General features: G+C 41.7%; 5 protein-coding genes across 11 annotated transcripts; 2 read left to right on the top strand and 3 right to left on the bottom strand.

Annotated features, from left to right (window-relative positions):
* Positions 1–5495: 5495 nt before the first annotated feature.
* On the bottom strand, positions 5496–6236 carry LOC124147627 (extensin-like). Its single transcript, XM_046518304.2, has one exon. It carries the CDS (start codon positions 6234–6236, stop codon positions 5496–5498), a length of 741 nt encoding a protein of 246 aa, XP_046374260.2.
* Positions 6237–54232: 47996 nt separating this feature from the next.
* LOC124147657 (frizzled-4-like) lies at positions 54233–56935 on the bottom strand. Its single transcript, XM_046518344.2, has one exon. The coding sequence runs from the start codon at positions 56599–56601 to the stop codon at positions 54883–54885; it is 1719 nt and encodes a 572-aa protein (XP_046374300.1). The 5' UTR covers positions 56602–56935; the 3' UTR covers positions 54233–54882.
* Positions 56936–60011: 3076 nt separating this feature from the next.
* On the top strand, positions 60012–86594 carry LOC124147656 (E3 ubiquitin-protein ligase BRE1A-like). Of its 2 annotated transcripts, XM_046518342.2 has the most exons (15): positions 60012–60155; positions 63745–63888; positions 68297–68398; positions 69502–69660; positions 73230–73328; positions 75039–75153; positions 75736–75908; positions 77103–77186; positions 78671–78736; positions 79570–79679; positions 81244–81261; positions 83682–83742; positions 84244–84446; positions 85399–85492; positions 85892–86594. In XM_046518342.2, the coding sequence occupies exons 1-15, from the start codon at positions 60042–60044 to the stop codon at positions 85967–85969; spliced, it is 1620 nt and encodes a 539-aa protein (XP_046374298.2). In that variant the 5' UTR covers positions 60012–60041; the 3' UTR covers positions 85970–86594. The 2 variants fall into 2 exon arrangements, with proteins under 2 accessions (XP_046374298.2, XP_046374299.2); XM_046518343.2 differs by lacking the exon at positions 81244–81261.
* Positions 86595–87986: 1392 nt separating this feature from the next.
* Positions 87987–139892, bottom strand: LOC124147653 (testis-expressed protein 11-like). 3 transcript variants are annotated; one of them, XM_046518335.2, is made up of 30 exons: positions 139811–139892; positions 139159–139195; positions 138597–138733; positions 137583–137679; positions 137001–137080; positions 136536–136566; positions 135937–135986; positions 133998–134129; positions 133572–133652; positions 132652–132789; positions 131642–131737; positions 130961–131042; positions 123363–123444; positions 122644–122795; positions 120528–120613; positions 119073–119213; positions 116676–116778; positions 113095–113201; positions 112521–112657; positions 95933–95970; positions 95189–95269; positions 94901–94971; positions 94287–94403; positions 93399–93486; positions 92624–92776; positions 91519–91627; positions 90063–90177; positions 89516–89586; positions 89016–89109; positions 87987–88157 (listed from the first exon to the last, which is right to left on the bottom strand). In XM_046518335.2, the coding sequence occupies exons 2-30, from the start codon at positions 139184–139186 to the stop codon at positions 88086–88088; spliced, it is 2769 nt and encodes a 922-aa protein (XP_046374291.2). In that variant the 5' UTR covers positions 139187–139195; positions 139811–139892; the 3' UTR covers positions 87987–88085. The 3 variants fall into 3 exon arrangements, with proteins under 3 accessions (XP_046374291.2, XP_046374290.2, XP_046374292.2); XM_046518334.2 differs by having other exon boundaries at positions 139159–139207; positions 139811–139885; XM_046518336.2 differs by having other exon boundaries at positions 137583–137667; positions 139159–139207; positions 139811–139885.
* Positions 139893–142463: 2571 nt separating this feature from the next.
* LOC124147655 (forkhead box protein O-like) lies at positions 142464–165245 on the top strand. Of its 4 annotated transcripts, XM_046518338.2 has the most exons (5): positions 142504–142560; positions 142876–142909; positions 143228–143267; positions 143719–143861; positions 156562–165245. In XM_046518338.2, exons 4-5 carry the CDS (start codon positions 143751–143753, stop codon positions 158137–158139), a joined length of 1689 nt encoding a protein of 562 aa, XP_046374294.1. In that variant the 5' UTR covers positions 142504–142560; positions 142876–142909; positions 143228–143267; positions 143719–143750; the 3' UTR covers positions 158140–165245. The 4 variants fall into 4 exon arrangements, with proteins under 4 accessions (XP_046374296.1, XP_046374294.1, XP_046374295.1 ...); XM_046518340.2 differs by lacking the exon at positions 142876–142909 and having other exon boundaries at positions 142464–142560; XM_046518339.2 differs by lacking the exon at positions 142504–142560 and having other exon boundaries at positions 142596–143267.
* Positions 165246–271167: the final 105922 nt, after the last annotated feature.

Genomic DNA, 271167 nt, shown 5'->3' with positions numbered 1-271167 from the left:
TGCCAAACATTATAGACTTGCATGGGCTGTATTTGATATATATTTGTATCAGGGTCTGTAAGACAGACTAACCCTCCGTCCTCATCCTTCAGTCTGGCTGACTTGGTTGATGCATGTCATCGTATCCCAACTGCGTAGGTCGCTGCTCATGATGTCAATCACTTGATTGTCTGGTCCCGACTGGATTATTTACAGACCGCCGTCATATACCTGGAATATTTGTGAGTGCGGCGTCAAACAACAAACAACTTCACATTATCCAAGTACCGCTATTTTGGCGATTGTTTTTTTTCATATTAAGAATAATATAGAGAACAATAAGTCCGTTTTCAGGCGTGCACGGCATCAGATAATTTGGAAATGTATCTCACAGAAATCACACAACCAGTTAAATGTGTTTCCTTGCAATTTCTTTGTATGCGAGGTACATAGGAGCAACATTGGCACATTAATACACCCAAACATTTAACCACACAGACGCATCAGTGCTACCCAACATTCAACCAGAGAGACTCGTCAGCGCAACCCAACATTAAACCACAGAGTGTCATCAGTGCTACCCAACATTCAACCACAGAGACTCATCAGTGCTACCCACATTCAACCACAGGCGCAAACACACCTCATTATTTAATTACACGGGCGTACCAGTATACTCTTTAAGGCACAGAAAAATACCCGAGCAACAACGTACAAGAACGCAGGAACATACCCGAGCAACAACGTACAAGGACGCAGGAACATACCCGTCTAACAACGTACACAATGCAAGAATCATACACAAGCAACATCGTACAAGAACGCAGGAACATACCCGAACAACAACGTACAAGAACGCAGAAACATACCCGAGCAACAACGTACAAGAACGCAGGAACGTACCCGAACAACAACGTACAAGAACGCAGGAACATACCCGAGCAGCAACGTACAACAACATTAGAACATACCCGAGCAACAACGTACAAGGACGCAGGAACATACCCGAGCAACAACGTACAACAACATTAGAACATACCCGAGCAACAACGTACAACAATATTAGAACATACCCGAGCAGCAACGTACAAGGACGCAGGAACATACCCGAGCAGCAACGTACAACAACATTAGAACATACCCGAGCAACAACGTACAAGGACGCAGGAACATACCCGAGCAGCAACGTACAACAACATTAGAACATACCCGAGCAACAAGGTACAAGAACACAGGAACATACCCGAGCAGCAACGTACAACAACATTAGAACATACCCGAGCAACAACGTACAAGGACGCAGGAACATACCCGAGCAACAACGTACAAGGACGCAGGAACATACCCGAGCAACAACGTACAAGGACGCAGGAACATACCCGAGCAACAACGTACAAGGACGCAGGAACATACCCGAGCAACAACGTACAAGGACGCAGGAACATACCCGAGCAGCAACGTACAACAACATTAGAACATACCCGAGCAACAACGTACAAGGACGCAGGAACATACCCGAGCAACAACGTACAAGGACACTCAAACGCCCGAACAGACACGCTCACATTGAAACACTGAGAGTAAATTACAGTATCGTTACAGCACTCCTCAGACCTGCCCATCCCCTCCACGTCAGTTCACCGTCGTTCATTGTCTCACGAGCCACCCCACCCCCTTCCCTACCCCTCGACTCAGCATCAAGGTCTGACCTCACCCTCTTGCATGTCCCGAGACCCCCCGGGGGAACTATAGCATGGCTGCGTCTTACCTGATTACCTGGCACAAGCGACCTAGTGTTTTACAATGTATTCCCATTCACGGCCTGCCAATCAGCGCCGCTGGGTTTCCTGTTGATTGAAATGGCTCGGCTATTTCAATGGGCGGTAGGCATTAAACGGTAAAGGCTCGGTGACAGTGCAAATTTATAATAGAGCAATTACTACCCGTGAACATTTATTTGCCTTTCTGGGTTAACAAAGAATGTGAGTTCTACCTGGGTGGCCAAAACAAAGGCGAATTATCATCGCAGATGAAATGACATCTGTACATAATCTTAAGAGTATGGCTGTATATGCATTTCAAAACGGATTCCATTTTTCGGAATTGTTCTCGAGCATGGTTGTCTGCTAGTATATCCACTATTCTGTTAGCATCTGGGGAGTAGGTCACAACGCGGTCTTCTGTGAGCGATCCAAAAAAATCCTCTCCGCTTTATATTCGCGGCATGAACCTTCCAAGAGATAAGATTACCCAATACGTACATGGTCTCGCTAATCATGTTGTTAATGATTTAATTTCACTTTAACATTTTCCAGATACCACTCGAGGGCTGGCAGCTCTGCAACACTGATGCAAGCAGCGATGACAGTTCAAAGGTTAACAGGGAGAATCGTCTCGTCTCTCCTCATTTGCCAATGTAGCGACCTCTGCCCCTGCCCCTCCAGTAGCGTCCAGAGTCGAAGCGCGCCATTGCAGCTGGTAATTACCAAGTCAAAGGGCACAGACGAAATCACCGTAATCATTATTAGCCGGACAGATTCCGATATCGTAGATGGATGGCTTGCACGTAGATAGGCGGCGGGTGGCGATGGGAGGTCAGTCGAGAAACCCAACGCAAATGACGGGCAAAATTCCTATTAGGTAAATGCGAAAATCAGTGAATACTTCCGGACCTTGACTGAGGCTAGTGAGAAGGTTGTGGTGGAAGTGTGTATTAGATGAGATAATACAACCGGCCAGGAGGACCCTTTCCCTCCTGTATACTCCTATGAAAATCGCAGAAAGTATATGAAAGTCAAGTAATCTAATACCCAATGCCTTAGCTATTCAACTGCATAACTGTGTACTATTTACAGCTAGTGCCTGTCACTGTCCATTAGAAAGCGGGTCGATTTTAACCAGATTATAGATTTTTCAAGGGAATACAAAATGTTTTGGCTGGAGAAGGCCACACGAGGTGATGACACACCATGGTTAAACTCCATGGGGGGGGGGGGGGGGGGGGGGGGGGTACACAATCTGACAAGAGGGCCAATAAATACAAAAAAGAATTCTTAAGAATGAAATTAGTGAATGATCAAATTTGCTCATTTGGAACAACATGTCAGAAAACTTGATTCGTGTTTAGTGTGAATGTGATTGATTTAAAACATTACGGATGAAACTTTGTTTGTTTCTTTGTTGTTTAACGCCGCACTCACCAATATTTCAGCTATATAACGGCGGTTTGTCAATAATCGAGTCTGGACCAGACAATCCAGTGATTGGCATCAGGAGCATCTATCCACACAATTGGGATACGATGACATGTATCAATGAAGTCAGTGAAACATAAACATTACATTGAAGATAAATGTTCAGAGGATATTGAATTGACGAAATACATGTATACAGTTTTAATTGGCGGAAATAATACCGACCTAATGAACCACATTATACTTGCTGGAAGAAAAATATATTCATGTATCAAGTGTTAAAAGAAAGAGTTATCACTAGAAACATTCATTAAGATATTATGTGATATAAGAGACTGAAAGATTTATTGCCAATGGAAATTAAAAAATGTTACAATTTGAAAGAAAATGATCAAGCCTATTAAATGTATTTTCTTAATGCAGGTATTGATGAATTTTGCCACGTACTCCAGAAAGCAGCCATAACGAACATGCCCTCGTAACTCATATGATCACCCGCTCTTTTATCAGACTATGTCATATCTTATATGTGATCCACTTGTCCCCACTGATTTGAATGAAAAAAAAATTGGAGAAGACAAAAAGACAAAAAAAGAGGGTCAATAATAGGCCTACCATTTAAACCTTGTGATTTTTAATTGGCAGTGACCCCAGAACGTGTAGCCCCACCACAGAATGGTGTTAGTCTCTGAATCTCCCATCTCAGTGGGGCGCCTTTTCAATTTAGATGGAGTTATGTGTTTCCTTCAAAATTATATATTTGCAAGCGTCAGAAAACGTTCTTAGTCAAAAGTGGTTAAAGCGTTCGCTCGTCACGCTGAAGCCCCGGGTTCGATTCCCCACATGGGTACAATGTGTGAAGCCCATTTCTGGTGTCCCCCGTCGTGATATTGCTGGAATATTGTGGAAGCGGGGTAAAACCATCCTCACTTATGCTTAGTAATTTGAAGAGGACTGGACACCACTCTCCAATTCAAAATATTAAATCGGACTAGCACGTTTTAATGAGATTTAATGACTGAATGATAAGTCCATGGGTGCATAATAATTCTATCTTCATAAAATAGGCAAGTCAAGATAAGCGGATAGTATATCTAAAGACGCCAGTCTCTTATATGGGTAACTTGTTCTTATTATTTATATAATCTAGAAATTATTATTTAAACTAATAAGTTTTGCCTTAGAGACTTCTGCAAGTCTAGTATTTCACGGAAAATTGTGGCGAATGGTGCCTCCGCGGAGTGGCCCGGATGTAACGCCGCTTTGATTTAAACTAATCATTTTTGCTTTAGAGACTTGTGCAAGTCTATGTCCCGCACGCCAGAAACCTATGATTGTGGGTTCGAATCCCGGTTCGCCCCAATTATGTTTCTAGGTTTGTCAGCACCATACCCGTGCTGTAAACGTCTTAGACCTGCATCACTTCGGGCTTTCCTCCCACATTAAGCTGACATGCCGTGATATAACTGGAATGATGTTAAAAGCGGCGTTAAACACAACTCACTCACTCACTACGACGATACAGCCCGTCTGTGTGTGGGAAGGTGAATGTTTCACCACCACCGACCCCACAGCTTGTACTCATGAGGGAATCGAAACCGTATAATGCGTGACAGATTGGCGGACACACTATCCGCGTGGCTAACACTCCCACAATTTGATATAGAACGAGAACAAGGAACAAGCACAGCTATGACAGGATTTTTACCTGATTATATCCCGCAATAATTGTCCACACAGAATGCCTGACTTACTATGCTTATTTGTTTATTTACCAAACCGATTTTATTACTATTGACAAACTAGATATCCTTGACACATCCCAAACGTTACCGTATTCATTGCAGACAACGTGAATCTTTAGGAGGCCATGGTCTGCTGATTATCTATGGGTCTGGGACTTTTTCTACACTATTAGATAATCTGTTTCACCGACAGTGGCGGCGATTCCATCTTCTTCAGCTACTTTGACTCCCCGCAGGTTATTTCAAACACACACAGCCAGTAAAACCTGCCAAATAACTTGCCGACATTTTTAATGTCATTTTATATAGATTCGTTCCATTTGTTATTTCAGTGACGCGAAACGTTTAGTCAGTGTATATGCGGGTAGTAGTGGCGAAGTTAACTGTCATTAATGGCCAGGGCTATTCAGTAGGTGAGATTTGATTATATTCCCGGTATTGGTGAGCGTTGTAGTGTGTACAGAACTGTCACATTTGCTGGCAATTTGGGCGATCTTTACGAGGGTTTAACATTAATGCTAGACTGGTGTTGTCATAGGTCCTTGGCCTGGTCTCCTCTGTGTCTGGGTGTTCAGGTTCAGGTTCGGGGTGGTTGTGGGGTAGGGCTGGTGCCGGGGTGGTTGTGGGGTAGGGCTGGTGCCGGGGTGGTTGTGGAGTCGGGGTTGGTGTGGGGTGGGGCTGGGTGTCGGGGTGGTGGTGGAGTCGGGGTTGGTGTGGGGTGGGGCTGGGTGTCGGGGTGGTGGTGGGGTAGGGCTGGTGCCGGGGTGGTTGTGGAGTCGGGGTTGGTGTGGGGTGGGGCTGGGTGTCGGGGTGGTGGTGGAGTCGGGGTTGGTGTGGGGTGGGGCTGGGTGTCGGGGTGGTGGTGGGGTAGGGCTGGTGTCGGGGTGGTTGTGGAGTCGGGGTTGGTGTGGGGTGGGGTGGGGCTGGGTGTCGGGGTGGTGGTGGGGTAGGGCTGGTGTCGGGGTGGTTGTGGGGTGGGGCTAAGTGTCGGGGTGGGGCTGGGTATCGGGTTTGGTGTGGGATCCGGGTGGTTGTGGAGTCGGGGTTGGTGTGGGGTGGGGCTGGTGTCGGGTGGTCGTGGAGTCGGGGTTGGTGTGGGGTGGGTCTGGGTGTCGGGTTTGGTGTGGGATCCGGGTGGTTGTTTGGTGGGACTGGGTGTCGGGGTGGTTGTGGGGTCGGGGTGTTTATGGGGTGGGGCTAGGTGTCTGGGTTTGTGTGGGGTGGGGCTGGGGCTGGGTGTCGGGGTGGTTGTGGGGTCGGGGTTGGTGTGGGGTGGGGCTGGGTGTCGAGGTGGTTGTGTGTCGGAGTATGATCGCATGACCTCACTTCCGACACTTCCGACACCGCTAAACCAGATTTCTGAACCTGGACTGAGAGCGCACTATCGACTGAATTTATTTCCAGAGGATCTGGTGCAACATGGCTGCCAACAGCACGGTATCGTACAGTCAATTTGTGGATTGATCCACCTCCTCCAGTGTTTATACAGAGGCCAGATCGCCTTCACCAAGAACTCCCTCCCTCCTCTCATCCTCAGCCCTCCTCACGACCCCCTCAACCCAAACTCCTCCTTCTCCCCTCCCTTTCTAACTCAACCTATCTACCCAATTCTTTCTTTTGTCTATCTGGGTGACGCACCCTGGGACACAACACCCCCCCCCCCCCCCCCCCCCCCCCCCCCCCCTATCCCCCGCCCCCACACCCACACCCCACCTTTGTCAACATGGGTGATACACCCAGGCACATAACACCCATAACACCCACGGAAGGTCGGCCTGCCTTCAGGGGTGATCATTAATACGTTGAAAAATATCTTATCCAAATGGAATTGCTTTTCCGGCTTACCGTGGTATAAAAACGAGAAGAATACAACCTTTGCGAGAATATTACAGAGCGAGAATAAAAGTTTTTGTATGAAGCAGGACTTATTGGGGGAGATTTACCTCACAAACCAGCCTGTGATCAGAGGCAGGTTGGGGCAATCAATAGGCGAGTCACGAGCAGGCCAACGCAGCACGAACGCACTTTGTACAACAACTTGATTATTGTGTTTTAATACAGTCGGCAAAGTTTGATGCAATTGTTGTGGAAAATCCCAATCAGCGGAGTTAACGCTGTAACGTCAGAGGAAGCGGTGTAACATCCGGGCAACTTCTCCGCGGAGGCACCATTCGCCACACTCGCATCTCGCCGTGATATACTAGACTTGCACAAGTCTCTAAGTAAAAAAATATTAGTATAAATGATAACTTCTAGATTGTGGAAACAATAAGAACAAGTTGTCTATATAAGAGACTGGCGTCCTTTGATGTACTGTCCGAAAAGGTGAGTTTTAGCTATCCCAACTTTCTAGAGTTGTGCAATACGGATAAACTTATTGTACTTTTTAAATATTATGTATATTTTACAGCCAAAACCTGCTTTTTAATTCTCCAACGAAGAAAAAATATTTTATATGGCTAGTTACGGGTAGTATATTTTCATACCCCTTTTACACCAATATATTTATGCTGTACATACTGTGATACATTTTAAGTCTCTCGTTACCCTTAACGGGTGGCTCACTTTTATGTCCTTTTATATGTATTTATGTCATTATTTCTGTGAGGTGAGACTCAAATAAACAATCTGTCTATGACCATGCATGATACCTCTCCTGTTGAGGGGCGTCTCTCTGGTACCCTGGCCTGGTTAGATCTAGCAGTTGTTGCTGACTACTAGACTAACATTTAGTCTCTGAAATCTTATATTACACAATATCCTTCTTGACTCTAAAAATTTAAAAAAATCCCTATGCTGATTTTGTGGAATAGAGCTAGCTTGGTGCAGGACTAGGTGACTACGGGGGCAGGGACTTGTTTCGAATTAAATAATCTGTCTGGGTAAAACCTAGTCAGTCTCTTAGTCCCTGTACCATAATATTTCCCCTTCAGCCCCGCACTTACAGTAATGCAAAAGCACTAAATGAAGCAAGTCTAGATTTTCCTCATGTTCGGGGTCTGTATTCATCTGCAAGGAAACTATAAACTCATTTTTACTCACGGGTGCTGTCTATAATCTTCGGTCGGCAAGTCTAGCTATCTGAGTTTAAGCCACTGCTTGCAGAAAGTCCCTTTATGAATTTTATTCAATAAATAATTCCATTGCCTAAATCATGGTCTGACTGGGAGTCCTAACTTATTCAAACACACATGGTTGGTTGGTTGGTTGTTTTACGCCGTTTTCAGCAATATTCCAGCTATATGACGGCGGTCTGTAAATAATCGAGTCTGGACCAGACAATGCAGTGATTGATATCATGAGCATCGATCCACGCAATTGGGATCGATGACACGCATCAACCAAGTCAGCGAGCCTGACCACCCGATCCCGTTAGTCGCCTTTTACAAGCATAGTCGCCTTTTACGACAGGGGGCACTGGTGGCCCAGTCGTCTAATGCGCCGCAATTCGCTGTGCAGAGTTGCGTCCCTTAGGCACGCCAGAAACCTATGATTGTGGGTTCGAATCCCGGTTCGCCCCAATTAAGTTTCTAGGTTTGTCAGCATCATACCCGTGCTCGTGGGTTTCACCGAAGTGGTAAACGTCTTAGCCCTGCATTACTTCGGGCTTTCCTCCCACATTAAACTGACACGCCGCGATATGACAGGAATACTGTTAAAAGCGGCGTTAAACCCAACTCACTCACTCACCCTTTTACGACAAGCATAGTCGCCTTTTACGGCAAACAAACGCACATGGCAGCCAATGACAAGCGTGCTTATGATTAAGGCTTATTTGAAAAACATATTACTCACCTATTGGGCACCTATTAGTCACATATTGTTTACATATTGTTCACCTATTGTCCACATATTACTCACCTATTGTCCACATATTACTCACCTATTGTCCACATATTACTCACCTATTGTCCACATATTACTCACCTTTTGTCCACATATTACTCACCTATTGTCAATATATTGCTCACCTATTTCCACATATTACTCACCTATTGTCCACATATTACTCACCTACTGTCCACATATTACTCCTCTATTGGGCACCTATTGCCTACATATTGTTCACCTATTGGGCACATATTACTCACCTATTGCCCACATATTACTCACCTATTGGGCACCTATTGCTCACATATTGTTAACATATTGTTCACCTATTGGGCACATATTACTCCCCTATTGTCCACATATTTCTCACCTATTGGGCACATATTACTCCCCTATTATTCACATATTACTCACCTATTGGGCACATATTACTCTCCTATTGTCCACATATGACTCACCTATTGTCCACATATTACTCACCTATTGTCCACATATTACTCCCCTATTGTCCACAAATTACTCACCTATTGTCCACATATTACTCACCTATTGTCAATATATTGCTCACCTATTTCCACATATTACTCACCTATTGTCCACATATTGTTCACCTATTGGACACATATTACTCACCTATTGTCCACATATTACTCACCTATTGGGCACCTATTTCTCACATATTGTTTACATATTGTTCACCTATTGGGCACATATTACTCACCTATTGGGCACATATTGACCATATATTGTTCATATTATGCTCACATATGGCTGTGGTCACAAAACAATTCACGTCTGAAGCTCCTCGTCATTTAAAGTTGGATATTTCAGTAAGTTCAACAAGACATCCCAAACTGTTCGAGCTGCGCTGATATATAAGATAGTGGCACGTGTGTTTGCTTGTCACGTCAACTATCTGGTTCGAATCCCAGTGTAAACATACCTGTACCATTTATACGTGAAGCATTCCGTTTTGCTTCAATAGTACTAGAAGCGGCATACACACGGGATCACTCACTCATCCCTAGGCAGTGAACGTGTTCAATCAGTGGATGCTAACAAAGGCTTTGTTAATACCGGCTGCCATAAGGGCACTCGGCTTGAGTAGGTCGGCGAAACACATAGGTTAAATAGTTGATATCAATTCACGTTGTATCGGAGACGGTTGTTTAGACAGATTTGGTGAATGCAATATGGTTCAAAGTCTCACCATTCCACGACTCGCTGCAACAATGTGTATTTGTTATTTCAATGTATTTCATGTGCGGCAGACTATCCCATGTTAATCAATACCACGATACTACATCACGTGGCTTAATTGAAATTCAATTTCAAGAGATATCTGCATCAACGAACAAAATATTTTGGATGGCGATGTTTTTGAACGGTCGTTGTCCCCAATGGTGGATTCAGAGGCGCCGGTGTGTGGTGTGTTGGGGTGGAGGGATTACGTTGAGAGTGCTGGGGGTGAGTACCCACTCCCAAGGCACCCCCTTTTCAAAATCAAGGGTTCGCCTCTGGTTCCATACGAACAACACGACCCGTTATTTTACAAATCAAATAAGTTAATAAATTGATGAAAGTTTTATTTGTGGATGACGTCACACATGCACGTGCTGTCGTGTGTGGAATCCCGAGAGACGAGCTAACAGAGTTCGAGCGATCCGCATGCACGATTTGCTGTTTCGCCAGTGTCACGTGATTTACGACAAGGCGCCATGGTAATGTGAGAGGTGAGGTTCGGATCTGACATCGCGTGTGTTGCCTCGTCCCGAGTGTCAAAAACCTGCCTAAATAGTATCAGGTTTCCCGACCTTCGACCTCGTTCTTTACGCGAGAGACTTCAACGGTTGTCGTGTGTGAGCAGCACCCCTCGGGATCAGGGGAGTGGAAACAATACGCTTTGTCACAATCATCCCACATAGCACAACTATTTATTTGTTAGTTCCCCTGTATCGGTTCGAGGCTCCCGAAGTGTGCTATTACCTTTCCGATCTGTTTGAGTGTAACCCGAGGAGTGCATTCGGCTACCCCGAGATACACGAACACGTCAACCTGTGTTCCGAGTGACAATCAACGCTGAGTTGTCGTCCTGAGCCGGATCTCCGAGGGATGGGGAGCCAGACCACATCGATCAGGGGTTACTGATCTCTGCATGACAGAGCATCTTCGTTTCTGTGCTCGTGCTATCAACCACTGCTGTGGCCGGTCCAGACATGATTATTTTCTTCGGTGTATTGTAATATTACTAAAAGCGTCGTCAAATGAATTACGAGTTATTCACCAATGTTACATAATTACGAATTAATTATGACTTGAGTGAGTGAGTGAGTTGGGTTTATCGCCGCTTTGAACAGTATTCCAGTTATATCACGGCCTGTCAGCTTAATATGGGAGGAAAGCCCGAAGTGATGCAGGTCTCAGACGTTTCCAAATTCTGTGAAACCTACGAGCACGGATATGGTGCTTACAAACCTAGAAACATATACTGACCGCAAAAGAAACGTTACCCTAAGTTACATTGCATGAAGAATTGTTATTTAAATATCTGGTGTTTTTTTGTCAAAGTTTCTATAATTTAACACTACCTTGTCCGGAAAAATGAAATTTGATGATGGCTTGTCGTGCAAGTACAATCTCATTACACTGATACAGATCGGGACCATCATCATGTAGAAACGTGATGCTGACAAAAGCTCGGATTACGACAATCACCACCATTATTAGATGATGAGTTTATTAAGATCATAACCAGCATTAGTTATGTTTGTTGTTTAACGCCACACTCAGCAATATTCCAGCTATATGACGCAGTTTGTAAATAATCGAGTCTCGACCATACAGTCCAGTGATTGACAACGTGAGCATCGATCCACGCAATTGGGAAGTCAGCGAGCCTGACCACCCGATCCCGTTGGTCGCCTCTTACGACGAGCATAATCGCATTTTACGGTAAGCATGGGATGGTTGCTGAAGACCTATTTTACCGCGGATCTTCACGGCCTAACCAGCATTAACATATATATGTCCCCCGTGAAGATCCGCGGTAGAACAAGTCTTCATGCAGCAACCAATGCTTGTCGTAAGAGGCGACTATAACGGGAACGGTGGTCAAGCTCGCTGACTTGGTTAATGCATGTCATCGTAACCCAATTGCCTAGATCGATGCTCATGATGTCAATCACTTGATTGTCTGTCCTAGACTCGGTATATTCAGACCGCCGTCATAAAGCTGGAATATTGGTGAGTGCGGCATTAAACAGCAAACAATAACATATGTTAACAAATTCCGTTATGCCTGTTGTATTGGCGACCATCGACGCAAGTCCATAACTTTAATAACCCATAAGCTTAAATAACGCAGTTTCTCCCTCACGTATGGACAATGATGTAGGGGCGGTGGGGTAGCCTAGTGGTTAAAGCGTTCGCTCGTCACGCCAAAGACACGGGTTCGATTCTCCATATGGGTACAATGTGTGAAGCCCATTTCTGGTGTCCCCCGCCGTGATATTGCCAGAATATTGCTAAAAACGGCGTAAAACCATACTCACTCTCTCCCTTATTGTTGTGGCACGGTATCGCATACAGCATGACCATGAACGTCTCACAGACGTGGGTTCCCTTGGCCTTTCGTGATGAGGAAGAAGACATTTTGGGAAGCACATCACCTGTGGTACAACCCTTGGAAGGCCCGGTTCCAACTTATTCTTCCACATGGATTGTCGTCTGCTAGCGTGTATGTCGAGATCTCACGAGACAGGGAGATTTGTTAGTCACTGTTAGTCACACAATGGGCGATCACAGATCCGAGGTCCACTTTGCGTGATTTCAAGCAATCCTTTATTTGTGACACGACAGGCGCGAGTAGATATGCATCTCTCCTCGGCTTAAGTTCTTGTGTTTTTGCGCACTTCTCGTACACTTTGTCCGTGACCACTGAAGCGGAGCCACTGGAAATGAAATTGGAAGACGGGATTTTGACACAATCGCCCCCGATTTGCCATTTCCCCCGAGTCCCATCAGTGCAAAGCATTAAAGAGGGCAAAGGGCCATGGATAAAAGTTACAATTTTACCTAGCAATGAAGTAGTATGTAGCCAGGGTGGTCGGGATAGTGGTTTGTCGAACAGGTGAGAGCAGCAGGTGTCTATCCAGGGCGGATGACTTCATCCAGACCCTCCTAGAGCGGGGGACTTCATCCACACACTCCTTGAAAGGAGGACTTCACCCAGACGCTCCTACAGAGGAGGGCTTCATCTAGACGCCCCTACAGAGGTGGGCTTCATCTAGACGCCCCTACAGAGGTGGGCTTCACCTAGACTCTCCTACAGAGGAGGGCTTCATCCAGACGCTGCTACAGAGGAGGGCTTCACCTAGACGCTCCCGGAGACGAGAACTCCATCCAGACTCTCCTAGAGCGGGGGACTTCATCCACACACTGCTACAGTGGAGGACTTTATCCACACACTCCTTGAAAGGGGGACTTCACCCTGACACTCCTACAGTGGAGGACTTCATCCAGACGCTCCTACAGAGGAGGGCTTCATCCAGACACTCCTACAGAGGAGGGCTTCATCCAGACATCCCTACAGAGGAGGGCTTCATCCAGACGCTCCTACAGAGAAGGGCTTCATCCAGACGCTCCTACAGAGGAGGGCTTCATCCAGACACTCCTACAGAGGAGGGCTTCATCCAGACGCTCCTACAGTGGAGGACTTCATCCAGACGCTCCTACAGTGGAGGACTTCATCCAGACGCTCCTACAGTGGAGGACTTCATCCAGACGCTCCTACAGTGGAGGACTTCATCCAGACGCTCCTACAGTGGAGGACTTCATCCAGACGCTCCTACAGTGGAGGGCTTCATCCAGACACTCCTACAGAGGAGGGCTTCATCCAGACACTCCTACAGAGAAGGGCTTCATCCAGACACTCCTACAGAGAAGGGCTTCATCCAGACACTCCTACAGAGGAGGACTTCATCTAGACACTCCTACAGTTGAGGGCTTCATCCAGACACCTCTACAGAGAAGGGCTTCATCCAGACACTCCTACAGAGGAGGACTTCATCCAGACACTCCTACAGAGGAGGGCTTCATCCAGACACTCCTACAGAGGAGGGCTTCATCCAGACACTCCTACAGTGGAGGACTTCATCCAGACGCTCCTACAGTAGAGGACTTCATCCAGACGCTCCTACAGTGGAGGGCTTCATCCAGACACTCCTACAGTGGAGGACTTCATCCAGACACTCCTACAGTGGAGGGCTTCATCCAGACACTCCTACAGAGAAGGGCTTCATCCAGACACTCCTACAGAGGAGGGCTTCATCCAGACACTCCTACAGAGGAGGGCTTCATCCAGACACTCCTACAGTGTAGGACTTCATCCAGACACCTCTACAGAGAAGGGCTTCATCCAGACACTCCTACAGAGAAGGGCTTCATCCAGACACTCCTACAGAGGAGGGCTTCATCCAGACACTCCTACAGAGGAGGGCTTCATCCAGACACTCCTACAGTGGAGGGCTTCATCCAGACACCTCTACAGAGAAGGGCTTCATCCAGACACTCCTACAGTGGAGGACTTCATCTAGACACTCCTACAGTTGAGGGCTTCATCCAGACACCTCTACAGAGAAGGGCTTCATCCAGACACTCCTACAGAGGAGGACTTCATCCAGACACTCCTACAGTGGAGGGCTTCATCCAGACACTCCTACAGTGGAGGACTTCATCTAGACACTCCTACAGTGGAGGACTTCATCTAGACACTACTACAGTGTAGGGCTTCATCCAGACGCTCCTACAGTGGAGGGCTTCATCCAGACGCTCCTACAGTGGAGGACTTCATCCAGACACTCCTACAGTGGAGGACTTCATCCAGACACTCCTACAGAGGAGGACTTCATCCAGACACTCCTACAGTGGAGGACTTCATCCAGACACTCCTACAGTGGAGGACTTCATCCAGACAATCCTACAGTGGAGGACTTCATCCAGACACTCCTACGGTGGAGGATTTCATGCGGGCATTCCTTGAGCGGGGGACTTTATCCAGACAATCTAGAATGGAGGACTTGGTCCAGGCGCTCCCAGAATGGAGGACTTCTTCCCGACGCTCCCAGAACGGAGGACTTGACCCATGCTTTTCTCTCGTGTACAAACTCAAATCCAAGTCTGTAATTTCTTCTTTTTTTCTTGAAGCAATTTTAGCTAAGCGCGATCCATTAGAGGAGATCGAAGCCTGCTGTCGACTAGGAGTCGCTCATGCCAGTGAAGGGCGAAACTATTGACAGTAAGGAATAATTAGGGGTGTCGGCCATCTTACAATTGGCTGCGAATTTCTGCAATAAAAATTGATTTACAGTGAGGAAGTGCAGCGTATCCCCTATATTCAAGATTACCATTAGGCAGGGTTGCCCACCTTCATAACTTGCCAGACCCTGAGGCCGTGACTCAGTATTTATGGGATGGAGGAGAGAGAGGGGCATTTCGTGTTGGTCTTAATTCACCGTAATGGCCTATCCAGAAAGTCGCTATAGCGATTAGAGGGAATTGCATCATCTAGTCGGAGACAGAATCGGCTAGAGAAAATAACATAAACTTTAATTCTTTGCCCCAAGTGCCATTAATGGTTTGAGCGTGTTCTCCCGCCACCAAGCCGGCAGACCAAGAGCTCAGTGTTGGCCGATCGAAGGCTGGGCTACTGCCAGTAAATACCATATACAGCGTCCTCGTCCAGCGCTCCTCGGAGACACGACTCGGGCTTCAGGCTTTCAGACATTTTTCTCTTGTCTGCATTTAGAGCGAAACATGCAAAAAAGAACAATTTCAATTCCAATTTCTGTTCAAACGGAAAGCTTTAGATCTGAATTAAAATGAGAAAAAAAAGTTTGATCGCCTAAGATGAGACCATCCCCCCGTTGGCGTCTTGTCGGATTGTGGCTGAGAGTGAGATTGCGGAGATCAGATGGTTGGGCCCAGACCGCCAGATCCGACACAGTATCGATAGCTGTAGTCGCGTTACGTCGCCCTCGTGCGTGTGCACACCAACAAATCATTTCTGGGATGTGGTTTAGTCACGAGGCGAACCTAACTCATCAGCTGGGCTTTCAGGTCGTTAAGGAAATGTCTCTCGCTCTGAATTGTCCCCTAGGTTTTCACACAAGTCTAAACTTGATGGAAACGCTTCCCCAACAATCCCCCGTCTCAGATTTAAACTAAGCTCCCGTCTACACCAATCATTATTAGCTATTAGCGCAAAGCTCGTTGCGCTCGCGGACAGAGAAACCAGTTGATGTTAACCACGGCGGATACTGGAATGCCTGGTTTTTTTCTAGTCTCATTTAGGAAGAGGTTAACAACATAATTGTAAGGTTTCTTATTGTCCATTCTCACGTCAGAAGAGCCGACGTTACTGTAAAACTGTTTCCAGACATTTCAGGAAAAGGGTAATATTTTGCATAATGTGTTTATCTTTTATCATATGGAACAACCTTAATGTGTTATTTATGGATGAGCAATTTATTTATTCAACGGTATTTCGTGGTTTGTTTGTACAGTTTATTTATACGCTGAATCCCGTCCTGATACCCAACACCCGAGTTTCGTATTACGCGGGCTGGCAACTTAAAAAAAAAGATATCGTTTACTTGTTCCGGAAGTAGGTAACTACGCGCCGAGCCATTCCTCGTAGTGTGTGTAGCGAGAGCGGCTTGTGTACGCGGGCAATCTTGACAGGTATTATGTAAACTATAACTGATGTGGCAGATGCGGGGAGAATGTTTCTGGTTTGAGGAATTTCTTTTCTTGCAGAAAGAGAAACGAGGAATTTGGCAGACTGGCATCGATAAGTCGTCAGGCCCATGCACAGTTGGTCGAGACGGCATTGGGGAGAGAAGAGACTGGGGCCTCTCAGACCTGCCAAGTTAACTGTGCCCGTGAGGTGATATGTGGATATTAACCAGACCCCGGGGGCCAGGCATGTTGCTGTCTTCTTGTTCTCCCGAGTCTGTCAGGCTCAAAGATATCTGATCTCGCTGTCTCAGGCCAGCTCCCGGCCCTCACAATCTTTGTAAGCCTGACGGAATGTAGTGACCGTGGCCATTGCTTCCTCCACTGACTCATCTCACCCTCGTTACCCCCACCCCTCGGCTTCGACCCCCACCCCACATCGCCTCAATCTCTTGATGATAAAGAAAATATCCAAACATCCTAGAGGGAGGCAAAACTTTACTTACTTCACGGGAAATCTTTTCAGGGCTAGCGTTACACACTTCCTGACGTCTCAAGTGAAACCATTCTCCCTGTCCATCAAAACTTTAACATTGAATAATCGCATCCCCAGCTCCCTAGGGCGACCCCCAGGATGCCAGGCAGAGGATCCATCGGACCCTTTTCCATTGAAAACGGGACACATGTCGGTGAGGAGCAAGCTTCGCCCTGTCGCATGACACGGACGATTTAAGTTTACGAGAGAACTAGAATGTTCCGTAAATCGGCTAATACATTGATTTTGTGTGAGGGTCTAGAGCCGCTAGCGCGCGTTAGTGTGAGGAAGGTGGGAGCCTATGAATAGCGTACTTCACAGGTCGCTGGCCAGCAAGGGAACAGTATAGCGTATATACCCTTCCTCTCCTGCCAGCCGCTAGATCGCTTACGTGAGTAAATGTAATTGCGCGTGATTTATAGATCGTCATTTTATGTAAGCGTAATTCTCCGCGTATCGGCGCTTAATACTCACAGCAAAACGTGTGTAGGTACGAGGCGCTTGTTGGGAAACCACTAAGAGTCGCTCATAAAATTTCTTCGACTTATTTCTCGACAGCAGACGGGACGACAGTCTCGCACGCAGCGTGCTCCAAAATGACGTCTATACACGCACGTGCTGCCAACGCTTAAAGCAAGATGGCCGCCAAATGGGGACGCGTAATCCAATACCCGTCTATAGAGCTTGACAGATGAAAACGAGGATGCCTCTAAAGTACGGTAATTGTCAGGCAAACTTGATGTTTCAATCTCTGCAGCATTCTTAGTGTACAAAATTTAATTCCCGAACCTGGCTCTAAAGTGGTTTAAGAAATCGATTTCAGTCCCCCGTCGGTCGTTACGTTTAAACGAGCGTGTGGGTTATTCGCTGGACAGCCTCGTTTTCGCCTCTACACTCTCGCAGCGCTCTCGGTCTCAACACTCTCATAAAAAGTACTTTACTCCCTAACCAATTCGATTTTTTAACTCACATCGCTTATAGGGAAAAGTTTAATTCGAAATTTCGGGAACGTATAATGATATTGCTAGTGTTGAATTATACTGGGCGGTTGAACCGATCTCCGTTGCCGGGTAGTACTAATCACGGAGACCATTCAGAGGGAGTATATTCAATGCAAATAAACCTTACATTCTGAAGAGAAGCTAGACGGACAGAATTAAGGTAGCCAAGGTATATGGATAAACATGTTTAATATATTCTTCTGAGTGTCGCCTGTGTCGCCAAGCAAGCATCTTCTACCATGACGTTATCGTACGTAAAAAATGTAGTCGTACGTACGATACGTTTACTGAACATAGTACGGAGTTCGCAGTTCACAACGATGTGTAGCAGCCCCGAGCAGGTGTGAAAATGGATCAACATTTAAAAAAATAATTCAGTTCTATAACAGGGCATTTTTTAAAACTGACACAGAAATAACAAACCAACATTTTCACCATGCACATAGAAATATGTAAAAAGTTGATCAAACTTATCAGACGTTTTCAGCACTACAGTGAATGCATGTAAATATCCCATATGATAAAATGATATTCATCACATGAGGTCACGTTTATCTTAATAATTTTAAGAAAATATATTATCTTAAAATACACATAAATTGATTTGAAGTTGTGCCTGGTTATGTAATGTGCAGCGCGAGTGGTGGATGTGCCCCGCATGGAAAGAGTCGGTGAGAGTACAGGGTGCCTAATCTTATTGTTCCTTTCCTTCAATCTCTTTCTATGAATAATTCAAGTCCTCCAAGAGCTGGGTTCCACTTGTAATGCGATCCATCGCCAACAACAGCTGAATCATTTACATTCCGTTTTTTTCCCCGTATTGATTTTGTGTCTCCCGGCGACTCTTGGAGGTGACCCCTCTCTACCTCGGCCCGAGTTGGGCGGTCACGTGACTGGTCATGCCCCCTCAAATCGTACAGTGATTTCGAATCTACAACTGAGAGAAATGTTCTAACTAACACGATAAAGTCTTCAAAGCTGGGCAGCGCACTCTAATAAATTATCTAATAAATAGAGATATTAGGAAAATTCTGCTCAAATGGATTCACTGGTATTTTGGGATGCTTGTGGCTGAGGTGAAGCTAGCCAAACGTACTTGGTAGGAAGGCAGTAATTGTCAAATTGCCTTCATTTCCCGACCAGCTCGGGAAGGTTATCTGTACCTGGAACATGAATAAATGAAGCTGTTTGTTATCACATCTGTGTCGCAACATTCCAGTATTTCAGTTTAAACAATTAATATTTAATGCCTCGCATATTCGTCCTGGGTCTGACATTTTTGGGGTATTTGTCATAAAGTTACATCGTACTAGTTGACCTCGGAGATGCTCACATGACAATGGGACAAACCTACAGAAACAAGCGTTAGTATCTGTCGGCCTGTGATTGAATCTCGTGTTGTAGGGATTGCATTTGTTGAAAGACGACTGAGCGCATAACAGTACTTATACAGTTAGGTAACGGTGATCATGGAGTCTTATAAAGCGCGTGAGTTAAAGTTGGCTTCGCGTCGGCTTTGTTTCAGTCTTATTGTGTTTGTTTGTTTGTTTGTTTGTTTGTTTGTCTCCCAGACCCTACAGAAAAACATTAAAAATGGCGTCCAACTCAAGTCTAGAATGATTTGGCAAGTCTAGACTGCCTCAACTCTAGCTCTGAAATTATGGATTGTCCTGTGCTCCATATGGATTATTTTTTGTCTTCTAGATACATATTTTTTAATAAGATTTATTTCTGGGGCTAAATATCAGTCTAAGCCACCCTGTGACTACCTATAGCATGTAGCAGCTCTGAAGTTACCGAATTCACGTTGTCTTAAACACACTTCTTTGTAACTATACTTTAACTTTGTCATTAATGTATATTTTCATTGCTAGATATATATGCTGTATACTTTTATGATTGTTTGTTGTTAAACGTCGCTCTCAGGCATACTCGAGCAATATGACGGCGGTCTAGACCAGATAATCCCGTGATTGTTATTATGATTAACGTCCCTCCCTGTGGGGTAAACGACCAAGTCACCGAGCCTGACCACCCGATCTGTTTTGTCACCTCCTATCGGACATGCATAGGTAGCTAGGGACCAATTCTAACGGGACTGTGCTGTATTCATGAGTAAGGGGACTATAGAGACTAAAACCTCGCTCACTTGGTTGATGCATGTCATTGTATCCCAATTGTGTAGATCGATGCTCATGATGTCAATCACTGGATTGTCTGGTCTAGACTTGATTATTTACAGACCGCCGTCATAGAGCTGGACTATTGCTGACTGCAGCGTTAAACAACAAACAAACAAACACAGGTCACAATTTCACATTTCACAATGAAACATGTAGTCTGTCTCCCAAACCCAAGAGAATAAATTATAAAAGGAGTCCAACTCACGTCTAAACTGATTTGGCAAGTCTAGATTACCACAGCTCTAGGCAATTAAGAACTGTTCTGGGCTCCTTTTGGATTTTATTATTTCTGTTTTGTAGATAAATATTTTTGAGTAAAATAACTTTTATTCTGTGACTAAATGTCAGCCTATGATACATGTTGTAATGGCTGAGTCATGGGTCAACGTGACATTTATAATATGGCTGCCATGCACCATAGCATAAGCACACATGGAGCTTCAGGTGAGCTGACAAAATTAAACCTCTCTATGTCACATTCTCATTTTCAGAATTTTAGACTCCTGGAGAGACATATTAGGCCTAAGCTATGAATGCAAAATATATCAAAACCCTCTCAACTATTTTTTTATACTGTGTTCAATAATCACCCGAAATCGTGTGTACTTTCTATAAGAAACGGATAAATGGTTATTTTATTTCCCATATTGTACATGTTACAGTCATTCTGTGAAATCAGTCATTTCGTGAAATGGCGAAAGCTTTCAGTTTTAGTGTAGCAGTCAGTGAGTCTTCCTTGGCCAAACTGAAGTGCGATAGTCTCTGACGCTGTGTAGTTTTGAATTGCCACAAGAAACAATCCGTCTCGTGAGTGACAATCAGCCCGTGACATGTTGTGACTAACTGTGAGATATGTGTGTATTTATTAGGCATTCAATGTTAATGAAGCACCAACAAAAAATCTCTGTAATGGCCCTTATAAAAGAAAATATGTCGACGAGATTTTCTTCTTTTCTTACTTAATTATTCCTTATGAAAAATATTTTGCCGTTTCATGAAATGTCTTGTCATGAATTTCTGTCATTTCATGATATGAGTAGAAAGAAATGGTCATTTAATGAAATGAACACGACGGAACGTTTTAGTCTGATTTCACAGTCTGACTTAACATAGACATGTGTGGTAGAGACAGAGAGACTTACACACGGGCTTTAACAAACTTGAGTTTGTCAACCACATCAAAGGTCAGTGTGAATTCTAAAGAGTACCAACGTTACTCTTTTAAACAGGTGAACCATTGTCTTTATGAAATAATCTACCATCTAGGTACCCGTATCGAACCGTCAGTAATTGTGCGTACCTTAGCGTTGTTATCACTGCACCGGCGGAAACCCCGCATCCACGTCATGCTGTTTGACGTCACAGATGTAGAAATCGGTGTTGAAACAACCTTTTTAAATATCCCAAGAAACAATATTATATTCTTTCCATGCTAACATCGCTAAGTTATCAATTCCTAATTGTAAGACGCCCGCTAGTCGGGTACTGTGGGGCCGGCACTGTTATGGCATTGCGACACGGCGGCATGTTATCTGATGCCTGCAACACGGCCTCGCCTTTGTACTAACGAACGCAATTATCGAATTTGATCATTGATTCTATGTTATTAATGTCATAAAACATTTACAGATGTCAAACTGCTGACGACACGCTGCATGTTATCTTTTATTTCCGAAGACAATTTGGAGCGAGCCCATGACAGAGGGCCTCGCAGCCAGAGGAACATTTCTGAGGAGTGACTGTGAAGGTCCCAATGAGAAGACGGCGCTACCGACTCCCTGTACAGTGCCGTACGGATCGATATCAATGTAGGGACACACACAGAGGCTCCATGACTCGGAAACTACGCGAGGGAGGAGGTCGTACCGGCTCCGTATTCTTCTTGTCTAAACATTTCAACCCGTATCATCGTCTTGCCATGTCCATTCTCACTATATGAACACTGAGTTAATCAGGGTCTTTCGAAAATACATCAAAGTATATTGAAATTACGAAAATTGATCTCATAATAATTTAAGTCACTATAACTTTCCTATCAAAGAAGTCACCTGTTTGGAAATGAGGATACATTAATATATTGATAGTTTTGTATGTCAGATATAAATATATCTGTATATGTTTATGCAGCGAGTGCATGGATAGAGTTCATTAACAAAGACTTGAACGCAGCAGATCGTGACTGATCAGATTTGGCGTTATCTCCCCTTTGTTTGGGTAAGTTATCGATCCGCGGTCCCCTTTTTATAATTCTTTGTCTTCGGTGACGCCTTACTCTATACAAAGTTATTTTCTTTCTCGGATTTCTATCAAAATCTTTCAGAGTAACAAGCGTGTAGTAATTATGTGTATACACAATACCCTTTCGTTCAGATGAGCGAGCGCGAGCCGGGAGAGGTCCGAAACAGAATGACTTTTTAAAAGCAATATTAAGTTTGTTTCAGAACCCAGCACAAGCTCCGAGTCCAAGGACAAAGACAGATCCGGCGGACAAACACTTATTTTAGTAACACTACTCTTCACAAACGTCATAACTGTCAACGAACTGAAAATAGGCGTCAGACAGCTCCATTCACACCGTGTCAACGGCTTAATTTATGAATTGTAAATGAATATTATTGATTCTTGTTGCTTTCTTGAGTTAATGGCTCGCGTCCACTCAGCCAGTTCCAAGTCAATAGCCAAGCTGACCACTCGAAACCCTACAATAACGTGCTATATGCACCTCAACACGTGCACGCGAACCGACCTAGCGCCACCTGTCGGGTTAACAGGTTCCATAACTGAGGTTAATTAGAGCATTGACGAAGGAACTCGTTGTTAAATGTAAATTCATTACACTCACACAAATACAGTAAGTCACGACAAAAGTCCGTATTACTGACAGCAGCGTATTCATAATGGCAGGGGAAGTAACTATGCTCATTAACTTGTAATGGAACTCTAACAGTAATTTGAAAATTATCGACCCGTGGCTTTACAGTCAACCGCCATCAAGAATATTCTACCACACCACTTGTCAAAGTAGCCCGCGTCCTCTTCATGCATATTTGATTATGCCAAGTGACATCTTACACTTTCTGTCCCCACCGAACAGCTAGGGCGCTGGCCAGTGGACAAACGCCAGTAAATATCAACGTAGTCGGATTCAACAACCATTCAATTAAATTGCGTTAAAGTAAAAATTATTGTTTTTATTTTACAGTTTTATTTTACAGTTTCGAATTGCCAGACATATTGTCAATTCATAATGTAAAGTTATTTTTAAAATTAAAATGTGTGAAACGTGACGGTCTGAAAAAATGATGTTTTAGCTATAGTTTGTTTTGTTTCCGGTGTTTGCGAGGTCTTTCCGCTAGTCTTCATATGTGAAGGAAGCTTCATGTGATACAGGTGAAACCAACGAAACATGAGCTTCACGCATTGTACCCATGAGGGGAATCCAACCCGGGCCTTCGGCGTGACGAGCGAACGCTTTAACCGCTTGGCTACCACACCGCCCCGCCCTGGTCGGTATGACGTGCACCACAAGCAAACATTGGGTTAGTTTCCACAAACCAAAACAATAGTTTCACACTTCTCTACAAATAGAGACGACAAGAGGTCCTATCAGGCCATAATCGCAATGTAGATATAGTCTTTAAACGGACCATCTCAGACATTTTGGATCATTTTAACAGTATTCATCGCTTGTAGATGTAAACAAAATGTAGAGAAGTGGAAGGTGTCTTGTCAACTAATAGACAGCATCCTTCACGCACGTGCACAAGAGACCGGAAGTACGTGTTTCCTGGACTGACGCCCCCCTGCTGCTGCCCGACAGGAGGTCGCACCGGGCTCTGGAAGGTCATACTGGCACATGTCGAAACGACCATGAGCCTTCATGGTCACATCTGACGTCGCATACCACAGTACTTGAAGAGTAAACGCACTTACCGCTGTGTCGGCGAACCTCATTCTCGTCCCAACACTTGAATAATCGGGTTGTTTTAAGGGGCTTTTATGCATATTTTGTGAAGAATCAAATAGATTAGACACAAGTTACACACTTACGAGGCCTTCTCCTGTATATGATAACACGATCCAGCTTTGACCTTTGACTTTTACCTACCCCTGTTTTTCTAGACCCGTGAATATCCGGGGTAGAAAAGGTCTTCAGCAACCAATGCTTGCCGGAAAAGGCGACTATGTTTGTCGCAAGAGGCGACTAACGGGGTCGGGTGGTCAAGCTCGCTGACTTGGTTGTGCATGTCATCGTATCCCAATTACGTGGATCGTTGCTCATGATGTCAATCAGTGGATTGTCTGGTCCAGACTTGATTATTTACAGACCGTCGTCATATAGCTGGAATTAAGTGAGTGCAGGGTTAAACAAAAAACAACCAACAAACACCCCCCTCCCCCCCCCCCCCCCCCCCCCACACACACACACACCTCTCTCTCTCTCTCTCTCCCTGGGAGCGTGTGCGTGCGTGCGTGCGCGCGTGTGCGCGTGTGTGTGTAATATTGTCCGTTCATATTTGGGGTAGCTGCTCCCTCCGTATCTCCCGTCTGTTAATCGTTTACTATAGGCTGTTGTCTGTGTCACTACTATGGGCTACTGGTTGACCCGTTAGAAAACATATGTCGGTGTGCGCTGAGTTTCCACGGCTCTTTGACTCTCATGCTACAATTCAAGAGACTATTTACCGATATCGGTTTTAGTACCAACATACCTTTCTATCTATGTCCCCCAAGGACGTATATTTTATTCCATCGACAGTGTTTTCCAGATCCAAAAGGAAAACAGGTAACGTTTCGTTGGGGGTGTACTCCTGTTTACCAACACCCCTACCATTCTTTTCGTTTTCGATCTAGAATCCTTATTTATCTTTCTATTAAATAAAGGCCAAAAAACAATGTTAGTTTGCCAGAGCAATGATACACGCGCTGTCGTGGTACCTTGACATACAATCGGTCAGGTCACACATTGCGGCCATAAGATAAGCACGCTGATCGGCTCTTGTGACAATCGGAGTGAGCGGTGGACGTGTTCAACCCTGGAATCCCCACATATTTGCCATTCCATTTCCTATGGTGGCCGAGAAGGCCAGTAGTTTATTGCCATACTAAGCGATATTACGATGCGACAGAGCGATATCACGTATTATCTTACCTCTCATGTATAATACCCTGGAAATGTATACGCCGTCGTCTTCAAGCTCCTTACAGCGAATCTGCGTCGCGTGATGTATATTAACATTGACTTTAGATGTACGTGATGCACAGAGTCTAAATATGAACACATTGTCGTCTGGAGCTCAGCTGGCAATGTGGCTACCGTTTGTTTTCAAATTGTGGTAAAAGATAAACATGGCAGCAAGATAAAGTCGCTGTAGTAGGGCTACACCCTAGGGAAGACGTTTGGTGTATCCCCTTTACATAAAAAGTATTCCCCTCGTGATAAGAGCGCAGCTTATAGTAGTGAGTGAATATGATTTTACGCCACTTTTAGCAATATCCTAGCAATATCACGGCGGGGGACACCAGAAATGGGCTTCACACATTATACCCATGTCGGGAATCGAACCCTGTGCTTCGGCGTGACGTATGAACGCTTTTACCATAGGGCTACTCCATCGCCTCCAAGATATCGCAAACTAGACTAACATTTAGTCTCTGAAATCTTATATTACACAATATCCTTCTTGACTCTAAAAATAAAAAAAATTCCCTATGCTGATTTCAGAGCTAGCTTGAGCTGGCTAGACTTGCTTTTGTATGCATTTCTAGATTATTATTTTTTCATAAAATAAATATATTCCACGGTCATGGTGCAGGACTAATCGCAAACCAAAGACCCCATTCGGCCTTCCTAATTTCCACTATAACTTTATGCAGGTTATGTTACAAGATAGACTCCACGCGGACTTCGGGTCTTTCTCCCCACCACGACCAAAACCAGAACTGACGGACGCATTCATTCAATTGAGATTCATCCAACTGTTGCTAGCGATACAAAACGTAATCAAAATAAACTGTGAACATTAGAGAAAGCCCAACAGCAATATGGTCTTTCAGCGTGAACGAATGTCATGATGAAGAGCTGAGAAATAAACACACTAGGTGTCGCCATAAAGCATACATCTCACACGGCGAGTCTCCCCCAGCGGCGAGTATGAAGCCCTCCCTCGTACCATGCCGCGCGACACAAGCTTGGAGCGGCCACGCTGACCCGACTAACACCGCATGTACGATGCCTCGACCTTATGGCGATAAAATGATCTCGTCTCGTCGTAAACTCCCAATCTGACCCGCATGTGCCTTGCATAATACGTGGTCTTGAAAAACGCCGACGAAATTAAACGAAACGTTCTGATGAAACTGGGTGTTGGATCGTTTCCCTGCCTTGACTTATCAGTAAGGTTGCAATAAACCTAGTTATGCTTTGTTTAAATTCTCTCATTTCCCTCTGACGTTCTTTTTTCTCTTAAATTAAACCCTGACACACTTAGTCAGGACACCAGAAATAAACGTCCACATAAAACTGACAGTGTCGGCTCCTAATAAACAGACTTTATGTTCAATCGATGAAGAATGTTGCGATTATGACCGTGCAGGTTGTTCTCCTGCGCAAGTCCGGAAGTAACAGATCAACGCAGAGGCACGTGCAAAAGAAGTCTTACAGCAATCGTTGAATGAACCGGATTGATGTTTAGATTATTTAGATGACTGTTTAGATATTTAACTGAAACCTTTCGAAACCAAACGTTTCCTTTTTTACTTTTTTCCTGCCCTCAGGCCGCTCCTTGCCAAGTCTGTCCCCACAATAAGCTACATGTCAACTGATGAGCGAAGCGAAGGTCCCTCTATCAAGATATATTGAACTCAGTATTGTGCCTTGCATGTAGACTAACATCTACTCTCTGAAATGAACATATTTTTTACAGAAAAAAACAGTTGTTAAATAATAGTTAGAAAATATAATAAAAAAGAGCCCAGAGACTTTCTTCATTTTCAGATACTAGACTTGCCAAACATTATAGACTTGCATGGGCTGTATTGGATATATTTTGTTTCAGGGTCTGTATGACAGACTTTCTTGCATGTTGAGAATTAGTAGCCTTGCTGTGGCTTTAAACATTTTTTTAACAATGTCGCAAACTCTGAGATGTTTGTGTGTTTGTTTGTTGTTAAACGCAGCACTCTGCAATATTCCAGCTATATGACGGCGGTCTGTAAATAATCCAGAAAATCCAGTGATTGACATCATGAGCATCGATCCACGCAATTGGGATACGATGACATGCATCAACCAAGTCAAGCTTGACCACCCGATCCCGTTAGTCGCCTCTTACGACAAGCATGTAAACAGCAAATGCAATTCACCTTTATGTCATCTTAATGTATCAGTTTAATCAAACTTATTTCGGGGATACCATAAAAATAGATCAACGTTTCTTTTGAGCCCACATAAATAACATGTCATACTTAGCAAGTCTATGCTCATAATTCCCTCTACTCTCGCTGAAGGCCCTTGTTTTGGCGAGGGTACATTGAATTACCTGGGGTACATATCTGTAGTACCCGTGACGGTAACGACGTCAGCTCTATCCCCCCATGCGGCTGATCGTACATTTAATATTCCTCACGAATACTGCAAATCATGAAATTTTCCACCAAAATGTATGCGAGGGTATGCCGCTGGCCTTAACCGTGTCATGAAATTAATGCGATTAGCCCTGCCTTTGAACTGTAAAAACTAATCAGCAAACGAAATCACCAGGAGTGTAGACTTTGCATTCCCTGCTGTAGTATTGGCTCATGAAGTTCGATTGGAAACTATCATTTGCGATCTTCAAAAACGTAACTTTAACGGTTGATCTGACTTCTATGAAATCAAAAGCAGGAAAGTTGTGTAATGATCATTTAGAATATAAAACATGAAAGAGCAACATGTACATGCATTGATTGGAAATGTGTTGCCTATGTGACAATTTTACTTGTCATTTAGGCGAATCTTCTCTCTCCTGGAGGTAGTAACAAATGTTCTTTTTATTCCCCCGGTTTGAAAAGCGGGTGGATATGGGGCTCAGCATGTCCGTCCATCCGTCAACCGTCCGTTTTCCGTTTTGGGGGCAGAACTCCAAAATCATTGACTATTTCAGGATGAAACGTGGTATCCCTATCAGTCTAGTGGTGAACTGGTGCTTTTTGATGATTTCGGATTTTTATTTCCTAATTTCTTTTCCATGTTTTCATGACGGTAATTTTAATTTTACTGAAAATGAGACTAGTTCTTCTTTTCGGGACAGAACTTAAAAACCGTTGAATATTTCTAGATGAAACTTGCTATATAGATCATTCTTGTAGTGAAACGGTGCCTATTTGTAATTTGGGATATATATTTTTTTATCTTTTTAGTTTTGTTTTCATGACTAGATGGACTTATACCAAAAATGAGGGTAGTGCTCGTTTCTGGGGCAGAACTCCAAAATCAATGGGATATTGAAAAATACTGAAGAGCATTATGTTTTTAGTTCGTTTAACTGAACGTATCCAATAGCAATGACCCAATAGTGGGGTATAAGTTGCCGAACTCCATTATTTATAGTGCCCCAAGAAGACATTACTGTCATGTACTCCACTGTTTCCTGAACTAGTTGCATATTAAACATAGAATGAGGTATGGAATTTATAGAGATCATTTCGAACATTGGCATTGTGAATACAATTATTAATTCTGTAGGAAATTACAACATGTACAGATGTAAATTTAGTTTGTATTATTAAATTTGTATCAATTTGAAATGGTTACAGGCTTAATAACGTGAAAATATAATGTATGGTCCCTATGCTTTTTGGACAATGCATCATCTTATAATAGTGTGTCGTCAGCTAGCCCAGCTTGAGCCATCTGGTGACAAGTAATTACCAGCTGTCAATCAACCACTGGCCTTTCGCTGGACAGTGGAATGCCCTCCTCCTGAGATCAAAGAAAACCAGTCTGCTCACTTTTGAGAAAAAAGATTTTCCTGTTCCCGAAAGTATTTCCAGGTGTGTTGTGTATATACCAGTCAATTATAAGTTAATAATTGTACACGGTTAAAACAGCAATATGATGTGATACACTGTTAAAAGAACATGTGTTTGAATGTTGTTTAGCGCCGCACTCAGTCTGAAAATGTGTCAAGCAAAATCTCTATAAATGATCCTAAAGACTGTTTCATACTGGTATCAACAGTGTTTGTTTGTTGAGAATTAGTAGCCTTGCTGTGGCTTTAAACATTTTTTAACAATGTCGCAAACTCTGAGATGTTTGTGTGTTTGTTTGTTGTTTAACGCCACACTCAGCAATATTCCAGCTATATGACGGCGGTCTGTAAACAATCGAGTCTGGACCAGACAATCCGGTGATTGACATCATGAGCATCGATCAACGCAACTGGGATTCGATGACATGCATCATCCAAGTCAACAAGCCTGACCACCCGATCCCGTTAGTCGACTCTTACGACAAGCATAGTCTCCTTTTCCGGCCAGCATGGGTTGCTGAATACTTATTCTGACCCAGATCTTCAGCCTTGCCAACCCCGTCTTGGACGTCTGGTGCCGAGCCCTTTCAAGTGGGGTACTTGGGATGCCGTAATGCTGTACACAGGATGCTATAAACTGTCCAGGTACGCAGATGCCAATATTCCAACTTTTGAAATTTATTTTTCGTCTTTGTTTTCCCTTGTAAAGAGTGACTGAACAATAAAATATTTATCCCTATGCTTATCAGCACGACTGGTCATGCATTCTATGTGAAAACCCCAGTCTAATTTCATTGGAAATGTGCACACTGCTATGACTCAAGAGATCTTAAATAATTGGATGTCAAGACAAATTAAGTGGTATGCCGGAGGTATGTGGTGAGACCGAGAAGAGGGGGTTGGGGGATTGCTAAACCTGATTACCCACTTACAAAATTTCAAATTTGAATAAGGTTTGAGGCCTTATTCCACGAGGCCAACCATTTCATATAATGGCGTCAGGTTTTACAAAAACAAATTGTTCGCTGAACGCCCTTGAAATATGTAGAAGGGAAAACACTTTCTTCGGCTCACCCCTTCAGAGATACAAATCTCCGAAATGTCCGAAAAAATATTTTGGTTCACACGGATTGGAGTAGATTAACATACAGTGCCTGAAATCAAGTTGAATAAACATCATCCTACAGGGAAACCCACGAGTATTAAAGGAACCCTACAGTCTCTTATTGCAGATCTAAAAGGGGGAAAGCTGTTGGAGCTGCGAAGGGGATTAGAGCAGAATAGGGGAGATTATTAAAATGTGCTCTGGTGTTTGTCAGAGAAAGAGTCGCTTGGCGATATCGTTACAGTTTACACAAGCCGAAGTACCTGTATGGTGGGTATGTGCATCCTTCCGTGGCAAGGGAGTTAACTGACAGTGAAGGCCCAGTTTTCATCCTTGCCGAACCAGGCTGGAATTTCTGGGCTCGATCTTAGCGCTACCAGTGGCTATAACGAGTTATGGCCCTTCTATCTCCCTCCTATTGACCAATCATATTCCACCTCTCATATCACTTGCTTTTGCTTCAAACAAAATGACGGCGTTTCCTTGCGCATTGCATCAAATCACTTCAGCACCTTGATTATAAACATGAACAGATTTGGAAAATATCTGTCGACGCCCAGTTGACGGTACACACGCTCTGCAAATCTTGCAAACGCCCGGAACCTGCACGGCAGTTTTACAAACCGGATGTCGATTTTGTTACGCGATTTTGATTGGACTATGCTTAGACCCGTTCTCTCCTTTCATGTTTCGAGACAGGGCGATGACAAAGTCCACTCCACGTTGATGTTGGATTTGGTGCATACTCGTCATTACTCGGTACATCAGATTCAAGAATCGTGCTTCGTAAGTGGTGGTGGTGGCAGCCGTGGTAGCAGGAAGAAGACGTAGCTTGTGTAGCAGTGGTGGTAAGAGGGTCATCCTCATCACTGGAAGCAGTCGAAGCACGTGTAGAAGTGGTGGTAGCCATGGAAGCGGTGGAAGCCATGACAGTAGTAGAAACACAAGCAACAACGGTAGTAGTTGTAGAGTGAGTGAGTAAGGTTTTACGCCGCTTATAGCAATATTCCAGCAATATCACGGCGGGGGACCCCAAAAATGGGCTTCACACATTGTACCCATGTCGGGAATCAAACCCGGGTCTTCGGCGTGACTAGCGAACGCTTTAACCACTAGGCTACCCCCTATTTGTTATAGAGAGAGAAGTTCTAGAAATAGTGATAGTAGTAGAGACTGCCACAAGAATAGTAGATTTAGAGTTTTATCACCGTATTTGTCGAACAACACAATGTTAAAAAGAAAGGCAGACCAGCACTCGGTAGATTCGCACAGCAGTTTCAAAGTTCAAAATTGTACCTAGCTATTTCATATCTAGAACTGTAAAAAATAAAAGCAGTGACGTCCCTTTATCAAAGAACAAGTAAGCACGCAACATGATCCACCAAGGACGGAAAAAAATCTTCTTTACAGCGAGCGACAGCAATCCTGGACGCTGTCTAAGAGCTGGAACCCAGAAGCCGTCATTCAAGGTGATGACGTGCCAAGCTCACATGGACCTATTAACATGGCGGCATCGCGTGACAGACGTTTTCTGTAATAAAACGTTTTCAAAGATCAATTTGTCAATACGATACCGTTTCTGTGCCTTGTTTGTCGGTAGTCATAGCGCTGTCCGTCTGTACGTCGAACAGTAAATAAAGAGCATAGAACAACAACTGATACATGCGCAAGTCACAAAAAAATGTGTATTTACTTCCTTACAAGGCTCACATTTGAAATACGTAAAAGTCAACATTCCTTTCGTAGTTGTCGTCGCTGACGTGTTCTGGCTGAACATGAATGTCAGGTCTTATGTGGGTTAACGTCAGGGGTTCTTGTGAGACGTCAGTAGATGTTAGAGGTGGTCGCGTAGAGATGGTGTAACGCCGTCAAGCTTTATTGGAGCTAAAACTGTGTCAATCATCTTTGGAGCAATGCACAGGCAAGCTTCACATCTGATTGGCATTCAGCAAAGTCCAACATTAGCGGTTTCGCGTCCCTAGTTCTATCTTTTACTACAGGCATGACAAGCGTATTGTGTAAGGCAGTCTCATCCTTAGTAAGGAACGACGGTATCAAACAAGATACAAGATACGAGATTTTATTGCGCAAACATTCCAGGTAGAAATAGAGACAATATACAGCCAGTGTCGGGTGTTTGACACTGAAAAGCATCCAATCAGGTACATTATCAAACATCTATAGCCAGTGTCGTGTGTCTTAAATACTGTATGACATTGTAAAACATGCAGTCAGGTACATTATCAAACATCTATAGCCAGTGTTAAATCCGGTATGACATTGTAAAACATGCAGTCAGGTACATTATCAGACATCTATAGCCAGTGTCGTGTGTCTTAAATGCTGTATGACATTGTCAAACATGCAGTCAGGTACATTATCAAACAACTTTAGCCAGTGTCGCGTGTCTTAAATGCTGTATGACATTGTCAAACATGCAGTCAGGTACATTATCAAACATCTATAGCCAGTGTTAAATCCGGTATGACATTGTCAAACATGCAGTCAGGTACATTATCAGACATCTATAGCCAGTGTCGTGTGTCTTAAATTCGGTATGGCATTGTAAAACATGCAGTCAGGTACATTATCAAACAACTTTAGCCAGTGTCGTGTGTCTTAAATGCGGAATGACAATGTCAAACATGCAGTCTGGTACATTATCAAACATCTTTAGCCAGTGTCGTGTGTCTTAAATGCTGTATGACATTGTCAAACATGCAGTCTGGTACATTATCAAACATCTATAGCCAGTGTCGTGTGTCTTAAATCAGGTATGACATTGTCAAACATGCAGTCAGGTACATTATCAAACATCTATAGCCAGTGTCGTGTGTCTTAAATCCGGTATGACATTGTCAAACATGCAGTCTGGTACATTATCAAACATCTATAGCCAGTGTCGTGTGTCTTAAATCAGGTATGACATTGTCAAACATGCAGTCAGGTACATTATCAAACATCTATAGCCAGTGTCGTGTGTCTTAAATCAGGTATGACATTGTCAAACATGCAGTCAGGTACATTATCAAACATCTATAGCCAGTGTCGTGTGTCTTAAATCAGGTATGACATTGTCAAACATGCAGTCAGGTACATTATCAAACATCTATAGCCAGTGTCGTGTGTCTTAAATCCGGTATGACATTGTCAAACATGCAGTCTGGTACATTATCAAACATCTATAGCCAGTGTCGTGTGTCTTAAATCAGGTATGACATTGTCAAACATGCAGTCAGGTACATTATCAAACATCTATAGCCAGTGTCGTGTGTCTTAAATCAGGTATGACATTGTCAAACATGCAGTCTGGTACATTATCAAACATCTATAGCCAGTGTCGTGTGTCTTAAATCAGGTATGACATTGTCAAACATGCAGTCAGGTACATTATCAAACATCTATAGCCAGTGTCGTGTGTCTTAAATCAGGTATGACATTGTCAAACATGCAGTCAGGTACATTATCAAACATCTATAGCCAGTGTCGTGTGTCTTAAATCAGGTATGACATTGTCAAACATGCAGTCAGGTACATTATCAAACATCTATAGCCAGTGTCGTGTGTCTTAAATCAGGTATGACATTGTCAAACATGCAGTCAGGTACATTATCAAACATCTATAGCCAGTGTCGTGTGTCTTAAATCCGGTATGACATTGTCAAACATGCAGTCTGGTACATTATCAGACATCTATAGCCAGTGTGTGGGGCCTTAAATCAGGTATGACATTGTCAAACATGCAGTCAGGTACATTATCAAACATCTATAGCCAGTGTCGTGTGTCTTAAATCCGGTATGACATTGTCAAACATGCAGTCTGGTACATTATCAGACATCTATAGCCAGTGTCGTGTGTCTTAAATCAGGTATGACATTGTCAAACATGCAGTCAGGTACATTATCAAACATCTATAGCCAGTGTCGTGTGTCTTAAATCCGGTATGACATTGTCAAACATGCAGTCTGGTACATTATCAGACATCTATAGCCAGTGTGTGGGGCCTTAAATCAGGTATGACATTGTCAAACATGCAGTCAGGTACATTATCAAACATCTATAGCCAGTGTCGTGTGTCTTAAATCCGGTATGACATTGTCAAACATGCAGTCTGGTACATTATCAGACATCTATAGCCAGTGTCGTGTGTCTTAAATCCGGTATGACATTGTCAAACATGCAGTCAGGTACATTATCAAACATCTATAGCCAGTGTCGTGTGTCTTAAATCCGGTATGACATTGTCAAACATGCAGTCTGGTACATTATCAGACATCTATAGCCAGTGTGTGGGGCCTTAAATCAGGAATTGACTTTGTCAAGCATCCACGGTCAGGTACGACATTATCTACAGCAAGGGCCATGCGTAAGACTTTGTACGATTAAGTTTATACGTAAAACGTGTAACAGCGGTTGTATTGACTATGAATGTAAAGTATGTTTCTAAAATTATTTGTGATATATACTCTAGAAGATCTGCCTCCATTAAGTCGTAACCCGATGCTACATAATTCCTATAAATGCTGTAATCAATCCCATATTATCCACTTGTGCAATTATGTAAGTCCAACAAACATGAGTTATGTGAAATATGCTATATCTGTAGTATAGACTTTGTACCCTGCTCCCCTTTGTGCGGTAAAATATATTGAATCATGAATCTTGAATCTTATAGTTCAGTTGGTGAGGTGAGGTGAAAGATTATTGCACTTATATAGCGACATGCATGCCATTCATGTGTGTGGCTGCTTGTACTAGTCCGGACTGATGCCGATGTATAGTGCTAGCCCACTGAGATACCATGCCGCAGTTTAACATGAATACCCCTACTCACACACAGTATACTGACTCCGAGCCGGCCAGTCCTTGTTTTAGCCCCTTAATGCCGAGCGCCAGACAGGGTAACAACAAGTACCATCTTTTAACGTCTTTTGGTATGACGCGGCCGGGGATCGAACACCGGACCTTCCGCTCTTCGGGCGGACGCTCTACCACTAGACCACGGTGGCGGTCAGTTCAGTTAGTAGTACTTGTTTGCCTATTTTGTAATACTGTTCAAATGTTGTTAACTTTTCGAAGTTGTTCCACTGACATTGTGAATCATTACCACAAGTACATTGATTGATAGTATGAGAAGGAAGCCTTACAATATAAGCAATATCATTAGTGTAGCCACTGGTAGGAATTAATGCATTGTATACGAGCCGATGGTATAAACACCGATAAACATGATTTTATTTTATTTTTCAAGCGTCCAACTACTGTAGAACAAGCAAACGCCTGTAGTTCTGAATGACAAAACCGAGTGTTCATAAACAATTAGTCTTGTCTCACTGACCCTAGAGAACAAATAAAACAGGAATCCATCTCAAGTCTCGAATGATTTGGCAAGTCTAGATTACCTCAGCTCTGAAATTAAGCACTTTTCAAGGCTCCATTTTAATTTTTTAATTTTTTTGTAAATATTTATTTTGAAATAAGATAACGTTATTTCTGGGACTAGGTGTTAGTCTGATAGGCGGTGTAAAATCATCCATAATGAGATATGGCTATGGACGTGTCTATTGTTACGACAATGTCAAATATTCATAGTCAGTTATGACAATGCTAAATATTCATTTTCTGGTACAGCTTATGCATGTGTTAACAATAAGGTTCAGGTATGGTGATCGCAAGCGCCCATCAGGTGTAAAACTGGAACTCGTCTACTGACAGGTAAAGCAGTGCCAATGATTCATATAGTGAGTGAGTGAGTTGGGTTTAACGCCGCTTTTAACAGTTTTCCAGTTATATCGCGGCGTGTCAGCTTAATGTGGGAGGAAAGCCCGAAGTGATGCAGGTCTCAGACGTTTACCACTTCGGTGAAACCTACGAGCACGGGTATGGTGCTGACAAACCTAGAAACATAATCGGGGCGAACCGGGATTCGAACCCGCAATCATAGGTTCCTGGCGAGCCAAGGGGACGCAACTCTGCACAGCAAATCGCGGCGCCTTAGACAACTGGGCCACCCTTGCCCCCCATTGATTCATATAGGTATGACAGTGACCTGTGTCTTTACATCAGGTATGACAAGGTTCAGTACCCGGGTATGAGTGTCCAGCGTCTTAAGGTAGGTGTAACTCTGTCGAGTGAGTGAGTATGGTTTTACGCCGCTTTTAGCAATATTCCAGCAACATCACGGCGGGGGACACCAGAAATGAGCTTCACACATTGTACCCATGTCAGGAATCGAACCCGGATCTTCAGCGTGACGAGCGAACGCTTTAACCACTAGGCTACCCGACCGCCCCGTAACTCTGTCGAACATCTAGTGGCAGGTAGGACAGTGTCAGGCGTCCATCGCCAGGTGCAAAGGTGTCAAGCTTCTGTTCACAGGTGTGAAGATTAGAACTGGTCTTCAGCAACCCGTACTGGTCGTAATTTAGAGGTGACTCACGGGATCGGGTGTTCAGACTCGCCGACTTGGCTGATGCATGATGCAATTGCGTAGATCGATGTTCTTGATGTCATTCACTGAGTTGTCTGACCCAGATACTATTATTTACAGACCAACGTCATATCGCAGGAAATATTTGTTTTAAGTGCGGTGTTAATCAGCAAAGAAAGAAACAAATATTAAGCGTCTATGGTCATGACAAAAGCAGGTGTCTGTTAAACAGGTATGACAAGATCAAGCGTCTGTCAGCAGGTATAACAAGACCAAGCATCAGTCAGCAGGGATAACAAAATGATGCGTCTTCCAACAGGTATGACAATACCAGGTGTCTGTCAACAGGTATGACAAGATCGAGCGTCTGTCAACAGGTATGACAAAAGTATGCGTCTGTCAACAGGTATGACAAGATCAAGCGTCTGTCAACGGGTATGACAAAAGTATGCGTCTGTCAAAAGGTATGACAAGATCATGCGTCTGTCAACAGATATGACAATATCAAGCGTCTGTCAACAGATATGTTAATATCGAGCGTCTGTCAACAGGTATGACAGGATCAAACGTCTGTCAACAGGTATGACAAGATCAAGCGTCTGTCAACGGGTATGACAAAAGTATGCGTCTGTCAAAAGGTATGACAAGATCATGCGTCTGTCAACAGATATGACAATATCAAGCGTCTGTCAACAGATATGTTAATATCGAGCGTCTGTCAACAGGTATGACAGGATCAAACGTCTGTCAACAGGTATGACAAGATCGACCGTCTGTCAACAGGTATGACAAAAGTATGCGTCTGTCAACAGGTATGACAATATCAAGCGTCAGTCAACAGGTGTGACAAGATCAAGCGTCTGTCAACAGGTATGACAAGATCGACCGTCTGTCAACAGGTATGACAAAAGTATGCGTCTGTCAACAGGTATGACAATATCGAGCGTCTGTCCACAGATATGACAAGATCAAACGACTGTCAACAGGTATGACAAGAGCATGCGTCTGTCAACAGATATGACAATATCAAGCGTCTGTCAACAGATATGTTAATATCGAGCGTCTGTCAACAGGTATGACAGGATCAAACGTCTGTCAACAGGTATAACAAGATCATGCGTCTGTCAACATATATGACAATATCAAGCGTCAGTCAACAGGTGTGACAAGATCAAGCGTCTGTCAACAGGTATGACCAGATCGACCGTCTGTCAACAGGTATGACAAAAGTATGCGTCTGTCAACAGGTATGACAAGATCAAGCGTCTGTCAACGGGTATGACAAAAGTATGCGTCTGTCAACAGGTGTGACAAGATCAAGCGTCTGTCAACAGATATGACAATATCAAGTCTGTCAACGGGTATGAGAATGTGAAGCACCCATGGTCAGTTACGATAATCTCAAGCGTCCATCAACAGCTGTATGGCAATGTCAAGCGTTCATCAACAGCTGTATGACAATGTCAAGCGTTCATCAACAGCTATATGACAATGTCAAGCGTTCATCAACAGCCATATGACAGTGTCAAGCGTTCATCAACAGCCATATGACAATGTCAGGCGTCCATCAACAGCTGTATGACAATGTCAAGCGATCATCAACAGCTGTATGACAATGTCAAGCGTTCATCAACAGCTGTATGACAATGTCAAGCGTTCATCAACAGCTATATGACAATGTCAAGCGTTCATCAACAGCTGTATGACAATGTCAAGCGTTCATCAACAGTTATATGACAATGTCAAGCGTTCATCAACAGCCATATGACAATGTCAAGCGTTCATCAACAGCCATATGACAGTGTCAAGCGTTCATCAACAGCTATATGACAATGTCAAGCGTTCGTCAACAGTCATATGACAGTGTCAAGCGTTCATCAACAGCCATATGACAATGTCAAGCGTTCATCAACAGCCATATGACAATGTCAAGCGTTCACCAACAGCTATATGACAATGTCAAGCGTTCATCAACAGCTATATGACAATGTCAAGCGTTCATCAACAGCCATATGACAGTGTCAAGCGTCTATCATCCAGTATGACTCTGCCCACTGGACCAACACGTATGACATTAGGCAACTGCTCTTTAGCCAGGAATGTTTAGAGCCGCCAAGCATCTTCAATCAGGAAGACAGTGGGGGTCAGGTGCAGGACCACGCCCCCCGCCTGTGACACTGCGTACCTTCTCTGAGGGTGCTTATCTTGAAGGAGGGAGAAGCCACGCCAAGTTTGGTTTAGAATTTCACCAACATTAGAAGTTGAAGCGCCTGCTACTTAGCAGTGAGCCTGTAGATAGCAGTGGCGAGGAGCGTGCGGCTGGTGTGTTTACCTGCCTCTACGCTAACCTGGGGTCGATGACGTTTGTTTTAGGGGCTTTGATCTCCCCGACAGGTAAGCTTTGGTGTCGGGCGGCGAGGGAGATAACATTCCTGTAGAGGTGAGAGTGGGGCGGGAGAACCGCGAAGAGGGCAGGGACGGGAAGCACGCCTGGATCCCCCAACACATAATTAATTTCTCAATTAAAATGTTTTCAGCCTGTCATAGGTAGGAGATTGATTTGCGAGACGCCGTTGTAATCTGGCGAGAGTGCAGATGGAGTTAGCTGTAAGTTGTTGGAGCTGACAAACAGTCATACAATAGCCTCCCCCGGCTCGGGCTCTGACAGAGAAGCCGAACCCGTCTCCAACTGTCAAGCCTCAGTCGGACTATGACGGACGAGGTTAGGCCACCCGTTGCCAATCTCCAAACCTCGGTTGGCGGATAAAATTTTATCAGACGCCTGTATAGGAGCGGATAAAATAATATCCTCCTTTCGACATTTCTTTCAATTCTTCGAAAAGGAACAAACTGATTTCCCATTTATCACAGGCTAACGAACGCACGGTGTGGATGCGGCCCACACTAGCCAGATTACAACCCTTTCTTCACGGCCCCAATTAACAATACATCCATTCAGTGGTAAAAGATAAATGAAGCAGTTTTCTATATTATCAGCGCGGTTGCTGGGAACCCCTCCTGTCCTGTGCGTCTCGGCGTTAGGCAAGTGGCACCCTGTCAAGACTGGTCTCACGTCTACTCGGCCTCCAGCCTTTCACTGCGATGACGGCTTCACACATGGAGTTAGAGTCGTGGGTGATTGATCAAAATTTCATTGCATGAAAATCTCTTTCTTCAATTTTGAAAATCTGCGAGCAACAAGTTTGACTAGAGATCGTTAATGTTTTAGTCGGCTTTACATCATCGCAACATGTCCAGCATTTCCTTACAGGAAAGACAGAGGTTGAGCGGTTTCGAGGTGGACTTCCTCCACAAGAACGAGTCATCAGTTGGGCCAGCGTGGGTTCTTTACTTAAGAAACGTTTATTTTTATAAAATTATTTCTTTAAGAATATCCAATTTAAATACTGAAATGTGTTCTCATTTTCTTGCTGACCAAATACTCTCCTTGCATACAAGACAATTCATCTGGTGACCCAGTATTGTAGACTGGGCCCATAAAGATCCGGGGTAGAATAGGTCTTCAGCAACCCATTCTTGCCTAAAAGGCGACTATGCTTGTCGTTAGAGGCGACCAACGGGATCAGGTGGTCAGGCTCGCTGACTTGGTTGATGCATCTCATCGTATCCCAAGTGCGTAGATCGTTGCTCATGATACCAATCACTGGATCGTCTGGTCCAAATTCGATTATTTACAGACCGCCGTCATGTAGCTTGAATATTAGTGAGTGCGGCGTTAAACAACAAACACACATGGTAGATTGAAACAAACTACTTGTGGTTTTGAAAAAAAGACATTGGCGCATGCACGTTGTGCAGAGATGCGTCCCTTAATCGTGCCAGGATCTCATATTCGTTCCGAAAAATATCATTGCTTTGTCAGCACCATACATTCACTGAAGTGGTAAAACATGTGATGTACATTACTTCTCGCTCTCCTCTCGCATCAAACTGGCATTTAACGTCAGGTGTGACTGTGTGCTGTACTAATATCCGGGGCGGCGTCAGGTGTGTCTGTGTGCTGTACTAATGTCCAGAGCGGCGATAAACGTTAGGTGTGACTGTGTGCTGTACTAATGTCCAGAGCGGCGTTCAGGGTCAGGTGTGACTGTGTGCTGTACTAATGTCCAGAGCGGCGTTCAACGTCAGGTGTGACTGTGTGCTGTACTAATGTCCAGAGCGGCGTTAAACGTCAGGTGTGTCTGTGTGCTGTACTAATGTCCAGAGCAGCGTTCAATGTCAGGTGTGACTGTGTGCTGTACTAATGTCCGGAGCGGCGTTAAACGTCAGGTGTGACTATGTGCTGTACTAATGTTCAGGGCTGCGTTAAACGTCAGGTGTGACTGTGTGCTGTTCTTATGTCCAGGGCTGCGTTAAATGTCAGGTGTGACTACGTTATAAACAGCAACACTGCACTGATCAAAGGTCACCCTCAAAGTGTTACATACGTGTAAACAAAGTATGCATAGAAACAGCCATCACTTTATCTCAGTCAAAACATGACGCTTAATCAAAGAACTACACATATGTTTGTTTACACGTGACGGAGGCGGTGGGGTAGTCTAGTGGTGAAAGCGTTCGCTCGTCACACCGAAGTCCCGGGTTCGATCCCCAACAAGGGTACAATGTGTGTCCCTCGACGTGATATTGCTGGAATATCGCTAAAAGCGGCGTAAAACCATACTCACTCACTAACATTACACGTGACGATAAACATTAATCATCATGTCGTGTCCTTCCATCAGTGACCGTATGAAGCGAGGCAGTCTGTCTCACAGTCCCTAAACCATTTTACTTTCGCTTGCGCCCAGCCTTCGTTGTAATGCTGTTGCCTTAAATGAAGCAAGTCTAGATTTTCCAGAGGTTCTCCCATCTCACTGTTTCAGAGACTTAGCGTAAGTCTAGAAGCGATGGAACTACAACATTGATATGGAAGAGTCCTCTGAGTGAAATGTAGTTGAAAATCGGTTAGTTTTATTTTATAATTCCCTAATGGCAATGCCCAGAATTGTAATCACGTGGGTCGGCTGTATACAAATACCGTATGTCCTCTCTTAGACGCCCGAGTGTCCAGGCACAGTGGCAACTCACTGCCTTACTGAGCCAAACATTTTAGTCATACAAAGGGTATATTAGCAGGAAATGATCGTTATTAAGTGAAGGGAGTAATCATTACATGCCATAAGTTAATGAGATAGGGATAAATAATTTCATCATACCTGTGAACATCCGGGGTAGAACAGGTCTTCAGAAACCCATGCTTGCCGTAAAAGGCGACTATGCTTGTCGTAAGAGGCGACTAACTGGATCGGGTGGTCAGGCTCGCTGACTTGGTTGATGCATGTCATCGTATCCCAATTGCTTAGATCAATGCTCATGATGTCAATCAGTGGATTGTCTGGTCAAGACTCAATTATTTACCTACCACTCTCATATAGCTGGAATACTGGTGAGTGTGGTTTTAAACAACAAACAATTAAAACAAACAAAACATTAATTTTATCAAATGATGCACCCGGCCTATTAGAGACACGGCACCTAATAGAGCCCCGGTGTCAATAAGAGGCCTGTGTATTAGAGACCGGCGTCTGATGAAGGAAATACGGTACAATTGCTACTATTATTGCGCATCTTCTGCGAATCAAGGGAGAATTTTGACCACTATGGTCTTCCGTCCCGTACAAAAAGAAATGCGTTCTTAACATTATATGATACTCTTTTGACCACTTAAACCCAAGTATCTAAGGTTCATCATTAGAACATACATTAGCTGTCCGTATTCGTACACAACTTTATTTATAAATATATACAACTGGTATAAGGTCGAAGCTTAATTACGCCTCTCGTATAGTAGTGTTCTTGTCAACAATTTGTTCCCGCACCCATTCATACTTTGTAAACACAACGTCCTTGACAAATGGTCCTTATTGTCGAGAAATTGTGTTGTCGTTGTGTGTACTTGTAGCTGTTGTGTGTACATTAGCTTCTTGATACTTTAACCAGCGTGTATGACTATTCCCGCCGCAGTAACAGTCGCCATTAGCAAAAGGTTGCGTGCTGGTCTCCCATATCTAACCCTATAAGCAGCGCAACCCCGATATACATCGTTGTCAACGACTCCACGACAATGGCGGAAAATGGAAACCAAAAAATTCCACCGATTTGTGGCAGTGAAAAGAAAAGCGGGCATGCTGCGAAGGTTTGACGCGCCGCTACAAGGCTGGACATTGTTTCCTGATGAAACTGGGCCAGTCGGAACCGCCAAGAACAATACCCGCCGAAACAAAGCTGACTGTTATTATAGAAAAATCAAACAAATGGCCATTGCTGCATCTAGAAGTAATAAATCTCTCGTTTTTCAACGAATATATCATTGCTGAATCACCAACCTTGTTTTGTCAAAGTTTGTTTTGAAAATATATTATTGCTTGCCTTCCTTGACATAGATATACCACCCTACATCATTAATCACAGTGCCAAGAATATGGCGGGTTTTGACGATATGGAGGGTTACTCGTATTTTTCACTCGTAATTTTCTCCGAACACACCGTGGGAAGCTCATATATCTCGGCTACAGAACATAACAGATTAACAGAATTATACTTAACATTAAATTGCAGAGACTCTCATTAATTATTTCCTAAATCTCTGGTCAACATATATTCTTTTGTTGTTAAACGGGTAGTTATGAGAGCTTGTGAGATCCTTATCCCTACTGACTAAAATAGGTTTGAAACCACAGGATAGCAGTTGTTGTTGAATCGATATTCCCAAAGCAGACTGCGCCGAAACACAGGCTATGATACATCTATTAAACAGATTGTAAAATAGGATTGTTCGGTTTCCATTTTAGAATAAATGTAAGTTTAAGTGGACAAGAGATATGAGAAAGTTCAGACTTTATTTCAGAAACTATTGATTTAGAATTTTAATCAATAAGGGGTCGCAAGAGAATGACATTTTATGTGAACTGTTTCTAGGTATTTATTTCACGATAACACTGGCATCGTGAAAGCAGAACAAAAAATGCCCCGAAGGCCCGTTAATATATAATTCACACGTAATCAGTCTAATGATGCTACAGAATTCGGTCACGCTCCGCGGACGTGTACACGCCACAATCACACATCCCTACATTTACACATACGCACTGAAAATAGTGCTGTTTTGTTCAAATACCACAATATGAGAGCATTAGACGGTCCTCAACACAAACACACGAAACACATACAACGTTGATTAATTCAAGGTTAGAAAATAGTATGGACGTTGATTTCAACAATATGTGAGTTCATTAAGGGTCGTCTCACACATGTGCTGTTGACATCCACATGGCCATCAATGGTTTTAATTTGATGACGAAGGATGTGTTAACCAAACGCTGCAATCTTGCACTTATTGATAGAATGACGTGGCGTCGTGTATGGGGGTCAGTCGAGAACACGATAGACAACACACACAAACTCCGACCAAACACATCCGATACCGCCTTCTCGAGCAACCGTATTTTGTTTATTCAAAGTCCAGCAAATCCGCTCAAATATTTAGGTGCAAAATATTTGCATTTGGTTCTCGTGGTTTGCCCACGATGCTGAAGGCTGTCGATTCCTGTAAACAGTTGCTTCAGGGGATGTTTGCCCAGAGTCGGGGAACGGAACATGTGGTCTGGCAGGGGGGCAGGGCAATCATCACAACTTCCACGTACGCACAGCATGTGGGAACAAATGAAGCTCTTCCAGCAGGTAGAAATAAAGCAACTGTAGAACAAATACCCAATCACGTTGGAATAGAATAGTATCTTGTTGTCCCCTTCCCTCTTCAGCATTCCGAGTTGAGGGCACAAAAGTTGTCAAGATGGCCGCCGCCATGAGACTATAGATCGCTGTAAATCAAGATGGCGGCTGTGACGGGAGGTAAACACTTGAGGACATTTTACAACTAACAACTAGAAGTGTAGGTTGACAGGTGGCTGTTGCGTGTCTGCAGAGGATGACCAACAGGGTGGAAACGACCGCCATAAATTGATTTTGATAACGACAGCTATGAATAGAGCAGTGGTCAGTCAACAAACCTGCTGGACCTTCCAACTATCACAATCGCACTCTTCGGAGCTACGAATGATATACGCACTGTCCCTAAATACGTGAAACTGCGTTTTTCATGAAATTTAAAGAAAATAACCGTTCATTTCCAGACAAAAGGTACCTTCCCATACCGAATCCCTTGGAATTAAAAACCATTCTGACATGTAACTAATGTTATATTTGGTATAACACTTTCTTTGTTAAGTACATATTTTCGTACTTTTTGGGTCGAGTTCGTCCGGGATTCGAACACACACGGACAGAGTGAGGCACCTTATCGCCAGCACACAAAGTCGGCGATCTAACCCGCTCAGCCACCGAGGCTTCCACAAAAATGAAAGTCCGACAACTGGTAGTCTAGATCACATACTTTGTGTACCCCTCTGACAAGTGTATTTGGCTTCCACACGTCCAAGTAACTTGATAAGAACAATGCTGCATATATACAAAATATAAAAACATACATAAGTATGACGTTTTGAAATTGAAAAATTAAGTATGATATTAATGCTAATACACAATTTTTTCAAAAGCGTGTACAGGAAGGGCCTAAAATATTATAAATATATACTACTCAAGGGAAGTTAAAGACAACTCAATGCCATGACAGCTTAACTCTAGAAATATGAAGGAATCGGGTGTTCTTTAACTTCTTTTGAGTAGTATACTTTCTATAATACGATGTATGGTGTGTAGTGGACTGATGACTAACAATGACTATCCTATAGTTTGCCGGCGGTGAAGGGTACAGCGCGTCGTCTCAGAACCTGCACGTTAGTACCATCGTAGGTATGTTTGTGGGCAGATGTGTAATTGATAGTCTAGACGTGCTTGTATTGCTTTCTCAAACACTTACAGATCTAACAGGTTTGACGTTTTGAATCCTTTTCGGAAAGAAACATGATGTAATGCAATGCGAATATGTACCATGTCTTTTAGGATATTAAATTGTTTTGATATACGCTTATGTCTAATGGCTTACATGAGTTTTGATAATTCAAATGTTGCGTAATTTACTATGGAATTTCATCAATATTATTTAATCCATCCCGTGAGAGTCATCCACGGACAACGTATATACAACAAACATGAGTAATTTTAATAACTTGATATGTAATATTACTAGAGTACCGGGAGAGCCGATCCCTGAACATGATGCATGTTTGTTTGTTTGTTGTTTAACGCCACACTCAGCAATATCCCAGCTATATGACGGCGGTCTGTAAATAATCGAGTCTGGACCAGACAATCCGGTGAAGATCCGTGGTAGAATAGGTTTTCAGCAACCCATGTTAACCGTAAAAGGCGACTATGCTTGTCGTAAGAGGCGACTAACGGGATTGAGTGGTCAGGCTCGCTGACTTGGTTGATGCATGTCATCAATCCCAATTGCATGGATCGATGCTCATGATATTAATCACTGGATTGTCTGGTCCAGACTCGATTATTTACAGATCGCCATCATATAGCTGGAATATTGCTGAGTGCCAACCAACCAATTCTGTGACTGATATCATGAACATCGATCCACGCAATTGGGATACAATGACATGCATCAGCCAAGTCAGAGAGCCTGATCACCTGATCCCGTTGGTTGCCTCTTACGACAAGCATAGTCGCCTCTTCTCTTATGACAATCATAGGTTGCTGAAGACCAATTCTATCCCGGTTCTTCACGGTCCATGATGTATGTATGTGTATTCTGTATCATGCCGTGATCCAGGGCCCTGTGGGTATTCCGGGTTAGAATAGGTCCCCAGCAACCTATGCTATGCCTTAATGGAAAGTGGTCAGGCTGGGTGACTTGGTGGATTGATTGATACCCAGACGGCGATGATCGTTGCTCATAATATCGATCACTGGATTGTCTGGTCCCGGCTAAATTATTTACAGGCTGCCGTCATATAGCTGGGGTATTGCCGAGTGTTTAACAACAAACTCACACACACACGCGCACACACACGCGCACACACACACACACACACACACACACACACACACACACACACGCACACACACGCACGCGCACACACACACTAATATAGTGTGTAATATACTATGTACATAAATATATATATGCCCCCAGGGAATATATCTGAGATAAATCTGAGATCGGCTACTATGTACAGCGGATCGCTCTCGTGCAGTGGCCTGAACGTGTTTCCGTAATAACCTTGGCATCGTTTCGGCAATTTCCTCCGGTGATGATTTTAATCTTTCACTCGTAAAAGCGAAATAGAAAACGACATTTTCATAACTGTTAATGGCATTGACCCTGTTAATACTCTCTTCTGGCGTTGCCCATCGTCATCTCGCCGCCTCTGCGTAAGTGTGTGATTGTGTGAAACCTTCCTAATTCATATACACTGCAGTCACAATGCCCCTCAGGAGGGCAAGGGGACCCCCCTCCGCTGCAATTTCAGGTAACAATAATAAGGCCAAACGTTAGTCACTAATAGTCGCCACCTCCATCTTGTATATCGAATTGTGCTACGTTCAAATATACCCTGTGAAGATCTGGTTTGGGATTGGTCTTCAGCAACCCATGCTTGTCTTAAGAGGCGACTAACGGGATAGGGTGGTCAGGCTCGCTGACTTGGTTGATGCAGGTCATCGTATCCCAGTTGTGTAGACAGATGTTCATGATTTCAATCACGGGATTGTCTGGTCCAGACTCGATTATTTACAGACCGCCGTCAATGGTCTTTGTAAGCTTTTGACCAATACATACGAAAAGCTGGTCATTAATTTGTTGTGTCAGGCTAAAGCATGAAACACACAGTGATATGCTTCCTTCCCCTGAGATACTGGTTTTTCACAAGTGTGCATCACAATACGTGTCTGTGGATCAGCACCTTGTGTTGTGTTTGCATCTTGTGGTGTGGAACTGTACCAGTGTATGTGAATATGTGTTGAACAGCTGTTGTCACCTGTAAAGTGGCACCACGTTTATCCAAATCCCCGATATTGAGTTAAGACCCAGAAGTGGTACCGTTCTGGGGGGCGATCCACAAAGCGATCGTAGCGCTAATGTGATCAGAACCCCCATACCAAATGTTATATTTGGGATAACAATTCCTCAGTAAAGTTGAGTCCCACCCGGGATTCGAACCCACACTACCAGTGGCGATTAGGTGCCTTACACTCTGGTAGTGTGGGTTCGAATCCCGTATGGGACATCCCCCCCAAACCCCCCAAAAAACCCAAACAAACAAACAAACAACCCCCCCGAAAAAAAAAAAATAAAAATAAAAAAATAAATAAATAAATAAAACAAACAAAAAGCGAAACACAAACAAACAAACAACAAATGAGAAACTGTACTTTACTGAGGAAGTGTTATCCCAAATATAACATTCGTTACATTTGACCACTTTCTAAATGGCAATGTGTTCATAACTCCCATACTTTAACATAGACGCTAACACGGACGCAATAGTCTCTCTCTCTCTTTCTCTGTATGTGTGTGTTTCACTTAAATGTACAAAAAAAATCATACATGCAAAATACAAACGACGATAATTCCAAATGCCTTTGTATCTTGTGTAATCAATTTAACAGATGTACTCGTAATATCCAGCTGATGATTCCAAGAATTATCTGAGTCTGGCGTTCATGTAAACTCGGTTACTTCCGTACAATCGAGATTCCCAACATTGTACGGGGATGAAGGAATACAAGGAGCTCCAGGCAGTGAAAACCATTAGCTCCAAACGCCTGTCAGGCAGAGAGATCCTCGATAAGAAATTAGTACCATGAATGGCGTTAGTCATAGTCGTATTGCATTACAGAGCACAGTGGACCATGTAGAAATCAATAGCGACACCATCAATAAACTTTCTCCAGTGTCGTTTTTGTCGGACAGTTGGTCGCAGGGCCGGTCCGCCATTGAAGGGTGTTTTATAGCCGAGGGTACGCCCAATGTTATGTCCGTGCTTCGTGAAGCCATGATTAGGTTTCTGTAATAATGTGCGTATACGGGTAGTTTTCCATCCTCTGTTTGTTTGAGATAAGAAGTCGACGCCGTTCGTATAACTAAATATCATATATGTTCCACTCCCGCACTCATAACATTAAATCTGATCGCGTGCCTTTAACACAAGCACGTGCGATACAATGGGGGACAAACGACGGATACAAAAGATGAAACTCTGGAATTTCTTGATGAAGAATTACGGATTTTATGATGGCCAATACTAACAAACCCTCGCCTTTGTTATTTCGACTTAACGAACCACATGACGTGTCGGGGCTGAGGTTGAAAGGGTAGAGTTGAACTTAAACAGTAAATGTGCGGGAGCAGGTGGCAGTGTAGGGCGACTGGGTGATACCGGTCGAGCGGACGTGATGTGGGGGAAATGCATGATGGGAAGGGTCAGAGAGGTCAGAGACTGACCAGTTCACACAGCGTGAGATGACAAGCCATGGGTGGAGTTGATTGAACCGAACCAGATGGTTAACTGACCAACAGCAGATAAACCGGGACATTAGCAGTTGGGAATTAGCGTGGGAATGTCGGAACACTTACATTCGGACATGTCTCTATCTTTCATGTCTATTATTATATATATTCCCATATGTAGATAGTTTGTACCCTGCCTGACGAGGGTGTTCTGTACAATAACATTCTTGATTCTTATGAAGACCCTGTTTGTTTGTTTTAAACATATTTTATTGACATATGGTCAACGGGATTGGGCAAAAGTTATTCAACTTAGGTGGCCCTTTCCCTACTCTATATGTACAGACATTGATTATAAGACCCTGTCGTGGCTAAGTAAATTATTTCAAACTTCGAAGAACGCTCAATACTTAGTTATCGGTTAGATTAAGTGTACAACACAATGACCAAATCCCTTAATGCTATATTCTCAACAAAATTACACAATTACTGAACGCGAAATGACGAAACACAATCTGTACCTCCATTTCCCAGGATGCAGTACGCGTGTTGTAACGGTAACAGCTGAGACATAAAGCAGTGATCAGACTTACAGTAGAACAGTATTGATCGCTGGCCATACACAGATATAATATCTTCTGACATTTTCTTTTATTGCAAACAATTTATCTTTAACCTTATTACTTAACTTGTCAAAATGTGTTATTTGTATGGAATCATAAGGTTTCGTATATTTGGTTGTACTGTCTTTAAACATGTTAAATGTTCTGTTATAAATAACGGCACTTGTTCCGTTCACCATGTATACGACAGGCAAATGTATTGCAATGAACGTTAAATTCATGCGACGAAAGGATATGTTTTGGAATCTAGGCTAAAACGTAAACATAGTGGGTACCATAATACTGTTTGTTTATCGCGTAAGAAGATTAGTGCCATATTCCAATTCTGTCTTTTCGGACAAATGGTAAGATGAACGTATGTTTAATGGATATACATGATACTACCTTTTGTTGCACACGCCGGTATAGGGCGGTGTAGCTATGTTGTGAAATTGTCATACAACACGTACAGTCGTCAAAGCATATAGTTATCATAAAAACGTAAAAATCTACACACAGTTTACAGCTTGTGTCATAAAAGTAACAAGCTGTGTAATACACTCCTTACAGCAAGAGCATGATGACCATTGTTATAGACAATGGACCATGGTATAAATTTAAATGTACATTTTTGTACAATTTGTACCTCAGAGAAGACTAAGTTTTGAACACTGGTGTAGAACTTGTCTTTCAGTGCAGTCTAAAATTTCTAAATATGTGTTGTATTACGCTGGGAAATAATTTGTATTCAATGACACATTATTATAAACTGATGCATAACTTCTATGTTAAAGCTAAATTATCATTATTCATCGACGTGTTTGGCGTTGACGTTTTATGTAACATTGTATTGTTATATTACATTGCAATAAATTATTAACATTATTATACCCTGATGTACGGCTTGTTCTCAAGGAAAACTAAATTATTATACACTGGCGTACAACGTGCTGGGTATCAAATGATGCATTGTTATACACCAATGTACAACTTTTACTCTATAATGACTAACTAATATAGACAGGTGTACATCCTTCTATAATGACTTATTGATATATACAGATGTACATATCTCTATGATGACTTACTAATATAGACGGGGGTATATCTTGCAGAAAAGTTATGGCTAACGTTTAACGTTCTGTATCTAACGTTAATTACAATCCACTGGTGTACATTGTGTACTGTATATCATAACTTACAGTTATACACGGATGTACAATAGTCAAGGTTATACACCGATGCACAACCTGTACTACACAGGCACTGCAAGTTTTGCTGCACTCATGATGTCTTATCATGCACTAATATACACTTTGCACTATGAAACAGTTACATAAATACAACCCGCATGACTTGAGCACAGTCCGTGATTTATGTAATATTGAAGAGGTTACAGCTCCGGGAAACAATCACAGACAACAACTGTCAAGTGTATTGGAGTATGGATATTCTGAAACCAAAGGTGTACTCAGCAACGGGACGTTGTTGGCAGATTATATTTCTGTGTAATAAAAAACGGAAAATAAAGCAGAGGAGAGTTCACTTAAATTTCAACTAATTCCAAATACCTTGACACCGGTGTAAAATAGATGTTGTATCAGAATATATAAGGTGGGTGTACATGCAGTTAGTCCTGGGTACCGGATCAAGCATTTAACTGTGTCTACTAATTGGATAACAACAAATATTGCAACTTGTCGGACATTGTGAACGATGGTATTCGCTATTAGTAATACTGCAAATGAATTTGTAGGAAGAGTTTCAACTTCGAGTACGCGTGGCCATGGTGGAACTGACTACAAGACAAGTTGCAGTGTGATTACATTGTACAAGATAAAAATTACATCGACGGACAAGAAGAGACTCTGTCCCTGATGTCGAGGCTTTTTCACCCTGTGTTGTGGGTCAGATCCGTCTCATGATGAGTTTGAACAGATGATTAAAACTCTGGCCTTCTACGGGGGGATTACTGACGTGCCTGTCGCCGTCACGAGTAGATAACGGGGCAGGAGGACTCAGCCTTCATCGGCAGATGGGTCCCCCGACTCTCCCCCGGCCCGATCCCCCCGGGCCTGCCTCGGAGTGCACTACCCTACTTCGCTCATCCCTCCCGACTAATCACCGCACCGCCCTGACGGAGCGAGAGGAGACTCGCCTACAACTAGCTATGTATTTAGAAGTTCCTCGGGAAGGTTCAGAGTTTTTTGTCTCTCTGGAACAGCGCTTCCACTATGTAGGGCAAATGCCATTTGAACAGAAGAGTTTGCCAGACTGGTATTTTTTCTTTATTAAAAATGTCTACCATATGCTTTGCTGCCATAAACTACTTTCGTAGATGACGAGGTTTTAACAAGCTGGAAAAAGGCATGACCCAAGCCGTTCGATTAGAACAATTTGAAATGTGGTTGTGCTCATTTCTTCGTCCACATAACTGACTGTAGGGAGGTATTTTGGAAGCGATGTCCGGTATGTCTTCAAGGCCGCTAGCTGTGCTGTGTATGTGCGACCTTCTGGGACATTGAGACCGCGTGGAGCGCAACCCAAACCAGCGTCAGAATGCACGTGCATTGCACGAGAGTCACGGACAGTGTCGCTGCTCCAAACGTCATGAGGCCGTGCGTATCTGGCGCGCAGACATACCTGTATCCGGTCCTCTTTACAACTCCGTTATGGCGCGGTTTCTCCGCCTTGGTTCCATAAAAAAGAATTAATAATGCAGTGAGAAATAAACCCTCTCCATTCTACACGTTTGCATGCAGGTTGTATTCCAAGGTTACAACACGATGTTTTAGAGAACACCAACCAGATTATGTAAATCTCAGCCCAAATCACAAGACCATCCTGACGAAAGTTTGATGGTTTAAAAGGTGTCGCATGCAGATCATTAATACAAAACGTGTAGCCACCGCGTGCTGAAGGGGGGAGGGGGGAGAGGAAAGAAATAATGGGTAATAGATGTTTATGGCGACCCCGGGCTGGCCTGCCTGCTGGCGCTGCGTACTGCTTACACTTAGTACAATCTCCCTTCAAGCACAGGTCTCAAACCATAGCCGGTGTAGCAGACGACAAGCATGTTTAGAGAGTTCTGCACGATGCTGTAGATTCCTCGTCTGACTGACTGTATAGAAGTGGAGTTAATTACACCATTCAGATTCGTCGGGTTATGATATCGCTCATTATCACACACGCCAAGTGGAGAGTCACACTCAGGAGCGTTAGATCGCTCTTTATGTTGAAGTAATTTGTCAATATTTAGAGATATGAATCGATGCCATGGTCGAGTAGGTCCCGAATCCTCACGGCCTGTCCCAACCCTATTGTAACAGTACCATGTGGAATAACTGACGGTTTGTTCACAGTAGCAATCAAGCATACCCTCCAGCCTGCCTTAGTGTGGAAACCCACAAAGCGACCCAGGACCTAAAGAAGGGGATTGAAAAACGATAGCCTTTCAAGAGCAGACGATATTTTGGTCGAAGCTCCCGCCATAAGAAAATCGGGCTAGCTGCTCGCCTTGCTGTCAAGCATGGCTGATAAATCTTCCCCTTTAACCTTTCCAGGGAAGATTTATCTCCGACTACTCTTAGCGTCATGAGTACAAGTGATTGCGCTCGCTCCCTCCCTCCTTCCAACATGCGCGGGGCTATCGCTACACAAACCAGGCCCAAACCTTTCTCAACGTCTTCTTTTCGTTCCATTATACGTGTAAATGGAGGTCCGGCATTCACAGATCGGGCTGCTTCGCCACACATACACGCGCCAGATCATATGTTTATACAACCTCATCTGGAAATTAATCTTTTATCACACATCTGAGTGGCAGACAGATAGGTAAATTGTTTAGCTGGGCCGGACGGAATGTCCAGATCTCTCTCTATACAGCCATAATGTAATTGACAGAAGCTAGGACGAAGGAAATACGCTAAGTGCTTGCATCAGTGAATAACCGGGTATTTGTCTACCTCTCTTGAGTATGCACGCCTCGGGAAAGGGAGCCCTTGTAGAATTTCAGGTGGACTGGCTTGTAATGATATCAGGTGTCGGATGGCGGACATCTGCGCCTAGGTCCTCTCCTTCAGAACAGGCGTGGCCCTATGAGGCCAGGATTAACGCTCAACACCGAGGCCAATGCATGTAATTCAACACAAATGTCCATGTGTTTTGCTAACGCTAGGCTTGCTAATAGCGTTTTCTAAAAGCCCAAATCCCTAACCCGAAAACGCTTACTTGAAATTTGAGGAAAGAGAATTCCAAAGAAATTGCTCACTTCGCAGATTGTAAGCAGTTTCTTCCTAATTCCGCCATCCCAACCTCTCTTATCTCCCTCTACAATAAACGAGATTCCTTAGGATGTATAGCTGCACTTGGTGACAAAAGACAAATATCTGACATAGTTTTCAATTTTTCATTCAGTTTAAAATTATGTACACATGTTTTGCTGATGTAGGCCATTTAATATGGGACTCTCCGTAGTACACAACAAAAGTACATATAATTTCATAGCCTTATAACAGTCAAATCTATTTTCATGACGGAAAAAACAATGAAAGTAAAGGATTCTTTTTGGTATCGCTTGAGTATCAACAACAGTGAACGTTCGGGCATATGTACTTCGGATTTCAGTTTCTCGTGTACAGGTACAACATACAGACAGGGTCGGGACGGAGCCACACAGCAACACCCGACCCGACACATAACAATCACTACAAAATACTTGCTAGTTAGGACTTAGATATCTTGAACCTTGCACGCCTTTCCCTGTCATACACATCCCCCTGGGGACAACAGCAACAACAATAATAAAGAATTACCCGTAATCCACAGCTATACAAATGTAAGTTGGTCCTTTTGGCCTGCTGTAGAAGGTTTTTCTAACGCCGAGTATTCGCCAACTATGAAAAGCACATTCACCACACGCACATGGGACTATCGGCGCTGGGAGCTTGGTCCGTCACCGTCATGACGTGCACGACTGTGACAACAATAACAACAACAGCAGCGACGATGACGACGACGACGATAGTGACGCGGCTAGTTCCAACTACACCACAGTTTCATTGTCAGACTTATTCATACTTCTCTTGGCTTTTTCTTGCATTCGTATTGTCCTGTTATTCGAAGGTTTCAGGGGAATTTGGTGATAGTGGTGAATGGGGACAGCGTACTCCCAGTTTTTGCGGTCCTTTCTCCTTGAAAACAATTTTTTGCCAAAATTTCTCCACGAACTGACTGTCTTGGCTGACCACATCCACATGCCGCTGGTAATCCCAACAACAAGGGACATGAATAGTTTCAACATGAACACCTCAATATTGGGGGTATTCGTGCTGTCAGCAAAGTACCACGATGTCCTATTGGTGTACTCATAAAGTAAACACCCGATCACACACGTGGCCGGGGCCGTGTAGAGTACTGAAAAAATGCCAATCCTGACCATTAGAACCTCCAGCTTGTCAGTCTTCACTCCATCGCCACGCACCTGTTTCCGGATATTGAATAATGCCACAAACCCAGCCACAAGGAAGGACGTTCCTACTAAGAGGTAGACGATCAGGGGTGCAATGGCAAACCCCATCAGTGTGTTGGTGTTCTGGTTCCCTACGTAACAGATACCTGTGATCTCATCGGCGTCGACGTCCCTCATGACCAGGATGACGATGGTTTTGATGGCAGGGATGGCCCAGGCTGCCAGATGGAAATAACTGGAGTGGAGCTGGATTGCCTCGTGACCCCACTTCAGCCCTGCGGACAGGAACCATGTAAAAGTTAACACAACCCACCACAACGAACTGGCTGTGCCAAAGAAATATAATAACAAAAACACTATAGCACAATCCGTATTCTCCAGCCCTTCTTGTATGAGAATTCCTTGATCACTCTGACTCTCTGTATCAGTACTATCACAGGATATGGACTGACGTCCTGCAATAAGTCTTACAATGTAGGCAATACTGTAGATATTATAACACATGGACAGGAAGATGATTGGCCTCTCAGGGTACCGGAATCTCTGAGAGTCTATAAGAAAGGTTAGCACTGTAAACAGGGTGGCCACAAAACATAGTCCTGCCCATATGGCCATCCAGACGTCAGCAAAAAACTTATCCTCTGTTGTGAAGGCATCATGTTCTGAACACTTTAAAGCACACCGTTCTGTCCTGTTTATATAAATATACTTTTTGGGATGCCTGTAGTGCTGGCAGTTTCCTGACCCGTGTGTTAGTGTGTGCTGAAGGGGGTAATTCGAACTTGTCTCGGGTCTCATTCTCGTTGGTTCACCAGGGTAGTCATCCTCTTCCCCGGCCGGCCCGTCCATACACATGTGGTTCTGGTCATTGCGAACTGGAAACTTGGAACAGTTGAGGGCCGAGGGCCAGGGATAGCCGAACTCATTCAAAACCGGCTGGCAGCGTTTCCGAACACTCTCACACAGAGGCCGACAGGGACCGATCGGAGTTAGAACTTTCTCTGTACACATAGGCATGTACACTGAACACAGGAAGAACTTGAGTTTCTTCGAGCACCCGTATTGGATGAGAGGGGTGAATGTTTGTAGTTGAAGGCTGGCATCTTTCTGGTCCTTGTGGTCGACTAAGTTGGGCATGCCAGTGACGTTGTACCCCTGGCCCTTGCACATGTCAAACTTGATCGGCTCACACGTTCTCACAGCTTCCGAGGTAGCAACTCCAGGCACTTTGGTCAGTAGTACTGGGCCTAGGAAGACTACTAACAGCACGTAGACTGCCAAGTAAGTGCTCATTTCTGCTGATCGTGTACTCCGTAAACGCAATAATAAACTGCTAGTCAAGCGGTTGTAAAGAGAGGGGGCCTCGTACACTGTCTCTCTCTCTAACAGGCCGCGGGGCTCCCGACCTCCTCTTCTAACACTGTCATGGCGAGTTCCATGATGGTATCTGGGTACTCACGGCGCTTAAGGTACATCCATGCATCGGGTCCTCAACTTAGGACTCCCTCTCAATGAAGACGGGACACAAAACACGCACCGCATCGACCGAGGCTACATGAAATCTGTGAGAGAATCATTCGTGGATGCATTGAAAACAGGCTACACTGTCGGATTCATCAGTGCTGGGTTTCACACGGCTGTGAGCCAATAAGCGTTAGTGTTATTCTTGGTAGCTCCGCCCTCTTCCCGCTCGGCGAACACAGCCAGGCCCATCACTCACCTTGTTATGTGTCAATCACTGCCTCTGTCCACTTTTCTCGACTACCGCCTTTCAATCGCTGATCAACCGGGGGCTCATTCTTCCATCGTAATAATGGCCGCATTCATTCAAACTTGTTCACATTTAGGCGGACCATTCCGGTTCTTTCTTTGCAGCCTATTTGCTCGTCCTACGGCGGGCGATTGGTATAAAAGGGGGACTTAGAGTCAAGGAAGGACAAACAAGTGTCCACAGCCTCTATTCTAGAGGAGGCGCAACTTCTATACAGGCATCAGCTGAGCATAAACAGTTCACAAAACGACAACTGCAATCTTCCACGCTCTACATGCTAAACGACAAATTACAGCCATACCCTCCATGAGAAGTATATAATCCACCCACCAGCTCGACTCACCAAAACTTTTGAAACTTCACCCTTCTTAACAAACACGGCTTACTCGCTGACTTGATATTTGATGCAACATGAAGCATATGTTTGTTTGGGATAAAAATGTAATTGAAATGTATCGTTGGTAATGATTTGTTTTCCGACAACCCCTCTGTCGTTATTCCTCAGTTTCAAAATCAATAACTGGATTGTCAGGCACGTGCTGCTTGACGGCTTCATCAGGTAATATGCCATCTGCAACTTTGATCGAAATCATGATACAGCAGCGTTTATATCTATATAAAGGGGTAAATTAAAAAATCACTTTTAAACTAAAACTTGATTTAAGTAATGCCATAACTTGTCTTAATAACTTATTACGCCTTGGGCTACCAGATCCACGCGCGGGAAAGAGCAGACGACACAATCATATTATGCCCTCTGGCGGTGTGTACGCAAATAAGCCAAAGAAAGATAACTCTTACGGATTATGTTTCTTACCGTAAGAAAGATGAAAATCTCAATATATATGCATGAGTAATTCTTTTGAATCTAAGTAATAACATTGTGGCCGGGAACCGCTGTTCGCTGACCCAGATGCGCTGTATGCTCTCGCTAAGTCGAACACTGACAACACCAGTGATGATAGCCAAGCATTCCAAAAAGCATTTCTCGCGCATAAAACCATTCGGATAGGTGAGAGTCATTATCGTCCTGACAGATAGCAATTCAACGGCGCGTGGCTCTTTTAAAACGTCCCAATCATGTGACGTAAAAAAAACGTTGACGAACGTGACAAGCAAAACGCTTGATGAATGACAAATGTTGGGTAGATGCAGTTGTCATGCTTCTTAGGTGAAATTTGTCAAGCTGATCGAATATATTATGTGAGATATTAAACACTCATAAACTGACACATGAAAGGTTGTAAGCGCCAGAGGTGTCAGTGCGTGGCTTTTCTCCAGATCTCGCGTATACACAGCATAATGTCTCAGTGTCGTGGTCACGCTTGAATGAACACATATGAAGAGGTAGTGTTTTACTGGGTTTGACACTACTGAAATTTTGGAAAGAATTTGATGGGCGTGGCCAAACACATCACCTAGATCTTTGTCCATTCAGTCAGTTTGAAAGCATAGAATATCATAAAAGTATAATAACGCAGTTATAAATCCAACCAGTGAGCAGACTTCTTCCAGGCCGATGACAAATCATTATGTGTTTATAACCATGAACTTCGCCGTGTTATGCATCTCAGCATGTTTGGGCAGGATATATTTTTCACGATGTTACAAAATGCTAATTAAATCAATCAATTCAAACTGTGTATGGGTTTACGCCGCTTTTAGCAATATTCCAGCAATATCACGGCGGGGGACACCAGAAATGGGCTTCACACATTGTACCCATGTGGGGAATCGAACCCAGGTCTTCGGCATGACTAGCGAACGCTTGAACCACTAGGCTACCACACCGCCCCTCAAAATGATATAGAATGAATGGTGCATGTATATTTAAATATCTCTTAACTTATTTATGATCAACATCCTCGCAGAGAGGAAATTATAAATTAGATACAAGAATAAAACATTAAACATCATTTATTGCATTACTGACGCTGAATGTTAACTTTCGCTGTGGAACAAAACTGAGGATGAAAGTAGGACAGAAGCCTTTGCTTGAGAACGTCATAGTTGTACGACATTATCAATATAAGTCACTATCAAAGAGGGGCGGTCGGGTAGCCTAGTGGTTAAAGCGTCCGCTCGTCACGCCGAAGACCCGTGTTCGATTCCGACATGGGTACAATATGTGAAGCCCATTTCTGGTGTCCCCCGCCGTGATATTGCTGGAATATTGCTAAACGAGGCGTAAAACCAAACTCACTCACTCAAACTATCAAAGAGTATGAATGTCATAATCATGCGTGATTCCATGGTTCTGACAGTGAACTAAGAAACGCTCTGAGGAAGCTATGAAACATGAAACATGAAACAAGAGACATGAAATGTGAAGGAAGCAAAGCGTGTATTACTATGTCGTTGAGGATAACCCAACGAAAACATTTACCTTTCCATGGTAGCAATGTTTCAAATGTTCGCATCGATATGTGTTGATGAAATATATTAAAACTTTCAACTATATGTTCGTTTCATTGAATTTGGGGTTGTTTGGTTGCTTGGTTAAAAAGATGGCAGAAATTAGGTATTTTACGAACGTTTCAAATAGGAGACGCAACATGATTCAAAGGTCGATACGAAAACAAGTATAGACAATGTATTAAATTTTCAAATCACCGCACGTCACTTAGAAATTTTGTAAGATAATTTTAGAAAATTTGAAAATGGAAGATAGCATTTACAGGGACAAAACGTCCATTAATATTAGGCGATAAAATAATTACTATCTTGTCGACATGTTGAATAAGATAATCTCTGTTTTTATATGGATTTCTTTTGATGATATATGTCCATCTACTATCAAATATAAAATAACAAGAACATTATATTCTGGAGTCATTAAGAATGAGACTCGAACAATAAATAATGTCCCTGTATCTTTATATCCTTAGGATTTCAGTGACATACTAGTTATGTCCCTTGTTTTCAGAACGAGGCTGTAGTCCGGGAAACTGTATCAACTAAAATGGCGGACTCAGAGGACGAGTTAGCCAAAACAGACGATGAAAATCCATCACCAGATGCAGAAAATTACAAGAATACAGAAAATACTGCCCAGACACCACAGTCGCCTAAAAAGGTATTCGTAGCTACTTTTTGTCATGGGTATTCTACAGGACACAAGGCGACCACAGAGACCGAATTGATTCTTTTGCCCTTTACTCGCAAAACTTAACGCGTAAAAATGTAAACAAACAAACCAGAAACAATCACGTTATTTATGGTTTTTCTTTTCTTTTGAACACAAGGACTGTAAAATTTTAATATGATCCTCTGTCTAAAGGAAATCAATAGACAATGTGTTTTCTGATAATGGATCTGGAAATAGAGAGATGTACAATACAAAGTTGATCAATTATTCAACAAAAGTAAATAACAATATTTTTTCCCATTATGTATGTAAATATTTGATGGATCTCACAATAGGTTTCTGTTGAAAAGAGGTAAATGGTAAATTGATGTAATCGCAGTCCATCAGTTCATGAACATAATTATGTTTTATGGAATGATCGAACTACATAGAATTCAGTATTTTACTGATAATGATTTATCATCCTGTATAAAGAAAGAATACCCCACTGGGAGTCCTTATTAGACCAATAGCTCCCTAGCACTCTGTCAACTGCAACTTCCATCAATCACATACAGGTTTGGTAGCCATTGGGAATACACTTGACAACAGCAACACATTTTCTACCAAAAACAGTAAACAACTATTTCTATACTTCTTTAAATAACAAATACAGCAACACTCTTTTGAAAACCAAGTTTCAATCTGTCAGATTAAAAATGTTGACAAAGGATACAAAGTGGTATCATATTTATGACAAATGCTATTTTGCTAATCATGTGTTTATTGTGATTTTATGGATAAGACATCTCAATCTCATTACCCGTCTGCTTGTGGCAGAGACAGTAAACAGATACATATTTGGGCCTACCTTTAGAATACAGTACCACAAACTTTTCAAACACGTGATCATACCCTATGACATAATTTGTAGTATTTTGTTGCCAGTCACACCGGCGAAACAATGCCCTGTGACGTCAGGGGTCATCGAGTGTGCATTAGCTCCTCCCAGTGATCTATCATCTCTACACGAAATGTCATTGAATACGCCAAGCGCTGTGGAGAGTTTTGAATATTTGTTTACTGAACATAGCCTGCGGCGGCGCATTTTATAGCAAGCGCTAGTTTACGAAAGCACTTTTATTTTTTATATATTTTTTATTTCGTTTTTCTCGTAATTCAAGTCGCTAAAAGGGTTATAAATGGGAACTAATATACATATATTATTTTTTCGGTGCATTATTTTTCATTATTATGCACAAGAATGTAGTTTGTTAGGGATATTTAATTGGTGCTGAACTCATCCAAATGTCGCCAGTGTTAGGGTTGGTTACCCCGAACTCTATCCTTAGCCCTTGGATCCCCTTTACGATAAATCACCCCTTTACGATCATTAGGGTTAGGAACCTGTTTAGTGGCTATTAGATTACCCTAAGTCTATCCTTAACCCTTGGATCCCCTTTACGATCAATCACCCCTTTACGATCATTAGGGTTTAGTGGCTATTATAGATTATATAGCGGCTCCTTATATTCTTCCCACAAAAACGTCGAGTAAAAAGGATGAAATGGTTTTGTGTCGAATATTTTGGCTACTGGAAACTGTCCTGGAACATTCACACAAGCCACTTTCACCGGCTACATTTTTCAGTACTGATTCAAAAGCGAACTCACCCAGGGTTGGTAGAACTCAGGGGGCACTGAATACATTTGTGTCAAGGTCAGCTTTTGATGCCAACGAAGTTGATTCTGGGGCATTAGACTGTTTGGACAAAATGAACAGAACCTTGTTCAATTTGAAATGAAGGTACGCTGGCCATGAACTGATAATACATGTTAAAGGCTGTCAAAACAGAATTTTGTGTTTTGTTTCTTTGCCTTATTGACTCTTGCCATTGACTTATTACATTTTTTGGGACCAAGTCACAGCTTTTTGTGTCAGAATCACTGTGTACATTGTTTTTATGAAATCATTGCTTATTTTTAGGATAATTATGAAATAAGTGTAAATCCATGCACGGTGACATGGAAACACCCAGAATCTTCATTTCTGTTATTTTCTACTTCTGCCCAATACATATACCATACAAGATGTAAAATATATGAACAATAAAAAGTGTAAATGAAAATGTATTTTCGTTTCTAATCTTTATTAAAAGTTAACAAATGTTATATTTGGGAAAACACTTTCTTAGTAAAGTACAGATTCTAGTCCTTTGGCTGAATGGGTTAGATCGCTGACTTTGTGTGCTGGCGATTAGGTGCCTCACTCTGGCAAGTGTGAGTTCGAATCCCGGACGGGACTCAACCCCCAAAAGTACGAGAATCTGTACTTTTACTAAGAATGTGTTATCCCAAATATAACATTTGTTACATTTGACCACTTCCTAAATGGCAGTGTGTATTCATTTATTAAAAGTTGTCGTTTTTTTGGTAAAAATGTGGGCCATTTTTGGTGTTAACGTTTTTGGTAGATCCCACCTTTGGAAGCTTTCCCTCTATGTGAGCCAGCAAACACAATAGTGCCCCAATCCGTTGGGATGCTATTTAGAGGCAAAGAACATTAGAACAAAAGAAATTTTAACAAACTTGAAAAGTAATGTGTCAAACTCAGCCCCTATGATTTGAACTGAACCTGTGTTTGGCTATGTTCTTGTTTCCAGTATACACTGGATGATAATGTAAAAATAAAATGTTATGCAATAATTGTCACAACTTTCTACTATGGGTAACGTCCATGGTCCTGTTAATTAATATAGTATATATATATACCATAATGTCCATTGAGTGATTTTTATTGAATTTGGATTTTTAGATTTTTTATTTTCGTTTTGGGAATTTGTCCATTGAGTGATTTTTATTGAATTTGGATTTTTAGATTTTTTATTTTCGTTTTGGGAATTTGTTCATTGAGTGATTTTTATTGAATTTGGATTTTTAGATTTTTTATTTTCATTTTGGGAATTTGTCCATTGAGTGATTTTTATTGAATTTGGATTTTTAGATTTTTTATTTTCGTTTTGGGAATTTGTCCATTGAGTGATTTTTATTGAATTTGGATTTTTAGATTTTTTATTTTCGTTTTGGGAATTTGTTCATTGAGTGATTTTTATTGAATTTGGGTTTTTAGATTTTTTATTTTCGTTTTGGGAATTTTTCGTGACATTTGCTGCAGACTTGGTGCTGAATATCGGTCTCAGATCAGGTCCAGATAAATCCCTGCCAAGCAGTATCATCCTAATTGAGGCTATTGTTTGACCGCCAAGAATCAGATTCCCTCTTCTGTGGACCTTGTCAGTCAGTGTGACATCATATCAACATGAGTCATAATAACTACTGCTGAAGTCTTTTGTTGCTCTAAGAACAAAATATATTTGGCAATGTCCTTTTTCTAAAACTGTGTGTAATATATGGAATATCCTACAAAACATTACTGATTTTCTTTCAGAGTAGGAAATCGTGAATCTCCATGGGTGAGGACTTATATAATTATTTCTCACTTACAGGTAATTTCTTGTAATTTAGTTGGCTATTCTTTATGATTTCATCTAAACTCAGAAGCTACCATCTTAATCATGTATTTCCTCATTTGCTTCAAGGTGCCCCCTCGAGGGAAGTCCAATAGACCAGCAGTTCAGGTAAATTTGTCAAAAGTAAAGAGAAGGCCGTCTCCCCCCAAGCCAAGCCTCCCCACACCCCTCACAGAATACGGGTTGGATGAAAGAAAACAGGCGCGAGCTAAGGTAATAACCACATAACTTGTGATAGTTGAGTATCATAATAAGTTTTCTAAAAATAGACAAGTTGGTTGCTATGGTTACATTGTTATTTCTTTGTGCAGAGAGTTAGTTAAAATGTTATGACATGTACAAAAACAAAAACATTTCCAGGGTTGCAAAACAAGACGGGGTAGGATATTGGGAACTTTTTAAGCATTCCAAATTACCATGTTGTAACCAGGCCAACTGTGGAATAGTGGCATGTCACTGTCACGGGTCACATCCCATGGCCAAGCCAGGATCTCTTGTGGGTACTCCAGCATTCCGTTCCACAATGTGATCCTGGGGGCACGGGTGGCCCAGTCGTCTAAGGCGCCGCGATTCGCTATGCAGAGTTGCGTCCCTTGGTCACGCCGGAAACCTATGATTGTGGGTTCGAATCCCGGTTCGCCCCGATTATGTTTCTAGGTTTGTCAGCACCATACCCGTGCTCATGGGTTTCACCGAAGTGGTAAACGTCTTAGACTTGCATCACTTCGGGCTTTCCTCCCACATTAAGCTGACACGCCGTGATATAACTGGAATACTGTTAAAAGCGGCGTTAAACCCAACTCACTCACTCACTCACAATGTGATCCTAGTGCTACGACTATCATAAGCTATTTTAAAGTATGGGAGTTGAGGTCATCTCAGTGCCTAGATCGCTTTGCCCAAGGAAGGATAGGTCCCCACTACCTCATCCTTGTCTCTGTGTGGAGATTCCAGGGCAGGATAGGTCCCCAGTACCTCATGCTTGTCTCTCTGTGGAGATTCCAGGGCAGGATAGGTCCCCAGTACCTCATGCTTGTCTCTGTGTGGAGATTCCAAGGAAGGATAGGTCCCCAGTACCTCATGCTTGTCTCTGTGTGGAGATTCCAAGGAAGGATAGGTCTCCAGTACCTCATGCTTGTCTCTCTGTGGAGATTGCAGGGCAGGATAGGTCCCCAGTACCTCATGCTTATCTCTCTGTGGGGATTCCAGGGCAGGATAGGTCCCCAGTACCTCATGCTTGTCTCTGTGTGGAGATTCGAAGGAAGGATAGGTCTCCAGTACCTCATGCTTGTCTCTGTGGAGATTCCAGGGCAGGATAGGTCCCCAGTACCTCATCCTTGTGTGGAGATTCCAGGGCAGGATAGGTCTCCAGTACCTCATCCTTGTCTCTGTGTGGATATTCCAGGGCAGGATAGGTCCCCAGTACCTCATCCTTGTCTCTGTGGAGATTCCAGGGCAGGATAGGTCCCCAGTACCTCATCCTTGTCTCTGTGTGGAGATTCCAGGGCAGAATAGGTCTCCAGTACCTCATCCTTGTCTCTGTGTGGAGATTCCAAGGAAGGATAGGTCTCCAGTACCTCATCCTTGTCTCTGTGTGGAGATTCCAGGGCAGGATAGGTCTCCCGTACCCCATGCTTGTCTCTGTTGAGATTCCAGGGCAGGATAGGTCCCCAGTACCTCATGCTTGTCTCTCTGTGGAGATTCCAGGGCAGGATAGGTCCCCAGTACCTCATGCTTTTCTCTCTGTGGAGATTCCAGAGAAGGATAGGTCCCCAGTACCTCATGCTTGTCTCTCTGTGGAGATTCCAGGGCAGGATAGGTCCCCAGTACCTCATGCTTGTCTCTCTGTGGAGATTCCAAGGCAGGATAGGTCCCCAGTACCTCATGCTTGTCTCTATGTGGAGATTCCAGGGCAGGATAGGTCCCCAGTACCTCATCCTTGTCTCTGTGTGGAGATTCCAGGGCAGGATAGGTCCCCAGTACCTCATGCTTGTCTCTCTGTGGAGATTCCAGGGCAGGATAGGTCCCCAGTACCTCATCCTTGTCTCTGTGTGGAGATTTCAAGGAAGGATAGGTCTCCAGTACCTCATGCTTGTCTCTCTGTGGAGATTCCAGGGCAGGATAGGTCCCCAGTACCTCATCCTTGTCTCTGTGTGGAGATTCCAGGGCAGGATAGGTCTCCAGTACCCCATGCTTGTCTCTGTGGAGATTCCAGGGCAGGATAGGTCCCCAGTACCTCATGCTTGTCTCTGTGTGGAGATTCCAGGGCAGGATAGGTCCCCAGTACCTCATGCTTTTCTCTCTGTGGAGATTCCAGAGAAGGATAGGTCCCCAGTACCTCATGCTTGTCTCTATGTGGAGATTCCAGGGCAGGATAGGTCCCCAGTACCTCATCCTTGTCTCTGTGGAGATTCCAGGGCAGGATAGGTCCCCAGTACCTCATGCTTGTCTCTATGTGGAGATTCCAGGGCAGGATAGGTCTGCAGTACCTCATGCTTGTCTCTGTGTGGGGATTCCAGGGCAGGATAGGTCCCCAGTACCTCATCCTTGTCTCTGTGGAGATTCCAGGGCAGGATAGGTCCCCAGTACCTCATCCTTGTCTCTGTGTGGAGATTCCAGGGCAGAATAGGTCTCCAGTACCTCATCCTTGTCTCTGTGTGGAGATTTCAAGGAAGGATAGGTCTCCAGTACCTCATGCTTGTCTCTCTGTGGAGATTCCAGGGCAGGATAGGTCCCCAGTACCTCATCCTTGTCTCTGTGTGGAGATTCCAGGGCAGGATAGGTCTCCAGTACCCCATGCTTGTCTCTGTGGAGATTCCAGGGCAGGATAGGTCCCCAGTACCTCATGCTTGTCTCTGTCTGGAGATTCCAGGGCAGGATAGGTCCCCAGTACCTCATCCTTGTCTCTCTGTGGAGATTCCAGGGCAGGATAGGTCCCCAGTACCTCATGCTTGTCTCTGTGTGGAGATTCCAGAGAAGGATAGGTCCCCAGTACCTCATGCTTGTCTCTGTGTGGAGATTCCAGGGCAGAATAGGTCTCCAGTACCTCATCCTTGTCTCTGTGTGGAGATTTCAAGGAAGGATAGGTCTCCAGTACCTCATGCTTGTCTCTGTGTGGAGATTCCAGGGCAGGATAGGTCCCCAGTACCTCATGCTTGTCTCTGTGTGGAGATTCCAGAGAAGGATAGGTCCCCAGTACCTCATGCTTGTCTCTGTGTGGAGATTCCAGAGAAGGATAGGTCCCCAGTACCTCATCCTTGTCTCTGTGTGGAGATTCCAGAGAAGGATAGGTCCCCAGTACCTCATCCTTGTCTCTGTGTGGAGATTCCAGAGAAGGATAGGTCCCCAGTACCTCATGCTTGTCTCTGTGTGGAGATTCCAGAGAAGGATAGGTCCCCAGTACCTCCTGCCTGGCATTCAGCATCATGGGGACAGAAGAATGACTAGTCAGCTCAGAGTCAGCACATGTTGCATACATTGACTTTCATGGGAAGTCGTGTCAGATGAACTCTCCAATCAACCAATAAGTGGCTGGGCTTTTACAATCTCAGTTCGAGTGAACAAAGCTTTTAGACAAGCATATCTGATTTCTGTATCGCAAAAACAAATGAAATGGAGAGTTCCAAATACAAATAAATATAGCTGTGCTACTATATTGTTGTGAATATTTTATACATGCTATTACTGTATATGACCGCAGATAAGCCGACCCCGTATATAAGCCGAGGTATTAACTTGACCATTGAAATACGAAAGAAAATGATATGACCCAAAGATAAGCCGAACCAGGAAGTGAAACACTGCGTAGTCGGACTGCAAGATATGTGCCGGTACTCGCAGATATTCAATAATATAAGATGAAAAACTTTGTAATTATATTGAAAAAGTCATTATTATTTCTAATATAGATTTAACAACCAGTCATCCACTTTCATAATTTGGGAAGCTGTTTCTCTTGTCTTTTTTTAATCTCATATTGATCGTATGTCTGGGTACATCTACACCAAATGGATGTATTATAGAGGGTATATTTATGTTCTGTGGCAGCTTTCTTTTGGCAAGAACAAAAACATTGTATAATGGTGGTGAAAAAATCAAGCCAGAATGTCAGATCTTCACACAGAGAAGTATTGTACTGAAGAAAAGATCTGATATTCATGAGCCTACCACAGAGCACTCCAAGTTTAGTTTATACAAACCGTATTAGACGTAATAAGCGCCCAGGGCACTCTCAAAATTAAACATAGGGGGCTCTTATTAGAATATTATTTTGGTGAAAAAAACAGAGTTAAAAGATAAATTCCGTGGTTTATGTTGACTGCCTGAAATGTTTATATACGACAGATATATTTTTCCAGAATTTAACTGCCCATAATTAAGGGTGCATATTACACACGAGTGCATATTATACACGAATAAATTGGTCTTATGTACATTGATCAATCGGAACGGGTGCTAATTGGGATTGTTCACTAGCCAATATATTAGCAAATATCGCCGTGGCGCTTATTAGAGCGGGGCGCTTATTAAGTCGAATACGGTACCTGTGATGTAGTGATGATCCAACACATGGTCTGCCTGGTCTAGACTTGCTTAATTGACCACTATATATTATTTGTAGGCTCGAGCTGAGAGAGAACAAAAAGAAAAGAAAAGGAAGAGATCAACCACATTTTACAGTGATGAGGAGAAGGATAGAGAGAAGGAGAAACTGAAGGATGAGGTACACTTGAAAAGTTCAATGTTGGATTGATTGTAGTATATCTGTCCATCAATACACCACAACCAGTCTTTGTGATTTTTAGTGTGAGTGATGCTGTTTGTCAACGGGCATGTTGTCATAGCAACATGGCAAATGTTTTGCAGTTGTTTTACACCATCTTTTGTTGTCCTTTAGAAAAAGGAAAAAAGAGTGGAAAATGCTGTGGTCAGTTCTGAGGCAATGAATATCGAAGTTAACACTGAAACCGATTTTCGGGGGCTGATATTCATCCCTAGTTCTGCAGCAAATGTCATTAAAAATTCCCAAATTGAAATAAAAAATTCCCAATTCGTGTAATAACTAATTCTTTTGCTTTGTAGAGGTAACATGTATTTCACTGCTAACAGGACAAATAATGAGGAAGAGATTTTAATGCATAGTTGAATATTATTGCATTGAATGCAGTCTCAAAATACATGAAAATACCTCTGAATTTAAGAAAATAAGAACTTTAAAAAAATATCAGTTTTGAACAAAATACAATTTTTCCCCCCAAAAGGCCAGCCAGTGGCACATACCGTAGTTAGGAATCTTCGACAAATCACTGTTCCATATTTGCTATAAAGGCAGGACCAGTTTTACTCCTTAACAAAGTTTCTTGGACAATATTGCAGAAAGTAGAATAAAAGAAATACAAACTTTCTCACTGTTTATTTGAGGTTGACTTCCTGATATATTTTAGCAAACAAAAAGACATAAAATGAGGGCATTTTTACTTTTTAACTTTTGACAAATCTATGGCAGGTACATCCCTAAAACAAGAAATGGATTTTGTGCCGCTAAAATCAACTCAATGACTGTAAGCCATCTAGCGCCTCATATGGAGTTTATGTTGTCTTTTCCAGAGAGAATTGAGCATGATATTCAAGAGCACATTGATCCCTTACTGGGGGAATAGCGGTACACTTTTAACAACACTAGTATGTGGATATAGCACATTATTAATTTAGTCAATATTAAGTCTTCATTTTGAGAGATAAGGCTGCAATTTCTGAGAACACAGTGAACCAAGAAACCTTGTTGGCCTAAATCGTTTGTTAGAGAGATGTGTGTGTGTGTTGCAGAAGTACATGCAGGTGTTGGAGGACCTGAAGAAGCTGAGAAACTACTACTACCATGAATACCGGGACAAGCTGGACACCAAGGTCACCCAGCAGCGGAAAGACATCCGGCTGAAGAACGAGGCTCAGCAGAGGAAACAACAGTTGCAGGAGGACAAGGAGGTGGGGGCCGATGTCTGTCAGGGGGGACCATAGTCTGCAGGAGCTGTAGCAGTGTCATGGGGACCATAGTCTGTAGGAACTGTAGCTGTGACATGGGGGACCATAGTCTGTAGGAGCTGTAGCTGTGACATGGGGGGCCATAGTCTGTAGGAGCTGTAGCTGTGACATGGGGGGCCATAGTCTGCAGGAGCTGTAGTTGTGACATGGGGGGCCATAGTCTGTAGGAGCTGTAGCTGTGACATGGGGGGCCATAGTCTGCAGGAGCTGTAGCAGTGTCATGGGGACCATAGTCTGTAGGAGCTGTAGCTGTGACATGGGGGACTATAGTCTGTAGGAGCTGTAGCTGTGACATGGGGGACCATAGTCTGTAGGAGCTGTAGCTGTGACATGGGAGACTATAGTCTGTAGGAGCTGTAGCTGTGACATGGGGGACTATAGTCTGTAGGAGCTGTAGCTGTGACATGGGGGACTATAGTCTGTAGGAGCTGTAGCAGCGTCATGGGGGACCATAGTCTGTAGGAGCTGTAGCTGTGACATGGGAGACTATAGTCTGTAGGAGCTGTAGCTGTGACATGGGGGACTATAGTCTGTAGGAGCTGTAGCTGTGACATGGGGGACTATAGTCTGTAGGAGCTGTAGCTGTGACATGGGGGACCATAGTCTGTAGGAGCTGTAGCTGTGACATGGGAGACCATAGTCTGTAGGAGCTGTAGCTGTGACATGGGAGACCATAGTCTGTAGGAGCTGTAGCTGTGACATGGGGGACTATAGTCTGTAGGAGCTGTAGCTGTGACATGGGGGACCATAGTCTGTAGGAGCTGTAGCTGTGACATGGGGGACTATAGTCTGTAGGAGCTGTAGCTGTGACATGGGGGACCATAGTCTGTAGGAGCTGTAGCTGTGACATGGGGGACTATAGTCTGTAGGAGCTGTAGCTGTGACATGGGGGACTATAGTCTGTAGGAGCTGTAGCTGTGACATGGGGGACCATAGTCTGTAGGAGCTGTAGTAGCGTCATGGGGGACCATAGTCTGTAGGAGCTGTAGCTGTGACATGGGGGACCATCGTCTGTAGGAGCTGTAGCTGTGACATGGGGGACCATAGTCTGTAGGAGCTGTAGCTGTGACATGGGAGACCATAGTCTGTAGGAGCTGTAGCTGTGACATGGGGGACCATAGTCTGTAGGAGCTGTAGCTGTGACATGGGAGACCATAGTCTGTAGGAGCTGTAGCTGTGACATGGGGGACAATAGTCTGTAGGAGCTGTAGCTGTGACATGGGAGACCATAGTCTGTAGGAGCTGTAGAAGCGACATGGGGGACCATAGTCTGTAGGAGCTGTAGCTGTGACATGGGAGACCATAGTCTGTAGGAGCTGTAGTAGCGACATGGGGGACCATAGTCTGTAGGAGCTGTAGCTGTGACATGGGGGACCATAGTCTGTAGGAGCTGTAGCTGTGACATGGGGGACCATAGTCTGTAGGAGCTGTAGCTGTGACATGGGGGACCATAGTCTGTAGGAGCTGTAGCTGTGACATGGGGGACCATAGTCTGTAGGAGCTGTAGCTGTGACATGGGGGACCATAGTCTGTAGGAGCTGTAGCTGTGACATGGGGGACTATAGTCTGTAGGAGCTGTAGCTGTGACATGGGGGACCATAGTCTGTAGGAGCTGTAGCTGTGACATGGGGGACCATAGTCTGTAGGAGCTGTAGCTGTGACATGGGGGACTATAGTCTGTAGGAGCTGTAGCTGTGACATGGGGGACCATAGTCTGTAGGAGCTGTAGCTGTGACATGGGGGACCATAGTCTGTAGGAGCTGTAGCTGTGACATGGGGGACCATAGTCTGTAGGAACTGTAGTAGCGACATGGGGGACCATAGTCTGTAGGAGCTGTAGTAGCAACATGGGGGACCATAGTCTGTAGGAGCTGTAGCTGTGACATGGGGGACTATAGTCTGTAGGAGCTGTAGCTGTGACATGGGGGACCATAGTCTGTAGGAGCTGTAGCTGTGACATGGGGGACCATAGTCTGTAGGAGCTGTAGCAGCAACATGGGGGACCATAGTCTGTAGGAGCTGTAGCTGTGACATGGGGGGCCATAGTCTGTAGGAGCTGTAGCTGTGACATGGGGGACCATAGTCTGTAGGAGCTGTAGCTGTGACATGGGGGGCCATAGTCTGTAGGAGCTGTAGCTGTGACATGGGGGACCATAGTCTGTAGGAGCTGTAGCTGTGACATGGGGGACTATAGTCTGTAGGAGCTGTAGCTGTGACATGGGGGACTGTAGTCTGTAGGAGCTGTAGCTGTGACATGGGGGGCCATAGTCTGTAGGAGCTGTAGCTGTGACATGGGGGGCCATAGTCTGTAGGAGCTGTAGCTGTGACATGGGGGACCATAGTCTGTAGGAGCTGTAGCTGTGACATGGGGGGCCATAGTCTGTAGGAGCTGTAGCTGTGACATGGGGGACCATAGTCTGTAGGAGCTGTAGCTGTGACATGGGGGACTATAGTCTGTAGGAGCTGTAGCTGTGACATGGGGGACCATAGTCTGTAGGAGCTGTAGCTGTGACATGGGGGACTGTAGTCTGTAGGAGCTGTAGCTGTGACATGGGGGACCATAGTCTGTAGGAGCTGTAGTAGCGTCATGGGGGACCATAGTCTGTAGGAGCTGTAGTTGTGACATGGGGGACCATAGTCTGTAGGAGCTGTAGTAGCAACATGGGGGACCATAGTCTGTAGGAGCTGTAGCTGTGACATGGGGGACCATAGTCTGTAGGAGCTGTAGCTGTGACATGGGGGACCATAGTCTGTAGGAGCTGTAGCTGTGACATGGGGGACCATAGTCTGTAGGAGCTGTAGTTGTGACATGGGGGACCATAGTCTGTAGGAGCTGTAGCTGTGACATGGGGGGCCATAGTCTGTAGGAGCTGTAGCTGTGACATGGGAGACCATAGTCTGTAGGAGCTGTAGCTGTGACATGGGGGACCATAGTCTGTAGGAGCTGTAGCTGTGACATGGGGGACCATAGTCTGTAGGAGCTGTAGTTGTGACATGGGGGACCATAGTCTGTAGGAGCTGTAGCAGCATCATGGGGGACCATAGTCTGTTGGAGCTGTAGCTGTGACATTTTGGGGGGGAGGGGGGAGCATAGTCTGTAGGAATTGTAGCTGTGACATTTGGGGGGGAGAGGGGAGCATAGTCTGTAGGAACTGTAGCTGTGACATTTGGGGGGGAGGGGGGAGCGCTAGTCTGTAGGAACTGTAGCTGTGACATTTGGGGGGAGGGGGAGTGCTAGTCTGTAGGACCTGTAGCTGTTACATTTGGGGGGGGGGGGGGGGGGGGGAGTGCTAGTCTGTAGGACCTGTAGCTGTTACATTTGGGGGGGGGGGGAGGGGGAAGCATAGTCTGTAGGAACTGTAGCTGTGACATTTTGGGGGGAGGGGGAGCATAGTCTGTAGGAACTGTAGCTGTGAAATTTTGGGGGGAGCGGGGAGAGCTTACACCCCTTAAGGGATTGCTCCATAGGATAGGAAGAGAATAAATATGAAGAGAATATTTTGTTATTGCAGCGAGAAGCAACTCATCGAGTGAGGAAACGCCACGACCATCACAAACTCCAACATGACGACAGTTACATGAAGAATGTTCCCAAGTCAGACGTCTATCTGGTAGGTTCACGCTTGCTGTTGTGATAACTTCACATTGTTCGTCATTTTTGCCAAACAGCAGGCCCTTTACCCAAAATGTAAATTGGGATGACTTTGTGTCACTCTGATGACACCGCACCTGCTCTGAACACAACATGCTATATAATCACAAAGTCCCCCATGACCACTTTGAAAAGGCGGGGGCATGGGTGGCCCAGTCATCTAAGGCGCCGCGATTCGCTGTGCAGAGTTGCGTCCCTTGGGCACGCCGGAAACCTATGATTGTGGGTTCGAATCTCGGTTTCGCCCCGATTATTTTTCTAGGTTTGTCAGCACCATACCCGTGCTCGTGGGTTTCACCGAAGTGGTAAACGTCTGAGACCTGCATCACTTCGGGCTTTCCTCCCACATCAAGCTGACACGCCGCGATATAACTGGAAAACTGTTAAAAGCGGCGTTAAACAAAACTCACTCACTCACTTTGAAAAGGCAACTATGCTTGTCGTAAGAGGCAACTAACAGGATTGGGTGGTCAGGGTCACTGACTTGAGTGGTGCATGTCATCGTGTCCCAATTGCGTGGATAGATGCTCATGATGTCAATCTCTGAATTGTCTGGTCCAGACTCGATTATTTACAGACCACCTTCATATAGCTGGAATATTGCTGAGTGCGTCGTCAAACAACAAACAAACAAACAAAACAGTGTCAATATCATCTTGGATGTTAAGTTCAAGCCAACAAGATTTCACTGTATTAATTTCAAGCGTGACGTGTATGACTATTAAGCCTTTACACCACTTGGTGCTCTATGTCCATTGTTACGCCAAGCCGTTATCCATCCAACGTCCAGCACTCGCAATGCGCTGATGTCGGACCAGTGTTGAAACTCCATATCACCTTTGAAGGCGCTTACAAATATTTACAAGAGTGCTGTATGCCGCCAACAACACTGTAACATCCCAGGTTGTATGGACATTGGCGGATGGCTCACTTGCAGCAATTTGCGGTACAGATAGGCTCACTTTCATCATGCTCCAATCCAGAGGTTTGAATCCCTAATTCATACGGATTATGATCCTTGGGCTGTCAGCATGATATATACTACTCAAAAGAAGTTAAGGATGACCCGATTCTTTCATATAACCATAGTTAATATCTCAGATTATGACAGATTAACTATATATAGTAATATGAAAGAATCGTTTGTTCCTTAACTTCTTTTGAGTAGTATATATTCTTCAGACCTGCATCACTCTTGGTTGTCCTCCCAGTTGAAGATGACCTTACTATAAAGTTTTCATACCAATTCAAGTTACATTAATCACCGCAAACAGCTGCAAGTTTGAAGCATTAAACCTCGCTCACTCACTCACTCACTCACTCACTCAACAGTCTCCGCTAAGAGATGGTACTTGTTACCCTGTGAGGCGCTCGGCATTAAGGGACTGTGTCTGAGTGGGGTATTCATGTTACACTGTGGCATAGTACCTCAGTGTGTCTACATCAGTCCACTACATATCACTATGTAAGTGCAATAATCTTGGACGCGACGTTAAACCTGGTTTCACCTCACTCACTCACCCACCCACCCACCCACCCATCCACTCACTCACTCAGCCACTCACTAACTCGCCCACTCACTCACTCAGCCACTCACTCACTCAAACCACAAACCCACCAACCCACCCACCCACTCACTCACTCACTCACTCACTGTGTTCTCCCCCAGATCCTGGGCCTGCAGGAGAAGCTGCTGAAGGAGGGGAAGCTGCGGGGTCAGGACGACCTGGACAGGTTCTGGATGGAGATGAGGAAGCCCCAGGTCTTCTTCTCACACTTCCCAGGTCAGGTCAAACTTGGAGTCTTTTCGCCTAAATACTTGGCATGTTTTAGTAGTTTCTGGGGTTATTATCTTAAGAGTTACTAGCTGACTTTACTAGACAGAACATACTGTTTATAGACTTGGTTTTGAAGTAATGACTAATGGTGATGGGGTACCAAGTGGTTAAAGTGTTTGCTTGCCATGCAGAAGGCCTGGGTTTGATTCCCCAAATAGGTACATTGTGTGAAGCCTATTTCTTTTGTTGAGAAACAATTTCCTCATGATCATTTTCAATATCTAGACATTGTTGTTGTTGTTTGTTGTTTAACGCCGCACTCAGCACTATTCCAGCTAGTGATATTGCATCAACCAAGTCAGCGATCCCCGTTAGTTGCCTCTAACGACAAACATAGTCACCTTTTACGGCAAGCATGTCTAGACATTGTAGCTAATGCCTTGTATGAACTGACACATTGTCTCTGTTAAATTAGTAACTGGTACATTGATACACTGAGCACTATGAGACTCATCTGACATGTCCAGGGACTCCCAATTTGCGTGCACCTAGTCCTCCTTTGAGTGTGTGCTTCTGTTCTGAATGTAGACGGCCTGGCCGCCACCTCCAGCATCCACCAGAGCATTGTGACGTCCGCCATGCAGTCCCCAGTGAGGGAACACACTCACTCTCTCAGTCAGATTGCCGAGTCGAAGGAATCTTCGCGACCCACCACTCACGACACCTGGGCCGTCACACAGAGATATAGCCACATCCACCAGGTCAGCAGAGCAGTTTTGGACAATCAAATACTACAATAAAAGTTAAGGACCACTCGATTCTTTCCTATTACTATACTGTATTCGACGTAATAAGCGCCCAGGGTGCTCTCAAAATTAGAAATAGGGGGCTCTTATTAGAATATTATTTTGGTGAAAAATAACAGAGTTGAAAGATAAAATTTATTCGTTTATGCCGACAGCCTGAAATGTTTATATAAGTCAGATATATTTTTACAGAATTTAATTGCCCATAGGGTGCATATAACACACAAATACATATTATATGCGAATAAATAAGTCTTGTATGCATTGATCAATCGTGAGGGGTGCTAAATGGGATTGTTCACTAGCCAATATATTAGCAAATATCGCTGTGGGCGCTTATTAGAGCGGGGCGCTTATTACATCGAATACGGTAGATAATCTTAAGTGGAGTATTATGAAAGAATCATCCTTAACTCTTTGGGAGTGGAATAGAAGTAAACAGTTATTTTATTGTGTAAATATTATTCATTTGGGGACATTTTTATGATCAACAACAACTTAGGAATTTTCTATACATGTATTTGGAAAGGATTGTTAAATAAACATGCATGTTTTACGTTCAAGGATGAAATCAAAATGAACCAAGTCAGATTTATACTTTTATTTGGAGCTAGGTGAAGAGACAAGTCAATATCACTATAGTTTGTTTTACCTCTATGAAGAATCTTGCAATTCCATTGGTTAATCCGTACCATGTGACGAAAAAATACATTTCGATTAGGAACCCCAAATCATGTGACTGACACTGACCTTGAATATTGACTCATCACATGATCAGTATTGACCTGTCACATGATAAATATTGACTCGTCTGCTGGAAAACAGGATGGTGCCTGGTATACTAACATTTTGCGATTCGCAGCTAAGTTAATGTAATGAAACAGAGGATGGTTTAAATGCTTCATAAACTTTAATGTGAATTTCGGAATAACAAAACGAATGATTACTCTTGAAGAGGTCAATATTTGAAAAGGACTCTCTTACCTGACCACTTCGGCGGTCTAACTGGACCTTGTGATGTCATGTGTCTGTACATGCTCACAGTCATTTGTATTGTTTTTAACAAGACAGTGACCGACCAATCAGATAGCTAGATTCTTCAATGAGTAAGAGTGTGACATATTTCAACTTGTATTTCTCCCTGGCCAGGCCGTAGAGTCTCCATCACACAGGGGATTAAACCTCAGCCCATCCAGACAAGCAGCCGTAGACCTGGAGAAGAGGTTCCCTAAGGTAGGAAAAAGTTTGGTAGTCTCATGGTCAACGCGGTCCCTCACGTGGAAGACGTTTCCATTCCCTACGGGTACAAAGCCTTCTTGGTGCCTTCTACCATGATATTGCTGGGTTAAGTGTAAAAGTGGTTCCTGAAAGCTGACTGATGTAGGCATGAGGAGGTGTAGGATGAAGAGGGCTGACAAGGAATGTTGGAACATGAATGAGAGGGTGATGAAAGGAGAGATGATGTGATGGACGAAATATTGCGTTAAATAAAAACTACCACTAAAACATCTGTAATTCTTGTGAATACCTTACCTCTAGGACATCATAACAATAAATCCTGTATTTTTGCCTGTCATTACACTATCAAATCTTGGCTGTCATTACACTATGAAATCTTCAGACTGTCAACTGTCCATAACAGTTTTGTATTTATTTTGAAGCGGATATTGTTAAACATATTTTCAATTTTTGGATAATTTTGAGCATTTGAGACTAAATAAATTCCTTTGAACGTGACAGCAACAGGCAGGCTTCCACAACTCAATAATGCTCAATAACATGTTTACTATTTTAATTGTCCCCCGCTGCGTGAAAGCGCGGAGCGGGGGACATAGCATTCACATCTGTCCGTCCGTCCCACCTGTTTGTTGCCGCGATATCTCAAGAACTAAACACTGGATTGTCTTCATATTTGGAACTATGGTGTATATACAGACTCCGCAGACACCAGTCGGTTTTGGTGACCTTGACCCCATTTTCAAGGTCACAGCAGGCAAATCTGCTTTTGGAGTTGGAAAACGGTGTTGCCGCAATATCTCAAGAACTAATCGCTGGATTGTCTTCATATTTGGTACTATGGTGTATATACAGGCGGGGGACATTTCGTCACTTTGTGACAAATACTTGTTTAATTTAATATATTCTCAATACTGCAAATTATTGAATCATTCATTTTGACTGCATTGCTTTGAAGTTTGTTTATACATATTGTTTTCTTTAATAAATGTTGGATTTTTACTCAAAATTTTAATTATCAAAAAGAAATGTCATTATTCAGTGACATGTATTTACATGAACTCTGTGTACCCAGGTGACAATTACGAAATGACTTTCACATTGTGTGAGTTAATTGGAGTATGAACCTTCATAGAATAAGGGCCAAAACGTATGAACGTCTCTGACTTATCCCAATGTATGCGAAAACACTAAAGTTCAAGATTAAAGGGCCTAATGATGAGAAACAAAACTTCCGTATTTATTCGTGTTGGCAAACTCCCAGGGTTCCCCCATGAATGTGGAAGTAGTCCATCAGTGTTTACGTCCATTACACGAACAGGGTCTTGTGAAAACTATGTCAAATTGTGTTGTTCATACACTTATGAACGTCAATTTTGCGGTCAAGTGACCAACCTCTCATCCAGTGGAAAAGCCGTATATCGTGTAAACTTCAAATTAAAATATTATTTGTTGGTGACGTCTGCTTCCTTGTCCTTCAGCTGGAGATGCCGCCACTCCACTGCTTCAACATGGACCTGGGACAGAAGCCGCCAGACCCCGAAGAGGTACGCCTAGCTGGCAGCACCAGTGGCAGTTAATCACTAGATTGAATGTAGTGCCTACTGTATTTGTCTACGACGCAACAGCGTCAGAAATTATTTATCTTTTTACTTGTTACTTATGCCACATATGATCTGCTACAAAGTTGCCATCTAGTAAATAGTAAAAGTGGTAGTCCACAAGGACATGTCACTGTGCTTCTCGAATTAAAATAGTCTCGGACGATTGGACTTACGTTAATTTTGAATCCTCCACAAACAATGTTAAACAAACATTCCTTAGATCGATCAGTACATTCTCAATTCTCATGAACATCTCACCGACAGGCTCACGCTGAGCCCAATAATTCCTCATTCACCAAGATACATATGCCATAGGACTGGGACGAGTATTTCGGGTACCCAGGTCGGGTGGGTCCTGAGTAGGACTCGGGTACCCACAGGACTACCCGGACCCGTGGTTAGTCACGTGATATATTGTTTAATGACAAAATTTATCTAAAACTCTATGATTACTCTACAAGTCACTAATGTTCCCATTTCTTTCTGACAATGCACCATTCCTTCTGACTTTTATATGTTTGAATAAAGATAAAACTCCATGCAGTAAACTTCAGTGTATGCATGACCAGATCGTTGTACACATGTATCTAAATACATTTTGCCAGGGCTATGGTCAAACTTTTCCAAATCGGACAGTTTGTACTTATCTCTAAATATCTAAAACAGGTACCTGGGTAGGGTCGGGTAATAGGGTGGAGGGTACCCGAGTAGTAAATTTGGACTCGTCCTAGCCCTAGTATGCCAGGATATTCACACAAGTCACCTTGTCATGACAGATACAGTTGAAGATGGACTTAAGGCTGAAGGAGAAGCAGAGGCGCAAGTTCTTGAAGAAATTACATAAGATGCACCAGCTAGCCATGGCCAACAGTGCAGCAGCCACCAGGTAAACACAGGGGGAATCGCAACCTCTACACCTGTGTCATATACTGTATTCGACGTAATAAGCGCCCAAGGTGATATTTGCTGATAAATTGGCTAGTGAACAATCCCAATTAGCACCCCTTCCGATTGATCAATGTACACAAGACTTATTTATTCACGTATAATACACACTCGTGTGTTATATGCACCCTTAATTATGGGCAATTAAATTCTGGAAAATATATCTGTCGTACATAAACATTTCAGGCTGTCACTATAAACCACGAAATTTATCTTTATTTTTTCACCAACATAATATTCTAACAAGGACCCCCTATTTCTAATTTTGAGAGAGCCCTGGGCGCTTTTTACGTCAAATATGGTAATGTGTGTTTGTGGATGAGATGAGATGCTGAGTGTTCGCCAGTACAGTTGAACACAGGGGGAATCGCAACCTCTACATCTGTGTCATATAATGTGTGTTTGTGGATGAGATGAGATGCTGAGTGTTCGCCAGTACAGTAGAACACAGGGGGAATCGCAACCTCTACATCTGTGTCATATAATGTGTGTTTGTGGATGAGATGAGATGCTGAGTGTTCACCAGTACAGTTGAACACAGGGAGAATCGCAACCTCTACATCTGTGTCATATAATGTGTGTTTGTGGATGAGATGAGATGCTGAGTGTTTGCCAGTACAGTTGAACACAGGGGGAATCGCAACCTCTACATCTGTGTCATATAATGTGTGTTTGTGGATGAGATGAGATGCTGAGTGTTCGCCAGTACAGTTGAACAAAGGGGGAATCGCAACCTCTACATCTGTGTCATATAATGTGTGTTTGTGGATGAGATGAGATGCTGAGTGTTCGCCAGTACAGTTGAACACAGGGAGAATCGCAACCTCTACATCTGTGTCATATAATGTGTGTTTGTGGATGAGATGAGATGCTGAGTGTTTGCCAGTACAGTTGAACACAGGGGGAATCGCAACCTCTACATCTGTGTCATATAATGTGTGTTTGTGGATGAGATGAGATGCTGAGTGTTCACCAGTACAGTAGAACACAGGGAGAATCGCAACCTCTACATCTGTGTCATATATACTCAATGCCAAAAGAAACGTGAATACCATACATGTCGTTTAATATATGAAGAATTACTCCTTTTTAAGAGATATTAGATTGGTTCGATACACAAACGTACTTACTTGTATGTTGTGTGAGCCGACACTCATGAACGCATCAGATGTGACGTCATAGATCCATGACTCGAGATGCACCATCAAAAACCTTTTGTTGTCTTTTCGTCCTCGGTAATTATGTAGAAGTTATTGAAATATCACCAACACCCGCTTTTGTTGTGTCGGTCTTTGTTGACATTTTTAACTGTTGACTTCATATCCAGGTGAGCTACATTTTCTTCTTATTAACTCAGTACCAAATTATTTTCCTTCCTATAGTTAAAACAGGTTGTCTTCTTGTTAAGTACATTTGACCATTTAAAACCTCAAGCTGACAAGTATTCCTGAAAATACTCATTAATCTGAGACATGAAGAAACTACATGTATATTCCATGTTTCAGTTCATTAAGGAATCTCAGGTATTTGGATCCAAGTGGTGAAGTTCAGATCAACTTAGTTGATATCTTGTCTTTAACAAAAGTAACAACTGGTAGTTTACAGAGGTGGATCCAGGATTTTGAAAAAGGGGGGTAGCACCTAATACCCAAGTTACAAAGTGTCTTGGCCAAGGGTGCAGTTACCATGTAAAGGTGTCACACCACACCCTCTCTGGATCCGCCAGTGGTTTATGAGTATTCAGAAGTCTTAGCAACGTCAGATCTCTGCTTCATTTTTTAATAGATGTAGATAGATGTATATATCCATGTTTAGCTAGTATTGTTGGATTCAAATTCTTCTTTATGACTTTGCCATAGGACCTGTGAATATCCGGGTTAGAATAGGTCTTCAGCAACCCATGCTTGCCGTAAAAGGAGACTATGCTTGTTGTAAGAGGTGACTAACAGGATCGGGTGGTCAGGCTCGCTGACTTGGTTGATGCATGTCATCTAACCCAATTGCGTGGATCAATGCTCAGTCACTGGATTGTCTGGTCCAGACTCGATTACATACAGACCGCTGTCACATAGCTGGAACATTCCTGAGTGCGGCGTTAACAAAGAGCAAACAGTTGTCGGCGTTAACAAAGAGCAGACAAACTTACGTAGTCCAGAAAAAATAGGTTATTGCATTTTGTTTAGAATAAAAGGCTCGTTCATTAACAAAGGACACACCTAGATATTGGTTGTAACAAATGCTATGTGACACATAGGTCACATTTCATGGAGTACTTACTGTGATTGTTGAAAACAATCTGTCATACGGTCAAATTTAATACTTTTAAAATACTACCAGCTTTCTAGTGAAATAAATGACAAGTATGATTTTTCCATTCTGAATTTCCTAATAAATCACACGTCAATTGACAGTTCTTTTGACACTTGGCTGATCAGTGATCTTTGAGGTCAATCCTCTGTATCTCCAGGGCTTGCATATCAATAATCCTACACTTACCTCTGGACTCAGACTGTGAAGATCCGGGGTAGAATCGGTCTTCAGCAACCCATGCTTGCCTCCCCTTGAAGATCCGGGGTAGAATAGGTCTTCAGCAACCCATGCTTGCTGTAGAAGGCGACTATGCTTGTCGTAAGAGGCGACTAACGGGATCGGGTGGTCAGGCTCGCTGACTTGGTTGATGCATGTCATTGATCCCCATTGTGTGGATCGATGCTCATGATATCAATCACTGGATTTTCTGGTCCAGACTCGATTATTTACAGACCACCGTCATATAGCTGGAATATTGCTGAGTGCGGCGTTAAAGAACAAACAAACAAAACAAATCCTGTGGTTCTTGCAATCTTAAAATTACTTGCCCTTGATTTTCATTAGCCATTTTGATTTTGATACACTCCTCAGTCTAACGGACCAATCAGAATGCGGGTAACACACCAGCCTCCATGTTGGGTTGGCAGTAGCAACAAGGTGGCCAGTCCCATTGATTACGATCATGGACAGAGACTGCGCAAAACTCAAAATTGAAAAATTGACTGACACGCAAAAGAAAGCCCTAAAAACATGTTGATGGAAAGGATGTCTTACCCTTTTCCTTATTTCGACATTTGATTTGTCGATTAAATACTAACGAAAATCAAGGGCAGGTAATTTGAGATTGCCAGAACAACGGGAACGGATCCAGGGTTAGTGTAAGTGTACCGAATTGCAACCCCCGGAGATATGGAGGATCTTTGCGGCCATGCCAATGTGACTATATCATGTAATCACAATACTTATATTCAGGCCGAACACTGAATGTTCATCAGGAACCGAGTGACGATAACTGCTTAAAACAAAAAGAAATTTCCAGTACATACACTCTGAGAATCAAAATTTTGACCATGTATATTTGCATTTACCAATATTCACTTGTAGACTTGTAGTGTCTTGTAAACTGTGAGAACCTCTGGTATTAGCATGCTAGGTTGTATTGATGCAATAGGGTATGCTTCTTTGGTAGGTGTACAGGTAGCAGACCATTGTAGATATTACTAACACTTGGAGATAGAGGTATAACGTAGTTCCGGGTAATGCCTTCATATAGTCAAATTTATGGGCATAACCTGTTTGAGAAGCTTGTCTCCATGTGGCCATAACTATATTTTTTTCAAGTTGTCAGAGCTAGTACGCTCTACATGTAGATTTTCACCTATGTTCAAATTACAATTACAAAATGGGAAAATAAACCGAAAAGCAATATTACCAGTACATTTCAATTATCCCTGAGACTATTCTTGGTTGTCTCCCCTTTAGTAGACAATAAGTAAGATAAATCTGTGTATTCAAAGCTGTTGAAAAGAACTCATTTCTTACACATGCTCTGTTTTTTTCAATGTAGATCTTGTTAAGTTGTATTATTTAATGGTAATCCATACTGATTATTCTTTTGGTTTTGTGTTTTTAGGATCTTAGACAGGCACACAGACCTTGCTTTCTTGATGGATGGACCAGATTTGACAGATCTAGTGAGTTAAAAGTGATTTGTATTTGGAAATGGACAAACATTGACACCAATACAGGAAACTAAATTTCAGTGTACAGACTTTATGATGGATGTCATCTGCTGAAACCTAGTATACAATGCTTTATAATACTATCTTCATATTTTGTTTGGCCATCTCCATGGTGTAGTGAATAGAGCACTTGCCTAGAAAGTGGAAGGTTGAGGGCTGGCCGAATCATAACAAATGATGATAAAACTTGTTGTAATCCTGCATAACATTCAGCACGTAGGGGATACAAGGACTAGTACAAGGTTACACACACATGCATCCATGCATGTTGCTATACACGTGGAATAATCTTGGATCACCTCATATTTGATTTTCAAAATATTTGACAAACCAGAGAACATGTATCAAAGATGACATTTGGAACTAATAAGGAATTCTGTGTATTCGTTTCCATCTTGAGCGAAAAAACATTGTCTCCTTCATGTCATGGCATAACGTTCTTTTTTGGCTCAGATATCCGATTATTACTTGGAGACTCATGAATATGCCCCACCCCTCCCCCAAGCCAGCAGGCGCCTCCCACCTATATCTGGTAGTGAGGCTGAGAGGGAGTTGGCGAGTGAGATGACCCCGACCATGGTGGCCAGGATGGCCATGCCAGAACACGAGCTCAGCACAGACAGCAGAGGGAGTTCAGGGTCAACAAAATCCAGACAGTGAGTTTCAGATTGTTGAACCTCCACAATTTTTCCAGCTATTTCACTGGTATATTTATTGCAATCACTGAAATGGTGATTAGGCAGCCACAATGACTATTGCGTGTGAATATGTTAGTGTGGAGCCACATCTGGAAAGACAAGCTCAAAGTTGTGTTCTCAGAAATAGTATCATTATACAGTGTTATATTTGTGTTTACACCTGCCTTAATCTTGTTATGTCCCTATGATGAGAGGGGCGGTCGGGTAGCCTAGTGGTTAAAGCGTTCGCTCGTCACCCTGAAGACCCGGGTTCGAATCCTGACATGGGTACAATGTGTGAAGCCCATTTCTGGTGTCCTGCGCCATGATATTGCTAAAAGCGGCGTAAAACCAAACTCACTCACTATGATGAGAGAATGAGAGATGGTTTAACACCGCTTTGATCAGTTATATCACGGCATGTCACCTTGACAAGGGAGGAAAGTGATGCAGATCTTAGGCATTTACCACTTTGGTAAAATCCATAAGCAGGGATATGGTGCTGACAAACCAAGAGGCATAATAAAGATGCAAACCAGGATTTGAACCCACAATCATAGCTTCATAGCTTTCTGGCATGCAACTCTGCCCTGTGCCCAAACCCCCTGTGATGACATATGATGAGAAGACATCGCGAGTCATGCTTGTCACAACAGCCGGCTACCTGGGGATCAGGCTCCTGGCCGCCTGGGCTTCATGCTACCCTGAATGCATCAGTTACTGGTTTCCCTGATAAAGACTCAATCCTGATATTTTCAAGCTGCCTCATTATGGCTAAAATATTGTTACTCACACTTTTTTTAATTGAATATGCAGTAACTGTGTGTAGTATGTCGAGTGTATCTATGTAAAAACCTTGTTGAGTTTGAATCGCCATCTAGGAAGGAAGGAACACCATTCCTTTAATGAGTATAACTCACTTACTTTACAGAGAGAAGAAAGTGGAACAGCAACTGGTTTTGTACGAACCGTCCAAACCTCTCCCACTCACGATGGAAGAAGTCCGTGATAAAGGCAGGGTTGTTGTGAGTACAGAAACAAGCCGGCTGACTTACGTTAGAACACTATACATATCTAGGATTCCAAACAAGTTGCCCTTGGCAGCCAAACTGGGAACAGACCATAGTATTGTTCAAATGTGGATTTCTTTAAAGTTCTAAATTTTGCGGAATTGGGAATATATTTTTTTTAAATTGGGAATTTTTCAGTCATTTGCTGCAGACTTATGCTGAATATTGGCTTCTGAGCAGGGTGCTGCTGTACAAAGGGATCTTAGCTCTAAGGTGATCATAACTCCCATACCTAAGGCTGTTTTGTACAAAGGCACCCAGGTCTACATAAATTCCTGACTATTATTTATTATGTTAATAAATACCCAATTTTAGATGCTGTCATCATGCTCATCCTTCACCATCTTGTTGCAGGAGGCGAAGGCTCTGAGTTCCTTCTGGCCAAACTACATGCATGCGGGCAGGAAAGTGTTCCTCACCTCATCCTCATGAGGCAGGGGCTAATGACAGGGAGAAATGTGTCAAACAATTCATGGAGTCTCCACCAAGATACCCTTGCAGGCGTTTTAGTACTGGATCAACACTGTTTGAACAATCAGTCACTCAAGTCATCTAGTGTGTGCAGGATGTCTGATCTAATCAAAGGATTGCTAGTCCTGCCAGCATTTCTGTTCTTCTAGGTGCAAGTCTGTTTGAAGATGGTAGGCATTTTGAGTCAGTTATGACAAGTGCATATTACGTCGTTCACATCTGTTTGGTGATTATGTTCTTATCTATAGACTTTAGAAATCGCAAGCCAATTTACACTATAACAAAGTCATTCGAATAAGCATTATAAAACAAAATAAGGTTACATGTTTGTTCCCAATAGTGTTGGAATAGTCTGTGAACATGAAAATACCTGTATTAGAAATGTTTTGGTAGAATTGTATGCACCAGCTGTGAAGTTTTATTGGGCCAGTTAAGATTATGAACCAATTTGTTGATCTGTGATACATGATATTTATGTCAATTCATATTAGCTCAGAGTTTACGTGTTGATATTTCACTTTTTTTTACATAATTGTTATATACTTTTAATGTATATAAATGTATAAACAGAAGAGATTGTCTTTAAGCCATGTTCCATTGTTGTCATTCCAAGGACGGCTCTCTTGAGCCTGAAACATCGCCACCACCCCTGCAACGATTCAGGTCTTGGTATTGCTTGTTGTCAGCTGTATTGGGGATGCTTTTGGAGCCAGTTTTACTGCAGCAGTAGTATTGAAAAAGTTAATAACACTTTTGTGAGGATGTTCTGATGGTGGTACAATGTACTAGTATTGCAGTAGCATGATGAGTACAATGTAGACTTCCTTGGATGATTAGACATCAAGCCATGGACAAATGCGATGCATTGATAGTTTGATTAATCGTGACACCCCTACACTTAACTAACTACAAGTGAAAGGATACATCAGTGCATCGTGAGTCTTCATGTGAGGATACACAATCCTTTTTTTTTTCTGTATTGATACAAGACGATACACTTGCTAAAATAAATTACTTACTCTCTCCTTTAAAGACCCCCACCCCAGCATTTTGGTCAGTTAGATATCACAAAATTAGTTTTTCAAGTTCATTATTAAAAATAGCTGCTAGGAACATGTGTCCACAGTAGCTTTTTCTTTGGAACCTGCTCAGAAATATTAATAATCAAGAAGTTTCCACATGTCCTGACGTAAATATGCATATGGTGATATGTATCATATCATGAACTTGCCGTATCGTTTCACCCGTAATACTAACAATAGGTCCAATGTGGGTGAAAGCAACAGAAATGTTTAAAGAGAAACACATTAACAGAATCAGTTTTGATGCACTGTAGTTCAATATGTATAATCTCTGACATGGACACAACACTCTCCAGTATGATACGATATTCTTCTTATAGGTGGTCCTATCAACCTATCAAAAGTACTTTCTGACATCCCAGATTGGATCTACCCTTGGTGATGAACCCCTCCGGGTGTTGGCAGATAATCATAGAATAAACAATGAAGGAAGACGATGAGTGAAAATAGAAATTGTCTTAAGCTTCCTAAATAAGGCCAAACAATATCATTCTTAGTTCTCAGACCAGCGGTTACTTTCCCTTCTCGTCTTGCCTAACTGTTATTACATTGAAAACACAAACTTGACAACTTGAAAATCCAAGCCCATTTTAGACATCTGTTTACTACACATTCTATGAAAACTTAATCTAATAATATACACTATACACATTTATCCCTTTCACAATTATTGCACTGAGAAATGATAGGTAGGTTGTAGTTTATTCTTCAATTTATTTGGAACTATATGTATAATTTTATTAAATACAAATTTCAGCAAACCACGGTCCAGTGCCAGGGAAAGAAAAAGCTCCCGCCAGTCGGAAAACTGTAATCAGACATCCAGCAATGGTGATTTTTAGCCTCTTCGGCAAAAAACATTGAATTCTGTTTTTAAGAATAAAAACAAGAATATATTACCCTTAGCAAGACTCATTTATTAAAAGTGGTTGCTGAGCACCAAATGGTGATGTTCAGGCCTGTTTAATGAATCAGATAGGAATCATCCCCTTGTCCTACTCCTCCATGGTCAGCTGACCCCTTGCTTGCTCTATCCTCTCCAGTATCTCGCCATACACAGAGTTCATCTACAACAGAGTTATTGAAATAAACTGCCTGGCAAAAGAAAGCAGACATTTGAAAATTTGCCTTAACACAACTATGATGCCCGTATCAAATACATCACCATCGAATAACCATTTCTTGTTTGTTTCATATATAGCCACCATCAAACATGGTGAATACTTTTGCCCGGCACTTTAGCTTGCATGGAACATTCAGTGATGCAAGTAGAGAAGGGGCTGAATGGTGATTTATGCAGCAGAATTCCAACTACACAGTGCCCTGAAGTCTGGGTCAGTGGGGGCGATTCCCGACATGGGTACAATGTGTGAAGCCCATTTCTGGTGTCCCCCGCCGTGATATTGCTGAAATATTGCTAAAAGCGGCGTAAAACCATACTCACTCACTCACTCACTCACTCACTGGGTCAGTGGCCTGAGCCACAATCCATGCCATGGAAATGTGATCCAACTACACAATGCCCTGAAGTCTGGGTCAGTGGTATGAGCCACGATCCATGGATTCAACAAGGAGCTAGGGGAGCCGCTCTGTCCTGGGTGTCCCCATAGAGAGGGCTACTGTTTACTGATTACCTGGTCCTTGTCGTAAAAGGCGACTAACAGGATCAGGTGGTCAGGCTCGCTGACTTGGTTAATGCATGTCATCGATCCCAATTGCGTGGAACAATGCTCATGATGTCAATCACTGGATTGTCTGGTCCAGACTCGAATATTTTACAGACCACTGTCATATAGCTAGAATATTGCTGAGTGTGGCGTTAAACAAACAAACAAAAACTGATTACCTGGTCCTCATAGCTGGATCCAACAAGGACCTAGGGGTGCCACTCGGTGTCCCTGAGAAGGCTACTGTTTTCTTATTACCTGATCCTCGTAGTTGGGCCTCATGGTTGTCAGGTACTTGAGGAGTCCCATGCTCATACTGCACCACCTTTCTGCCTCATCGTAGTCCGTGGAGCTTGGGACACAATGTGTGGAAATTTAGTGATGCCTTGACATTGATCATTGAGTAGATTATTACTTTACAAAGAAAGATTAATGGTTTTCATTTTATTGTTTTAAAAATATGCATAGCCAAAATTATGTAAAAGTAAAAAGAGATTTCACACAATGAAAAATGTAAATGTTGTTTGAAAATATATTCCTTTTTTGGTAAAATAAGCATTCAAAGTTTTATATTACAGTTTGTTTTTATTTTTGGACCAGACAACATAAGAAATGTTATTTTCTTTTGCCTTCTGCCTCTTTGCATATCTTAATTTGATTTGGTCTTAACTGTATAAACATATTTCTTAACAAATCCACATTAACTAGCAAAGGTCACAGCAGAGACTGGGTGTTTGCCACGCATGTCAAATCTTTACCTGTAGAAATGTATGCCGCAGTTCCATGCCTTTGTCATCAACCAAACAATTTCCAGTTCAGGATAATGTCCCTGAAAATACATAAACATTCTATACTTAAACATCTTCCCAAGGCGAGGGAGTTAGCTGTCTGTAAAAGTCCAGTTTCCACCCTTGTAGAACTCGGCTTGAATTTTGTGGCACAGTCGTAGCGCCAACAGTGGCGAAGTTATGTCCCTTCTATGTCTCGCCTATTGACCAATCAGATTTCACCTCTTATATCACTTGCCTTTGCTTTAAACAAAATGGTTTTACCTCAAAGTACATCAAATCACTTGACCACCTTGATTAAAAACATGAAAAGAGTTGGAAAACATCTGTCCACGCCCAAGGCGATGGGGTAGCCTAGTGGTTAAAGCGTTCGCCAAAGACCCGGGTTCAAAACTCAAAACGAAGTGATGGTGGCATATGGGTCGAGAGTATTAAACAGATATAACTCTGGATCAATGAGGATGGAGCTGCAATTGTGTACATTTTGTGAAGTTCAGGAAGGAACTTGAAAACTCACGTTTGCCTTCTTGTCGATGACGTCTATAGTCTCTTTGAAGTAGTTGAATGTCTCCTGTGTACTGCTGGACTGGCCTATGCTCATTGATAGCTGGATCAGGCTGTGGATGTCCTTGCTGAAGAAACATGTAGGAGACAAAAAGGGTTTGCGAACCGTAAACAAACATTATTTAGATGGTCATGATATATTTCATCTGTACACAGCTCAAAATATACTACTCAAAAGAAGTTAAGGATCACCCGATTCTTTCATATTGGTAATGTTAATCTGTCATGGCATGAGAGATTAACTATTGTAATGTGAAAGAATCAGGTGATCCTTAACTTCTTTTGAGTAGTATATATACTGCTTTTCTGCAGTTAATTAAGTAGCCCCCTGGCCAACAGTCAACTGTCACAATTGTTAACCACATCCTTGTCACAAATGTTATGGACCTCATACCACAATCTTTACTGGCTGTATAACCCTAGTTTTTTTCTGATATTAAAGAAAAAGGTCATTCAGTGTGAGTGAGTGAGTTAGGTTTAACGCCGCTTTTAACATTATTCCAGTTATATCGCGGCTTGTCAGCTTAATGTGGGAGGAAAGCCCGAAGTGATGCAGGGCTCAGACGTTTACCACTTCGGTGAAACCCACATGGACTGGTATGGTGCTGACAAACCTGGAAACATAATCAGGGCGAACCATTCAGTGTGAACTTGGGGTTAAATGGTTTTGTGTTCAGTTATCCTCAGAATTTATGATTGGATGACTTCCATATGCGACCAAGGTCACTGGAGGTCACATTATGAAGCATCACTCAAACTTGAAGAAATTTAAGGCTGATTATGATTTAACCTGTGACTAAGTCAGCACCTGTCACCTACCATGGTTGTGTCACATGTCAAGTTCACTGGAGGTCACTCACTCCTAAAATATCTTGTAAAGTAGTGTCAGTCTGCTATAGAGACTTCATATTTTTTATCACCAACCAAGTTTGAACTAGTAATGTAACTGGCCAAGATTAAAGGCCAAGGTCACTTTATGTAAATTGGGAGTGAAAACCTTTAGTGTACACAATGTGACGAAATCTAATGAACTTGATATCTCGGGTAGGGTTCCAGACACATCAGAGTTAGAATGACCTCCACATTAGGTTAAGATAAGTGAATGTCAATCATGAAACATCGCTCAAACCTGAGGAAATTGAGGTACACCACTGTGACCAGTAATTCCCAAGAAATTAAATATTTTTCAATTAGTGAAAATGAAACTTAAATAACTAATTCAACAGCTGTCATCATGATTCTGGTCCTATATTATGGTTAGGTCAAATGTCAAAGTCACTTTAATGATTTTTCAATAATGAAAGAGTTTCACTGGTGTTAAACTCAACTCGTACATGTTTGCACATTGAATTTCATAGTATTCACTCATGGAATTCAATAAAAACTTTCTACTGACAAGCAACACCCACCTGCATCTGTTGAAGTCGGGCTGGTCCACCTGCAGGTGTGTCCTGATGGCCACTTTGAGTGCCCGGATACTCAGACTCCTGTCACTGGCCGGTGGCTCCACAGCAAGGGCTGGAACACAGGGAGTGAGTGAGTGAGTTAGTTTTACGAAGCTTCTAGCAATATTTCAGCAATGTCATGGAGGGCAATGGGCGTCATAGTGTGAGGTCACACACTGTACACTTGCAGGGATTTGAACCTGGTATCTGGCAGGTGAGTGAACACTAAAACCGCTAGCTTACCCCACCACCCCAGGAACACACAATAACCACCACCTGAACACACAATAACCACCCCCTGAACACACAATAACCACTGTTTTGGGTGGAGACAACTAGTGACCATACAAATGGGCTTACAACAATAGTTCTAAGCTATAATAATCTACAACTATTTGACTGTTGAAGAATTCAATATGCAAAAGTATAACAAAATATAAACATCACACCAATTTATTCGTGAGCATTTTTTTGTTTGATAATAATACTGTTAACAATAATAAGAAGAAGAATAGTAATTATATGAACAATAACAATAACAACAATTATTATTTAAAGAAAGAAGGAAAAAAGTCTATTCATAATGAGTCTGATCCCATTCACCAAGTGAATGAGCAAGGTGCTACTTTATTATCACCCCGGTCAATGGATCAGTGTGCACTCAATTTTCATTCTCAGCTCCCTGGGAAGTACACTACCCAAGCTGCCTGTGAGGCACTAGAAGGTCATAACAGTCACATTACCATCTCATCCCACTGTGTACCCGTTCACTGTTACAAAGACATATTTCAAACAAAGTCACTTGTATGTGAGCCACAACATGTGGTGCAGGTGCTTCAGTGTGAAGCAGGACCGAAGCCCTAGAAATTCTTCAGAGCTGTCTAACAAGATCACCCATCCACCTACTCTCTTTGACCAACGCTGCTTAACTTCACCTGAAATTGTGTACAAAGGACCATGTGCCACCACGCATCTTGCATCTTTTTGCAGCCTTTAATATCTAAAAACTGAAAAACGAACACTCATTTATCATTTTCAAATGTATGTAAAATATTTATTTGACTTAAACCTGCAAGAGCCTCAAAAGTCTTGGGTTCTGGCTGAGGTAGAGTAAGAGCTTTCTCCAGCACTGCCTCGGCCCCATTGTCTTGCAGCTTCACACGGGCTTCAAATTCGTACAGCAACAACAGCATGTCGGTTGTATCAGGACCTCTTGTATCCTCTGTCACAGTCAAAATAAAGGACATAATTTTATGCTTGAAAAGGTCATCACAAGCATTCAGATATGTGGTTTGTTTGTTTGTTGTTTAACACCGCACTCTGCATTATTCCATCTATATGACAGCAGTCTGTAAAATCAAGTCTGGACCAGACAATCCAGTGATTGACATCATGAGCATCGATCCACACAATTGGGATACGATGACATGCATCAACCAAGACAGCGAGTCTGACCACACAATCCCGTTAGTCGCCTCTTATGACAAGCATAGTCGCCTTTAATGGCAAACATGTGTTGCTGAAGACCTATTCTACCCCGGATCTTCACAGGTCTCAGATATATGTAGAAGCTTTGTTATCTCTTATATAATCTTGATCACAGCCCTGTTCAGTCAGAAAAGGGATTTTCAACCATCCCCAAATGTTTTATAGATATTTGAAAAAACTTAACCTCACTGGATCTGTGTATGGGTTTTCGACACTTTTATATTGCATCTGTGGTTTTAGGTATAACAGCAATCGTTGATGGAGCCATGGAGCCAAAAGAGATCCGACTTAGTTATGGTGTGATAGACTCATATAACTTAACTGATGTATCGCTGAATGATAATTGCTCAAGATACCTATCTGTGTCCAAGTCACACTGTCCTGCTCTCTCTGGAGGCACTGGAATTCTCCAATGTAGCATAGTGCTTCCTCCAGTGGATCTCTCTGATCAATAAACAATCATTATATAGAGTGAGTGAGTGAATGAGTGAGTGAGTGAGTGAGTGAATGAGTGAGTGAGTGAATGAGTGAGTGAGTGTGTGAGCAAGTGAATGAGTGAGTGATTCTCTCCAATTAATATAGTTATATATTTTTCCTATACGGTATGCAGAGATTTAGAGTAGATAATATTTGTGTAAAATACACAAAATATATTACCATAAGTTAACTCAATTAATTTTGAGTTGCTTGCAAACAAATTGCATGAAACATTTACAAAACCCAAAAGTATAACAACACCTTGTGTTGCTGAATATCTCTCATCACATCTATTTTTACTATTAAATGTGGGCATCACCTATATATGAACTCTACTGCAGTGAATATTGCACAAAAGTCTTTTGTCTGGGTTATTGCAGCTGAGACGTGTATCGCTGTGGTGAACTTATGCCACAATGGGGCGTCACATGAACACAACAAAATTTGAATGACCTGAAACAGCATTCTAAGCAGAATTATTTATAAAAATGTCTACCAATTGGTTTAAAAATACCCAATAGACTGGATCTAAGCAAGTTAAATCAGTATACTGAGAATACAAAGAAAACAATCAAATCCCCAATATGAATCCTAACGCCTGAGTAAATACTCAATGGCCTAAAATAGTATCTGGAAGCCCTGTGTATGTGATAAAACCATTAACTGTTATGTAAATTGACTATTCAACTCATATTTTCATATGTTACCTCATAACTGTTAAGAATTAGCACATGGACAGATGATGACAGACTTGACTTCCATCTTACCTTATTATCGTCATCTGAGAGAGCCCTGGCCATCTGAAGACAGCCGGCAACAGCCATGAGAGTGCATGTCTTCTGGCGACACACAAGTGCTCTGTCAGCAGGCAGCAGGGACAACAGCTGGAAGCAGAAACTCACACAGAACTACCAGCTGAGGCTCTCTTTTCTTATAGTTTATTCTATTCTTCCTTGTTATGCAAAACGTTCAATTTAACTCTTGAAGTTAGGCAGCATATATTAAACAGTAAAATAATTTCCCCCAAACCAGGGGCACATAAAACATTTATTTTTTGAAAACATATAAAACTCCCCATTTTGGGGGAACCGAAAGTCAAAGGGCAATAATGCCTTTCCCCTATTGACCTTCTTTGAATGATTGTTTTTAACGGAAATTAATTTGCAGACAGAGGTAAGAAAAAGAGACTCTTCTCATATGAAAATATAATCGAATTCCACTTTTGTAAAATTTTAAGTTGGCGTACATGTAAACGAGGAAAATTGCCTTGGCCTCATACTATATACACTGCATAACTATTATGTGTTATTATTCACTCACTCACTCACTTACAATCTGAATCACAGACATAACAAAAGTATTCATAAGATTAGCCATGTACCTTTAAACAGAGACTGAAGAGGTCTTTCAAGTTGAATGGGTCATCCTCACACTTTAAGGCAAGATTCCATGCTGAAAAACACAGAATATGTTTGTTTATCACAATATATGACAGTCACAATACATCCTTAAATCCTGAACGCTATTCAAGATATTGTTTTCTTTTTAATTGGAAAACTAATATTCACAAACATCTTTGACCATTCATATAAATACTAATTCACATTATTCCATTTGTCTGGACAAGAAAAGCAGGTAAAGTGGATTGATGGAAATGTCATACAGTTACCTATTTTCATGAACCACGTGGCCTCCTCCTGAGTTCCCTCCCCTGATGGCTGTTTCCCAAGAATCAGCAGTTTGTTGTAGGCTGTAACATAGCCACACCTTTTCAAACATGAGTGAGTCAGTGAGTGAGAGAGAGAGAGAGAGAGAGAGAGAGAGAGAGAGAGAGAGAGAGAGAGAGAGAGAGAGAGAGAGAGAGAGAGAGAGAGAGAGAGAGAGAGAGAGAGAGAGAGAGAGAGAGAGAGAGAGGTTTAATGCTTCATACTTGCAGCTGTTTGTGGTGATTAATGTAACTTGAATTAGTATGAAAGCTTTATAGTCAGGTCATCTTCAACTGGGAGGACAACCAAGAGTGTGGTTTGGATACCTATCTGGAAACACCGAATTCCGGCCAGCTTCCAACACTTCTGGATTCAAGAACGGAGACAGGCCTCCTTCAAGACATTAAACAGCGACAATGTTCTGAACATTTGCGAGTGCACTACCATTACGTCTAGGACCTCTGACTTACTGCTGCTGCCAAATATTTGGCTCATTGTATTGCCTTTTTCTTGTAAACATAAAACTAACTCAGGACACAAGAAAGGTAGTAATGCTGACCAAGCTGTAAAACTCCACACATTACAAATGATGTACATTTGGGTGAGACTATTCATCCAAATCTTGAAATTCCTGAAGAGTGCCAATTCCCATTAAAGATGTTTCAAAGGACACAAACTACCGGTACTTAAGGTGGCTGAAACTTTACCTGTTCTGATCAGTGGTATAATAGGTTGAAGGGATTCACTGAAAAAGAAAAGAATCATGTTGCATATTGAAAGTTTCATACGCTGACAACATTCCTTGGCATTATTGCTGAAGACGATATATGCTTCTCAAAAGAAGTTAAGGTCTCTTCCTTAAGGTCCACTCGATTCTTTCATATTACTATAGTTGATCTGTCTTGCCATGTTAAGCACCTCCTGATTCTTTCATATTATTACTATAGTTAATCTGTCTTGCCATGTTAAGCACCTCCTGATTCTTTCATATTATTACTATAGTTAATCTGTCTTGCCATGTTAAGCACCTCCTGATTCTTTCATATTATTACTATAGTTAATCTGTCTTGCCATGTTAAGGACCATCTGATTCTTTCATATTATTACTATAGTTAATCTGTCTTGCCATGTTAAGGACCATCTGATTCTTTCATATTATTACTATAGTTAATCTGTCTTGCCATGTTAAGCACCTCCTGATTCTTTCATATTATTACTATAGTTAATCTGTCTTGCCATGTTAAGGACCTCCTGATTCTTTCATATTATTACTATAGTTAATCTGTCTTGCCATGTTAAGGACCATCTGATTCTTTCATATTATTACTATAGTTAATCTGTCTTGCCATGTTAAGGACCATCTGATTCTTTCATATTATTACTATAGTTAATCTGTCTTGCCATGTTAAGCACCTCCTGATTCTTTCATATTATTACTATAGTTAATCTGTCTTGCCATGTTAAGGACCATCTGATTCTTTCATATTATTACTATAGTTAATCTGTCTTGCCATGTTAAGGACCATCTGATTCTTTCATATTATTACTATAGTTAATCTGTCTTGCCATGTTAAGGACCTCCTGATTCTTTCATATTATTACTATAGTTAATCTGTCTTGCCATGTTAAGGACCATCTGATTCTTTCATATTATTACTATAGTTAATCTGTCTTGCCATGTTAAGCACCTCCTGATTCTTTCATATTATTACTATAGTTAATCTGTATTGCCATGTTAAGCACCTCCTGATTCTTTCATATTATTACTATAGTTAATCTGTCTTGCCATGTTAAGCACCTCCTGATTCTTTCATATTATTACTATAGTTGATCTGTCTTGCCATGTTAAGGACCTCCTGATTCTTTCATATTATTACTATAGTTAATCTGTCTTGCCATGTTAAGGACCTCCTGATTCTTTCATATTATTACTATAGTTAATCTGTCTTGCCATGTTAAGCACCTCCTGATTCTTTCATATTATTACTATAGTTAATCTGTCTTGCCATGTTAAGGACCATCTGATTCTTTCATATTATTACTATAGTTAATCTGTCTTGCCATGTTAAGCACCTCCTGATTCTTTCATATTATTACTATAGTTAATCTGTCTTGCCATGTTAAGCACCTCCTGATTCTTTCATATTATTACTATAGTTAATCTGTCTTGCCATGTTAAGCACCTCCTGATTCTTTCATATTATTACTATAGTTGATCTGTCTTGCCATGTTAAGGACCTCCTGATTCTTTCATATTATTACTATAGTTAATCTGTCTTGCCATGGTAAGCACCTCCTGATTCTTTCATATTATTACTATAGTTAATCTGTCTTGCCATGTTAAGGACCATCTGATTCTTTCATATTATTACTATAGTTGATCTGTCTTGCCATGTTAAGCACCTCCTGATTCTTTCATATTATTACTATAGTTAATCTGTCTTGCCATGTTAAGGACCATCTGATTCTTTCATATTATTACTATAGTTAATCTGTCTTGCCATGTTAAGCACCTCCTGATTCTTTCATATTATTACTATAGTTAATCTGTCTTGCCATGTTAAGGACCATCTGATTCTTTCATATTATTACTATAGTTAATCTGTCTTGCCATGTTAAGGACCTCCTGATTCTTTCATATTATTACTATAGTTAATCTGTCTTGCCATGTTAAGGACCATCTGATTCTTTCATATTATTACTATAGTTAATCTGTCTTGCCATGTTAAGCACCTCCTGATTCTTTCATATTATTACTATAGTTAATCTGTCTTGCCATGTTAAGCACCTCCTGATTCTTTCATATTATTACTATAGTTAATCTGTATTGCCATGTTAAGGACCATCTGATTCTTTCATATTATTACTATAGTTAATCTGTCTTGCCATGTTAAGCACCTCCTGATTCTTTCATATTATTACTATAGTTAATCTGTATTGCCATGTTAAGCACCTCCTGATTCTTTCATATTATTACTATAGTTAATCTGTATTGCCATGTTAAGCACCTCCTGATTCTTTCATATTATTACTATAGTTGATCTGTCTTGCCATGTTAAGGACCTCCTGATTCTTTCATATTATTACTATAGTTAATCTGTATTGCCATGTTAAGCACCTCCTGATTCTTTCATATTATTACTATAGTTAATCTGTCTTGCCATGTTAAGGACCATCTGATTCTTTCATATTATTACCATAGTTGATCTGTCTTGCCATGTTAAGCACCTCCTGATTCTTTCATATTATTACTATAGTTAATCTGTCTTGCCATGTTAAGCACCTCCTGATTCTTTCATATTACTACTATAGTTAATCTGTCTTGCCATGTTAAGCACCTCCTGATTCTTTCATATTATTACTATAGTTAATCTGTCTTGCCATGTTAAGGACCATCTGATTCTTTCATATTATTACTATAGTTAATCTGTCTTGCCATGTTAAGGACCTCCTGATTCTTTCATATTATTACTATAGTTAATCTGTCTTGCCATGTTAAGGACCATCTGATTCTTTCATATTATTACTATAGTTAATCTGTCTTGCCATGTTAAGGACCTCCTGATTCTTTCATATTATTACTATAGTTAATCTGTCTTGCCATGTTAAGCACCTCCTGATTCTTTCATATTATTACTATAGTTAATCTGTCTTGCCATGTTAAGGACCATCTGATTCTTTCATATTATTACTATAGTTAATCTGTCTCGCCATGTTAAGGACCATCTGATTCTTTCATATTATTACTATAGTTGATCTGTCTTGCCATGTTAAGGACCTCCTGATTCTTTCATATTATTACTATAGTTAATCTGTCTTGCCATGTTAAGGACCTCCTGATTCTGTCATATTATTACTATAGTTAATCTGTCTTGCCATGTTAAGCACCTCCTGATTCTTTCATATTATTACTATAGTTAATCTGTCTTGCCATGTTAAGGACCATCTGATTCTTTCATATTATTACTATAGTTAATCTGTCTTGCCATGTTAAGGACCTCCTGATTCTTTCATATTATTACTATAGTTAATCTGTCTTGCCATGTTAAGGACCATCTGATTCTTTCATATTATTACTATAGTTAATCTGTCTTGCCATGTTAAGGACCTCCTGATTCTTTCATATTATTACTATAGTTAATCTGTCTTGCCATGTTAAGGACCATCTGATTCTTTCATATTATTACTATAGTTAATCTGTCTTGCCATGTTAAGCACCTCCTGATTCTTTCATATTATTACTATAGTTAATCTGTCTTGCCATGTTAAGGACCATCTGATTCTTTCATATTATTACTATAGTTAATCTGTCTTGCCATGTTAAGGACCATCTGATTCTTTCATATTATTACTATAGTTGATCTGTCTTGCCATGTTAGGGACCTCCTGATTCTTTCATATTATTACTATAGTTAATCTGTCTTGCCATGTTAAGCACCTCCTGATTCTTTCATATTATTACTATAGTTAATCTGTCTTGCCATGTTAAGGACCATCTGATTCTTTCATATTATTACTATAGTTAATCTGTCTTGCCATGTTAAGGACCTCCTGATTCTTTCATATTATTACTATAGTTAATCTGTCTTGCCATGTTAAGGACCATCTGATTCTTTCATATTATTACTATAGTTAATCTGTCTTGCCATGTTAAGCACCTCCTGATTCTTTCATATTATTACTATAGTTAATCTGTCTTGCCATGTTAAGGACCATCTGATTCTTTCATATTATTACTATAGTTAATCTGTCTTGCCATGTTAAGGACCATCTGATTCTTTCATATTATTACTATAGTTGATCTGTCTTGCCATGTTAGGGACCTCCTGATTCTTTCATATTATTACTATAGTTAATCTGTCTTGCCATGTTAAGCACCTCCTGATTCTTTCATATTATTACTATAGTTAATCTGTCTTGCCATGTTAAGGACCATCTGATTCTTTCATATTATTACTATAGTTAATCTGTCTTGCCATGTTAAGGACCATCTGATTCTTTCATATTATTACTATAGTTAATCTGTCTTGCCATGTTAAGGACCTCCTGATTCTTTCATATTATTACTATAGTTGATCTGTCTTGCCATGTTAAGGACCTCCTGATTCTTTCATATTATTACTATAGTTAATCTGTCTTGCCATGTTAAGCACCTCCTGATTCTTTCATATTATTACTATAGTTAATCTGTCTTGCCATGTTAAGCACCTCCTGATTCTTTCATATTATTACTATAGTTAATCTGTCTTGCCATGTTAAGCACCTCCTGATTCTTTCATATTATTACTATAGTTAATCTGTCTTGCCATGTTAAGCACCTCCTGATTCTTTCATATTATTACTATAGTTAATCTGTCTTGCCATGTTAAGCACCTCCTGATTCTTTCATATTATTACTATAGTTAATCTGTCTTGCCATGTTAAGGACCATCTGATTCTTTCATATTATTACTATAGTTGATCTGTCTTGCCATGTTAAGGACCTCCTGATTCTTTCATATTATTACTATAGTTAATCTGTCTTGCCATGTTAAGCACCTCCTGATTCTTTCATATTATTACTATAGTTAATCTGTCTTGCCATGTTAAGGACCTCCTGATTCTTTCATATTATTACTATAGTTAATCTGTCTTGCCATGTTAAGGACCATCTGATTCTTTCATATTATTACTATAGTTAATCTGTCTTGCCATGTTAAGGACCATCTGATTCTTTCATATTATTACTATAGTTAATCTGTCTTGCCATGTTAAGCACCTCCTGATTCTTTCATATTATTACTATAGTTAATCTGTCTTGCCATGTTAAGGACCATCTGATTCTTTCATATTATTACTATAGTTAATCTGTCTTGCCATGTTAAGCACCTCCTGATTCTTTCATATTATTACTATAGTTAATCTGTCTTGCCATGTTAAGCACCTCCTGATTCTTTCATATTATTACTATAGTTAATCTGTCTTGCCATGTTAAGGACCTCCTGATTCTTTCATATTATTACTATAGTTAATCTGTCTTGCCATGTTAAGGACCATCTGATTCTTTCATATTATTACTATAGTTAATCTGTCTTGCCATGTTAAGGACCTCCTGATTCTTTCATATTATTACTATAGTTAATCTGTCTTGCCATGTTAAGCACCTCCTGATTCTTTCATATTATTACTATAGTTAATCTGTCTTGCCATGTTAAGGACCATCTGATTCTTTCATATTATTACTATAGTTAATCTGTCTTGCCATGTTAAGGACCATCTGATTCTTTCATATTATTACTATGGTTGATCTGTCTTGCCATGTTAAGGACCATCTGATTCTTTCATATTATTACTATAGTTAATCTGTCTTGCCATGTTAAGCACCTCCTGATTCTTTCATATTATTACTATAGTTAATCTGTCTTGCCATGTTAAGGACCTCCTGATTCTTTCATATTATTACTATAGTTAATCTGTCTTGCCATGTTAAGGACCATCTGATTCTTTCATATTATTACTATAGTTAATCTGTCTTGCCATGTTAAGGACCTCCTGATTCTTTCATATTATTACTATAGTTAATCTGTCTTGCCATGTTAAGGACCATCTGATTCTTTCATATTATTACTATAGTTAATCTGTCTTGCCATGTTAAGCACCTCCTGATTCTTTCATATTATTACTATAGTTAATCTGTCTTGCCATGTTAAGGACCATCTGATTCTTTCATATTATTACTATAGTTAATCTGTCTTGCCATGTTAAGGACCATCTGATTCTTTCATATTATTACTATAGTTGATCTGTCTTGCCATGTTAGGGACCTCCTGATTCTTTCATATTATTACTATAGTTAATCTGTCTTGCCATGTTAAGCACCTCCTGATTCTTTCATATTATTACTATAGTTAATCTGTCTTGCCATGTTAAGGACCATCTGATTCTTTCATATTATTACTATAGTTAATCTGTCTTGCCATGTTAAGGACCATCTGATTCTTTCATATTATTACTATAGTTAATCTGTCTTGCCATGTTAAGGACCTCCTGATTCTTTCATATTATTACTATAGTTGATCTGTCTTGCCATGTTAAGGACCTCCTGATTCTTTCATATTATTACTATAGTTAATCTGTCTTGCCATGTTAAGCACCTCCTGATTCTTTCATATTATTACTATAGTTAATCTGTCTTGCCATGTTAAGCACCTCCTGATTCTTTCATATTATTACTATAGTTAATCTGTCTTGCCATGTTAAGCACCTCCTGATTCTTTCATATTATTACTATAGTTAATCTGTCTTGCCATGTTAAGCACCTCCTGATTCTTTCATATTATTACTATAGTTAATCTGTCTTACCATGTTAAGCACCTCCTGATTCTTTCATATTATTACTATAGTTAATCTGTCTTGCCATGTTAAGGACCTCCTGATTCTTTCATATTATTACTATAGTTGATCTGTCTTGCCATGTTAAGGACCTCCTGATTCTTTCATATTATTACTATAGTTAATCTGTCTTGCCATGTTAAGCACCTCCTGATTCTTTCATATTATTACTATAGTTAATCTGTCTTGCCATGTTAAGCACCTCCTGATTCTTTCATATTATTACTATAGTTAATCTGTCTTGCCATGTTAAGCACCTCCTGATTCTTTCATATTATTACTATAGTTAATCTGTCTTGCCATGTTAAGCACCTCCTGATTCTTTCATATTATTACTATAGTTAATCTGTCTTGCCATGTTAAGCACCTCCTGATTCTTTCATATTATTACTATAGTTAATCTGTCTTGCCATGTTAAGGACCATCTGATTCTTTCATATTATTACTATAGTTGATCTGTCTTGCCATGTTAAGGACCTCCTGATTCTTTCATATTATTACTATAGTTAATCTGTCTTGCCATGTTAAGCACCTCCTGATTCTTTCATATTATTACTATAGTTAATCTGTCTTGCCATGTTAAGGACCTCCTGATTCTTTCATATTATTACTATAGTTAATCTGTCTTGCCATGTTAAGGACCATCTGATTCTTTCATATTATTACTATAGTTAATCTGTCTTGCCATGTTAAGGACCATCTGATTCTTTCATATTATTACTATAGTTAATCTGTCTTGCCATGTTAAGCACCTCCTGATTCTTTCATATTATTACTATAGTTAATCTGTCTTGCCATGTTAAGGACCATCTGATTCTTTCATATTATTACTATAGTTAATCTGTCTTGCCATGTTAAGCACCTCCTGATTCTTTCATATTATTACTATAGTTAATCTGTCTTGCCATGTTAAGCACCTCCTGATTCTTTCATATTATTACTATAGTTAATCTGTCTTGCCATGTTAAGGACCTCCTGATTCTTTCATATTATTACTATAGTTAATCTGTCTTGCCATGTTAAGGACCATCTGATTCTTTCATATTATTACTATAGTTAATCTGTCTTGCCATGTTAAGGACCTCCTGATTCTTTCATATTATTACTATAGTTAATCTGTCTTGCCATGTTAAGCACCTCCTGATTCTTTCATATTATTACTATAGTTAATCTGTCTTGCCATGTTAAGGACCATCTGATTCTTTCATATTATTACTATAGTTAATCTGTCTTGCCATGTTAAGGACCATCTGATTCTTTCATATTATTACTATGGTTGATCTGTCTTGCCATGTTAAGGACCATCTGATTCTTTCATATTATTACTATAGTTAATCTGTCTTGCCATGTTAAGCACCTCCTGATTCTTTCATATTATTACTATAGTTAATCTGTCTTGCCATGTTAAGGACCTCCTGATTCTTTCATATTATTACTATAGTTAATCTGTCTTGCCATGTTAAGGACCATCTGATTCTTTCATATTATTACTATAGTTAATCTGTCTTGCCATGTTAAGGACCTCCTGATTCTTTCATATTATTACTATAGTTAATCTGTCTTGCCATGTTAAGGACCATCTGATTCTTTCATATTATTACTATAGTTAATCTGTCTTGCCATGTTAAGCACCTCCTGATTCTTTCATATTATTACTATAGTTAATCTGTCTTGCCATGTTAAGGACCATCTGATTCTTTCATATTATTACTATAGTTAATCTGTCTTGCCATGTTAAGGACCATCTGATTCTTTCATATTATTACTATAGTTGATCTGTCTTGCCATGTTAGGGACCTCCTGATTCTTTCATATTATTACTATAGTTAATCTGTCTTGCCATGTTAAGCACCTCCTGATTCTTTCATATTATTACTATAGTTAATCTGTCTTGCCATGTTAAGGACCATCTGATTCTTTCATATTATTACTATAGTTAATCTGTCTTGCCATGTTAAGGACCATCTGATTCTTTCATATTATTACTATAGTTAATCTGTCTTGCCATGTTAAGGACCTCCTGATTCTTTCATATTATTACTATAGTTGATCTGTCTTGCCATGTTAAGGACCTCCTGATTCTTTCATATTATTACTATAGTTAATCTGTCTTGCCATGTTAAGCACCTCCTGATTCTTTCATATTATTACTATAGTTAATCTGTCTTGCCATGTTAAGCACCTCCTGATTCTTTCATATTATTACTATAGTTAATCTGTCTTGCCATGTTAAGCACCTCCTGATTCTTTCATATTATTACTATAGTTAATCTGTCTTGCCATGTTAAGCACCTCCTGATTCTTTCATATTATTACTATAGTTAATCTGTCTTACCATGTTAAGCACCTCCTGATTCTTTCATATTATTACTATAGTTAATCTGTCTTGCCATGTTAAGGACCTCCTGATTCTTTCATATTATTACTATAGTTAATCTGTCTTGCCATGTTAAGGACCATCTGATTCTTTCATATTATTACTATAGTTAATCTGTCTTGCCATGTTAAGGACCTCCTGATTCTTTCATATTATTACTATAGTTAATCTGTCTTGCCATGTTAAGCACCTCCTGATTCTTTCATATTATTACTATAGTTAATCTGTCTTGCCATGTTAAGCACCTCCTGATTCTTTCATATTATTACTATAGTTAATCTGTCTTGCCATGTTAAGCACCTCCTGATTCTTTCATATTATTACTATAGTTAATCTGTCTTGCCATGTTAAGCACCTCCTGATTCTTTCATATTATTACTATAGTTAATCTGTCTTGCCATGTTAAGGACCATCTGATTCTTTCATATTATTACTATAGTTGATCTGTCTTGCCATGTTAAGGACCTCCTGATTCTTTCATATTATTACTATAGTTAATCTGTCTTGCCATGTTAAGCACCTCCTGATTCTTTCATATTATTACTATAGTTAATCTGTCTTGCCATGTTAAGGACCTCCTGATTCTTTCATATTATTACTATAGTTAATCTGTCTTGCCATGTTAAGGACCATCTGATTCTTTCATATTATTACTATAGTTAATCTGTCTTGCCATGTTAAGGACCATCTGATTCTTTCATATTATTACTATAGTTAATCTGTCTTGCCATGTTAAGCACCTCCTGATTCTTTCATATTATTACTATAGTTAATCTGTCTTGCCATGTTAAGGACCATCTGATTCTTTCATATTATTACTATAGTTAATCTGTCTTGCCATGTTAAGCACCTCCTGATTCTTTCATATTATTACTATAGTTAATCTGTCTTGCCATGTTAAGCACCTCCTGATTCTTTCATATTATTACTATAGTTAATCTGTCTTGCCATGTTAAGGACCTCCTGATTCTTTCATATTATTACTATAGTTAATCTGTCTTGCCATGTTAAGGACCATCTGATTCTTTCATATTATTACTATAGTTAATCTGTCTTGCCATGTTAAGGACCTCCTGATTCTTTCATATTATTACTATAGTTAATCTGTCTTGCCATGTTAAGCACCTCCTGATTCTTTCATATTATTACTATAGTTAATCTGTCTTGCCATGTTAAGGACCATCTGATTCTTTCATATTATTACTATAGTTAATCCGTCTTGCCATGTTAAGGACCATCTGATTCTTTCATATTATTACTATGGTTGATCTGTCTTGCCATGTTAAGGACCATCTGATTCTTTCATATTATTACTATAGTTAATCTGTCTTGCCATGTTAAGCACCTCCTGATTCTTTCATATTATTACTATAGTTAATCTGTCTTGCCATGTTAAGGACCTCCTGATTCTTTCATATTATTACTATAGTTAATCTGTCTTGCCATGTTAAGGACCATCTGATTCTTTCATATTATTACTATAGTTAATCTGTCTTGCCATGTTAAGGACCTCCTGATTCTTTCATATTATTACTATAGTTAATCTGTCTTGCCATGTTAAGGACCATCTGATTCTTTCATATTATTACTATAGTTAATCTGTCTTGCCATGTTAAGCACCTCCTGATTCTTTCATATTATTACTATAGTTAATCTGTCTTGCCATGTTAAGGACCATCTGATTCTTTCATATTATTACTATAGTTAATCTGTCTTGCCATGTTAAGGACCATCTGATTCTTTCATATTATTACTATAGTTGATCTGTCTTGCCATGTTAGGGACCTCCTGATTCTTTCATATTATTACTATAGTTAATCTGTCTTGCCATGTTAAGCACCTCCTGATTCTTTCATATTATTACTATAGTTAATCTGTCTTGCCATGTTAAGGACCATCTGATTCTTTCATATTATTACTATAGTTAATCTGTCTTGCCATGTTAAGGACCATCTGATTCTTTCATATTATTACTATAGTTAATCTGTCTTGCCATGTTAAGGACCTCCTGATTCTTTCATATTATTACTATAGTTGATCTGTCTTGCCATGTTAAGGACCTCCTGATTCTTTCATATTATTACTATAGTTAATCTGTCTTGCCATGTTAAGCACCTCCTGATTCTTTCATATTATTACTATAGTTAATCTGTCTTGCCATGTTAAGCACCTCCTGATTCTTTCATATTATTACTATAGTTAATCTGTCTTGCCATGTTAAGCACCTCCTGATTCTTTCATATTATTACTATAGTTAATCTGTCTTGCCATGTTAAGCACCTCCTGATTCTTTCATATTATTACTATAGTTAATCTGTCTTACCATGTTAAGCACCTCCTGATTCTTTCATATTATTACTATAGTTAATCTGTCTTGCCATGTTAAGGACCTCCTGATTCTTTCATATTATTACTATAGTTAATCTGTCTTGCCATGTTAAGGACCATCTGATTCTTTCATATTATTACTATAGTTAATCTGTCTTGCCATGTTAAGGACCTCCTGATTCTTTCATATTATTACTATAGTTAATCTGTCTTGCCATGTTAAGCACCTCCTGATTCTTTCATATTATTACTATAGTTAATCTGTCTTGCCATGTTAAGGACCATCTGATTCTTTCATATTATTACTATAGTTAATCTGTCTTGCCATGTTAAGGACCATCTGATTCTTTCATATTATTACTATGGTTGATCTGTCTTGCCATGTTAAGGACCTCCTGATTCTTTCATATTATTACTATAGTTAATCTGTCTTGCCATGTTAAGCACCTCCTGATTCTTTCATATTATTACTATAGTTAATCTGTCTTGCCATGTTAAGGACCATCTGATTCTTTCATATTATTACTATAGTTAATCTGTCTTGCCATGTTAAGCACCTCCTGATTCTTTCATATTATTACTATAGTTAATCTGTCTTGCCATGTTAAGGACCTCCTGATTCTTTCATATTATTACTATAGTTAATCTGTCTTGCCATGTTAAGGACCATCTGATTCTTTCATATTATTACTATAGTTAATCTGTCTTGCCATGTTAAGGACCATCTGATTCTTTCATATTATTACTATAGTTAATCTGTCTTGCCATGTTAAGCACCTCCTGATTCTTTCATATTATTACTATAGTTAATCTGTCTTGCCATGTTAAGGACCATCTGATTCTTTCATATTATTACTATAGTTAATCTGTCTTGCCATGTTAAGGACCATCTGATTCTTTCATATTATTACTATAGTTGATCTGTCTTGCCATGTTAAGGACCTCCTGATTCTTTCATATTATTACTATAGTTAATCTGTCTTGCCATGTTAAGCACCTCCTGATTCTTTCATATTATTACTATAGTTAATCTGTCTTGCCATGTTAAGGACCATCTGATTCTTTCATATTATTACTATAGTTAATCTGTCTTGCCATGTTAAGGACCATCTGATTCTTTCATATTATTACTATAGTTAATCTGTCTTGCCATGTTAAGGACCTCCTGATTCTTTCATATTATTACTATAGTTAATCTGTCTTGCCATGTTAAGGACCATCTGATTCTTTCATATTATTACTATAGTTAATCTGTCTTGCCATGTTAAGGACCATCTGATTCTTTCATATTATTACTATAGTTAATCTGTCTTGCCATGTTAAGGACCTCCTGATTCTTTCATATTATTACTATAGTTAATCTGTCTTGCCATGTTAAGGACCATCTGATTCTTTCATATTATTACTATAGTTGATCTGTCTTGCCATGTTAAGGACCTCCTGATTCTTTCATATTATTACTATAGTTAATCTGTCTTGCCATGTTAAGCACCTCCTGATTCTTTCATATTATTACTATAGTTAATCTGTCTTGCCATGTTAAGGACCATCTGATTCTTTCATATTATTACTATAGTTAATCTGTCTCGCCATGTTAAGGACCATCTGATTCTTTCATATTATTACTATAGTTAATCTGTCTTGCCATGTTAAGCACCTCCTGATTCTTTCATATTATTACTATAGTTAATCTGTCTTGCCATGTTAAGGACCTCCTGATTCTTTCATATTATTACTATAGTTAATCTGTCTTGCCATGTTAAGGACCATCTGATTCTTTCATATTATTACTATAGTTAATCTGTCTTGCCATGTTAAGGACCTCCTGATTCTTTCATATTATTACTATAGTTAATCTGTCTTGCCATGTTAAGGACCATCTGATTCTTTCATATTACTATAGTTGATCTGTCTTGCCATGGCATGGCAGATTAACAAAAGTAATATGAAAGTATCAGATGGTCATTATCTTCTTTCTGAGTATTATCAGAGACCATATAATAGAGGGACGGCCCTCTAGCCTATGCGCGAAACCATCAGTGCTACGGCTTGTACTGCGCAGCCTGTCCGGAAGCGAGCAGAAACGCGTTCACTGCAGTCATCATTGTTGCCTTTTTTTTCACATGCAAAAGATATATTTCACAATACAAAATTACACTCATGTATTTCTTAACATTGTTAACATTACAACTGAGATTTGTTGGTGCCCTAAAGCATGTCGTTGTCACTGTATTTGATGACTGTGATCACGCTTTGTCTTTGTCCGAGAGAACAAAATGGCGCACATGTAAAATCGGCAAAAGTGCAGATTTTGATTTTCAATAACGGCCTCTAATTCGCAATGAAAGTCCTTGGTTACCAAGGTGTATAAAAAGGAGATATGTTAAAAATTGGCTTAGTGCCATTAACAAATTTAGGGCGGATGCGAAATTTCAGATTTTGACTCCAGAAATGGGACTAAATCTGAATTTTCCCGAAATAATTACACCACAACTCTTAAGTTTCGCATGCTTTCAGACGAATGTGTTCCTATTATCGGTCCTGAATTAAATAGTTTTACATTCATCACGATTTCCCCTTTGGCTTGGTACCAAAGTTATTTAGGTACAATCGGTAGTTTTTTTTGTATGATTTTTGGCGCAAGGCCATATTTTACGTCATATATTTTAAGTTAAATTACCATATAGCAGACGACATAACATGCGTTTTGTCTGTGATTATCATCCGCATATATCTTTTGAAACATTCTACAAAGTGACTTATATTGTATGATATTAGAATTGTTTTTGTAAGACGCGTATTTTTTTTTACCATTGCTTTCGCCATTTCTTTGTAAGTTTAACTTTGTTTCAGTTAGGCTTCTATCACATATTGCGCATATACTATATACGGCAATACTACATATTTGTTATCTTCTGTAGATTTTGTCTGTATAAATCATGACTACATTTAATCAATTATTTATTTTATGCCGTGTAAATATTGATTATGAGCCAAATTATCTTAGCCTAAACCCAATCATAATAATGTAAATATGATGAAGGTACTACTTACTTTGTGTATTTACACAACAATGAAAACATCATACAAAAATAAAAATCTGTTACATGAAATATTTGTATAATAAAATTATCATTTGCTTTGTAAATGCCAAGAAAGAAGAAGGACTATATCGGCAGTTCCAGACAACAGGGTCGAAGGTGTCATTCAGTAAAATATATAGATGGCCTATTGTCCTTTTCTATGAAAAATACATTTACATATGTCAGAGTTTGTAATGTTTTGTTTTGTTTTAATAGTAATAGTTGCATGCCTCGTTCCAGGTTAGAGTTTAAAGTTTGTTTTTCATTGATCAGATATAGAAAACTATGATGAAACAATTTTGAAAACTACAAACGTTACTACAGTTTACGATATACTAGTACATATCTGGTACCACGCTCGTTGAAGCTATATTGTTATACCTGAAATACCTAATTATTTGTATGCTGAAATATCAATCTAATCGGGTAATATTAAATAACGATTGTAAAATTAGAATCGTCCTCTTTGCTTTGGAATTTAACAGTAGCCTCCCTTTGAAAAAAACTTACCTCGCTCCGGCAAACCCCATTATCACTGCTAGCCCCAAACTGGCATTAACCAATAACATTTGATTCTTTCGAAGCCCATTGTCGGACACATCGAAAATTCATTTAACAACGCTCGTAGTTTAATGTGTATTTTTAATTCATTGGAACTATTAGCATTATAAAATAGTAGCGAATTTACATGAAATAAAAACATTAATATGGCATCATTGTTTTTCTGGCTAATAGTAAAGCATTTACACCAGTCCGTGATCATGCATTTTTGCAAGTAAATCTAGTCTGGACTTATTATAAGATATGAAGTTAATCTGGAGATATATTTTGTGAACATCGGGAATATGGTGATATGTTACAAGTGTCTTCCCTGCTTCTGGATGAGTTTTATTTACACTTCCTTAGTTCCTGTGCAATTTACCGGATCGTAGTTTTCAATGGCGTTCGTAGTAGATTTGGTATATTTGTTTATTTATAACAGTAAACAATTGCAGCATAAAATGAGATATATTAACTGATTTTTAAAACAAATAGAATACGTTATAAAATACTTTTGATATCGGAACAGCTTTTTCTTCACACGCCCTCGAAAACTTACGCTTGTGGACAGACGTCATATTTTCATTTCCTATCTTTTTCTTTAAGTGAAACTTTTTGGGAGGTATTACCAACGGCTTGGTAGTGGTAACATCACTGTCATTCTATTTAGACCAAGAGTCATCCGAAACCAACCCCTGGTCGAAGAGTGGGAATTCTTCAAGTGGCATATCTAGGTCCAAGACGAAATCGTCCAAGTGAATGAAGTCGTCTATGGCTGTGGCAAATGTAAATTGAAATAAATGTCCCGGAAGACACACATGTTCAGCAAATAATTTGCAGCCAACTGACATGTGCTAATGAGAGATATCATAAAAAAATCTTTGTAATCCGCTAAGAGAAGTCCTTTTATTGGATTGTCGCTGGTCGAGTCGGAGAAATCTCGGCTAAGGGAATTAACTCTTACCCCGGATATTATATAATATTGTTTACGTGGTTACCAGAATGGTCAGTCGTGAATGTCTGCGCATCTATTGCGCATCTGCAGCGGTACAGGGAGGTTAACAGCAGGGTGTCAGGGTGTATCAGTTACATGCCAGACCATAGCGCTGATGGTTTATGACAAACTGTTGGGGAGGGCCGTCCCTCTATTATATTGTCTCTGGTATTATACATCAACAATGGCAAAATTAATAGCAGATTGTCTTGTCAAGGTGTGAAGTTACATTAGGATCAACTTGCACACAAAGGCAGCTAGGTATTACCAGTTAATGTTTTGTTTGTTGTTTAACACAGCACTTAGCTATATAACGGCTGGGGGGGGGGCTATAAATAATCGAGTCTAGACCAGACAGTCCAGTGATTGATATCATAAGTATCTATCCACGCAATTGGGATACGATGACATGCATCAACCAAGAAGGCGAGACTGTCCACCTAGTCCTGTTAGTCGCCTCTTACGACAAACAGTCGCTTTTTACGGCAAGCATGGGTTGCTTCGTTAATTGCCATGACAGTTTTGTTGATTAACAAAAGCAAGCAAGCATAGACAAGCCAATTATAATAATCAGGTTGAACTATGTGACAGGATAAAGTTACCTGCAGTAGTTCTTCATGTCCGCCTGACCCAGTCTGAGCCTGACCAGACAGCGGAGGGCTGTGAGGGTCTGCTGGTGGTCTGCACTGTGTGTGATGAGAAAGTCCAGGGCCATACAGGCCGTGTCACAATGGTTCTGCTGCAGTTAGATAGTCAGGTGGGGTAATGACAACGTGGTAGACCACAGGACAAACAGTAACAAACAAACTCGCAGACCGTCGGTTAATGGTCCTGTGGGTAGACTAACATACAGTGCCCAAAAATGTTATTAATGAGGCAGCATTAGAAATTGGCACTCATCCTATGGTCCTTGCCAAATTACCCAATAGTTAAGGTATCTTAAGGACTAGTAAAACTTTGCCATTTTTAAGGGTTTTGCTATATGTTATCATTATAAGGACTGGTAGACTTAAACAGTTAGTTTCTATCACTGTGAGGTTATATGAAATAATCACACGCACACGTGCACCAGTATCAAGGAATGGGGATGTTTTACCAGGTACTGGCTGAAGCAAAAATGATTGAATACTGTAAACATGGTACCTGTGAACAGATATCGTAACCTATTTTCATTACCTCCAGAGCCATTTGAGCTGCAAGACAGATGAGACCGAAGGCTTGAGACTGGCTGACATTTGGCCCATCCTTACCCCCAGTCACCATCTTCTGTAGACTGGAGCTGGCTGAAACATATACATCAGCAGCCATGATCTGAGCTGCAACTGTGTGCTTGCTGTGATATACCAGTACAATAAAGTATGATTACAGCAACCAGCCCCGTGAAGATCCGGGGTAGAATAGGTCTTCAGCAACCCATGCTTGCCGTAAAAGGCGACTATGCTTGTCGTAAAAGGCGACTATCGGGATGGGGTGGTCAGGCTCGCTGCCTTGGTTGATGCATGTGATCGATCCCAATTGCGTGGATCGATGCTCATGATATTAATCACTGGATTGTCTGGCCCAGACTCGACTATTTACAGACAGCCATCATATAGCTGGAATATTGCTGAAAACAAAACAAAACAAACCAACAACCAACCAACTACAGCAACCATGGATCTGAGCTGCAACTTTGTTTTCTTGCTGTGATATACCAGTACAATAAAGTATGATTACAGCAAGCATCTGAGCTGCAACTGTGTGCTTGCTGTGATATACCAGAACAATAAAGTATGATTACAGCAAGCATGGATCTGAGCTGCAACTGTGTGCTTGCTGTGATATACCAGTACCATTAAGTATGATTACAGCAAGCATGGATCTGAGCTGCAACTGTGTTTTCTTGCTGTGATATACCAGTACAATAAAGTATGATTACAGCAAGCATGGATCTGAGCTGCAACTGTGTGCTTGCTGTGATATACCAGTACAATAAAGTATGATTTCAGCAAGCATGGATCTGAGCTGCAACTGTGTTTTCTTGCTGTGATATACCAGTACAATAAAGTATGATTACAGCAAGCATGGATCTGAGCTGCAACTGTGTGCTTGCTGTGATATACCAGTACAATAAAGTATGATTTCAGCAAGCATGGATCTGAGCTGCAACTGTGTTTTCTTGCTGTGATATACCAGTACAATAAAGTATGATTACAGCAAGCATGGATCTGAGCTGCAACTGTGTGCTTGCTGTGATATACCAGTACAATAAAGTATGATTTCAGCAAGCATGGATCTGAGCTGCAACTGTGTTTTCTTGCTGTGATATACCAGTACAATAAAGTATGATTACAGCAAGCATGGATCTGAGCTGCAACTGTGTGCTTGCTGTGATATACCAGTACAATAAAGTATGCTTGCTGTGATATACCAGTACAATAAAGTGTGATTACAGCAACCATGGATCTGAGCTGTAACTATGTGCTTGCTGTGATATACCAGTACAATAAAGTGTGATTACAGCAACCATGGATCTGAGCTGCAACTGTGTGCTTGCTGTGATATACCAGTACAATAAAGTATGCTTGCTGTGATATACCAGTACAATAAAGTGTGATTACAGCAACCATGGATCTGAGCTGTAACTGTGTGCTTGCTGTGATATACCAGTACAATAAAGTATGATTACAGCAAGCATGGATCTGAGCTGCAACTGTGTGCTTGCTTTGATATTCCAGTACAATAAAGTATGATTACAACAACCATGGATCTGAGCTGCAACTATGTTTTCTTGCTGTGATATACCAGTACAATAAAGTATGATTACAGCAACCATGGATCTGAGCTGCAACTGTGTGCTTGCTGTGATATACCAATACAATAAAGTATGATTACAGCAAGCATGGATCCGAGCTGCAACAGTGTGCTCGCTGTGATATACCAGTACAATAAAGTATGATTACAGCAAGCATGGATCTGAGCTGCAACTGTGTGCTTGCTGTGATATACCAGTACAATAAAGTATGATTACAGCAACCATGGATCTGAGCTGCAACTGTGTGCTCGCTGTGATATACCAGTACAATAAAGTATGATTACAGCAACCATAGATCTGAGCTGCAACTGTGTGCTTGCTGTGATATACCAGTACAATAAAGTATGATTACAGCAACCATGGATCTCAGCTGCAACTGTGTGCTCGCTGTGATACATCAGTACAATAAAGTATGGTTACAGCAAGCATGGATCTGAGCTGCAACTGTGTGCTCGCTGTGATATACCAGTACAATAAAGTATGATTACAGCAAGCATGGATCTGAGCTGCAACTGTGTGCTCGCTGTGATATACCAGTACAATAAAGTATGATTACAGCAAGCATGGATCTGAGCTGCAACTGTGTGCTCGCTGTGATATACCAGTACAATAAAGTATGATTACAGCAAGCATGGATCTGAGCTGCAACTGTGTGCTTGCTGTGATATACCAGTACAATAAAGTATGATTACAGCAAGCATGGATCTGAGCTGCAACTGTGTGCTCGCTGTGATATACCAGTACAATAAAGTATGATTACAGCAAGCATGGATCTGAGCTGCAACTGTGTGCTCGCTGTGATATACCAGTACAATAAAGTATGATTACAGCAACCATAGATCTGAGCTGCAACTGTGTGCTCGCTGTGATATACCAGTACAATAAAGTATGATTACAGCAACCATAGATCTGAGCTGCAACTGTGTGCTCGCTGTGATATACCAGTACAATAAAGTATGATTACAGCAAGCATGGATCTGAGCTGCAACTGTGTGCTCGCTGTGATATACCAGTACAATAAAGTATGATTACAGCAACCATAGATCTGAGCTGCAACTGTGTGCTCGCTGTGATATACCAGTACAATAAAGTATGATTACAGCAAGCATGGATCTGAGCTGCAACTGTGTGCTCGCTGTGATATACCAGTACAATAAAGTATGATTACAGCAAGCATGGATCTGAGCTGCAACTGTGTGCTCGCTGTGATATACCAGTACAATAAAGTATGATTACAGCAAGCATGGATCTGAGCTGCAACTGTGTGCTCGCTGTGATATACCAGTACAATAAAGTATGATTACAGCAAGCATGGATCTGAGCTGCAACTGTGTGCTTGCTGTGATATACCAGTACAATAAAGTATGATTACAGCAAGCATGGATCTGAGCTGCAACTGTGTGCTCGCTGTGATATACCAGTACAATAAAGTAGGATTACAGCAACCATGGGTAGGACAAACCATTAGATGTGACAAGCTACTTGATCAGGGATCTGCCTAGGATTTTAATTTAAATGCTATGATATAACTGCATTCAATACAAAAATGATAAACTAGCTTTTAAGACCTCTTTCTCTTTATTATTCCTTCTATCAGTGAATACAAATCCTTTGCAAAGCTACTTTACTTGTAATTACTATTATAATAACCTGAATAGGTACGTTTGTATATCCAGTTTCGGAATTATTATCTGTAGACCTTAGGCACTCACACTCAGACAAGGTTATGAATATGAATAGGACTTATTCTGTAATCTAACCACATGTGGGGACATACAATGATATGAAAAGCAAAACAAGTGTGGTTCACCTGTGTCAAGGGGCAGTCGGGTAGCCTACTGGTTAAAGCGTTCTCTCGTCAAGTCGAAGACCCGGGTACAATTTGTGAAGCCCATTTCTGGTGTCCCCCGCCTTGATATTGCTGCAATATTGCTAAAAGCGGCGTAAAACCGTACTCACTCACCTGTGTCAGGATCACCTTCCGCCAGGGCTATCTTGTAGATGATGAAGTGGGTGTGAGCCTCATCCGGGGCACATTTCTCAGCATGCCGAATTGATTCTTTGGCCTGAATCAGAAAATACATTTTTCCATCAAATGGGACATTTGATCCTCTCAGAGTACTATGTTTAAAAATCTGAGAAAAAAAAGTGTGAATAAAAGTATTACCGTATTCGACGTAATAAGCGCCCTGCTCAAATAAGCGCCCTTGGCGATATTTGCTAATATAATGGCTAGTGAACAATCCCAGTTGGCACCCCTTCCGATTGATCAATGTACACAAGACATATTTATTTGTGTATAATATGCACTCGTGTATTATATGCACACTTATAAATTAATTATGGGCAATTTAATTCTGGAAAATATATCTGTAGTGTATAATACGCACAGACTTTTCTTTTGTATCATTGCAGGCTGTCAGCATAAACCATGAAATGTATAATCTTTCAACTCTGTTTTCTTCAACAAAATAATATTCTAATAAGGACCCCCTATTTTTAATTTTGAGAGCCCCCTGGGCGCTTATTACGTCAAATACGGTAATTACCAATAATGCCTCTACAAATTAAACAATGTCCAAAACATACAATGACTATATCCACTTGTGGTGTCATCAATTTGATTGCCGTCAAAACCCTCATCTTTCTGTTGTTGATCTGTTGTTCCCTGGAGTACATATGCAATGCAGTTTAACAATTACTGTCCTAAATATGTCTGTCTGTGTGTTAATGAAGTGTGGTTATATATTTGCCTGTTCTGGTGTGCAAATTTAAAATTTTAAAATATAAAATAAAATAATCTTTGCCTGGTTTGTGTCCTTAATGATGTAGACCCGTGAAGATTCCGGGGTAGAATAGGTCTTCAGCAACCCATGCTTGCCGTAAAAGGCGACTAACGGGATCGGGTGGTCAGGCTCGCTGACTTGGTTGATGCATGTCATTGATCCCAATTGCGTGGATTGATGCTCATGATATTAATCACTGGATTGTCTGGTCCAGACTCGATTATTTACAGACCACCATCCTATAGCTGGAATATTGCTGAGTGCGGCATTAAACAACAAACCAACCAACCTTAATGATGTAATAAACCTAAACTCTGACAGAGGCGTTTCAATGTCATTTTCATTGTCAAAACAATCCTTATACCAAGCAAGCAATAGTTTAAGGCCTTTCACACCTCAGAGCATAAATTTAATAAAACAATCACCAATTCCATTCCATTCTCGACCCATGAAGATCCAGGGTAGAATAGGTCTTCAGCAACCCACCCATGCTTGCTGTAAAAGGCGACTATATGCTTGTCGTAAGAGGCGACTAACGGTTTGGGTGGTCAGGCTCGTTGACTTGGTTGATGCATGTCATCGTATCCCAAATGCATGGATCAATGCACATGATGTCAATCACTGAATTGTCTGGTCCAGTCTTAATAATTTACAGACCATCATCATATAGCTGGAATATGGCTGAGTGCGGCGTTAAACAACAAACAAACAAACAAACAAGCAAAGAAACAAAGAAACAAAGAAACTATTCCATTCTCATCCCTCTTTCTCAGCTGTAGGAAATTAAGGTTCTTGAGGTACCGGTAACCGTATACTTAACTTTATTTCAGGTACCATATGTTAGTCTATCCAAATGTCTGTTTGTATCTATACTTGGTATATTGTATGAGGCATATGCTGCTGTTTTCCACCGTGATTTTGTTGGCATATTGAAATAAGATTACACAAGAACATACTCTATGAATATCAATATTGAAGTATGTGTCATAGCGACTGATTTACGACACCCATTGTCTGAAGAACATTTGATTGCAAAGGCTCATTACCCTGGAGCCATGACATCTTTATGCCTTGAAACACTTAATTGCTGTTATTTCTAAGATGCATATCCTATTTGTTAATCCCCATTTTTGTGTACATCGACCGTCTGCCATCCTGAACAAGATGTGCAAGTATGTCACTGATGATTTACTGTTTACATTTATTACTTACTAAATGTCAGGTGACCTTGGCTATATAAGCCTTGGTCCAGAGAGGAGAGAAAGAAAGGTCTTACCCTTAGCCTAGCTAGGGTTGGGCTTGGTGCTCTGGGGCACCAAGACAACAACCACAACCACTATGTGCTGACATGGCACAAAGTGTCTTTTGTATGTATATATCTACATGTATAAAGTAAAACTGTATATACCGCAAGCCATCGTCTCCAAGTTGTCACTTCCTACTGAGAACCATATGTCGGCCCCTTGCATATATGAGTATGCAAATTGTTCATTATTCAACGTAACATCGCCAAGCGTTGTTATATGTATGGGCAACTAGTAGGTTTTAGGTGTGACCCCCATAAAGACATGTACCTGTGATAGAAGTCCCTGGTTTACAAAGCAGGAAGCCCTGTTTCTCTGGAGCTTGGCCATGTTGGCGCTGGTCATTTCACTGGGTGAGAACAAGCTGAGGGAGTAGTTGTACCATGTCAGGGCCTCACCATACTCTTTACACTGGAACGCAGAACACATTGATACGAGGGAGCTAACTTCCACAGATTTCATCACTGAGTATCAATCCCAGCAATGAAAGCTGTCCTCTGTTACAGTAACTGAAACCTCCATGCAGTTCCTGCATGATCACAACATGGAACATCGCCTTCGTACAGCGGGAATATTGCTGAGTGCAGCATTAAGCAACAAACAAAGCAATTTGCAACAGTTAAACATTTGGATAAATGTAGAAAAGCTGACTATCATATGGAAACCAAATGAATACAGTGTTCTGTGCTATACATAAGTAAAATTTAATCTGTTGAAACCACACCACATTTATGGTCCAGAATATGCTTTGATAAATAAGAACTTTTCTTTCAACCTTATCTTTATTTCCTATTTCTTTGTCTCCTACTATAATCTCACTAATCCAGACCTCTGTCTTAAAGTTTGGTCCCAAAGAAGTCTTGTTTAGACAGAGATCACACTGTAGGCCCCAAAGAAGTCTGGTTTAGACAGATTATACTGCAGGCCCCAAAGAAGTCTGGTTGAGACAGATCACACAATAGGTCCCAAAGAAGTCTGGTTGAGACAGATTATACTGTAGGCCCCAAAGAAGTCTGGTTTAGACAGATTATACTGTAGGTCCCAAGATGTCTGGTTTAGACAGATTATACTGTAGGCCCCAAAGATGTCTGTTTTAGACAGATTATACTGTAAGTCCCAAAGAAATCTGGTTGAGACAGATTATACTGTAGGTCCAAAAGAAATCTGGTTCAGACAGATTATACTGTAGGCCCCAAAGAAGTCTGGTTCAGACAGATCACACTGTAGGTCCCAAAGAAATCTGGTTTAGACAGATTATACTGTAGGTCCCAAAGAAGTCTGGTTTAGACAGATTATACTGTAGGCCCCAAAGATGTCTGGTTTAGACAGATTATACTGTAGGTCCCAAAGAAATCTGGTTTAGACAGATTATACTGTAGGCCCCAAAGAAGTCTGGTTTAGACAGATTATACTGTAGGCCCCAAAGATGTCTGGTTTAGACAGATTATACTGTAGGTCCCAAAGAAATCTGGTTTAGACAGATTATACTGTAGGTCCCAAAGAAATCTGATTTATTCAGACTATAGGTCCCAAAGAAGTCTTGTTAAGACAGTTTATACTGTAGTGTAGGTCCCAAAGAAGTCAGTTCTTATAGGCTGTTTCTCTCCTCTCTTTAATCACCTGAAGGCAGGGTTTCCGGACTAAAAAGGTGACGATATACCACACAACACCAGAGTTATACAATCAGATGTCATGTTCTCAAGAGCTAAAATATCAGATCTTTACCTCAAAAGCAGCGCCAGCCTGCTCCCAAAACACCAGGTGGAACTGTTTCCTTGTGTTAATGTCCAGTGGCCTACCAGTGTTGTGAGCTAGGGTAACAGAATAAGCAAACAGTAGTACTGCATACTCTAAGTAACAAAAGGTTGGAACACACGGAAGCAGTATGTCAGAGCATATTTTTTTAAAACCCACATTAGAGTGAGTTGAGGTGAAATGAGGTTTAACGTCGCATCCAAGATTGTTGCACTTATAAAACGACCTTCATGTGCATGTGTGTGTGCACAGGGTATGAAACTCCCAAAACTTTCAGCCAGTCCTCAGGACTGGCTACCTGAAATACTTGCCAGCCCTGACCAAAACCCGCCTGCCCACTATAATCATATGTTTCTCAGGATAAGCTTACGGAGTTTCTTTTTGGTTACATTTTATCATTCATCTTTACATGTGAATTAATGCTTATCATCCGGAAATATTTAGAATATTTTCACATATGAAATATAACCCGACCGTCGGGCAGGGGAATTTGAAAATCTGGCAGCCCGAGTTGAAATCAACCCGTCTCGGACGGTCGGGCAGGCAGGTATTTCGAACACTGGTGTGGATGTATGTGTGTGTGCGTGTGTGTGTGTGAGAGAGAGAGAGAGTGTGTGTGTGTTTGTGTGTGTGTCCGCTTGTACTTGTAACGACTGATGACGATTTATAGTCCTAGCCCACTGAGATACCATGCTGCAGTTTAACATGAATACCCCACTCAGACCAGTCCTTGTTATTTTTGTTTAATGTCGCACTCAGCAATACTCCAGCTATATGACGGTGGTCTGTAAATAATCAAATCGAGACCAGACAATCCAGTGATTGACCATCGATCTACGCAATTAGGATACGATGACATGCATCAACCAAGTCAGCAAGCCTGACCCTTTGATCCCGTTAGTCGCCTCTTACGACAAGCATAGTTGCCTTTTATGGCAACTATGGGTTGATGAAGACCTATTCTACCCTGGATGTTAACGGGTTGTTAATGATATTAGACTTATCGACAAAATTGAGGATATTGTTTTTGAATATTGAAGAAATTGACTCTAAGAGAATTAATCTTCATACTCTTGTTGATTAGCAGAGGAATTGTAGTAGTAGACAGTGGAACAAGAACAACCTCTATGTATTCATGTAGACTGACTACTTGATGATATTACTAAATTAAGTCATGGTTTCAATCACTTTCAAATTTCAATCCAATGAAAGTGAAACCTGATTAATCCAGACAGTTACTGTTCTAGTGAGATCGCCAACAAATGTCCAGACTACTGATTTGGCCCTGGAGTCATCCTGTACGTGGATTCTCCTACCAGTAACTGTTCTTGAAGCAGGGTGTCTGGACTAACTCCCCAGTTTCTACAGTTGACATGACTATAGTTTATATACTAGGTCCCAGAGATTGGAACAGCTTCAGCACAGTGTATGTCATTGACTTGACAATGCTTAGAGATACCAGTAAGGTTAAACAGCTTAAACATAATTCACAATACATTTATGTCTCTATATTTTTAATTTGTTATATGCATAACATCCGGAATACTTGCTTGTTATTTTTTTGTTTCCTTGTTGAAAAGAATTTTGGCCACGCAAACTAACAGACGGGAATTTGGCTGATAATAGCAGGGGCATGGCTTGTACAAATGTATTATTGTTCTGAATGATGTCACTGATTATATTTTGTCTCCATTTAATTTGTGTAAATGAGTAAATAAGCAGTCTGGGAAGTTAGTATTATTGATTTATTTACGTGTAAGAACTGACAATATTTTTTCGCATTTATGGAGGTAAATCCACATAGTGTACACACCTGTTTTAATGTTTACACTTTCATAAACGCTAAAATATGTTGAGTCAATTGTTAAAGAAATATCGTTTGGAGCACAATGATCTACCAAGGATTGGGTTGCCAGGCTCGGTGACACTGTTAATAGCATGTCATCATACCAACAGCATGGATCATTGCTCATAATATCAATCACTTGCTTATCTGGTCCTGGTCATACAACTGGAATATTGCTGGGTGCACCGTTAAACAACATAAATACACACACACACACAAACAAGCCAGGAAAATTCCTACCAGTGATGCATTCTTCAGTGAAGAGCTTGGCTTGCTGGGACTGGTCACTCTCCAGTAAGGCCTGGAGCTGAGCGATGAAGATTCGACCAACATCGGGGCACTGCTCAAACCTCCTTCTCAGCTGGGACGGGAAGTCCATGGAATTATCAACACTGTAATACATGTAATATAAGGCATGTTAGATGAGATATCTCAGGTCACAATATTCAGAAATGTTTCTGTATGAGATATTAAGCAAGTAGGTATTCTGGGTCCCATTCCACAAAGCGATCATAGCGCTACGATTGTTGCAAGTCTGTGTTAAAGTATGTGAGTTACGACTGTCTTAGTGCTATGATCACATTGTAGAACAGAGCCCTGGAACAGAACAGATAGGACCCTTGTATCACGCGGTGGGTGTTCTCACGAAGAAGACCTTTTGGTTTCCAGTAAACTACCTTTGATGTGGTTTGTCATGTTAGTAGTCTTGTTTTAAGGCATTAAGACACTGGTAGGTGTAAAAATGTGAAATGTGTTCACTCAGAAACCTAAGTAAGAGATGAATAGGAATTGGGTGTTTACAAGGTATGACCTGTCGTATTGTGTGTCTTCGCACCCTGAACATTTGGCTGGTTGCTCATGCTATCAACCATTGGTTTTATATGCTCGAGGTGAATGGGATCAATTGTACAATTTATTGACTTTGGAATATGAAAAAAAGAACAAACAATAATTATTACCTTTTGTGCTGCTTTAGCAACTGTAAAACACTTAGTCCCAGCTCTAGGGTGCAGTCTGAGTGCTTAATGATGTCATCCAAAACTGAACAAGAGTTTGTAGATTTAATACAAATACAACAAAAAAGAAGTGAGCAAAGCTCACATACCCCCGTTATCCCCGCTGGACAACAACAAGTAGTAAATAGTTTGTTAATTAATGAAATATTACATATTTCTAACTGATTTTAACTTCAATGTTTTAAAAACTAAGATTGATTTCCAGTGACAACTGACCACCCCCCCCCCCCCCCCCCCCCATCCCCCAAATCTCCCATGTTACCAGTGTTCACTACGAGGAAGTAGATCAACATGAACACCTTTGAATAATAATTATATTGAGGAGTTACAAAAGAAGAATTATCAAAAGGACCAAAAATTGTTGATATAAAAACACATAAAAAAATGGAACAATATCATATAAGAAAATCAATAAATTAATAATTTCCATCTAGCCTTAACAGATATGGTAAAGAATTCATAAATTCAAACTAACACAAAGCACAGATACTTATGATGAACTACATGTATGGAAACAATTTTGGAAAATATAGTAGCTATACAAAACCAGTCATCAAAATTTCTAAATTCCCTTATGTTTCCATGAAAACAGCAAAAGAGAAAATTTTCAGAATCTTATAAAATATAAAAAACAATCATAGTGGTTAATGAAGCAAGTTTGCTGAAGCTAGGATACATAATATTGTAAACATGGATCGTACAAAAACTACCCAAAATTTAACTTTCACCATGATTCCATGGAAACTGCAAAAATAAAAAAATTCAGAATCTTCAAACTAGCAAAAGGCACAAGTACTCATTGTGGTAAATGTGTGTAGCAAGCTTGATGAAGCTAGGATGCATGGTTAAAAAGATATGGGCCGTACAAAACACCCACCCTAAAAGTTTAAGTCTCTTAATGTGTCCATGGAAACGGCAAAAATTCAAAATTCAGAATCTTCAAACTAGCAAAAGGCACAAGTACTCATTGTGGTAAATGTGTGTAGAAAGTTTGGTTAAGCTAGGGTGCATGGTTAAAAAGTTATGGGCCGTACAAAAGCTCGGACGGAAGGACAGACAAACGGAACGCTATATACCCCCGATTTACTTCTTAAACAGGGGTATAATTATTTATTATGTATTTAGGAAGAAACATTTACATGGATCTGAAAATATCAAATCAACATTTCTCTGGAGTTAAATCTTTGAGTAGTATTTAGAAGGTTTTATATGTAAGTGATAGTGATGTTTTGGTGTAGAATAGAACACCTTTATCAAGCAGGTGATATACAAAATACCTCAGTGAGTACCCCCTGGGGACCTTGGGTACTATTTGTCCCCACCTGCCCACTGCTGGTCGAAAGAAGCGACTAAATTGGGGAGGTGTGGGCTAGACTTGGTCCTCAAGAACCCATGCTGGTTGTAAGAGGAGACTTAATGTATCAGGTGGCCAGGCTCGGTGACTTGGTCCCTGGTAACCCATGCTGGTTGTAAGAGGAGACTTTATGTATCAGGATGCCAGGCTCGGTGACTTGGTCCCTAGGAACCCATGCTGGTTATAAGAGGAGACTTAATGAATCAGGATGCCAGGCTCGGTGACTTGGTCCCTGGTAACCCATGCTGGTTGTAAGGAGGAGACTTAATGAATCAGGATGCCAGGCTCGGTGACTTGGTCCCAAGGAAACTCATGCTGGTTGTAAGAGGAGACTTAATGAATCAGGATGCCAGGCTCGGTGACTTGGTCCCTAGGAACCCATGCTGGTTGTAAGAGGAGACTTAATGTATCAGGATGCCAGGCTCAGTGACTTGGTCCCTGGTAACCCATGCTGGTTGTAAGAGGAGACTTAATGTATCAGGATGCCAGGCTTGATGATTTGGTCCCTAGGAACCCATGCTGGTTGTAAGAGGAGACTTAATGTATCAGGATGCCAGGCTTGGTGACTTGGTCCTCAGGAACCCATGCTGGTTGTAAGAGGAGACTTAATGTATCAGGATGCCAGGCTCGGTGACTTGGTCCCTAGGAACCCATGCTGGTTGTAAGAGGAGACTTAATGTATCAGGATGCCTGGCTCGGTGACTTGGTCCCTAGGAACCCATGCTGGTTGTAAGAGGAGACTTAATGAATCAGGATGCCAGGCTCGGTGACTTGGTCCCTGGTAACCCATGCTGGTTGTAAGAGGAGACTTAATGTATCAGGATGCCTGGCTCTGTGACTTGGTCCCTAGGAACCCATGCTGGTTGTAAGAGGAGATTTAATGTATCAGGTGGCCAGGCTCGGTGACTTGGTCCCTAGGAACCCATGCTGGTTGTAAGAGGAGACTTAATGTATCAGGATGCCAGGCTCGGTGACTTGGTCCCTGGTAACCCATGCTGGTTGTAAGAGGAGACTTAATGTATCAGGATGCCAGGCTCAGTGACTTGGTCCCTGGTAACCCATGCTGGTTGTAAGAGGAGACTTAATGTATCAGGATGCCAGGCTCGGTGACTTGGTCCCAACGAACCCATGCTGGTTGTAAGAGGACACTTAATGTATCAGGATGCCAGGCTCGGTGGCTTGGACCCTGGTAACTCATGCTGGTTGTAAGAGGAGACTTAATGTATCAGGATGCCAGGCTCGGTGACTTGGTCCCAACGAACCCATGCTGGTTGTAAGAGGAGACTTAATGTATCAGGATGCCAGGCTCGGTGACTTGGTCCCAACGAACCCATGCTGGTTGTAAGAGGAGACTTAATGTATCAGGATGCCAGGCTCGGTGACTTGGTCCCTGGTAACTCATGCTGGTTGTAAGAGGAGACTTAATGTATCAGGTGGCCAGGCTTGGTGACTTGGTCCTCAGGAACCCATGCTGGTTGCAAGAGGAGACTTAATGTATCAGGATGCCAGGCTTGGTCCCTAGGAAACTCATGCTGGTTGTAAGAGGAGACTTAATGTATCAGGATGCCAGGCTTGGTCCCTAGGAACCCATGCTGGTTGTAAGAGGAGACTTAATGTATCAGGTGGCCAGGCTCGGTGACTTGGTCCCTAGGAAACTCATGCTGGTTGTAAGAGGAGACTTAATGTATCAGGATGCCAGGCTTGGTGACTTGGTCCCTAGGAACCCATGCTGGTTGTAAGAGGAGACTTAATGTATCAGGATGCCAGGCTTGGTGACTTGGTCCCTAGGAACCCATGCTGGTTGTAAGAGGAGACTTAATGTATCAGGATGCCAGGCTTGGTGACTTGGTCCTCAGGAACCCATGCTGGTTGTAAGAGGAGACTTAATGTATCAGGATGCCTGGCTCGGTGACTTGGTCCCTAGGAACCCATGCTGGTTGTAAGAGGAGACTTAATGAATCAGGATGCCAGGCTCGGTGACTTGGTCCCTGGTAACCCATGCTGGTTGTAAGAGGAGACTTAATGTATCAGGATGCCTGGCTCTGTGACTTGGTCCCTAGGAACCCATGCTGGTTGTAAGAGGAGATTTAATGTATCAGGTGGCCAGGCTCGGTGACTTGGTCCCTAGGAACCCATGCTGGTTGTAAGAGGAGACTTAATGTATCAGGATGCCAGGCTCGGTGACTTGGTCCCTGGTAACCCATGCTGGTTGTAAGAGGAGACTTAATGTATCAGGATGCCAGGCTCGGTGACTTGGTCCCTGGTAACCCATGCTGGTTGTAAGAGGAGACTTAATGTATCAGGATGCCAGGCTCGGTGACTTGGTCCCTAGGAAACTCATGCTGGTTGTAAGAGGAGACTTAATGTATCAGGATGCCAGGCTCGGTGACTTGGTCCCTAGGAAACTCATGCTGGTTGTAAGAGGAGACTTAATGTATCAGGATGCCTGGCTTGGTCCCTAGGAACCCATGCTGGTTGTAAGAGGAGACTTAATGAATCAGGATGCCAGGCTCGGTGACTTGGTCCCTGTTAACCCATGCTGGTTGTAAGAGGAGACTTAATGTATCAGGATGCCAGGCTCAGTGACTTGGTCCCTGGTAACCCATGCTGGTTGTAAGAGGAGACTTAATGTATCAGGATGCCAGGCTTGATGATTTGGTCCCTAGGAACCCATGCTGGTTGTAAGAGGAGACTTAATGTATCAGGATGCCAGGCTTGGTGACTTGGTCCTCAGGAACCCATGCTGGTTGTAAGAGGAGACTTAATGTATCAGGATGCCAGGCTTGGTGACTTGGTCCCTAGGAACCCATGCTGGTTGTAAGAGGAGACTTAATGTATCAGGATGCCAGGCTTGGTGACTTGGTCCCTAGGAACCCATGCTGGTTGTAGGAGGAGACTTTATGTATCAGGATGCCAGGCTCGGTGACTTGGTCCCTAGGAAACTCATGCCGGTTGTAAGAGGAGACTTAATGTATCAGGATGCCAGGCTCGGTGACTTGGTCCCTAGGAAACTCATGCTGGTTGTAAGAGGAGACTTAATGTATCAGGATGCCAGGCTCGGTGACTTGGTCCCTAGGAAACTCATGCTGGTTGTAAGAGGAGACTTAATGTATCAGGATGCCAGGCTTGGTCCCTAGGAACCCATGCTGGTTGTAAGAGGAGACTTAATGTATCAGGATGCCAGGCTCGGTGACTTGGTCCCTGGGAACCCATTAGGGCTGCAACAATACAGGAAGGTCACGATACGATACGCATCTCGATAATCTGGTCACGATACGATACGTATCTCGATACGCAATGATAAATAAAACAAGACTTAAAGCATGTCAAGATTGAACCTTTCATGATTTTGGAACAGTCAACATTATTTTATAATAACAAGACTACTGAAGTTGTTCAGCGTCAAAGTGGAACTTTCTCTAACTTTCCTTAAAAACAATTCAAAGTTCAAACACCAGAAAATAATTAATGTACTCCACCAGTGATACAACTTCAAAGAATTTTGATGCAATGGTCGAAGAAATTGTATCCGAAATTATTGTTTTATCAGGAATAATATATTCCAATATCGTGATACCTTAGTTGCAGCTTTCATATATATATTTCAAATTATAAGAACCACAAGTGTAGCATTTTGGTACTGGTGTTTGCTGTTGCAGGATATTTATATTGACCAGTCACCCTAGGGACTTCCCGTGCTACATGTATTTCGATTGCGAAAACATTATGTTGACATATATTCGCCAAATTGCCACAAATATGACTTTTAACGAGTCAAAGTACGTCATTTTTAATATATGTATCCATTCTCCAGCAACTAAAGTTCGTTTCAATGTGTCAAAAGCGGTAATCTGACCGTGGTTGCTGTATCTCTTCACACACGATTTCACATAATATAACTTAATGAAAACAGTATTACATGAAATTTTGAATAAAATTGATAAAATATATCACAAACACAAGTCCAGATATATAATGAACACGTTTTAATAACAAGATAGTATAATAATGGTATTGAATTACGTACTTCAGTTCGGATTTGCTGACAGGTATTTCCAGTGTTATGTGCTTGCGGGGATCAGCTGATAATGTTTTTTGAGATGGGGAAAAACATCTGTCGGTGTAAAACCTGAGCTTATTAAAAATGTAAGTATGTTTTGGGGAGCCATGCGTTACCGCGCGCTATAACCAAGTTAGCGGTTTATTGAAAGGCACAATAGCGAGGAAACGCTGTACTTGGGATTTGTGTTCCGTATCGTGGCGTATCGATAAATAGGCCCACGTTTATCGTATATCGTATCGTGGGTCAAGTATCGCGATGCATCGGAATATCGGTGTATCATTTCACCCTTAGAACCAATGTTGGTTGTAAGAGGAGACTTAATGTATCAGGATGCCAGGCTCGGTGACCTGGGGCCTCAGGAACCCATGCTGGTTGTAAGAGGAGACAAATGTATCAGGATGCCAGGCTCGGTGACTTGGTCCTCAGGAACCCATGCTGGTTGTAAGAGGAGACTTAATGTATCAGTAGGCCAGGCTCGGTTACTTGTAGGACAGCATGTCCACGTACCCAGACAATGTGGATCGTTGCTCACAATATCAATCACTGGATTGTCTGGTCCAGATTGGATTATCTACAGGCCACCGTCATACAGGTGGAATATTGCATACACACAGACAGACAGAGAGACACACATATAATTATGCTCACTTACTGACTTTTGGCTTATAAAAATAAAAGAATTGGTTCTCAGACAACGATTTTTGAAAATACAGTGCAGGCGGACAGTGTTTTTTTTTTAGCTTGTAAGAAAATAAACAGTTGTGTACCATCTACCTGGGAAAGGGCCTCCCTACATAAACAAGCATACAAACTCCTATTCCCGCCATGAAAATAACATGGGATGCACAGTAAAGCAGTGCGCATGTAAAGGGAAGTAACTGCGTGCTATATTGGATCGCATTCATTTTAGGTATTACGATTTTGTGTGTGTGTGAAAATGGACATAAAAACGAAACATGTGGCAGACTTAATGATGATGCAGGCGGTGCCTGAGAACCAAGACTATTATTATTTTTAGCCTTATACACAACACTGGCTTCATATGAATTGTATGAATTTAGGAAATGTTAAAGATTTGATTACATATGTCTCTTCCAATACAATATGTTCTCTTTCATCTTGGATTTCATTTCTGACAATCTCTTCTTGGCAGACATAAGTGATACCACCAATTTGCAGACAAACAGACTGCGGGCAAATAACTAGTGACAAGGTAGTATTAATGACACACTTCTTTTTACAATTCTAGCAATGTTCCATGTCAATTCTAACACTGTTATCAAGCACAACTGTACTGACTACAATTGTTACATGAAGTGGATCATCCTTCTACTTTGTAATGAGTTACATATCAGTGAGTGAGTTGGGTTGAATGCCGCTTTTAACAGTGTTCCAGTTATATCGCGGCGTGTCAGTTTAATGTGGGAGGAAAGCCCAAAGTGAAGCAAGTCTCAGACGTTTACCACTTAGGTGAAACCCACGAGCACGGGTATGGTGCTGACAAACCTAGAAATATAATCGTGGTGAACCGGATTCAAACCCACAATCATAGGTTTCTGGCGTGCCCAAGGGACGCAACTCTGCACAGCGAAACGCGGCGCCTTAGACAACTGGGCCACCCGTGCCCCTAGTTACATATCAACTTCTAAATACCACTCAAAGATCATTGGTAGATAAACATTCTATCTCCAGATAAACAGACTATGGTCTTGTCTAAATTGGTCTACACTCAGCAGGCAGAGATACAAATTAGCAGTAGCCTGATAGCCTAAGCAAACTCACCTAATGTGAGTTGGGAGATAGATATACACACTTGTAGAACTACGTGACATGTAGATTTGATGGGGCTGAATTGAATTTTCAAATGTGAACTTTAGCTGGCATTTAGAGGAGCTCATTGTTATTGGTAGTTGATTTCAAGCCCACGAGCAAGCGAAAGTCAGTGATGAGGATGAAGGACCTGGAGCTCCGAAACAAAGCTTTGTTCGGTAATAGGGTCCGGGTAACTACACTGGATAAATGAGGATGCCAGAATGGAGCTGTGATAAACTGGATAAACGAGGATGCTAGTAACACTGAGCACCTGAGAACAATACACAAGAAAACACTTTTGAAATGTTTCACCTGCGGAGACAGGTGCCCCCTTCTCTCCTCCTATGAGCAGTATCCTCAGCTTCAGGTACAGCCCAGCAGGGTGGCAGTGTTCCTGTATAGGTATTCAACATTAGAAATAAAAAACTTCCCTGTTTGCATGGAGAAAGACACAAGTTATGAGTCAGCTAAAATCAATCTCTTAGAAACCTATATTTTACAATGTGACAATATCTTTTTAGAGCTGATGGTCTTCATTTAACATGAAAATAAACTACCGGGCAAAAGAAAGTATATACTTGAAAACTGAACTTGACCAAACAATTACAAATGTTATCTAAACATTACAAGGCTAAAGAAACACTGCAAATTTAAGGTCCAAAAAACAACTATGACACCCGTATCGAATACATTACCATCAAATAACCATTTCTTGTTTGTTTACTTTTTAGCTACCACAAAACAAGGGAGGATACTTTCTTTTACCCAGCAGTTTATGTTTCAGTAAACTATGTAATTGGTGATTACCGGGTATGTAACTGGCAAAACTAGGATCATATAACCGCAAAATGATATTACTTTTAATGTGCACAGATAAGAGAGATATATGCTGAACAAAAAGTTAGGGATCATGAAATATTTTTATATACTGTACACATTTACCAAAACTCTAATGTTCTAATTCAGGATACACAAACTGAAGAAAATACTGACTGCATTTGCCAGAGACACTGCATTCAAGGCCTTCTCAAAGTGTTCTGATGGGTTACTCTCAATGTAGGCATTTGCCAAGAGTCTAAGTGTTCTGGCCTGGAAAGAAAATGCACAGCTGAGTTTAATGAGGTAGCAAAAATAACTAAAACAATTTTTTTAGTGATTTTATTTTTCTTTCCTTGGGTTGTTTCAAGGGGATGTTCAATGGATATGGCAGTTTAATAAACAATAGTGTTAAATAATATAAACTTGTTGGGAGTGCATTCACGTTGATCTCAATATTAAAAAATACATGACATCAATCATTCTGTATTGATGCATAACATTTTAAGAAAACAAAAAAATTCACCATTTAACAGTCTGACTGTCTACAACTAATATTTGTAAATATTTTGGTTTGTAATATTTAGTCTGGATGCAATATGATCATGTGATTATTTTCTTAAAATCAGCTTTTATTACCATTGTTACCTTAAAGTATTGCATTGAATTGTGTAAGAGTTTGTGAATTGGGTGACATATTGGACACTCACCCATTCAGCCACAGCAATCAACCATATGTATCCTATCGTTGACTAGAACATTTCACATAGTTATGGTTTGCCCATATGATATCATTATGCAGGCAAATGCTGAGAAAAAACAACTTTGATAAGTTTTGTATAATTCCACCCTAACATGTACAGTTTTCAAGTGGGGGCACGGGTGGCCCAGTCGTCTAAGGCGCTGCGATTCGCTGTGCAGAGTTGCGTCCCTTGAGCACGCCAGAAACCAAAGATTGTGGGTTCGAATCCCGGTTCGCCCCGATTATGTTTCTAGGTTTGTCAGCACCATACCCGTGCTCATGGGTTTCACCGAAGTGGTAAACGTCTGAGACCTGCATCACTTCGAGCTTTCCTCCCACATTAAGCTGACACGCCGCAATATAACTGGAACACTGTTAAAAGCCGCGTTAAACCCAACTCACTCACTCACTCAGTTTTCAAGTTAGACTTTTAGCAGAGAAGTACCTGGTTTCTAGGCATTACTCCTTTCCTTTCCTTGCTGAGGTCAAAACTTTCTCGGAGCCAGTTGATGGCCTCGTCATGCTTCTTCTTCTGATACAAGTCGACTCCAAAGTTGTAACACAGCATGCTGAGAAACCCACTCTGTAGTGACAAGTACATGACACACATTACTTACCGGAGTTACTAACTAAACAAAATACAAAAGTTTCATATATTTGGCAAGACAACACAGTGGTCATGTGTTTCACAGAATTCTGATCTGAAACACATGAAATTGACCTGTGATCTAAACATACAAATACAACTAAATTTTACAGATTCAAATAAGTATTTGACCATTTTATTTCCTTCTTGTTGTGTTGTGAAAACAAGGCCAGACCTAAATGGTTGGTTGGTTGTTTAACGCCGCACTCAGCAATATTCCAGCTATATGACGGCGGTCTGTAAATAATCGAGTCTGGACCAGACAATCCAGTGATTAATATCAAGAGCATCGATCCACGCAATTGGATCGATGACATGCAGCAACCAAGTCAGGGAGCCTGACCACCCGATCCCGTTGGTCGCCTTTTACGGCAAGCATGGGTTGCTGAAGACCTATTCTTCCCCGGAATCTTCGTGGGTCCCAGACCTAAATGGTCAAGTTTAGTTACCAGTCCTGTTTTTATGAGAGAGAGAGTTACGTTCAGGGTGAATCAGGGATTTGAACTTATGATCAGAGGATCAAGGGACACCACTCTGCACAGTGAATTACACTTCCTTAGATTGCAGGGCCACTTCTGCAACTAAAATCAGTATGTAATGTCTAGACAACTTTTGAAAATCCACATGAAACTATAGTTTATTTTCATTTGATTTTCATTTGCCATGCAAAACATATTGCCATATAATCATGCTTGTGTTGCCCGAATGAAAGCTTGTACCTCTCGTGGGAATCTAGGCAGCATCTGTTTGGACATCTGTACCAAGTTAACAGCTGCTTCATTTCTACACTGCAACATTTCCTAAAATAGATTGTTCTTTGTAAACATCAACTCTTTTTCTGAAATAGATTTTTATCCCATTACAGTACCAACACTTTTCATTTATTTACACTAACATGATAGAAATGCTTATAACCTAAACACTGATAAATCATTCATCTTAATACTGTTCACATACACATTACTACTTAGCTAGTCATTAATTTTACATAAACTGATCTATACATTATTAAAAGAAGACTTTGTAATTGTAACTTCCAATATCTGGGATCCTTGACCACTTCTGCCTTATAGCACAGTCACTGAAGACTATATCACCCACCACTTCTGCCTTATAGCACAGTCACTGAAGACTATATCACCCACCACTTCTGCCTTATAGCACAGCAGTTTAAACATGTCCTTCTCTATTTCCGCCCTCTGTCTCTCCATCACATCACTTCCGCCACCAGTTTCATTCTTCCGCTCTATCACAATGGAATGCAGCTTCTGGGCACACTTTTATTAACAGAGAAAAGTTTTCTATTGGTGATCAAAACATAAACTTGAAGCTGAACTATTTGTGTGCACGTACAATTCATCCAATTATATTTCGTCTTTACAAACCTCCACTGATGCCATCCTATTGTTTTCAAATTGAGTAAACTCTTATAAAAGGTGATTTTATTTATACAACTTCCAGTGATATTGTAACATGTGGATGTCTCTCACTACAGATTTATTTCGCATTTGAACACAATGGCACGTAATGGAATGTACAGAATGATGGATATTCAAATGACAAATGTTTCCTTTATAATTCTGGAATCAAACTTGCAACCTTGATATCAGTACCCTAGTGAGTGAACCACTAGGCTCTCGAGGCGCGGATAAATCACAATTGACAAAGGTGGGCTCATATTAAATACTTATTTAAGTTTTTCAGAGACTGAGTGGACGTGAACAAACTTAGTTTAAACGTTGGTGAAGGTAAAAAAACTTGAAAAGAGTAACAGGGAAATCATATACAAATCTGCGCTGCTGTCTTCTATAAATGTACACAAGAAAATATGGACTGTCATGTACATTTTAGGTCTCTGTAGGTGCGCTTATAAAGATTTCTTACAGACTGGTCTAGAAGTTGACTAGGGAGCGCATATTGAAGCAGGGCACCCAGTACTGTGAATAAGGTATCAGGGATTTATATAGGAATACAAACTGAATGCCCTTGGCAGGCAATTTGAGGAAATAATAATAAAAGAATTTCAGAGATAATTCAACGATGTATTTTGTATATAAATGTATAAAATAATCATTTTAGCACTGCATTCCATGCAATACATCAAAATTAAAGTGAAAGCCTCTCTCTCTTTATTGGTCCTGTTATCTGGGAAATACAAGTCACTGTCACCAAGCTATCACACCAATTATTAACATCAACTGGGTTTTTCCTGACATTTGTTGCAGATTTGGAGCCGAATATCAGCCTCTGAGCAGATCTAGCTAAATCCATAGGTATATATATATATATATATATATGTGAGGGTCCACCGACAACAAATAAGGGACCCCTCTTGCCGGTGTATCCCACTCAGTCAACACATTGATCAGTGTGCCGGGAATAAAACACCAAATTTTGTGATATTCCCGTTTTACAAATGTGACAATGATGCATTGAGAAAGATAAAAGAAAGTTATGTTATTAATACTTTCAAACCAAAATTAAATGGACTGAAATAATTGAATTATTTTATACAATTACAACGTATTGTACATTTTACTGCCACTACAATACTTATTTCTGTATGTGTCCTACGCCTGCCCTATCGTCTTACGCCTGTCTTATTGTGACGTCACAAAGTTAGATTGCACTATGACGTCATACTTTGTTAGAGTGCACTGGATGTCAAAACAGCATAACGGTATAACTGTACCCTTGAAAATCACATGCGTGAAACCGGTTGAGTAAATGATACAGCTCATCTTTGGACTTTTGTATTTTATCTATCTATCTATCTATCTATCTATCTATCTATCTATCTATCTATCTATCTATCTATCTATCTATCTATCTATCTATCTATCTATCTATCTATTACTGTATTGTTTTGTATCTCATGATGTATTCATAGTGTTCCACAGTGTATTGTGATGCACCAAATGCTACATTGCTACACCCCTTGTTCTGAAAAAACAAATCAACAATTCAATGATGTTGGATCCTATTTTTCTTTGTAATTTTCTTTTTTCCATTCAAGTTGAATCTGTGATTTACAATGCTATTTCAAACCCCCTTGCCCATGATCTGAAATATAAACCACAGTACCTGATTTGATATATTCAAAACAATTTCAGCTTGTTCGGGTTGACATGCATCTGCAATGTACCATTGAAGGTATGTAAAGAAAACAAACATAAAACACATTGTACCAAAACGTCAGATGAACACTTGAATGATTTTCTAAAACATATTTATCAATAATATTCTGTTGTAGATTCAAAACTCTCTCTTCCTTAGAAGATTAACAGTTTCCTGGTGCTAATTTTGCAGCGGTAGAAATTAACATTTTAGTCCACTAGTCTTTATAATGATAATATGTAGCAAAATCCTTTAAAATGTCAAATTTCTACTCGTCATTATGATACCTTAACTATTGGGCAGTTTGGTAAGAACTACAGGACTAGTGCCAATTTCTAGCGCTGTGTTGGCTGACGATTGACGCCAAGGGCTTTCAAAACACTAGTTGTATTTACAAAAATATGTACACAAATTCAAAATTCTGTCTACCATTTGTTATTTTCTTTACACAAATTTGGGTGTAATGTCTTGTTTTGTCATTCCCAATTATAGATTTGAAAGGCAAGGAAACTTTCAGGTGAACTTATCTGAACTGGGCTACCCAGGTAATATTTCCAAATTCATACCTATCCATGCTCTTCCTGTTTTCATCCCCATCTGTGAAAGAGAAATAAATGTCATTTAATTCTGAAAATTATACACTGTTTTAAGAGTGGCATACCTTACTGGCTGCCTGTCCTTTCTGTTGCATCTAGCTCAAGTCTACCACATTTTCGGCTGTGCTTGTATTGATAGCCAAGGATAATCTACTTTAGATAGCTAGGAAAGTCAGTGAAATGTATTGGCATATTTTAGTGATCAGGAGAAACAAAATAATTTAATACTAAAGCTATTTTATGGCATGTGAAGAGAGAGAATAATTGTGACAAGCACTCATAAAATATACATGTACCTCCTGCAGATCAAACAAACATATATGCTGGCACAACATCAGTAAAAGCAGTAATATTTAATATCTATTAAGAAGAAATAATTTGTCTTAAGAAGTTAGAATATCAATATATTTAGATGATAGAGACCTTCATACTAACCACAATTTGTTTTTTCAGGGTGTCTTCATCCAGAACTCCTTGGTTGGCAAATGCTACTATCATGAAGGACAAGTGCCTCACTGGAATGAATGAAGTCAGGGAGTGAATGGTGTTGCATATCACTATTTTCAGCAATATTTCAGCTAGTACTGAAATGAAAATCGCCAACATCATCAAAAGGCATGTGAACGGCTCATTTTATTAAACAGCATTTTCTGCATGCTAGGAGAGATTTTAGTCATTGGCTACAGTGTTTCAAATAACATGAAATTTCTTCAAGTCAGTGAAACATTGAGTTTTACACTGGTTTAAACAATATTCCAGTTTTATTACAGAAAGTGACACCAAAGTGGGCTGCACATATTGTACCCATGTTGAATCAAACCTGGATCTTCAGGCTGATGAGCCAATGATGTCACCCCACCACCCCTGCTGCGACACGCATAAATCTACATGATTATCATCTTAAATTGTATCAACATGTTCTTTTTTGCCTAATGAAAATTTGATATTTAGTATCATCACAATTTACCTTGATACATGAACACACTACATTGTAATTAATAATGGTAGAAACCTTACATTTGGCATTGGTAACAGTGGACAGAGACCCTTTCGTCTTCAGCCCAACAGCATGGTTCCACAAAGACACTCCGCAAGTTTCAAGCTGAAATGTACCCTAATGATTATATTATTAATTGTATTATACACTGTAAACACAGAAGGTATGTATGCACTACAAAATGAAAATAATGACATTCATACTGACACATTAGTTCAGTCTGCCGCTTCTGAACAAGCTCCAAGCTTGCGTCTACTAGCAGTTCTACTTCAAGTGTATTTAGATCCAATTACACTGGTCCATACACTATACATAAACTGAAAATAATGCCAAAATACATGTTAAGGCTAGTAGACTCCTGGCACAGACAGAGTGTGCAGCATTTGAAATTAAAGGGTGGCCTGGGGCCCTTCTCCTATGGTATTTTGAATCTAGGGTTCCCTAAATCTTCAACTTTTAACATGAGGTTCATGCATAATTTCGAATCACTGTGTGTGTCAGTACTGATGTCTGTGTATGGTGATAAAAGACCCATCATTTAATATTGTTGTGGAGACATGGTACTTTTGTTAGAGACAATTGTCGTTGCTTTAAAACACGCAATTTGTTTCTGTGAAAAGAGCCAAACAGTTTAGGAGACAAACTATTTTTATAATTATTATTTTTGACAGAACATCAAAATATCTGCCCCAGGGTCGTACCTTGACCAACAAAACTAGGAGTCCAGGGGACCCCCAATTACTAATTTCAAGGGGTCCTTACAGAAAATATGTTGGTCTTGTAAAGACATGAAATGGTGTAGTGTACTGTACTGGAAGATTTGATAATTACTTTAATACCTTAATATCTTTGTCAAGAATCTGGGACCATAAATATTATTATGCATCCCTTGGGATGCAATATTTGTGATTCTGCATCCATTCTTTACATTTGTGCAAACTGGATGCACATTTCTGGTTGTTTAAAACCCTGCTTCCCCCAAAATAAGCTCAATTTGAAGAGCTTCACATAAAGAAAATTAATTGGGTACCTACAGTTATGCATTTTGTCTTTTCAATTCCACCAAGATAATCTGAATGGAGGCTACTAATCAGTCTCAGTGCTTCATCCAGCAGCTTCAACCACACCCCATCATCTGTATTCTCTTTTTCCAATATGCTGCCAACTATCTCTGTAAAATTGGATGACATTTGATTACAAACTGTTTGCTCCAGTAAGCTCAGCCAATAATAGTCCACATTTTCACTCCACTAGTCCTTATAATAATAACATATAGCAAAACTATTAATAATGACAAATTTCTACAAGTCCTAAAGGACTACTGCCAATTTCTAACACCACACATGATAACATCATAATTGACTGAAAATGAGGTTTGGACTGACAGACTCAAAAGTGGATCAGACTGTGATTACATTGTGTCATTTATTATCATAATGTACTTAACATTTAGCTTCTAACTGTAGACCTAATTATTCCAGATAAAAACACAGCTATTGATCAATGACTTACCTCTAAAAGTATCTTTTTTAGATAGTTGGATAAAGACAACTGTTTATAAAAAACATATTAAAGATTTTATGCATTGTCACTCACGTATGATTTCTTCAGCAGTGTTTGACATGTCCGTTAACTGAAAATAGATCTGATAAAACATATGACCTCATTCTTTGGAGAAGAAAATGTTTCTAAGAGACTGAGGCATAGGCTAATTAATAAAAGACCTAAAGATGTGTTGAATATTGCAAGAACTACACAAGAAATCGGATTGAAACTTTCCTCTCAGGATTGGAAATTGATGTACTAATAAACTAATGATTACAAAGCTACACACATCAACAACACTTCTCTGACATACGCACATTCCAGCTGGCAATGAACATAGCAGGGCAAGACAGTTTTGTTGAGACGATGATGCCATTGATGCAAATGACATGTCAAAATGTTACCGTCAATCACAGACGGCTTGAACCAACATACATATACACCACATGTACATAAAACCACATCATGTCATAGTAACAGAAAGACATTTTCATTTACAGGTTATTTCACATATTATATAGCATGCCTAAGTGTTACGCACTGTGATAGACTGACATTTTTATTGACTTCCTTGTATTAATTTGTTCTTTGATAGTTTGAACAGTGTGTCAGACTACGTTTTACTGCTTGATGTAATTGTGTATCCCGCAAAACAAACGCATCCTAAACCACCGTTATTTGACATCATCGTGTAATAAATTACCTTTACAATCAAATGATTTCATTCAACCACAGACGATCGTATTTAGCGCCTCTGTAACTTGCCCTACTGCGCATGTACAACAGGTGCGAGACTACACTTCCGGTTCCGTATGTCATAAACTTACGCGTTAATATATTTTTCTTATGTTTACTCACATTGCATATGATTAACTCTAGTCACGTTTTTCAAACTTCAACATCAGACATTTGGGAGTTGTATTTAGTTGTTACTGGAAGTAATAATGTCCTTGAACTTGACCAATGACCTTTGGGCTAGGTCACCGAGAGCAGACGAAAATATTTTGACTGGCACCTTCTGGATGTCTAAACTTTATTTTACCTCCCACTGCGTTACAAGCTTCTTAAGGTTTTCTATAAATAATGTCTGTTTAATCCGTTATCGTATCGGTATTACTACATTCAATAGTGTTTTTATGATTTCTTACACTAACAGTCTTTGTTTTCTATGATGTTGATGTTTGCAGAGCTAAAATTTCAGTCTGAAGGAAAATGGCAGAAGAAAGTTACAGTCTTGATACTAGCCTGCGTCATGGAGAACGCCAACAGAATACGATTTATCAGGTATTATCAATTACAGAAATAAGCACAACCCTGTTGAATGAAGGCCACTTTCAATCGCTGTGCTTGTTGAATAGTGTAATATTGATGACATCACTTGACGGTCTGTCCAACTCAAGGCATAGGCCTATTTGAGTATTATCATTAACGAGCACATGAAGTAATTCATGGCTTTCCTGATATTTTCTTTTTTCTCAAATTGGTAAGTTCTGTAAAAAGTTCATTATTTGAATGAAAATGCTGTTTTGAGGCATATGGCTACTGTTCATTTGCCAATTAAAATGTATCCAAATAGCTTGCTTATTGATTCTAGTTGTGAGTGTGCTGACAACTTGGCTACCCCATCAGAAATATCTTCTAATTTAGACGTTTTAAACTGCATTTGGGAAAGTTAAAGAACCAGGAGCTGGACAAATAAGAATATCAGTTTTGGTTCATTTGCATCTTATTTTATATTATTTATTTGTCGATAATGATAATTTCTCTGTGTATCAGTTTACTGAAAGAGAGATTAATAAGACTATGCAGTTTTCAATTACAAATGGAGTCATGATGTGTTTGCTGAATGACATCCCTTACAGTGTTAAAAAATATAAGGGATACCAATGTTATGGAGATTTTTTGTTAAATTATTTTAATCTAAGTACTCTAAATATTATTTTTTAAACACAACAGTTATGATAGGAACATGTTGACTTTCATACCTAATTGTGAAGTTTAATTAGGCATTTGTGTAGCATTAAGTGTCTACTTTCTGTTATACATACGATAATAAATGTCATAGTAATTTTTTAACCTTCATACATTTTGCTTATAGGTCTCCATGATATATTCTGGTATTGTAATTGATTTCTCATATTACAAATTTAAAAGTAGTGTGATTCATGATATATTAAAACAGTCATGATATACATAAACATTAAACAGTCTATTTATCAGTCCAAGACTTGTAAAGTTTAGGAAAGACAAGTGACCTTTCCTTGTGGACTACCACTTTTACCATGAGATAAGTGACAACTCTGCGACAGATCATTTTTGCTGACTAGTCAAAATAAAAAGTTTAGGAAAGACAAGTGACCTTTGCTTGTGGACTACCACTTTTACCATGAGATAAGTGACAACTCTTTGGCAGATCATTTTTGCTGACTTGTCAAAATAAAATATAAGTTTTATTACTGAATATTAATTTTGTTTAGAATTGAGAATACAGTCTAATGTTCATTCTTACTGTCATGTTCAGAAAGAGTCATCCCTTTTACCTGACCAACAAGAAGTTCCAGAAATCATCGAGGTTATGAATTCTTCTTGTGATGTTGAGTTTGACAATGATATGGGCTACTCCAGCCATGACAGTAGTTGTCTTCAAGAGGAAGGTTCTGACAAATCCTGGAGACAGAATCCTCAAGGTGCCTCAAAGGATGTGAGCTGTGAGGACTCTCCATCTAAGCCTATCATCGATTGGAGCTACAATGAAGATGACAGCATGCAAGGAGTGGATGAAGTGGAGGACCTTCTCTATCATTTTGGTATGACATTTGACAAATTCAATACTCTACAATTGTTTTTGTTTTTTCTATCCATTACTCCACAAAGGGCAGATATTAAGCTTCATTATGAGGAATTGACATGTTCTAATTGCTTAATTTAAGTCAGAGGCTTCTTATAAATTAATTTGTGATATTAAATTTGTGATATTAAATTTCTTAAAAGAGTACAAAAACCATTGGGATACAGTGTTTGAAATTAAGAATGAAAGTCAAGGGGTCGTTCGTCACCCCAAAGTGAAAACTTCAAGTTCTTGGGGGCCCCTAATTTGAAATACTATAGGAGCAAACATCAAGAACTCAAGGACCTCCTTTAATATTTTTAACACTGGATTATCAAGGACTTAAAGATGTGTTTAAAGAGGAGTACAAATATGTCATTTGTCTGAAAGAGTACTTCCGTATAGCTTTTTTGTCTCAAAGAAAACAGACAATATCATAGTGACTTTTTCCATTTCATGTCTGTAAGGGTGCTTTTTTTGTCTTTATCTTTTCAGAAAAGTTTTTCAGAGAAAAGCTTGAGCATCATGTCAAGGACTTTACATCATCTATGCAAGATATGTTTTCTGAGCAACAGAGCCATGTACGGCAAATTGTTAATTCAACATCTCATGGTGATGGGTACCAGGTACAATCATCCACATATAATTAATTTGATGACTTTTGTTACCATATCAAAATAAATGCAAATGCAAATGCTGAATGTTTTCTCGAAGGGATCTATTATCATAGCTAAACATTCATTTTAAAAAGTAGTATTTGGGGTAAAAATATTCCAAATGATGTTGGTCCATGTTTAACTTGAAAATATCAGAAACCCTTAATCTTCAGTAACTTTTCAGACGAAAATGATTGTTAATAACATATTTATGTAAAGATAGACTGATGTGTATGAAAGCAGTTGTGACATACATGCACTTACATATGTGTATCTCTGCTTTAGGATGGAGATTTACTTACTGAACTTGAGGAACAAGGTTTGTCATATCTGTACATCCTGTGTGAGTCGTGTTGTGTGAATGAATGAATGACTCCTATAGAAATGAGTTAAACATTGATCAACTGAAAACTAGGATGCATTAATCAAAAGACCTGAACCTTTTTTGAAGTTACAATTCAGCATTGTTAACTCCTCAAACTTAGGTCAATACCTACCTTCAGATTTCTGAGAAATAATTCAAACACTCCTTACTGGTTGGTATATCATAAATTATGCTATTTTGTATTGATCTGCTAATTTACATAGCTGTTGGTTAACGTCCTGTAAATCTTTCCCAAATTGTTCTTTGCTGCAGATGTGACATTGAAACCTGCTTCAGATGTACTGGATATATAGTAAGTTTGACTGGGCAAGTATATATGTTCCTAAACCTAGGTAGGATTACTCCTTTATATGTGTTAATGAAATCCTTTGGGTATTTAACACTTTAAAATCACATGACATAGCTTGAAACCGAAGGAACACGGTGAGAAAACACGAAAGATTGCATGCACAAAAGCTTGGCTGTGGTACGTCATCCTTATATAGACCCGTCCTTGTTATGGAAAAGTTATTATTTGGTTCTATTGTTCTTAATCTTCTTTCCAAAAGTTTGATTTTTATTTTTTTTCTTCCTTCTGTTGTTTTTCTTTTTTGTTGTTGTGCAAATAGAGTTTCACATTCTTGGGTGTTCATCTTTTTGTTGCTTTCATGTCTCAAAAATTGAAAATTATGAAGAGGTTGTAAAGTATCCGGAATAAATGACATTAATGATATTAATCCATCAGTTGTTCACTTGTTTTCCAGCAATGAGGGAAGGGAGTTACTATTGAACAGTGATGTTAGAACTCAGCTCCTTATTGAACTCCTTTCCCTGTCATGTGATTTGTCATCATTACTACACCAAGACAAGTTCAGAGCCTAATTCCACAGGTGTAACAAATATATCAGTGAGTATTGTTTCATAGGTTATTGAATAAACCAGTGTCTTTCTGGGTGAGTTTGGCTTTAGTTTTCGGTAGTATTCCAGCATTACCATGGGAGGGGACATCAGTTATTGGGTTCACACACTGGGATTTGAACCCAGATCTTCGGTGACAAGGACAATTTTATAACCAGACTACTGATCAACCCCCACAATAGCTTAGCCTAGTGTGATTTAGTGTGATGTTATCATACATCGGATACAGATTCATTTGTTCATTCAAATTAAAATGTTACCGTAAAGTGTTACATGTGGAAATTGGCAATCATCCTCTCATTATCCCCAGCACAGGGATATATTCCAACATTCCAAATGTTTACTTTGAGTTAACAAACAAGTGGGCCAGAGGTGCAGTCTTTTGTATTTTGTACTGTATCTTTTGGTATCTACAGAATAAAATCTAGATAATACTTTTCAAGAATGAGCAAATATGTCACCGATACGTAATTCTAAACAAATGCAATGTCATATACTTGATTATGCAATGTGTCTTTAGAATTTAATTACTCTAAATGATTTTTAAGATAAAAGTGTCTGATCTTGTATTTTAGGATATATACCAGCTATTATTATGGGAGAGTACATCAGTTTCATTAGCATCATATACACAGTCTTGATGGATTTCATACTGTAAACAATAACTCTCCTGTAAAGCATTGATGAGACAAATTGTAAGCTTTCTTCTTAAGTAATTTTAGTTCTTTAAATAAAAATTCCTATGTACTTTCAGCATCAAAGCACTTATATCATCTGGTATAGGTGGTCGTTACAATAGAAGTTGTCGAAGAATGCACTTCATTGTCACTTCAAGTTAATAACTTGGTTGAGACATGCATGTTGATGGTATCCCAGTTGCATAGATTGATTATCATGATGTCAATCACTGGAATGTTTGGACAGGATTGATTATTTACAGATCGCCTTCATATAGCTGGAGCTGTGTGCGTCTTAAACAACAAACAAACAAATCTTACAGGTTAACATACACGGTCACGATGAATAGTGTGAAGCTAACGTACAATCTTCAACTTATTTCAGTCCGGCGCAACAACCACAGCTCACTGCATCATTTAGGTGGCAAGTTTCAAGATGTGTTTTAACTGGACGATCTTGTCACCGATGTAATAAAGGGAATATCAATCAGTATTAGTTCAGCTTACCCTGCGAACTGTAACTTAAAAGTTATTGTGGCAACAAAAAGTAGATCTGATTCATACAGGCAGCAAGGCACTGTAATTCTAAATACACTGTCATATGTGTGTATTATAAAATTAGAGACTTGGGATCGCGTTCTAATAAACTGCCTCCCATAAGAGTTTATACACTTGAAAATTGAATATGACGAAAAAATTAGGAACGTTAACAAAACGTTAGTATACTGAAAACAGTCGCCGAAACACAACTATGATACAGTATCAAATACATCACCATCGAGTAACCATTACATGTTTGTTTCGTTTTAGCCACAAACATGGGTGTATAAATATTTATTAAACATTTTTTTATTAAACATTTTTCAACATGAAATAAAACCACGAATCAAATGTAATTTATTGCAGGCAAAATCCCACAAATGGAACGTTGGACACAAATATATTTGAACTCCTTGATCGTTTTTGTCAGTAGCTAAGTCTTTTCGGACCTCAGAAAATTTTCCAACGTGATTTGTTTTTTTTTAGTTGTGAAATACAAAAATCATTGATGGAGATAAACACGAACAACAACATATTCAAATGCGAAAATTATCACTGCCCAGCACCAATACCATTAGTAGTTGGTTGGTTGGTTGTTTAACGCCGCACTCAGCAATATTACAGCTATATGACGGCGGTCTGTAAATAATCGAGTCTGGACCAGACAATCCAGTGATTGACACCAAGAGCCTCGATCCACCCAATTAGGATGATGACATGCATCAACCAAGTCAGCGAGCCTGACCACCCGATCCCGTTAGTCGCCTTTTACCATTAGTACAAGACGGTGGCATGCACATATTTTTGGTTTTCCAAGATGAATAAAGACTACACAATCGTGATTTCTTTATGTGATCTTTACGTTCTTAACCGTATTCAAACAGTTAGATTATTCGTAAGATAGTAATAATGTTCGATTCACAGTAGTTATTGGCAGTAACACAGTACAAAATCATCCTAGCTGTCCTGTGTTTATATCACCAATAATGTGTTTCTATCCAGCGACAACACGTATACATGACTTTTTTGTGTGTGAATGAACATGGGTGGTCAGATGTATATATAACTATTGTAAAACATTGACTGCGGTCTGGATGTGTCATATCGTCGTGGAATGAAATTTAAGGGCATGAAAAGAAAGCAATGAAACTTACCCCGAATATAATAATTCAGAGGACAAAATGTACTTCACTTTACTTGCACTTGCATCATTTATACTAAAAATCCCCAACAGTTAACAGTGAGCATTTTGGGTGGTGTATATTCAGTTCTTTTAGAGTCCTCGTTTGAAGATTTACGCGGCTGGAATTGTGCAAAGACGTGTTGTGTATTTCAGAATAAAAAATAAATTACAACGATTTTAGAGAAAAGTGCTCCTTAATACCCTAGAATTGTCTCTACAGTTCTATTAACCCAGAGGGCGACAGGATAAGGTTGTGGTGTATTTTATAGGCATATCTACACATGTGACTATCTTGGTAGGTACGACCACATCATTCCATTTTTATTTCATATCTGTTGGTTATTTTTATGGCAGTCTATTTGTATGTTTAGCAGCCGCGAAAGGTAATCCAAATAAAGATTATTCAAGGTATTTTCGAATCTGCTGGTTATTTTTATTGCAGTATATTTGTAGATCTAGTTTTGACAGCCGCTACATTTGGTTGTCAAACTGTCGATACTGTCGATACTTTGTTGTTTGATACAGGTTGTTAATCTGTTTAAAGTACTTCAACTAGATCTAGTTTTAAATGCAATTCAGTGACACGCCACTGTTTTTTCACTGGTCGTCGAAAGGTTTTTATATCATTAACGTTTAAAATGTTCATTTGTCCTATCTTTGTTCCGAAAAGTCTCTGTTGTTCTTCGTTACAGTTTTGTAGATGTTTCATCATTAACATAATATTCGCTTCAAAAGGTATTAAGTTTTGATGCTACAAGTATTTTTCTTATCGTAAAAGCCTCAAGGCTATCGCACTATGCTTGTGTGAGAAATTCCCATCAGCTGGCAGTACACGGACAAAAACGTATACGCATTTTTGGCGGCATAAATCTGTGCGTGCAACACGCGCCAACTTACTGTTATGATTTGCCAATGTCACGTTAGCTGCGAGAGAAACTAGGACGAGCTCGGAGCGAGGAAGTTTCCCGTCTGCGCAGATATCGACTGCGCACATGCGCATGATATCACCACCACATGTATGCAAATCACCCGTGACAACAAATACGTCATCAGGTCTCCCCAAGATCTGGAGCGAGGTAGTAGAGTAAAGTAATGGCCGTATGGTATGTTGGATGATAGCTCACTAGCCAGCATTAGGATACCATATTACATCGCAGATTGGAGTGTCAGTGACTGTTGGCAGTTCCATTATACGAGCCTATGGATGTTTAACTTTGTCTGAAGTGTGGAATATGCGGGCTGAAGACGAATACCGTGGTGTGTTCTAGATATTAAGTGTTACGTTCATTTGCAAAACGCAAGATGGACGCTGCAGACATAGATCCTAATTTCGAGCCTCAAACTAGGGCAAGATCTAACACCTGGCCTCTTCGACCTAATCGGGAGATTCTTGATGCCCAGAATAGCCCCGTATCAGAGGATTCTTCCACTGAAAATCACAAGGAAAAAGATCCACTCGGATTAAACACTAAAAAGAGTGGGTCAAGACGAAATGCGTGGGGAAACTTATCATATGCGGATTTGATAACGAAAGCTATCCAAAGTTCACCTGAAAAGCGTTTGACTCTATCTCAAATATACGACTGGATGGTACAGAATGTTCCTTATTTCAAAGATAAAGGCGACAGTACGAGCTCAGCTGGTTGGAAGGTTAGTTTTATGTGCAATATTATCCGACCTAATTAGCAAACGTAAGATTGTGAAGGTTTGCAAGGAGGTCAGTGACTCTTTCACTGTATATGATGAGAATATGTTAGTGACAGTTATAGTCAGATATACTAAAACACCAGTAGCGTACATTCTGTCACCACTGCTTCCGATTTGGGGGATGTGCGTCACTTTTCAGGTTCCGTATTATGTTAAAGGTCACGTCTTGCAGGACACGAGTTTACGTGAGTAGAATGTTTGCAGAGAACGCCCCTCGCTCGCTGCAGGTCTCCTCAAACGCTTAAAATTAACTCTTCCCTTTGTAAAGACAACTCTTGAAGTTTATAATTGATCGTTTGTCACACCCAGTAGTTAACTGATTATGTCACTACAGTTACACTGATCAAGTCGTCGGAGATAATCTGTTCAGACTGTCACCTACTCACAGCCCGTTAATTAACCGTGACAGATAACAATTAATGTGTGATTTCAGTTGTGTGATCAGTTCGTTACATCAACCGCACGAGCTAACGGGATCTTTACGATTTGGAAGCTAACGTGGAAATTCCCATCTCTTTGTTTACAAACATTGGCGTGAATAAGTCACGTGGGTTCCCAATGTATACAATGTAGTAATTGTAAGCAAACATTACAACATAGACTAACAGTTAGAAACACTTATTGTGTCAAGTTATCCTACACTTTGTTGCTAGTCCCGTTCCAAGATATAACATGTGAAAGCATGATTGTTTGATGAACCTGTGTCATAATTATGGACTGAAATGTAAGGGCTGTTGACATCCTTTTTTTCCACCTCTCACTCAACTCTAAGCTGCTCTAACCTACATTTATACAATATGTAATATGATAGTTTATCATAGCACTAACTTGTCAGAATGAGTCATCCCATCTGTCCCACTGCTTTGAATTTCAATGTTTTAGTCATAGATTCATAATAATTACTTCTTCATTTAGTTTTTGAAATTATATTTCACATACCATAACTTGATGAATACTTTCTTTCTTTTTTGTATGAATGGCAGTTTTGGAAATTAAATGTAGTCCTTAAGGGTTACTGTTATAGTAATTGAATCTAGGTAACGCCTAAATCATAAATTGTTTTGATATTTGCAATATGATAAGAACCCCTTGGCTACCGTTCTTAATTCAAACACTGGATGGTACAGTTAAATGTCCTTTGCTGAAAAGTATATTTTGATAAGTTGTTGTTTGGGTGTTTTTAAAATTTCTTTTTATCTGTCATAGATATGTCAAAAACTTTGTTTGTTTAGAGAGTTATTGTAATATTATGACAGGGTACTGGATGGTAGAGTTTATGTAAATTGTATTTTAAAGTATGTGTCACCAAAAAGTTATATCTTAATTTGTGATTATCTTAAATATTTGTTTTTACTTGGTATAAGATATAAAATGTCATGGTTTTATCCAGATCATCCTAACTGTTTTTCTTTTCTTCAGATTTTGAAATAAATCATACTTTTCAATTTATAGAATTGGGCACTGACGGGTTGTTTCGCTAGGTCAAGAACGTGTTGAATCACTCAAGCATGCCCCAAGTACTTTCGTTGCACTCCAGTGATTTGATAGCATACATAATTCACAGCATCCCCATGGACACAACTTTGATCTAATGCCTGACCTCTTTTCCTTTTACTTCAAGAATAATAATTTATAATAGATGTTGGAAAGTAACTTGTTTCCTCTGAGGTCATGGCTACTTTTAAGGCGTGTACATACATGTATACGTATACACTATAGATGGAGAAGGGAGTACTTATCTTCTCTTAAGGAGAAGGGAGTACTTATCTTCTCTTAAGGATAGACACTAGTGTATGAGTGCATCACAATACTGTGCCTTGATACATGCATGTATGCTATGTATGTATCAATGGCAACTGAGGTATACATTGTTATTGTGAACAAAAAACAAATTTTTTCTCATATAAGTACATGTATGTACAAGTGTTTAAAGCAATTGTCAGTTAATTGACTCACTTTATTAAATACCTTTTATTTGGTTTTCTGGGCCTTCCCCCATGAAGTCAATTGAACTCAAAGAAGATATATAGAGAACAACATCTGTCGAAAGTCAATATTCATAAATGTCTGTTACAGTTTGTTCACAATACCGTAAAACATTTATTGTAATTTGAATCAATGTTGCCCATTACCAACATGATTACTGTGCAACGAGGCAAGGTTAAAATCATAGCCTAGGACCATCAACAGTTTTGGGAATAGAACTTAGTTTATACTAGAATTTAGGTTGCTGTCTCTGAATGTTGGAATCACAGAGGTCCTGAATGAATCCTCTCTCTCAATAGAAGTGATGAGAAGCAGGATCAAAAACTGCCACGAGTAGACGTCAGAGACAAGTGAAAAGCTGGAAAGACAATTTATTTGTATTTCCAAATTCAATTAAATTGACATAAACCACTGGTCAACTAGTTCAATTTAACTCCTGTCTACCCAGGGAAGCAAGCATTCTTATTATGGTATTAATATTTATATGAAATGACCTGGGAAGAAATTGTAGTTGCCATATTTGAAAGACTAATGAAGTTTCTATTGGAGTGAAAGAGTTTCCTGTAATGCTTTCACAATTACTTCCCCTCAAGAGTCACTCAAAACTAGTACAACTTTCAAATAGTGTATGTAGTTCAAAGAAATTTATGTCACCAAAACATGGTTATTATCCCCTTGCCCCAATGTGCAATGAGGGATGTATTTTTAGGCTCACTCAGTCTTTGGTGGGGACAAGGTTTTTCGGAAACCGCAAGAAAACATAGGGGATGTTGATGTACACTACATCTGTTCATAGGGTTCAAAACCCAGCATTGGTAATTAATATGTTACTGTGTTATTGCCCTTCACTTATGTCCAAGAACATGCACTGGACCTCCAATGATCACAAGTGGTCTCAGAACTGATGCTTTTGATGTTTGTGGTTTGTTTTTTTTCGTTTGCTTTTCCAAGGTAACAAGTTAAATTAGGGTAGGGGTAGGGGTAGGGTTTTTTCCTGGTGCCAAACCTTTCACTTTTTTTCATTGAAACTTTGCAAATATATTAAGCTAGTTAGGATATCATAAGTTCCTATCGTTTTCACAGGAATTAAAGTTATTATTTTTTACAATTGTAAGCATGCAAGGATGGTGGGAAAAGGGATGGCTGTCATTTTGTTGGTATCAATTGTCATTATGTTTGTGTCCATGAAAACAATTTTATGGCTAAAGAACTTGATTAAATGTGGATCCTGTATGTTTATGTATGTAATTGAAAAAAATATGTTTTGAATACAGTAGAAGTTTTATATTAGACCAAAATTAAGATTTTGTCATTTATGAATAGTTTTACAACTTGGTTTTGCAAAAAAACAATGGTGAAAGAGAAACCAGTTTTGCCAGACTTGTGTGGATATTTAGCATATTTGTTATGTTGCTGTCCTCATTCCTGTGATAGGGACAGGCAAGGTGAGAGGTGCTACCAGGCAGGAACAGGAGACACTCCCACACCAGTCACTGAGTACAGTTCACTCCACTCACAGCAAAACACTTACCCTAATCTGTCTGCAAATATTTCTGATAGCTCTTTTATTTACAAAGTATCAAAATGAAGTTGCTCTTGACCCAAGTTACTTTCTCAGTTGGAACTTTTAAAAGGCATTTGACAACAGTCCAACACTCACCAAATGACAGACGCAAGATTATTTCAAAGGGCAATAATTTTATCTTGTCAGTGGGTAACTATATGCTTTATGCTCTCAAACAGCAGTGACCCCAGGTCCCCCCTTTTTACCAAATAGTGCTTGAGCATTTATTACGATACATGTACAAATGAATGATTTGCGGGCTGCCTGTGTGGTCAAATTGTTTCAAGTCTGGTACATACAATCACTTTTGCATTTATTAGAATACATAAGTATATGTTTTTGGAAGAAAACTTTCTAATTCTTAGTTGCTAAACACATATTTTCTCCACTGAATCATCCTGCCACAGCCACTCTAGTTCAAATTCCAGTCACATTGGACCAAGATAAACTCCACATGTCCTATTGGGTGTAATTTGTCCAAACTAGATCTGTTCCAAAAGACTTTTGTTTTCCAAAAAAGACTTTCCACAAGACATAGTTAGCTAATGTAGCCAAATCATAACTTGGGTACAGTATATTACATGGGCGGATACAGAGGGGGGGTGCGCACCCCCCTTTTTATTTCGAAAAAATTCTTTATTTCTGTATAAATTACCACCAAAGACAATAAATAGATCTTAGTTGTGCACCCCCCTTTTAAAAAAAGCTGTATCCGCCTCTGTATTACCTGGTGTAGCAACCACAGGGATTTTATAAATTTTCTATTTTTAAATCTGTGAAACTTAGAATTTGAAGGTACTTGATATCGAATGCAACTACATGTTTTTGACAACTTTATATCATTATCCTGAAAATTAAATAATCTGAATAACAAAAATGTGTGGGGAATCACCCGGGCAGGAAATTTTGTCCACTAAACATGCTCTTTTGACAGCTGACATAGTGGTTAGTTCAACACTCTTAAACTGTTAGATTGGCATTCTAGTTTGTATGCTTGGTTGTTTGTTGTTAAACGCCGCACTCAGCAATATTCCAGCTATATGACGGCGGTCTGTAAATAATTGAGTCTGGACCAGACAATCCAGTGTTTGACGTCATGAGCATCGATCCACACAATTTGGAGACGATGACATGCAAGTCAGCGAGCCTGACCAGTGATTATCCGGGGTAGAATAGGCCTTCAGCAACCCATACTTGCTGTAAAAGGCAACTATGCTTGTCTTAAGAGGCGACTAACAGGATTGGGCATTCTAGAAGTTGGCGAGTAAATCAGACAACATACAACATTATGGATGACAATGTCTCGGTTACACTGTTCCCTAGTTTAAAATAGACCAGAAGTTGTTATCCATGAAGTTGTACATTTCTTATTTGATCACTAACTTCTAGAATGCCAATCAAACAGTGAGTGTGACCTCAATATGGAGGCGTGGCAGTCATATCAATCAAGCTTGAAAACAGTGTAAGAATCTACATGGAAATGTCATTAATGCAAAAAAACAGAACTTGTTATCCATAAAGTTGTACATTTTCTTATTTACTCTCCATCTTCTAGAATGCCAATCAAAAGGTTTGTAAGATGGAGATGTGGCAGTCATATTCTTCAAGCTTGAGAACGGAATAAGAATCGACATCGAAACGTCGCTAATGCAATAAAACAGAAGTTATCCATACAGTTGTACGTTTTCTTATACACACCAGGAAAGATTTAAAAAAACATCATACAGTTCCATCAGTATATTATTTGAAAAATATGGCAGATATATGCAAGTAAAATACTTACGACAAATAGACATTGAACATTTTCAGTTACTGCTCATTTGAATTGCCCTGTATGGCAGATAGAAATGCTATTATCCGTGTTTTGTATCTTTTGGCTCTTGTGACAAATTCTTAGCATTTTCTGATGTGTAAATTGAGAGATACTAGATTTATGTGAACGCCAGCTTTTTTGCCCAAGGCAGTTTGCCTATGTTAAAGGCATGCTGGGAAGGCTATGAAGTCAATCTTTTCTTAGTTTTATTATCACAGTTTACTTCTCATCATGGCTAAGTACCACTGATTCCCAATGTGTATTAACAACTTATCAGAACATGCATAGAGGGGTTGTTTCAAGACAAGGAGTTGGTAACTTCCAATACGGGACATGAGACACGTACACACTGTGAAGGAACAAGAAGAAAGTCCTCAGTAGCAGCTGTGGGTGCCATTGTCTGGGCTTGCAACATCAATCAATCTTGCTGGGACATAAAGCCTTTCTGCAATAAATACATCTACTTCTGAGGTTATTCTGAAGGACATGCACTATGCTATCAAATCCTTCAAAAGAATCTCATAAATTTGATAAAGATATAACCACAATTCACAAAGGGCCTTTATTTAGAGGTTAGATATTGCCTAAACATGGTATAGTTGTTGTGTAGTTAACCATGTCCAATTGCATTCCCATGGTATTTGATATTGTTCAGCAACCCCTAGAGGTATTTTAATATGTATGATGCATCTCAAAGAGATCCAGCACCTGTTGATCACCAACAACCTGTTGTGGTTTCAGATGTAGGATGTTTTTTGTGTCAATAATTTGTTTTAAACCACCACTGACAGCTTATAGAGATCGTTAAAAAAGAAATGTAAAGAGAAATCTGTAGGGACTGAGTGGTATTGAATTTCACATTCATACGCCTATGGTTGTATTATTTAATTGTACAAGACTTGCAGTCCCACTTGTACATTGTGAATGACCCTGTTGTATTGATCCCTGTGTGGAGCTAAGTACAGTTAGCACACATATACTGGTTTGAGAGCGCTCCCAGTCAGGCAGCTATAAATAGGCTGACATTGTAGCAGGCTCGGGTCAACGTTATTAACCCACTTTCTAGGAATGAACATTTGGTATTGACATTACTGGTGCATATTGTTATTCCAGCATATAGATGTGTGAGAAATGCAAATGTACATTGACCATAGAATGCTCGCTTTGGCCACTGTTGTCAGAGCAGCCATTGAAGGCTTGTAGTACATTGCTGGGCAAGGGAGGAGGGACAGAGAATAAAGTTGAATATTCATGCTGGGAGCTGGCACTTGGCCAGTAAAGGAGAATGGAGTCTCATGAAATAGCTATGTACTTTTACAGCATTCACATAAAGCTGAAGAGGAAGTATTACTGGACATGTTTTGTTACGTTATCATTCATGTTATTGAATATCTCTTGTCCTGCTCTGACAGTAATCCAAAATACGTTTTAAGTGATTTTCAATATTTATATTTCCTATCTTCAGGGAAAAGTAAGAATAATTTTTCATCAGGAATTTGTACATTTTGACAATTAGCAGTTGTCCTTTTTAACATATTTAAAGTATTGAGTGAGTAAGCTGGGTTTGATGCCGCTTAAACAGTATATCCAGTTATAACATCGCATGTCAGCATTCATGTGGGAGGAAAGCCAGAATTGATGCAGGTCTTAGTCTTTTACCACTTTCCTTGTTTGGGGAAACCCAGGAGCACGGGTATGGGGCTGACAAACCTGAAAACATAATCAGGTGGAACCGGGATATGAATCCACAATGATAGGTTTCTGGTGTACCTAAGGGATGCAAGTACTGAGAGATGTTTACTCAGCATCATTATTGAAGGGTCAGCTAGGTATGTACGGTGTCAAACATGAACCTATGCTGACAAGTGTTAATACAGAGCTACAGATAAGCAGTGTATTTGGTAAAATCCCCCCCCAAATATTCAAAACCCAATTACTTTCAACAGAGCTCCAGATAAGCTGCGTATCTGCGTGAAATACGCATCAGAAATGCAGAAATACACAGTAAAATATAATCCAAGCGTATCAAATACGCAATGAACATTACAGATACGCTACAAAAATAAAACTTGTGTGTATCATCAAAATATTGTGAAGTAACCCTGCGTATTCGATTAGCAAATCAGCAACTTATTTTGAAATTATAAACGGGCATTCCGTCAACCTTGCCAAACTCCATGATGACAGTTACATCATGATCATTTGCCATCACACTTTCTTGTGGAAGTATCGTGGTATTTTTGAGTCCTATAAAGCTCTCGAACCCACACGACACCAGTTTGCTGGGAACTAGATGAATAGTGTTTTTAAATATTTAACTTAAATACCCACATGTGTAAAAACTAGTGGGTAAAAGAAATTTGAATACGCAGATAGAATTACTGATACCCAATGATTTTAAAATGCATGGGTAAAATACCCACAACACCAAAAGCTTATCTGGAGCTCTGCTTTCAATTAACTTCTGTACAGAAATGCATGCATTAAATGAAAAACTCAAATGTAAAAAAACAGCACAAGTAAATACCCGATGAAGCTTTTTCAGCATGCGTACAAAGGAGCTAATTTCCAAAACAATTACAAACTAATTTATATACATTTAGAACAGTTATATATATCTAAAACATTATTTCTGGGGTTTTTTAATCTTAAAATGTTCACTAATTTGGGGAAAAACCCAATAGAGTGATGAATAGAGGAGTGAAAAAATATTGGTTACCCAATGAAAAATGTAATAACCCAAATAAAATAGAAACCCTAGAGTAAAAACTCAATTGCTCAAAAAGTTCTGATTTATAGGCCTGAGTATGTTTGACAAAATGGTTAATAGTTGAAAAACATGTTGTTTATGTATGTCACACTGATTGGATGCTTTTATTAAGCTGTAGAAATGGACAATGAATATTAAAAACGATGAAAAGATTGAAGGTGATGGAAAAAGCTTCTCAAAATACACGCCCGAACGCAACCAGTGGTTTTAACCCATGTTCATGTCTGCCTAACCCCTCAATAATGACACTGAGTATACATATATTTCATGGTTATGTAACTAATTTTCATTCACAGGATTTGAGACCAGGATATTTTTTTATATGGATATCAATAGCATGAGTGAGAATGAGCTGATATTAATGTCACATGATTAATATTTCAGCCATTTAGTGATGAGAACAAAATATTTGTAGTGTAACTTACATTGTTTATCCTTTTGTTTTCCAGAATTCAATTCGGCACAATTTGTCCTTGCACAGTCGCTTCATGCGTATTCAGAATGAAGGAACAGGCAAGAGTTCTTGGTGGGTTATCAACCCAGATGCCAAGCCAGGGAAGACCCCCAGACGGAGGGCAGGCAGCATGGAAACCAAAAACTATGAAAAGAAGCGTGGTCGTGTTAAGAAGAAAGTGGAAGCTTTAAGAGCTGCTTTAGAGGCTGGTGGCAGTCCATCATCAGCTTCAGAGGACTTTTTAGATACAACCTTTGGCTTTGACTTTCGACCACGAGCTAGTTCTAATGCTAGTAGCTGTGGCCGGCTTTCTCCCATCCAAGCTGCTGTAGAACCAGATTTACATGATAACCAGGTACCCCCAATGTCTCCTATACCATGGGGACCTGAAGTGGATTCAGGGAATTTCTGTTATAGTTCTGATGGATTTACAGATCAGTTAGTGGACACTCTAGTAGACAGTATGAAACTAGCAGAACCAAATAACATAGGTTTGACAGGTTCTGAAAGTTTAGATTTGGTAGGGAATGGGTTACAAGAACAATTCATGCAGAATGGTTCTAACAATGATTTGACTATGTCTGATTTCAATCAAAATTCAAATTATAGTCAAAATGGAAGTTTCAGTGGTCAGTTTGCTAACCTCCCAGCCCCACCACCTTACCCTGAGTCGTTGCAACGCAACACTCAGTCACCTGCCCAGCAGTCTGTGCCTCAGACAGTGATGAGCAACCTAGAGCGTGTAGCCATCTCTAACAGTCGTTTCAACAACTTGGGTTTGCGACAGAATCTGTTCGGGCAGCAAGACTTGTACCAGCAAGAGTCTAGCATGAGCCAGGACTTAGCAGCCCAACTAAACACAACCAATCAGCTGACTATAAACACACAGCCTCAGATGACATCACCTTCTCGATCTCCACAACAGGCCAGCCCAATTGGGTACGGGAATGGGTTCAGTCCAAGTGTTTCCCCACAGCCCCACCCAGGTCAACCGCGCCAGCTCTCCCCACAGCCACGGCAGATGTCTCCTCAGCAGGCTCCAGGATCCCCAGCATCTGGCTCAGCAACTGCCCAGCCCCGCACGGTGCTGCAACAGCAGCTCCAATCTTCCAATGACTCCATCCTGCGAGCAGCACTCACCCAAGGAGGGGCCGCCATGAGTTACACCCTGCCCACCACGACTGCCAGTCACTCACAGTTCTCACAGATGAACATGCCTTACTCCCGTGCCCAACTGAATGGCCCTGTTTCAACCACATGTAACAATATGGACAGTCAAGACTCCAACATGGATGAGGTCCTTGCAACTCAACTTGGCCAGCAGCTTAACAACCAGAGAAGCCAAACACCTTTACAATCGGGAAGCTTTCCAAACACAGGCTCTGGCAACATGAACAGTGGACCCGGTGAGGGAGATGTACCTATTGATATAGATATAGAAAACTTGATATTTGGATTGGACTGTGACCTTGATCAGATCATTAAGCAAGAGTTGTCTCTAGAAGGCAAATTAGACTTTAACTTTGATGGGAGTGCCAATGTTCCTCCAGCCACCAACAAGAATACTGTTTGATGATACTCATGGTGGCGTTATAACATCTTAGTGCTGTACTTATGTGATGTGATGTATTGTGATGTGATTATGTATGAGGAACCATGGCTAATGAGAAACCAGTATGGATTCTGTGGCACAAGAATGGTGAGGCAATGGTAGCTATATAGGGCAGCATGCCTGTTTGCTAGCAGGCGAGCAGAGACATTTGAAGATCAGGGAGGTTGTCGGTCACGGGACTGATATTACAGGCGGATACATACAAGAAACCAACTTCTACTGCTACAAATGTCAAATCAACATACATTCATGGACTACATGCACTATGAATGCACCTACTGTTGTATGACATGTATATTTAATGCATGTTTGGTTTACATATTGAGCAAGTGCACAAGGATTGTTCCCTTGGGTGTCGAGGTATGGTAATGTTGAAGACACAGGCCATGACTTCTGTATCAAGTGTTGTCAAGAGCCAGGCCTGATGCAGTGTTTACCTAGTGTAATAGCTGAAGCCGGCTTTATTTTACAGGATGTGCTATTTCACTATAAACTAGACAGTGTACATATTTCTGCCAATGACATAAAGAACATCTTCATTATTGTTGACAGAATTGGGATGTGGCATCCAAACGATTCACACATTTTTCATAATGACTTGATCACCTTCATAATATTGTGTATGACTTCTAATTTATATATTTGATGCAGTTCTTGTTTCATTTGCCAGTAGTTTGTTTTAGAGGTGAGACATTTTAATAGTGGGTCTTGTTCATCATTGCTCCAGCCAACTTCCCTACTCAGAAATAAGAATGTTCATAGCATCTTGTAGACTCACACTTTCAATTGAAATATTTGTGAATGTTCACCGTGGTGAAACAAGAACGTGTCTGTACAGTCAGTCGAAATATGTGTTCATTTGTAACCAGGATTAGAAGGAAGGTTGCATGTATTGCAAAGATTTGATACTTTAGCAGTAAGGTAGGAAGTGAGTTTTGGTAATGTGTCTTTTAAGAAATTGGTTTGTGTACAATGCTGCCGATCAGGCCAAAACAAGGAAATTGTCTTTCAATGGCACGAAACTGTCAACAGTGACATGTTCTCTCAGAAAAAATACAATTCTGTGAAATTAGATGTGTTAAAGAATCACAATTTGAAGTAATAGTGAAAGAATTTGTGATATGGTTGATGCTTGTTGATAATTTATGAAAGTCTGCATTCAGTGTATACATACTTTGTTACATGTACAAATTTTAAGCAACCAAGTGTTTGTTGCATTGGTGTCTTATATAGTGCTGTCTGTCGATGTCCAGAATTATAACATGGATGCCAGTTACCTGATGGAAAAATTGGATGTGATAGTAAACCTGTCTCTTATAGAGGAACATTCCTGCTTATACAGTATTTTATTGTTTAAAGTGTCAGTAGATTTTTACTAACTGAAGAGCCAACAAGAGTTTTATGTTTGGGAAGCAGAGGATTATTTCTAAAAACGTTTTGGGGACTGGGTAAAGTTTGGATGAGATTCTAATTATATATTCTTTCCCAGAAAGTTATAGAATTGGTTTCTATTATTATTGTTTGCAAACCTTTTCCTTGTCATTGAATGTTTTGACTGAGCTTCTGCTCTGTTATCTTAAAACCGTTTATGAAGGTGACGAACCTGGCTCTGAAAATATGGTCTAATGGGCGACATGTATATGAAGGAATGTTTCTCAAATGTTACTAAGTTTATAGCATTTAGCAATACAAGAGACTTGTGCCAAGAGAAATAATATGATTTGGAGGATTTTGTGTCGTTCAAAAGCGATCATAATTACAAATATTCACTCATATATGATTGTTGTAATAGTTGCCAAACATTTAATCAGATGTAATTTTCAAAGAGGTTAATTCCTTAGAATTGAGGATTTAACCATAGATACCTCATTGCTGTGACCCAGATATGACATTATGTCAACTAAGGTGCGCCATTGAAATCAGTGACCGTTCAGTGAACTCATCTCGCATGATGAAGTTGAATAGACAGCACAACAAATGGAATTTGTAACAGTTTTGAGCATCATTTGCCAGTTCATTTTATTGATCAGATGTAACATATAATTATCCGCTATTTGAATGGATCAAATTGAACATTCAAATTGAATTTCAAAATTATGACTTTTGGATGCTCATATAATTCGGTATGTTGAGTTTGTTGGCTGTTTCCATGAATACCTGTCGCAACTGAGGTCAGCTGTACCTGAAGCAATTGACTTAACACTGGATATCAAACCATTTCTTGTTTTGGCCACAACATGTGCTCTCTGTTATCACCCTCAAAACTGCAATGTTACAGCTTGTCTCCACCATAATCTAGCGGCATGTCTGAAAGGTCATTTGCAGCATCAGTCCATCACTCCCCCTAGAAGCTGATTTTTTGTGGAGGGTTGGTGCTCTTCCAGTAGTGAATTTAAAGTTACTCAGATGGTCATGTTGGAATTGCGAAGGTTTCTGATGAGTGGACATATCTGATTTATATACAATGTTGAATATATAGGATTTGAAAGTATGAATATTCATTTCTTCTTTGATGACTATGTCAGAGCCAGTGTTAAGTTCAAAGGCTGATAGGTTCAGATATTTCTCAGGAAGATTATTGACTCTTCTCCTTTCTCTCTCATTAATGAATACAAGAAAACGTTGTTTGTTGATTTGTCTGTTGTATATCAGTGTATATAAGGTGTACATTTTTAAAGCGAGTTGATTTTCCTACTTCTTGTTCTTAACTCATAGCTATAATTGTTTAAATGGTGGATCATCTCCTTCACTGAGTATCCCAACCTGTGATGTTTGAATGTTTGAATGAGGTGTGAGTATATATTTATATAGTTTTGTTATTTAACCCGAGAGGAATAGCCCGGCTTTTCTTCCCATATCTCAAATTCACTAGGTAAATTTATTATTAGTTGTTAATGATTTGTCTTTATTGTTTTGATGTAGAAAATGCAGTGCTAGGTCATTTTGCCATTTAAAATATGTAAGGTCACGAACATAATATGAAAAAGTGTCTTTCGTCTCTGTGTCTATCAGCAGAATGAATGGAAGCCTTGTACTAACATGTGGATACCAAGACGGTCAGTATCGGGTGATATTCCATAGCAAGTTTGCTGTTTATCCAATCTCAATCTCACCAGCATTGTCTGCACAATTGACTCAGTAGTTCCCTCTCTTCCACCTCACGATTAAAGAAACACCAAGAGTTTTCTTGTTTAGGGTTACGACTATAATTATAGTAGTATAATCATTTTTATGTAATAACTTTATCACATTTATGGTTTTAATATATCATGTTTAAACAGGGCTTGTGGTACATGATCCAGAATTCAGGACAGTTCAGAATTAATGTAGATGAAATCAACTTTATCACTAGTACTACCCCCACGCAGTGGTTAAACAGAATTCCCCAAATCTAATTGTAGCCATGTAATGATATTGTGATAAATAGAAAGCTTTCTCTTCCATTGACTGAAAGGACATGATTACGGCATTTTCCCCTTCATACCGGAGTCATTTTAATAGCCTGCTAACAGCAGGCACTGGTAGTTGCAATGCCTGAATGCTCACATTCTGAAATTTCTATTATTTATATTAATACAATTATTGTTGAAGCTTTTATTTCATCAACATATGAATATGTTGCCTCGTGATGTCTACCTTTAATATAGTGCTCCTCAAATATTATTAGTTTCACAGACGTTTATTCCACGTCCATGGAAGTGGAACTATAATTAGTCTATTTTTTTTCACAAATTTATGATTTATGTGACAGTTTTATCACTGATACTGTGGTATGAAATTTGGTTAATGGAGAGTTTTGACTCAACTGAGCCAAACTTGAAAAGCCATAAACTTGAATTTTTCACTTGCTTCTCCAGTACCGATGGATTGAGATGAACCTTGGTGTTTTTGTTCCTGGCTATGGGAGTAGGGGGGTTAGGGGGAATGTCTTATTTGTTCAAGGTATCATGATATGAAACAGACATTGGCTTTCCTGACTTGTGTATGATGTCATTGTCTGTAATTTTTTGCATATCCATTTCAATATGAATTGAAAATTGAAGTCTGCCCTTAGTTGATTGGCGGAATTTCAAATGGCTGTAAATTCTTTAAATACCAACCAAATTTGTAAAATCTTTTGTTATTGCTTTGCATCTGGTTGTCGTTTTGGTACGGTTGGCATTTTGATTATTAAAATATTCTGCTGAGGTCATCCTCAGGTTGGCGGAAATTCAAATTGTTTACCATATTTGCAGTAGTCATCATTTTGGGTGCTTGTAATATTGACAAACTATTAAAACTGTAGACAACAAGGTAAGTTTGTTTTCAGAGATCTGTCAGTAGTGAAGGTACAGGTTAAAATGAAAGCGAAAATTAACTGTCTTTGCTAATAGTTACCCGGTACTAGCAAATTATGTACCCCTTGAATAAAATATCTGTAATATATACAAGAAACTATGGACTGTCATGTAAATTTTAGGTCTTAGTAGGGGCTAAAGATTATTTACAGACTGGTCTAGAAGTTGGTCAGGGAGCACTTATTGAAGCAGGGTGTTTACAGCGAATACAGTAATTCCCGAAATATTAAGCAAATTTGTTCCAACCTTGGTGATAGTAAAATTTCATTGTCTATGCATATACATAACCATTTGCATAGGAATAGATGTGAATGACGTGAGCAATTTTCCAGTGAGCCAGTTGAAGTACATAGTCTTTGGGCTGTTGTCATTGGTGTGTATGCTGATTAATGTATTTAAGCATTTACTTCAATATGGTGTGAATAATGCATAGCAGATTAATGCAAAGTGTACACACGTTATAACTCAATAAATGCAAAAACATATTGAAGTCAGTTCTTGTAAATAAATACGTCAACAATAATGACATCACAGAGTGCTTCTTTAAACATTAGGACACAGAAAACTAGGCAACAATATTAATTCAGTGCAATAATGCAATACCAGCCCTGCCAATTCTGTTATTAACCAATCGAGAAACAGTACTCTGTTGGTAGGCATGACCTAATTTATATTCAGTTTATGGTAACATTAACACAAAAAATTGCTTGGTTTGGCAATCAAATGTCATGGAATCACTTGCAATTTATTTATATGAAATTAGAAATGAGAGTCACATGAGTGTTTTTTTTATGGTGATTCCAGTGTAACAAGTAACCATTATGGGGATTCAAATAATACACAAAACTCAAGGTCCCAAGGATGCCAAAAGTATCTAACACTGCAATTGAATTTTTCAGTTATTTTCTATCTCATTTGAAATGTCATGGTCCTACTAGTGTAGATACATTTTGTTCACATCCCTGTGTTTCTATGAGTGATTGACATTTATGGACCCAGTAGATTGTTATCAATTTGGCATTTGTATGGGACATATCCTCTCCATCCTTTATGGTATTTGTCATCTTGAAGTAAAATTATTAAGATTGTGCCTTGTCGATACAACTGCACACAAGTAAAATAATACCCTACCTTATTGTACCATCTTGTTCCAAACTAGACTAATGACTTAATCAGTGTATTGAGTCTGACTTAATTGATGAAATGGATTGTGTCCACCATCTGCAAGTAAGTAAAGAATTCTGCTAGTGCAGTACACTTTAATGGTTTTAAAAAAATTCTGTTGGCCATGGAAATGTATAGGCATATTGTGAACATCTTTTCTTCTATCCTTTCATACCTTAGAAAGTTATAGAACAACTTTATGGGGATTTGACACTGATAAACAGGCTCATTAAAATGTATTACCATATGCCCCTGTAAAAGGTTACTTTCCATCAAAATTAAATTTAGATTAATTTAATTGTTTTTATTATGCTGTTAGATTTCATCTGTTTGGTCACTATCTCAGGACATGATGACTGCCTTTATCATGAAGCATTTGATCATTATCGGTCATTTGAGTAATAGACAACTTATTCTGTTTTTAATCCATTAATGTGATAGGTATCAATACCTAGTGCCTTGTTCTTGATTTTATCACAAATGGTGTCATGTTGAATTTGAAATTTGCAAGGCAGTGATACCTTTAGCAATTGTTTGAGCCTGTATATGCCACAGGTCTGCTCTTCATGTATGTTTCCCTAAACCAAGTTAACTTTTTTTTAAGTAAAAGGAAGTTACCACTTTTCTTATCATTAAAATATTTCTTTAAGAATAACTTTTTATAATTCACCAGTGATGTCTGTCTACTTCTGTTGGTTTAGGGTAAACTGATTCATCCCAGAGCTGTCCTTTTGCATTGTTTTGGTTGGAGTCAGTTTGTGAATTGTATCAGAAAGTCATATTTTCATTGCTATCAAACTGGTAGCATGTGTTTTACCGTGATATTTTAGAAATCAAGTTCAAATTTTAAGTGTTCTGTTGAAATCATAGAGAGATTGTTTTTTATTTTCTTTATATATTGGGCATTTGCTGAAGTCTTTTGAAAGATGATGCCCTCATGTCTTAACAAACAGTATATCATATGAATATATATAAATATATTTTTGCGTACGATGTACATGATAATTTGTTCAGTTTGCAGAGTTTGAGGAATGTTGTTCTGTGGGATGTTCATGTGATTAAATACATTATAGAACAGCTATAGATATTCCTCATGTAAAGAAAATCATAGGCATGTTGAGATTTTGACTCACTACACTCCTGTGAGGCACCAACAGGATGTGTATGTAATATGTGTTGGTCTAAGAGACTCAAGATTATATTGTACAAAGTGAGTTTATGATCATGCTTTCCGCAGTAGTGTCACATTCAGAGCTCTGTTTTCTTGACAATGACAACATTGTAAGAGCAGGGATCTCATTGCATTCATTATGTTCAGTTTTAATATTCTATCATAACCTTTTTAGTTGAAATGTTATTAATGTAACATGTAATTCTGACATGTGTTTTATTTGATATTGAATCCCCAGTGCTAGTGTAGTGTACTGATAACAGGTTAGGTCCAGTCCGGCTTACTCCCATTGTCCTAGTAGAGTCAGTCCAAGTGTATTCGCAGAAAGGAAACATATCAACATTGTGCTCGCTTGTTGTTTTATTGTCACATGCTCAATAAACTCATAAAAGGAATAAGCTGTATTTTTGTTACTACTCATGCCTGGATGCTGCAGAAGAGTTATTTCTGTGTATGCTATGTGAGGTGGCTATTAGCTGTAACAGTTACAAGAGTGGTACCTCTGCCTGAAGCGTGACATCATTGATGTTAATCCCTCTGCCAGAAGGGTGAAGACATTGATGTTAACACCTCTGCCAGAAGCGTGAAGACATTGATGTTAATACCTCTGCCTAAAGAGAGAAGACATTGATGTTTATACCTCTGCCAGAAGCGTGAAGGCATTGATGTTAATACCTCTGCCAGAAGCGTGACAACATTGATGTTAATACCTCTGCCAGAAGCGTGACATCATTGATGTTAATCCCTCTGCCAGAAGGGTGAAGACATTGATGTTAATACCTCTGCCAGAAGCGTGAAGACATTGATGTTAATACCTCTGCCTAAAGAGTGAAGACATTGATGTTTATACCTCTGCCAGAAGCGTGAAGGCATTGATGTTAATACCTCTGCCAGAAGCGTGAAGCAATTGATGTTAATACCCCTGTCAGAAGAATGAAAACATTGATGAAAAGACCTCTGCCAGAAGAGAGAAGGTATTGATGTTAATACCTCTGCCAAAAGCGGGAAGGCATTGATGTAAATACCTCTGCCTAAAGAGTGAAGACATGTTAATACCTCTGCCGGAAGCGTGAAAACATTGATGTTAATACCTCTGCCAGAAGAGTGAAAACATTGATGTTAATACCTCTGCTAGAAGGGTGAAGACATTGATGTTAATACCTCTGCCAGAAGCATGAAGGGATTGATGTTAATACCCCTGCCAGAAGGACCGTCTCCGTGGTCTAGTGGTAGAGCGTCCGCCCGGAGAGCGGAAGGCCCGGGGTTCGATCCCCGACCGCGTCATACCAAAAGACGTTTAAAGATGGTACTTGTTGTTACCCTGTCTGGCGCTCGGCATTAAGGGGCTAAAACAAGGACTGGTCGGCTCGGAGTCAGTATACTGTGTCTGAGTGGGGTATTCATGTTAAACTGCGGCATGGTATCTCAGTGAGCTAGCACTATAAATCGGCATCAGTCCGGGCTAGTACAAGCAGCCACACACACACACACACACACACACACACGTGCATGCACGTCGCTATATAAGTGCAATAATCTTGGACGCGACGTTAAACCCCATTTCACCTCACCACCTCACCACCCTGCCAGAAGAGTGAAGACATTGATGTTAATACCCCTGCCAGAAGAGTGAAGGTATTGATGTTAATACCCCTGCCAGAAGAGTGAAGGCATTGATATTAATACCCCTGCCAGAAGAGTGAAGACTTTGATGTTAATACCCCTGTCAGAAAATTGAAGGCATTGATGTTAATACCCCTGTCAGAAGAATGAAGGCATTGATATTAATACCCCTGCCAGAAGAGTGAAGACATTGATGTTAATACCCCTGCCAGAAGAGTGAAGGCATTGATGTTAATACCCCTGCCAGAAGAGTGAAGACATTGATATTAATACCCCTGCCAGAAGAGTGAAGACTTTGATGTTAATACCCCTGTCAGAAGAATGAAGGCATTGATGTTAATGCCCCTGTCAGAAGAATGAAGGCTTTGATGTTAATGCCCCTGTCAGAAGAGTGAAGACATTGATATTAATACCCCTGCCAGAAGAGTGAAGACATTGATGTTAATACCCCTGCCAGAAGAGTGAAGGCATTGATGTTAATACCCCTGCCAGAAGAGTGAAGACATTGATGTTAATACCCCTGCCAGAAGAGTGAAGGCATTGATATTAATACCCCTGCCAGAAGAGTGAAGACTTTGATGTTAATACCCCTGTCAGAAGAATGAAGGTTTATGTTAATGCCCCTGTCAGAAGAATGAAGGCTTTGATGTTAATGCCCCTGTCAGAAGTGTGAAGGCATTGATGTTAAGCTGTTGGAAGAAAACGTTTTTTAAGCTCTTCTGAATGAAGTAAAGTGAGCTTATTCCATGGTATGTTATTTTGTCCCTCGTCTGTGTCCGTCGTGTGTGGTAATCAACTTCCCCGAAACCACGGCACCGATGAAGCTGCAACTTTGCATCCATGTCTCTGTGCTGTAGGGTTTAATGGCGTTAGGCTCCAATATACACATTTAGCACAAAGACACTTTTAGAAAATTTACGAGCCTACTCCTGACTGTACTCTGGCCATATCTAATTGATTTGGATATAATTAGGCAGACTTATTGAACACACCCTGCTATAATGAACACAGTAATTGCAAGGATCGGAGGTGGGAATGAAACCAGTCGGGAAAATAGTGCAAAATACATGATAAATCTTTATTTCAACACACGTGTATTAATGAATCTGGCTAATTAAAACCAGGAAGATGAACGTGATTGAGGGACCGATCATGTGACATTCTTGGGATGGGTGGAGCTGGGATATTGTATTGAGATCATATATTTTTTTATTTTTTTAACTATGATCCAAAATATATTTTTTTCTCAAAAAAGCATTGCAACAATGAATTTTTTCATGCAGTCAACTTCTTCCCCCCCCCCCCCCTCTAGAATTTACTGGGACAATTTATTTGGTTTGATAAAATCCAAGACCCCCCTCCACAATATCAAATGGTCAGCCCCTAGTATCAAAGAAGCAATACATGAATAGCATGTACAGTTAGAAGTTTGCTCTACCCCTATGTGTAGTGTAATAAAGTATAGTTTTGTCCTTAATTATTATAGTTGAAGTGCGAGGACGCTCGCCTTCTCATCAATGAGTCTTAGTGTAGAGCTGCTTGCGAGTCAGCTAAACTGGCGATATCTCGAGCTTTACCTAGAAGTATCTATTTATTGTTTTTTTTTTATGTTGGGACATTTACTTTTTACGAGCAAGAAGACTCAGGGGTCACTGAGGCAAGCAGCGCCCTCGTCTTTTCTGCAGACTGTACTGGAACCAGTTCCAACCAGATCGATCCAATTGCTGTGAACAAATCAATCACTTCCTTTATTGCACCAGAGATCAGGCCAGACAGCTCTACGAAGCTCGAGGAAACTGGCTAAACTCTATCGGGAGTGAATTATTCTTGACTGTCCGCGAGTCGGCTGCACGTGCTTCTTTTTTATGATACAAGATTCACTGGTTGTATCATGAACACTGTATTTTTTAGTGCGGTTAATCTTTACTTCGCAGTATAGGAAGGTAGTTTACGGTACATGTATATATACATAAAATCGTACACGACTTCTAAATAGAGGTTATCACGGCGACCCGCCGTATGAAATAGTGCTTGGTTGGTTGGTTGGTTGGTTGTTTAACGCCGCACCCAGCAACATTCCAGCTATATGACGGCGGTCTGTAAAATAATCGAGTCTTGACCAGACAATCCAGTGATTGATATCATGAGCATCGATCCACGCAATTGGGATCGATGGCATGCATCAACCAAGTCAGCGAGCCTGACCATGCACCCGATCCCGTTAGTCGCCTTTTACGACAAGCATAATCACCTTTTACGGCAAGCATGTGTTGCTGTAGACCTATTCTACCCCGGAATCTTCACGGGTCAAATAGTGCTTGGAACAGTTAAATCAGCTGTTCATTGTTGACAACATTCCGCGCCATTGTATGAATGAGGACACACTGAATCAGTCAGGTTGCCTATGTATAAGTGAGATGTTGGTAATGTTTGTAAAAGCTTCGTAGAAACAAAGGAAATATACAGAATATATACGTACGCTTGGCAGGCATTGACCTCCCTGCCATGGTAACAAATGGCAAATACCAGTGTACTATCTATAACACTGTCCTGTTTCTGCTCCTAATGGGGTCAAAGAACCAGCCGATTTCCTTGTAAAATGATTTCTTTTGTAGTTTATAAACAATATTCCAGCAGTATGACGGCGACCTATTAATATTCGAGTCTCGACCAGACAGTCCAGCTTTGTTCAAAATACGCCATTGTAAATTTATATATGTAAATTTCACATTCTCAGTTGAGTAGCTCAGATTAGACCAGCCATACTTGTTGCCTTATTGACGTCTTGTTTGTCATATCCCCGATTATCCATTGATATTATATCGCCATTCTATTCTGATAAATACCCATTGAACCCAATTCGGAGTGAACAAGGCTGAAAAAACCTGTCCAATCAAAGAACTCAATGTGCCAGGAGACGACTTTTGTGCTGAACGAGTTAACGATAGGAGAGTTAGAGTCACAGGCGTCACTCCCGAAACGAAATAATGATGGCGAATGATCCAGGGTATTTATCGTGAACAAAAGGAAGACATAATACCCGGGATACTCGAGGATGGTTTGTCATTAATGTGTTTCAATCCATCCTGTATTGCTTCATGATGCAGCGTCCGCGCGACGGACAATATAACTAAAGGCTATGTGACGGAAATTATATCCCGGCAGACTAGAAATTAAATACTTGGAGACATCAAATCAAAGTTGTGACTTTATCATCATTAGATTGTTTTAAATATATTGCAAGAACGTGATAGCGTCTAGACAGTGCCACCGCCGTTTCCGTGTCACTGGAGTGAGTGAATATGATTTTACGTCGCCTTTAGCAGTATTCCAGAAATTGACTTTGGACACATGTGGGCACTCGAACCCGGACCAGGGCCCCTCGCCGAATATGGTCGTCGGTGTTTCAGTAACCAGACCTGTAGGTTTCACCAAAGTTAGCATCTGCGACCTGTGTCACTTTCTCGTCTATCTACGAGAATTTGTTGATAAGTTTCAGTCTAGTCCAAACAACAATCTGCAAGTACGTGATCACTGCACGTTCCTTAGGTTTGTCAATCTTCTAAAGGGGGCATGGGTGGCCCAGTCGTCTTAAGCGCCGCGAATCGCTGTGCAGAGTTGCGTCCCTTGGGCACGCAAGACACCTATGATTGCGGGTTCGAATCCCGGTTCGCCCCGATTATGTTTCTAGGTTTGTCAGCACCATACCCGTGCTCGTGGGTTTCACCGAAGTGGTTAACGTCTGAGACCTGCATCACTTCGGGCTTTTCTCCCACATTAAGCTGACACGCCGTGATATAACTGGAAAACTGTTAAAAGCGGCGTTAAACCCAACTCACTCACTCACTCAATCTTCTAAAGGTCACAGACCGCTGCTTGTAACAACGAAACAATTTCCTCAATTGATTCAAGTTTTTGTGGCTATACCTCTATGCCATCATGTAATGTCCACAACAAAAGATTTCACACAATATTCCTTCTATGTGAGGCTTAGAACTCCTCAATCAACCTATGGTTGATTTCATGGCATTTTTTCATGTTCTTTGAGGCAGCTTTTCGCCTGAATTTTAAAGACACTCAAATAAGACCGGAGCGGAGAAGCTTTGTTTTCATGCCACCAAATGAATATCCTTGTCTCCCATCTCAAGAAACCATTGTTGCCGCTTTCATAGAGTGAATTCTGACATGGGCTTGGGACTTGTGTTAATAAGTATGCGGGATTCGGGAATGAGCAAATGAGAATGAGCAAATGAGTGAAAAAATAGATGGTATTCTGGATTCAGGGAGGAGGTTAGCACTCTCATTTCTCAGCTCACCACGTTTCGCAGTCTTAATTTCACTCCGTAATTGCCTCAATGTGCAGCATAATATGCTCTGATTATAGTCTGACCTTTTGGAAGATAGTCCACCATGATGACACCCTCGGCATCCCAGAACACGGAGGTCGTAACCCTTCCAGCGATTGGGACAGCCTTTGCCTTCTTTGTTGTCAAAAGCTTTCACTGTACTGATTGTTGTTTTGAAGTGGTGAACACAGGTTTCATCCATAGTCACAAATCGGTGCAAGAACCTTTCTGGATCAGCTTCAAACAGAACTAGATTATGACGAGACAAATGCCTGGTGCGTTTGTTATCAGATATTCTGGTCGGTCATCTCATGGGTCAATGTTTGTGTTGCTGACGCCACATGCCCACCAGTGCAAGGGTTAGACTCAAGGCTCTTCCTGCCAAGCTTAAACTCCACTGACAAACTCTTTACAGTGGCATAGGAAGGGACATCCCTCCCTAGTGTTGTATTCCTATCTTTATTGATGGCATTTGGTGTTGAGCCCTTTTTTCTGGGAGAACTTAATCACAGGACTTTCCTCAAGTTATCCTTTTTAAAAAAAACCTTAAACCACTGACTTGTCACAGCGAAACATTTTGCTCAATGGACTCAAATTTCTGTCGATATACTATATATAATCATGTAACGTCCATTGCAAAAGGTCTCACCATGGCGCAATTCCTTGTATGTGAGACTCAGAACTTGTGAAACAACCCTCGTCTATATGTCCTTCTCTGGGGTATTGGTTGCAACTAGGGTATTTATTAAAATGAGATCAATTCCAAATGCAGATATTTCAAAGAGACACGTGGAAGTTCGGGGTACAGGCTTTTTTTGTTGAAAGGTTCAGCTGACGCTATATTACTCGTAGGGTCGCGCTTCAAGGTAGGCGTGACAACACAGCAGTGTTAGTTTCGATGGCAACCGTATCCAGGATGTTTCGTGCCGTTCACGCCACCAGGGATTCTGCCGCCGTGTTGAACGATTACAAAACCCAACTAACGTGTGACTGGCTCTCGGAAAATAACAGTTTGATGGTTAAGCATTTTAGCAATGAATATTCAATAAGGGACGCTCTAAAAGGAAAAAACAAACATTGTGCAAGTAACACCCCCAATGTAACGTGTCTACACCAAGGTTAAAACAACTTGTCTGATAAGTGAGAGAGTGAGTATGGTTTTACGCCGTTTTAAGCAATATTCGAACAATTAATGTTATATTTGGGATAACACTTTCTTAGTAAAGTCAAGATTCTTGTACTTTTGGGGTTTAGTCCAATCCGAGATTCGAACCCACACTCTCAGAGTGAGGCACCTAATCGCCGGCACACAAAGTCAGTTGGTTCTGGAGAGTGCGCAGACTTCTGCAAAGAGCATCCCAGACGTGTTCGATGGGAATGAGGTCGGGAGACCTTGACGGCCAGTCCATGACGTTGACTCCCGCATTCTGAAGGAAATTCCTTGTCAAAATTGCTGTGTTGGGTCTGGCATTGTCGTGTTGGAAGATCAAACCGGGTCCATGTGCTGCCATAAAAGGCAGAAGTTCTGGTGCCAGTACCTGGTCGCGGTAAGCAGCAGCGTTGGGGTTGCCACGGATGACAAGAAGCCTGGAACGTGCATTGCCACAGAAAGCACCCCGCACCATGACACTTCCGCCTCGAAATCTGTCAACTTCCTGTACACAACACTGGGCGTAACGTTCATGACGGCGCCTCAACACCCTCGCCCTACCATCAGCAAATCGAAGATTGAATCGTGATTCATCACTCAAGACGGCTTGGTTCCAATTCCTCTGAGTCCATCGTAAGTGTCGCTGTGTCCACAATTGACGTTGACGTCTGTGTAATTGAGTCAGAATCGGCCCACAGTATGGCCGTCGTGCTTGAAGGTGAGCAGTTCTCAGACGGTTTCGAACAGTTTGCGCACTCAGTCTACCCCTAAACAGTTCATTTCTGGTTGATGTAGCCGTCAAAAATCGGTTACGGAGGTGACGTAAGACAATCTGACGATCCTCTGCATGTGACGTCACACGTGGTCGACCTGGCCGAGGGCGATCAGCGGTGGTACCCGTTTGCTGTAGACGCGTCTGTAAATCATAAACAGTCCGTCGACTACAACCCATCGTCCTTGCGACTTCAGCTACGGACGTTCCCGTCTGCAACATGCCGATGGCACGTTCACGTTGCACATTTGAAAGGCGTGGCATGACAAATGGCCGTAAAGACTTTTGTTTTCTTGTGTTTTTTTGTTGTTGTTAATGACTGCTAACAAGTATGGCTGAAAACACGTGCGGTATTATGGCCACATGCCCAGTTGCACGTGAAAAACCACTTTTGCCACTAAAGTGCTGTGCACATGATTTTGATCGATTCACCTGCACAAAAACGGGTGTTATCTGAAGACAATACGTGGCCATTACTGTTTAAATACACAATAAGGGCCAACAATGATAACTGGTCAAAATGTTAAAATGTTAGGATTGTGAAGTTTTTAATTAGGTTCACTTTGAATCGAACCGGGTCTTCCGCGTGACGAACAAACGCTTTAACCACCACAGCCAACAACAGCCCCACTTGTCCGACGAACAAGATTCCAGCTATATATTACTATATCACGGGTGCCTTTTATATCTCAATAAAAGCAAAAATATTTCGAAATCAATATTTAAATATGACACATAGACATTAAATAGTCTTGACACTTTCGCTGCTCTTACTTCGTTTTGAATCGAAGGCGCAAAAATAGCATTCAAATAGCATTACACAAGATCCTTTCTTTCTGAAGTTAATGATAGAGAATTTACACTTATACTTGGTTTGGTATACATATTCAGTTATCCTGATAAATATTATAGAAGCTGGCTCTAATTGTTTTCTTGTCGATGAGTTGTATGAACAGGCCCCATAGCTCCATGTGGTGTAATCGGCTCAGCCCGGCGCGAAGATCGGATCTTCGTGGTCTAGTAGACCGTCCCCCTGGTCTAGTGGTAGAGCGTCCGCCCGGAGAGCGGAAGGTCCGGGGTTCGATCCCCGACCGCGTCATACCAAAAGACGTTAAAAGATGGTACTTGTTGTTACCCTGTCTGGCGCTCGGCATTAGGGGCTAAAACAATGACTGGTCGGCTCGGAGTCAGTATACTGTGTCTGAGTGGGGTATTCATGTTAAACTGCGGCATGGTATCTCAGTGAGCTAGCACTATAAATCGGCATCAGTCCGGACTAGTACAAGCAGCCACACACACATACGTACATGCACGTCGCTATATAAGTGTAATAATCTTGGACGCGACGTTAAACCCCATTTCACCTCACCTCGTGGTCCAGTAATAGAGCGTCTGCAGGTCAGGGGTTCGACCCTCGGCCGGGTAATACCAACACACTTCGGTCAGGGTAAAGGGATGACACAAGGACAGGTCGGCATGGAGTCAGTACACTCACGGACTTGTATAACGGTTATATAGGTCCGTGGTACACTGTGTGTGAGTGGGGTATTTATGTTAAACTGCGGCATGGTATCTCGGTGTTCTGGCGCTGTAAAACCGTCATTAGTCCGGACTAGTACAAGCAGCCAGACACACATGCATTCACGTCGCTATAGAAGTTAAATAACCTTGAACGCGACGTTAAATCCCATTCACCTCACCACCTGGTATCAGCGGCGTTAAACTCACTTACACACGGTCCATTTATCATAGTTACATCCTGAAGACAGCTGATAACTCACAGCTCCTGAAACAACGGACCAGGTCACAACCTGCCGAGGACACATGAACGCGTGTCTTGTCGTTAGCTAAACACACTGGTAACGGGTACCTGACGCAGAAGCTCGCGGCCTTGGGGCGAGTAAATGCATCGTTAAAGGAGGCTGTCGTTGCCGCACCCTCACACGACCCACTTCCCCGTAACCCCCAACATGGCAGAGCTGTGCTATATATAGAGCGCTATAACAGACGCGAGCAAGGTTGCATCGCTCCACTCTTTACACTTAACTCGTGGTGTAGACCTACTGCATCGGAGAGAGCGACACTTTTGCACTCACGTGGCATATCTGTGCGTGTGTGTGGGGTGTGGGGTGGGGTGTGGGGTGTGTGGGGTGGTGGTGGGGTGTGGTGGAGGGAGCTAGCTATCACACTTTACATGCGGGGTAATTATTTTCACAAAGTTGTGACCAATGACATGAAACGACGTTGATATTCATTGTGTAACTGATACCGACACACGCATACATGCCACTTTTGTATGGATGGCAACTTTTGATACCGACATGGAAGACTACATAGCGTGGCGCGTACCCTATGCATCAGTGAATCTGGGCTATTACATACCCCCATAGGCATAAAGCGCACATATCTCTGCAGTGTCACAGTGAAGTGTGATTTTTAACACGCATTCCATGAGATCGTCGTATATATTTAACAGCTGACGTGGATCAGCGAGGATATACCTGATCATATGTAGACAGTACTACAACTTCACAGAGCGAGTAAGTTTGGTTTGAACAGTATTTCAGTTACATCAGGCATGAAGAGGCTGCAACACTCTTTTGGAACGCGGGATTCAGGAGTCTATGTATAGGAGAATGTCCGAAATCTCGCGATTATTTTCGCACGTGAAGCTTGTTCGATATTCACTATACTATGCTATACTATGGGAGGGTGACCGCTCTTGTTTAACTATGGGAGGGGAACCTTTCAAGGAAGACTATGGGACGATTTAATACACATACTCAAACTATTGGAGTGTCAGCAAAATGATTGCATCTATCCAACTGTCATTGAAGTTCACGTAACTTTGTGGTACTTATAGATATTCGGGAATTAGCAGTTTGGTACGCGGGACTCAAATAAAATTGTATTTGATCCGCAGATTTAACATTTAAACAAAAATAATGGTGTAAATATCTATTTCCTTCATACATTTTATTTTTTCGATATTTTTCAGTAACATAACTTCAAATCGCCCCTTCTTCTTGATGCTTTTGAGATTAGTGTAAATTGCACTTGGATGTATTCGTAAAGGGGGAGGGGGTATGGAACTCTCCTTGGTGGGGGAGGAACATTGGCGTTGTGACGTAAGGCGTCAGTGTCTACCACTTCGCAAGGGTATGATGTTGACAGACCTGGGATCATAATATGTTCAAATCTCAGAATATGCACCCACGACTATCGGATCACGGCATGCCAAAGGGACGCAACTATCCCCAGGCGATTAGGCTATACATGTGCCCCTACCACAGAGAGTGTGTGAGTGAGTATCGGTTTACGTCGGGTTTAGCAATATGGCCGTAATATTAGGATGGGGACAAAATTGGGCTTCACAAATTGTACCTATGTGTCTGGAGAGTGTGAATGGCGTTGGAATCGGAAATAAAGCAATCGTATCAAACAAGGAGTACACAAACCAGTGATTGATAAAGTGAACATCGTTTCAATCCGATAGGATACGGATACATGCGAGTCGTGTTTTAATCCATCTGAACTTCCTGGCAAAAGAAAGCATACACTTGAAAATTGAATTTCACCAAACAATTACAAACATTGTCAAAACGTTACTGTGAACATTCGCCGAACCACTCTAAACTGAAGGTCCAAAACACTACAACGATACCCGTAGCATATACATCACCATGGAATAACCATTATTTGTTTGTTTCATTTTTATCCACCATCAAACATGGTGTATACTTTGTTTTACCCGGAAGTTTATTAATCATAATCAGGTTATGAAGACCCTTCTCTGTGTCTCCTTCCCTGCTCAGCTGGAATGTTCCTATAAGCGGCGTAAAAGCCAATTCACATACACATGCAAGTGTTATGAAGGTGTATCAAGCTTCCGTATCCCCAAAGGGAGTTGTTCCATGTGTTTGTATGTTGTTTAACGCTGCACTCAGAAATCTATCAACTGGATGACGGCGGTCTGTAAATAATAGAGTCTGGACACCGTGAGCATCGATCTACGCAATTGGGACGCGATGACATACATCAAACAAGTCAGCGAGCCTGACTAGCCGATCCCGTTAGCCGCCTCTCGCGACAAGCATGGGTTGCTGTAGACTATGTTCCACATTAAAACAGTGCTGTAAGTTTTATAGGACTGTAGTGAGCCTGTGCAGCCTTGTAAGTGTCTCGAGTGTTTCCATGAAGTAAACATGTACTAGATAACAACATTTAGAAAGCAAGCTTTAGAAAGGTATACCATCGTCCAGACAATATATGATCTGGCGGCCTTTGTCGCAGTAGTGTTGCAAAATGGGTGTCGGGGGAGTTCTTGTGGTTTTTAAATGAAATAAAACTGAAGTAATGAAAATGTATTATACACGGAATTTATAGATATTATTATAGCTGTTTCCAGAATGGCCTGGGACATAGGAAGAAATGGGAATTCGTAGGAGGTGATTTCGATCGCTGCCAAAGACAACCGACACGGACGGAACACAAGCCGTGACGATGCCATGGCGTTCACAAACGACAGGATGTATACAATATTCACAACAACATATTTGCAAGGCATTATTTTTTCGCATTAGGATTTTCTCGATTATTTTCGTTTTCAAGATACAGAAATCAGATACGCTTGCCTGAATGGTTCTGTCACTTGTACGGAAAATTTAGAAATCTCGACGCTGATTGGCTGATTAGGAAGATCACCTGACGCAAAATGCTATGTAGCAAGGTGTCATATATTCACCCAGAGAGGTATCGTATTGTAGTGTAAACTATCTGATTTTAATAACATTGACCAAATATCGTTACTTACGGAATGCATGAGAATGGGGACCTGCTCCACCTAACCCCCTACACCATCCCCTTGCTTGTTTAAGAATCATAAATTCAGTGTCAAAGTATTTTCAAAATTGTTTTATTGGTCCATATATACTTGATGTCGTGTATTTGAGCTCAACCAATCTATGCACAGATATTTGAGGTAGTAAGTGTTAGTTCAACTAATACATGTACGGATATTTAACGTAGTTCATTTTAGCTCAACACTTATAAACAGGGGTATTTAACGTAGTTCATTTTAGCTCAACTCTTATATACACGGATATTTGACGTAGTAGATTTTAGCTCAACTCTTATATACAGGGATATTTAACGTAGTAGATTTTAGCTCAACTCTTATATACAGGGATATTTAACGTAGTACATTTTAGCTCAACTCTTATATACACGGATATTTAACGTAGTAGATTTTAGCTCAACTCTTATATACACGGATATTTAACGTAGTAGATTTTAGCTCAACTCTTATATACAGGGATATTTAACGTAGTACATTTTAGCTCAACTCTTATATACACGGGTACTTAATGTAGTAGATTTTAGCTCAACTCTTATATACAGGGATATTTAACGTAGTACATTTTAGCTCAACTCTTATATACAGGGATATTTAACGTAGTACATTTTAGCTCAACTCTTATATACACGGGTACTTAATGTAGTAGATTTTAGCTCAACTCTTATATACAGGGATATTTAACGTAGTACATTTTAGCTCAACTCTTATAAACACGGATATTTAACGTAGTACATTTTAGCTCAACTCTTATATACACGGATATTTGACGTAGTACATTTTAGCTCAACTCTTATATACACGGATATTTGACGTAGTAGATTTTAGCTCAACTCTTATATACAGGGATATTTAACGTAGTAGATTTTAGCTCAACTCTTATATACACGGATATTTAACGTAGTAGATTTTATATATATAGACGGATGTTTCATTCAACTGAACAGCATACTACTACTTGTCACACCCTTCACAGATGTAGGTCTTGTTGAAATGCTTTTGAAATTTAGCTCAACTCTTATATACACGGATATTTAATGTAGCCCTGATATATACATATCTGGGACATCACTGAACCTATATTCACTCACTCGATCCGTGAACATCCGGGTTACAACTGGTCTTCAGCAACCCATGCTTGTCGTAAGAGGCGGTAATGGGATCGCTTACTTGATGCATGTCATCGTATCTAAATTGCTTAGATCGATACCCAATAAGTCGATCCCTGGATTGTCTGGTCGAGACTCCAGTATTTACAGACCGCCGTCATATAGCTGAAATATTGCTGAGTGCGGCGTGAAACAACAAACAAACACCAACTCACTCATTCACCAACGAGGACGTCCGGTACCGCCTATGTAACAACGTGTGTGTATATATGAGGTTTCACACACTGAGTCTGGGCCACGCCATCAGTTGGCGAGATGCCATACACCTGAACGTTCCCTTTGTCTTGCAAATATCACAGGTCACGTACCAACTGACACCTGCATGACATAAAAAATCTGGGTTGGCTAATTTTGCCTCAAATATACTTCATTCAAAACTAATATTTGCCGTTTCTACTTAAATGAGTCTGGATGAATGGGGGTTGAGTGGGTATGTTTTTACGCCGCAATTGGTTCATCCAGCACTATGACAGCCACGAACACCCCCAATACACTTCTCACATTGTACACAAGTAGCTCGTCTGTCTCCCAGGCCCTAGAGAGTAAATTAATAAACTAATCCAACTTAAATCTCGACTGATTTTGCAAGTCTAGATTGCCTCAGCTCCATGGTACGTGAAATTAAGCATTGTTCTCGGCTCCCAATGGATTTTATTTCTTATTTTGTAGATAAATTTTTTAAAAATACAATTTTAAAAAATTGTGGTTCTAAATGTTAGATTACCAATCGGGGAGCCAAGTCCCTTCTTTGGCGAGACAAGGTTATCCTTCCGTGCACTAATATGAGAATAGCATTGGGCAATCCAATTAGAAGTATACATACGCTTATAGAAACTTCGTTAATCGTGACCATATTTGACCCCACCTTTGTGGTCCCTTGGGTGCTGACATGCATGGCGTGATAAGGACCTTTATGACAATCATAGCGATAATACCTTCTCCATATGAATAAGAAATCTCTTCTAAACCAGTCCATTGTACGATTCCGTCTATATCACGAGCATGTGTTTATTAATCTCTATTAAATAGTGATGATATCAGGTGTTCGCGAAAGGGTAAGCGTATCCTCCAAAACCGGTGGCACCCGTCATAAACACATTCAAATGCAAGTCAATTGTTCACCTGAAAAACACAGGAAAGGAAACCATACCGTAAGGAAAACATATTGTGAGGAAAACATATTATGAGGAAACATATTGTTAGGAAAACGAATTGTGAGGAAACATATTGTGAGGAAACATATTGTTAGGAAAACATATTGTGAGGAAATAATATTGTGAGGAAACATATTGTTAGGAAAACATATTGTGAGGAAACATATTGTGAGGAAAACATATGGTGAGGAAATCATATTGTTAGGAAACATATTGAGAGGAAACATATTGTGAGGAAAACATATTGTGAGGAAATCATATTGTTAGGAAACATATTGTGAGGAAACATATTGTGAGGAAATAATATAGTGAGGAAACATATTGTTAGGAAAACATATTGTGAGGAAAACATATTGTGAGGAAAACATATTGTGAGGAAACATATTGTTAGGAAAACATATTGTTAGGAAAACATATTGTGAGGAAACATATTGTGAGGAAAACATATTGTGAGGAAAACATATTGTGAGGAAATCATATTGTTAGGAAAACATATTGTGAGGAAACATATTGTGAGGAAAACATATTGTGAGGAAACATATTGTTAGGAAAACATATTGTGAGGAAACATATTGTTAGGAAAACATATTGTGAGGAAACATATTGTTAGGAAAACATATTGTGAGGAAAACATATTGTTAGGAAAACATATTGTGAGGAAACATATTGTTAGGAAAACATATTGTTAGGAAAACATATTGTGAGGAAACATATTGTGAGGAAACATATTGTGAGGAAACATATTGTGAGGAAACATATTGTGAGGAAATAATATTGTGAGGAAACATATTGTTAGGAAAACATATTGTTAGGAAAACATATTGTGAGGAAACATATTGTGAGGAAATAATATTGTGAGGAAACATATTGTTAGGAAAACATATTGTGAGGAAATATTGTTAGGAAAACATATTGTGAGGAAAACATATTGTGAGGAAAACATATTGTGAGGAAAACATATTGTGAGGAAACATATTGTGAGGAAACATATTGTTAGGAAAACATATGGTGAGGAAATCATATTGTTAGGAAACATATTGTGAGGAAACATATTGTGAGGAAAACATATTGTGAGGAAATCATATTGTTAGGAAACATATTGTGAGGAAACATATTGTGAGGAAATAATATAGTGAGGAAACATATTGTTAGGAAAACATATTGTGAGGAAAACATATTGTGAGGAAAACATATTGTGAGGAAACATATTGTTAGGAAAACATATTGTTAGGAAAACATATTGTGAGGAAACATATTGTGAGGAAAACATATTGTGAGGAAAACATATTGTGAGGAAATCATATTGTTAGGAAAACATATTGTGAGGAAACATATTGTGAGGAAAACATATTGTGAGGAAACATATTGTTAGGAAAACATATTGTGAGGAAACATATTGTTAGGAAAACATATTGTGAGGAAACATATTGTTAGGAAAACATATTGTGAGGAAAACATATTGTTAGGAAAACATATTGTGAGGAAACATATTGTTAGGAAAACATATTGTTAGGAAAACATATTGTGAGGAAACATATTGTGAGGAAACATATTGTGAGGAAACATATTGTGAGGAAACATATTGTGAGGAAATAATATTGTGAGGAAACATATTGTTAGGAAAACATATTGTTAGGAAAACATATTGTGAGGAAACATATTGTGAGGAAATAATATTGTGAGGAAACATATTGTTAGGAAAACATATTGTGAGGAAATATTGTTAGGAAAACATATTGTGAGGAAAACATATTGTGAGGAAAACATATTGTGAGGAAAACATATTGTGAGGAAACATATTGTGAGGAAACATATTGTTAGGAAAACATATTGTGAGGAAATAATATTGTGAGGGATCATATTGTGAGGAAATCATATTGTAACTAAACGCCACAAAACCCTTTCCATATTCATGAGAAATCTCTGCTAAGAAAGAGTCGATTATACGATAACGACTTTATCACACGGACATGTGTTTATGAATATCTATCAAATAATGCTAAAACAAGAGCGTATCCTGCCATACCCACCACAAACACATGCAAATACAAGTCAATTCCTGAAACGTTGGTAATGCGACGTATTGTTGTAATGTCAAGGCAGAGGATATCAAGAAGAATCACACACGTGCCTATTTTTGGATCCGAGCCCGGTTCATTAACGAGACAAGCGAACACTTTGCCCACTGGGCTACCCACGAGCTACGCGGTGGTGGAACGTCAAGCCTCCACGCATAGCACATAGGTGAACTTAACATAATATATGTCACTGTCTGGTTATATATCAACAGATTCTTGAAAACTGTTACTAAAGACGATGCAGTGGGCGTTCAGCAGATGCGACAACGTTGCGTCAAATGTCTATCTCTCTTGACAGACTAATTGACCCAAATAGGTAATGTTCTCTATAACTACGCGTGATTCCATAGTCGGTTTGAGATGTCGATGGTGACGGTGGGGCCCACTTCCGGTCCTCCTGCCGTAAGGTTTCGCCAGTGTGTGCACAGTATCACGCAGCCAGCCCATGACGCAAGTGTTTTGCTTTTGTCTTGTTCACTTCCGATGAACATAGGTCTCAATAGTGCTATTGGAGACATGAAACGTTTGTGGAAAGCGATTAATTTATTCTTTAAAACTACGTTTTAAGGCTATTTCTTGCGCATCAGCAAATGTTTGTTTGTTGTTTAACGCCTCACTCGGAAATATTACCGCAAAACGAACGCAAAATAATCGCGTCTGGACCAGACAATCAAGTGATTGACATCATAAGCATCGATCTACATCTGGGATATGACTTGTGTCAACCATGTCAGCGAGCCTGACCGCCATTTCCCGTGGTCGCCTTTAACGGCAAGCATGGGTTGCTGAAGTCTTTTGATAAACTGCTGGATCTTCACAGGTCAAAGGGGCGGTAGGGTAGCCTAGTGGTCAAAGCCTTCTCTCGTCACGCCGAAGGCGCGGGTTCGATTCATCACATGTGTACAAGCCCATTTCTGGTGTTCCTCGCCATGATATTGCTGGAATATTGCTAAAAGAGGCGTAAAACCATACTCACTCACTCACTCACTCACAGGTCAAAATCCCTCAGTGATAACATGGGGACAACGGTGGCAGCACTCCTTGAATAGTTTTTGAATATTTCTGTCGTTGTGCCATACTTATTTTAAATCCTTCTTCTCTTGTTCCATTTCTTGTGTTAATAATTTATTCTCTCGTTGTCACTTGTGTTAAGACTTTTTTCTGTCGCTTTCCCCTTTCTTGTGTTAATAATTTCTTCTCTCGGTATGTAAATGATTAGGTGATTGTTATTTAACGCCGCAATCAACAATATTCCAGGGAGTTTTACTTCAGTTCGTAACAACCCTTTTCTCGACCAGAGATACCAGTGGCTGTAAGCATGGGCGATCATCCCCGCCGTCGGGGTACGATGACACGCAATCAGTTTAGTGACAGAGTCTCGTCACCTTATCCCATTTTAGTCGGCTCCTACGACCAGCAATAGGCACGCGGGCCTGGTCTGATCCGTATGTTCAATATTCCAATCATATTGTCACCTGTATGTTTAATATTCCCATTATATTGTCACCTGTATGTTCAATATTCCCATTATATTGTCACATCTATGTTCAATATTCCCATTATATTATCACCCGTAAGTTTAATATTCCCATTACATTGTCACCTGAATGTTAGATATTCCCATTATATTGTCATCTCTATGTTCAATATTCCCATTACATTGTCACCTGAATGTTAGATATTCCCATTATATTGTCATCTGTTTGTTCAATATTCCCATTATATTGTCACCTGTATGTTCAATATTGTTAATTCAATGTTCAATATCCATTATATTGTCACCTGTATGTTCAATATTCACATTATATTGTCACCTGTATGATTTTGTTCCATATTCCCATTATATTGTCACCTGTATGTTCAATATTCCCATTATATTGTCACCCGTCTGACCCGTGAAGATCCGGGGTATAGGTGAATAAGTGAGTAAGTGAGCTAGCGTTCTTTTACGTCCATGGTAGCAATATTCCAGTACTATCGCGATGGTGAACAACAGAAATGAGCTTCACACATTGTACAAATGTCGGGAGGCGAACCTTTCCGTGCACATGTACTTAGACATTTTCCGTCAAGATCCGGGATAGAATAGGTCTTCAGCAACCCATGCTTACCGTTAAAGGTGACTATGCTTGTCGTAAGAGGCGACTAATGGGATCGGGTGGTCAGGCTCGCTGACTTGGTTGATGCATGTCATCGTATCCCAATTGCGTGGATCGATGCTCATGATATCAATCACTGGATTGTCTGGTCCAGACTCGATTATTAACAGACCGCCGTCATATAGCTGGAATATTGCTGAGTCCGGCGTTAAACAACTAACAAACAAACAAATGTCACCTGTCTAGAATGCCTGCAGCGGGAACTCCTTCTGCTGATATTGTTACGGTATGCGACACGCCCAGAACAGCCGCATCTTGCCCTCGGCTATAAGATGTTCTTTTGGTAATTCAGTAAAATACAATAAACATTATCATATGGAAATGGTTGCAGGCCAAATCCAACTAAGCCTCGTCTTTAAGATCTTGGATTACTGATTTGAATCTGGAGTCCTAACCATGAATGCACGTTCACTAATACCCCGTTCACATGCACAACATTTACTAACGTAAGTAATTTTGCACATGTGTAACTATATATACGTGTGTACATGTTAATTTACTATGCGTTCACATGAAAATCAACTAGGTGTGTAAAGTAAATAAAGTTTGTAAATTGTGTAAGGCACACATATTCGTCAGTCTGTTTACGACTTTCAACACAAAAGTTGTTTTCCAATCAAAGTTGAATGAGAAGAGAGTTACTTCACCGAAGAATTTCGCGTGAGGCATCATGTGTTTGATTTAATTTGTACACAAAGTTTTGACTCCTTGAAACCAAAAGAAAACCGTCCGCTCAACTCTGTATATACGCATAAACGTTGGCAACTGATAACAATTTGTTTGGTGTTGGCTAAAGAACAGATATTAATCAGATCATCATCCTCTTACGTTGATATAAACGTTCACATTGCAACATATACACACAGTGCAAATTTACATTAATTTTACATTTGCACCTGCACCAGACATGATACATATTTACTCCTGGTGTAAATATACACACATGAGTAAACGCGTTCACATGACTCATTCTCACGTATGTATCTCTACACACGTATGCACATATACACACATATGTACAGAGGCGCATGTGAACGGGGTATAAGACGCCGCTGGAGTGAGTAGCACCATCTGTTAGAATAACTCTATGTTGTTGTCACATTGATAAACTAGGCCCATCTCCATCTCCAACCAAGCACAGAACTTCTCTCCCCCTTCTGCTTGGAATCAGCAACCAATGAAACCATGTGTCGCAGTTCTAATTTCAAATTGCGGCCTCGTATACACGAGCGTGTCGAATCATTACTGTCATGATGTTCTTTTTTGTGAAAAAATGTTTTCCTGAGCATTAAGACAAGGCGAGAGAAGCCCTTATGCTGCGCTGAGTGTGTTCGCTCGTGAGAGTATGACATAAGAGAATCACGTGCGCGCGCATGGTTCAATTCTTTGGCTTGAGATTTAATGACTTCATTGTCTTGAGTCGTGAGGGCCTAGTGGTTAAAGCGTTCGCTCGTCACGCCGAAGACCCGGGTTCGATTCCCGACATGGATACAATGTGTGTAGCCCATTTCTGGTGTCCCCCGCCGTGATATTGCTAGACTATTGCTATAAGCGGCGTAAAACCATCCTCACTCACTCACTCTTGTGTCGTGTTCGTCGTCGTTTGGTGTATGGTTTGTTAGTTAAAGGCGTTCAATGGTTCCCAGTTGTCAAAGTGGACTGTATAAGGATCTATACCGAAACATCGCCTTTATAGTATTTAAAGAAGTTGTTTTCCATAAATTGTGTCTAATTTGTCATCCGTCAACTTCTAAGTAATGCCTATCAAACATGTTCCCAGTATTCGATGCAGTACGCAACAAGGCGTGTACTGGTGATGGACAGATATTCTGTTGCGCAAAAATACATACACAACACAACAGCATACTAAACACATGGTGATAAAATAAGTTAAAAAACCGTTTCCATGTCATGAGACTGACTGAGTATGTTTTTACGCCGCTTTTAGCAATATTCCAGCAATATCACTGCGGGGGACACCAGAAATGTGTTTCACACATTGTACTCATGTCGGGAATCGAACCCGGGTCTTCGGCGTGACGAGCGAACGCTTTAGCCACTAGGCTATCCGACCGCCCCTCAATGCCATGACAGATTAACTCTACTAATATCAAAGAATCGGGTGTTCTTGACTTCTTTGGAGTAGTATGTACATCGCAATGGGACAATAAACAATCACGGACAAAAGATATGTTAATTGTTTTAATAATTGTAAACATGGTGATATTTCAAGGGTATTGAAACAGATGAATTGTTTGAAGGGCCTACTTAGAAGTTGACGGATGACAAAGCAGACACAATATATGTATAACAACTACTTGTTTATTCACTGTAAAGGCGACGTTTCAGTAAAAACATTATACCGTTGTCAAGTAATGCTTTCTTGACAACGGTATAGTATTGCTTGACAACGGTATAAGGATCTATACCGAAACGTCGCCTTAACAGTAAATAAAGAAGTTGTTATCCATACGAGTAACTTGTGTCTACTGTGTATTTAAACAGGCTCATTGAAGAGACAGAGAATGTTTTTATGTAGGGGAGAGTAAATACTTATAGGGGAGGTTTGTAATAATCGGCAGATTATTCTTCTGGCCTTGACGATTTCAAATACGTTGTTGTCCCGAGTTCGATATTTACTTACTGATCACTCAACCTTAACTTGGTGAAATGTATCTGATATGTATTACACTGTACAGTGATAGAGATCTGGTTCAATTTTGAAACATTTAAATTCATGTAGTTTGTTTTGGGTGCAAGGATGGCCCAGTCATCAAATACCCCATTCACTTGCACAACATTTACTCACGTAAGTAATTTTGCACATGTGTAACTATACATACGTGTATAAGTAAATTTACTATGCGTTCACATGAACATTAACTGAGGCGTGTAGATACGGTGTGGTAAGGGTGTGAGGTACATATAATCCTCAGTCTGTTCCTGTCTGTAGTTTTCCAATCAAAGTCGAATGAGAAGAACTACCTTACAGAAATCTTCGCATGAAGCGACATGTGTTTGATTTGATCTGTACACAAATTACGACACTTTGAAACCCAAAAGAAACCACAGTCCGCCCAGCTCTGGATGTCCCCGTAAAAGTTGGTATTGCTGTATACTGGATAGCAACAAAATTGTTGCACATGTCTTTGGTGTTGGTAAAACAAAAATCATCTATACATCTATATCTATATCTACACCCATGCAGTGCAAGTTTGAACTAGTATAAATTTACATTTGCAGCTGCCCCAGACAAGATGCAAATTTGCTCCTAATGTTAATATACTCACACGAGTAAACGCGTTCACATGTATACTCACGCATGTATAGTGTCACACGTATGCAAATATACACACATGTGTATTGAGGTGCATGTAAACGGGTATAAGGCGCCGCAATTCGCTGCGAAGAGTTGCGTCCCTTGGGCACGCCAGATCATGGTTTCGACTCTCGCTTCACCTCCATTATACTTCTAGGTTTGTCAGCACCCTACCCGTGCTCGTGAGTTTCACCAAAGTGGTGAACGTCTGAGACCTGCATCACTTCGGGCTTTCCTCTGACATCAAGCTGACATCTCGTCATATGACTAGAATACTGTTCAAAGCGGCGTTAACACAACTCACTCATTCTCTTTAAGTTTATTTTGGGAGTGTTCCATGTGTATATTCGGAGTTACATCATCCTCAAAAGATTAGAAGAAGGTATGTGGTATGCTCCTTGTCCCTATTTACAAGAGAATCCAAACAATGTTCGCAGCTTTAAAGGTTGATTGAATACAAGATATTTATATCTCTCTGACACTTTTATATCACGATCTACTACTGAACATGAGATTTCACAGTGCCAAAAATAACTACATTTGTCTTTTCATTGTTGATAGTTAACCCATCCTCGGTGCTAAAACTGGAGAGCTCACTGAGACGTTATTGTTGTTTATCAGGTGAAACAGACAGAAGTAGACCCGTGAAGATCCGGGGTACAATAGGTCTTCAGCAACCCATGCTTAGCGTAAAAGGTGATTATGCTCGTCGTTAAGGCGACTAACGGGATCGGGTGGTCAGACTCGCTGACTTGGTTGATGTATGTTTTCGTATCCCAATTGCGTGGATCAATGAACTCAATCACTGGAGTGTCTGGACCAGACTCGATTAATTAAAGACCACCGTCATATAGCTGGAATATTGCTGAGTCCGGCGTTAAACAAACAAACAGGTAGGAGTAGGGTTATCCGTAAAAGCTAGATAGCATATATCTATCATTAAACTATTTTTATCTCTTTCTAAGTAGGATTCAATATCATTAATGATGAATGTTGGACATAATAATACGCAGCCTTGTCTAACGCCTCTGTTTTATCTAAAGGATATCGATATACCCGGTGGCGTGAGATAGTACGTGTGTATATGTAATGCCTATTACTTTCATTGAAAGTCAACTTTGCTATGGATTCTAGATCGAAAACAAAAACCGGTACCGGTTGGGGGAAACCAGATGGCGGCCCCACGAAAACAGTATTCGCAACCAACTCGTGTCATTCCGGTGTAGGAGGCTCAAATGCGTAGTGAGTGGTAACGAATGCGAAAACACCACATGTTTTTGTTTTGAACTTGGAATCCTTAATCAAAGTTCAATTTCAGAAGAAATGAAGTGTACGTATTTGGAAATAGGTGATTCAGCGTGAGACTGGTGTGTATGTGTTACAACTATTTCTGATGTGTAGCCAAGCGGAGATGTACAAGTGTGAATCCTACACATTGGGAGTTTCCTAACAACCCACAACCCCCAGTACATTCGTCACCATTCGTCCCTTTCAGTAACCTGCAAGAAGACTCGTCCCCGCGGAATCAAACCAGGTGTGCCAAGTCAACCCTTTAACCACTGAGCTATCGGACAAAAAGCCAGATGTTAACATAACGAGTCGTGAAACTGGTGACATGCAACAATGCGAAGTTGCTATGTAGTCCTGTCTTGACATGGACGCATCAGAAACAAGCGTCATTTAATTCATTTTACAAGAACCTTCTTCACCCACTTACACGATGGTTAATCCGAACGGACTCAATGGGCGACCACTTGACCCCTTAGTGTGGTCAGTTAACCAATTCTGCTCGCAACGACCCACCTCTTTTGAAACACAAAGACTGGCGAGATGACCCTAGGAGCTGTATCGTCTTCTGTGCGGTGATTACAAGGCTGTGGCCCGTCATTTCACACTTGTCTATTTCCGCGCGCCTGTGACTGGGAGCTACAATATGATGAGCTCATTTAGCTTCATCAAGATCATCCCCCTTCCAGGCTAGCCCCTCTGCTGTCGTCAGATCTCAATATACTCTACATCTGCTCTACTGAACAGGACTCGGTGTGGGTTTCGGGGTATAAGACGTCATGCTGCTAAAGATCTCACTCTCTCAGCCGTCTTCACAAACGTGTCGGCGGAGTGGTTGTGTTTTGCTCCAGGTGAGATGAGGTAGCCGCCATGACGGTAGTCATGTGGTGGGAGGGTGGACATTGGGTATCTGGTTGGGACAAACGGCCATCTTTTGGTGTCTGGTATCTCCATGAAGTCAAACAACCCCTTCGTTTAGCAGAAGGCGTGCTTCATGGCTGTATCCGGTAGACTTCACGCCTTTTGTAACAATTTAATCAGTTTCTTAAACAGGTGTATAAGCGGACGATATCCTTAAAAATGATCTTTGGCATATCCAGATTTAGTTATTTGTAAGCATATAACATCCTTCTGGGCGATTTTCTGAACAGATTGCACCATTGTGTTATCGGGATTGATTGAGCGGGCAATGACGCGGACGACACCCATCTAGTAAGTGGGTGTTGAAGCACCGTTCCTTTTGCCTGTTGTGTATAGAGTAATTGTATGTAGTAGATACGACAGTGAGGCTGGTCTAAGTATGTTTTGGGTAACAGAAGGGGTTTGATGTCTGAACTAGCATGTTTGTGATTTAATTTCCGAGGTCGGTTTCGGCTCAACAGAAATGATTTGAAGTCAGGGACCATCGTAGTTTGGATGACTGAGAATTCTTCTGTCACTTTGCTTTGGGCACACAGGATGACATTGTGTTCTTGCCAACAACTTTCATAATTTTGGTTTAATAATTATATACAAGCGAAAAACCCTGTCCATAATGATAAGAAATCACTGCCGAAAGCAGAGTCCATGGTACGATTCCGGCTATGTCACGGGAATCACTATCAAATAGCGATGACACCAGGTGTTCGCGAAAAGGTGAGCTTATCTGTCCCCTGTCGTAGCCCCCGTCACAAACAGATGCAAAGGCAAACAAACACGGGGCGACAGCATTTTTGTCACTGATGCGTCTAATTTGGAAATGCCCTCCACATGTCTACCATAAAACATGTCTACCATAAAACATGTCTACCATAAAACATGTCTAAAGGCTTCACGATGGGCTTGAAGGTTGGAACCCTGATCTTTTAAGCAAGCGTCTTATGATGCTCTTTAAAATGGTGGTAGAAAGAGCATGCTCGATTGTCCCTCAAAAGTTGTGAAATGTTGACACCAACTGGAGCTGCAGGTATATTGCTCGTCATAAAGGGGTGAGTGAGTGAGTGAGTGAGTGAGTGAGTGAGTGAGTGAGTATGGTTTTACGCCGCTTTTAGCAATATTCCAGCAATATCACGGCGGGGGACACCAGAAATGGGCTTCACACATTGTACCCATTGTACGGGTCTTCGGCGTGACGAGCGAACGCTTTAACCACTAGGCTACCCGACCGCCCTAAAGGGAAAGAAGACTTGGAAAGTTGAAGACGTCCCTCTTCATTTTAAAATACAGTGGGTGTGTGCATGTGTTTTTGTCATTCCTTTTGCATGGAGCTAAATATGAAACAGATGCGGCGGTTTCACTGATCTCCCTTTTCCCAGCTCCGGTGGGTAAATCAGTCGAAAGGAATTGGTTATTTGACAATTGTCGAACGGTTACTCTAAATTATCCTAATGTCAATTAAATGCCCAATTTATAGAGATGATCCGCCTCTAACTTCATAGCTCATTTCAACTTTAATTACGCGGCTTATTAACATTAACATGGCGATGTAAACCATGAAGATGCGGGTAGAATAGGTCTTCGGCAACCCATGCTTGCCGTAAGAGACGACTATGCTTGTCGTAAGAGGCGACTTACGGGTGGTCAGGCTCGCTGACTTTGCGGATGCATGTCATCGTATGCCTTCTGTGTGTCGATGCTCACGATCTTAATAACTGTCTGGTCATTAACCTGGAATATTGCTGAGTGCGGCTTTAAACAACAAACAAACATGGCGCTGTATACAAACACAACAGACCGAATCCACCCTGTATATTTATTAATACACCCTCAATGTACCTCTCCTACTCTATATACCAAGCAAAGTGATTCAGAAACTCCGCACCGCAGTGGCTCCATTCTAGGTTCGACTAAGAGGCACGTAGAACCAACGTGAAAAATATCTGAGGGTCAAATCTCATCAATGCCATGCCTACTATATTCCGACACAGTCTGAGGGAGGGACATGCATGTCTGATTCCCATCGTGACGCCTCATCCTTGTTAAAAGGCGGCTCCCGGCACTCCCGGTAGCTCTTCATGTCCTGGAGATGCTATCTGGTTCAGGAGGGTTCGCTCATCTGTGCTCCTCACACCACTATGTAAAGCTAATCTCCGTTCTTTATATGGGTCAGCCGTTATAATGGGGTCTGTCGGAATATACTATCGATCTGACAGCTGAGCGCAATTATTGTGAGGGGCAGCCATGGGATGGACCGTGGCGGAACGCTTGTCGTATTGTGGGTGATTAAGGTCTTTCCTGTGATGCATGTTTCTAGATTTGAGTGCCTCTAGATTGTAACCCTTCAATTGGGTGTGACAGGGTCGACTTAATTGAACCAGCTCGTGCAGTGGGGAGGTAGTAATAGGCCTAGTACAATGGCTTGGGAATCAGAGTATGAATAGGAGATGAGTCAATGTGACTGGTGTCACTCGCTGAGGACAGTGCCACATCTGGTGGCAATGAGTCTCTCAAACACGGCGTCTAATGGTGGCATACGTGTTGTAGTTATGTATATAGTTTACTTTCCCAACAGCAGCGGAATATCAAATGAGATCAGAGCTGGTAGTTGAGTCGATGACGACTTGGGTTCCTGAGTCATTCTACACGGCGATATGTCCTCCGTGATCTATTGGGTTACATTTTAGGTTACATCTTGGCGTCAAAATTGACATGAAAATATATTGTTTCAGAAAAGAAGTCAAAATCTCGGGAAAATATATTAAAGCTTCTCAGATTTCAGTTGAAATGGTTCATTATATAAACCCTTTCATCACAAGGTCGTCTTCGGCATGCTCACCTTAACCTACACGTGCTTCCGATGTTTCACAGTTTCTCACACCTAGGCCATTCCTTACAATATGGTTTCCCAACAACATGGTACTTTCGCTACAATATGGTTTCCCTACAACATGGTACTTTCGCTACAATATGGTTTCCCTACAATATGGTTTCCCTATAATATGGATTCCCTCCAATATGGTTTCGCTAAAATATGGTTTCTCTACAATATGGTTGCGCTATAATATGGTTTCTCTATAATATGGTTTCCCTACTATATGGTTTCTCTACAATATGGTTTCCCTACAATATGGTTTCGCTATAATATGGTTTCCCTACAATATGGTTTCCCTACAATATGGTTTCGCTACAATATGTTTTCTCTACAATATGGTTTCCCTACAATATGGTTTCTCTATAATATGGTTTCCCTACAATATGGTTTCTCTACAATATGGTTTCCCTACAATATGGTTTCGCTATAATATGGTTTCCCTATAATATGGATTCCCTCCAATATGGTTTCGCTAAAATATGGTTTCTCTACAATATGGTTGCGCTATAATATGGTTTCTCTATAATATGGTTTCCCTACAATATGGTTTCTCTACAATATGGTTTCCCTACAATATGGTTTCGCTATAATATGGTTTCCCTACAATATGGTTTCCCTACAATATGGTTTCGCTACAATATGTTTTCTCTACAATATGGTTTCCCTACAATATGGTTTCTCTATAATATGGTTTCCCTACAATATGGTTTTATCTACAATATGGTTTCCCTACAATATGGTTTCGCTATAATATGGTTTCCCTACAATATGGTTTCCCTACAATATGGTTTCGCTACAATATGGTTTCTCTACAATATGGTTTCCCTACAATATGGTTTCGCTATAATATGGTTTCCCTACAATATGGTTTCCCTACAATATGGTTTTGCTATAATATGGTTTCCCTAGAATATTGTTTCGCTATACTATGGTTTCCCTACAATATATGGTTTCCCTATAATATGATTTTTCTACAATATGGTTTCCCTACAATATGGTTTCCCTACAATATGGTTTCCCTACAATATGGTTTCCCTGCAATATGGTTTCCCTACAATATGGTTTCCCTACAATAGTGTTTCCCTACAATATGGTTTCCCTACAATATGGTTTCCCTACAATATGGTTCCCTAGAATATTGCTTCGCTATACTATGGTTTCCCTACAATATGGTTTCCCCAAGATATGGTTTCTCTACAATATGGTTTCCCTACAATATGGTTTCGCTATAATATGGTTTCCCTACAATATTGTTTCGCTATACTATGGTTTCCCTACAATATATGGTTTCCCTATAATATGATTTTTCTACAATATGGTTTCCCTACAATATGGTTTCCCTACAATATGGTTTCCCTGCAACATGGTTTCCCTACAATATGGTTTCCCTACAATAGTGTTTCCCTCCAATATGGTTTCCCTACAATATGGTTTCTCTACAATATGGTTTCCCTACAATATGGTTTCCCTAGAATATTGCTTCGCTATACTATGGTTTCCCTACAATATGGTTTCCCTATAATATGATTTTCCTACAATATGGTTTCCCTACAATATGGTTTCCCTACAATATGGTTTCCCTGCAATATGGTTTCCCTACAATATGGTTTCCCTACAATATGGTTTCCCTACAATATGGTTTCCCTACAATATTGTTTCGCTATACTATGGTTTCCCTACAATATGGTTACCCTATAATATGATTTTCCTGCAATATGCATGGTTTCCCTACATCATGGCTTCCTTACAATATGGTTTTCCTTACAAAGTTGTTTCCGTCCTTTCCAGTGAGACCGCTTGATCTGTTTCATATTTACATCTATGCATAAAGATTCTGAGCGAAGGACCCCTCGGTGACCACCTCATCACATGCATACTTAGTTCAATGCATAAGGAATGACCAAAACACATGCAATCATCCACTGTATGACAAGAGGGATGTCTTCAACTTTCCAAGTCATTCCATCAGCTCCAGCCTTTGGTGTCTACATTTCACAACTTTTGAGGCACAATCGAGCATGCTCTAGCTATGAAGATTTCAAAGAGCGCTATATTCAGACGCTTGCTCAAAGGTCGTTTGGTCAGGGTTACAACATTCTAGGCCTAAGTAAAGCTATCAAAAATGTTCTATGGTAGACATCAATAACAAAATTGATGTCTGATGTAATTCCCATATATACCCGTGTTTGTTAATGTGAAAGTTGACATGCCTTTGCATGTGTTTGTGACCTGTTGATCTGGGTTACAACATTCTAGGCCTAAGTAAGGCTATTAAAACTGTTCTATGGTAGACATCAATAACAACAACGATGTCTGATGTAATTCCCTTTTCTGACTCGTACCATATATTCCCGTGTTTGTTAATGTGAAAATTGACATGCCTTTGCATGTGTTTGTGACGGATGCCACCGGTGGGGCACCTGGTATTTGATAGTGATTTATAAACACCCACCTATGGTATAGTCATATCATCCACATTGATACAATGGAGTCTGCTTGTAACGGGGATTTCTAAAGATTATGGAAAGGGTTTGCTCGTTTGTGTTGATTTCTAATCGTTGTGACCATATATATTGACAGAGACCATATACCGATATGTCTCTGATATTGATAAGAGCAATTCTATCCAACATACATTATGCTTTCATTCCTAAGTCAAATCCTATATACCTGTTTTCAAACATTTGAATTTAGGTTAAAAATAGTTGAACTATCTGAGTCACGGCTCCAGACATTATGGCGTCAACTTGGATAGCTTAACATTTACAATCCTGTAGTTTGATCTACACTGACATACCGGCATTTGTTCTACTGCAATAGTCTACTATGCTGTTGCCTTGTGTAGATAGATGACATATTTTAACAAAAGGGCTGTGACAATTTAACAGCGCTACCCGAAATCGGCTCATCCACCTCACGTGTAGCGATTGTGTAGCGTACCCATGCTAACATACGTTTATTACGAACATGCTCATAACGAAATGACGGATCTAACGAACGTACAATTTTTGTCCCGACTATTTGCTGTAGTTATGTTGTATATATACGTATAATGAACTACGGTTATAACGAACTAAAATTAGTGGTCCCTTTGAGTTCGTTATATTTGTAGGTTACTGTACTTGGTTGTATGTCCGTATAACCTTTTGGGAACTGGTTAACCGAATCACTTGACCACTACTTATTGAAAAGCCATCTTTAAGGATGAAGATCCTCAAAACAAGACTTTGATTTAAGGTATGGTCATAATTTGTAACCTGATTCGTTTGCATTGTATTACGGTAGATAAAAGCTTTTTTCCAATATATGTGTTTCAATGGACTTATTGTAGAATCGAACCCAATGCTTATACCCCTAGGTTCTATTCTCTAATAGATCCAGTGCATGAACCCCTTTCTGGTTTCGCCCTGTTATAACAGGGATATGGGGGGCAAGGGTGGCCCAGTCGTCTAAGGCGCCGCGATTCGCTGTGCAGACTTGCGACCCTTGGGCACGCCAGAAACCTGTGATTGTGGGTTCGAATCCCGGTTCGCCCCGATTATGTTTCTAGGTTTGTCATCACCATACCCGTGCTCGTGGGTTTCACCTAAGTGGTAAACGTCTGAGACCTGCATCACTTTGGGCTTTCCTCCCACATTAAGCTGACACGCCGTGATATAACTGGAAAACTGTTGAAAGCGGCGTAAAACCCAACTCACTCACTCACTCACTCACTCACTCACTCACTCACTATAACAGGGATATTGGACAAAACGTAAACCAGACTATCTTTCACACTCACTCTCACCACATTATAGGTTTAATACTATTTAGATTCACGTTGTCCAGAGCGGTTTCAGACCAGTAATGGCGTTAACCTTTTAGATATCAGTGAGTGAATGATTATAGGTTTACGTCTCCTGAATCTATATTCCAGCAATATCCCTTGTGGGGAATCGAACCGGTCCTTCGGCGTGGCGAGCGAACGGTTTAAGCACTAGGCTACCCCGTCGCCCCTTAGTTAAAATTAACAGAGACGGCCCCTTCTGCCAGTAAAGTATCAATGGCATTGTAATGTGGCTATTACAAGTGTGACTTCATACAGTCTGGGGCGGTCGGGTAGCCTAGTGGTTAAAGCGCTCGCTCGTGACGCCGAAGACCCGGGTTCGATTCCCGACATTGGTACAGTGTGTGAAGCCCATTTCTGGTGTCCCCCGCCGTGATATTGCTGGAATATTGCTAAAAGCGGCGTAAAACCATATTCACTCACTCATACAGTCTCTATGTGTGGCCGTGGGGCCTCTAATGCCTTTAAAGTTTAAGGTTTTTTTTAAATGATGCCATATCGTGTATGATTACAATATCATTTATCTAGTTTCACTATCAATTTTACAATTTGTCGCCGTTATGATCTTATGTCCTTCAAAGAAGGCTTTCAGTCAGTCATTATAAGAACTATCCTGGCATTTTCATTTTTCAGTGTTTGATGTAGTTGTTGCTACTAGAAGAACACTGCTTAATTTGGCGCTCTCATGATATAGTTTTACACAGACGTATATTTCCTTCGCTCATTAAGTATTCATTCTAGGTATGGTTTTCAAGTATCAGCTAGTTTTTTCAAAAGCTTGACGTGTTTTAGACATACGATCCTTCGTGTCTGTTCTGAAGGTGTCGCCATTACTTGGCGTCCTATCACACAGGAGATGAGCGATGCTCAACTGGGAAACAAGAGACGTCCAAGACGGTGGATCTGAGCATCAAAGTGAGCCGGAGCGTTCGTTCGTTACAGAGACAATGTATTTCCTGAATGTCTGTAAAACTACGCCGAATATAAAACAACTGCATAAGGAATCAAGCAGTGACCATTGTGATACATAAACCACCCTGTTCCCACCATCCTGTTCCCAACTCACATCCAAATGCTTGCTAACCCTGACAGAATCATTACGTATGATTGCTTTGCAGCCTGTTCGACTAGAATTAGTTACACTGCGAGACAAACGATAGTATACACTTAAAAAGTGGATTTGGCTAAAATATTACAAGTGTTATCTAAACGTTTCTAGGCTGAAACAGTCGTCGAAACACTGCAACGCAAGGTCCAAAACACCAGTATCCTATTACAGTTTTGTTTAATTTTTAGACACCATCACACATAGAAAGATATTTTCTTTTATAATATGGGGGCACGAATGGCCAAGTCGTCTGAGACGCCGCGATTCGCTGTGCAGAGTTGCGGCCCTTGGGCACACCAGAAACCTATGATTGGTTCGAATCCTGGTTCGCCCCGATTATGTTTCTAGGTTTGTCAGCACCATACCCGTGCTCGTGGGTTTCACCGAAGTGGTAAACGTCTGAGACCTGCATCACTTCGGGCTTTCCTCCCACATTAAGCTGACACGCCGCGATATAACTGGAATACTGTTAAAAGCGGCGTTAAACCCAACTCACTCACTGTTTTATCATATAATGGGTAGGTGTCTCGGCAAGATAAAGCCAACGGATAAAAACGATATCCATTTGGGTCATAAGCGGATAGAGATGCAAATATCAAAGGTGAAAAAAGGACTACTTTCAGTGTTTACAAGCAAACATGGCGTCACCCTTGTCATTGGACGATCGAGTCAGAATTAACCATCGGAAATCTGGAAAACCTAATATTTTACAATACAGGATTGTGATCGGGTACAATCTACGGCATTCCTCATAATAAAGTGCAATATTTCACAATACAGGGTTGTGTTCGGGGTACAATCTATGCTAATCCTAATAATATAGTGCATTATCTCGCGGTTTAGGGTTTGGGTCGGATACAATCGATGGTATTCCTTATAATAAAGTGCAATATTTCACAGTACAGGTTTGTATTCGGGGCACAATCGATGGTGCTCCTCATAATACAGAACATTATGATATGCACATCATCCTCAATTCCACCAATCTTTCACCATTAATCAGTTTTTCCCGTACCCGAATTCTAAACAGTAGTCGATCGATCATTCAACACTAGCCTCGCTATACGTCAAACCCGAGTGTTCTGAGTCCACTAGTGTGTGTGTAGAGGCAACGACACGTTGGGAGTCACATAACAGTCAGACGAAGACGATGTTAATTAAGAAACCTTTCTTGATTTTTAATGTAAACTGTCGGTCAAATAGAGGTTATCACGCGAGTGTGTTTGGGGATGGTAAATATCCTGTATTAGGAATAAGCACTAAGTATTTAGATCGCCAAGGCTCGGTAAATACAATGTTTATTCCTAATACTGGATATTTACCATCTCAAAACACACAAGCGTGATAACCCCTTTATCATATAATGTCATTCTTTAATTCTGTGCTCGAAAAATCTCTTCCCATGTCTCACAAAGTTTTCCTAAACATTGCAATCTGTCCTCGAATGTGCGCATTAATATATATTTCGTCAGAAGGACAGTGCAGTCGGACAGTGACAACAGTCAATATAGTTCCAACTGAAACCTGTATATTATACAGAGGCGTAACTACATATAGGCAAAACAGTTGCCTACACAAATTGTTTCTACATGCCTTTCGTGTCAAACCATCGGTCTGTCCGCTAGAGTAACTGCCCTTCAAGCTCCTTCCCAGCGCGTGACACCATCGTTACACTCTCGGTAACATAGTATAGAGAGCTCCGCGAACGGGTAATCGCTGTGAGGAGCTTGACTGCCCTTTACCAAAGGGAAGCTACTCTAACCCTAGCCTATGAGACGTCACTGACACAGTGGACGTTGTTGCCAGTCGGCCTGTCCTGTCATAACGTTACGAAGTGCAGTCAGATGTACAGACAGCGACAAATCGAAACAATGTAACTATTCGGACATATTTCGGCCAAATCCAACTTAAATTTTGGGAAAAGGTTCCAAGCCGCAGAGGTTACAAGCACAGACATGGAAACTAGGCTAGTGTCAACGCTACATTGTTGAATTGTTTGATGTCACAAACCTGTATTGTGAAATATTGCACTATATTATGAGGAATACCGTAGATTGTACCCGATCACAAACCTGTACTGTGAAATATTGCACTTCATTATGAGGAATACCGTAGATTGTACCCGATCACAAACCTGTACTGTGTAATGTTGCAGTTTATTAATAGGAGACCGATAGGTTGTATCCGAAAACAACCATATACCGCGAGGTAATGCACTGTATTGTTAGGAATAGCTGAGACTGTACTCTGATCACAACCCTATACAGCGAGATATGGCATTCTATTATGATGTATTCCCTCGACTCCCGCAGAGCGAGTGAGTAGGTGAGTTTGGGTTTGACAGTATCTCAGTATCAGTATCTGTCACGACGTGTCAGTTTTACTTGGGAGGAAAGTTATGTAGGTATCAGACGTTTACCACTTCAGTGAAACCCACGAGCACGAGGTGACAAATAATAAAACATCATTGTTTCTGGCACGCCTAAAGGGCGCAACTCTGCACAGCGAAGGTGCAATCTGGATCACCCTTCCAACCCTCGATTACCTCGCCCGCGTTGCAGACAAAGATGCACACCCTCGGTTTCCCAGCCCCTGTTGCAGACAGAGGAGCACACGCACTCAGTTACCCAGCATGCGTTGCAGACAGGGGTGTACACACTCAGTTACCCAGCATGCGTTGCAGACAGAGGTACACACAGTTACCTAGCATGCGTTTCAGACAGAGGTACACTCAGTTACCCAGCATGTGTTGCAGACAGAGGTGCACACAGTTATCCAGCATGTGTTGCAGACAGAGGTGCACTCACTCAGTTACCCAGCATGCGTTGCAGACAGAGGTGTACACACTCAGTTACCCCGCATGCGTTGCAGACAGAGGTACACACAGTTACCCAGCATGCGTTGCAGACAGAGGTACACACAGTTATCCAGCATGTGTTGCAGACAGAGGTGCACACACTCAGTTACCCAGCATGCGTTGCAGACAGAGGTGCACACACTCAGTTACCCAGCATGTGTTGCAGACAGAGGAGCACACGCACTCAGTTACCCAGCATGCGTTGCAGACAGAGGTACACACAGTTATCCAGCATGTGTTGCAGACAGAGGTGCACACACTCAGTTACCCAGCATGTGTTGCAGACAGAGGTGCACACACTCAGTTACCCAGCGTGCGTTGCAAACAGGTACACACAGTTACCCAGCATGCGTTGCAGACAGTGGTACACACAGTTACCCAGCATGCGTTGCAGACAGAGGTACACATACCTTCAGTTACCCAGCATCTGTTACAGACAGGGGTGCACACTCAGTTACCCAGCATGTGTTACAGGCAGAGGTACACACACCTGCAGGTACCCAGCATGTGTTACAGACAGAGGTGCACACCCTCAGTTACCCAGCATCTGTTACAGGCAGGGGTGCACACCCTCAGTTACCCAGCATGTGTTACAGACAGAGCTGCACACCCTCAGTTACCCAGCACGTGACGCAGACAAAGGTGCACACACCCTCAGTTACCCAGCATGTGTTACAGACAGAGGTGCACACACCCTCAGTTACCCAGCACGTGTAGCAAACGGAGGGGGACATACACACGGTTACACGTGTTGCAGACAGCCGGATACAGCCGGAGTGCGTTTGTTTCAGTTACAGGTAGACGACACATCCGGTACATGTATGTTACATAGAAGTACAGTTACTGTATGTGCGTTGCAGTCAAAAGGTCTACAGTGAGTACTTCCGCTTTGTGCAAGCTCCACAAGGAGGCCCGGTCAGTTTGGGATACTTTCCTCTAAAACAAGACAATCACGTGTCTAGATGCCACCATCTTACTTTCCCCTAAAACAAGACAATCATGTGTCTAGATGCCACTATCTTACTTTCCCCTAAAACAAGACAACCACGTGTCTAGATGCCACTATCTTACTTTCCCCTAAAACAAGACAACCACGTGTCTAGATTCCACCATCTTACTTTCCTCTAAAACAAGACAATCATGTGTCTAGATGCCACTATCTTACTTTCCTCTAAAACAAGACAATCACGTGTCTAGATTCCACCATCTTACTTTCCCCTAAAACAAGACAATCACGTGTCTATAGATGCCACCATCTTACTTTCCTCTAAAACAAGACAATCACGTGTCTAGATGCCACTATCTTACTTTCCTCTAAAACAAGACAATCACGTGTCTAGATGCCACCATCTTACTTTCCCCTAAAACAAGACAATCACGTGTCTAGATGCCACTATCTTACTTTCCTCTAAAACAAGACAATCACGTGTCTAGATGCCACTATCTTACTTTCCTCTAAAACAAGACAATCACGTGTCTAGATGCCATCATCTTACTTTCCTCTAAAACAAGACAATCACGTGTCTAGATGCCACCATCTTACTTTCCTCTAAAACAAGACAATCACGTGTCTAGATGCCATCATCTTACTTTCCTCTAAAACAAGACAACCACGTGTCTAGATGCCACTATCTTACTTTCCTCTAAAACAAGACAATCACGTGTCTAGATGCCACCATCTTACTTTCCCCTAAAACAAGACAATCACGTGTCTAGATGCCACCATCTTACTTTCCTCTAAAACAAGACAATCACGTGTCTAGATGCCACCATCTTGCTTTCCCCTAAAACAAGACAATCACGTGTCTTGATGCCACCATCTTACTTTCCTCTAAAACAAGACAATCACGTGTCTAGATGCCACTATCTTACTTTCCTCTAAAACAAGACAATCACGTGTCTAGATTCCACCATCTTACTTTCCTCTAAAACAAGACAATCACGTGTCTAGATGCCACCATCTTACTTTCCCCTAAAACAAGACAATCACGTGTCTAGATGCCACCATCTTACTTTCCCCTAAAACAAGACAATCACGTGTCTAGATGCCACTATCTTACTTTCCTCTAAAACAAGACAATCACGTGTCTAGATGCCACTATCTTACTTTCCTCTAAAACAAGACAATCACGTGTCTAGATTCCACCATCTTACTTTCCTCTAAAACAAGACAATCATGTGTCTAGATGCCACTATCTTACTTTCCCCTAAAACAAGACAATCACGTGTCTATAGATGCCACCATCTTACTTTCCTCTAAAACAAGACAATCATGTGTCTAGATGCCACTATCTTACTTTCCCCTAAAACAAGACAATCACGTGTCTAGATGCCACCATCTTACTTTCCTCTAAAACAAGACAATCACGTGTCTAGATGCCACTATCTTACTTTCCCCTAAAATAAGACAATCACGTGTCTAGATGCCACTATCTTACTTTCCTCTAAAACAAGACAATCACGTGTCTATAGATGCCACCATCTTACTTTCCTCTAAAACAAGACAATCACGTGTCTAGATGCCACTATCTTACTTTCCTCTAAAACAAGACAATCACGTGTCTATAGATGCCACCATCTTACTTTCCTCTAAAACAAGACAATCACGTGTCTAGATGCCACTATCTTACTTTCCCCTAAAACAAGACAATCACGTGTCTAGATGCCACTATCTTACTTTCCTCTAAAACAAGACAATCATGTGTCTAGATGCCACTATCTTACTTTCCCCTAAAACAAGACAACCACGTGTCTAGATGCCACCATCTTACTTTCCCCTAAAACAAGACAACCACGTGTCTAGATGCCACCATCTTACTTTCCCCTAAAACAAGACAATCACGTGTCTATAGATGCCACCATCTTACTTTCCTCTAAAACAAGACAATCACGTGTCTAGATGCCACTATCTTACTTTCCCCTAAAACAAGACAATCACGTGTCTAGATGCCACTATCTTACTTTCCCCTAAAACAAGACAATCACGTGTCTAGATGCCACTATCTTACTTTCCCCTAAAACAAGACAACCACGTGTCTAGATGCCACCATCTTACTTTCCCCTAAAACAAGACAATCACGTGTCTAGATGCCACTATCTTACTTTCCCCTAAAACAAGACAATCACGTGTCTAGATGCCACTATCTTACTTTCCTCTAAAACAAGACAATCACGTGTCTAGATGCCACTATCTTACTTTCCCCTAAAACAAGACAATCACGTGTCTAGATGCCACTATCTTACTTTCCCCTAAAACAAGACAATCACGTGTCTAGATGCCACTATCTTACTTTCCTCTAAAACAAGACAATCACGTGTCTAGATGCCACTATCTTACTTTCCCCTAAAACAAGACAATCACGTGTCTAGATGCCACTATCTTACTTTCCTCTAAAACAAGACAATCACGTGTCTAGATGCCACTATCTTACTTTCCTCTAAAACAAGACAATCACGTGTCTAGATTCCACCATCTTACTTTCCTCTAAAACAAGACAATCACGTGTCTAGATGCCACCATCTTACTTTCCCCTAAAACAAGACAATCACGTGTCTAGATTCCACCATCTTACTTTCCTCTAAAACAAGACAATCATGTGTCTAGATGCCACTATCTTACTTTCCCCTAAAACAAGACAATCACGTGTCTATAGATGCCACCATCTTACTTTCCTCTAAAACAAGACAATCACGTGTCTAGATGCCACTATCTTACTTTCCTCTAAAACAAGACAATCACGTGTCTAGATGCCACCATCTTACTTTCCTCTAAAACAAGACAATCACGTGTCTAGATGCCACTATCTTACTTTCCCCTAAAACAAGACAATCACGTGTCTATAGATGCCACCATCTTACTTTCCTCTAAAACAAGACAATCACGTGTCTAGATGCCACTATCTTACTTTCCCCTAAAACAAGACAATCACGTGTCTAGATGCCACTATCTTACTTTCCTCTAAAACAAGACAATCACGTGTCTAGATGCCACTATCTTACTTTCCCCTAAAACAAGACAATCACGTGTCTAGATGCCACCATCTTACTTTCCTCTAAAACAAGACAATCACGTGTCTAGATGCCACTATCTTACTTTCCTCTAAAACAAGACAATCACGTGTCTAGATGCCACTATCTTACTTTCCTCTAAAACAAGACAATCACGTGTCTAGATTCCACCATCTTACTTTCCTCTAAAACAAGACAATCACGTGTCTAGATGCCACCATCTTACTTTCCCCTAAAACAAGACAATCACGTGTCTAGATTCCACCATCTTACTTTCCTCTAAAACAAGACAATCACGTGTCTAGATGCCACTATCTTACTTTCCTCTAAAACAAGACAATCACGTGTCTAGATGCCACCATCTTACTTTCCTCTAAAACAAGACAATCACGTGTCTAGATGCCACTATCTTACTTTCCCCTAAAACAAGACAATCACGTGTCTATAGATGCCTCCATCTTACTTTCCTCTAAAACAAGACAATCACGTGTCTAGATGCCACTATCTTACTTTCCCCTAAAACAAGACAATCACGTGTCTAGATGCCACTATCTTACTTTCCTCTAAAACAAGACAATCACGTGTCTAGATGCCACTATCTTACTTTCCCCTAAAACAAGACAATCACGTGTCTAGATGCCACCATCTTACTTTCCTCTAAAACAAGACAATCACGTGTCTAGATGCCACTATCTTACTTTCCTCTAAAACAAGACAATCACGTGTCTAGATGCCATCATCTTACTTTCCTCTAAAACAAGACAATCATGTGTCTAGATGCCACTATCTTACTTTCCTCTAAAACAAGAAAATCACGTGTCTATAGATGTCACCATATTTTCTTTCCTCTAAAACAAGACAATCACGTGTCTAGATGCCATCATCTTACTTTCCTCTAAAACAAGACAATCACGTGTCTAGATGCCATCATCTTACTTTCCTCTAAAACAAGACAATCACGTGTCTATAGGTGCCACCATCTTACTTTCCACTAAAACAAGACAATCACGTGTCTATAGATGCCACCATCTTACTTTACCCTAAAACAAGACAATCACGTGTCTAGATGCCACCATCTTACTTTCCCCTAAAACAAGACAATCACGTGGCTAAACTCCATACACAAAGTGCACGCTCAAAGCGCTGACATTACCCCGGTCAGTGGATCAGTGTGCACTCGATTTTCATTCTCAGCTCCCTGGGGATTCTCGAACACAATATGCATTGCCATCTCACTTTCCTCGAAAACATATGAGTGGTGTCATAGTGTACCGGTTTACTGTTACAAACGTGTTTTTTAAAAAGTTGTAATGAACGAATGCCAATCAGGCTCGCTGTCTACCTTTACACGTTGTCAGTGGAAATCATTCAGAGATGTCGCAGACATGATCAATGTTGTTGAAGCTCGCTGTTCTCAGGGGTATATCGTCTTCAAGTTCCGGCCGGTGTCCAGAAATATACCCGCCATGGCGCGCCACTTGCCGGCGGGGTTGAACACGCTGCACCATTAGATCGGTGACATTTCCTCATATGCATCGCGCCAATAAGAAGCACGTGCCGTCAACGTGCCGAGAACACTATCAGCACGGCGGAAGTACAACGGATTGAGATGAGCGACATTGCGAAACTTGTTGCGATGCCGCTGTTCCACCGTGGAGGATATCCACTAGTTTAGAACAGTTGTATCACGCCATTTGACCGATAAAACAATGACATTTCAAAACATTGGATTGCAATCATATATTCGTATTTATGTTCTGTTGTGATAATGTCATTATACGGCAGCATCCGTGGCCTAGGGGATCGAGCGTCTGTTTGGAGAAAAAGATGAAAAAGATAATACTTGTTTTGTTTGTTGTTTAACGACGCACTCAGCAATATTCCAGCTATATGACCAGACAATACAGTGATTGACATCATCAGCATCGATCTACACAATTGGGATACGGCGGCGGGCCTGACCACCTAATCCCGTTAGTCGCCTCTTACGACAAGCACAGTCGCCTTTTACGGCAAGCATGGGTTGCTGAAGACCTATCATCATGTACCCTTACTTGGTGAAATATACCACACAAACATTATATTGTCAAAAATCATGAATTATCAACATCATTACAAGTTATGCCGTGAATGAGTATAAAATGAAGGTATTGTGTCCACCGTTTGGAGGATCAGTCAGTTGTTCAGTATTCGATCAACCATCAAGACTGAAATCAGCACATGAACTTCCTTTTAATCCTTCAGAATGTCACACCTGTCAGAGAGTATTTTGTACGGGAATCACTGCACGCCTCAACTCGACAACGGGTAGAAGATGTGAGACGCCTGAGCGCAGCAAATGGGACTGATCCTTGTTATGAGGGCGACCTGCTCCAATTTGACGGTCAAGGTGATCCCACAATTGTTCAATATGTAAAACGTCTGGTCATTGTGCTAGTCAAGGCTAGGTGTTGTATGGGGCCTTGTGTCATCTTGTTGAACAACAGGGTATAGATATTGGCCAATGTGACGTTTTCCAGTGACGGTTCCTTCCATAATCACAGATGCCGCCTTGACAGGGCTACAGATGCCGCCTTGACAGGGTTACAGATGCCGCCTTGACAGGGTTACAGATGTCGCCTTGACAGGGTTACAGATGCCGCCTTGACAGGGTTACAGATGCCGCCCTGACAGGGCTACAGATGCCGGATTGACAGGGCTACAGATGTCGCCTTGACAGGGTTACAGATGCCGCCTTGACAGGGTTACAGATGCCGCCTTGACAGGGTTACAGATGCCGCATTGACAGGGTTACAGATACCGCATTGACAGGGTTACAGATGCCGCATTGACAGGGTTACATATGCCGCCTTGACAGGGCTACAGATGCCGCATTGACAGGGCTACGGATGCCGCATTGACAGGGCTACGGATGCCGCCTTGACAGGGCTACAGATACAGCCTTGACCGGGCTACAGATGCCGCCTTGACAGGGCTACGGATGCCGCCTTGACAGGGCTACAGATGCCGCATTGACAGGGGTACGGATGCCGCCTTGACATGGCTACAGATGCCGCATTGACAGGGCTACAGATGCCGCATTGACAGGGTTACAGATGCCGCATTGACAGGGCTACGGATGCCGCATTGACAGGGCTACAGATACAGCCTTGACAGGGCTACAGATGCCGCCTTGACAGGGCTACGGATGCCGCCTTGACAGGGCTACAGATGCCGCATTGACAGGGGTACGGATGCCGCCTTGACATGGCTACAGATGCCGCATTGACAGGGCTACAGATGCCGCCTTGACAGGGTTACAGATGCCGCATTGACAGGGCTGCAGATGCCGCATTGACAGGGCTACAGATGCCGCATTGACAGGGCTACAGATACCGCCTTGACAGGGTTACAGATGCCGCATTGACATGGCTACAGATACCGCCTGATAGGGTTACAGATGCCGCATTGACAGGGCTACAGATGCCGCATTGACAGGGCTACAGATGCCGCATTGACAGGGCTACAGATGCCGCCTTGACAGGGCTACAGATGCCGCATTGACAGGGCTACAGATGCCGCCTTGACAGGGCTACAGATGCCGCCTTGACAGGGCTACAGATGCCGCATTGACAGGGTTACAGATGCCGCATTGACAGGGCTACAGATGCCGCCTTGACAGGGTTACAGATGCCGCATTGACAGGGCTGCAGATGCTGCATTGACAGGGCTACAGATGCCGCATTGACAGGGCTACAGATGCCGCCTTGACATGGCTACAGATGCCGCATTTACAGGGCTACAGATGCCGCATTGACATGGCTACAGATGCCGCATTGACAGGGCTACAGATGCTGCATTGACAGGGCTACAGATGCCGCATTGACAGGGCTACAGATGCCGCTTTGACAGGGCTACGGATGCCGCCTTGACGGATACAGATACCGCCTTAACAGGGTTACAGATACCGCCTTGACAGGGCTACAGATGCCGCATTGACAGGGCTACAGATACCGCCTTGACAGGGTTACAGATGCCGCATTGACATGGCTACAGATACCGCCTGATAGGGTTACAGATGCCGCATTGACAGGGCTGCAGATGCCGCATTGACAGGGCTACAGATGCCGCATTGACAGGGCTACAGATGCCGCCTTGACATGGCTACAGATGCCGCATTTACAGGGCTACAGATGCCGCATTGACATGGCTACAGATGCCGCATTGACAGGGCTACAGATGCTGCATTGACAGGGCTGCAGATGCCGCATTGACAGGGCTACAGATGCCGCATTGACAGGGCTACAGATGCCGCCTTGACATGGCTACAGATGCCGCATTTACAGGGCTACAGATGCCGCATTGACATGGCTACAGATGCCGCATTGACAGGGCTACAGATGCTGCATTGACAGGGCTACAGATGCCGCATTGACATGGCTACAGATGCCGCATTGACAGGGCTACAGATGCTGCATTGACAGGGCTACAGATGCCGCATTGACAGGGCTACAGATGCCGCTTTGACAGGGCTACGGATGCCGCCTTGACGGATACAGATACCGCCTTAACAGGGTTACAGATACCGCCTTGACAGGGCTACAGATGCCGCATTGACAGGGCTACAGATACCGCCTTGACAGGGTTACAGATGCCGCATTGACATGGCTACAGATACCGCCTGATAGGGTTACAGATGCCGCATTGACAGGGCTGCAGATGCCGCATTGACAGGGCTACAGATGCCGCATTGACAGGGCTACAGATGCCGCCTTGACATGGCTACAGATGCCGCATTTACAGGGCTACAGATGCCGCATTGACATGGCTACAGATGCCGCATTGACAGGGCTACAGATGCTGCATTGACAGGGCTGCAGATGCCGCATTGACAGGGCTACAGATGCCGCATTGACAGGGCTACAGATGCCGCCTTGACATGGCTACAGATGCCGCATTTACAGGGCTACAGATGCCGCATTGACATGGCTACAGATGCCGCATTGACAGGGCTACAGATGCTGCATTGACAGGGCTACAGATGCCGCATTGACAGGGCTACAGATGCCGCTTTGACAGGGCTACGGATGCCGCCTTGACGGATACAGATACCGCCTTAACAGGGTTACAGATACCGCCTTGACAGGGTTACAGATGCCGCATTGACAGGGTTACAGATGCCGCATTGAGGGTGTTATAGATGCCGCATTGACAGGGTAACAGATGCCGTCACACATTGTAAGGAAACATTCTCGCGCTGTCTCGACCTTTGGCAACAAGCAAAATAGGCTAAACTTGCGAGAATGCGAGATCGCGTGATTTTGACAAAATCTCACGTTCTCTCGATCTCGCATTTTCGTGTGTTTTTGCGTAAAACTTTTTATCGAGAACGCATCAATGCAACATTAATTCGCTCATGATGTCAAATCTCGCAATCTCGCGATCTCGACTTGTCAAATCAGGCTACAAAAACACGAAATCGCGAGAATGCGACAATTCATTTTCTCGCGTACTCACATACTCTCACTTTTGGCATACATGTATTAAGCTTGTTTCTAAAGGTCGAGAATGCTGGAACGCGAAATGTCCCTTACAGCATCCATACTGGAGAAATCGGTTGTTATACCAAAGTATTGCAATAGTGCAACAATTCGACCACCGCAACGGTAACAGGTGTACCCCGATCATTTCTCACCAGAAACTGCTTCTCTCACCAAGTCAGCGTGAATATCAAATATGCATCATCCTGAGAGACAGAAGGGGCTGATCGATGTCGCAGGAGGGAAGTGGACAAAAGCTTCACAACAAAGCACGAGATGTTGTCGCAAGCAGATGTCGTAACGGGTCGACAGGGGACGCCATCTCACCCTCAAATCGTCATCTCCGATCATTTCAAATATCAGAGGACGGAAGGCCACGCCTAAAACAGAAATCCTTTTCCTTGACGTGCGGTGATATGTGACAAATAACGACTTAAAACAATGGATAAAGTATCGCGGACTTTCAGTGACACACACACGTGTACGTATTGCCCATGTGTTTAAAGGGGGCACGGGTGGCCCAGTCGTCTAAGGCGCCGCGATTCGCTGTGCAGAGTTGCGTCCCTTGGGCACACCAGAAACCTATGATGGTGGGTTCGAATCCCGGTTCGCCCCGATTATGTTTCTAGGTTTGTCAGCACCATACCCGTGCTCGTGGGTTTCACCGAAGTGGTAAACGTCTGAGACCTGCATCACTTTGGGCTTTCCTCCCACATCAAGCTGACACGCCGCGATATCACTGGAATACTGTTAAAAACTCACTCACTCGCTCACCCATAAGTGTTTAGAAATCGATATTTGCATTTGAGCGTAAGCACGTAAAGATGAAGATTTTTCAATTGAGATACGACGTGATATTGCTTAATTATTTGGACAGTACGATATGACGTCATATATAAGATAGCTACGCAATAAATCGCAAAGAACAATGAAGAACGAAGTGTTGCTTATTTCACGATAAAACATTGTTCTATCATGACGTCATTCCAGGAGATTCGAACATGCGCTCTCAACTGGATGACGTCGTAAATTGGACGACGTTATTTTTTAGACGGAAGTGTCTAGTGGGTTGTTCCCCATAGATGTAGCTGTGCAACGTAGATAAACGCAGTGGTCGAATGAATGCGTTCAAAAGTGGGGGAGGTATGACAATCGGTATTAGGAGAAAAGGTACAGTGGATTGACGTGAATATGCGGGGGAGGTTTGACAATCGGTATTTTGAGAAAAGGTACAGTGGATTGACGTGAATATGCGGGAAATACCAAACGTAACCCCCCTGTTCATAAAATGGACTTGTCCGACATTGCCGAGGTCGGATTGTATTCGTCATGATAGAACATTTCATAAACAATGGTCATGACGTTACAATTTCCTTACGTTATTCTTCTGTAAGGACAATGGGTAATGTATTGAATTACCGACTCAAAAAAGTGGCGGTCGGGTAGCCTAGTAGCGTTCGCTCGTCACGCCGAAGATCCGGGTTCGATTCCCGACATGGTACAATGTGTGAAGCCCATTTCGGGTGTCCCCCGCCGTGATATTCCTGGAATATTGCTAAAAACGGCGTAAAACCATACTCACTCACTCACTCATTCACCGACTCGAAACTCGGAACTACGGACTAACTGCTGCTCGAAAATGAATGTTGCTAAGATCTTCCCTCAAGACTCGATTTTACATCATTGATTGACTCTGGAAAGATCACCCATAATTGAGTATAGTTCGACGGTTATACTCTGAGTACTTCATGAATGACCCATGCTTATCGTAAAAGGCGACTATGCTTGTCGCGAGTCGCGACTAACGGGATCGGGTGGTCAGGCCCGCTGACTTGGTTGATGCATGTAATCGTATTCCAATTGCGTGGATCGATGCTCATGATGTCAATCACTGGATTGCCTAGTCCAGACTCGATTATTTACAGACCGCCGTCATATAGCTGTAATATTGCTGAGTGTGGCGTTAAACAACAAACAAGCAAACAAGCAAACTTCATGATTGTCTGAAAGTGGATGAGGCAAATGGTGGTGACGTATTCAGCACTTATCACATGAGGAATACGGATCGCTGCATCAGCTGTGATGTTATATGTAACTATCCGTGTTCACCAGCTTTCACTGATGTCACTACCAACTTTCCCGCAGTGTTTCCTCTTAACGACACAGTTATGGAGTTATTGATCATTGGAGCTGAACTATGATACAGCATATGTTAAGGTATTTGTACCTGTATGCATGAGGTCTGGTGTGTAATGTTAAATACTGACTGTGCTTTGACAATAGGGGTGGCTATCGTTGAAGTTAGAAATGTTGACTGAAATACAATGTCAAAGGATTGAGATACGTGTTTCTTAAGCATTGGAAAAGATTAATCCTCGTCAAAAGCACTTGTGTGATAATGATGTTTGAACCGACACCGAAACGTCGCTGCTGATTGGAAACTCAGGAAGTCATTATAATAACTCATGCTTGAAATGTACTGTTTGATATTCGGGGAAGTTGCTAAGATTTTTGTTACAAATTTAGATATTTAAAAATATGAGCCTGATTTTTTTAAAAAAACCGTGTAATTTTTTGTGGCCGTCAATATTTTTTTCTACAAGCTGAAGCATAATAGTTTTTTCAAGGTTTTTCGGCGGATGTTTTACAGACATACACATTCTTGCATAGGATGTATTAACATATATATTCATGATCCTCTACTCTTTCAAAGAGTATATATAGGTACACTCGTACTTGATGATTGATGAATGTAGAGCTGTATTTTTTACTCTTCAACTCCTGCCTCGCCATGCCTTGACTATTGCTAGTTTGTATGTAGAATTGTGCTTCAAGCACAGGTTTACGTAACCGTGGCCACTCAGGGATACACGCTCCTGCCTTCTGACGCTGATTCTCGGCGTATGCTAATGGCATAACTCACCGTGGCTCTCCGTGGCTCGTGGAGGAACAATGATGCTGGTATAGCCTGTACGTGAAGCACATGCGCATTTGAAGGAACAACGCCAGCTGATATAACGTGTATTACAATCATTCGTCTATTTGAGGGTTCGAGGAACGGTCACGCTAACTAAGATTTGAAACATTTCCTTACAAGGACATCGCGTTTACATTTGTTTGTTTGTTTGTTTGTTGTTTAACGCCGCACTTAGCAATATTCCAGCTATATGACGGCGGTCTGTAAATAATCGAGTCTGGATCAGACAATCCAGTGATTGACATCATGAGCATCTATCTTTGGTTGGTTTGTTGTTTAACGCCGCACTCAAGCTATATGACGGCGGTCTGTAAATAATCGAGTCTGGACCAGACAATCCAGTGATTAATATCATTAGCATCGATCCACACAATTGGGATACGATGACGTGCATCAACCAAATCAGCGAGCCTGACCATCCGACCCCGTTATTCGCCTCTTACGACAAGCATGGGTTGCTGAAGACCTATTCTACCCCGGATCTTCACGGGTCACATCACGTTCACCTTCCTTTTTGGTGTAACTAGGTGATAACGATATAATATCACCAAATAGTTTTCGTTACGGAAAATGTCTAAGTACGTGTGCACGGAAAGGTTCGCTTGCCCACATTTGTACAATGTGTGAAGCTCATTTCTGTTGTTCACCATCGCGATAGTATTGGAATATTGCTACCATAGACGTAAAAGAACGCTAGCTTACTCACTCACTCACCCACTCAAACCTACTCACTCACTCAAACCTACTCACTCACTCACTCAAACCTACTCACTCACTCAAACCTACTCACTCACTCAAACCTACTCACTCACTCACTCACTCAAACCTACTTACTTACTCAAACCCACTCACTCACTCACTCACCCACTCACCCACTCACTCACTCACTCACTCACTCACTCACTCATTCATTCACTCACTCACTCACCCAAACCTATTCACTTACGCACCAACCAACTCACTCTTTATTTACAGACCGCCGTCATATAGTTGGAAAATTGCTGAGTGCGGTGTTAAACAACAAACAAACAAAACATTCATTCACTCATATACCAATGGATTCCCTTGCTAGTGATGGTTTGGGTGCTCCAGGCCGCACACGAGTTCTCCTACCGCCCATTCACCGTTGTTGAAAACGCGCACCATGGCGTTACACAGTAACGTAGCGTCACGATAAGCGTAAATCATTAATTAGAAAGAATGGTTCCATCTGCAGCAACAGCATCAGTAATGGGCAGTATCGGTCTGCAGTCGACTGTGACTCTTTTAGTGGCACAATGCGTCTCGCAGGACATGTATTGATGAGTGTCTATCGCTTCTATCCTTGTGCCATTACCGCGATCGTGTCGGGAATAATGGGGCATTGTCTTTCAACGTCCGGGGCCGTTGGGGACATTAACTACATGTCTGTCACCAATTGACGGTACAATATATGTAAGGAAAGCAGGTCGCCATTTGATGATATTAACAAGAGTAAGCTATTAGACATTGTTTAAGGGCATTTTGAAGTTGACACATCTTTCGGCCAGGAACTTTGGGCTGCTGCTCCTTGTCATGGCCGTAGAGGGGTTGCCTTTATAGCCCAGAAGCCGACCCAGCCTGGTTTGTATAGAGTCCTCTGTGGGGGGATATACCTGGTGCGTTCTACAAGTATTGTTGTAGTCGTATGGTCATGGGTGTACTGCCAGAAAACAAATGGGAAAGATGTGTTCGACTAATGGAATGAATAATTGTTCATAAAAACAGTTTTTCCTATCAATACTGAGCGATAGGCTTGGGTACTGGAGATAGTACTGTCCCCCCAGGTCTCATGGAGGGACAAGCTTGGGTACTGGAGATAGTGCTGTCCCCCCAGGTCTCATGGAGGGAGAAGTCAGGGTACTGGAGATAGCACTGTCCCCCCAGGTCTCATGGAGAGAGAAGTTAGGGTACTTGAGATAGTACTGTCCCCCCAGGTCTCATGGAGGGAGAAGTTAGGGTACTGGAGATAGTACTGTCCCCCAAGGTCTCATGGAGGGGGAAGTTAGGGTACTGGAGATAGTACTGTCCCCCCAGGTCTCATGGAGGGAGAAGTTAGGGTACTTGAGATAGTACTGTCCCCCCAGGTCTCACGGAGGGAGAAGTTAGGGTACTGGAGATAGAACTGTTCCCCCAGGTCTTTAGTACCCAAAGTCACACAGGCCGAGGGTATGTACCACTTTTGTGAAACCCACGATATCGGGTATGATGCTGCTATACCAGGGATGGTAAGCGGGACTTATCTGCGACTCGATCTTTGCACGACTTAGGGAAGCAAATCTACACATCGAATTGCTGCATCTTAGACCACGGTGCCAGCCATGATCCCAACAACCAGAGATGGTACTATGCCCCGGCATCCGCACAAGGTAACTGGAGATTTTCCTCACTGACATCACGGACTTGTATAACCGTTATATAGGTCCGTGCTGACATCTGGTGGGCAAAACGCGAGTGTTGAAGACGAGCTGCGACGAGCGTTGAGTCCTCGCCTGGTCACCCCGACGTAAACATATACATATGAAATACACAGAAATAAAACACACATCTATTGTCACCATGTCGTTATTACTTTTTCTTTTCTTTGCTGAACCAATGAACGTAGACTTAATACAAGTGACGTTACAAGTATGCGTAATAACCGTCACATGACGTCAGGAGACATTGCTTTGGTGAGCTTCCAAGAATCTCACCGTTTGTAAAGCGAATACAATCACATATGTAAAAGTGTATTTTCTCCGAGATGAGTGAAATCTAACGCAGTTTGACTTCTTTTATCAAGCTATATTCCCCGTGTATTATTCATTCATCCAGCGTGTTACATTCGGGGTTGGTATATCCGTTTTCCTTGTCACGAGAAAGTGACATTTAGCCCACCCTAATGGCCGACCGTGGTCGTTTCATCTGCTGTTAAATGTTAGATCTGCTCTGTGATCGCGGAGCTGGCAATGAATTCTGGAGATTGAAACATTACATTAATCACGTCAGATTCTTTAGTATACGGGGCACTCCATTGTATGACACCCGCCGGGGAGCGACCATTGCGTAACGAAGTCCAGATAGTTACATATGGCTCCCTGGAGGGAGAAGTTATTGCTCTCAAAGCCCCTGTGGTGCATGCGCCGTTATGTAGTATAATAAAAGCTGTTTTGTGATTCGGTTCTCTATGAACACTAATTCTAAATAAAACAACCGAATAATGAGATGAAAATATTCACTGTGATCAGATAATGGAACAAATAACTTGGTTTAATGGCTATTGTGGGAACCTGATATTGGCGATGATCAGGCTGGTTATTAAACACGAGAAACTCCTTTTTGGAAATAATGGGAGAATAGACGAAAACGAACATATTTCCAAATATTTCAAACGATTTGTTAAATTTAACTTTTTTGTCTCACATGATTCTTTTAGTAGTGTCGCTACATGTAACAGTTTCATTGTAATAAAATAAAGCTGATTTTCCTACAAATGTAAGGTTGTGGGACTTAAATGCAAAGCTGACCAAATAATAGTCTCAGATATACAGGATCCTGACACGGTGTTGGGAGTCTCAGATATACTGGATCCTGACACGGTGTTGGGAGTCTCAGACATACTGGATCCTGACACGGTGTTGGGAGTCTCAGACATACTGGATCATCACACGGTGTTGGGAGTCTCAGATATACTGGATCCTGACACGGTGTTGGGAGTCTCATATATACTGGATCCTCACACGGTGTTGGGAGTCTCAGATATACTGGATCCTGACACGGTGTAGGGAGTCTCAGACATACTGGATCCTGACACGGTGTTGGGAGTCTCAGATATACTGGATCCTGACACGGTGTTGGGAGTCTCAGACATACTGGATCCTGACACGGTGTTGGGAGTCTCAGACATACTGGATCCTGACACGGTGTTGGGAGTCTCAGTTATAATGGATCCTGACACGGTGTTGGGAGTCTCAAATATACTGGATCCTGACACGGTGTTGGGAGTCTCAGACATACTGGATCCTGACACGGTGTTGGGAGTCTCAGACATACTGGATCATCACACGGTGTTGGGAGTCTCAAATATACTGGATCCTGACACGGTGTTGGGAGTCTCAGACACACTGGATCCTGACACGGTGTTGGGAGTCTCAGATATACTGGATCCTGACACGGTGTTGGGCGTCTCAGATATACTGGATTCTGACACGATGTTGGGAGTCTCAGACATACTGGATCCTCACGTGCTGTTGGGAGTCTCAGACATACTGGATCCTGACACGGTGTTGGGAGTCTCAGACATACTGGATCCTCACGCGGTGTTGGGAGTCTCAGATATACTGGATCCTGACACGGTGTTGGGAGTCTCAGACATACTGGATCATCACACGGTGTTGGGAGTCTCAGACATACTGGATCCTGACACGGTGTTGGGAGTCTCAGACATACTGGATCCTCACGCGGTGTTGGGAGTCTCAGACATACTGCATCCTGACACGGTGTTGGGAGTCTCAGACATACTGGATCATCACACGGTGTTGGGAGTCTCAGATATACTGGATCCTGACACGGTGTTGGGCGTCTCAGATATACTGGATTCTGACACGATGTTGGGCGTCTCAGATACACTGGATCCTGACACGGTGTAGGGAGTCTCAGACATACTGGATCCTGACACGGTGTTGGGCGTCTCAGATATACTGGATCCTGACGCGGTGTTGGTAGTCTCAGACATACTGGATCCTCACGCGGTGTTGGGAGTCTCAGATATACTGGATCCTGACACGGTGTTGGGAGTCTCAGATATACTGGATCCTGACACGGTGTTGGGAGTCTCAGATATACTGGATCCTGACACGGTGTTGGGAGTCTCAGACATACTGGATCCTCACGTGCTGTTGGGAGTCTCAGACATACTGGATCCTCACGCGGTGTTGAGAGTCTCAGATATACTGGATCCTCACACGGAATTGGGAGTCTCAGATATACTGGATCCTCACACAGTGTTGGGGGTCTCAGACATACTGGATCCTGACACGGTGTTGGGAGTCTCAGTTATAATGGATCCTGACACGGTGTTGGGAGTCTCAGACATACTGGATCCTGACACGGTGTTGGGAGTTTCAGATATACTGGATCCTGACACGGTGTTGGGCGTCTCAGATATACTGGATCCTGACACGATGTTGGGCGTCTCAGATAAACTGGATCCTCACGCGGTGTTGGGAGTCTCAGACATACTGGATCCTCACACGGAATTGGGAGTCTCAGATATACTGGATCCAGACACGGTGTTGGGCGTCTCAGATATACTGGATCCTCACACGGAATTGGGAGTCTCAGATATACTGGATCCAGACACGGTGTTGGGCGTCTCAGATATACTGGATCCTGACACGGAATTGGGAGTCTCAGATATACTGGATCCTGACACGGTGTTGGGAGTCTCAGACATACTGGATCCTGACACGGTGTTGGGCGTCTCAGATATACTGGATCCTGACACGGTGTTGGGAGTCTCAGACATACTGGATCCTGACACGGTGTTGGGAGTCTCAGTTATTATGGATCCTCACACGGTGTTGGGAGTCTCAGTTATTATGGATCCTGACACGGTGTTGGGAGTCTCAGTTATACTGGATCCTGACACGGTGTTGGGAGTCTCAGATATACTGGATCCTGACACGGTGTTGGGAGTCTCAGACACACTGGATCCTGACACGGTGTTGGGAGTCTCAGATATACTGGATCCTCACACGGAATTGGGAGTCTCAGATATACTGGATCCTCACGCGGTGTTGAGAGTCTCAGATATACTGGATCCTGACACGGTGTAGGGAGTCTCAGATATACTGGATCCTGACACGGTGTAGGGAGTCTCAGATATACTGGATCGTGACACGGTGTTGGGAGTCTCAGATATACTGGATCCTCACACGGAATTGGGAGTCTCAGATATACTGGATCCTCACGCGGTGTTTGGAGTCTCAGACTAATTCATATTAGTTCTGATCTAGTCACTGTAGGAAATAGGATTTTACAACAAACATTGGATTGAAATTAATTTGTACCGCCTCAACAACAAATGTGTCCCAAGCACGTTCGGAAACATCACATCATCATGTTGCAAGACTACATTAAAGCCTCCACAAAAATACTATGATTTACCGACGAATGGTAAAAGGGTAAATTAGCAAAGCATATAATGGCTCACTGTAAAACCGCGTACTCCTCGAGGTCAGTGCTTACACTGAATACACTGAACATGCCGTTAATATGAAACAGTGCGATCTGTGTTTCAGCCAGTATAAGACTGCTTGGCTTGAAATATGGCCCACTTAGTTCATCTGTGGCTTAAAGCCTTGTGCGAGCATTTTAATGAAATTGTTGATGTCGTTGCCATAGCTATACCTAATTTGAAGGCATCTGAGGACTTAAACATCTGTTAGCCAATAGTGGTGTATATCCGTCAGCCAATCGTCATCCATATCCGTCAGCCAATCGTCATCTATATCCGTCAGCCAACAGTCATATGCATCCGATAGCCAATAGTTATCTATATCTGTCAGTCATCGTCATCCATACCGGTTAGCCATTGTCATCCATATCGGTTAGCCATTGTCATCCATATCTGTGAGCCATTGTCATCCATACCGGTTAGCCATTGTCATCCATATCTGTGAGCCATTGTCATCCATACCGGTTAGCCAATCGTGATCCATATCCGTTAGCCATTGTCATCCATATCTGTGAGCCATTGTCATCCATATCTGTGAGCCATTGTCATCCATACCGGTTAGCCAATCGTGATCCATATCCGTTAGCCATTGTCATCCATATATGTGAGCCATTGTCATCCATATCTGTGAGCCATTGTCATCCATATCTGTGAGCCATTGTCATCCATACCGGTTAGCCAATCGTGATCCATATCCGTTAGCCATTGTCATCCATATATGTGAGCCATTGTCATCCGTATCTGTGAGCCATTGTTATCCATATCTGTGAGCCATTGTTATCCATATATGTGAGCCATTGTCATCCATATCTGTGAGCCATTGTCATCCATATCGATTAGCCATTGTCATCCATATCTGTGAGCCATTGTCATCCATACCGGTTAGCCATTGTCATCAATATCTGTGAGCCATTGTCATCCATACCGGTTAGCCAATCGTGATCCATATCCGTTAGCCATTGTCATCCATATCTGTGAGCCATTGTCATCCATATCTGTGATCCATTGTCATCCGTATCTGTGAGCCATTGTTATCCATATCTGTGAGCCATTGTTATCCATATCTGTGAGCCATTGTCATCCATATCTGTGAGCCATTGTCATCCATATCTGTGATCCATTGTCATCCATATCTGTGAGCCATTGTTATCCATATCTGTGAGCCATTGTTATCCATATCTGTGAGCCATTGTCATCCGTATCTGTGAGCCATTGTCATCCGTATCTGTGAGCCATTGTCATCCATATCTGTGAGCCATTGTCATCCATATCTGTGAGCCATTGTCATCCATATCTGTGAGCCATTGTCGTCCATATCTGTGAGCCATTGTCGTCCACATCCGTTAACCATTGTGTGGCTGCTTGTAAAAGTCCGGAATGATGCTATACCGCAGTTTAACATGGATACGCCACTCAGACACAGTGTACTGACTCCGAGCCGACCAGTCCTTGTTTTAGCCCCTTAACGCCCAACGCCAGGCAGAGTAACAACAAGTACCATCTTTTTACGTCGTTACGACCTTCCCCTCTCCAGCCAGACGCTCTAACCTACTTAGTGTCTACATGTATTTTGCTGCACGTTTGTCTCAGACAAGTTGGATACTTGACAAAGTTGACAGGGAATGGACAGTTAAGACATACTGAGCATATCTCATTAATACCGAACGCCATGCAGGGTAACAACAATCCTTTTGGACAACTTGATACAGGTCAGATTATCAGAAATAGATCGTGATCGTGGGTTTCACCAAAGAGGCAAACGCTTAATACCTGCATCACTAAATGTTTTGTTCACAAACGTGAAACTGACATGGGAGCTTATCATATTTCCATGTCAGAATGATGAAATCTAATTGGTCCGAGACCGCCTCTGTGGTCTAGTGGTAGAGCGTCCGCCCGGAGAGCGGAAGGTCCGGGGTTCGTTCCCCGGCCGCGTCATACCAAAAGCCGTTAAAAGATTGTACTTGTTGTTACCCTGTCTGGCGCTCGGCATTAAGGGGCTAAAACAAGGACTGGTCGGCTCGGAGTCAGTATACTGTGTCTGAGTGGGGTATTCATGTTAATCTGGGGCATGGTATCTCAGCGGGCTAGCACTATAAATCGGCATAGTCCGGACTAGTACAAGCAAGTCAGCTCAAGCAAGTACTAGAGCAAGTCAGGCTGCACGTGTATTTCTGAGATGCAGAATTACCCTTATACCCCACTTCGATGCAAAAAGCCGCACGATTTTCCCGAGCCAATGAAAGTCACGTGATATAGCACAAGTTAACCTGGGCTCAATCGGACAGCTGTTTCCTTTCAATTTTGATTTGGTTTTAATTCCTTCACAATGTCAGATTAAAACGTGTGGGTAACATAAACTCGGGGTACATGAGGTTTTATTCGTCCCTCGTTACGTTTTATACCACGAGGGACGCTAGACTAACATTTAGTCTCTGAAATCTTATATTACACAATATCCTTCTTGACTCTAAAAATAAAAAAAATTCCCTATGCTGATTTGTGGAATAGAGCTAGCTTGAGCTGGCTAGACTTGCTTTTGTATGCATTTCTAGATTATTATTTTTTCATAAAATAAATATATTCCACGGTCATGGTGCAGGACTAGAGGGACGCATACAACCCCATGTACCCCGAGTGATGCTGCTAATACCCTTGTCCCCTGTATTGAAAGCAGCAACGCACCTGCAACCACATACCGTACGACGACCGCCTCAGGTGATGAACGAGGTCTCTCCATCAGTACCACACAGGCCTGCTAATGTGTATGGAGTGGAGCCGTCACATGCTCCTTGCTCTGGTAACCTAATAAATATCTCATAACAGATAGATTTCTACATATTAGCGTTCGGCGTTTGGCACACTTAAAAGGAAAACGTGCGGCAGTTCTGAGGAAATGTTGTGGGATCCCCTTCCGGAGGTGGGAAGTCATGACAATAAAAAAATTCTATTGCATTTATATGTATCTAGGTTGCAGAGACAGTCGAAAGAACAATCGCATCGTCCTCTAAGCCTTTGCATCCCGTTACCTGCGCGATCTTTGCCGGAGTTTACCGATTCATCCCCGAGTAGATACATCACCGTGACCTCCTTTTCCTGTGATGTCCAATCGAGGATTACTACCAATCTATCTTTCTCAAGTTTTAAGTCTTCTTGAAGCAGATATGTGGACGCATGTCAGATTTATTGAGGATTAAATTAACCAATTCGGGTCTCGTACCGCTTCATGACGTCACTCCCTTTTACCACACATCGTCAACACGGTGTATATATAGCAATAACGTTCTAAAATGGACATGGCATTTTCAATGGCAATGACGCGTATTGGGAGAGCTTAAAGTGGAACCAATCTATCGCCTTATTCCTGTGTCACAGAAGTGGTCTCGTAAACAGCCTGCGATGACTTACATGTCATAAGTCTTCTCTCTTATTAAACCTGTAGAACTTCAGATGTTTTAATTTAAAAGAGTTGAAGACTTCTTTTTAAGAGTGAAAAGTCAGTTTGTTGATTTACTAAGAGGTGGGACCGCCTCCGTGGTCTAGTAGTAGAGCATCCGCCCGGGGAGCGGAAGGTCCGGGGTTCGATCCCCGGCCGCGTCATACCAAGAGACGTTTAAAGATGGTCGCCTCGGAGTCAGTATACTGTGTCTGAGTGGGGTATTCATGTTAAACTGTGGCATAGTATCTCAGTGAGCTAACACTATAAATGTGCAAACCACCTACTATATATATTCTGCACAATGTTCCTCATTCAGTCTTGCTTAACAACGGTATCTATACCGAAACGTCACCTTTACAGTTTTAAAGTAGTTGTTATCCACAAATCGTGTCTACTTTGGCACTATACATATGTTATATGGTGTGTGTGGGGGGGGGGGGGGGGGGGGGGGGGCACGGGTGGCCCAGTCGTCTAAGGCGCCGCGATTCGCTGTGCAGAGTTGCGTCCCTTGGGCACGCCAGAAACCTGATTGTGGGTTCGCATCCCGGTTCGCCCCGATTATGTTTCTAGGTTTGTCAGCACCATACCCGTGCTCTTGGGTTTCACCGAAGTGGTAAACGTCTGAGACCTGCATCACTTCGGGGTTTCCTCCCACATTAAGCTGACACGCCGTGATATAACTGGAATAATGTTAAAAGCGGCGTTAAACCCAACTCACTCACTCACTCACTATACATGTGTTATATCGTGGACCTAGGATACCGTCCAGGAAAACGCCAGTACTGCCACCCCGAGGAAGTGTTATTGGTCGACATCTGCTTCCCAGGAGTGATTGGGTACCTGGTATGGTTAGAATATAAAAAACAACAACACATGGACCATGTATTGTATACTTCTCAGGAAGCTGATAGTACAATTGCAGTAAGCTGTTCCGTTGACTGAGTAATAATGTTTATGCTCTTTGAGCGTCGCTCTGTGGTTTGGTCTTTTAGGATATCAGTGGGTTATTAGCTTACGTTATCGTTATTATAATTACTATTTAATCACGCCAGAATATGTGAGATAAGTATACTCATTGCATACTTGTATAGTTAATGTGATTATGTAACATACAAACATTATATTGGTCTTGTATATCGTCGGATCATATGTTTTCGGACGGCCATGTTTATCGCGATTATTCCAACTATAACGAGGGTTGTGGCTTCACACAAACATTGTAAATACTCAGGTGATGGCCTGTTTTTTAAGATAAAGTCTTCTTTTATAACTGAGTGAGGTGTTTTGCAGTTGTTCTTGTGATTAGAAAAAGAACTACAAATGTTTCTTAAGCGTCCGAAAACCCATAACGCGGGGATACAATCCCCTGTGTGTCACGTTATTGGGGGCCGTCTGAAGGGCCGAGCAGCTTGTTTGGTATTGAGTGAGTTGGTATAGCCCTGGCGGACAGCTTAATAATATCTCTCTCTCTCTCTCTCTCTCTCTCTCTCTCTCTCTCTCTCTCTCTCTCTCTCTCTCTCTCTCTCACACACACACTCGACTCACACACACACACACACTCGACTCACACACACACACACACACACACACACACACACACACACACACACACACTCGACTCATCCACAAACACTCACGTCTACACACACTCAATGCACACATACACACACACACTCACTCAACTAACACATAGTCACACTCACAACATTGACATCCACACACATACACACTCACGCTTACACACCCACTCACATTCACACCCCCAATCACTCACACGCCATTAGCACTCAACCATCCGCTCACACACACACACACACACACACACACACACATACATACATATATACACACATTCAAATCTTACTCACACACACACACACACACATACATACATATATACACACATTCAAATCTTACTCACACACTCACACACCCACCCACACACACTAACACACCCGCTCAGCTCACATACATAATACACACATTCAACTCACACACCCATTCACTCACTCACACATACATACATACATACATACATACATACATACATACATACATACATACATACATACATACATACATACATACATACATACATACATACATACATACAAGAGTCTTCGAGGAGTAACATTCAAATATTTCGTAAATATATTTGGAACATCTGGCACCCATCCGTCAATTATACCTATATGAGGAATCGAACCCTGGCCTTCAGCGTGACGAGCGAACGCTTTAACCACTATGCTACCCCGCTGCCCAAGAAGATCTTGAAGTTACGCAAGTTGTTCCTACTTTGAAGACATTCCCGGACCACGTCATGATACTTACAGACTTAGATTCATTTTGGGGGCAGATCCCGGATTCGAACTCACTATCCGCGTACTATGGCATGGCTAAAGGACACAAATATGCACGTGACATTGCGCCTCTTCAGGCTACCGTGCCACCCGCGCGCCCAAATAGCTCAAAAGCAATTAGAATAGATCAATCAAATTAGTATACGGTGCCTCTGGCAACAATGGTGATGTATCTCATGAATCGGTTCCTTCGTAATCGAAGTGACGTCGTGAATCTTTATTTGCCCCTGATCGATATTGGCTGTAAATTATATCTTCTATCTGAAAGTCATCACCCGTTTGAATGCTACGTTGCCATGGATATGAGCAGCAAGACGCGAAAGACAACGTTCTCATAGGTATGTACATGTATATATAGACCTTGATCTTTTCCTTTAACACCTACAGACACACGGTGTGTGGATATCGGAGCGAATAACTCATCTCACGTTTTGTAAATTTCAGGTGGTAATTGTTATTATGTCAGGTGTGAAACTACCGTTAGACAGTTGAGGTGCGTGAATGAGACCTGGCACGTAGCGTCTAAGTGGTGTACATGTATGTGTAGGTACATATAGTGAGTGAGTGAGTGAGTATGGTTTTACGCCGCTTTTAGCAATATTCCAGCAATATCACTGGGGGGGGGGGGGGCACCAGAAATGGGCTTCACGCATTGTACCCATGTCGGGAATCGAACCCGGGTCTTCGGCGTGACGAGCGAACGCTTTAACCACTAGGCTACCCGACCGCCCCGTGTAGGTACATATAGAGATATCTATCAATTGATCACTTAAAGTAGAGACCAATTGTATTGTTATTGTTGATTGTACTTGTCTGCTGATCTTACTAGCAATCACTGGTAGCTAGAGGGTGGTGTAAATCCTGCTGGTGTTCCATGCAGGTGGCACAGGTAGCGTACTTCTCCATGATCCCTGGTTCAGTGTTTGTTTGTTTGTTTGTTTGTTTGTTTGTTGTTTAACGCCGCACTCAGAAATGTTCCAGCTATATGACGGCGCTCTGTAAATAATCGAGTCTGGACCAGACAATCTAGTGATTGGCATCATGAGCATCGATCCCCGCAATTGGGATACGATGACAGGCATCAACCAAGTCAGCGAGCCTGACCACCCGATCCCGTTAGTCGCGTCTCGCGACAAGCACAGTCGCCTTTTACGGCACGCGTGGGTTACTGAAGACCTATTCTACCCCGGATCTTCACGGGTGGTTGTCTGCAGTTTCATACATATGGTGTAACGTTCTCTAATAATCTGATATTCTAAATGTTCTCCAAATAGCTGTCAGTAAATTTGTTATATATTGCTATTTGTATACTGTCAATCGTCGACAGGCTTTTAGATCAAATACTCTACTAAAAAAGTTGAGGGAACAAGGAGGAGAATTTATAACTTCTTTATAATGAGGACCAAAACCTTTCGGGGTATATACTTACTCCTTCATCAGGTGAATGAATGCTATGAAGTAGGGGACATATATATGTAACTGTAAGAGTGAGTGAATGAGTATGGTTTTACGCCGCTTTTAGCAATATTCCAGCAATATCACGGCGGGGGACACCAGAAATGGGCTTCACACTTTGTACCCATGTCGGGAATCGAACCCGGGTCTTCGACGTGACGAGCGAACGCTTTAACCACTAGGCTACCCGACCGCCCCGTAACTGTAAGAAAGACAAAAGTAATAAGATAACAAAGGTGGAAACTTGGCAAGGGAAGCCATCAGTAATTAGCGTTGACAGGTCATAGCGATGGACAAATGGTAGGCAACACTTAACAGTTAGTCCAGAAGTTGACATGATAATCGGAAATAACTAAAACTGTCCTAACCTGTAAGAGATATTAGTTTCTGACAGTATGACAGTAGATGTTATGAGGCCAACGATCTTGAAGGACGATTGGGGTGAGATGGACATTTCAAAGTTGACGGGTTGTTTTATCAGTTGTGAGTAATCCCTTAACGATGTCAAAAATTCATTCACTCGACCCGGCATTCTGTGTATGGGTCCCACTCCTCTTGCAGCGCCTAGCCAAGTTCAGTCAACGTGGTCGGTGGACTATGACGTTGACGCGCACGTCTCCCTATCATGTCCCAGACGTGTTCAATGAGGGAAAGGTCTGGGCCCGTTGATGACCATGGCATTCTATGGGTGTTGCTGCTGGGGGTGAGTATGGCGGTGAGTACGGGTGTTGTCGTCCTGAAAGACGACCCATGAAGATCCCGGATAGAATATGTCTTCAGCAACCCATGCTTGCCGTAAAAGGTGACTCTGCTTGTCGTAAAAGGCGACTAATGGGATCGGGTGGTCAGGCTCGCTGACTTGATTGATGCATTTCGTCGATCCCAATTGCGTGGATCGATGGTCATGCTATTAATCACTGGATTGTCTGGTCTAGACTCGATTATTTACAGACCGCCTTCATATAGCTGGAATATTGCTGAGTGCGGCATTAAACAACAAACCAACCAACCAACCAACCTGAAAGACAAAACGTCGACGGGACACCAATGGGTGTCAGTATGCTGTCCCTATGGTACTGTCCAGTGACCCTTCCTTGCTCAATATGGAGTGGGGTTCGCTCAATCATGGTGATGCCACCCCACACCATAACCGACCCACCACCACATCTGTCATGAGGTCTCACTTTGACATCGGCTTGAAGATCATTTCAACGTCGTCAGACACGACCACGACTAACAAGGAAGTGCAAAGTGAATCGTGACTGGTCTGAAAACATGACACGTGATTAGCGACGATTATATTACTTATATACTCCTACAAAAAGTAGTGGATACTCGGAAATAACTTGAAATTTCCCAAATTGTAAGAGATTAGTTTCTAGTAATAGTTGTATGATGATAATGAACTATTCGGGAACACATTACAACCGGTAGTGAAGTATGACAGTTAATGGTATGGTCGCTAACGATCTAGAAACGGGCTACGGGCTAAGAAAGAAAATTTCAGTGTTGACGTTTTTGAATCAGTAGTGCGTAATACCGCCACGATTTGTCAAACATTCCTTCACTCGACGAGGCATACAGCGTATGCGTTTTCCCAACGGCGATTTGAGGGAGTCTGTCCCACTCCTCTTGCAGCGCCTAGCCAAGTTCAACCAACGTGGTCGGCGGACTATGACGTTGACGTACACGTCTCCCTATCATGTCCCAGACGTGTTCAATGGGGGAAACGTCTGGGATCATTGCTGGAGATGGCATTCAATGTATGCTGTGCTGCTTGAGGTGAACATTGACGTTTCACGGGCGTGGTCGTCCTGAAAGACAAAACGTTGACTAACATGCCTTGCACACGGGACACCAAAGGGTGTCAGAATGTTGTCCCTATAGTATTGTCCAGTGACCCTTCCTTGCACAATTTGGAGTGGGGTTCGCTCAATCATGGTGATGCCACCCCACACCATAACCGACCCACCACCACATCTGTCATGAGCAGGTGGACATCGACTAGACGTTCATTCCGACGTCGTCAGACACGACCACGTCTATCAAGGAAGTGCAAAGTGAATCGTGACTGGTCTGAAAACATGACACGTGATTAGCGACGGTTACCCCAGTTTAGACGTTGTGTACACCATTGACGTCTGTTGGCAGTATGACGACTTGCAAGGGGCGGCACAACACGTGGCCGTCGAGCATGGCGATGAGCTACATGTAGACGATTTCTAATCGTCCGACCCAAGAACCCTGATGAAAGGTTGCAGCAATTTGATTCACAGTTTGAGCTGGATGTCGTAGAGCCTGGTATCGGAGCAGTCGATCCTGTACTTATGTGGCTGATCTGAGACGCCCTGAACGAGGTCAGCCGTCAACATTTTGGGTATGTTGGTACCTGTTCCACAGACTGTGAAACATTGAACGTATTGGCCACTGCACGCCGACGTCTGCCAGACTCCAGCAGGCCAATAGCCCGTAGACGATTGGGTGTTGCAGTTCATCGTTAGTTTACACACAAACACTAAATTAAATCAAGTAATTCACAAAGGTATGATTAGCAGAATCAATACGATTAACAGAAATAATGGTCCAGAGAGATTAGTCGACCTCCCTTGAAAGTGTCAAAATCCGGAATGACGCCCTACACACGCGTGTGGCGCTACTGCGTGAGGCACATGCAAACTATAGGGGTGAGTGAGTGAGTATGTTTTACGCCGCTTTTAGCAATATTCCAGCAATATCACGGCGGGGGACACCAGAAATGGGCTTCACACATTGTACCCATGTCGGGAATCGAACCCGGGTCTTCGGCGTGACGAGCGAACGCTTTAACCACTCGGTTACCCGACCGCCCCTCCAAACTATTGGGTGTTCAGTTTTACAGACATAAACGTTCTTGTGTAGGAAGTTCGTCAACACGGTGTTCTAACGCTTTGTATTAATATTCATAGTTATGAACTCATACATTTATTAAAGAATATATATTGAATAACGTGTTAAAGTCAAAATATGGTTGAAATACTGCAGACGTGACACTCACTCAAGAATAGACATGTATCGCATGCCATTTTAGATTTTATGGAAGTACTATTAATAGTAATCTGAACGTTTGCCTTCATACCAAAAGGCGTTAAAAGATGGTACTTGTTGTTACCCTGCCTGACGCTCGGCATTAAGGGGCTATAACAAGGACTGGTCGCCTCGGAGTCAGTTTTCTGTGTCTGAGTTGGATATTCATGTTAAACTGTGGCATAGTATCTCAATGGGCTAGCACTGTAAAACCAGCATTAGTCCGGACTAGTACAAGCAGCCACACACGCACGCACATGCGCGTCACTACATAAGTGCACTATCCTTCATCGCGACGTTAACCCCATTTCTCCTCACCAGCTGTTTCGGCGGATATTCGAGACATCATGGTTCTTATCTCATCATGAGTGGTGAGTGAGTATGGCTTTACGCCGCTTTTAGCAATATTCCAGCAATATCACGGCGGGGGACACCAGAAATGGGCTTCACACATTGTACCCATGTCGGGAATCGAACCCGGGTCTTCGGCGTGACGAGCGAACGCTTTAACCACTAGGCTACCCGACCGCCCCTTAAATCTCATCATGGTTGACGTTTGACGTTTATATTTCATTTTGCTGTCGTAATGTAATTTATTGAGATGTTTTAAGATCAATCGGCTTGTTATCCAATCTATGAATGTACGGAATTTTACAATAAAAAGATATTTGTTCATCAACGGAAGTCGTTGCTCATTTTATGGGATTACGCAATGAAGTGTGTCCAATCCGGGAGTTACGCAAGCAGGAAGAGAATGGCTTCGACGGGTCCTTGAATAACGCACGCCATGCATTATGTAATATATATATCGTGTACTACTTTAAGTAGTTTGAAAATAGACTACTAAACCATATGCGTCGCATGACCTCTTGAAAAATGATATATAACGCGTAATCATTTTATATTCAAAAATAAATATATTCGTATGATTAAATCATGTGCGGTCGTCGTATCAGACGTGAGCCAATATAATCACATTTTGCATAATGACTTCAGAATGGACACGTACGTCATAACTCATAAGCATTTCAAATATAAATCTATCGCATGACCACTTCATGTATAGATATGACTGTGTTCTGCCTGGTATTACGAGAAATAAAGAGGTGCGCAGTTACGACTAACGACATCCCGTTTGTGTTTGACAGATTCAGCCGTATAACGAACTACATAATCTGTATTTGTCGCTGATAATTTGTTGATTATATTATTCTGCCACCCTATGACTCTACACCCCCACCTTCGCCACATCAAGTCGATATTTCCTCTTGTATAAATGACATTACACAGCCGTGGATACTTGGTAACGATGCAGAGCGTCGACCAGCTGACGTGTTGGCGCATATACAAGCTGCGTGGCACGGTAGCCTGAGCTTGATTGGCTTCGGGAATAGCGGAGATATGGCGTCGTTCTCCGGATCAGACTCGGAAGAAATCAGACAGGAAATCGATGGCAGAACGGATTAGCACTTCACGCCAATTTTTCGCGCAACAAGTGTATCATACCTCCGTGTGCTCCGATTTCCGGAGATTCTGACAAGGACATATATGAAATAATGACCCGAATTTAGCCTGGTAGGCCATCTCACAGGCGGTGATTTTGAAACAAGTGGTTGTTCGTTTGTCATTGGGGTTGAGAAGAGTGCTATATATTTCCTGTCAGAACTTAAATGACGATGGCATTGCAAATTAAGGGAGTTATATCTGTTGGAAGTCATCAGTTGTCTACGTAGAGGCTTCATGGAAAAGGAGACACTCAGATATCTGAACCATGTTGGGTTTTTTGTCACGCAAGCGAGTCTCACCATGCCACTTCTCGTAAATAGCTAAGTTTTGACGCAAATGACACCGTGTGTGGCGCCGATCTTAACCATTCTATATCAAATTTGATGATATTATGTGCGACGAAATTTAGTCGCATGTACAGACAGGTTGCTTGTCGCACAGAGCGATAACTTGTGGCACAGATCGGTAACTGGTCGCACAGATCGGTAGCTTGTCGCACAGATCGGTAACATGTCGCACAGAGCGATAACATGTCAACAAGATAGATAACTTGTCGCACAGATCTGCAGTTTCTCGTAGATATAGGCCATCCGTCAGAAGCACAGATAGGTAGCTTGTCGCACAGATCGGTAACTTGTCGCACAGATAGGTAACTTGTCGCACAGATCGGTAACTTGTCGCACAGATCGGTAGCTTGTCGCACAGATCGGTAGCTTGTCGCACAGATCGGTAACTTGTCGCACAGATCGGTAACTTGTCGGGGAGATCGGTAACTTGTCGCACAGATCGGTAACTTGTCGGGGAGATCGGTACCTTGTCGCACAGATCGGTAGCTTGTCGCACAGATCGGTAACTTGTCGCACAGATCGGTAACTTGTCGCAAAGATCGGTAACTTGTCGCAAAGATCGGTAGCTTGTCGCACAGATCGGTAGCTTGTCGGGGAGATCGGTAGCTTGTCGCACAGATCGGTATCTTGTCGCACAGATCGGTAACTTGTCGCACAGATCGGTAACTTGTCGCACAGATCGGTAATTTGCGGCACAGATCGGTAGCTTGTCGCACAGAGCGATAACTTGTCGCACAGATCGGTAACTTGTCGCACAGATCGGCAACTTGTCGCACAGATCGATAACTTGTCGCACAGATCGGTAACTTGTCGGGAAGATCGGTAGCTTGTCGCACAGATCGGTAACTTGTCGCACAGATCGGTAGCTTGTCGCACAGATCGGTAACTTGTCGCACAGATCGGTAGCTTGTCGCAAAGATCGGTAACTTGTCGCAAAGATCGGTAGCTTGTCGCACAGATCGGTAACTTGTCGGGGAGATCGGTAGCTTGTCGCACAGATAGGTAACTTGTCGCACAGATAGGTAACTTGTCGCACAGATCGGTAGCTTGTCGCACAGAGCGATAACTTGTCGCACAGATCGGTAACTTGTCGCACAGATCGGTAACTTGTCGGGGAGATCGATAACTTGTCGCACAGATCGGTAACTTGTCGGGGAGATCGGTAGCTTGTCGCACAGATCGGTAGCTTGTCGCACAGATCGGTAGCTTGTCGCAAAGATCGGTAACTTGTCGCACAGATCGGTAACTTGTCGCAAAGATCGGTAACTTGTCGCACAGATCGGTAACTTGTCGCACAGATCGGTAACTTGCGGCACAGATCGGTAGCTTGTCGCACAGAGCGATAACTTGTCGCACAGATCGGTAACTTGTCGCACAGATCGGTAACTTGTCGCACAGATCGGTAACTTGTCGCACAGATCGGTAGCTTGTCGCATAGATCGGTAACTTGTCGCACAGATCGGTAGCTTGTCGCACAGAGTGATAACTTGTCGCACAGATCGTTAACTTGTCGCACAGATCGGTAACTTGTCGCACAGATCGGTAACTTGTCGCACAGATCGGTAACTTGCGGCACAGATCGGTAGCTTGTCGCAAAGATCGGTAACTTGTCGCACAGAGTGAGTGAGTCAGGTGTTACGCCGCTGGTACTATACCCATGTATAAAGATAATGCGTGTCTTTTGCAATGGATTCTCTTTAACTCCTTGACACGGTGTGCAGTTTCACATGCAATCTGAAAACAGATAGTATACATTAATAACGGAATATAGAAAAACGTGATACATTAATAAAACAAACATATATAAAACTGAAAAATATAATATATAAATACAAGTGAATAAACTGATACATTAATTCATTAATTAATATAGAAAAAAATGATATATTATTGATACAGTTTGTTTGTTTGTTTGTTGTTTAACGCCGCACAGAGCAATAGTCCAGCTAAATGACGGCGGTCAGTAAATAATCGAGTTTGGACCAGACAATCCAGTGATTGACATCATGAGCATTGATCCACGTAATTGGGATACGATGACATGCATCAACCAAGTAGACGAGCCTGACCACCCGATCCCGTTAGTCGCGTCTCGCAACAAGCATAGTCGCCTCTTACGATAAGCATAGTCGCCTTTTATGGCATTTTGACACGAAGAGCGATGTTAATAAAACAGGTCGGAAATTATTATTACGAATCTATGGCTTTGGAGATGTTGGTTGAACAGTTTCACATCGTCATGTGCATATAATAGTTTTAAGTTTACACGATATAGGGATTTCCAATGCACGAAAGGCAGGTCATAGGAAACTGACGTTCGAAGCAGACAATCCAGTGATTTTATAATTCAACTCTCTTTATTGTTACTGAACGTGGTATTTTACTGTAAACATTCTATGACATACCAGACGGGGATATTAAATATTATCCGCCGTTCATACAGTTTTGCCTCCACGCTCTAATGACAATTGCAATGAAACACACAAACATACACACATACACACGTACAAACACACACATACACACACTAACACAAATATAAAACACACGCACTAACACACACACATACAAACACGCACACGCACACCTCGATGTCTCAATTTAACACACACACACACTAACACACACACACACACACACACATAAAAAGCACACACTAACACACACACACACACACACTCTCTCTCTCTCTCTCTCTCTCTCTCTCTCTCTCTCTCTCTCTCTTACACACACACACACACACACACAAACATACACACAATTTAACATGGAACTAATTACAAAGACTACCTTGGCCCTGTTCCACAAAGCGATCTTAGCACTAGGACAGCCGTGAGCCTATGTTAAAGTATGGGAGTTACGATCACCTTAGCGTTAAGGCCGCTTTTTGAACGGGGTCCTGGGGTCCGTTCCACAAAGCCATCGGAGCGCTAAGATCATCGTAACTCCCATACTTTAGCATAGACTTACGACTGCCATAGCGCTACGACCGCTTTGTGTAACGGGGCCCTGGACTGGAAATGAACAGACACTGTAGAGCAGAACCTCCCTTTAAGACGGCCTGACCAGCCTACTGCAGCAGATCTTCTCGCCTGGCTAATATGGGTATATCACACTTACACCTTCATAAAAACGGTCACTAGTTGCAGCTAAAAGGGCATAAAAGGGTCATTGTTCGCCTTTACAGGTCAATAAATTCTTTATGAATACGTGCGGTAGATGCCTATCCACTTCGCTGCCTGTCGCATTAAAGATGTGAAGGTGTTCATGGTGCGCAGCGGGCCGAGAGACTCCCTACTATAGTAGACAACAGACGGATCTATAAAATCGATCCTCAATAACACAACAGTGCATCATTTTCAATCGAATTTGGATCGTTTCTGTGTGGGTCACGTAGTGCAAGTCTACGTAGAGGGCACGTTACAGAACGCTCCTAGCTCCGACAACGTCACAGAACGCCCTCCAGCACTCGCAGACACCCTGTACCACAGCTCACCCGATCACGTGGAAACAGCCCTGAAATATGAAAAAGCATATACTGATTACCTACAAGAATTGGTTACTGCAAAGCAGCAATACCAGCATGCTGAAAAATTGTTTGTCATACAGACCCTAAAACAAAAATATAACCCCAATACAGACAAGGCAAGTCTATAATTGTTGGCAAGTCTAGATAACCACTTACTTACTATATTGTCTTACATCGTGAATGTTTGAGAAATTATTTACGCTGGTAATCTTTTTTATAAATGTTTGGTTCAGTTTGGCTCCTGTGATGAAATTACGATTTGAACAAAAATGACAAAGAGAACTATCCCAAAGTTACATCATTTTAAAAACACACACACATTTTATTAAAACAGCAATTAATAAATGAACTCCAACTGAAGAATAAACGGATCTGCACGACTACCGGTAGATTTATTCTGTCTTCCATTTTTTGTTTTGAATGCCACAGTGAACCAAATCTTGTAAAAATGAGCAGGAAAACTCTTGTCACATGAAAATAACTGCTCATCACAATTCTCCAGTGCACAATCTCAGAACAACCTCAAGAGATCCGCACCTTCTGCCGCATGAGACACAAGAGAGAGGAAGGGCCTTCGCTATAATTCTCGACTCTGGGTGTTTAGGTTTTCGACCAAAGCAAGCAGTATCTTTACCTGTCATAGAGCGACACTGGGAAAGCACAAACAATATTATTTTCTGATGCCATTTGTTTATAAATAAATATTATTCATTTGAAATTGTACAGCTGTAATAGAAGCGGTCCCACACTGGAACATATGCTTAACAGCTGTAACAGAAGCAGTACCACTGGAACAGATGCTTTACAGTTGTAACAGAAGCAGCACAACACTGGAACAGATTCTTTACAGCTGTAACAGAAGCAGTCCCCAACTGGAACAGATGTTTTACAGCTGTAAGAGAAGCAGTCCCCAACTGGAACAGATGCTTTACAGCTGTAACAGAAGCAGTCCCCAACTGGAACAGATGTTTTACAGCTGTAAGAGAAGCAGTCCCCAACTGGAACAGATGCTTTACAGCTGTAACAGAAGCAGTCCCCAACTGGAACAGATGTTTTACAGCTGTAAGAGAAGCAGTACCACTGGAACAGATGCTTTACAGCGGTAAGAGAAGCAGTCCCCAACTGGAACAGATGCTTTACAGCTGTTACAGAAGCAGTCCCAAACTGGAACAGATGTTTTACAGCTGTAAGAGAAGCAGTACCACTGGAACAGATGCTTTACAGCTGTAACAGAAGCAGTCCCCAACTGGAACAGATGTTTTACAGCTGTAAGAGAAGCAGTACCACTGGAACAGATGCTTTACAGCTGTAACAGAAGCAGTCCCCAACTGGAACAGATGCTTTACAGCTGTAACAGAAGCGGTCCCCAACTTGAACAGATGTTTTACAGCTGTAAGAGAAGCAGTACCACTGGAACAGATGCTTTACAGCTGTAACAGAAGCAGTCCCGAACTGGAACAGATGCTTTACAGCTGTAACAGAAGCGGTCCCACACTGGAACAGATGCTTTGCGGTTGTAACAGAAACAGTCCCCAATTGGAACAGATGCTTTACAGCTGTAACAGAAGCAGTACCACACTGGAACAGATGCTTTACAGCTGTAACAGAAGCGGTCCCACACTGGAACAGATGCTTTACAGCTGTAACAGAAGCAGTACCACTGGAACAGATGCTTTACAGCTGTAACAGAAGCGGTCCACACTGGAACAGATGCTTTACAGTTGTAACAGAAGCAGTACCACACCTGAACATATGCTTTACAGCTGTAACAGAAGCAGTACCACACTGGAACAGATTCTTTACAGCTGTAACAGAAACAGTCCCCAATTGGAACAGATGCTTTGCAGCTGTAACAGAAGCAGTACCACACCTGAACATATGCTCTACGGTTGTAACAGAAAGGTTGTACTCCTTTCCTGAAATAAAAATGCACCACCCGATCGAAACAAATGCTCATCCCAGCTATCACAGAAGCCTTGATTTGGTGGCTATCTGACACTAAAATCGAAATAAATTCCAATAAGGGTTGTTTGCCAACTATAGGTTTGAGGCATTGTCAATATGAGGTCCCTCCACCGTGTGTCATATGTAGGGTGGCAGCTATGCTGCTGATATATCTGACACGTCGACATTTGTGTCGTGTATCTTGAGCTCGAGATCCCGAGAGTCACTGTAAGGGCGTGGTCCGTACTAATGTGTCGTTGTATATATAGAACGTGGTGATAACATGGACGTCATACTGATGTAAGGTGTATATTTTGAACGTGGACGTCATACTAATATGTCGGTGTATATATAGAACGCGGTGACAACGTGGACGTCATACTAACGTATGGTGTATATATAGAACGTGGTGACAACGTGGACGTCATACTAACGCATGGTGTATATATAGAACGCGGTGACAACGTGGACGTCATACTAACGTATGGTGTATATATAGAACGCGGTGACAACGTGGACGTCATACTAACGTATGGTGTATATATAGAACGCGGTGACAACGTGGACGTCATACCAACGTATGGTGTATATATAGAACGTAGTGACAACGTGGACGTCATACTAACGTATGGTGTATATATAGAACGTGGTGACAACGTGGACGTCATACTAACGCATGGTGTATATATAGAACGCGGTGACAACGTGGACGTCATACTAACGTATGATGTATATATAGAACGTAGTGACAACGTGGAGGTCAAACTAACGTATGATGTATATATAGAACGTGGTGACAACGTGGACGTCATACTAACGCATGGTGTATATATAGAACGTAGTGACAACGTGGAGGTCATACTAACGTATGGTGTATATATAGAACGTAGTGACAACGTGGACGTCATACTAACGTATGGTGTATATATAGAACGTGGTGACAACGTGGACGTCATACTAACGTATGGTGTATATATAGAACGTAGTGACAACATGGACGTCATACTAACGTATGTTGTATGTATAGAACGTGGTGACAACGTGGACGTCATATACTAACGTATGGTGTATATATAGAACGCGGTGATACCGTGGAGGGCATACTTATATGGTGTATATATCGAACGTGGTGACAACGTGGACGTCATACTAACGTATGGTGTATATATAGAACGTGGTGACAACGTGGACGTCATACTAATATGGTTGTATATATAGAACGCGGTGACAACGTGGGCGTCGTACTAACGCATGGTGTATATATAGAACGCGGTGACAACGTGGACGTCATACTAACGTATGGTGTATATATAGAACGTGGTGACAACGTGGACGTCGCACTAATGGGTGGTTGTATTTATAGAACAAGGACGTTTGTGGCTGCAGGAAAGGAGTCAAGTGACAGGTAGCAAGGCGCACGTGAGCTGCTTGGTCAGAGGTGAATGATCGAGTGACCGGTGTGAGTCCATTATCTGTCCGACCGCGTGGCCTTAGGGCGGAAAATGACCAGATCCCACATGCTTTGAGTGAACGGTGGAAAAGCCAATGCCCGCGTGCCCTTTTCGTTAACTCAGCTTGCGGCCTCCTGCTCATCTTTGTCAACGTGTGTGGCGATGTTTCAGTGTAAAGACGACGCTGTTTCAGAACCTGCCATCGAGATTGCACCTTGTGCGGCCACTGACATCCATGGTTCGGGTAGCCGTTGTGAGTGGCGAGTGTTAACTGTGATGGAGTTGTTAGACTATATATTTGTTAAAAACATGTCGCAATTATCGCAGTTAACAGGGACTATTCTCACAGTTGTACCATGTAATTAAAGCTGTCTGATATATACAGTGGCGTAGCCGTAGCCGTGGATTTTTTTCACAGAAAACATTTTTCCTTGTGAAAGTTAACTTGAATAAAAAATGATTAATCTTATTTGCTTCCCTGTCAAAAAAAGTTAACTACGGCCGTGATATAACATTGTGTCTCCACCTTCCTTCATAAGGCATATCCGAGCTGGCCTTTTTTGATAGTAATCAGGGGGGACTCAGTTGTTTAAGGCGTCGCAATTTGCTGCGCAAAGTTGCGTCTCTTGGGCACGCCAGAAACTTATGATCGTTGTTCGAACCCCGGTTAGCTGCGATTATGTTTCCAGGTTTGTCAGCACCATACCCGTGCTCGTGGGTTTCACCAAGGTGGTAAACGTCTGAGACCTGCATCACTTCGGGCTTTCCTCCCACATTAAGCTGACACGATTTGATATAACTGGAATACTGTTAAAAGCGGCGTTAAACCCAACTCACCTCCTCACTGGTTGTAATCTGGCAGGCAATGAAATGAAACCCTGCCAGCGACCAGTCTCGTTCTCCTGAATCGTCCATCCTCATTAGGAAACCTAGCTATAGACACCGGCATGTTTTCCTTTGGGGGTTACCGGGTGGAACTTCCAACTATTTTTATAAACCATGTCGACCCGTGAAGATCCGGGGTAGAATAGGTCTACAGCAACCCATGCTTGCCGTAATAGGGGACTGTGCTTGCCGTAAAAGGCGACTAACGGGATCCGGTGGTCAGTCTCGCTGACATGGTTGATGCATGTCATCGATCCCAATTGCATGGATTGATGCTCATGATGTCAATCACTGGATCGTCTGGTCCAGACTCGATTATTTACAGACCGCCGTCATATAGCTGGAATATTGCTGAGTGCGGCGTTAAACAACAAACAAACAAATTATAGACCTTAACCGTAAAACACTCACGTATGTTTGTCCTGAAATTATTATTTAGGTTCCCACAACGTTAATCTGACGTCAAACTGTTTATTTATCACACCTTCAAATTTGCAAAAATAAACAACAAAACGTTTGACACCCATCTAGTGGTATACGACTATACAAGTAATGTCTGACCATTTCAAAATACTTTCCAAATGTGTCGCATCAGTAACAAACATTATGTCGGGTGCATTTCCCTGATTTGACACCTGGTGTTATCACTTTGTGATAGTAATTCATAAACACATGCTTTTGATTATTATTATAACATTATTATTATTATTATTTATGGATTAAAATATAAAATGCAGCAAAGAGGGTTTGGGTGATCCTGGCACAGTCAGGCTGGTTAGGCTCATCATCAGCTCAGGGGCCTTGCCCTCTCTACACGCAGCCCAGACAGCGAATGGGACTTCTCCCATGAAGGGCTGCCTAGTCAAACACACCCAGAACTTTTCGGAGAATGTGAAGACTCCCCAACACTGCAGCCTTCTGCATTACCCAGATTGTCAGAAGGGCTGTATTCCTGGTAGCAAACCCGGGTACTCTCCCAATGTCAGTCAACAGATTGGGTGGTACCAAACCTAAGGCGCGGGGAACAATGGGGAGTCGGACAAGTTGGTACTTGGGATGCAAGCGTGACATTTCGAAAGCGAGGTTCGCATATTTGCAATGTTTTTCTCAATCTTGTCAATCACATTAGTGTCAAAAGGGACAGAAAATTCAATTTATAAAAAAGGACAAGATCAGGTTTGTTGGCCTGGATACGTCTGCAGCTGTATACGAGCCTATTCCAAAGGATTCTGTATTTATCATTTTCCATGACGCCCTCTACATATTCCGGGTCGTATCATGGATGGACCTCTGTGATAAAATTATTATGATTATTATTGTTGTTGTTGTTGTTGTTGTTGTTGGTAAGGTGGTGGTGGTGGTGTTGTTGAACATTACTATCACGCAAAATCAATCTTTCCAACGTGATAAAACAGGATATTTGGAGCGCTACAAATCAACATGTCTGATGAGGAAGTTAGACATGGTAATACTACTTGTTTTGACATCTGTTTTCCCGGGATCCTCTACGGCCGTGCGCACTGACAAAATGTGTCACATATATATCGTCACGTGACCTTCACCTCGGCTTCATGTGAAACAAGGATGTGGTTCCGGGGCTGCGAGGGATACGAAATATGACACCCTCGATACCAGAAGCCTTGCAGGTAACTAGTTCACCGGCTAGGATTACCCCGGCTATGAAGTTGCACTGATGATGTGGCTGAAGACGCCGTTTGGGAAGATCATAATTTTAAATTGAGGACGGTTAAAACCAGCGAGAAGAAACAAAGAGACTTGAAACCATAGAATTCTAGCCCTAACTGACTAGATACTTACACGTTATTAGTTTCCCTTTCATCGGAGGTACGTCTGATTTAGACACCCTTTGTCATAAACCTGTTGATCCAAATATCAAAGATCAGGCGTTATATCTTTAGATTTCTACACTCCTTATGGAAGGATTCAAAGGCAGTATATTTCGTGAGTCTTTGAGTATAATGTTCCCTAAGTCCATCGCCACAGTTAGCAGCAGCAAATGACTGGTGGCATTAGTTTTCTGATCGCATATTGAAAAACATGCAACGTAATCATTCCAAGGTCGATAAGACAGACGTCTTCTTCCAAATCCCTACTGAACTTTAAGCCGGTCGTCGATAGGCCGCTAGGGGCGCTGTTCATCTGCAGGTGCGAGACATGCTACATCCGGGTAGTTGTATTGAGAAGATGGCGCTTGGAATCCATGGTCATAGACACACAGGAAGTTCCGGCGTAAAGACGGTTGTCGACGATGGCGATAATAGCTCCATTCCCTGGTAATCCTCTCAGCGCGACTGTTCGTAGATATGAGCACAAAAGATAGATATTAATAGCTGATAGACCAAGATCTGACCGACTGCACACACGCACACTTGACTCAGTTATAATGAACCAAGTAATGCCACCATAAGGGTACTGGCGGTATATCTGACTCATCGACCACCAGAGGAACCTTCAACACAGCTGTCACATGTTTCGTAGATGGATAATTACAAGAAAAAAGGGAAATATGATGGCATTTTTTATATATCTTTTGTCACATGTTTTCTTGAATTTCTCGTTTACCAAGTGCCGTGGTAATTGTGGAAAGGTTGCGACCAAGACATGTTATATCCCTTACACTGAAGGGTATCATTTACTTATAATACGACATATAACGTGTAAAAAACACTCATTTAACTTAGTGAAGATAATGTTTTGTTCAATTTAGTTTTTTTCATCCGCCTTCCTTCCCGTCATCTTTATATGTTTTTTTCAAACGGAAAGCAGGGTTATTTTTGGTACGGACGGAAAGTTTTTTAATTCAGCGCTTTGTATATATGTGGTGATGTTTGCCATTGTTATATCTTGGTGCGGAAATAAAACTACTTACAATTCAGCGTTTCAGCTTATTGTAAGGGACCTACCATGTGATATTCTCAAAAGAAATAAATTGACCCCGAGAACTCATGACAAATATTGTAATGCTGGAGACTGTTGAACATTTCTTTTTTTGCCAACCACAAACCTGACGTTGTTGCAAGGTCTTTTTTCTCAAATTAAAAAAAGTCAAGCTCCTACTTTAAGTGAACAAATACCTGGCTTTGCAGCTGTAGCTAAAACACTAAGCTCGCTACAAAATCCCAGATACTCCCCAGAATATCAAATGGTCGTTCCCTAAGAGAAAAGTGAGTGAGTGAGCGAGTATGGTTTTACGCCGCTTTTAGCAGTATTCCAGCAATATCACGGCGAGGGACACTAGAAATGAGCTTCACACATTGTACCCATGTCGGGAATCGAGCCCGGGTCTTCGACGTAACGAGCGAACGCTTGAACCACTAGGGTACCCGGCCGCCCCTAAGTGAAAAGAGAAAGGTGATGGAGTAAGTGAGTGAGTTGGATTATAATCCGCTTTTATCCATATTGCAGTAATATCAAGTCGGGGAACACCAAAAATGGGCTTCACACATTGTACCCATGTGGGGAATCGAACCCGGGCCTTCAGCATGACGAGCGAACGCTTTAACCACTGGGCTACCCAACCTTCTTCTAAGGTGATGGAGGTTGTAAGGTTACTTTTAACACTTAGAAATTATCCCTGGTATGGCAGTCAAACCTTGGGTGTTGTAAAAGAAAGTGTTAAATGTCCATCCATATCCTATACAGTAATGTGAATCAACACACGTATAGATGGAACCCTTATACCAGCAATGAGTTTTTCCAGACACAAGTTTACTAGTACGAACCATTTGACATGTGACACACATAGGGAATAACCACACATTCGGTCATATTCCGGCCACACCACAGCCTCCAACGTCGTCGGGATACCTACCATATAGCCCGCCGCGTCATAAAGTCTGGCAACTGTCAATACTCGCGGACACGTCATGGGATAAACATGTTGGGGACATTTGAGTACAATCCATACCGACAAGGGATACAACTGTAGGGAATACTGGAGTACAAGACATATAGACATGTGATACAACTGTAGGGAATACTGGAGTACCAGGCATATAGACATGGGATACAACTGTAGGGAATACTGGAGTACCAGGCATATAGACATGGCATATAGACATGTGATACAACTGTAGGGAATAATGGAGTACAAGGAATAAAGACATGGGATACAACAGTAGGGAATACTGGAGTACCAGGCATATAGACATGGCATATAGACATGTGATACAACTGTAGGGAATAATGGAGTACAAGGAATAAAGACATGGGATACAACTGTAGGGAATACTGGAGTACAAGGCATATAGACATGGGATACAACTGTAGGGAATACTGGAGTACAAGGCATATAGACATGGGATACAACTGTAGGGAATCCATAAGTACAAGGCATATAGACATGGGATACAACTGTAGTGAATCCTGGAGTACAAGGCATATAGACATGGGATACAACTGTAGGTAATACTGGAGTACAAGGCATATAGACATGGGATACAACTGTAGGGAATACTTGAGTACAAGGCATATAGACATGGGATACAACTGTAGGGAATACTGGAGTACAAGGCATATAGACATGGGATACAACTGTAGGGAATACTGGAGTACAAGGCATATAGACATGGGATACAACTGTAGTGAATACTGGAGTACAAGGCATACAGACATGGGATACAACTGTAGGGAATACTGGATTACAAGGCATATAGACATGGGATACAACTGTAGGGAATACTGGAGTACAAGGCATATAGACATGGGATACAACTGTAGGGAATACTGGAGTACAAGGCATATAGACATGGGATACAACTGTAGGGAATCCATAAGTACAAGGCATATAGACATGGGATACAGCTGTAGTGAATCCTGGAGTACAAGGCATATAGACATGGGATACAACTGAAGGTAATACTGGAGTACAAGGCATATAGACATGGGATACAACTGTAGGGAATACTTGAGTACAAGGCATATAGACATGGGATACAACTGTAGGGAATACTTGAGTACAAGGCATATAGACATGGGATACAACTGTAGTGAATACTGGAGTACAAGGCATACAGACATGGGATACAACTGTAGGTAATACTGGAGTACAAGACATATAGACATGTGATACAACTGTAGTGAATACTGGAGTACCAGGCATATAGACATGGCATATAGACATGTGATACAACTGTAGGGAATAATGGAGTACAAGGAATAAAGACATGTGATACAACTGTAGGGAATACTGGAGTACAAGGCATATAGACATGGGATACAACTGTAGGGAATACTTGAGTACCAGGCATATAGACATGGGATACAACTGTAGGGAATACTGGAGTACAAGGCATATAGACATGGGATACAACTGTAGGGAATACTGGAGTACAAGGCATATAGACATGGGATACAACTGTAGGGAATAATGGAGTACAAGGAATAAAGACATGGGATACAACTGTAGGGAATACTGGAGTACAAGGCATATAGACATGGGATACAACTGTAGGGAATACTGGAGTACAAGGCATATAGACATGGGATACAACTGTAGGGAATCCATAAGTACAAGACATATAGACATGGGATACAACTGTAGTGAATCCTGGAGTACAAGGCATATAGACATGGGATACAACTGTAGTGAATCCTGGAGTACCAGGCATATAGACATGGGATACAACTGTAGGGAATACTGGAGTACAAGGCATATAGACATGGGATACAACTGTAGGGAATACTTGAGTACAAGGCATATAGACATGGGATACAACTGTAGTGAATCCTGGACTACAAGGCATATAGACATGGGATACAACTGTAGGTAATACTGGAGTACAAGGCATATAGACATGGGATACAACTGTAGGTAATACTGGAGAAAAAGGCATATAGACATGGGATACAACTGTAGTGAATCCTGGAGTACAAGGCATATAGACACGGGATACAACTGTAGGTAATCCATAAGTACAAGGCATATAGACATGGGATACAACTGTAGGTAATACTGGAGAAAAAGGCATATAGACATGGGATACAACTGTAGTGAATACTGGAGTACAAGGCATATAGACATGGGATACAACTGTAGGTAATACTGGAGTACAAGGCATATAGACATGGGATACAACTGTAGGTAATACTGGAGAAAAAGGCATATAGACATGGGATACAACTGTAGTGAATACTGGAGTACAAGGCATACAGACATGGGATACAACTGTAGGTAATACTGGAGTACAAGGCATATAGACATGGGATACAACTGTAGGGAATACTGGAGAAAAAGGCATATAGACATGGGATACAACTGTAGTGAATCCTGGAGTACAAGGCATATAGACACGGGATACAACTGTAGTGAATACTGGAGTACAAGGCATACAGACATGGGATACAACTGTAGGGAATACTGGATTACAAGGCATATAGACATGGGATACAACTGTAGGGAATACTGGAGTACAAGGCATATAGACATGGGATACAACTGTAGGTAATCCATAAGTACAAGGCATATAGACATGGGATACAACTGTAGTGAATCCTGGAGTACAAGGCACATAGACATGGGATACAACTGTAGGTAATACTGGAGTACAAGGCATATAGACATGGCATATAGACATGTGATACAACTGTAGGTAATACTGGAGTACAAGGCATATAGACATGGGATACAACTGTAGGGAATACTGGAGTAAAAGGCATATAGACATGGGATACAACTGTAGGGAATACTGGAGAAAAAGGCATATAGACATGGGATACAACTGTAGTGAATACTGGAGTACCAGGCATATAGACATGGGATACAACTGTAGGGAATCCATAAGTACAAGGCATATAGACATGGGATACAACTGTAGTGAATCCTGGAGTACAAGGCATATAGACATGGGATACAACTGTAGGGAATACTGGAGTACAAGGCATATAGACATGGGATACAACTGTAGGGAATCCATAAGTACAAGGCATATAGACATGGGATACAACTGTAGTGAATCCTGGAGTACAAGGCATATAGACATGGGATACAACTGTAGGGAATCCATAAGTACAAGGCATATAGACATGGGATACAACTGTAGTGAATCCTGGAGTACAAGGCATATAGACATGGGATACAACTGTAGTGAATACTGGAGTACAAGGCATATAGACATGGGATACAACTGTAGGGAATACTGGAGTACAAGGCATATAGACATGGGATACAACTGTAGGGAATCCATAAGTACAAGGCATATAGACATTGGATACAACTGTAGTGAATCCTGGAGTACAAGGCATATAGACATGGGATACAACTGTAGTGAATACTGGAGTACAAGGCATATAGACATGGGATACAACTGTAGGGAATACTGGAGTACAAGGCATATAGACATGGGATACAACTGTAGGTAATACTGGAGTACAAGGCATATAGACATGGGATACAACTGTAGGGAATACTGGAGTACAAGGCATATAGACATGGGATACAACTGTAGGGAATACTGGAGTACAAGGCATATAGACATGTGATACAACTGTAGGGAATATTGGAGTACAAGGCATATAGACATGGGATACAACTGTAGGGAATACTGGAGTACAAGGCATATAGACATGGGATACAACTGTAGGGAATACTGGAGTACAAGGCATATAGACATGGGATACAACTGTAGGGAATACTGGAGTACAAGGCATATAGACATGGGATACAACTGTAGTGAATCCTGGAGTACAAGGCATATAGACATGGGATACAACTGTAGTGAATACTGGAGTACAAGGCATATTGACTTGGGATACAACTGTAGGGAATACCCGAGAGGTGGGAGGTGGTGGTTACAAAGGGTTTACAGACGCGTTCTGACACTGTATGAGAACACGTATAACATCATTACACAAATGCCTGTCACATATAAGCCAACATGCATATCACGCATATATGCAGATCTAAAAATGCACATCACATATATGTTAAATTAAAAGATGAACAAACATAAAAAAATCGAGTTTGAGACAGTATTCAGAAATCAATATATATTGCGATGTTGTGAACGAGACTTAATTTCGACGTAGGCAATATTTCGAGATAAACGAAGTTGAATGTTTGAGCAGTAAGAAGTCCTGTTTGACAACGGTATAAGGATCTATACCGAAACGTCGCTTTTTACAGTATTAAAAAGTTGTTATCCATAAATTGTGTCTACCTTGTCAGTAAGAAACTGTTGAAATCCATGTTGTTTTCGAACCGGATGTCTACTTCGTCTCGCTAGTCCAGCCAAACTGTGTCTCCGGAATTCCAGCATAGGGTGGAAACTGGACTTTTCTGGTCAGTTAAAGCCCTTGCCTCGGGAAGATGTAAACGATCAGTAACAGAAACAAGGGCGTCGGTCAGACTTATCTATCAAACAAAAGGAGCACAACAACGTACGCAGGAAATGAGTGAGTGAGTGAGTTGGGTTTTACGCCGCTTTTAACAGTATTCCAGTTATATCACGGCGTGTCAGCTTAATGTGGGAGGAAAGCCCGAAGTGATGCAGGTCTCAGACGTTTACCACTTCGGTGAAACCCACGAGCACGGGTATGGGGCTGACAAACCTAGAAACATAATCGGGGCGAACCGGGATTCGAACCCACAATCATAGGTTTCTGGCGTGCCCAAGGGACGCAACTCTGCAAAGCGAATCGCCGCGCCTTAGACGAGTCAAATACACTGCCGGGCAAAAGAAGCATACACCCATGATTTACAGTGGCCAAAAATGAAACAAACAAGAAATAGTTATTCGGTGGTAATGTATCATAGTTGAGTTTTCGACCTTATGTATGCAGTGTTTCGGCGACTCTTTGCATAACGTTTGAAATGTTTTGGTCAAATCCAATTTTCAATAGTATTATCATGGAAACCAAATTCTATTTTATACATACACAACGTTTCAAGGCTACGTCTTGCCTTATGACAGGGCGAATGGGTGGAGAACATGACTACACTTACATACAGATGGAGACAGTTGTGGCAAGATTGTCGCCGAGCCGACCAGTCCTTGTTTTAGCCATTATCCTTAGTCAGGCAGGGAAACAACAAGTACCAGACGCGCCCGGGGATCGAACCCCGGACCTTCCGTTCTCCGGGCGGACGCTCTACCACGAGACCACGGAGGCGGTTTTATGGAATGAGGAAGGATTGATATACATGACAGTTGGAAAGTGGGTACAAGGTAAAGTGTTTATACAACAGATTAAATGAGTTAAAAAGTTCATTAGAATTAGCCTGGTGGTTAAAGAGTTCGCTCGTCACGCCGAAGACCCGGGTTCAATTCCCGACATGGGTACAATATGTGAAGCCCATTTGTGGTGTCCCCCGCCGTGATATTGCTTGAATATTGCTAAAAGCGGCGTAAAACCATACTCACTCACTCATTACAATTAAATGTCCCATGCACTGGGGAGGAAACTCACTGCTCACACGTGATTGGTCATTTGGGGTCTTCTTTCTGGATGGAGGACTTGTGTTGGTTAAGGCGTACGTCTGTAGGTCGGGAGGTTTCACCAGTGTATGGTCGTTCACAAGCACATGATAGTTAGTACACACACACCCTCTCGGGTTCGGATTGGTCTGGCCCTTCTTTTCGGATGTGATGTTGTTGTTTGTTGTGTATTGCCGCAGTCAAAAATATTCCAGCTATATGACGGCGGTCTGTAAATAATCGAGTCTGGCCAGACAATCCAGTGATTGACATATTGAGCATCGATCTACGCAACTGGGATACGATGACATGCATCAGCGAGCCTGACCATCCGATCCCGTTAGTCGACCCTTACGACAAGCATGGTCGCCTCTTACGGGATGTTCTGATGTGGAGGAGGTAACGTCGATGCATGCTGTGTTCTGTAGCAGTCTACTGATCTGTGCGTTACTTGCGGTGGACTGGTGGGGTGGATGTACTGATCTGTGTGTGGCTTGCGGTGGACTGAAGTGGTGGATGTACTGATCTGTGTGTGGCTTGCGGTGGACTGAAGTGGTGGATGTACTGATCTGTGTGTGGCTTGCGGTGGACTGGGGTGGTGGATGTACTGATCTGTGTGTGGCTTGCGGTGGACTGAAGTGGTGGATGTACTGATCTGTGTGTGGCTTGCAGTAGACTGGTGGGGTGGATGTACTGATCTGTGTGTGGCTTGCGGTAGACTGGTGGGGTGGATGTACTGATCTGTGTGTGGCTTGCGGTGGACTGAAGTGGTGGATGTACTGATCTGTGTGTGGCTTGCGGTGGACTGAAGTGGTGGATGTACTGATCTGTGTGTGGCTTGCGGTGGACTGGGGTGGTGGATGTACTGATCTGTGTGTGGCTTGCGGTGGACTGAAGTGGTGGATGTACTGATCTGTGTGTGGCTTGCGGTGGACTGGTGGGGTGGATGTACAGATCTGTGTGTGGCTTGCGGTGGACTGAAGTGGTGGATGTACTGATCTGTGTGTGGCTTGCGGTGGACTGAAGTGGTGGATGTACTGATCTGTGTGTGGCTTGCGGTGGACTGGGGTGGTGGATGTACTGATCTGTGTGTGGCTTGCGGTGGACTGAAGTGGTGGATGTACTGATCTGTGTGTGGCTTGCGGTGGACTGAAGTGGTGGATGTACTGATCTGTGTGTGGCTTGCGGTGGACTGAAGTGGTGGATGTACAGATCTGTATGTGGCTTGCGGTGGACTGAAGTGGTGGATGTACTGATCTGTGTGTGGCTTGCGGTGGACTGGTGGGGTGAATGTACAGATCTGTGTGTTACTTGCGGTGGACGGAGGTGGTGGATGTACTGATCTGTGTGTGGCTTGCGGTGGACTGAGGTGGTGGATGTACTGATCTGTGTGTGGCTTGCGGTGGACTGGTGGGGTGGATGTACTGATCTGTGTGTGGCTTGCGGTGGACTGAAGTGGTGGATGTACAGATCTGTATGTGGCTTGCGGTGGACTGAAGTGGTGGATGTACTGATCTGTGTGTGGCTTGCGGTGGACTGGTGGGGTGAATGTACAGATCTGTGTGTTACTTGCGGTGGACGGAGGTGGTGGATGTACTGATCTGTGTGTGGCTTGCGGTGGACTGAGGTGGTGGATGTACTGATCTGTGTGTGGCTTGCGGTGGACTGGTGGGGTGGATGTACTGATCTGTGTGTGGCTTGCGGTGGACTGGTGGGGTGAATGTACGGATCTGTGTGTGGGTTGCGGTGGACTGAAGTGGTGGATGTACTGATCTGTGTGTGGCTTGCGGTGGACTGAAGTGGTGGATGTACTGATCTGTGTGTGGCTTGCGGTGGACTGAGGTGGTGGATGTACTGATCTGTGTGTGGCTTGCGGTGGACTGGTGGGGTGGATGTACTGATTTGTGTGTGGCTTGCGGTGGACTGAGGTGGTGGATGTACTGATCTGTGTGTGGCTTGCGGTGGACTGAGGTGGTGGATGTACTGATCTGTGTGTGGCTTGCGGTGGACTGAGGTGGTGGATGTACTGATCTGTGTGTGGCTTGCGGTGGACTGGTGGGGTGGATGTACTGATTTGTGTGTGGCTTGCGGTGGACTGGTGGGGTGAATGTACGGATCTGTGTGTGGCTTGCGGTGGACTGAGGTGGTGGATGTACTGATCTGTGTGTGGCTTGCGGTGGACTGGTTGGGTGGATGTACTGATCTGTGTGTGGCTTGCGGTGGACTGGTGGGGTGAATGTACGGATCTGTGTGTGGGTTGCGGTGGACTGAAGTGGTGGATGTACTGATCTGTGTGTGGCTTGCGGTGGACTGAAGTGGTGGATGTACTGATCTGTGTGTGGCTTGCGGTGGACTGAGGTGGTGGATGTACTGATCTGTGTGTGGCTTGCGGTGGACTGGTGGGGTGGATGTACTGATTTGTGTGTGGCTTGCGGTGGACTGGTGGGGTGAATGTACGGATCTGTGTGTGGCTTGCGGTGGACTGAGGTGGTGGATGTACTGATCTGTGTGTGGCTTGCGGTGGACTGAGGTGGTGGATGTACTGATCTGTGTGTGGCTTGCGGTGGACTGAAGTGGTGGATGTACTGATCTGTGTGTGGCTTGCGGTGGACTGAGGTGATGGATGTACGGATTTGTGTGTGGCTTGCGGTGGACTGAAGTGATGGCTGTACTGATTTGTGTGTGGCTTGCGGTGGACTGGTTGGGTGGATGTACTGATCTGTGTGTGGCTTGCGGTGGACTGAGGTGGTGGATGTACAGATCTGTGTGTGGCTTGCGGTGGACTGAAGTGATGGATGTACTGATCTGTGTGTGGCTTGCGGTGGACGGAGGTGGTGGATGTACTGATCTGTGTGTGGCTTGCGGTGGACGGAGGTGGTGGATGTACTGATCTGTGTGTGGCTTGCGGTGGACGGAGGTGGTGGATGTACTGATCTGTGTGTGGCTTGCGGTGGACTGGTGGGGTGGATGTACTGATTTGTGTGTGGCTTGCGGTGGACTGGTGGGGTGAATGTACGGATCTGTGTGTGGCTTGCGGTGGACTGAGGTGGTGGATGTACTGATCTGTGTGTGGCTTGCGGTGGACTGGTGGGGTGGATGTACTGATCTGTGTGTGGCTTGCGGTGGACTGGTGGGGTGAATGTACGGATCTGTGTGTGGGTTGCGGTGGACTGAAGTGGTGGATGTACTGATCTGTGTGTGGCTTGCGGTGGACTGAAGTGGTGGATGTACTGATCTGTGTGTGGCTTGCGGTGGACTGAGGTGGTGGATGTACTGATCTGTGTGTGGCTTGCGGTGGACTGGTGGGGTGGATGTACTGATTTGTGTGTGGCTTGCGGTGGACTGGTGGGGTGGATGTACTGATTTGTGTGTGGCTTGCGGTGGACTGGTGGGGTGAATGTACGGATCTGTGTGTGGCTTGCGGTGGACTGAGGTGGTGGATGTACTGATCTGTGTGTGGCTTGCGGTGGACTGGTTGGGTGGATGTACTGATCTGTGTGTGGCTTGCGGTGGACTGGTGGGGTGAATGTACGGATCTGTGTGTGGGTTGCGGTGGACTGAAGTGGTGGATGTACTGATCTGTGTGTGGCTTGCGGTGGACTGAAGTGGTGGATGTACTGATCTGTGTGTGGCTTGCGGTGGACTGAGGTGGTGGATGTACTGATCTGTGTGTGGCTTGCGGTGGACTGGTGGGGTGGATGTACTGATTTGTGTGTGGCTTGCGGTGGACTGGTGGGGTGAATGTACGGATCTGTGTGTGGCTTGCGGTGGACTGAGGTGGTGGATGTACTGATCTGTGTGTGGCTTGCGGTGGACTGAGGTGGTGGATGTACTGATCTGTGTGTGGCTTGCGGTGGACTGAAGTGGTGGATGTACTGATCTGTGTGTGGCTTGCGGTGGACTGAGGTGATGGATGTACTGATTTGTGTGTGGCTTGCGGTGGACTGAAGTGATGGCTGTACTGATCTGTGTGTGGCTTGCGGTGGACTGGTTGGGTGGATGTACTGATCTGTGTGTGGCTTGCGGTGGACTGAGGTGGTGGATGTACAGATCTGTGTGTGGCTTGCGGTGGACTGAAGTGATGGATGTACTGATCTGTGTGTGGCTTGCGGTGGACGGAGGTGGTGGATGTACTGATCTGTGTGTGGCTTGCGGTGGACGGAGGTGGTGGATGTACTGATCTGTGTGTGGCTTGCGGTGGACGGAGGTGGTGGATGTACTGATCTGTGTGTGGCTTGCGGTGGGGTGGATGTACTGATCTGTGTGTGGCTTGCGGTGGACTGAGATGGTGCTGCCACCAGGGTTGTTGTTGATAGAAATATCGAGGGAAGGGTATATTTTGATGTTTCATCAGCCTCAACGGTGAACTGGATTATGGGTGCTGGTTGTTGAGGTGCTTGGGTATTCTGGTTGTTGATGTGCTTGGGTATGCTGGTTGTTAAGGTGATTGGATATGCTGGTTGTTGAAATGCTTGGGTATGCTGGTTGTTGAAATGCTCGGGTATGCTGACTGTTGAAATGCTCGGGTATGCTGGTTGTTGAGTTGCTTGGGTATGCTGGTTGTTGATGTGATTGGGTATGCTGGTTGTTGATGTGCTTGGGTATGCTGGTTGTTGAGGTGCTTGGATATGCTGGTTGTTGAGGTGCTTGGGTATGCTGGTTGTTAAGGTGATTGGATATGCTAGTTGTTGAAATGCTTGGGTATGCTGGTTGTTGAAATGCTCGGGTATGCTGACTGTTGAAATGCTCGGGTATGCTGGTTGTTGATGTGCTTGGGTATGCTGGTTGTTGATGTGCTTGGGTATGCTGGTTGTTGAGGTGCTTGAGTATGCTGGTTGTTGAGGTGCTTGGCTATTCTGGTTGTTGAGGTGCTTGGATATGCTGTGTTGTTGAGGTGCTTGGGTATGCTGGTTGTTGAGGTGCTTGGATATGCTGTGTTGTTGAGGTGCTTGGGTATGCTGGTTGTTGAGGTGCTTGGGTATGCTGGTTGTTGAGGTGCTTGAGTATGCTGGTTGTTGAGGTGCTTGGATATGCTGTGTTGTTGAGGTGCTTGGGTATGCTGGTTGTTGAGGTGCTTGGATATGCTGTGTTGTTGAGGTGCTTGGGTATGCTGGTTGTTGAGGTGCTTGGGTATGCTGGTTGTTGAGGTGCTTGAGTATGCTGGTTGTTGAGGTGCTTGAGTATGCTGGTTGTTGAAATGCTCGGGTATGCTGGTTGTTGATGTGCTTGGATATGCTGGTTGTTGAGGTGCTTGGGTATGCTGGTTGTTGAGGTGCTTGGATATGCTGGTTGTTGAGGTGCTTGGGTATGCTGGTTGTTGAGGTGCTTGGATATGCTGGTTTTTAAGGTGCTTGGATATGCTGGTTGTTGAGGTGCTTGGGTATGCTGGTTGTTGAGGTGCTTGGATATGCTGGTTGTTGAGGTGCTTGGATATGCTGGTTGTTAAGGTGCTTGGATATGCTGGTTGTTGAGGTGCTTGGGTATGCTGGTTGTTGAGGTGCTTGGATATGCTGGTTGGGTCTTGGTTTTCTGCAAGGATGGCGAAGGTGGCTAGAATGGTGATGGAGAATGGAAAGATGCGTCAAGATTTCCACAAATAAATCAGATCATAGTTCTCCCTGCTTTGTTAAGCTTTAGCGAGACCTAAGTTCTGATTTTAATGAGCTGAGATTGCGACGATTAGTGGTGTTAGTAGGGAGACCATGGGTAAGCCGTGTAAATACTGGTAGAAATTGTGGTTCCAGATTTAAATTGTGGAATTTTTTCCCAGTAGTGTATTACAGTGGCGTTCGGTTATAGTACCATTTCTAAAGACTGTTTTTGCGAGATGCGATCTGAGAGTCGTAACTTGCATATGTTTTAAATAGTTTGAAGATTTCACTATTTTGTACTTTGAGACGATCTATGCATCATCATATGGAGGATACGGAAAAGTGCTTTATCAAGATCAGTAGACTGGATAGTTGGGAAGCCAATAATGACAAGGGGACCTAGACGCATATGTCCTGTGTGCAAATGAATGTGGGTATATAAACAATTTGTATTCTTGGCGTACAATATTATGAACATCGTTTGGCTTTTAATAGACCCGTACAGAGTATAGTATATCCAGTATGTCAGATTCAGAATTTTTTTAGAAACGATCTGAAAGTGAGTGAGTATGGTTTTACGCTGCCTTTAGCAGTATTCCAGCAATATCACGGCAGGGGACACCAGAAATGGGCTTCTCACATCGTACCCATGTGGGGAAACGAACCCGGGTCTTCGGCGTGACGAGCTAACGCTTTCACCACAGTCCTTAGATCTGATAGAGATTGATAGTGATTGATAATAAATGCAACACATGTATAACATACTCATTATTAATCACTTTGAGGGCACCGCCTCCAAATAACATACTATTCCACATGATCCCACTTTTTGTGTTACAGGCGATCTGTCACAGCCTGTCGCTAAGGTGACGAGTCAGAATGACAGCATGGACCTAAATATTTAGGTCCGTGGTGACAGCAAAGCCTTGAGAAACTTTGTTTACTGAGTAAGTGAGTATGGTTTTACGCTGCTTTTAGCAATATTCCAGCAATATCACGACGTGGGACACCAGAAATGGGCTTCACACATTGTACCCATGTCGGGAATCGAATCCGGGTCTTCGGCGTGACGAGCAAACGGTTTAACCACTAAGCTACCCAACCGGCCATTTGTTTACTGGGTCTGAAATAATTGATGTTGTTGCAACTTCGTAATTTGTAATCTATTTGTGAGACGCTGAAACACATGAGCGTTCTGGGCATTTCCTGTAGATATGGAAGATGAATTTGAAAAACTGAAAAACAAAACTCACGACTCGATCGCGACTCGTAATTTAGCGATACCACATTTCAGTTCCTGTGTACAGTATATAGATGAGTAATATCTTTGGGTGTAATCAGGACAATATTAGCTGGCGTTGGTGAATGAGTCGAGCGTAATGAAGCATAAAGTAACCGCACGTGATTTGTGTCACCTTTGACCTCATGTTTGCCGGTGACACGTTGATCGTTGCGACATGCATGTATTAACGGTAGTTGTAGCTTCCGCCGCTACTTTCATACCTAGTTAGACAAAACACGTTCGTTTTGTAGTTAAATAAATGGAAACGTTTAGTAATTGTCGCTGTTCAAGATGGTGCTGTTATTCGCGAAGACCTGGTATTGTCACTCTCAAATCATGACGATACCAAGTGTTCGCGAAAGGCATCTCCATCTTGTCACAATTTGATAGGATCCGTGAAGATCTGGGTAAGATTTGGTCTTCGGTCAGCCAAGGCTTGTTAGGGGCGACTAACGGGATCGGGTGGTCAGACTCGCTGACTTGGCTGATGCATGTCATCGTATCCCAATTGCGTAGATCGATGCTCATGATGTTAATCACTGGACTGTCTGCTTCAGACTCCATTATCTACAGACCGACGTCATATAGCTCGAAAAGTGCCGAATTCAGTCTTAAAAAAAACCACCCAAAAAACCCCTTTCTGAAAGTAATTCATAAAACACATGCTTTGACATAGTGGGAAAAGTACAGTGTGGATTTCAGCAGAAATGTCTTATGATTATGGAAAGGATGTATTCGTATTTATTTACATTTTATCGTATAAACAATAAACTGAAAATATTATTTGCTAGCCTATGAATGCTCATTTTCACGATTATATTACGCTGATCTAAAAAACTGTAACAAACATAATGTTACCTTGTTAAATATCCGAGTTCAAGCTGCCTCGAACTGTATCAATGGACTTTACTTTCAAAATATATTTTTTAATAATCCTGAAAAAAAGGTTTTATCTCTTTTATTTAGTCAGAAAACAAACTTACTTTGTGGTCTCGAAGGAATATGCCGTTCTAAACTTGACAGTCAATATTCCTATGTAGTTGAACCAAAAATTAGGTTTGTTTTCACCCTTAACCATAAACCACACACTACGAATTCTATTTGGGGATGCTAGTGATGTGCTTGCATATCACATAGCGGCCTGTTTCTTCGCGAATCAACAATTTCCACGAATAACATTGCGTTTGAAATTAATATATGCAATGAAACAAATAGCTAAATGCATATAAAATTTATAATATACATTACAAGATTTGTACATGCCGTGTTAAATCTTATATATGTATTTATCTGTGAGGCAGTATATTTTCTGAACACTATAAATATAACTGCATGTTGCTGCCAAGTTAACCCGCCCTGTTCACCCTAAGGCGAACCACAGTGACATCATACCACGCAATCGCCTGCGGCCTGGACTTCTTCGGCGTAACATGGGATGAAAAGGGGACGTCAGTGACGACATGCGCTGCCTGACACCACGACATCAGACACTCCGGCTGGGACATCGTGACCCCGAGCCAGGTGTTCACGTGATAGGCAGACGTTCATACCACGACCGATGAACCGTTCTTTATCTGCATTGATATGCATGATGTCAACGGGCGTATGTGAGGCAAATACGACTCCGGGCTATAAATGTTGAATAATTTTTAAAGTTAAAGATATTTTTTACCCAAAGGGTGCTTGTGGGTGGTATATATCATATACTGTCCGGGGTATTCAGAGTTGCTTCCCCCGGCAATGCCAGGTTCCTGTTATGATCGCGAGTTTGAATCCCAGATTTTCCCTGGTTATTATTTTTGGATACTCAGCACGAAAAAAAACGATGCATGTGGGTTTTACTATTGTGGTAAAAGTGTAAGCCATGCGTAACTTCAGATTTTCGTCATGCTGACACGCCGTATTGAGACAGCAATCTGTTCAAAGTGTCATTTGGAGATATAAAGAAATTGCTGGTTAGCTGTGCGTTTTTCAATCAGGATATTGGTCATTACTCTTTATAAACAGAAAAAAAGTTCAAACAAACGGAGAAAGAAATATTTGGTAGATAAATAGAATCTCACCCGTGTCTTTTGATATAAAATATATCAACATTCTTACCGTACAAGGTCCCCTCGTGTGTAGATCATGTATGTTGCACGGTACCCTCGTGTGTAGATGATGTATGTTGCAGGGTACCCTCGTGTGTAGATCATGTATGTTGCAGGGTGCCCTCGTGTGTAGATGATGTATGTTGCACGGTCCCCTCGTGTGTAGATCATGTATGTTGCAGGGTGCCCTCGTGTGTAGATGATGTATGTTGCAGGGTGCCCTCGTGTGTAGATGATGTATGTTGCAGGGTACCCTCGTGTGTAGATCGTGTATGTTGCAGGGTACCCTCGTGTGTAGATCATGTATGTTGCAGTGTACCCTCGTGTGTAGATCGTGTATGTTGCAGGGTACCCTCGTGTGTAGATCATGTATGTTGCAGGGTGCCTTCGTGTGTAGATGATGTATGTTGCAGGGTACCATCGTGTGTAGATCATGTATGTTGCAGGGTACCCTCGTGTGTAGATGATGTATGTTGCAGGGTACCCTCGTGTGTAGATGATGTATGTTGCAGTGTACCCTCGTGTGTAGATCATGTATGTTGCAGTGTACCCTCGTGTGTAGATCATGTACGTTGCAGTGTACCCTCGTGTGTAGATCATGTATATTGCAGGGTACCCTCGTGTGTAGATGTTGTATGTTGCAGGGAACCCTCGTGTGTAGATCATGTATGTTGCACGGTACCCTCGTGTGTAGATGATGTATGTTGCAGGGTACCCTCGTGTGTAGATCATGTATGTTGCAGGGTACCCTCGTGTGTAGATGATGTATGTTGCACGGTACCCTCGTGTGTAGATCATGTATGTTGCACGGTACCCTCGTGTGTAGATGATGTATGTTGCAGGGTACCCTCGTGTGTAGATCATGTATATTGCAGGGTACCCTCGTGTGTAGATGTTGTATGTTGCAGGGAACCCTCGTGTGTAGATCATGTATGTTGCAGGGTACCCTCGTGTGTAGATGATGTATGTTGCAGGGTACCCTCGTGTGTAGATCATGTATGTTGCAGTGTACCCTCGTGTGTAGATCATGTATGTTGCACGGTACCCTCGTGTGTAGATCATGTATGTTGCACGGTACCCTCGTGTGTAGATCATGTATGTTGCAGTGTACCCTCGTGTGTAGATCATGTATGTTGCACGGTACCCTCGTGTGTAGATGATGTATGTTGCACGGTACCCTCGTGTGTAGATGATGTATGTTGCACGGTACCCTCGTGTGTAGATCATGTACGTTGCAGTGTACCCTCGTGTGTAGATGATGTATGTTGCACGGTACCCTCGTGTGTAGATCATGTATGTTGCAGGGTACCCTCGTGTGTAGATCATGTATGTTGCACGGTACCCTCGTGTGTAGATCATGTATGTTGCACGGTACCCTCGTGTGTAGATGATGTATGTTGCAGGGTACCCTCGTGTGTAGATCATGTATATTGCAGGGTACCCTCGTGTGTAGATGTTGTATGTTGCAGGGAACCCTCGTGTGTAGATGTTGTATGTTGCAGTGTACCCTCGTGTGTAGATGATGTATGTTGCACGGTACCCTCGTGTGTAGATGTTGTATGTTGCAGGGTACCCTCGTGTGTAGATGATGTATGTTGCACGGTACCCTCGTGTGTAGATGATGTATGTTGCACGGTACCCTCGTGTGTAGATCATGTACGTTGCAGGGTACCCTCGTGTGTAGATCATGTATGTTGCAGGGTACCCTCGTGTGTAGATGATGTATGTTGCAGGGTACCCTCGTGTGTAGATGATGTATGTTGCAGTGTACCCTCGTGTGTAGATCATGTATGTTGCACGGTACCCTCGTGTGTAGATGATGTATGTTGCAGGGTACCCTCGTGTGTAGATCATGTATATTGCAGGGTACCCTCGTGTGTAGATGTTGTATGTTGCAGGGAACCCTCGTGTGTAGATGTTGTATGTTGCAGTGTACCCTCGTGTGTAGATGATGTATGTTGCAGGGTACCCTCGTGTGTAGATGTTGTATGTTGCAGGGTACCCTCGTGTGTAGATGATGTATGTTGCACGGTACCCTCGTGTGTAGATGATGTATGTTGCACGGTACCCTCGTGTGTAGATCGTGTATGTTGCACGGTACCCTCGTGTGTAGATGATGTATGTTGCAGGGTACCCTCGTGTGTAGATCATGTATATTGCACGGTACCCTCGTGTGTAGATCGTGTATGTTGCACGGTACCCTCGTGTGTAGATGTTGTATGTTGCACGGTACCCTCGTGTGTAGATGTTGTATGTTGCAGGGAACCCTCGTGTGTAGATGTTGTATGTTGCAGTGTACCCTCGTGTGTAGATGTTGTATGTTGCAGTGTACCCTCGTGTGTAGATGTTGTATGTTGCACGGTACCCTCGTGTGTAGATGTTGTATGTTGCAGGGAACCCTCGTGTGTAGATGTTGTATGTTGCAGTGTACCCTCGTGTGTAGATGATGTATGTTGCAGGGTACCCTCGTGTGTAGATGTTGTATGTTGCAGGGTACCCTCGTGTGTAGATGATGTATGTTGCACGGTACCCTCGTGTGTAGATCATGTATGTTGCACGGTACCCTCGTGTGTAGATCATGTACGTTGCAGTGTACCCTCGTGTGTAGATCATGTACGTTGCAGGGTACCCTCGTGTGTAGATGATGTATGTTGCACGGTACCCTCGTGTGTAGATCATGTACGTTGCAGTGTACCCTCGTGTGTAGATCATGTATGTTGCAGGGTACCCTCGTGTGTAGATCATGTATGTTGCACGGTACCCTCGTGTGTAGATGATGTATGTTGCACGGTACCCTCGTGTGTAGATCATGTACGTTGCACGGTACCCTCGTGTGTAGATGATGTATGTTGCACGGTACCCTCATGTGTAGATCATGTATGTTGCAGGGTACCCTCGTGTGTAGATCATGTATGCTGCACGGTACCCTCGTGTGTAGATCATGTATGTTGCACGGTACCCTCGTGTGTAGATCATGTATATTGCAGGGTACCCTCGTGTGTAGATCATGTATGTTGCAGGGTACCCTCGTGTGTAGATCATGTATGTTGCACGGTACCCTCGTGTGTAGATCATGTATGTTGCACGGTACCCTCGTGTGTAGATCATGTATGTTGCAGTGTACCCTCGTGTGTAGATCATGTACGTTGCAGGGTACCCTCGTGTGTAGATCATGTATGTTGCACGGTACCCTCGTGTGTAGATGATGTATGTTGCACGGTACCCTCGTGTGTAGATCATGTATGTTGCAGTGTACCCTCGTGTGTAGATCATGTATGTTGCACGGTACCCTCGTGTGTAGATCATGTACGTTGCAGTGTACCCTCGTGTGTAGATCATGTATGTTGCACGGTACCCTCGTGTGTAGATGATGTATGTTGCACGGTACCCTCGTGTGTAGATGATGTATGTTGCAGGGTACCCTCGTGTGTAGATGATGTATGTTGCAGGGTACCCTCGTGTGTAGATGTTGTATGTTGCAGTGTACCCTCGTGTGTAGATGATGTATGTTGCACGGTACCCTCGTGTGTAGATGTTGTATGTTGCAGGGAACCCTCGTGTGTAGATGTTGTATGTTGCACGGTACCCTCGTGTGTAGATGTTGTATGTTGCAGGGAACCCTCGTGTGTAGATGTTGTATGTTGCAGTGTACCCTCGTGTGTAGATGTTGTATGTTGCAGTGTACCCTCGTGTGTAGATGTTGTATGTTGCACGGTACCCTCGTGTGTAGATGTTGTATGTTGCAGGGAACCCTCGTGTGTAGATCATGTATGTTGCAGGGTACCCTCGTGTGTAGATCATGTATGTTGCAGGGAACCCTCGTGTGTAGATCATGTATGTTGCAGGGTACCCTCGTGTGTAGATCGTGTATGTTGCAGGGTGCCCTCGTGTGTAGATGATGTATGTTGCACGGTACCCTCGTGTGTAGATCATGTATGTTGCACGGTACCCTCGTGTGTAGATCATGTACGTTGCAGTGTACCCTCGTGTGTAGATCATGTACGTTGCAGGGTACCCTCGTGTGTAGATCATGTATGTTGCAGGGTACCCTCGTGTGTAGATCATGTACGTTGCAGTGTACCCTCGTGTGTAGATCATGTATGTTGCAGGGTACCCTCGTGTGTAGATCATGTATGTTGCAGGATGCCCTCGTGTGTAGATGTTGTATGTTGCAGTGTACCCTCGTGTGTAGATCATGTATGTTGCAGTGTACCCTCGTGTGTAGATCATGTATGTTGCAGTGTACCCTCGTGTGTAGATCATGTATGTTGCAGTGTGCCCTTGTGTGTAGTCATGTACGTTGCAGGGTATCCTCGTGTGTAGATCATGTATGTTGCAGTGTGCCCTCGTGTGTAGATGTTGTATGTTGCAGGGAACCCTCGTGTGTAGATCATGTATGTTGCATGGTACCCTCGTGTGTAGATCATGTATGTTGCAGTGTACCCTCGTGTGTAGATCATGTATGTTGCAGGGTACCCTCGTGTGTAGATCATGTATGTTGCAGGGTACCCTCGTGTGTAGATCATGTATGTTGCAGTGTACCCTCGTGTGTAGATCATGTATGTTGCAGGGTACCCTCGTGTGTAGATCATGTATGTTGCAGTGTGCCCTCGTGTGTAGATCATGTATGTTGCAGGGTACCCTCGTGTGTAGATAGTGTATGTTGCAGGGAACCCTCGTGTGTAGATGTTGTATGTTGCAGGGAACCCTCGTGTGTAGATCATGTATGTTGCACGGTACCCTCGTGTGTAGATCATGTACGTTGCAGGGTACCCTCGTGTGTAGATCATGTATGTTGCAGGGTGCCCTCGTGTGTAGATGATGTATGTTGCACGGTACCCTCGTGTGTAGATCATGTACGTTGCAGGGTACCCTCGTGTGTAGATCATGTATGTTGCAGGATGCCCTCGTGTGTAGATGTTGTATGTTGCAGTGTACCCTCGTGTGTAGATCATGTATGTTGCAGTGTACCCTCGTGTGTAGATGTTGTATGTTGCAGTGTACCCTCGTGTGTAGATCATGTATGTTGCAGTGTACCCTCGTGTGTAGATCATGTATGTTGCAGTGTGCCCTCGTGTGTAGATGTTGTATGTTGCAGGGAACCCTCGTGTGTAGATCATGTATGTTGCAGGGTACCCTCGTGTGTAGATCATGTATGTTGCAGTGTACCCTCGTGTGTAGATCATGTATGTTGCAGGGTACCCTCGTGTGTAGATCATGTATGTTGCAGGGTACCCTCGTGTGTAGATCATGTATGTTGCAGTGTACCCTCATGTGTAGATCATGTATGTTGCAGGGTACCCTCGTGTGTAGATCATGTATGTTGCACGGTGCCCTCGTGTGTAGATCATGTATGTTGCAGGGTACTCTCGTGTGTAGATAGTGTATGTTGCAGGGAACCCTCGTGTGTAGATGTTGTATGTTGCAGGGAACCCTCGTGTGTAGATCATGTATGTTGCAGGGTACCCTCGTGTGTAGATGTTGTATGTTGCAGGGTACCCTCGTGTGTAGATCATGTATGTTGCAGGGTACCCTCGTGTGTAGATCATGTATGTTGCAGTGTACCCTCATGTGTAGATCATGTATGTTGCAGGGTACCCTCGTGTGTAGATCATGTATGTTGCAGGGTACCCTCGTGTGTAGATCATGTATGTTGCAGTGTACCCTCGTGTGTAGATCATGTATGTTGCAGGGTACCCTCGTGTGTAGATCATGTATGTTGCAGGGTACCCTCGTGTGTAGATCATGTATGTTGCAGGGTACCCTCGTGTGTAGATCATGTATGTTGCAGTGTACCCTCGTGTGTAGATCATGTATGTTGCAGGGAACCCTCGTGTGTAGATGATGTATGTTGCAGGGTACCCTCGTGTGTAGATCATGTATGTTGCAGGGTACCCTCGTGTGTAGATCATGTATGTTGCAGTGTACCCTCGTGTGTAGATCATGTATGTTGCAGGGTACCCTCGTGTGTAGATCATGTATGTTGCAGTGTACCCTCATGTGTAGATCATGTATTTTGCAGTGTACCCTCGTGTGTAGATCATGTATGTTGCAGGATGCCCTCGTGTGTAGATCGTGTATGTTGCAGTGTACCCTCGTGTGTAGATCATGTATGTTGCAGGATGCCCTCGTGTGTAGATCATGTATGTTGCAGGGTACCCTCGTGTGTAGATCATGTATGTTGCAGTGTACCCTCGTGTGTAGATCATGTATGTTGCAGGGAACCCTCGTGTGTAGATGATGTATGTTGCAGGGTACCCTCGTGTGTAGATCATGTATGTTGCAGGGTACCCTCGTGTGTAGATCATGTATGTTGCAGTGTACCCTCGTGTGTAGATCATGTATGTTGCAGGGTACCCTCGTGTGTAGATCATGTATGTTGCAGGGTACCCTCGTGTGTAGATCATGTATGTTGCAGGGTACCCTCGTGTGTAGATCATGTATGTTGCAGTGTGCCCTCGTGTGTAGATCATGTATGTTGCAGGGTACCCTCGTGTGTAGATCATGTATGTTGCAGTGTACCCTCATGTGTAGATCATGTATTTTGCAGTGTACCCTCATGTGTAGATCATGTATGTTGCAGGATGCCCTCGTGTGTAGATCGTGTATGTTGCAGTGTACCCTCGTGTGTAGATCATGTATGTTGCAGGATGCCCTCGTGTGTAGATCGTGTATGTTGCAGGGTACCCTCGTGTGTAGATCATGTATATTGCAGGGTACCCTCGTGTGTAGATGATGTATGTTGCAGGGTACCCTCGTGTGTAGATCATTTATGTTGCAGTGTACCCTCGTGTGTAGATCATGTATGTTGCAGGGTACCCTCGTGTGTAGATGATGTATGTTGCAGGGTACCCTCGTGTGTAGATCATGTATGTTGCAGGGTACCCTCGTGTGTAGATCATGTATGTTGCAGGGTGCCCTCGTGTGTAGATCATGTATGTTGCAGGGTACCCTCGTGTGTAGATGATGTATGTTGCAGGGTATCCCCGTGTGTAGATCATGTATGTTGCAGGGTACCCTCGTGTGTAGATCATGTATATTGCAGGGTACCCTCGTGTGTAGATCATGTATGTTGCAGTGTGCCCTCGTGTGTAGATCATGTATGTTGCAGTGTACCCTCGTGTGTAGATCATGTTTGTTGCAGGGTACCCTCGTGTGTAGATCGTGTATGTTGCAGGGTACCCTCGTGTGAAGATCGTTTATGTTGCAGGGTACCCTCGTGTGTAGATCATGTATGTTGCAGTGTGCCCTCGTGTGTAGATCATGTATGTTGCAAGGGACCTCATGTTCTGTTCAGTTGTTGTGACATACAGTAGCACCCCGTTATGTCGAAATCTGTTATCTCGAATGTACCCATATTTCGAACCTATTCTCCCGACCCCCTCACTATATATGCTCATATAAATGTGACCTATTGTCTTGAATTCGAGATAAAAATACATAGCGCTATATCGAACCTTGAACTCGGTCCTGACTTTGACTTTACTATGGAATTGTGTACCTTTATCTCGAAGTTGTGTGCAATTGTGTGCAATTCTCCTTGATACAGGCTGTGGAATCCGAAATTAAGTCAAAAGCAGAGATCTTTGCTCTCAGAAGAAGAAGGCATTATCAGCTTGGTTGGTTTGTTGTTTAACGCCGCACTCAGCAGTATTCCAGCTATATGACGGCGGTCTTTAAATAATCGAGTCTGGAGCACACAATCCAGTGATTGGCATAATGAGCATCGATCCACGCAATTTGGATCGATGACATAAATCATCCACATCTGAGAGCGTGACCACCCGATCCCGTTAGTCGCTACTTACGACAAGCATAGTTGCCTTTTACGGCAAGCATGGGTTGCTGAAGACCTATTCTATCCCGAGCTCAACGGGTTCCATGGGCATGATGTAAGAACAAGCATCTGTCCTTGATATGACTTGTTTCGTAATAAATAAACACGTGCAACTCACTCAGCTGTTGTCAACCCTATACCTGATACACCTGTACATTCGTCACAATTTAAATTGCATTGATCATATCTTGCTTTAATACATTTCAATTAGTAATCCCATGCACCTGTTGTATTCATAATTCATTGTCTATGCAATCGTATTGCCATGGATCTATAACAGTCAATCTGTTACTTGACTTGGCTGTCACTCGCTATCTCGAATGTTCGGATATCTCGAAGTTACAATATATATCACTGTACGGTACGTGTATCGTGTTCCATGCAAACAAAAGTATGCACCACTGTTTGGTGGTGGCTCAAAACGAAACAAACAAGAAATGGCTATTCGATGGTGATGTATTTTATTCAGGCTCGCTAAATACAATGTTTAGTCCTAATACAGCATATTTACCATCCCCAAATACACTCCCGTGATAACCCCTTTATGCTACATAAGAACGGATGTAGTAGCAAGATGGATGGTCCTATTTAACATGTAAGTAGGTCCCTTGATTCACGCATTTACTTAATTGTGTAAGTGTATTTTGACTAATAGTACACCATTATTAATGAAGTATTAGCCCTATCACCAAATTTACTGAATAATTGAAAATTTGACATCATTATTGGTTGACGTCATGGTTTGTTCAATGTCTGCATCGAGGTTGGGGAAAGACGACATTGCTACAATGATTAATATATATGTCACATTATTTTCGTTCACAGTAAAAAAATAAAATTGTAAAACAGAATTTGAAACTTATTCGACAAAACAATAAATTACGGCATTTTCCAAATAAAACAATGACAGAAATTGAGTTTATTTCAATTTGACACGATGGGTTAGCCATGTGTGTCACATAAATCAAATACCCATAAAGAAACCTAAACAAACAAACATGTTTTTTTTAATGCTGGACGTGTATGGGCTTCGTTGGAACGTGGTTATTTCTTTTTAGTTTGTCTCAGTATGAAACATTTATTTTAACTATAGCGGACCCGAATTTCTAAGGTGAGGTGAAATGGGGTTTAACGTCGCGTAAAGATCATCGCACTTATATAGCGACGTGCATGCACCTGTATGTGTGTGTGTGTGGCTGCTTGTACTAGTCCGGACTGATGCCGATTTATAGTGCTAGCACACTGAGATATCATGCTGCAGTTTAACATGAATACCCAACTCAGACACAGTATACTAACTCCGAGCCGACCAGTCCTTGTTTTAGCCCCTTAATGCCGAGCGCCAGACAGGGTAACAACAAGTACCATCTTTTAACGTCTTTTGGTATGACACGGCTGGGGATCGAACCCCGGACCTTCCGCTCTCCAGGCGGACGCTGTACCATTAGACCACGGAGGCGAATTTCTAATATGGAATTATCAGGTAACCTCCCAAAACCCCTACATGCCATTTCCCCTACAGCTTAAGACAACAAAGTTCACGGTCCATGGCACTGCTAATACCTAGTCTGTTACCTATTTCATACAATGGAACAACCCAAGAAACACGAATAGATTATCAGTACAAATAAGGCTCCCCCAACATATGGGGTATCTGTTACGTTTTATTCAATTTACAGTTTAATGATATAACCATTAACCGAATATATATATATAATGAATATTTAAGAAATTCAGGAACGTGATCAAATCATCCAACAGGTGGAGAAGCTTGTAAATCGTGTATGATAAACACGCACCTGACACCAATGATTAATCACTCAAGCGGCCAGACACAATGTTAAAACAACTTTTCCTTCAGTTAAAAAATATGATTAATTGAAAATGATATGAAAATATTTAAATTACTAAGTACGTATATGCTGCAGAGTGAAATATTTACGCTTTATTATTTAAAGCTAGGAAATATAGCATATGACACGACATTTGTTGATTTCTTATGTAAACAGATATTATACGACACACACGATATTTGTCAATTGATTGTGTAAATAACGTACCAACAATCATTAGATTATGAAAGTTTCAAGTATATTGTGGCCTATGATATAATTTTGGACACGAATACATATCCTTAGTTGATTTATTGCATGAAAATATCTAAAATATATGTAAATTCTACTTAATGATTAAAACTGTAAACGGAAGGATAGAGTGAGTGTGTTTATTTACTCACTCGACATTCACCTCTATTAATATACCAAATGTACGTAATCAGAATCAATCTAAGTCAGCGTATTGTTGTTTGTTTTTATGAGATCCATTGTAACCGGAGGCCTGGGAGGAAAATGTAGATAAATACCACTTTCATTGTGGCTGATTTTGCTTCAGTCATGGAACTGAAGATCTGACATTTTTTATGAATTTACCAATTCATTGTAATACATGTATATCTATTTTAAATTCTAATTTAATTAAAACTCTTACAACGACAATATTCTGATGCATATTTTCAATAATGTGAGCCAAAGTATGCCACGAATCAACGAATGGATCTGTCAAAATAATAGAAATTGCTGCACTGTTTAAAAACCGGGTTTTGCTTTATTTATATCTTGAAACAAGTAATACCCTTTACATAATCATAAGAAAGATCTGTCAAAAGCCTATGTAAGATTCCCACTATATCATACAAATGTTGTTAAAATCACTTTCGAATAGTGATGATACAAGGTGATCGCGAAAATATGAGCGTATCCAGCCCCATTGGTGGTATCCGTCACAAACACATGCAAAGGCAAGTTAAGTGTTAACATGGAAACAACAACATATGGTACAAGTCAAAATGAGGAATTGTATCAGACGTCGTTTTGGTCACCGATGCTTCAAATTTACAAAATGTCTACCATAAAACGTTTTGAAAGCTTTTCTGACGCCCCGAGTGTTGTAACCCTGATCAAACAACGTTTGAGTAATAGTCGTATAAAGCTCTTTCAATCTTCAAAGAAAGAGCGTGCTCGATTGTACCATACAAGTTGTGAAATGTAGACACCAAAGGCTGCAGCGGCTGGAATATTGCTCGACGTAAAGGGAAAGTAAGCTGTTGCGTGGAAAGTTGAAGTCATCCTTCTTGTCATAGTCTTGTGGATAACTCAGGAAACGAATTGACACTCTGTTATTTCCTTTCCATAGATCAAAATTATTTTCAGTTCGTTTAATTTATGTTTACAATTGTGTATTATGCATCTGTAATGGTCTATTTGTTTGCTAAAGCTATTTGTTTGAAACCGGCACTATGACAGATCCTGTCCATGAGGTCTTGTGTGCCAGTATTGAGACATTCCTGATGTGTATGTAACGTGTGTGGACCTGAAATCCCCGATATGTATGTAATGCGTTGTCCTGAAATGCCCCACATATATGTAACTTGTGTTGCCCTGAAATCCCCGATATGTATGAAATGCGTTGTCCTGAAATCCCCGACATGTATGTGATGCGTTGCCCTGAAATGCCCCACATATATGTAACGTGTGTTGCACTGAAATCCCCGATATGTATGAAATGCGTTGTCCTGAAATCCCCCACATATATGTAACTTGTGTTGTCCTGAAATCCCCGATATGTATGAAATGCGTTGTCCTGAAATCCCCCACATATATGTAACTTGTGTTGCCCTGAAATCCCCCTCATATATGTAACTTGTGTTGCCCTGAAATCCCCGATATGTATGAAATGCGTTGTCCTGAAATCCCCCTCATATATGTAACTTGTGTTGCCCTGAAATCCCCCACATATATGTAACTTGTGTTGCCCTGAAATCCCCGATATGTATGAAATGCGTTGTCCTGAAATCCCCCACATATATGTAACTTGTGTTGCCCTGAAATCCCCGACATGTATGTGATGCGTTGTCCTGAAATCCCCCTCATATATGTAACTTGTGTTGCCCTGAAATCCCCGATATGTATGAAATGCGTTGTCCTGAAATCCCCCACATATATGTAACTTGTGTTGCCCTGAAATCCCCCACATATATGTAACTTGTGTTGCCCTGAAATCCCCGATATGTATGTAATGCGTTGTCCTGAAATCCCCCACATATATGTTACTTATGTTGCCCTGAAATCCCCCTCATATATGTAACTTGTGTTGCCCTGAAATCCCCCTCATATATGTAACTTGTGTTGCCCTGAAATCCCCGATGTGTATGAAATGCGTTGTCCTGAAATCCCCCACATATATGTAACTTGTGTTGCCCTGAAATCCCCGATATGTATGTAATGCGTTGTCCTGAAATCCCCCACATATATGTAACTTGTGTTGCCCTGAAATCCCCGATATGTATGTAATGCGTTGTCCTGAAATCCCCGATATGTATGTGATGCGTTGTCCTGAAATCCCCGATATGTATGAAATGCGTTGTCCTGAAATCCCCCACATATATGTAACTTGTGTTGCCCTGAAATCCCCGATATGTATGAAATGCGTTGTCCTGAAATCCCCGATATGTATGTGATGCGTTGTCCTGAAATCCCCCACATATATGTAACTTGTGTTGCCCTGAAATCACCGACATGTATGTGATGCGTTGTCCTGAAATCCCCCACATATATGTAACTTGTGTTGCCCTGAAATCCCCGATATGTATGAAATGCGTTGTCCTGAAATCCCCCACATATATGTAACTTGTGTTGCCCTGAAATCCCCCTCATATATGTAACTTGTGTTGCCCTGAAATCCCCGATATGTATGTAATGCGTTGTCCTGAAATCCCCGATATGTATGTGATGCGTTGTCCTGAAATCCCCCACATATATGCAACTTGTGTTGCCCTGAAATCCCCGATATGTATGAAATGCGTTGTCCTGAAATCCCCCACATATATGTAACTTGTGTTGCCCTGAAATCCGCGATATGTATGTATGTGTGTTGCCCTCAACTACCTGATATATATGAAACGTGTTTATCCCTGAAATATACGAGGGATGATTGACAAGTTCTGAGCCTCACATATACACCTTGACCTAAAGACATTCAAATAGTTTATTTCTCAGCATAATCCCCTTCTGACATTGATACACTTTTGCCAACGATAATGAAGGGATTTTAGCCCAGTTTCGTGGAAGTCTTTCTCTCGGCTGACCACAGAGTTCTCCACAGCTGCTGTGACGTCATCGTTCGATCGGTGCTGATGGAGTTCAAAGACACTTCTGTGTAGGCGCATTGTCCTGGTGGAAATACATACCTTTTCTCAGTTACCGTCATCTTAATCCCGTAATTGTACCCAAAGTGCAGCATAACATGCTCTGTATATTGTCTGGCCGGAGAAAGTCCACAAGGATGACACCCTCGACATCTCCGAACACGGTAGTGGTGTAAAAATGCATCCACTGTATTGAGTGTTGTTTGGAAGTGGTGTACACAGGTTTCATCCGTAGTCACAAAGCAGTGCAAGAACCTTTCTGGATCAGCTTCAAACTGAGCTAAATTATCCCGCCTGTTGCGTTGTTGATGAGTTGTCAAAACCTTAGTTTGGAACCAAACGAGCTGGTACTTTCTGCATTGTCAAGGTTTCTGTGATAATGGAGAGTACTCTCTCCTGGGAAATGCCTACTGAACGAATTAACAATATGACACTCAGTCATTCGCCAGTCGGTCATCACGATGTCATGGATTCTGTGGATCATTTCTGGTGTTGCTGGCGTCACAGGCTCCCCAGGGCGAAGCTCGTCTTCAAAGCTCTCCCTGACACGCTTATACTCTGCTGCCCACTTCTTTACGGCAGCATATAAAAGGGCATCGTTCCCTAGCGTTGAACTCATATCTTCATGGGTGGCTTTTGGTGTTAAGCCCTTTTCCTGCAAGATTTTGA

This window comes from Haliotis rufescens, unplaced genomic scaffold (assembly GCF_023055435.1).
Source record: "Haliotis rufescens isolate VD_foot unplaced genomic scaffold, xgHalRufe1.0.p SCAF_32, whole genome shotgun sequence".
Lineage (NCBI taxonomy): Eukaryota > Metazoa > Mollusca > Gastropoda > Lepetellida > Haliotidae > Haliotis > Haliotis rufescens.
Note: the sequence above shows the minus strand (reverse complement) of the source record. Positions and strands in the feature narration are given on the sequence as shown.

What these genes read in the sequence shown, in the direction of transcription:
- LOC124147653 (XM_046518335.2), bottom strand. Translation starts at nt 139,186, where the DNA reads ATGTCAAACACTGCTGAAGAAATCATAC. An exon ending in GGGGGCACCTGTCTCCGCAG is followed by an intron (nt 123,445 to 130,960) that starts GTGAAACATTTC and finishes ACTCTTGTTCAG; the next exon opens with TTTTGGATGACATCATTAAG. An exon ending in TTGCTAAAGCAGCACAAAAG is followed by an intron (nt 122,796 to 123,362) that starts GTAATAATTATT and finishes CATGTATTACAG; the next exon opens with TGTTGATAATTCCATGGACT.
- LOC124147627 (XM_046518304.2), bottom strand. Translation starts at nt 6,236, where the DNA reads ATGCGATCATACTCCGACACACAACCACCTCGACACCCAGCCCCACCC.
- LOC124147656 (XM_046518342.2), top strand. Translation starts at nt 60,042, where the DNA reads ATGGCGGACTCAGAGGACGAGTTAGCCAAAACAGACGATGAAAATCCA. An exon ending in GGGTCAACAAAATCCAGACA is followed by an intron (nt 84,447 to 85,398) that starts GTGAGTTTCAGA and finishes CTTACTTTACAG; the next exon opens with AGAGAAGAAAGTGGAACAGC. An exon ending in GTGATAAAGGCAGGGTTGTT is followed by an intron (nt 85,493 to 85,891) that starts GTGAGTACAGAA and finishes ATCTTGTTGCAG; the next exon opens with GAGGCGAAGGCTCTGAGTTC.
- LOC124147657 (XM_046518344.2), bottom strand. Translation starts at nt 56,601, where the DNA reads ATGAGCACTTACTTGGCAGTCTACGTGCTGTTAGTAGTCTTCCTAGGC.
- LOC124147655 (XM_046518337.2), top strand. Translation starts at nt 147,575, where the DNA reads ATGGACGCTGCAGACATAGATCCTAATTTCGAGCCTCAAACTAGGGCA. An exon ending in CGAGCTCAGCTGGTTGGAAG is followed by an intron (nt 147,923 to 156,561) that starts GTTAGTTTTATG and finishes TTTGTTTTCCAG; the next exon opens with AATTCAATTCGGCACAATTT.